Source organism: Symphalangus syndactylus, chromosome 18 (assembly GCF_028878055.3).
Source record: "Symphalangus syndactylus isolate Jambi chromosome 18, NHGRI_mSymSyn1-v2.1_pri, whole genome shotgun sequence".
Taxonomy (NCBI): domain Eukaryota; kingdom Metazoa; phylum Chordata; class Mammalia; order Primates; family Hylobatidae; genus Symphalangus; species Symphalangus syndactylus.
This window is the reverse complement of record NC_072440.2, coordinates 101,830,790-102,091,943: the sequence shown is the minus strand read 5'-3', so window position 1 is coordinate 102,091,943 and position 261,154 is coordinate 101,830,790. Positions and strand designations below refer to the sequence as shown.

Sequence of the window (261,154 nt, the reverse complement as noted above, 5' to 3'; positions counted from 1 at the left end):
GCTCACCCCATGCAGTGGGAGTTAGGGATTTTGTGGCTTGATGAGAAGCCTTTTGTCCTCCATAAAACAGGTGTGACATGCCTTCCCAGTTGGCCTCCCGGGCATGGTGAGAAGAACCAAAGAGACATGGTGGATGGGGCGGGAGGGCATGAACTGGGAGGAGCCACCTGATGGGAGAAAGGGTCAAGGGTGGCGCGACTGCAACTGACCTCCAGCTAATTCACTCCACCTGCCTCAGGACAAGTTCCACCGCTGGGGGTCAGCCTTGAACACCGGGAAATGGGGGTGGGGCGCAGGCAGGTTTCATCATGTTGGCCAGGCTTGCCTCAAACCCTGACCTAAGTGATCTGCCCGCCTCAGCCTCCCGAAGTGCTGGGATTATAGGCATGAGCCACCACGCCCGGCCACATCTCTGTTGTTTGAAGCCACCCAGTCTGTGGAACTCTGTTAAGGCAGAGTCATAGGGAACTCACACACCCTGTAAGCTCAGCGTGACCCGGCCACCGGGACATGCAGCTGGGAGTGCTAAGTGGGGAAGCGGGGCGGGTGAGGGAGGGACAGGACTGCCCACTCTAGGTCATGAACGCCCCAGAGTCAGCCTTGGCCCATTAAGGAAGGAGTAATAACACCAGCCTGCTCCCCTGCCCTCTCCTGAGGCTGGGCTGTCATCACAGAGCGCTAATGACACCTTCCCTTTGAATTGGAAACAATGTCCTCCCAGCTGCAGTGCCTGAGCCAGAAGCACAGGAATGCTTTCAAAGGAGGGAGGGTGTGACCCCAAGAGAGGTTCAGATGTTCATTAAGCAGGCCGCCCTGCACCTGGGCTGCCAGGCTGGGTTAACCCCCTCCACCCCAGAAGCTGTCAGGCAGCAAGCTCCCTTCATTCAAGGCTGCCTTGCCCCCCAGGCAAACTAGCCTCGGCCTCTCTCACTCCTCTCCCCTCTCCCCAGCCCCCCTGACTGCAGTTGCTGGTGGCTGCTTTGTTCTGAGGCTGAGTCCTCCCTTTATCCTCTGTCCCAGCTCCGGCGGCCTGGCTGGGAGGTCCTGGGCTGAGGCCACAGGCCCTTTGCACCCAGAGCCTACCTCCCAATGCCCCTGCTGACCTGGGTCTTGGTTTTGTGCTCTCAGTGGGCCTCACCGCTCTGCCCCATGCAAGGATGCAGCCGTGCCAAGACCCCAGCACAGACTTGCCCGACTTTGTGTCACTCCCTGAGACATTCCCAGCATGTGAAGGTCCACGAGTCACTAGAAGCCCAGGTGGCTGTTCCCCAGCCTGTATCCTCTGCCTTCTGAGCCTCCAGAGTACACAGCTGAGTTGGTTATGGCCCTGAACTTTGCAAGCCTCTTAAACAGCATTTCAGCTGCGACCTGGAAGCTTTTGAAACATTAAAATCTTGTTAGCTCCCTGAGCTTTTCCAGGGCTTCGGATTCCAGTGACTTCCTCTGGTTTCACAAGTCAAATTCAGGCCATGGCCGTTCGCCTCCCTTTGCAGGGTGAGCTGGGGCTGCGAGAGGACGCCTCTCCCCGTCTCCATCACCTGCCCTTAGCTCTTGGCCTGATGCCCGGTGAAGATTTACGGGTCCTCTCCTGATCCACCCTCACCTTGGCTGTGGCATTCTGACAGGGAGTCCTGGCAGCCGCAGCGGCCCCCACAGCGGGCAGAGCTCTGACCCCACTTTATTAGTGGGACCCAGCCCGGGCTCGCCAGGGCTCTCTGTTGCCTGACTTGGGATTTCTGCCTATGTTCCATGAGTCACAGCAGACGAGGTGTTCCAGTTATCTACCGCTGTAAGAAATCACCCCAAAACACGGTGGCTTAAAACACCAAGATTTTATTCTCTCTCATGGCTTCTGTGGACGGGAATTTGGGACACACCCAGCTGGAAGGGCCTAGCCTGGGACCTCAGATGGTTGCAGTCAGACATGCCTAGAGCTGGAACAGTGGGGCTGAAGCCTCTTTTCTTGTAGCCTCTCCTCTCCCCCAAGCCAGAGGAGGAGGCACAGAGGGTTGCTAAGTTCCCTCCATACCAAGGGAGGAAATTAAAAAAAATAAGGACCCACTCTCCATTCTCCCCATCACTTCATAAAAGAATGGATGTGCCAGGTGCAGTGGCTCATGGTTGTAATCCCAGCACTTTGGGAGGCCAAGGCAGGAGGATCGCTTGAGCCCAGGAGCTTGAGACCAGCCAGGGCAATATAGAAAGACTATGTTAAAAATTTAGTCTCTACTAAAAATTTAAACAAGTAGCCGGGCGTAGTGGCACGCTTCTACAGTCCCGCCTACTCTGGAGGCTGAGGCGGGAGGATTGCTTGAGCATGGGGGGTTGAGGCCGCAGTGAGCTGTGATCATGCCATTATGCCACTGCGCTCCAGACGGGGCAACAGAGTGATATCTTATCACTTAAAAAAATGGATGTAGTTACACATCTGAGTGCAAAGGTCAGTTATTCACAGTGGATGTATTTGCTTTAGAAAAAACTCACCCCACAGATATTGTTCTCCTTTTGTTCCACACCAGCAAAAACTTGATCCCAGAGGCACATCCCTGGCCCTGGACTCCCCTTTCACAGGGTTGGAGCAGGACTCCAAGGTCAAGGTTCCTAACAGCATGGCCCAACCCCAGGCAGCCCCTGTACGCTTCCTCCTGCCTGCAGGACAGAGACCTCTGGCCAGTCAAGGCCACGGATTTCAATAGAAAACCCGTCAAGAGCTGCTTGCCTGTCTACGGGGGAGGGAAGATGCTGAAGGCAAGGCTCACACAGGCCCGCGCCCCTGCTAGCCTGTGAGAACAGAGGCACTTAGTGTTGTCCAGGATTCACTCTTTTGTCTCCTAGGATCCCTCCCCTCAGAGCTGCCTTCTTAGAGTCCCTCGCTCTGAGTCACTGCCTGGCTCGTCGCCGGCTGCAGGAAGCCTGTCCTTTTCCTTGGAGCTGAGCACTTCTTGCCCCTTAATTGAATGACCCCATACTGTGGTTTGTCCCCTCATCTTCCATTTGCAGGAAAGTGTTTCTTTTTTGTCTCCTCTTCCAAAAGGTCATTTAAAATCAGATCTTAGCTGTGGGGTACAGGCTTTGAGACTTGTTTTGACAGCCTGGAAGCTTCCTTCTTGTTCTGTTCTGTTCCAACTAGGAGAGGTTGCGCCCGGGTGCCTCGTGCGCGATGGACAGTTAGAGCCAGCTCCATGGTTCCCGAGAGCCCGGAATTCCATGGGAGGAATGGTGCAAGCTGGTTGTTGAAATGTGGTTGCTTGGCGGGAATATTTACACTACTGAAATGGGAACCATCCCACGCAGTGTCTGACCCCACTTAGTGAGGGGGGTTCAGCCCTGGCTCGCGCTGCAATGTCTGGGAGGCCTTTATGTCAACTGCCTGGGCCACACCACAAACTAATCAAATCGAAGTCCCTGGGAGTGAGGCGGGTGCACTGGCATTTTAAATTCCCCTGGAAATTTCAATGCACAGCCAAGGTTGAGAGCAAGGCGAGGGGCTCCTGTGTAGAGATGTCTGCTCTAGGAGACACGATTGATGGGCCAACTCCCTCCCAGGCCCCACTGCTCACTGCCCGAAGCAGGGCTGGGGGCTGTCTGGGAGTAGGGGAAGACTTCTCCTTCATTGAAAAAAACTGATCTATGTCCCAGACCAGCACCTGATTCCAAGCCCAGTTATTTACCCAGTTATTTAACTAAGCTCTTTATCTTCTTGGTCAATAAAAAGCACCATAAAAGCTCTGACATCAGGGAGGGGTGGCCAAGCACACCTTTCCTGGGAAGCACAAATACACCGTGTTTATTAAGGTGCTTGGCGACCTGGGGCGAGTCCCTGCCCTACCCCGAGCATCTGTCTCCAGGTGTAAATGCGGGTGTTTTGCTGAGAGATGGCAAGTCCTCGCCAATGCTGCCCCCTCAGACTGCCCAGGCTGAAACCATGGCCTTTTATCTTTTAAACACACTGACTCAGAAGGGAGGAGCTCAGCCCAAGGCCCCAGGGAGGGGAGCTGGGCCGGGCTGCCACTGAGGTATGGGCTCTAGGTGCCCTGTCTCAGGTGGCTCTGCAAAGAAGCTCTGAGACTGGGCCTCCAGGGCCTGAGGAGAAGTGTGAACAGGGGGAGGGTGGGGGGCTCCACAGGGGGTCAGGGGCTGGAGGATTGGGGTGGAGCAAACCAGGAACCCACCCTTTCAGGATGTCTTCACTCTTCTTGTTGGCAGCAGCCTCAAAAGCTGAATGGAGCCAACTTCATTATCCTCTTCTAAATGATCTGATTCAAGTGGGGCCTTGCTGGGGAAACTGAGGCCCAGCCACCAACAGCAGTCACGATGCTCCTGTAGCTCCCTTCCCCCAGTTTGCTCCCAGAAAGGACTACATTGTCAACAGCCGCAGGGCTGACCCTCATTCCCACGTCCAGGCCCTGGCCAGGGCCATTGCTGGAGCCCAGTTAGGTGCTTCTGCTGTGCCCCACCTGGGAGCCGTGCCCCATCCCTCTTCCCTGCAGCACCCACTGACTCGCCTGGCCCCAGGGCCTGGGCCCTTACTGTCTGTTCCATTTCATTTGGAATTGTTCTTCCAGTGTTTAGAGTGTTCCTAGAAAGGGACTGTAAGCTCCACCAGAAGAAAGGTCATTTGGTATCCTGTCCCGATTACCAATTCAGGCAGCATGGAGAGAAGGGAAGTGAGTGGGACTTGGGCCCAGAGAGTCCTGAGTCCAAATCCTGATCTACTCCGTTAGCAGTCTGAGCCTCTTATTCACCCACAGAGCGGATGATCCCTCCCTGTAGGAGAGGCTGCAAACTCTTCCCTAGATATCCATTTCCTTGTCTTTCCAGGTACACTCCACACCCCCTCCATTTTTTTTTTTAGACTAGGTCTTGCTCTGTCACCCAGTGCAGTGGATCAATCTGGGCTCACTGTAGCCTCAACCTCCCAGGCTGAAGGGATCCTCCCACCTCAGCCTCCCGAGTAGCTGGGACTACAGGAGTATGCCACCATACCCAGCTAATTTTTTTGCTGTTTTGTAGAGATGAGGTATCACTATGTTGCCCAGGCTGGTCTAGAACTTTTGGACTCAAGCAATCTGCCTGCCTCAGCCTCCCAAAATGCTGGGATTACAGTGTGAGCCACCACACCTGGCCTCCAGGAGCACTGTCCATCCCCCTAACAGCTCGGTGTGAGTGAGCTTCAGTCAACTGAAGGCAAACGGAGCAAGGCATGCAATTCCTGTGTCAAGGATGTTATTATAGAAATAGCTGGGTCCCCTCCAAGCTCTGCCAAGCTTTTCCCAGCTGAAAGCAGGGGAGATTAAGGCCCTCGTGGCTGGTGACCCTGGGATGGAAGGAGCCTGGGTCTCTGTGTGGTCACTGCACAGAGGAGAGCTTCTGCTGGCCAGGGACATCTGCCTTGGCTGGGTGTGAGTGAGCAGTAAACCCCTATTGTCGAGCCAGTATACATTTTGGGTCTATTTGTTAGAGCAGCTAGAGTTATCTGAACTAATACGCTGCCTCACAGCTTTGTTGGGAAGATGAAACAAAGTATGTGAAAGACCTGGCATAGTGCCTGGGACACAGCAAGTGGGGCACTTACGATTTTAGTTTCTTTCTTTCCTAATTAAGATTAATCGTTCCCAAGCACATAGGTAGACACGGCCTCAGTCCTTTTTTATGACTCTGAATTGAAGGCTTAGCTTTAAATATTATTAGTTAATATAAATGACATACATAATCGTAAGGATTTTACAATTAGTAGAAGCTTAGACTTTCTTAGGAATCCAGTCTTTAAGGTGCCACTAGCAAAGCTGCACCAATCAAGAGCTTTGGGCTGCAAGCGACAGAAATCCATTTGAAACTGGCTTAAGCAGCTGGGCGAGGTAGGTCATGCCTTTAATCCCTGCACTTTGGGAGGCCGAGGCGGGCAGGTCATCTGAGGCCAGCAGTTCGAGACCAGCCTGTTCAACATGGTAAAACCCCGTTTCTACTAAAAATACAAAAATTAGCCGGGCGTGGTGGCGGGCGCCTGTAATTCCAGCTACTTAGGGGGCTGAGGCTGGAGAATTGCTTAAACTCAGGAGGCAGAGGTTGCAGTGAGCTGAGATTGCACCACCGCACTCCAGCCTGGGCAACAGAATGAGTGACTCCATCTCAAAAGCAAAACAAAGCAAAACAACAAATAAAAAAAGAAACTGGTTTAAGCAAAATAAATGATTGAATGATAGGTAAATCCACACATAGCAACGGATAGGCTTGTGATATCATCAGGTATGGCTGTATCCTGGCACTTAGATGGAGCTTCCAGAGCTCTCTCCCCACCTCTTGGCTGTTGTAGCTTATTCTGCAAAAAGATTCTCATGTGAGGTGGGCAGGATGGTCCCGAGAAGCCATATAGCCACATCCTCTCATGATAATAATAAAACTGGCTGACGCTGGTGGCTTCAGATTTGAAATGAAGTGAGTTTGCCACCACTTCACCCCTAAGCTAGGCTGAACGGCCTGCCAGACCTGGCACTGCTGGACAAACACAGGCCTCCCTGAGGGCAGGCAGTGAGCAGCACAGACCCAGCCTGGCTCAAAGGGGAGGAAGGCCTGGAAGGGACGGAGCCTGGAGCTCAGACCCTTCTGGAAATGCCTGTCAGAGGTGCTTCTTCTCCCTCTGCCCCTCATGTTTGTGTTTCGAAAAGAGATTTCAGTTTTGAGTAACACACAGTCGGCTGCAGATTGAGCCCTGCCATCAACAGGTATGAGACAGACTTACTGAAGCCTCCAGGCCCCTTCCTAAAAACTCAAAGCAGAAATACCTTCTTCTTGCCCCTACGGCTAGTTGGATGGAAAACGAGGTCTTGGGGAATAAGCGGAAGGAAGTGGGAATGTTCTAGGCTGGAGCAGTGACACTTGTGGAGGTCATGAGGGCCATCCTCAACCTCCCTGTGCCGTGCAGCTCTGGAAGGGGGCCCTGGGATGGATACAAAGAAGCTGATTTTGCTCAAACAAAGGAAGCGCTTTTTGGAAGTCAGGGCAGCCAGTGCTGGAAGGGCTCCTCCGGAGGTGGCGAGGGCTCTGTCAGCGGCCGTGAGAGTAGGAGTTGGGAACCTCAGGTGGAATCCGAATCTGAGTTCTGAGTGTGCAGGGCAGGCCAGCGCAGCCACCAAGGCCATGTGCTCATCCGTGTGGAAGGGAGAGTGCGGTCCTCACAGGGAGATCAAATGAGGGTAATTGGGGTGATGCTTTGCAAACAGCAACATGCTAAGCAAATATTACCATCCTCAGCCCAGGAGACTTCAAGGGCTAAAGGCAACCGGAGCTTCAGGGTCAAGGTGGGGCTGCACCAGCAGGTGGAGTCAGGCCCCGGAAGCCGCGCAGGGCTGTGCTGGCTTGTGAGCACAAGGTGCCCATGGGGTGCTGTTGGCCAGAGCTCTGCAGGTCCCTACAAAATTCCAGGGCTGGCCCCCGGCCCCAAAGGGAGCTCACATCCTAGTGTGGAGGGGAACAGAGATTGAACAAGGAAGTAATAATGAGTGAGCTGTGTCGTGGGAGAGAAGGTGGGCAGTGCAACAACGGCCCAGGTTTATTTCTTTAAAAAAACAACAGAAGTCCGGATGCGGTGGCTCATGCCTGCAATCCCAGCACTTTGAGGCTGAGGCAGGTGGATCACGAGGTCAGGAGATTGAGACCATCCTGGCCAACATAGTGAAATCCCATCTCTACTAAAAATGCAAAAAAAAAAAAAAAAAAACACCACCACAACAACAAAAAAACAAATCAGCTGGGCGTGGTGGTGTGTGCCTGTAGTCCCAGCTACTCAGGAGGCTGAGGCAGGAGAATCACTTGAACCCGGGAGATGGAGGTTGCAGTGAGCCGAGATCACGCCACTGCACTCCAGCCTGGCGACAGAGTGAGGCTCTGGCTAAAAAAAAAAAAAAGTGGCGGTTGGTGCTGTGAAAGAGAAAGTATGACAGGATGAAGATTGTGAGTGTGCGTGTGTGTGTGTCTGAGTGGGTGAAAGTGAAAGTGTAAGAGTGTGATTGTGTGGGTGTGAGTGAACCATTGGGGGTGTGTGTGTGTGAGAGTGGGAATGGGTACGAATGTCTGTGTGTGTGAGTAAATGAGTGTGTGTGGGTGTGAGTGAATGGGTGTGTGACTGTGCGTGAGTGTGTGTGAGTGTGAATGAGTGTATGAGTGAGTGGGTGTATGAGTATGTATGTGTGTGAGTGAGCAGGTTGTTGAGCTGTTATACATTTTGTCTGGTGAGTTTGAGTGTGCATGAGTGTATGTGGTGAGTGTGAGTGGGTGTGAATGTTCGTGAGTGTATGTGGGTGTGTGCATGAGTGTATGTGGGTGAGTGTGAGTGTGCGTGAGTGGGTGTGAGTGTGCGTGAGTGTATGTGGTGAGTGTGAGTGGGTGTGAGTGCATCAGTGTATGTGGTGAGTGTGAGTGGGGGTGAGTGTGCATGAGTGTATGTGGTGAGTGTGAGTGGATGTGAGGGTGCATGAGTGTATGTGGGTGGGTGTGAGTGTGCATGAGTGTATGTGGGTGAGTGTGCATGAGTGTGGGTCGGGGGAGGCTGCAGTACTACATACAGGCCTCAAGGAGAAGCTGGGGTTTCAGTGGGAAGTGGAGGACTGGAAGGGGAGAATTGGGGTGAAAAGCCTCGGTTGGAGCCGGCCGTCTTGGGGAGCACGGGAGCCCCACTTCCACTCTAGCCACCTCCTCTACCGCAAGCTGAGCTCAGGAGCCTGGCAAGAACAGTGGTGGGGCCAGGAGCTGGGGGACGAGCGTGAAGGCCAAACTATGCCAAGTGGAGCGACGTCTTTCCCATGGTCTCCAGGGAACCTTCACGTCCCCGTAGTGAGAGGGCCCTGCAAAGAGACAGCTGCAGCTCTTACCTGCGGGGGCCACCCTGAATTGGAGCCCCACATCCGCCCTCACCCCTCGGCTCTCCCCCCAGCTCCCAGCAATGAGGGAGCCGAGCACAGCCCAGGAAGCACTCAGGGAGCCCCAGGTGGCCAGATGCCTGAAGGGGCCTGGCTTGCGCCATGGCCGTGGGCGGGGAGTGGTTTCCCAAAAAAGCACTGGGCTGAGGGGTGTGAAGGAACAGCCCCGGGAGTTGGGTGGGGAACAGGAATCAAGGCCAGTGGGGCTTCTCCTGGATCCCCCCAGCATCGTTCCCCTGCCCTGCCACCCTATGGCTTTGCGTCTGGGAAGACGCAAGACTCACCCGCTCAGCGTCCTCCCTGGGGCAGGAGAGAGGTTTGCCTTCCCCAGTGCTGGAGGATGGTCACCAGCAGGGGAGGGGGCCACACAGTGGCCGCAGCTTGGAAGGCCCCAGGTTCGAGGGGAAGCTGCCCCCATGGTGGGTCAGTGGGCCTCCTTGTCTCAGGAGGAAACCAGGTCGTTCCAGGTCACCACAGGAAGTGATGGATTCTCCACCCAGCAGGGCCTGCGGACTTCGTTTTATCAAACTCTCTGGAGGCACAAATCCATGTGGGTGTCCTTCTGGCTGCTCCCCATCAGCTGGGCTCTAGGCCAGACCCTCCCTACTTTCCTGGAGACATCCTTGGGGGAGGCGGTGGGCTACAGAGCCAGGAGCTGGCCAGTCAGGCACAAGAGGATCCTAATCCCCCTGGGCCCTGGTGCTGGGGAGTTGACTTTGGGGGCCTTCACTTCCTTCTCTGAAAATGGGGAGCACAGATACCTCCTCCTAGGGCGGGGGTCCAATGGGACCATAAAGAAGGCCTTTGGCCCAGCGCCGGTTTGACGAATTGCTCAGTAATTCCAAGCATCTGGGGATGTGGGCTGAGGGCTTAAGCCTTGGACTGGGCTGCAGAGGTCTGGATTCTGGTCCCAGCCACACCACTAATAAGCTGTGGGGTGGCAGGCAAGCCTTTCAACGTCTTGGGGACTGAGTTTCCTCATCTGCACCCGGGAGGTGCCATGCCAATTCCATGCAGAAGAACCTTTGGGACGGTCCTGGGATAGCAGCTGGGAAGGGCTTCCCGGGTAAACGTGAGGCGTGACCGGGCATCTCTAGTCGGAGGTTTCCGAGGGCTCCTCACTAGCTTGCCGCCCCCAGAAACGTCCTCCTCTTTCATCCCGGTCCGTCCCTGAAGGGGTAGGTGGTGCCGTCTGTCATGAGGCCCATGGCAGTGCCTTGTGGCTTCTGATGCGTGCCCTGTGGTTTACAGGCAGATCCACAGCTGTTCTTTCCTTGCCTTGCACTTCCTGTGGGCTACGCATGCTGCGCCCATTTCACCAACAGAAGACTGAGGTCCAGAGGGCGTGGGTGTTTGTGGGGGTGCACGCTGCTGAGTGCGGAGCCAGGGCTAAGCTAGTCTCCGGCATGTGTCCTGTGTCCTGGACAGCTCCGGTGGGCACCTACCACCCGGGGACAGTGGAGAGAGCCCTCTCCCTCTCAAGGTGCCTTACTCGAATGCATGATTCCAGGGCCTAAAACAAAGTCCACTTCAGTTTCCACCATCTCCCAGCTGATTCGATGGGGCTCCACACAAACCGGGGATCACCGTATTTCCCAATGAATTGGGGTTGGGAAGTGGGGAGAGGTGCCTGTTCCCAGTGGGCACTGTCCCCTGCCTTCTGCCTCAGGCAGATTTTTCTCAGCTTGTCCTTTGCCGGCGCCAGGGGGTGACACCCTTCCCACCCTCCTCCCTTTTCTCCATCCTCCTCAGGGCTCCCTGCAGCCCCAGCCACCTGTGCCTCCCCAGCTGCTCAGAAGCCACAGGCAGGACCTCAGGAAAAGGCAGCCATCTGTATCCACCCCCATCCTCACCATGGAGGACCCGTCTTCATCCCTACCCCCGTTCTTCCCATTGAGGGACCCATCTTCCACTGACCCCCACCAGTCCTCACCATGAGGGGCCTATCTGCATCCATATGCAGAGCCCCAGGACCCCAGCGAAGTCAGCCAGGCATCACCAGGTGCCACCTCCTCCTTTCCAGCTATGCCCAGCTAACTCGTGGTTCCCATGGCACCAATGGACATTCAGAGAAATGTTCTAGATCGGGGGGTGTTGGACAGAGTAGGAGGGATCCCCTCAATTCACATCCAAGCCTGTTGAGGGTGTAATGGAGCCCAGGACCTGTCTCTTGTGGAAGGTGGTTCCCAAACCCTGTGAAGTTCATGGCTTCTTGGTTGCGCTCAGGTACCCGGCTGCCGTGGGTGGGGTGAGTCATGCCCTGCTCTGGAATGGCTCCCCAGGGGCTCCATTCTGGGAGCATCCTGGAAAAGTACAAAGCCATTACTTACAGGGCAGCACAATGCCAGATTTCCTTGCCATTGTTGTTGGTTGGGCTGCTGCAGCTGCATACATTTCTGAAAATGCCTCCAGTGGGTGACATTTATCAAATCAAGTGCTTTCTAGTTTTATTCCCCAAATACATAGCCAATTCTCTTTGTAGATCATGCTGCCAGCCCGCCTGGGTCTGTGCGGCTGGGTGATTTGGTTGGAGAAGAGGTGATGTCTCCCACCAGCAGAGGGAAAAGTGGCGACAGGGCTGGGGAACTTGCTGATGTGAAAGCAGGTCCAGCCATTTCCTCCCGCTGTCGCCTTTTCTAAGAGTGGCAGGGAGGAGGTGATGGGGTGGGATTGAAAGATCCTAGCCCTTTTAGTCTTGTGCACACGCAGATGCTGGGAAAATACCCAGGCCACCTCTTGCCTCCCTGCAGGCTGTTCCTGTGCCCCGGGCACCATGGCTCAGCATTGTCTGGGAGGAGCTAGAATGTGTGGGCAGCAGCTGCCCTGGCCTGAATGCTGGCAACTGAAGGGGGCTCAGCCGTGGGCCAGCCGTCTGCCTGCCCACAGCAGCAGAGGAGAGCTCAGCCCTGTGACCCCACCCTGGTGCACCTTCCCTTTGCCACCTGTTTGAAGAAGAGTTGGCTAAGGAGGATGTGCTGGAGTCCCCTGGCACCTGCCCTGGGCTCTGGGGGCTAAGGAGGATGTGCTGGAGCCCGCTCTGGGCTCTGGGGGCTAAGGAGGACGTGCTGGAGCCCGCTCTGGGCTCTGGGGGCTAAGGAGGATGTGCTGGAGCCTGCTGCAGCCCCCCTGGGCTGAGGGCTCACTCCCTGCGGCTGCCACAGCAGTGCTGACTGCACTCCTACTGCTTACTCAGCTATGTACAGCTGCCCCATTTACCCCTTAGAGGCAGAATTTGGTCTCCTCCCATTTTATGGGCAATAATACAGTGTTTCCTTCCAAGGTCACCCATCTGGTGTTGGTCAGAGCTGGGGTTCCATCCTGCCTCCTCCCCCAGCACTTGACCTTAACATTGTGACGCCTGCTTTTCCTCTGGGCAAACCCTGGCCGAGCTTCTCCTGGGGCTGACCCTGCCTCTCAGGACACACTGGGGGAGCCCTTGGCAGAACCTCTGGGATAGAGGAAATCAGCTTGAGACTCAGCCTGACCTTCCTGACCTTCGGGAAGTCGCTCCCCTTCCTCTATAGGAAGGGCACGGAGAGGCTGAAACAGTCTCCAGGTCCCTCTGGCCCCCACGCGAAGCTGTAGGGCCTTCGACTGTTCTGGGAGGGGCAGGAGGCCAGTCCTTTGGAGGACGGTTCCTTCAGGGCAGCCCCTAAGTAACGGCAGCAGCAATGCTCTAGCCGTGTGGACAGCACTGGGTGTTGGCAGAGCCAGTCTGAACGTCCCCTCTGATTCACTGGTGGCTCCTCGCCTGCGACCCCTGAGCCTCGCAGGAGGCACAGCCACACCTGGGAGTCAGGTAAGGCGGTGAAGGCCAACGTGAGGACTGTGTCCACTGCCCCTTCCGGAAGGGAAAGCCCTTTCTCCGGCCTCTGCCTCTGTATGAATACAGCATGGAAGAGGCGGCTGTGGAATCTCAAGTGGTTGAGGTCACCTACTTCCAGCCCATCTCTGTGGATAAGAAATTGAGGCTCAGGGTGGGCTTGTGCCTTGCCCAGGGTCATGCGACATTGGTAGCAGAGCTGTCCAGCAGTCCTGCTGTTTGGACGGGTCTCTGCAGCTCACATGTATGTCTGAGGCTGGGTCAATCATGGCGGCGTGTCTCTGGCCTGGACCTCCCCACCTCCTCCTTAAAGACCCTCTGGTTGGCATTGATGGTCCTGACATCCTGACATCCTGCACCATGGACTACTACATCGTTGGCCTTGGTGTGTGTTTGTTTTGAGACAGGGTCTTGCCCAGTCACCCAGGCTGGAGTGCACTGGCGCGACCACAGCTCACTGCAGCCTCAACTTCCTGGGCTCAAGGGATACTCTCACCTCAGCCTCCAGAGTAGCTGGGACTATAGGGGCATGCTACCGTGCCTAGCTAATTTTTAAATTGTAGAGACGGAATTCTGCCATGTTGCCCAGGCTGGTCTCGAATTCCTGGACTCAAGTGATCCTCCCACCTGGGCCTCCCAAAGTGCTGACATTACAGGCATGAGCCACCGTGCCCAGCTGACCTTGGTGTTTCCAGGGCAGCACTTGGCCCCCTCTTGCTCGTCAGTCCTGAGCCTGAGTGAGGCCAAGTGTCTGTGTTTCCTTGCGGGCTCGGCGGCAGCCCCTTCCTACCCCCCACGTCTTGCAGAGGAGGGTCCAGGGCTGTGCTTGGGTCCTCTGTGTCCTGGAGTCAGGCAAGGCAGGGCTCCCAGGTGGGCCCTGCATCTAGGCTTTGGGGCCAGGTCTCTCTAGAGCCCACCTGTCATGGGGGGAGCTGGCCAGTGGGACATCTGGGTCCCCAAAATGAGCTGTCCTCTTTGGTTGATTCCCATAAAGTCCCTTCCTCCACACTCCTAGCTCTGTGCAGGGTCTTCAGGCTGCACAGGGAGCAGAGGGGCCTCCTTGGGTCCCTGCAGAGGCTGGCCGGGCTGTCTTGGGGTGGAGGCACCCGCCTCCGTAGGCTTCCATCCCACTCCCACCCCAAGGTCACAGGCAGCATGTCTACACCTGCTTAATTCTCTTTTAAATGGAAGGGAAAAAATAGCAAAGTCCCAGGTGCTCTAAAAGGCTTTCACAGGCTCCGAGCAATTAGGAGGCTGGGCTGCGGGAAGCGCTGAGTGCTGGGAGGTTACTCAGGGAGGCAAAGTCACGCGCAGAATTTTCCATTTCGCCCTCCTCCAATAACAGCGTGTCCATGTGAGGGACACGGGGGAGTTCACACTGCCCTCCCTGATGGTGTCCAGGGGCAGGCAGGCAATGGCCCCTCCCGAAAGGAGAAGCACCAGCACTGCCCGTCCTTGGGAGCCCTTCGGGGCTTCTTTCTAGTTCCTTCAACCCCTACTGTGTGTGCTGCCCCTGCTGGCGAGGCCGGCCCCCAGCGCAGACAGGGCCTCATCGGTAGCTGCACTCAGGGTGCTGTCGGGGAGGAAGGCACCAGCACTGCACACCTTAGCCCAGCCCAGAGTCATAGGCCCTCCTGTGTGCAAGACCCCAGGGGAGCGCAGGGCTTCAGAGGGGCTTAGTGTGGTCCCCCTTATGATCGTGGACTTTCATGGGGGAATGGTTAGAAGGAGGCAGAGAGCCCACTCTTGAGGAGTACCTCCCACCAGATGCCCTTTGCCTCTTCCCCAATAGCCTCACAGTGCAGGGTCTCAGCCTGCGGACAGCTCAAGGGACCTGGCAGTGCTGGGCCTGGCTGAGAACAACACATGCTACATGGACCAACATGCACCCCACTCACACCGCCACGAGAACCACCTAGTACCTGCAGCTGCACCGGGCCAGAGGCCCAGGGTCTTCTGCAGGTATCTTAACTTCCCTGAGCCTCTGCATCCTTGCGGGTCAGAGGGCAGAAGCCTGGGGACCTCTGCAGACATCTTAACTTCCCTGAGCCTCCGTGTCCTTGTGGGTCAAACAAGGCCAGCCACATTGACCTCCCTGGGAAGTGCCATCCTCCCAGGCATGTCCCCAGAGGCCGGCCTAGCACAGAAGGGGCTGGAAAGGGATGCGGCTGCCATCAGACGTGCACAGCACGCACACACGTGCACATTGACAACCCTACCTCAGGGAAGCAGAGGGCTGAGCCGAGGGCCTGCAAGGAAACCTTGGGAGGGAGGAAACTGAGGCAAGCACGGGGCCTGGGTCAGCATATCCAGGTGGAAGGGGGTGAGGCTGAGGGCTGGGGGGGACTGGGTGCAGGGTGGGAGGGGGGTGCTGGAGAGACGGGGTTTCACACTCCTGCCCTCCCCACAGAGGAGCTGCTTGGGTAGGCTGAAGCTGTGCCACCTGAGGCCTTCCTCTTAGCCTATTCTCGCTTGCCTGTCCCTGTCCCCTGAGCTATCCTAGAGCACCCACCCTCCTCTTGTGTCCAAGCGACTAGAATCAGACCTGAAAGAAGGAGGTTCCTTAAGGCAATGCTTGAGAAAAGACCAGCTGGGGCCAGCATAGAAGATGCTTTTACCCTAACCCTAGCCCTGACCCTTCCTGTGGGGAGCTCAGCCCTTCGGCCCTGCCCGCTGGTCCCCTAGGCCACCCTCTTAGGTCCCGGGCCTGGAAGCATGTGCCCTGCGTCCCAGGGAACCCAGGAGTGCCCTTCCTGTGCAGGCCCAGAGGAAGGGCCCTGCACCCAGCATGGGGTGAGGGGCAGCAACAAACCTCTCTAGAGGGAGACCCAGAGCTTCCTCCCTTCAGCCGTGGCTCCCATAATCAAAAGCCCCAGCCCATGGCCGTAGCGAGCGTTACCCAGAGCCCAGAAGCAGAGATTAATCAGAGGAGCAAACACCGCCAGCCCCGTGGCACATGGCAAACAGGAAAGCTGAGGCCCGGCCTGGGGGCCGTGGGCAGAGGCCACCGGGGTATGGCTTCAGTCAGCAGGTCCCAGCAGGCTGGCCACGACCACTAAAGGTGCCACAAAACAAGACCGGGAGGCGTAGCCTGGAGCTTTGGTGCTTGGAGTGATTCATCCTCATACCCACCTGGGGCAGGGCTCACGGAGGGGCTGGGGATGGGGAGCCTGGACTGTCCACTTCATGAAATGTGCTCTCAAAACTCCCCCTCCCTTGGCCAAACCGCCGCCCCCAGCCCCTGCCTCGCCGCATCCTTTCAAGCAGCCTCTTCTTTTTGGCCCAGGGATTTTTGTAAACCAGGTCAACTAAAGGCACTTCGGACTCAACCTTGCATTTCTAATAATACTCAGATTCATGGGCAGCGCTCACCAACGGTGGATTGGCCCCACACCTGCTGCTGAGCACCCGAATCACTGCTTTCCATCTGCCTCCAGGCCAGGCCCGTCTTGAGCCAGCCATTGGTCTGAAGAAAGATCAAGAGGGTTGCCTCATTTCCCAGTTGTTGAGCAAGGAGTTCACTGGCTGTGACGCAGGGCGTGCCCGATGCCGCGGCACAGAGAGGGACTCCCATTTCCTTCCTCACTCTTGTTGCCGACTCATGGAGCTGAGCTTCAGATTTTAGCTGAATCTTGGCCTGGTTATCCAATCCCCTCTCTGTGCCTCAGTTTCCCCAACTAAAAGTGAGAAGGTTGCAGCAGACACCACTAAGCCCTCTGGTAGCCCTGGTCCCATATCTGGTGAACTCAGGGCCTTTCTGAGGGACACCCAGGCTAGCGTCCCCAGCCAGATTCCATGTGGCCAGTTGGCTAAGCCATGTCCTGACCAGATATAGAGACCTTCACTTTCAGCCTCCACCCTAAACCCAGATGCCCCCTGCCCAGAGCTGGGAACTGAGATAGCTTGAAGCACCCTGTTGCACCCCCTTTCTGCAGAGGTGGGCACGGGGAAAGGAGGTGACCCCAAGAAACTGCATTTGACCTTCGCTAAAATTAGGTTCCAAGCCCCAACGGGAAATTGAAATGAGGATGAAATGAGAAAACAAATTGAGGGCATTGGCGGATGTTAAAAATATGTGACTATATTAATGGAAGCAATGGAAATGAGAGCTCCTGTAAGCACGCAAAGCGCGTGCGGCTGTCATTGTTTCCAATGCAGAATCATGGAGCACCCGGTTCCTCCGGGTCCCGCATCCTGCAGAGAGGGGGAACTGAGGTCTGCGGACAGCGGCGACACCCAAGGCCTTTGCACAGAGCAATACCAGAGCCAGGCCAGTCAGGCGGGCACCATCTCTCCCTCCAGGAGCTTCCTCTGGTCTAGGAAGTCAACAGTCGGGGAGGTCCTCTTGGAGCCTGGGGTGCATCCCTTGCTGCTCGCTGAAGGAACTGGGCTCCACGGGGGGCTGGGAGGCTCCTCAGGGCCCCACAGGTTATGACGAGCTTATACAAAGTGATGACGACAATGAGCTTCTGGCAGTGACTGGTATATAATAGGTGCTTAATAAACCTCGGTTATTATCTTCATGATTAATATTGATCGGTGGTGTGGAGTGACATGGAACAATATTTGCAGGAAATTATTTCTCCTCTGCAGACAGAGTAAGAAGAGTGATGCCAGGGCTGGCCCGGCTCCAGGAGACCTCAAACACTCTGGGAGCCAGTGTGTGGGCAAGGTGGGGTCTCTGTGGGGGATTCACATGTGGCTAGGACAGCCCCTTCCCCCACCCCAGCCGGGAGTGATTAAAACCAGGCTGGGTCCTGAGCTCTGAGGAGAAACCCCGTGCTCTAAGAAAACACAAGAAGCGCTGGCCCTGCCAGGTGCCCTGGGGAGGCCATCCTCGCTGGCGACGACACAAGAACTTGACCTGTTCCCTGTGACCTGGGGAGAGGGGCTGACAAGCAGAGATGCTGGCAGGACACCTGCCCATGTGTCACTCCCACAGCATAAATGGCACCCGCTGGATGTTGGGCTCTAGGTTGGGCACCGGGGAGGGGCTGGAGAGAGACAGGCTGGGGCCGGGAGTCACAGCCTGGTGGGAAAGGCAAGCTCAGAGCCATAACCCAAGGCAGAGCGGTGGGGCGGGTGGTGCCCATGCTCCAGTGTCCAGAGAGGGAGGCCACACCAGGAGGGGAGGGCCTGAGGGCTTCTCAGAGGAGGTGGCCCAGGCCTGGCCACCCTGCCCATAAGGTATGACCCTACCAGTGAACCTGTGGCATAGGCAGGACAGAGATCAGTGACCCATTAGGTTCAGAGAGGTTGTGTGACTTCCACAACGCCACACAGGTAGAGCAGGGCTGGAGCAGGAGCGCACCCCCAAGGCATAGATGTTATGCCCCACACTCTATCCCTCCCCACAACCCACAGTCAGTCACCGGGGCATGCCGGGTCCACAGCCTCTCTGAACCCCTGGCCTCTCCCCCCACTCACATCCTGTCCCTTCTCACTGCGATGCCCGCCCGAGGCCCCACGTGGCCTCCTCGCTTCCACTCTTGCCTCTCTACGAGCTGTAATTCCTCCGCAGCCTGTGTGCTGGTTCAGAATCCAAAATTGTACTCCTCCTCTGCTTAAACTCTCCAGTGGCTTCAATCATAGCTAAAAGCCACACTCTTTACAGGGTCTTGCAAGCCCGATCTGGTGGCCTCTGTCTGCTGAACCTTGGTCACTCTCCGGGCTTCTTGTGCTCCCTGAACGCCCCGGCTTGCCTCCTCCCAGGCTCTGGTGCGAGCCATCCTCTCTGCCAGCAGCGCTCTTTCCTCCAACCGGCAGAAGTCTGGTTTTTCCTGTGGCTCAGGCCTCAGCTTCGTATCACCTCTGCAGAGAGGCTCTCCATGGTAGGAGACAGAGTGCTGGGATGTGATGTTTGGGGTGATGGTGGGGAACTGGGAGAAATACGGCTGTGAACAAGAGATATATGAGAAAGTCCCATGGGCATTGTCCCTACCTACTGAGGCTTCCCCAATCGTAACGTCTCACACAACTATAGTACAATACGAAAACCAAGACACTAGCACTGGTGCAATCCACAGATGTTACCGGTTATACACGCGCTCCTGCGTGTCTGTGTGTGTAGCTCTATGCAATCTGATCGCACACGCAGCCTTGCATAATCCCCCCCAGAATTAAAAGCTGCCCCACTGTGCCACGCCGGGCCCCCTCGGCTTACTCCTTCACAGCTACACCTGTCCCTTCCTCGCCCAACCCTAATCCCTGGCAAACACGAATCTGTTCCCCATTGCTATGATCACGTCATTTCATGAGTGTTACATAAATGGAACCATGCAGTATGTATCTTCTCAAGCTTGGCTTTTTCTAATCAGCGTCCTTCCCTTGCATTTCATCCAAGTGTTGTGTATTAGTAGTTTTTGGTTTTTTTTTTTGTTTTGTTTTGTTTTGTTTTGTTTTTTACTGCTGAGCGGTATTCCATGGTATGGGTGTGAAAGAGTTCGTTTAATCATTCACCTGTTGAAGAACATTGAATAGTTCCCGGTTTGAGGCTACTGCGAATAAAATAAGCTTTAAAAAAAAAAATCCTAAAGGCCGGGTGCGGTGGCTCATGCCTGTAATCCCAGCACTTTGGGAGGCCGAGGCGGGCGGATCACGAGGTCAGGAGATCGAGACCATCCTGGCTAACACGGTGAAACCCCATCTCTACTAAAAATACAAAAAATTAGCCGGGCGAGGTGGCGGTCGCCTGTAGTCCCAGCTACTCGGGAGGCTGAGGCAGGAGAATGGCGTGAACCCCGGGGGGCGGAGCCTGCAGTGAGCCGAGATCGCGCCACTGCACTCCAGCCTGGGTGAAACAGCGAGACTCTGTCTCAAAAAAAAAAAAAAAAAAAAAAAAATCCTATAGGCCACTATATAGAGAATGGATTAGAATGGAGCAAAAAATGGAAGCAGAGGGAAGTGCTTTTTCCGTGGTCCAGGCAAAAAATGATGGTGGATTGAACCAGGCTGCTGTTGGAAGAGATGGGAGAAAGGGGCCATAGTCAGGTCATGCTTTGGAGGTGGAGTCAATAGGACCAGTTGATGCTCCCAAGGAGGTGGGGAAGAGGGAAGAGGTGGATGGGGGTTGGAGACAGGAGTTGAGTTGTGGTAGACTTGTAGAAAAGCTTATTTTTGCCCCGGGGGAGGCACTCTAGTTTCGCTTGGGCCCTGGCAAGCCTGAGGCACCTGTCGGTACTCTCGTGGAGGTGGTTTTCTGAGAAAAGCCCAGGGCTGAGATACAGATGAGAAAGACTGGAGTCTGAGACCCAGCAGGGTCACTTGGGCATCGCCGGCCCAGCCATCAGCAGGAGGAGACAGAGAACACCAGGCAGCCAGAGGGGGCCGTGGGGGTGGCTGCAGAGGGAAGAGAAGGGAGTGTCCCTGAAGGAGCGCGTCGCCAGCCGCACCAAATGCCCTAGGAGCTCAGGGAAGATAATGACGAAGAAGTGACCATTTGACTTAATGACAGGAAGTCACTAGTGACCTTGTCCAGAACAGTCTCAGAGGATGATGGGAAGAGCCTGGTTGCAGGGGTGGAGGAGAAAGCCAGGGTAAGGATGTTGGGCAGTAACTAAAGACGATGCTTTTAGAAAGTTCTTCTGGAAAAAGGGGTGGGGGGCTTAAGAGGTGCAGCCCAAGAGGGGGCTTTTGTTTCCCGTGATGGAGACAGCACTGCCCCTGTGTGCACCAAAGGAACGACGCCCGAGCGAGAGCAGGACAGAGGGACCTAAGAAGTGGGTGCACTGAGACCTAGAACACAGGTGGGAGCCTGGCCTCGGCAGGGAGCGGGGACGTGGACTCCGTGGTGACAGGAGGGGAGCAGAGAGCTGGGCCCAGATGCCTGAGGCTGGTAGCCTCAGAGACGCGGCCATAGGAGCACGGCAGGGTTGCCTCTTGCTCCTCAATTACGAGGCAGAATCATCCGCTGGTGACGTGCAGGAGCGACGGCAGTTGTAGGTTTGGAGAGGAGGAGGTGTGACATTATTTGTGACATATTTGAGTGGGGAAAAGAACATATTTGAGAAGGACAACACCGATTGCCCATTGATATTGAGCCTTGAAATTTCTGGCCATGACTTTGGTCTGTGACCATTCAGAGGATTCCCTGTCTCCAGGAATGTTGATCTTCTCAGATGAAGACATAGAGCTTTAACTGGTACTGGGGCCTGGGTCATGGAGTTCGATGAAGAGAGGAAGAGCTGAAGAACCTAAGTGAGTTTGCAATGCAGGGATGATGATGAGGAGCCAAGGGTTTGCAGTGGGTAAAGCGGGAAGTGTAGACATGAGGGTGACTGATAGTGAAGAGAATGAATTGTCAGTAGTTGGGGGTCTAGGTGAAGTTCAAGAATTGATTAGTGGCCCGGCTCACACTTGTAATCCCAGCCCTTTGGGAGGCTGAGGAAGGCAGATCACTTGAGCCCAGGTGTTTGAGACCAGCAGACCAGCCTGGACAACAGAGACCCCATCTCTATTTAAAAATGCAAAAATTAGCCTGGCGTGGTAGCACACACCTGTAGTTCCAGCCACTTGGGAGGCTGAGGTGGGAGGATTGCTTGAGCCTGGAAAGAGGAGGCTGCAGTGAGCAGGTCACACCACTCAGCCTGGGCAACAGAGCAAGACTACAGAGCGAGGTACCCAGGAAGGGCCCTCCCACTACCATACTGATGGATTCTGGAAAAATTACAGCAAATATATTTCTTAATGTATTGCTGAATTCACAAGAGAGTTAAAAAAAATCTCCAAGCAATGTCTTCATGTCTGCTAAAAAGCTGAAACCTGAATAAAGGATTGTAAGCAAATGAGAAATGGGGAAATGCCAACTTAGCTCTGAGACTGGGAAGTTAAGCTTTGGGACCACTATAAGATTGCGAAGTTAAACTTGAGACTTCTACATTGTTGTGGGACCTGTGATGGGGCTAAAGGGTTTGGAAGTGGTAGAATTGCCTAGTTCCCCAAAGAAACGAACGCAAGCCCTCTCTGGAGGACAACATCCCTCATTTAGGCCCACAGGGTTACCGCACATCAAATGAAACAAACATGAGTTCATAATCACAGATCACCATATGAATAAGGAAACAGGTCATCATAAATCGTAGAGCAGAAACAGCCACAAACGATTTAGTCTCCCAGAGATGTCGGATGTTGAAATCGTCAGATACAAATTTGGAAACAGTTGGATGGAACAATTAGACAAAATGTTTAAAGAATAAAGGGTGGAATCCCAAAGTGGAACAAACAACCAAAGCCTATTTGGTATGATCAAACAGATGAGAAAAAGAGCTAAATGAAACATTTAGGACCAAAAAATATAATCATTGAAATAAAAATTCTATTGGATGAGTTAAATAGAAGATTAAACACAGTTGAGGAGAAAATTAATGACTTAATAATACAGCTGAGGAAATTGCCAGAACACAGAATAGAAAAACAAATAGTTAAAAAGTGTGAGAAAGAAATTAAAAGATATAGAGGACAGGGTGAGAAGGTATATAATACATGCTACATGGAGTTATATAAAGAGCAGATAGAGACACTGAAAGAGAGATAATGACAAAATTTTCTGTATTGATGAAAAACAAAGTCTAGAAATTTCCCTAACACAAAATTCTCAAGAAGAAGAAACAAAAAGAAATCCATACCTAGTTAATTCCTTGTAAAACCTCAGATCCCCAGTGACAAATAGAATATATATAGTATATATATATAAAATTCTATTATATATATTCTAGATATATTCATATATATATTCTAGATATATTCATATATATATTCTAGATATATTCTATATATATTCTACATATATTCTATATATATTCTACATATATTCTATATATATTCTATATATTCTATATATATTCATACAAATATTCCATATACGTTCATACATATATTCTGTATATATTCATACATATATTCTGTATATATTCATACATATATTCTGTATATATTCATACATATATTCTATATATATTCATACATACATTCTGTATATATTCATACATATATTCTGTATATATTCATACATATATTCTGTATATATTCATATATATATATGATAGCCAGAGACAAAAAGCAGAAAAATCGAGGATGGAATAACAATTAGGCCAACAGCAAATTCCTCAACAGCAACAATAAAATTGTAAAATGATATCTTCAAAATTTCAAGAATAATGTTCAAATAAAGGTATTTTCAGATAAAGAACAGATGCTCAACTTCATTAGTAATAAAGAAAATTAAAATTGGATCACATTGAAATACCATTTTACTCCCACTTACATTGGTAAAAGAAGTCTGACAATACTAGCTGTTAGGGTGAATATGGATGCTATGGAAACCCTCATACACTACTGGTGAAAATATGACACTCAGGGGCCTATTGTATTGGCCATTGCTATATTTTCTTTGGAGAAATGTCTATTCAAATCCTTTGCCCATGTTTTGATTGAGTTTTTTTTTTTAATGATTGAGTTGTAAGAGTCTTTCATATGTTCTGAATAAAAAATCCCTTAGTAGGCTCATGCCTGTAATCCCAGCACTTTGCGAGGATGAGGCGGGTGGATCACAAGGTCAGGAGTTCAAGACCAGCCTGCCCAATAAGGTGAAACCCCATCTCTACTAAAAATACAAAAATTAGCTGGGTGTAGTGGCACGTACCTGTAGTCCCAGCTGCTTGGGAGGCTGAGGCAGGAGAATCGCTTGAACCTGGGAGGCAGAGGTTGCAATGAGCCGAGATCATGCCACTGCACTCTAGCCTGGGCAACAGAGTGAGACTCCATCTCAAATAAAATAAAACAAAATAAAATAAAATAAAATAAAATAATAAAATAAAATTCTTAGTAGACATAAGACTTGCAAATATTTTATTTCATTCTGTGGATTGTCTTTTCACTTCCTTGATGGTGTCTTCTGAAGCATAAAAAAGTTCTTGAAAATTTTGATTAAGTCCAATTTATCTTTTTTTATAAATCATTTGTGATTTTGGTGTCATATCTAAGAAACTATTTACCTATCCAGGAATCATGAAGATTTATGGCTGTTTTCTTCTAAAAGTTTTATAGTTTTCACTCTTACATTTAGGTCTTTAATCTATTTTGAGTTAATTTTTATTCATAGTGTGGGGTGGGGGTCCAAATTAATTTCTTTTGAATGTGCATATCCGGTTGTCCCAGCACCATTTGTTGAAAAAACAATCTCTTTCTCCATTGAATTGTCTTGGATCCATTGTCAAGAATCAATTGACCATAAATGTAAGGGTTTATTTCTGGACTCTCAATTCTATTCCATTGGTCTATATGTCTGTGTCTTATGCCAGTATCACATTGTCTTGGTTACTGTGGCTTTATAATAAGTTTGAAATTGGGAAGTATAATCCCTCCAACTGTGTTCTTTTTCATGATGTTTTTAGTGTTCCAGGTCTCTTGGATGTGAATTTTGTAGGATCGGCTTATCAATTTCTGCAAATAAAGATGAGATTTTGCCAGGAATTGCATTAAATCTGTAGATCAATTTGGAGAGTACTGTCAGCTTAACAAAATTAAGTTGTCTGATCTATGATTATGGGATTTTTTTTCATTTATTTAGGTCTTCTCTAGTTTTTTTTCAACAATGTTTTGTAGCTGTCAGAGTATAAATCTTGTACTTCTTTTGTTAACTTTATTCCTAAGTACCTTTTGATGCTATTATAAATTGAATTATTTTCTTGATTTTTTGGATTGTTCATTGATAGTGTATAGAAATATAATTTATGTTTGTACACTGATCTTGTATCCTGCAATGTTGCTGAACTTGTTTATTAGTCTTACAGTTTTGTTGTTGTTTTTTTCTTGGCGGGTTCCTCAAGATTTTCTGTATATAAGCTCTTGTCATCGGTGAATAGAGGTAGTTTTTCAATTTGGATTCCTTTTATTTATTTAATTTATTTTAAAAAATTTTGGCCAAATTATCATGGTAAAAGCTTTCAGTACAATGTTGAACAGAGGTGGCAAATGCAGACATCCTTCTCTTGTTCTGGATCACTGGGAGGAAACATTCAGTCTTTCACTATTAAATATGACATTAGCCATGAATTTTTCTTAGATGCCTTTAATGAGATCAAGAAAGCTCCTGTCTCTTCATGCTTTGTTAAGTGTTTATCATGAAAAGGTGTTCCATTTTGTCAAATGTTCTTTCTGTGTCTATTGAGATGATCATGTGTTTTTTGTCCTTTATTCTATAATTACAGTGTATTACATTGAGTGACTTTCATATGTTGAACCAACCTTGCATTCCTGAGATAAATACAACTTGGTCATGCTATATAATTCTTTTTTATATTTCTGGGTTCTGTTTGTAGTATTTTGTTGTGTATTTTTTTGCATCAATATTCATAAGGGATGTTGGTCTGTAGTTTTCTTGTGATATCTTTGTCTGGTTTTGATATTTGGATAATACTAGGACCTTATTGAATGGATTGGGAAGTATTCATTCTTCTATTTTTGGAATAGATTGTGAAGGATTAGCATTCATTCTTCTTTTGTAGCATTTATCAGTGAAGCCATCTGGGCCTGGGTTTTCTTTGTGGAAAATTTTTAAATTACTACTTCAATCAGTTCATTTGTTTTGATTCTATTCAGATTTTCCATTTCATCTTGAGTCAGTTTTAATAGTTGTTTATGCATAGTAAGTTTTTAAAGAATTGCTAGAGTAGAGATAATAGAGGAGGTGAGGTAGAAAGAAATGAGCTGTTCCCCAGAGGGTGTGATGCTTAATGTTAAGATTTCAGATGAAATGTTTTTATTAATGACAACAAGGTCAAAGGAAAACATTGCCCTTTTCTTGGCACCATCCTATTCAACCTTCCCATCTCATCCTAGCTACCATGCTCCCTAATGGCTTCCTAGCTCTCTCAGTCTGGGTTAGGTGCACCCCCGAGCGCTTCTCCTGTAAAACACTTGTCATGCTGCATTGCAATGGGATGTTCAATAATCTCCTCCTGTAGAAGTTTTGTGGGAAGAATGGTTTGTTTGCCATGTTTACCCAGTGTTTGGCACATCATAGGGCTTCCTTAACACTTGTTGAATTTGATTGACAATGTAGGCCATCATCCTGAGGATTTCCTTTGCCTTTCTTTTATATTCAGTCCCCCATTTCCTGAATTCCATGTGTTTCTATTTCTTACTTTGCTAGTTTGCTTTCTCATTTTGAGGAACATATGTTCCAGTAACTTCTTAAGGAAGGAATATGCAATATAGTCCTTTCATATCTGAACTGTCTCTCTTCTACCTTCACACTGATATTCATTCTAGTTTGGAAAACACCAGCTTCCAGGACTGCTGTTGGAAAGATGGGTGTTGTTCTAATTCTTATTTTTTTTTTGGATGTAGATTTTCTTTTCTTCTGGAAGCATTTTAAGAACTTCTGTATCTCAGATGTTTGGGATTTACTTGATGGAGCACCTTCATGTGCTAGGCCAGCGGTTCTCAACCTTTACCTTACACACATCAGAATCACCTGGAGGGAGGGATGTTGCTGCTGTCCAGGGACCACTCTTTGTGAACCACTGTGCCAGGCCATCAATGGGTCTTCAACCCAGAGTCGTGTCTTTCAGTCCTAGAAGGTTCAGTATAATTATATATAATATATATAATTATATATATTTGTATATTATAATGTACATATGTGTATATATGTATACAAATATAATTATATTTTTATATATATTATATATAATTATATTATATAATGTATATAACATATATATAGTGTATATATAATTATATATAAAATATAATTATATAATGTTTGTTGGCATCTTGGTTGATTGGTCTTTCTTCTTATTCTTCTTCTTCTTCCTCCTCTTGTTCTCCTTCTCCTTCTCCTTCTTCTTCCTCCTCCTCCTCCTTCTTCTTCATCTTTGTCTTTGTCTTCTTCTTCTACAGGATTTCACTGTCCCCCAGGCTAGAGTGCAGTGGCATGATCATAGCTCATTGCAACCTTGAAGTCCTTGGATCCGAGTGATCTTCCCATCTCACCCTTCTGAGTATCTTGGACTACAGGTGTGCACCACTATGCCAGGCTAGTTTTTATTTTTATTTTTTTTTTAGAGATGGGGTCTTGCTGTGTTTCCTAGGCTGGTCTTGAACTCCTAGCCTCAAGTGATCTTCCTGCCTAGGCCTCCCAAAGTGCTGAGATTACAGGTGTGAGCCACTGCACCCAGGCTGATTGGTCTTCTAACCTTCTGAAATTCCTATTAACATGCTGAACCTCCTAGAATAATCTCTTCATTTGCTTTTCTCTCCATTTCCCCCCGGTCATTTTGTTAATCTTTCAAGGAGATTTTAGCTTCCAACTCTTTCTATTGAACTTTTCCTTTGGGTGATCATATTTTTGATTTTCAGCCCTTTCTTGTCTATGAATTTTTAAAACAAGCACTCTGTTCTTACTTCATGATTGCAATATCTTCTGTATTCCTCTGAGGATACTGATTTGGTTTTTTAAAACTTCTCCTTGCAGAATTTACTCTCCCCACTCCACCTCCAAGTTTCCCCAAGCTGGTGTTTGTCTTTGATATGAGAGCTTTTCTCAGACGTCTGGGAGCCTTGGCTTGACTCATGTGTAGAGTGAGACACCAGAGGCTGACTGGAAGACTTGTGTGTGCATGCGTGTGTGTGTTGTGTGTGTGCCTGCGTGTGTGCATGTGCGTGTGGTGGTGGGAGGGGTGCTTGTTGACTGATCTGTGTCACAGAAGGGTGATTAGGCGGCCAGTTGGCTTTTTGTCTGTGAGAGGTCCCTCAGAATACCTTATCTGCAGTTATTCCTCTTAGGGTGATTCTGTTTCTCTAGTAAAGAGTCCTCTCATCTCCTGCCAGGGGATATATCTCCGGCTGCTGGGGTTCTAGGAGGGGCACCCCACAACTCCTGTGGCACTTGCCTAAACCACTCCCACTTCATCCACCACCTCCTACTGTGCCCGGAGTTCCCAATTCCGGAGCCTTCTTGAGCTCTCCAGTGGACGGACCTCCTGCCTGTCCTATGGTGGCAGCAGTGGGGAGAGAGGCAGGAGGAAACCCTTGGTGTTTGTGGTTGTCTAGGGAACGTAACCACCCTACATTTCAATTGTCATCCAATCTCCCTGCTCATTTTCTGCCCTTGCCTCTCTGCTGCCTTCTGTGGGACCTGGTGCCTCCAAGTTCACCCTTCTTAACTTCCTTTTCTGTTATTTTAATAGCATTCACTGGAGGAGGAAATAAACAGTTGTGTTTAAGTGGACATTCTCTGGGTGATTTTTCTGGTTTTTTTTGTTTTGTTTTGTTTTGTTTTTTGAGACGGGTTTCACTCTTGTTGCCCAAGCTGGATTACAATGGTGCAATCTTGGCTCATTGCAACCTCTGCCTCCCATGTTCAAGCGATTCTCCTGCCTCAGCCTCCCGAGTAGCTGGAATTACAGGCGTGTGCCACCATGCCCGGCTAATCTTTTGTATTTTTAGTAGAAACGGGGTTTCACCATGTTTGCCAGGCTGGTCTCAGACTCCTGACCTCAGGTGATCCTCCCATCTCAGCCTCCTGAAGTGCTGGGATTACAGGTGTGAGCCACTGCGCCCGGCCCCCTGGGTAATTTTTCTGTCCCTGAAGTTGGCATACGCCCACCCAGTGTCAAATGGAGCTCTCCCAGCAGGACAGGACTCCCCAACAGCTGCCTGCGTCTCGCTCCGTGCTCTGACTCCAAGGGGCACACAGTTGCTTCTTCAAGCCTCCAGCCTTTTTTTTTTTTTTTTTTTTTTTTTGAGACGGAGTCTCACTCTGTCGCCCAGGCTGGAGTGCAGTGGTGCAATCTCGGCTCACTGCAAGCTCCGCCTCCCGGGTTCACCCCATTCTCCTGCCTCAGCCTCCCGAGTAGCTGGGACTACAGGCGCCCGCCACCACGCCCAGCTAATTTTTTTTGTATTTTTAGTAGAGACGGGGTTTCACTGTGTGAGCCAGGATGGTCTCGATCTCCTGATGTCGTGATCCTCCCGCCTCTGCCTCCTAAAGTGCTGGGATTACAGGTGTGAGCCACCGCGCCCGGCGCCTCCAGCCTTTTGCTCACGCCATTCCCCTTCCCAAAAACACCCTTCCTGGCTAAGACCCAGTGAAGGTGCGCCTCTTCTGGAGAGCTGCAGGACTCTTCCTGTTCCAGCCCCCAGGCTCCTGTGTTTGTCTCCCGTTTGTCCCCTACTCCTGGAAGGCAGGAGGGAGCACCAGCTTTAACCCACAGGGGAGGCTCTTCACACGCTGCCTGACCGAGCAGGACTTCCCAGCAGCTCCTCCTTCCGAGGAGCCCAGAGGGCTGGGCTGTGTTTGCGGGCGGTGGGGCCTGCATGTTCTAGAGATTGCCGCCTCAGGTCACATACTTGCCCTGTTTATTTCCTGGGGCTGTCCCCTTCCTTGGAGGCTCTCCAATTTGAATGTTCATGGCAGTCACTGTGAACAGGCAGTCCAGGCCCAGCCCAAGAATTCCAGTCAGGGCAGAAGGTCGAGCAGGACTCAGGGCTCTCGAGGTGATTCTGGGGCAAGAGGCCCTCAAGCTGGGTCTTCCTTGTCTACAGAGGGCTAGGGAAGAGGCTGTGGGTGCTTGGGCCCCAGGATTAAAGGAGAAGTGAGCCCTGAGGCGAGTGTGGTGGCCGCTGCCTGGAAATGGGGGTCTCGGGGAGCGAGGCCAGCTTTGGTAGCAACTCCGTCTATGAAGAGCTCCGGTCCCCCTGACTGCCTGGAGACCAGGGTGGGCGCTGGGAGAGAACAGGGTGTTGGGAAACCCTCTGAAAGGCCTTGCCTCCAACACAGCCTCCCAGGTTCTGCTGGCCTGGGGGAGGAAGAGGGCTGACGGGTGGGGCTGGGTGTGGTTGACTTCTGGCTTGAGATGTTGCTACCAGCGACTTCATGAGACTCTGATCTGGAGCCCCACATTCAGAGCAGGGTGACACACTGGAGACATCAGCCTCCCAGGCAAGGGGACAGAAGACTGTGATTCCCCCGGAGGCTGGAGAGAGCTGGCCCAACTCAGGACACGGCATTCCTGGCAAGCTTGCCCTGAGCCAGGCCTGGTGGGGCAGTTCAGATCTTCCCAGCACCGTGTCACTAGGGATGGGGGGAAAGGCAGAGCTGCCCAGGTGGGTGGCCAGATGAAACAGAGAACGCCCAGTCAAGTCTGAATTTCAGATAAACACCAAATGAGTTTTTAGTATCTGTCCCCAAAGGGCATGGGGATCCTATATTTTCTTCTGCTCCATCTGGCAACCCTGCGTGCAGGACTCTAGCGCTGAGATCTGAATTTCCCCAGCAGGCCTGGCCCGGGGCCGGCTCGCCCAGAGGCAGCTGGAGGGCTCCTGCGTTCATCAGCCTTGCTGGGGCTGGGTTCTCAGCCGCTGAGTCACAGGTGCAGGGAGAGGCAACCTCCTGGGCCTCATTCATCTGAAGCCTGGGAGAATATGGGCTTGGAGCATCAGCTGATCCTGAGGGGAACAGTGAGTCTTTCTGGCAAATGATCTGATACCCTGGGATACCTGGAATACCTTGGGGTGCCCCAGGTGCTGCTGTTAGTAACGCTGTCAGGAGTGCTCTCCGTGACCCGTCTCTGGGGGGTCCTGGGGAGCGGACACTAGTGTGTTCTCCTCATTGCCGATGGGGACTTGAAGGCCCAGGGAATGTGGCAGGAAGACTGGCTGGAGGGACTCAGAGCCAGGGCTGTCGGAGTCTAAGCCCCGACCAGGAGCCGGGTGGACCGGCCCCTCCCTCTGGTCACAGCTACGGAGTCTAGATCCTGACTCAGCGGACAGTCGCTTGCTGTGTGCATGGCACTGGGGTCAGCCTTCACCCCCAGAGGCCCCCTTACCGTTGACCCACTTTATGGGTGAGAAAACCGAGGTCAAGGACGTTAAGTAACTGCTTGAGAGGCCCACGCTAGGAAGCAGAAGAACCGGCTTCAAGTCCAGGGCTGTTGGCGCTCAGTCCAGTTCTCCCAGAGGTCCTCTGTCCCACGTGCTCCTGAGGACAATGCCGTGTCGGGCTGGCAGGGTCCTCTTCTGCGGTGGGGGCAGGATGAGGTTATGAGGTTAAAGAGTCTCACTGGAGAGGGAGCCACACCCTACAGAGCCACACTGACCCCTCGGGGCCTGGGAGGCAAGCCAGCTGGGAAGGAGGGGGTGTCCTTGGGCACTGAGGCTGGTTCCTGGTATGCAGGGAGCAGGGCCAGGCTGTGCCACCAGGAGGGACAGACGCTTCCTCATGCAGCGCAACATGGTTCACTCCTCAGGGCAAAAAATGGATTCTTGCCTTAGCCAGGTGAGCTTGCTCTGTGCCACCTCTGCCATAGCAGGTCAAGCTCCCCTGCAGGGAGGTCACACTGGAGTCTGCGTGCACTCCCCAGCACCCACACATGGGCCAGAGCCCACATTTCCTTCTTTGAAGCCAGCCCAGCTAGGGCAGAGCACTTCTAGCCAAAGCCTGAAGCTGCCCGTTCACCCAGAAACAGAATCATCCCCCTAAGAGAGTGACAGCGCTCACCAAGGGAGGGTCAGAGAGTGCCAAACTGGGGGTGAGGTGGGGGTCGGAAAACGAGTGTTGGGAGGGGCGGCTTGCTGAAGAGAGGGCACATCCAGGCCAACTCTTTCTTCAGCTGGCCCTAGTGCAAGGCCTCCTTCCCACAGGCCTTGGAGGAGCGGAGAACAGTCATGGGCAGGGTTGGTGCCCACATCCCCTGCCCTCGCTGCTGGAGTGGTTCTGCCGGCAAAAAAGGAACTTGGGCAGAGGGAGCCCAGCCTGCAGGCCCGCAGCCACCAGGAGAAGCCAGGGGAGGGCAGGTATGGGAGCAGCGGCTATCCAGGCATGGTGCCTGAAGCTGGGGGCAGGGCCAGAACCAGTTCCTGGGTGCCAGCATTGGGGTCTGCATCTGCAGTGTCAACCTGAGAATTTGGGGCTGGAGCAGAGATCAAGGTGGGCCCCATGGTGGACAGGGACACAGGTAGGTCCAAGGAGCGGGTGACCCGGTGGGGAAGCAGCTGGGTGAGATCCGAGCGATGGATGCAGCCTGCATGGCAGGCGCCAGGGGCCTGGGGGAGAAACAGGCTGGACAGCCCAGGCCTCGGCTCCTTCTGCTTCCTCACTCCCTGTCCCCAGTGCAGGGTGTCTGCTGGCCTCGTCCCTTCAGGGTCTGTCCTGACTGGGACCAAGGGGCAGCTGCCTAGCGTGTGGCCGTGGCCACAGGGGTGGCCTTCTGAGACCCTCCACCGCTGGCCTGGTGGCGCCTCTCATGGGCAGTGTGTTTGCAGCAGCTCAGCACCCAGCATGCTACACTGCAGAGGTAAACAGACTCTGCCTTCCGAGGCGAGGCGTTCACAACTCCGGGCCCACCACAGCTACTGCTTGGGCTATTGCCAGGAAATGAATGTGGTTAAGACTTTCTAATCTGTGAAGTGAGAATGCTCGCTCCCAGGGGCATGGAGGGGAAAGGCTGCAAGACGTGCCTCCCTCACTCAGCACTCCCTGATCAGCAGATGTGGGAAGCACCAGGACGTGCCTCTCCCTGCCGCCCCCCTCTCCTCGCAGGGACCAGTTCTTCCTAGAGTTCTGCTCTTATAATCATGTGCAGCATTTGACCAGGATGAACCAAGCCATGCCGAGGGTTAAGGAGTGACTTGGACTCCGCAGCTGAGGTACACAATGGGCCAGGTCTGCAGAGGGCTTATGGCAGGCCCAGACCTGCGGGACCCAGAGAGACCGCTGCCTCGACCCTCAGGCTGAGCGGGGGAACTCTCTGCACTGTGAGTGTGCGGTCACCACCCCTGCCATCTCCCCCACCCATCTGCCCTCCTACCACATTCACTGTCCCCATCGTTGTCACTGATATCTCTGCCATCATGCATTTGTGATGTCCTATATTTGGTGGGCATGGCTATGCACCCCCCCCCACACACACACCCCGTTTACACCACACCTTGTTGGTGTGGCCCCAGAAAAAAGGTCACAAACAACCATGGGCACAATGCGTCCAGCCCTACACAACACGCTGTTGCCTTGCTGGCCTGCACCGTGCACAGGGACATCATGGGATGCCCATGCAGAGAGAGGGAAGCGGGGAGCAAGATGAGCCTCGCTGCCCGGGGAGGATGGGGGCTGTGGTGGCGGCAGGGAGGAGGCACAAGGCAGAGTTCTGCAGCAGACCCTGCCCGTGGCTGCCAGTGCCCACGCCTTTGGGTCTGGCTGCCCCTGCTGCAGCTGTCCCTGCTCCTCCTGAAACTCAGAGTCTCTCTCTGTTCTCTCCCTGTGCCTCCACACCCAGCCGAGGCCCGCGGACACCCAGCCAAAGCTGCTTCTCCGAGGCATGTGTTGGGTGGGTGCTGCTGGTGGACACAGTGCGTGGTATGTGATGGACTCATCAACCCTCAACTGCCCACTGAGGATTCTGGAATATTCTGTCCAGAGTTCAGAGATGGATCTTAGCTGCCTCTGGCCTGGGAAGAGAGTGACCCTCTCACTATCTGGGAAGGTCTTTTCTGTGGCCCAGGAACTGCTCTTGTGGAAAAGGGAGACTCCATCTGAGGTGATGACCATGCTCACAGCCGCTGACAGTTTCCTAATGACACCCATGGGCCATAGTTTAGAGAGGGAGGAATTTTAGCCTCGGCTGAAAGTGGGGTTGTCTGGGCTGCACTTACAGCTCTTTTGGCTTTGGAAGGAGAACCTACTGCCCGCTGTGGTGGGAGTCGCGTTGCTGGTGAAATGCGGGGTCCCTTCCTCCTCCTTGCTCACCTTTGAACTCCTGGGGGCTCCCCTGCTACAGGCAGAGCTGTTATTTTCTCCAAGACTCTCTCCCAACTCACCCTCTACCAAAATGCCTTTGAGAATGTCGGGAGGGAACTGAAGGATGCGGCCTTGTTGAAAAAAGATGCAGACCCTCCCTCCCCGTAGGCTCTGGAAGGAGAAGCTTCACCCTAGGGGTAGCAGAGCACTGGGGACCCCCTTCCCCTCATGGTCCTGCCCTCATTGGGGCCCCACTCTGTCCCCACAGGGCTCTGCACCCTGAGCGATGCCCTGACCTGCAGCTGCCCTGAGTTAGGAGGAGGACAGCAATGACCTTGGCTTCCTTATGAGGGATTCCCACCTCTCCGCCCTCCGACCACCTTCTAGTAGTAGGAGGACCTGGTCAGGGTGGTTTTCACAAAGGAGATTTGCAAACTGCAAAGCACACAGGAAATGGGTCATCTGTCCAACGTGAGTCGTGAGATCTGATGGTATTAAATGGAACTAAAATGTGTTTGTATTTGTTCATGCAACAAATATTTGTTCAGTGTCTACTATATATGTGTACTGGGAGTAACTAAAGCAACCGATCATCTTGATTTACCCAGCACTGAGAAATTCCCTGGGATGCTAGACTCAATATGCAAGACTTTCAATCTTAAAGCCCCGGACAAAATGGGACGGCTGGACATCCTAGGTGAGGCCAGTGTCTCTATCCTTGTGGAGTTCATATGAGAGGAAGAAAATAACCCTGGCCATTTGCCACTAGACCCCTCTGTCTGCTTCCCCAGAGCCTCCTTTTTATTTTTTTATTTTTATTTTGACTTTTGAGACAGAGTCTCACTCTGTTGCCCAGGCTGGAGTGTAGTGGTGCAGTCTCTGCTCACTGCAATCTCCGCCACCCAGGTTCAAGCGATTCTCTTGCCTCAGTCTCTTGAGTAGCTGAGACTATAGGCACGCACCACAACGCCCGGCTAATTTTTGTATTTTTAGTAGAGATGGGGTTTCACCATGTTGGCCAGGCTGGTCTCAAACTCCTGACCTCAAGTGATCCACCCGCCTCAGCCTCCCAAAGTGCTGGGATTATAGGTGTGAGCCACTGAGCCTGGCCAAGCCTCCCTTTTAAATATGAGTGGTGACAGGAATTTCTCCCCAACTGCTCCTTGGACTTCACCATCCCTGTGGCCTGGGTGGGAGGGGGTGGTGGGTGTTCTTAATATCAGTGCACTGTATTAGCACAAGAAACAAATAGGACTCAAGTCTTGGGTTGATCAGTAATTCCTATTTCTTAAACCACGACAAGCAAACCTGTGTCTGTTGCCATTTGAGCCCAGATGTGCTCTCTCCAAAGTCACATAAACCTGTGACCTAAAGCAAACCCATAGGGTAAAATGCTTTCAGAAACTGGTAAAATCCCAGCTAAAATGCTTTCAGAAACTGCCCAGTGTAATCAGAGCTCACGCTAAATAGCGCATACCTTGTGCAGAGTGAGGTCTCAGAGCCCAGGCGCCTGTGCATGGAAGTATGTAGTGGTGAAGTCTGGGGAATCTTGAGGCCTGTGCACTATTTTCTATCTAGAGAGCAAAGCAGAACAGCCATCACTAGTGCTGGGGGCTCCTGTGTTCCAGGCCTGTCTGTGTGTATGGGCAGCTTTATAAGACGCCTTCTCAGACCCTGGCAGCAGCACCCCACGAAGGAGGCATTATGAGTGCCATCTTGTAGATGAACAGACTCAGTGTGCTTAAGCCTTTGCCCAAAAGGACAGAGCAGGCGATGAGGGAGCTAGGATTTGAACCAGCTCTTTCTGAGTCCAAAGGGCCTTCTCACCTGAGGCTGTCCTTAAGTCTTGGAGCCTGGCCCTGGCTGGAGAGATCCTTAGAGGGTGATGGAGGAGCCAGGACCTCCCAGAGTCAGCCCCCTCCACCTGCCTCAGTTTACCGATCCCAGGGACACTTGCAGTCAAGATTTATGGGGATGACAAATGTGAGCCTTCAGGGCTGCAGGGCACAGCCACTCTGGGAGGATGACTAATGCCCATCTTTTCAGAGCACACTTTGACCGTCTGGCACCCAGGGGTGGAGTGAGCAGTACTGGGAGGGGTGCCATTAAAACAGTTATTGCTCTATTAAATTTCGCAAGGAACAAAGAGCATCCCTCAGCCAGAGAGAACTGCAATTACAGCTGAGCAAATTATTGCCTTTTAAACAATTCTCCATTTCTGTGACGCCCTGGGTAATGTGTTCCCAGGTGGGAAATCACACCCACCCGGCTTCTAGTTCATGGGCTTCCAGCCTTCTCTTCCTGTGATTCTGGTTCCTTTTGCCACTTTCACCATCCCCCAATTGCCTTTATACGTTTTTGTTGATTTTGTAGTAGAGTCTTGAAGAACTGCACTGCACTGAGAGTGCAGGCTTTCGCTTTATTGATCAAGACCTGTAGCATCACTGAAAGCAAATTGGACTAGAATGGGAATCAGGAGAACTGGGCCTGACCTGTCTCTACTAAAAATACAAAAATTAGCTGGGTGTGGTGGCACGTGCCTGTAACTCCAACTACTGGGGAAGCTGAGGCATAAGAATTGCTTGAACCCAGGAGGCGGAGGTTGCAGTGAGCCAAGATCACACCACTGCACTCCAGCCTAGGCAACAGAGCAAGACTCTGTCAAAAAAGAAAGAAAGAAGGAAAGAAAGAAAAAGAAAGAAAGAAAGAAGAAAGAAAGAAGAAAGAAAGAAAGAAAGAAAGAAAGAAAGAAAGAAAGAAAGAAAGAAAGAAAGAAAGAAAGAAAGAAAGAAAGAAAGAAAGGAAAAGAAAGACACATCTTAAGAGCCAGGAGACTTTCAGTTGCCTGTGGAAGAAATCAACATAAAAAAGGAATTACAGTCTTTGGCTTATATGATTGAGAGTCCAGGGGCTGGATCCAGGGGCCTTAAGTTATGTTTTCTGGGCTGTCTCGAGCTCCTCCATTTCTGAGTTCTGCTCATCTCTGCTGTTCTTTGTGTGTCTGCTTCATTCTCTCTGGCTTCAGACATGCTCTAGACTTAGAGGAACAGACAGCTCCATCCAGCATGAAGCCAAACCAAGGACAAAAACAACCTTGTCTGTCTTTATTCATTTGCTGTTGTTTAGAACAAAATATCTGAAACTGAGTAATTTCCAAAGAAAAGAAATGTAATTTTTACAGTTGTGGAGGCTGAGAAGTCTAAGGTTGAGGGGCTGTATCTGGCGAGGGCCTTCTTGCTGGTGGGGACTCTGCAGTCCTGAGATGGTGCAGGGCACCACAGGGTGAAGGGGCTGAGTGTGCTAACTCGGGTCTCTCTTCCTCTTCTTATAAAGCCACCAGTTCCGGTCCCATGTTAGCCCACTAATCCATTAATCCATGAATGGATTAATCCATTCGAGAGGACAGAGCTTTCATGACCCAATGGCTTCTAAAAAGCCCCACCTCTCAGTATTCCCACATTGGGGATTAAATTTCAATGTGAGTTCTACGAGGATCAAACATTCAAACAAAGCACTCCCTTTCAGCAGACATATGTGAAATCTCATGACAGAATGATCGTGCCTGTTAGCTTTTGCTCCCAAGCAAACCTCTACAATTCAGTGTCTTTTTTTTTTTTTCCCCTTGAGACGGAGTTTTGCTCTGTAACCCAGGCTGGAGTGCAATGCCGCCATCTCGGCTCACTGCCACCTCTACCTCCCAGGTCCAAGCGATTCTCTTGCCTCAGCCTCCCGAGTAGGTGGGATTCCAGGCATGCACCACCACACCTGGCTAATTTTTGTATTTTTAGGACAGATGGGGTTTCACTATGTTGGCCAGGCTGGTCTTGAACTCCCAACCTCAGGTGAACTGCCTGCCTCAGCCTCCCAAAATGCTGGGATTACAGGCATATGAGGCACTGCACCCAGCCAATTCAGCATCTTAAAGGTTGTCTGGGGATCAGCTGATCCAGGCCGGGTTCAGCCGACCTGTCTCTTCAGTCTCTGTATTCAGCTGGACTTTTCTCCCCTCTGAAGTTTAGGCCTGATCCCTATGTGTGGACTTTGGGACTCAGACTGAGAGAAAGTAGCCACCTGGAGAAGCATGGAAACCAGTTAGGAGACTGGAGATGTTGAGGCCAGAACTAGCAAAGGGGGGGTGCAGAGAGGGAGTGGATCAAGAGCCATCTGGCACTACAATGGACAAGGCTTGGTTTCTGAGTAGGGATGGTGAGGGAGAGGGAAGAGTCCAGAGTGATGCCCAGGTATACTAGAACAGGTAGTGTTAGCTGCTGTAACAGATGAATTCAACACATCTCAGTAGCGCTACACAACCAAAGCTTGTTTCTTGCTCCTGCAGTTGTTCAAGTTGGGTGTCCCTGGTGGGGCAGCTCTCCTGGGCAGCTATTTTCCAAGCGATGATTCAGGGACACAGGCTCTTTCCACCTGTTGGAGCTCTATTTCCACACGTGGCTCTCCGGGCCACCCTGGAGATTGTCTCCCTTGCAGCCACTAGAAGGAAAAAGGGGTGTGGAGGACTAGGAGGAGGAGGTTTTTATGGGGCTGGCTTAGAAGGGTGATAAATCACTTCTGCCTAAATTTCTCGAGTTCCATCTTGGTCTCATTGCCAGTCCCACTGTGTGTCCAAGGAGAGGAGATGGCTTTGGTGGTCAGCTGGCAGCCTGTGCCACACCAGGCTTTGGCTTGGAGGAACCAAAGCGGGAAAGGTTGAAGAAGAATGAAGTTTGTGGAGGTGATGAGTTCTGAGAGTCTCATCATGAGCGACCTGAGGGACGTCTAAGTGAATGCATTGGGAGACAGTTGAGGCCATGGAGGTGCAAAGAGCAGAGGTCAAAAACCTGCAGGGAGCCCCCTCTCAAGGCCCTGAATAGGGGTAAGGCAGCTTACCCGGGAGTCTGAGAATGTAAGGCCAGGAAATGTGAACTTGATTCTGGGGACAATGGGGAGCCCTGAAGAGTTTTGAGCACAGGAGTGACCTAAACAGAACCCTCTTAAAGGAAGACTCCCCTCTGGGGTCGCCGTGGGAGTGAGACGCCGAGGGGTGGAGGCCTGGGGCCAGGTGAAATGAATGTTCTCTGAGCCCACGACACAAGATGCTGGGTCTTGGCTTTTTAAATCTTGTGCAGAAGCTTTTTCCTTGTCTTGAAGCTATTTTTGCTTCTTGATTAAAGCCAAATCCACTGAAAGGATTCTTGCTAACTGAAAGCTTCAGACATGAGAACTGGGGGAGGGCAGTGTTGGTCTAGACTCCAGTTAATCAAGGTTTTCTCTTCTACACATCTTCACTGTTCTATAAAATATGTGACTGCTGATAGTGCAGCCCTCTGTGATAGCAGAGAAAAATGGATTTTTAAAAGTCAGGAAATTAATTTTCTTTCTGTCTAATTGAGGGCTAACGTTTTTTTTTTCATTTCCTCATTTATTATACACCTCCTTTATTCCATTCTTGAATTCTGTTTAAAAAAAATAAAGGCACATGCACACGTATGTTTATTGCGGCACTATTCACAATAGCAAAGACTTGGAACCAACCCAAATGTCCATCAATGACAGACTGGATTAAGAAAATGTGGCACATATACATGATGAAATACTATGCAGCCATAAAAAAGGATGAGTTCATGTCCTTTGTAGGGACATGGATGAAGCTGGAAACCATCATTCTCAGCAAACTATCGCAAGAACGAAAAACCAAACACCCCATGTTCTCACTCATACGTGGGAATTGAACGATGAGAACACTTGGACACAGGAAGGGGAGCATCACACACCGGCGCCTGTCGTGGGGTGGGGGAAGGGGGAGGGAAAGCATTAGGAGAGATACCTAATGTAAATGACGAGTTAATGGGTGCAGCACACCAACATGGCACATGTTTACATATGTAACAAACCTGCACGTTGTGCACATGCACCCTAGAACTTAAAGTATAATAATAATAATAAAAACTCTTTGAAAAGCCATGCTCCCCCTTCTTAAATTTGGACTTCATGTTCTGTCTCACGTGGCCTTGTTTGGACCTCTCCAAGGCCACCAAAAGGCTCTGCTAGACTTGGGGAAAGGTTAGCTTTGAGAAGGTCTGACTCAAAGCCAGCCAATAGCCAGAGGCGAGCCTGCAGCCTGCAGGTATAGCTGGAAGGGCTGATGTGATGCCGGGACCCACAGGGGATTAAGGCCGTGCTGACCCTAAGTTTTGGAGGATTTGGGAGAAAAAAAGACTTGAGCTCCCAACAGTGATGGGATTTCTACAGTCAGCTGGGAGGAACTGCAGGCTCAGGATCCACCCTGTCTGGAGGTCTCACCCTGTCTGGAGGTCTCGGGTTGGAGGTCTTCCCTCTTCACTACAACTGGATTCTGAAGCCTGCCAGTTGTCAGATGCCTGCCAGGGTCGGGGGTGGGGGAGGGTCATACCCCCGAATGAATGTGGCCTTGACTTTCTCAGGCCCCCCAACACCACCAGTTCCACAGGCACACGATGCACTCGCCTTGGTTGGGGAGCCCATGGCATTGCCCTTGCCGGCCCCTGCCTTCCACCTGCACATTCCTGGGCTTGGCAAAGCATCCCCCGTGGGGCTGTATGGGGTGTGGTAAATCGTGGCTTCTCAGACCTGAGGGTCACTTCTCCAGTGGATGGTGTATCTGTTTCCTGTGGCTGCTGTGACAAAATGCCATTCATCTGATGGCTTCAAACAGCACACGTTTGTTCTCCTTCAGTTGTGGGGGTCAGAGTCTGAAATCCATTTCATGCAGCTCAAACTGTGGTGTCATGGGCTCTGGGAAAGAACGGCTTCCTCCACTTGCCCAGTTTCTGGGCTGTGTTCCTGGCATCTCATCCCGTGGCTCACGGTTCCTCCCTCCACCTGGCTCCAAGGCCAGCGGCAGAGCAGCTTCCAATCTCATGTCTTCACAGCGCCCTCTCCTCTCCTTGCCTCCCTCTGCCCCCGTCTTAGAGGAGACTTGCAGCTGTGCCTTGGGCCCATCCTGATGATCCAGGATGATCTCCCTGTCTCAAGATCCTGAATGTACTCCCACCTACAAAGCCCTTTCCTTACACCAGGGAACACCCCCAGGTTCCAGGGATTAGGACGCGGGCATCTTTGGGGACCATTATTCAGCCAACAACAGGTAAACAGGAGTCCTGGGCTGCACAAAGGCCTAACAGTCCAGGAAGTCCAGAGTCCCTCCCTGTGACAAGAACACCCCTCCCTGTCCCCTTCCCCTCTGTGCTTACTCCCCAGGGTCATCTTGAGGCCAGCCGCCACAGGGACCCTGCTCTGTTCTTCCCAGTCCTGGCAGATCTGAGGCTGGAGGGGCCTTCACGAGGATGGCCTTCTCACCTGAGGACACCGTGAAGCTCACAGTGGGGGCAGTGGGCAGAGTTTGCTCAAACCTTCAGCCCCTAGGTGACAGGTCAGACCTCGAACCCAGGACCCATGCTTTTAGTCTGAGGCTTGGCTCTCTACACTATCACCCCCTGCAGCTCCAAGTCCTGACGCACGGCTTCCCCAAGAGAGGTTCCAACACCTGCTCCGCTCCCACTCCCCCCGGGGCCGCTGCAGGCTTCTGCACGAGGTGGGCTGCCCTGGTGTTTTAAAGCCTCCCAGGTTCGGGGCCCAATTCTTAGCACCAGCTGACGTCTGTCCTGGTGGCCGGGTTCTGTGGAGCCTGCTGTCTTTGTCAACAGTTTGAGGAAAGAGTCCAGGGTGGCATTGACAGACTTAAGGCCAGTTGTGTTTCCCTGGACCAGTGGCCACATCCCTGGGCTCAGTGTTCTCACGCACAACGCGAGGGCAGGCTCTGCGTGCCACCACGCCAGCCCCACACCCCGCTACCAGCCAGCTCCCAACTTCATCAAACATTTGAGCACTCCTGGGGGAGGGAGCGTCTTAGTGTAGCCCAGGGGCTAGAAGTGTCCTTGAAGATTCTTGCTTTTCATTGGATACATGGGCAGGCACACTTTCTGCCTTCACTTCAATAAGGTATTCATGTTTGCTTTAACATAAAAATCGTGCTTCTCTTCAAGTCTGCAGCAAAGGATGGCCCAGGAGGGGGCGGTGTCCATGTGTGGCTTTGTTTGCTTGCACCCTACGGCCCACCCGAAGGCACTCACACCCCTATTTGAAAAGCCCACTTTCTCAGATACAGTGTTTTTGTAAAAAAGATCTTCATAACCCCCAAAAGTGAGTCATCAATATGAGGCTTTTAAAAATGATTCCAGGATGACAGTAGAAAAGCATGTGTGCAGCCAGGCATGGTGGCTTGAGCCTACAATCCTAGCACTTCAGAGGCCAAGGCGGGAGGATCACTTGAGGCCAGGAGTTCAAGACCAGCCTGAGCAACATAGCAAGACCATAACTGAATTTTAGAAAAGGAAAAGAGAAAAAGAAGCCCAGGTACCGTGGGATGCCTGTAATCCCAGCACTTTGGGGGATTGAGCCCGGGAGTTTGAGGCCAGCCTGGCCAACATGGTGAAATCCCGTCTCTACAAAAAATACAAAAATTAGCTGGGCATGATGGTGCGCACCTGTAGTCCCAGCTACTCGAGAGGCTGAGGTGGGAGCATCACCTGAGCCGGGGGTCGTCAAGGCTACAGTGAGCTGTGATGGCACCATTGCACTCCAGCCCGGGCCACAGAGTGAGACCCTGCCTCAAAAGAAAAGAAAAGAAAGAGAAAGAGAATGAGAAAGAGAAAAACATGTGTACATGTGGTTGTGGGAGGAGGGTCTTTCCTAGCCCCCCACATCACCACCTGCCTCCACCTGCGACATCTCAAGCCCTGCCTGGGAGGAGGATGAAGACCCAGACATACGGGCAGGCCCCTTTCTCCACAGAGGTTCTGAGCACCTTAGAATTACCAGGAGGCTGCCCTGGTGTCTGACCTTGTTCTCCTTTTGCCTTTCTTAAAGGCCTATGAGATTTCTAGAATTTTCCAACTCATGGCTGGCAACTCCATGAGGAAAGCCCCAGTGGCTACATGCAGGCTCTGAGAGTGGCCAGGTGAGCCCGGGCCTCCCGTGTTCTAGAGAGAGCGGCCTTGGAACCCTGTTCTGTTCCGCGGGTGGGTTCCTCACCTCCTCTGGAGAGATCCTGCTCAGATTTGCTGAGAATTCCTGGACACTCTGGCTGCCTTAGCTATGAGTGTCCAACGAGTTCCATTTTTAGGAAATCTAATTTAGAGAAGCCCATGTGTGTGACAGGGCTACTATCCTCAGTCCATAGTCAGACTCTGCTGACTGCGTGCGGCTCCTCTCAATATGCGCTTCTTGATGCATTTAAAACATTCAGTTCTGCAAACCCTTATCAGGTGCCAAATGCTGGGTGCAGGGCTGGGGTTCCCAGAGACCACAGGACAAGGGAAAAAATCCCCAACAACCCCGACAAGGCAGGGCACCATGTCCGGGTGAGGGAGGGGCTGGTTCCCTGGGAGCTGGGGGGCCCAGGACATCCGTGCACTTCCCTGGAGCCACAATGTTCCCAAGTTCCCTCCTCTTACAGGGACCTCCCAGTGACACCTGTCATTCGGGCCAGGCTCCAGCCCAGCGGCCTGCACAGCTCCTTTGGGCACCAGGCGCTGCCGGAACACGGTCTCCTCTGAGTCGAGTTATGCCCTTGGCTTTGCTGAGCGACAGCTGCCCTCCGTGGGATGCCCCTCCCCAACCCTGCCCTCCACCTGCTCCTCAGGGAACAGGCCTCTGGAAACTTCTTTCTTCGCTGACAGGGAAGGGCCTGCCGGCCTTCTTTATCCGGCATCTGAGGGTTGGCTCAGGGCCAGTCCTGGGCTGAGTGGACAGACAGGACGCTCTCTTTCCCTCAGATGCCCACAGCCAGGTGGGGAGGCAAACCCATGACAAACAGTGCGACAGCTTGTCCCTGAGAGCTCATGTGTACTAGGAGGGTGCACGGGGGCCCACAGGAGGGGCGAGGGGCTGGGGGGTGGGGGCAGGTTGGGCTGCACAGAGGAGGTGTGCTGACTCGCTCCTCCTGCCCGGTGGCACATTGGCCTGGTCAGGGCTCACCCCAATCCAGTGCCCCGCACCCCATCCTGGGTTCCATTAGGTTCCAGCTACCTGCCACTCAGGCCCTGGGAAGCTGGGTGGAGAAGCAGTCCCAGAGTCTCCCTCTGGAGGCAAGATGGCATCCAGAGGTTCGCCACTGTGAGGATTATAATGTGACGCCTCTGGCTCTAAGATTCTGTGAACTAAAAGATGCTCCACTGAATCAAGCATGCGGGGAGAGGCGCAAACCAAGCGCAGTTGGGAGAAACACTTGGATTTCACAAATCCTGTAATGTGTCGGCGGGGAGGGGGATGCATTTTAGAGTCAGGAGATGTCGGAATTGGCTTTGTGAATGACTCAGACCACACTCAGAGACTGCAGTGCAGTGATTCTCAAAGTGTGGCTCAGGGGCACCCCTGGGAATCCCTGAAACTCCTTCAGGAAGTCTGCAGGTCAAAACTATTTCCAAAACAATACTGAAATATTATTTGCTTTTTTATTCTCATTGTCTCACACATGTGCAGTGGAGTTTTCCAGATCTGTGCACTATTGCAATAGATTAAATGCAGAAGCAGGTATGTAAATCCTCTGTGAAGCCAGACATTCAAGATACTTAAACAAATGTAAAATCATGCCATGCTTCTCTCTAAACATTTTTTCTGTTTTGCAAAATATTAGTTTTTATAATCAAAAATTATTATGTTAACATGTAACAGACATTATTATTTTTAAGTGAGTTAAAATATTTCTAGAATTTTTCAGTTTTAGGTGTTCTTTTTGTTTGTTTGTTTGTTTGTTTGTTTGTTTTTTTGGAGGTGGAGTTTCACTCTTGTCACCCAGGCTGGAGTGCAATGGCTCAATCTCAGCTCACTGCAGCCTCCACCTCCTGGGTTCAAGTGATTCTTCTGCCCCGGCCTCCTGGGTAGCTGGGATTATAGGCGCCCGCCACCATGCCCAGGAAATTTTTGTATTATTAGTAGAGATAGGGTTTCACCATGTTGGTCAGGCTGGTCTTGAACCACTGACCTCAGATGATTCACCTGCCTCAGCCTCCCAAAATGCTGGGATTATAGGCATGAGCCACCACACCTGGCAGTTTTAGTTTTAAACACAGTAAATTAGTAGATACAGCCCTTATGTGCAAAACATGTTTGGAGTCCTCACTACTTTTGAAGACTGAAAGGGGTCCTGAGACCAAAACGTTTGAGAATGCAGTGTAGTGCTTCCTGTCCAGGCCAGCCCCACTGCGGCCTGAGAGCTGTGAAGCCACATGGGGATGCCCTCGCCGACTCTGAACTCAGATCGGATCTGAGGGTTGGAGGCAGCCTCTGCCCCACCAGGGCCCAGTGGCTGTGGGCAAATCACTGCGTCTCTCTGAACCTCCGTCTTCTCCTCTGCCCAGGGAGAATGATAATAGGACCCACTTCAGAGCCACTGAGAGGATCAGAGATGAGGCAGAGTGTCGGGAGAGAGGGGAGCTACGCTTCTGAGCTGCATGCTCTGTGCAAATAATAACTCTTCATCCCCTCCGTGGGATCTTCCGAGTCCCTGGGTATCAGGAGTGTGTCACCAAAAGCAGCCCAATGATGACGGAATCTCTGCGTAAGCGGCAGGCAGGGAGTGCTCTCCCCTCCTTCCCTCCCTCCCCACCTCCACTGCTTCGTCCTCCCCTCCGGGCTGCTCGCCAGCTGTGCCTTTACCCCAAGCCCTGGCATAAGCCAGGTGGGAAAGGCTTTCTGACTTTGAAAGGTGGGAGGCAGTGAAGACAGAGAGGAGGCCAGGGGTGTTCTTGGCTGGTCCCAGCCTTGTAACTGTTTCCAGCCAGGCAGAGCCAGGCCAGGGCTGCGAGTCGCGGCTGGGAGAAGGGCCTTCCCTCCCGTGGCTCCGGCTTTGGCTGGGTTCACCCTTGCCAGGCCACCCCCTCTAGACTCACAGTGTCCTGAGTGCCCAGGTCCGGAAATGCAGGGACAGGGGAACCAGGGCAAGCCTGGAGACTCGGCGGAGGGAGTGCAGGGCTTGCCACCCGATGCCTGGCTCTGCAGCTGACCAGCCAGGTGACTCTGGGCATGTCCTTTCTTCCCAGGCCTCAGTGTGCTAAGCTGTGACATGAGGGGGTTGGACTCTGCTCCAGGATCTGAAGCCTTTCCCCAGGGGCCTCACCCAGCCTGCTAAGGGCTTCTCCATCAGGAAGGTGCCCAGGGACTGAGCCCATGAGAGCAGCCTGGCTTCACCTGGCAGACAGGTGGAGGGTATCAGCCAGGGCTTCAGGGGCCCTGTGTGTGCCAACCCCCTTCCTCAGACCAGCACAGGAGCATTATATGGCCAGTCCTGCCCAAGACACCCCAATCTGGATCTTGCAAACCCAACATCTCAGGCTGGGTGGGTGTCTGTGTGTGTGCATGCATGCGCACACGGGCCCTGCCTCCATTCACACTGGAAGGACTCCTCGTTGACCTCAGGAAAGGGGCAGAGCGAAAGGCCTCCAGCCAGTTTCTCAGCTCCTGCCCCAGGGGGCAGGCTTGTCCCAGAGACCCCGTGGGAGAGGGCAGAAGGGAGGTGCTTCCTGGGTTTAGAGGCTGGAAAGTTCCCGCAGAGCCGTCAGTGCCAGCCCTGCGCCATGGAGGACCATGTCCTGCAGCCAGTGGGCCCCAAGTGATCCGATCATGCTCCCTGCCAGGAAGGAGGTTTCTTGCACCCCAATAGGTACACAGTGTTCGTTTACAGATCACACACAAGTGTGCAAATTATGAAACATTCCACAACTAAAATTTCACAAAGATGAGGTCGTTGTTCTCAGGGACTGGCTGTTCACAGGTTCACTATGCCAAGCTGTGAAGGCACACACTCCTCGTGCATCTGGAAGTCCAGGTGAGGTGGGAGAGAGTCCCAGGGTAACCTGCCTTCGTCTTCCCACAAATCGGAGTCCAGCACTTGCAGCAGAGCTGGCATGAGGCTGTAATGACCCTGATGTCAAAGGTCTGATGTCAAAGGTCCTTTTTAGGCCAGGTGCAGTGGCTCACACCTGCAATCTCAGTACTTTGGGAGGCCAAAGCAGGAGGATTGCTTGAGCTCAGGAGCTCAAGACCAGCCTGGGCAACATGGCAAAACCCCGTCTCCACCAAAAATATAAAAAACTAGCAGGGCACGGTGGTGCAGACCTGTGGTCCCAGATACTAGGGAGGCTGAGGTGGGAGGATCGCTTGGGCCTGGGAAGTGGAGGTTGCAGTGAGTCGAGATCACACCACTGCACTACAGCCCAGATGACAGTGAGACCCTATCGCAAAAAAAAAAAAAAAAAAAAAAAAGGTCCTTTTCAGTGGTTCAGGGGACATTGTCAAACGGGCCAGAGCTGTGTTGGGCTGATGGGCTTCGGGAAGGCAGCCCCCCACAACACACACAGACACATGCACACACACGCACACACGTGTTAGCACACATGCACACATGCACACGCAGACACATGCACACGCGCGTGAGCACACACATGTGCACACACGCCCACACACATATACACATGTACACACATGCACATACACGCACATGCACACCCAGACCCACGCATGCATGCACACCTGCAAACACACACGCAAACACACACATGCACACATGCACACACAGACACACACACGTACACACATGCACACACACGCACATGCACACAGATACCCACACACATGCACACACGCAAACACACACGCGCACCTCTCCCCACAGTTGTGCGCTCAGGCAGGGGAGGGGCTTGCCGGGGCTTGCTTTTCTCTTTTTCCTTCAGACTCTGGGCGATTCCTATTTTCCAAAAGGCCTAGTGGCACCGCCATCCCTTTATCACTCCTGCGCTTGTGGTTGGTTAAAAAAAAGTTCCCAACTTCCTTTTAGTCTTTCCAGCTGATTTAACTTTCCATGCTCAAGGCCAAATGACACACAAGCCCTCCCTTTTGAGTCACCAGTGACAAGTGTCCCGTGGCTTGGTGCATGGCGTTGGCTCTCTTTGCAGAGGTGGGACCTGAGGGAGGCTCTGGGAGGGAGAAGGTGGGCCGCGTGGAGGGGACCCAGGGTCTGCTTCTGGAACAAGGAGGGCTCCCCTGCCTGCCCCACCCTCCACATGCTGAACGGTGGTGGTCCCTCCTGCCCCCGCTGCAGCTCCCACAGAGCTCGTCTCCCCACCCTATCCCTGCCTGGTCAGAAAAACTCCATTCATCCTACAGGGTTCTGCATGATTGCTCCCAGAAGCCCACTAGGATCTCCCGGGTAAGTGGATGCCTGTTCCTCCCTGTTACGGGTGGAATTGTGCCCCTGTCTTGAAGTCCCCAGTACCTTAAAATGTGACTATACTTGGAGACAGAAGCTTTTAAAAGGTCATGGAAGTAAAATGAGGTCATTTGGATGGGCCCCAGTCCAACAGGACTCGTGTCCTTTAAGAAGAGATTAGGGCACAGACACACACAGCAGGAAGACCACGTGAGGACACAGCCACAATACAGCCACTTCCTAGCCAAAGAGCGGCCTCAGAATACACCAGCCCTGCCGACACCTTGATCCTGGACTTTCAGCCTCCACGACTATGAGAAGGTAAACGTCCATGGTTTCAGTCACCAGTCTGTGGGACTTTGTTACGCACCCAAGCGGACCGAGACTCTCTCCTGTGCTCCTGTGCCTCCGGGCCTCCTCCAGCCCCGTGAGCACCAGGCCGAAAGGTTCTTTCCCTTGTCTCCCTCCCTGCGCAGGGACTGGCCTGGAGAAGAATTTGTCTGAACGCCTTTGGTGCCTGGCTCTGCAGGTGTTCAGGAAACACTTGCTGAAGTGAATTAAATTCTTTTTTTTTTTTGAGATGGAATCTCACTCTGTCGCCCAGGCTGGAGTGCAGTGGCACGATCTCGGCTTACTGCAACCTCCACCTCCTCCCGGGTTCAGGCGATTCTTCTGCCTCAGCCTCCTGAGTAGCTGGGACTACAGGCACATGCCACCACGCCTGGCTGATTTTTGTGGTTTTAGTACAGTCGGGTTTTCACCATGTTGGGCAGGCTGGTCTAGAACTCCTGACCTCAGGTGATCCACCCACCTTGGCCTCCCAAAGTGCTGGGATTATAGGCATGAGCCACCACACCAGGCGTGAATTAAATTCTTCTTGGCCTAAACACACGTACTTTATACAGCTCTGAGGCTCACAGAAGAAATACACAGTTGGCGTGTGTGCAGTGACTCTGGGGTCACCAAAGGGTACATCAGGCCTCATCGGATCTAGCCAGCGACCCGCAGCCCCCGACAAGCCCTCTCGGCTGCAGCCTTCTCCCCATGTGCCCACGTACTTGGGCTGCTATGGCTGCCTGGATCTGTTCGCTTGTCAGTGAAGTTTCCCCAATCTGTTTATATTAGTTATGCTTATCATAATGGCATTGTGTAATTGAGTATACATAAAATGATAAAATATGAATATGAAAGTGATTTCTATGCACACTCATTAAATGCCTTGAAAACATTCATTAAAAGTGAATTGCTTTACAAAATTGCTGTTGAGTTAAGCTTGGCATGACAGCCAGTCTCCAAGATGGCCCATGCTTCTCATCTCTTGGAGTTCACACCATGTGTGGCTCTCTCCCACCTCGAATCAAGACCAACTGGGAGACATAGAACACCATGGGAGTGACACTCTGTGTGCTCCAAGGCTGGGTCACAGAAGGCGTTGCAGCCTTTGCTTGGTTCTCTGGGGTCTCTGGCTCTGGAGGAAGCTGTCACACCATGAAGATGGCTCTTTGGAGGGGCCACATGGACAGGAGCTGAACCCTCCCACCTGCAGCTAGCACCAGCCTCGGGAATGAGCGGCACAGTAAGTTAAGAAGCAGAGGCTCCGAGTCAGGGGTCCCCTGGGCACCACAATGCCAGAGTCAGTGTGTACTCCAACCACGTGGCCCAGGCCAAGGCCCAGGGAAGGCGTTGCACAGACATCCAGATTTGACGGATGAAAGTACTTTTGTATGTTTTAGGTTAAAAATAAAAATATAAGGATATATGTGAATATTAAAAAAAAAATTTAGGCCAGGGGCGGTGCCTCACACCTGTAATCCCAGCACTTTGGGAGGCCAAGGTGGGTGGATAATGAGATCAGGAGATGGAGACCATCCTGGCTAACACAGTGAAACCCCGTCTCTACTAACAATACAAAAAAATTAGCTGGGTGTGGTGGCGGGTGCCTGTAGTCCCAGCTACTGGGGAAGCTGAGACAGAAGAATGGTGTGAATCCGGGAGGCGGAGCTTGCAGTGAGCCGAGCTGAGATCATGCCACTGCACTTCAGCCTGGGAGACAGTGAGACTCCCTCTCGAAAAAAAAAAAAAATTCTCATTGTAACCAAATTTTTGCTAAACAAAACCGATGCTAGTCCTAAAAGTTTGGGAAGAACATTTCTGAGGGTTTCTCTGAATACCTGTGGACGTCCCTTCATGCAGTGACCTGAAAGTTGTGTGTCAATCAAAGTTTCAGACATTCGAATGACACTTTAAATGTCCAATTAATTAGGCAGCTTTGCACAGAAGGGGCCCATGATGAACCCTTTTGTTACCGGAAAGGGGTCCAGATCCAGACCCCAATAGAGGGTTCTAGATCCAGACCCCAATAGAGGTTCTTGGATCTCTCAAAAGACAGCATAAAGTGAAAGCAAATTTATTAAGAGACCAAAGGAATACCAGAACGTCTATTCCATAGGCAGAGCGGCCCCGAGGGGTCCACTTTTATGGTCATTTCCTGATTATATGCTAACCAAGGGGTGGATTATTCATGAATGTTCCAAGAAAGGGATAGGCAATTCCCAGAACTGAGGGTTCCTCCTCGCTTTAAACCATATAGGGTAACTTCCTGACGTTGCCATGGCATTTGTAAACTGTCATGGTGCTGATGGGAGTGTCTCTTAGCATGCTAATTCATTATCATTATTGTATAATGAGCAGTGAGGACGACGACCAGAGGTCACCTTCCTCGCCATCTTGGTTTTGGTGGGTTTTGGCCGGCTTCTTTACCATGTGCTATTTTATCAGCAAGGTCTTTATCATCTGTATCTTGTGCCGACTTCCTATCTCATCCTGTGAATAAGAATGCTTGACCTCCACCGGGCATGATGCCTGTAATCCCAGCACTTTGGGAGGCCGAGGCGGGTGGATCACGAGGTCAAGAGATCGAGACCACCCTGGCCAACACGGTGAAACCCTGTTTCACTAAAAATACAAAAATTAGCTGGGTGTGGTGGTGCTTGCCTGTAGTCCCAGCTACTCGGGAGCCTGAGGCAGGAGAATCGCTTTAACCGGGAGGTGGAGGTTGCAGTGAGCCGAGATCACGCCACTGCACTCTAGCCTGGCAACAGAGCGAGACCTCCATCTCAAAAAAAATAAAAATAAATAAATAAATAAAAAAGAATGCCTGACCTCCTGACCTCCTTGGAATGCAGCCCACTGGCAGCAGGTCTCAGCCTGATTTCACCCAGCCCCTATTCAAGATGGAGTCACTCTGGTTTGAATGCTTCTGACACTTTGACCTCTTCTAGCTTCAGGTCCCAAAGTGGCCTAATGTACCCTTGGTAGCCTGGATCAGAAGTAAGTGCTCCCTGCCAAGAAGTGCCCTGCTGCTGCCCCCACCACCTTTGGCTGAGTGTCTGTTTGAAACGAACTGCATGCTTCTTCCTTTCTGTTTTCATGAACTGAAGAGGGCTGGCCCGGCAGCTCCGCAGCCCCAACCTGGCAGGCAGGTGATGGTCTTAGCATCACAGCCCCAGGCTCTGTCTCGGCTTTTCTTCTTCCCTCCTGTCTGCCCCAGTAGCTCTTCTCCTTCCACAGCTCCCTCACCTCCCCATGGCTGCCACCCCTTCACCCCTCACCCAGACCTCTTTCCTGCATCCTGTCACCTGAGGGATGAACTCTTCTTACATCCCTGACCCTCGCCGCTCCAGTGCCCTCTGCCAAGACTGGTGCTGCCCTCCACCTACCCCTGGGCCAGGCCCGGGTTTGCCTTCTCTCTGCCCGCCCCTGCTTTCTTCCCTTCCAAACAGGGACAGAGTCGCTCAGACCCCCGCCACCCTGTGCCTCCCCTTCTGCTTTCATGCCTGGCCCCAAGACCTGTCAGGACAGAGGGGCTTTCAGGCATTCAGTAAGCACTTAACACCTGCTGTGTGCAGGGCACTGTCCCTACTCAGGAAGCTCACACCAGCCGAGGAGGCGGCGGGTGGTCAGATCAGCTCACACCTGGTCAGTTGACCACAATCCCAGGGGTGCTGTTGGCGCCTAGGAGTGAGTCTCGGGCCACCTGCCTGACGGAGGGTTGTTAAAGTCGGGTCCTGAGAAGGGGCTGAAGCTGGGCAGGAGGAGAGTGGGGCCAGAGCATTTCGGGCAGAGCAGGTGGTGGGGGCCCTGCAGGACTGGAGGGGCGACGTGGGCCCTGCTTTCTCAGAGAGTGGTGGGAGGGGATGAGGCAGGGAGCAGGGATGAGGCAGGGAGCAGGGATGAGGCAGGGAGCAGGGATGAGGCAGGGCATTCCATTCCTCAGAGCTCTGGAGGGCTTCGGAGGCTTGGAGCAGGGAAGTGCTGGGATCCACTCCTGATCTAAGGGTTGATTTTGACACACAGGGGACCCAGAGAGAAGCTCTCGCGCAGGCCGAGGGAGGGCCGCTGCAGTGGCTGTGGAGGCGCAGATGAGGAGAGGATGTTCCTTCGAGGGACAGTTAGGAGGCTGGGCCGTGGGGACTTGGTGGTGGACCAGATGGAGGAGGGAGGAGAGGCGGGCCACAGGTGACTCCCAGCTGCAGGCTCAAGGCCTCAGGGGGCCAGTGACGCCGGTTCCCAAGACAGGCAACGCCGGGAGCAATGGGCCTGGGAAGGAAGAGAATTGATGAATTTGGGACACGTTCAGCCTGGGACACCTGAGGACAAGTAGGTGGAGATGCTGTGCTGGGAGGCAGAAGCGGGGTCCAGGCAGAGGCAGAGGGAGGAGGTGGCCCACCTGCTGGAGGTCACTGAAGTGAGCCATGGCCAGTGGATGGCACCTGGCAGACCTGCGTAGGAAGGAATGCTCCCCTGCTGAACCCTAATCTCTGGAGCGAGGGAGGAACTTCGTCCTGTGGCAGGCCTGCCCGGCAGTGTTGCTGCATCCCGGGCAGCGGCAGTATCAGGCAAGGGTATGGGGTGGAAAGAGCGGACTCTGGTCTCAGCCCTGAGGAGCTGTGCATCCGAGGAACAGGTGGAGGGGAAGCTGGCAAAGGGGGCCGAGCAAGAAACCCTGAGACATGGGGAGGACAAGGCTCTGTCCAGTACCGCAGAAGCCACATGGGGAGAGCTTCAGGCCAGGGCAAGTGGCCGAGTCAGAGGAGGGCGGAGGAGTGCCCGCTGGACCGGTGTCGGAGGAGGGCAGAGGAGTGCCCGCTGGACTGGGGTCGGAGGAGGGCGGAGGAGTGCCCGCTGGACCGGGGTCGGAGGAGGGAGGAGGAGTGCCCACTGGACCGGGGTCAGAGGTGGGAGGAGGAGTGCCTGCTGGACTGGGGTCAGAGGAGGGCGGAGGAGTGCCCACTGGACCGGTGTCGGAGGAGGGTGGAGGAGTGCCCGCTGGACTGGGGTCGGAGGAGGGCGGAGGAGTGCCCGCTGGACCGGTGTCGGAGGAGGGAGGAGGAGTGCCCGCTGGACCGGAGTCGGAGGAGGGAGGAGGAGTGCCCGCTGGACCGGTGTCGGAGGAGGGCGGAGGAGTGCCCGCTGGACCGGTGTCGGAGGAGGGCGGAGGAGTGCCCGCTGGACTGGGGTCGGAGGAGGGCGGAGGAGTGCCCGCTGGACCGGGGTCGGAGGAGGGAGGAGGAGTGCCCACTGGACTGGGGTCAGAGGTGGGAGGAGGAGTGCCTGCTGGACTGGGGTCAGAGGAGGGCGGAGGAGTGCCCGCTGGACTGGGGTCGGAGGAGGGAGGAGGAGTGCCCGCTGGACTGGAGTCGGAGGAGGGAGGAGGAGTGCCCGCTGGACCGGTGTCGGAGGAGGGCGGAGGAGTGCCCGCTGGACCGGTGTCGGAGGAGGGCGGAGGAGTGCCCGCTGGACTGGGGTCGGAGGAGGGCGGAGGAGTGCCCGCTGGACCGGGGTCGGAGGAGGGAGGAGGAGTGCCCACTGGACTGGGGTCAGAGGTGGGAGGAGGAGTGCCTGCTGGACTGGGGTCAGAGGAGGGCGGAGGAGTGCCCGCTGGACTGGGGTCGGAGGTGGGAGGAGGAGTGCCCGCTGGACCGGTGTCGGAGGAGGGAGGAGGAGTGCCCGCTGGACTCAGGGACACGGGGCCATCGGAGGCTTTGGGGGAAGCAACTCTGATCATATGATGGAGGCCATGCCAGAGTGTACCAGGAGCAAACAAACCCTGAGGCTTTTCCCATGACAAACTGTCCTACAAAGGAAAGCATAGGCCCATCGATGAAAAGGAGCGTGGAATCCTGGGAAGAGCTGACTGTTCTGTGTTTTCAGATGTGGGTGGTGGAGCACGTGGTCGGTTATGATTGGGGTTGGCTGTGACACTATTCCGTTAGGAGAGAAGTTGAGAGGCCAGCAGTTTGCGGTGGGAATGGCAGCGCCTCTGTCATCAGACACCCACGCTGCCTCTTCCTTCCTGCTCACTGTCCTGGCCACTTCCGCCTGTGTCTCACTGGCCAGATCGCAGGCACGTGGCCCCATCCCGCTGCCTGGGCTTCTGTGGCCAAAGAGGAAGAGGAGAAGGGAATTGCTGGGCAACTGGCAGCCTCTCTGCTTAAATATTAATGAGAAATGCCAAAGTCACAGAGAAAGGAAGATGGTTTTTGGTTTCAGGTTCCTGAGAAGGCAGGGGTAGGGGGAGAGGCAGCTGTCCAAAGCCCAGGCGAGGAGACCAGGCTTTGGGAGAAGGACAGAAACGGCTTCCATGGCTTCTCTCCTGCAGGAGGGATGAGGGAGGAGGGGTTTGAGTCTGTAGATGTGGCCACAGGAGGTCAAAGGCTTTCTGTCTGATGGCTTCTACATCATGAAGACAGGCAGGAGCTCTACCAAGAGTGTGAAGTGGGCAGAACAGGTCAGAGAATTTCATAGAGTGGAGAAGATACAAAGCCCTCCTTAAACAAGATGGGGAATCACATGGAGAAGGATGTGGGGGTTGCAGGGTAGTTCAAGATAGAACTCAAAAGCGTGGTTGACCATGTAGATGTGGGCTTCCAGCAGGCTGGGAAGTTGGGGAGTGGACTCCCAGTAAGGCCAATGAACAGCCTCGTAGGAGCCACTGGGCAGGCAGCTTGGAAGAGGGGGGCAGCTGAGGAGGCAGATGACTGGAATTCAGATTTGGGAGGTGGTGCATTCCGAGGTCATGTCCAGGCTGTCCCTGACTGTGAGTGGAGCTGTTGGCTGGGATGGAGGGAGATGATGTGGTGGAGAAGAGGAGGTGGAAGACCCAAGAAGCCAGGGCACCAAATGGGTCATCCACATGGCACCTGAGTTGTTCAGGATGGGGGCAGGACTTGGGCATGAGCAAGACATAAAACAACGTCCTCATAGCTCTGCCCGGCTCAGGGCTGTGAAGAGGCTGCCATGGGAAAGCAGTTGTGAGTTGGGTGTGTGACTCCCAAGCCCTGTATGGGACCCCAGGTGGTCTCCTGCCCCCATCCCTCCCCTCACTGGCCCAGCCTACCCAGGACTTCCACGGGCATCTGCTTCCCCCAGCTCAGAACCTCTGGCTCCACCCTTTGTAAGATAAACTCCCAAACCCTAGCCTGGTATTTGAGGACGCCTTTACCTGCAGCATGCAGTGGCTCAGAGCAAAGACCCTTGATTCAGACTCCCCGGGTTCTATTCTTGTGCCTGCCACTTAATATATGTGGGGCCTTGGCCAAGTTAACAAACCTCTTTGTGCCTAAGTTTCCCTCTATAAGACGGCGATGGTAAAGGACGTCTCTCTAGGGATTAAATGAGGTAACTACATAAAGTACTTACAGGTGTTAGCTGCTATTTTAACTCCTCCTGGCCTCTTCGCACACGGGGCAGGCTACTGACCTCTTGGACCACTCGGAAGCCTCGCATATTCCTGACTCCTGCCCGGAAAGCTCTGCACGCCTTCCTCTCCTTTCTCTCTCGGTACGGAGCACCACACCTCGGTAAGCTCTGCTACGCTAGCCCAGTGATGACTGGCCTGCCCTTCCCACTCCCACAGCTGGGCCCTAATTCAGGACAGCCTTGCCTCCTACCTGAACTCATACAAGACTGGCCTCACTCATCTGTGTCCTTCCGCACTTGTTCTGATTCAGCTCATGCCCCCTAAAGAACAGCGGTGGCCTCTAGGCCACCAGGGGTTCCCCACCTCATTCAGAAAGGTATGGCTCTTTCTTTCTTTTTTATTTTTTCTTTTCTTTTCTTTTTTAAATTTTGAGATTGGCCGGGTGCAATGGCTCATGCCTGTAATCCTAGCACTTTGGAAGGCTGAGGCGGGTGGATCACCTGAGGTCAGGAGTTTGAGACCAGCCCGGCCAACATGGTGAAACCCCGTCTCTACTAAATTAGCCCCGTCTACAAAAATTAGCCAGGCGTGGTGGCAGGTGCCTGTAATCCCAGCTACTTGGGAGGCTGAGGCAGGAGAATCACTTGGACCCAGGAGGCAGAGGTTGCAGTGAGCTGAGATCACACCATTGCACTCCAGCCTGGATGACAGAGTAGTACTTTGTCTCAAAAAAAAAAAAAAAAAAAAAATTTGAGATGAAGTCTCACTCTGTTGCCCAGGCTGGACTGCAGTGGCATGATCTCGGCTCACTGCATCCTCTGCCTCCTGGGTTCAAGGATTCTCCTGCCTCAGCCTCCTGAGTAGCTGGGACTACAGGCTTGCGCTACCAAGCCCAGCTAATTTTTTTTTTTTTTTTTGTATTTTTAGTGGAATAGAAGTTTCACTATGTTCGCCAGGCTGGTCTCGAACTCCTGACCTCAACTGATCTGCCTGCCTTGGCCTCCCAAAGTGCTGGGATTACAGGCGTGAGCCACCACACCCAGTCCGTCCTTTCTTTCTTCCTTCCTTTCTTCCTTCCTTTCTTTCTTTCTTTCTTTCTTTCTTTCTTTCTTTCTTTCTTTCTTTCTTTCTTTCTCTTTCTTTCTTTCTTTCTTTCTTTCTTTCTTTCTTTCTTTCTTTCTTTCTTTCTTTCTTTCTTCTTTCTTTCTTTCTTCTTTCTTTCTAGAAAGAGCTAGGACTACAGATGCACACCAGTCACCTGGCTAATGTTTTTAAAAAATATTTTTGTGGAGACAGGATCTTGCTCTATTGCCCAAGCTGGGCAAATACTCCTGGGTTCAAGCGATCCTCCTATGTTGGTCTCCCAAAGTGCCAGGATTACAGGTGTGAGCCACTACAGCTGGCCCAGAGTGTTGTTTTTTGTTTTGTTTTGTTTTGCAGTGGCGTGATCTCAGCTCACTGCAACCTCCACCTCCTGGTTTCAAGTGATTCTCTTGCCTCAGCCTCCCAAGTAGCTGGGATTACAGGCACACACCACCACGCCTGGCTAATTTTTTGTAGTTTTAGTAGAGACAGGGTTTCGCCATGTTGGCCAGGCTGGTCTTGAACTCCTGACCTCATGTGATCCACCCACCTTGGCCTCCCAAAGTGCTGGGATTACAGGTGTGAGCCACCATGCCTGGCCAGCTGTGTCTGTTTCTTGATGATACTCTAACACCCCTGATGACTGTTCAATACCCTCAACGACTGTCCAAGATGCACCATGACTGTCCAACACTCTCGATGATAGTCCAGTACTTTCCATAACTTTCCACACCCTCCATGACTGTCCAGTACTCTTCATGACTGTCCAGTACTCTCAATGATTGTCCAGTACATTTGATGACTTTCTAATATTCTCCATGACAGTCCAAAACCCTCCATGACTGTCCAATACATTCCAAAATTGCCCAGTACCCTCTAGGACTGTCTAACACCCTCAGTGAGTGCCTAACACCCTCATTGACTGTCCAAATGAGCATCGTTTATGGGGGGAGCTGGTGCTGGCTGAAGAGGGGTGCTCAGTGGGGACACATTTGCGTTTGGAAGGAAGAAATGTGTTTGAAAAATGGAGAAAGGTAGGAGGGGCCTTCCCGGCAGGAAGGAGCACTTGGGCGCTGGCAGGTGCTGGCAGGTAGCAGAGGGAAGTTGGGGAGGGCAGGCACAGCGGCCAGCAACAGGAGGTGAGGCCTGAGACTTTTCCCGCTCCCTGGACTGATTTTCCAGCAGGTGCCTGCCTTGTTCACTGTGGGGTCCTGGTGTACCCTTGATGACTATCCAATACATTCAACGACTGTCCAGTACCCTCAATGAGCATCCAATACCCTCCATGACTGTCCAATGCACTCAATGCATGTTCAATACTCTCAGTGATGGTACAATGCCCTCGATGAGCATCCAATACCCTCCACGAGTGTCCAGTATCCTCCATGAGCATCCACTACCTCCATGAGTGTCCAATACCCTCCATGACAAGGGTATTGAATACCCCTGATGAGTGTCCAGTACTCTCAATGACTGTCCAATACCCTCCATAACTGTCCAATACTCTTCATGACTGTCCAATGCCTTCAATGGACATTCTAGCTCTGCCACACTCTCAAACGCCCTCCTACAGCACCCTTCCATACATCCTTGTTCGTTTCCCCAAACTCCCCCAAAAGAACAAACCAGCATGGTCCTGCTTTGTCCTGCAGACCCCTGGGAAGGTCTGACCCCACTACAGGCCTCCAGGTACCTCCAGCCTGTCCAGTCTCCTGCACGGTAACTCCCACCCACCCACGCTGCCCTGTGCATCTCTGCCTCTGTTGGGCAAGGCCCCTAGAGCCTTGAGCTGACGTCTCACCCACGTGGCTCAGCATGGGGCCATCAGTACCTGCCGACAGCCTTCCCTCACCAGGCTGCAAGAGCAGAGCCAGTGTGCATGTTAGCTGCAGCCCTGGACTTACTACACAGGTGTGTCCCTGAAGGCCCTCTCTATTAAACCCAATGTCTCCCGGTCCCAATGGTCCCGTTCACCTGCTGCAAAGCAGTGACTGTGAAAGTGTCTTTCCTTGTGTCTTTAGTGCTGGCTCCTCCTCCAGACCCATTCCCAGGCTCTAAGAAGCTCCTCAGCCAGGCATGCTCTTGAGAGCCTGAGGAGAGAAAGGAGGCCGTGGCCGAGCCTTTCTACACGGATCCCTCACTGTTACAGAGGGCCAGCCCCTGCCTGTGGCTGCTTTGTCTTGTGGAAGGCAGCTTGGCTGGGAGGCCAAGGCAGGCAGATCACTTGAGGTCAGGAGTTCGAGACCAGCCTGGCCAACATAGTGAAACTTCTATTCCACTAAAAATACAAAAAAAGAAAAAAAAAATTAGTTGGGCTTGGTAGCGCATGCCTGTAGTCCCAGCTACTCAGGAGGCTGAAGCAGGAGAATCCTTGAACCCAGGAGGCAGAGGTTGCCGTTTTTCATGGCTCCCACAGGAAGCCTTTCTCTATGTCTGCAGGGGCCTTGCTCTCAGAGCACTTTGCACCCCTCCTCCATTATAAACCCCTGCGTCTGCAGGGTGACCTCAGGCAAATCACTTACTCCTCTGAATGTGTTTCCAGCTTCACAGGATGAGTTTAATGCCATGGGCTTCATTTGCTTGGTGTTCTGGGGAACTCATTCACACCCCTCAACACCGGCATGAATGAAGCAGTTTCAGTGTGGAGGTGCTTTGATCAGGAGGATGGAAGCTTAGGAAGGTTTGTGCAGTTGGGTCAGGACAGTGATGAAGGTGACAGGCAACCTGTTCCCTGCAGGTGTCTTGGGGCACATGCTGGCATGTGTTCCGTAGCTTTATTTTCCAAACCCCAAATCAGGACCCCCGGCCTGAGTCTGACCATGGGAGGGGTTTTTATACTTGGAGTTGTCCTGGAGAATCTGGGTCCCAGGCTGCTGGAGTAGGGGGTGTCTGCCAGGTATGCAGGCAGCAGGTGGGCAGGGAGCTCTGACCTCAGGCCCTGCGGAGGCATCCACTGCTGCAGAGCCCCTCAGAGCCGAGATGGGGTTCAGCCGGCTGTGTGGGTCCGTTAGCACCTACGGGGGAAGAGGCACTCTCCAGGGCTAGAACAGGAAGGGCTGCCTAGCGGGGTGACGGCAGGTGCAACTCTGCAGAGGCATGAGGCAGTGGTGCCTGCAGAAAAGGAATCAGGCATGCAGGGGAGGAGTCGGCTTTGTTGAATTCTGGAATCAGCTTCAAGAGGAATGCTAAGTCCCAAGCCCTTCTTCTCAGAGATGAGGAAACCCGGCTTCAGAGAGTTCTGCAGCCTGGCGAAGGCTCTGCAGCTGGCGTACTGGGAGCCCAAGCCCACAGGTCCAGGGATGGCCTCTCAGAAGCATAACCCCAGGCCCCGAGAAGTCACATGATCTGGCTGACAGAAGTGGCAGCCCCTCTGGGCAGGAAGCCTGTCTCCAGTGCTGAGTCACGCTGGCTCTGGCCAGTGGCACGGGGCAGGAGGAAGGTGGCGGCCTGGCTGTGGTGACTGCTAGGACTTCTGCTCCCCAGGCCTTCTAGCCTCCCTGGGTCCACCCAGCTGCATGCAAGCCAGCGCACTGCCCTCCGCAGGATGTGGGGTGTCGGGAGCCCACCAGGCTCCAACCCTCCCTGCCTCTCACGCTGCATGTGCAGGCCGGTGGCCAGCCCCCTCGAGGGCTGTGAGGGAGGAGTGTCCGAACCGGAAGTGCAGGGCTGCAGGCTGTGTGCAGGGAGCTGGTGCTGGCTGAAGAGGGGTACTGGGAGGGGGCACATTTACATTTTGAAGGAAGAAATGTGTTTGAGAAGTGGAGACAGGCAGAAAAGGCCTTCCAGCAGGAGGGAGCACTTGGGCTCTGGCAGGCGGCCTGGCCTGTGGGCAGCAGAGGGAAGCTGAGGAGGGCAGCCCAGGGGCAGCAGCGGGAGGGGAGGCCCGAGGCTCTTCCCACTCCCATGAGGTCAGGAGGCGGAGGTCCTGGAGGCAAACCCTGTAGAGGGGTCCCACTTCCTGCATTCTTCCCCAGCTATAAGGCTCGGGGAGGGCCTCCTTCCAGGGAGCAGCCTTGTTAGGGAGAGGAGAGCCTGGAAGCTGAGTAGAAGCAGAGGCAGGACCCTGGCCTGGGCAGGAAGGGCTGGGCAGCACCAGGCTCCACAGGTGGGGCCGGCCACCGTTAGGGTCTCACTGGCCTCTGTCCTTAGTGGGGCAGTCAAGCTCAGGGCCGCTTTTGGGCGGCCCGGCCTCTGTTAGACCGTGCTGAGATGGCAGGGGAGGCAAAGGATGGGCCTTCGTGGGTGGGGACTCCACCAAAGAATCGCAGGGAGGCCATGGTTCTAAACCAATTACTCCTGACTCCTGGGCACACAGCCCCGGCCCCTCTGAGCTGATGCCTCCTCTGGGACCTCATAGAGGGCAACCAGGGCCTCCTGGGAAGGTGACAGAAGTGGCAGCAGCCCTGGAACCCAAACCAGCAAGTAGCCCCCCTGCCCCCGATGGGAGCCCTGCAGCCTGCAGCCGCGTGGAGCCAGAGCTGGCCAGGTGCCCGACCGCCTACAAAGCACTCTCAGCTTTGTTTGCTTGCTGGTGCCCTGTCCACCCCCCTGAAGGCAGTGATGGGGACAGCTTCTGCCCATGGTGGCTTCAGGGCAATAGGAAGTGAAGGAGGGGGCGCCGCAGTGTGGGTGGCACCAGCAGTGGGCTGGGTGGAGTCAGGAGGTGGATTCTCGGGTTCTCATCCGGAGCTGCCCCTGGCTCACAGCCTGGCCCGGGATCCATCTCGCCTCCCTCCACCAGTACCTGCCATGGATGGGAATTTCAGGCCCCAGTCCCCTGGAGCTTCCTGTGACCCTCTAGGTCGTGGCATCCGAGAGGTTGAGAGTAACAGTCCAAGCTGGGGACTCTGCTGGCAGCCTGTCCGAACTCCACGAAAGTGGGTACAGACGGGACCATCTTCTCCTCATGTGAGTACACCGCGCTGCCCAGATCACCCAGCTCAGCCCCGATGATACACCCAGGCCCTGAAAAGCTTTGCCTTGGAAAGAAAACGTAACTTAGTTTACTCCTCTGTTTTACTCTCTAGAAGGAGAGGAGGGCAGGCAGGGACCCTAGATCCTGGGGCTCTGTTCTTTTAATACAGAAGGGAGAAAAAGCTGATAAATTTGGGGGTAGGGCCAGTTCATTGGTTCAACCAGTATTTCTTGAGCATGCGTTCTGTTGCAGCCTGTCCAGGCTTTGCACAGAGATGAATAACGGACACAAGCCCCTGCCTGCAGGGAGCCCACATTTTGATGAACTCACACTTTTGAAGACAGGCAAATATTCAGCTTATAACAAAAAGGTGGCATTGGACTATTCCACAAGCACTTACAAGTACACAGGGGGCGCAGGAAAGCCTCTGGCAGTGCCAGGATCGGGGGAGGCCAGTGAGGCTCTCATCTCGTACACAGAATAGAAAGGGCACCCAAACTCAGTTGTCAAGAGAAACATTATTTTAGTGCAATGTTTTTTAAACTAAAAATTAATATAAAAATTTGTGATGAACAAAACATCAAAATTGTAAATAGAGACAAGATTGATTGTTTTATGACGCGTGTGATTACACAAGGGGAACAGCTTCCAGTCAGCCCCTGGTTCCTGGCCAGGTGGCCGTTGAGTCCCCCGGACAGCTTGATGATGACAGAGGTTGGTGATACCATGTGAACAGACTGGGCATCTCAGGGCTTTCTGTACAGTCGCGGCTTTTGACTGGAGAGCCTCTTTTTCCACTTGATTCAAATGTGGGAAGTATTTTGATAAGTGTCTACAGGGACGGGTATGAGCCTCCTCCAGCCTGAGCTCTGTCTCGTGTGGCCCAGCATGTACTGGCCTTCGGAAGAGCATCTCAGTGCATTTCCAAGTGGGAGGAGAGTAGAAGACATAGGAATACCATTCAGTTGACCCGCCAAGTGGACAGAGAAAAATGATAATTTTTTTTTTTTTTTTTGAGACAGGGTCTTGCTTCGTTGCCCAGGCTGGAGTGCAGTAGCATAGTCTTGGCTCACTGCAATCTCTGACTCTTTGGCTCAAGGCATACTTCTGCCGCAGCCTCCTGAGTAGCTGGGACCATAGGTGTGTGCCGCCATGTCTGTCTAATTTTTTGTATTTTTGTAGAGATGGGGTTTCACTATGTTACCCAAGCTGGTCTCAAACTGCTGAGCTCAAGTGATCTGCTTGCCTCGGCCTCCCAAAGGTGAGCCACTGCACCTGGCCGGAAAAAAAATTTAACAGTTCTATTGAGATACAATTTAAATACCATACAATTCACCCATATAAAATGCACATTTCAATGGTCTTCCGTAGATTCACAGAGTTGTGCACCCATCGCCACAATAAAATTTAGGGTATCTTCATCAACCCCTAAAAGAAGCCACATATATTTAGAGTTACTTTCCATTTCTCTCCAAACCCCGCCTGCCCTTCCTCCTCCAGCCCTAGGAATCACAGATCTACTAGGAAAATGAAATAACTTTTGCATTGGAAGTTGGATCTTTGCAGATCCTAGATCTGTCTTGGTAGCGTTGACACAAGTGTGTGCCAACACGATGACCCTGCACCTCACTGGGAAAGTCTTGACACACTCACACGGTCAGTTCTTAGTGCTTCTCCTCACACATGCTCTATTTTATTTCAACTACTTTTTCATGGAAAATTTCTAAGATATGGTGAGAAATGCCCCAACAGTCATTTTCCTCCTATTCCTTAATAATAGGATCCCCAAGTTTTTGGAACTGCAAAGATCCCAGTTAAAGGATTACACATTTTCTGGCCTTCTTAATAGGCTGTGTGATGAAGCTCTGGCTGAAGAGTTGTGAGCAGAAGTGTTGTGTTGCACTTACCATCTCCTTAGAAGGGTGGGGACAGCCCTTTTCCCTTTTCTTCTTCCTTCCACCTGGAATAAGGAGATAAATGCTAGAGGTTTTGCAGCCATTCTGGGCCATGATGTGACTTTGAGAATAAAGACCATGCAGGGCAGAGAAACAAGAGATAAGAAGACTGGGTCCCCGTCACCTGGAACTGCCATTTTATTCCCAGACTATCTGCCTCTCAGCTACTTAAAAAAAGAAAATTAATCAACTTTACTGAGTTACAATTCGGAGAAAATAAAATGCACCCAATTTAAGAGTTTAATTCAACGAGTTTTGACAAATGTTGACACCCACACAAATGCCATCTCAGTTAAGATACAGAGCATTCCCATGAATCACAGAAGCTTCCTTGTACCCCTGGCAGTCCATCTTCAGTGCTCCTCCCCCACCACACCTGCGGCAGTAACCACCTATCTGCTTTCTGTCCTATAGATTCATTTTGCCCTGGGCTACTTTTCCAAGAGGAAGAATAAATGTTCATCTCGCTGAAGCCAATATTTTCCAGGCCTCTATTATTTGCAGCTGATTCTAATGCAAAACTGAATATAGATATATTACAGCTTCAAATAGAGGCCCCTAAACACTGTAATATTTTCTTGATAACTCCAGACCATCGTTAGACACCCTGTGCTTTAGATCAGTTTCCTGGGAAACAGATTTGGAGATGAGATTTGCCAGCAGGAGGTTTAATAGGGAGGGCCTTCAGGGACACACCTGTGTAGTAAGTGCAGGGCCACAGGATGGGGCAGCCCCCGCAGAGGGTTCAGAGATGGCCTGGGCAGAGGCCTGAGCCTTGGTGTGCCCACACTGACCAGTCATCAGAAGTGGGCTATCCCTGGGGACACGCTAACCTTAGCCTACGGCAGTGCCCAGGGAGTGACTCAGCCATGAGCCATCAGCAGGCAACACCCGCAACCACTGAGGCAGTGGACGTCTTGGCTCTGATGGGAGTCAGGAGGTACATCTCCATGGCCAGGATACCACATGTGCTGCTGGTTTCCCCCGGGGCTACTTAGATGTGAGGGTGCTTCTCGCATCTGCCCTGCACCCCCCAGCAGCCACTCCACACTCTCCTGCACCCCAGACCCTGGCACTCATGAACCTACCATAGGCCTCCAGGCTCTGCCTGTCCATAGCCCCTGCTCTCTGTGTGATTTGTCTGATGGGCACATGCCTGGCGCTCGGTGGGTCGCAAAGCTGTGAGGGCAGCAGAGGCCTGGCCTTGGGGTCAGGGCCAGGAGTGTCAGGAGAGCTCTGTGCCTCCCAAGCCCCTGCTCAGCTTCCTCCGAGTTCTCCGTGCGTTCTTCCTGGATCCCCTCCCGATATCACCACCACACCTGGGAGGCGGGGGTTTCAGATCCCTTCTCTCTTCTGTCTCCTGAGCCGCCCCTGGTTGGGAATGAGCGTCTCTGGTGGCCGTTTCTGATGTCTTTCTACATACGTGACTTTGGCGATGCGTCTTCCTGGCCTGGTCCTTCTTCATTCTAAGCTTCACAGTGATTTCTCTGACCCTACTCGATAGACCTGACATGTCACATCCTTCTGAGCCACTGGCATTCTTCTGCGCCAGGAATACCCCACTGCCTCCCATTCCCGCCTTCATTTAGGCATGCTGCCTGAGGCTTCTCCGGAACTCAGCCCACCAGCTACTATCAACCATCCCCTCCGTCCACACCTACAGCTTCCCCTCTACTTGGTTCCAGGACTGTCTTCCCAAAAGCCAATGTTCCTGGAACCTTGACTGTTAGACAGGAGGGACATTACCATAGAGCAGAATCCAGAGTTAACAAGAGATGAAATAAGGGATAAGGAATGCTTTTTAAATGCTACTTTTTAAATGAAAAATATTTTTAAATATACAGGAGTACAGAGAATAATATATCAGACACATATATATTATTGTTTCCAAAAACACTGTTTTATTATTAAAATGTATTATTGTTTCCAAAAACAGTGTTTTTGGAAACAATGCAATGTCAGGTGCAGGTGAAGTCTCCTTTCTATCACCCCAGTCTCTCTCATCCCCCCTGTCCCAGAAGCAATCACTACCCTGAATCTGCATTCTGTCTGATACATTTACTACATTGTAATCTATTCAAATATACTCTCTCTCTCATTCTCTCTCTACATATATATCCATATATATATTTTATTATTATTATTTTTTTTGAGATGGAGTCTCCCTTGGTCACCCAGGCTGGAGTGCAGTGGTGCCATCTTGGCTCACTGCAACCTCCACCTCCGGGTTCCAGTGATTCTCATGCCTCAGCCTCCCAAATAGCTGGAACTACAGGCATCCACTACCACACCTGGCTAATTTTTGTATTTTTAGTAGAGATGGGGTTTCACTACGTTGGCCCGGCTGGTCTCGAACTCTCGACCTCAGGTGATCCACTTGCCTCGGTCTCCCAAAGTGCTGGGATTACAGATGTGAGCCACCGTGCCTGGCCTAAATATACATTATATTATGTTGCATGTTTTAAATGCATGTAAACAGTAACTTATTATAGGTTCTATTCCTTGCTTTTTAAAATTCAACATCACTTTAGAGATCAATCCATATTGATTCACATGTCTAGCTAGTTGGTTTTAACTGCGTTTCAGTAGTCCGTAGTAAGAATATCACATGCTGTATTTACTCATCCCTCTATTGCTGGGCATTGGGGCTGCTTTCAGTTCTGTCATACAATGTTGCAATGGCATCCTTGCACATGGCTTCTGGACTCTGCAGGGAAGTTTCCTGAGGGTAGGTAACTAGAGGGAGCAATTGCTGGGCTTAGGATGCACCTCTTCAACTTTCCTAGATTTTGCCAAATTGCTCTCGAAAGTGCTTGTCCCAATTACACTCCTCCCCATTGTTGGGAACCCATCCCCCCACCTCCTCCTCTATCCCTGGCATGGCTGGGTGGGAAATGCGATCTCACTGTGACTATTTTGCCTTTCCTGGTCCTGGATAAAGTTGAGCATCTTTCTTACATTTATTGGTCATTTGGATTTTTTTCTCCTGTGAAATTTCTCTTTCACTTTATAAAAGGGTTTTGCCCTTCAGGTTTCCTCTAATGTCATGTTCTAGCAGTACTTAAGAAAGTTTAGTACCTGGCTGGGCTAGTGGCTTTAGGAGGCTGAGGCGAGAATATTGCTTGAGGCCAGAAGTTTGAGATCTCCCTGGGCAATATAGTGAGACCCCGTCTCTACTAAAAATTTAAAAGTTAGCCAGTTGTGGTGGCACGCCCCTGTAGTCCCATCTACTCAGAAGCTGAGGTGGGAGGATGGCTTGATCCTGAGCGTTTGAAGTTGCAGCGAGCTATAATGCAGCCGCTGCATTCCAGCTTGGGCAACAGAACCAGACTCTGTCTCAAAAGAAAAAAAAAATGTGGCACCCCACAGGCCAGGTAAGGTATGGAGGAAAAAACCCTCCTTAGGCATCTGTAGTCCAGGGGCTGGCTCCCACCTGACATTTATTATCTATATGATTTGAGGTAAATGTCCTCCTCTCTGCTTTTTAAAAAAGCTCATTTATTTTTAAAGTATGCCACTCAAGGTTTTCAGTATATTCACAAAGCTGTGCAATCATCACCACTCTAATTCCAGAAGGAAACCCTGTCCCTACTGGTGGTCACTCTCTTCTACCGTTAGCCTCTGGCGGCCACACATTAATTGTTGGTCTGTATGGATTTGCCTATTCTGGGCATTTCATATACATAAGATCATAGAGTATGTGGCCTTTTGTGTCTGGTTTCTTTCAGGGCACATAATGTTTTTGGGGTTCAACATGTTGCAGTATGTAACCGTATTTCTTTTTATGGCAGAATAACGTTCCATGATACAGATACATCACATTTTGTTTATCCATTCTTCAATGATGGGTCTTGGGGTTGTTTCCACTTTGTTGGTATTATGAGTAGTCTTGCTATCAGGATTCACATACAAGTTTTTGTGTGGACATAGCTTTTCAGTTTTCTTGGGTACATACCCAGGCACAGAATTGCAGGGTCATATGGTAACCTCTATGTTTAACTTTTTAGAGAACTGCCACACTGTTTTTCACAGCCAATACACCATTTTGTATTCCCATCACCAATGTGTGTGGGTTCCAGTTCCCCCACATCCTCACCTCTCCTGTTATTGTCTACCTTTTGAATTCCAGCCACCCTAGCAGTGTGAGGTGGTATCTCACTGAGGTTCTGATTTGCGTTTCCTTGGTGACTAATGACGTTGAACTTATTTTCATGTGCTTATTGGCCAATGTATATCTTCCTTGGAGAAAGGTCTACTTATATCCTTTTTTATTTATTGTTTTATTGTTGACTTGTAAGAGTTCTGTATATATTCTAGATGCAAGTCCCTTGTCAGATATATGACTTGCAAATATTTTCTCCCATTCAGTGGGCTTTCTTTTCACTTTCCCAATGGTGTCCTTCAAAGCAAAAAAATTTTTCATTTTGATAAAGTCCAACTTATCAACATTTTCTTTGGTTGCCTGTGCTTTTTGGTGTCATATCTAATAAACTACTGCCTAATACAAGGTCATGAAGATTTATGCTTATGTTTTCTTCTAAGAGTTTTATACTTTTAGCCCTTACATTTAGGTCTGATCCATTTTGAGTTAATTTTTGTATATGGTGTGAGGTAGGGATCCAACTTTATTTTTTTGAATTTGGCCATCCCTTGGAGAATTGCTTGAATCCAGGAGGTGGAAGCTGCAGTGAGCCGAGGTTGCACTATTGCACTCCAGCCTGGGCAACAAGAGCGAAATTCTGTTTCAAAAATAAAATAAAATAAAATAAAATAAAATAAAATAAAATAAAAGAATTTCACCATCCTGTTGTCCAGCACCATTTGCTGGAAAGACTATTCTTTTTCCCATTGAATTGTCTTGGCATCTTTGCCAAAAATCAACTGACAATAATTGAGAAAGTTTATCTCTACATTTTCAATTTTATTCCATTCATCAAGATCTCTGTCCTTATGCCAGTACCACACTGTCTGGATTACTGTAGCTTTGTAATAATGATATAGCTTCCCCAGAGGTAAACTAGAAAGCATGTTTCTTGCTTGCCTCAGAGGACTATCTAGGCCAGTAGTTCTCAAAGTGTGGTCCCTGGACCAGCAGCATTACATAGAAACTTGTCAGAAATGCAAATTCCCAGGCAACACTCCAGATTTGCTGAATCTGAAACTCTGGGGGTGGGGCGTAGCAATCAGTATTTTAATAAGCCCCACAGGGGATTCTGATGTACACTAAAGTTTTGCATTCACAGGTCTCTGTGTGTGCCGTCCAATGTGATAGCCACTAGCCACATATGACTATCAAGCACTTGAAATTGCAGCTAGTCCAAATTAAGAAATGCTGTAAGTGTAGAACACACACTGAATTTCAAAGACTTAGTAGTATAAAAAAATACAAAATATCTCATTCATAATTTTTAGATTGATTACATGTTGAAGTAATAATATGTATATATACATATATGATTAACATTACATCCATCCCCCATTAGTCATGGAGCTATATGTTTCAGGGAGAAATTCACCTACTGTTACTTGCAGGGCATGTCCTCGGCATATGCACCAGGAGCTCTAGCTCCCAGAACAGGAACGATCATCAGGAGCAGAGCTGGAAAGGAAGGCAGGCTTTTCTGGTTCAAACTGGTTTGAAGCAGAGGTCAAAGCTGCTGCTTGTGTTTGGCTTTGGGTTTTGTGTTTTAGCATGAGCGTTCTGCAGACAGCCAGACTCTGGGCTACTCCCCTCTCTCCACTGACATGGAAAAGATGTCTGTGTGTTGCGTGGAGCCCCAGGCTGGGGCTTCTGACTTCCATATTGGGGCCTGAGCTGCTGCTGATGTGGCGTCCCAATCGGTACTGGACAACCATGTGTCATGGCCTCAGGCTTGCCTCCACCCCGCTGTGTAAACCAGCAAGGGCACAGAAGTCCAGTCCAACTCTGTGGAGCCACTACTGTCACCAGAAAGTGGTCCCAATCCAGACCCTAAGAGCGGGTTCTTGGACCTCGCACAAGAAGGAACTGGGAGCGAGTCCACAGAGTAAAGTGAAAGCAAGTTTATTAGGAAAGTAAATGAATAAAGAATGGCTACTCCATAGACAGAGCAGGGGCACGGGCTGCCCATCTGATTATACTTATAGTCATTTCTTGATTATATGCTAAACAAGGGGTGGATTATTCATGAGCTTCCCAGGAAAGACATGGGCAACTCCCAGAACTCAGAGCTCTTCTCCCTTATAGATCATATAGGGTAACTTCCTGATGTTGCCATGGCATTTGTAAACTGTCATGGCACTAGTGGGAGTGTATTTTAGCAGGCTAACACATTATAATTAGCATATAGTGAGCACTGAGGATGACCAGAGGTCACTCTTGTTGCCATCTTGGTTTTGGTGGGTTTTGGCCAGCTTCTTTACTGCAACCTGTTTTATTTTTCGTTTTTTATTTGTTTTTTCTTTTCTATGTCCCCCCATTCACAATACAGACCAGGCACAGGGCCTGTGCTGAGGTGTACATTGGGTAGGTTTACTCTACCTCCTCTTTCTCTACAGTCAGTGTAAGAACACAGCCTGTGGGTAAGTACCAGGAGGCCTACCGCAACCTGTTTTATCAGCAAGGTCTTTGTGACCTGTACCTTGTGTTGACCTCCTATCTCATCCTGTGACTTAGAATGCCTAATCACCGGGGAATGCAGTCCAGCAGGTCTCAGCCTTATTTTACCCAGCCCCTACTCAAGATGGAGTCACTCTGGTTCAAATACCTCTGACACTACTTGAAGATGTGTAGTCTGGGAGCACATTTCACATTTTACAAAGCCATTTCCCGTTCCTAGGTGCCTTGGCCTCCCTCCCTTAGGTCATCTGAGAGACAGCCCTCAAGGCAAAGGAACTCAGAGAGGTTGGGTGTCTGCTCAGGTGGTGCTGATAGCATATGTTGAGCTGGGCCAGCACCGGTGGGCTCCGACTGATGGCTGCGATGGCTTTATTTGTGTGAGCGGAGTGGTCAGTCAGTGGGAGGATGATCATGAGGGTGAGGACATGACAATGAAGTAACATGCCCATCACTTCTTGAGGAGCTACCTCGCCAGAGGCCCTTTGCACGCATTGCCTCTTTTAATCCAAGTGAGACATGATTCATACGCACATTTTACAAATTAGAAAATTGGGACCCTGGATTGGGGCCTAATCAGGGTTGCTAAAGAGAATGCTCTAAGTTTGCTAATGAGGAGGAGGGAAGAGCGAGTGGGGGAGGAGGAAAGCAGCTGTTTTTTGGGTTTTTTTGAGACAAGGTCTGACTCTGTCACCCAGGCTGGAGTTCAGTGGCATGATCTGGACTCACTGCAACCTCCATCTCCCGGGCTCAAGCCATTCTCCCACCGCAGCCTCCCAAGTAGCTGGGACTACAGGCATGCACCACCAGGCTTGGCTTATTTCTGTAATTTTAGTACAGATGGGGTTTCACCATGTTGCCCAGGCTGGTCTCAAACTCCTGGGCTCAAGCGATCCACCTGCCTCGGCCTCCCAAAATGGTGGGGTTACAGGCGTTGAGTTTTCTTTTCTTTTCTTTTTTTTTTTTTTTTGAGAGCATCCAATATTAGCTCATTTAAGGCTCCCAACCACCTCAAGAGGTAGGTCGTAGGTCAAGCTGTCTACTTTATAGAAGAGCCTGGGAGTCCAGGGTTATCTGACTTGGAGTCCTGTTCATTTTCCTGGGTACCTCCAAAGGCCGCTCAGTGAGTGGACCGTGCAGTTCCTGAGCCCTCCCCTGGCAAGTCCCGCTCCGGCCCATACCCTGCCCTGTTCCCCAGCAGCCACGGTTGGGCAGAGGGGTCAGGGAAGCAGGGCAAGAGGGTAAGGCACTGCTCAAGAAACAAAACCAGGTCCTTAATGCCCCTAGTCCTGCCGGGCAGTGTCCCAGGACCCCAGCCTTGAGATTAGAGAGGGGCAGAGGGCAGACGGAATGGGAAATAGAAGAAAAAGTACCAGGGCATGCTTCCTGTCTTATGCTTAGACTGCCATGATGAAATACAATACCACAGACTGGGTGGCTTCAACAACAGAAGGTTATTTCTCAGAGTTCCGGAGGCTGGAAGTTCAAGATCAAGGCACTGCTGGCTGATTCCTTTTCTGGTAAGGGCCCACTTTCTGGCTTGTAGACAGTCACCTTTGTGTTGTGTTCTCGCGTGGCCTTTCCTTGGTGAATGGAGAGAAAGAAAGATTTATCTCTCTTCCTTTCGAAGACCACCAATCCTATGACTTACAACTCCTTTAACCTTAAGTACCTCCTAAAAGCCCTATCTCCAAATACAATTACATTAGAGGTTAGGGCTTCAACAAAGGAATTGGGGTGGTGGTGGTCCACAGCAGGGGATGGGGATATTTTAGTTTATCTTGAGCTTGCAAGGATGAAGGGGAAAGAGAGGGGGTGGGGGGGCATTGGAACCTGCCTCTGAGTCACACTTCCTGGATGAGCCATGGGCCACAGCATCTGTATCAGGAGTGGTTACAAAACAGCGTGCCTCAGGGATAAATAAGCTGACCTAATGATCCAATTTTCCCAGCTCTGGTCCATCTACAGATTTGAGGCAGGATCCAGTGATTCTGCTGGCTGACAGGTCATGGTAAATTTCCAACTCTCCCCTTTCAAGGCACGGCTTTGGTTTCCTGCTGCAGCTGCTGCTGGGGAGTTATCAGGGCATTTCCTACGCCTGTGAGCTCCTGGGGTCAGGGGAAGGGTGGGTGGCCAGAGATGCCGCCTCTACCCTAAGTCAGCATCACCCATGCTATTCCCAGCAGTTGCATTTCTCCACTCTGTAATTACAAACGAAACTGGGGAATAGAATCAAAAGAGTACATAGAAACAAGCTAGCCTCCACTTCCTCAAACATTCTGGGGCAGGAGTTTGTGAGCTGGAACAATGTTATTGGCAAGATTCTCGCTGGTGGATATACACTCAAGTATTAAAGTGCTACAAGGAATTAAAACAAAAAAATAGTATTTCTTCCAGAGCCTGTATGGGCCCAGCACAATGACACTGAATCTGGCTGTTAAACCTGGCTGTTACTGATTCTAATATGTGGCCTTGGACATTTCATTTTTCCAAGTATAGTTTCCTCATCTGTAAAATATGGAAATAATCTTTAGAATGTTGGAGATAGTATATGTAAAGGTACTTCAGAAACAATAAAGTCCAAATCCCAATGACATTTTTTGCAGAAACAGAAAAACCCATCCTAAAATTCATATGGAATCTCAAGGGGCCCTGAATAGCCAAAACAATCTTGAAAAAGAACAAGGCTGGAGGACTCACACTTCCTGATTTCAAAACTTACTACAAAGCTACAGTAATCAAAACAGTGTGGCACTGGAATAAAGCTTGACACACAGATCAATAGAATAGAATAGAGAGCCCAGAAACAAACCCTTGAATATATGGTCAAATGATTTTTGGCAAGGGTGCCATGATCACTTAATGGCAAAAGGACAGCTTTTTCAACAAATGGTGCTGGGAAAACTGGATATCTACATGCAAAAGAATGAAGCTGGACCCTTACCTAACACCATATACAAAAATTAACTCAAAATAGATCAAAGACCTAAAAGTAACCTAAAACTATACAATTTTTAGAAGAAAACTTGGAGCAAAATCTACACAACGTTGGATTTGGCAGTGATTTCTTGGATATGACATTAAAGACACAGACAACAAAGAAAAATAGACAAATTGGATTTCATAAAAATTTTGTGCACCAAAAGGCAAAATTGGGCTGGTGCGGTGTCTCACACCTGTAATCCCAGCACTTTGGGAGGCTGCAGTGGGAAGATCATTTGAGGTTAGGAGTTCGAAGCCAGCCTGGCCAACATAGTGAAACTCCGTCTCTACTAAAAATACAAAAATTAGCCAGACCTGGTGGCACACTCCTGTAGTTCCAGCTACTCTGGAGGCTGAGGCAGGAGAATGGCGTGAACCCAGGAGGCAGAACTTGCAGTGAGCTGAGATCGTGCCACTGCACTCCAGCCTGGGCGACAGAGCAAGACTCCGTCTCAAAAACACCACCACCACCACCACCACCACCACGAAGTGCTGGCGGTGAGGATGTGAAGAAATTGGAACCCTGTGCACTGTTTGGCGGAATGTAAAATGGTACACTGTGGAAAATATTATTATGATGCTTCTTCAAAAAATTAAAAATAGAATGACCATATAATCCAGCAATTCCACTTCTGGGTATATACCCGAAACAACTGAAAATAAGATCTTGAAATGATATTTGTGTACCCGTGTTCATCGTGGCATTATTCATAATTGCTAAAATGTGGGCGCAACCCAATGATTTCTTGACAAACAAGTGGGTAAACAAAATGTGGTATACACACACAAGGAAATATTACTCGGCCTTAAAAAGGAAGGAAATTCGGGCACAGAATACATCATAGATGAATCTTGAGGACATTATGCTAAGTGAAATAATCCAGTTGCAAAAAGAAAATACTGTGCGATTCCACTTATATAAGGTATTAGAGAGGCAGTCATTATTTAATGGGTATAGAGTTTCAGTTTTACAAGATGAAAAGAGTTCTGGAGATGGATGGTGGTGCTGGTTGCACACCATTAATGTATTTAATACCACTGAGCTGTTCACTTTAAAAGGATTAAGATGATAAATTTTATGTTATGTGTATATTATAATAAAAGTTAGAAAAAAATTGTCATAAAACTAAGTCAGATATTAAGAACAATCAGAATTACTTCTGTCTTGTTTACAGTTATCATATGAAAAACAAATTGTTTATCTAGCATGACACCTGTTATGGGTTGAATTGTTTCCCTCAAAAGATGCTGAACTTCTAACCCTTGGTACCTGTGAATGTGACCTTATTTGGAAATTGGGTCTGTGCAGATGATCAAGTTAAGATGAGGTCATTAGGGTGTGCCCTAATCCAATAATGACTGTGTCCTTAAGAAAAGGGAAAAGAGACAGGTATATAGAGAATATGTGAATTCACAGGGAGCGCACATGGCCATCCATAAGTCAGGGAATGCGTGAGGTTACCAGAAGCTAAGAGACAGACATGAGACAAACTGCACCCCTGCCAACACTTTGATCTTGGACTTCCAGCCTCCAGAGCTGTGAAACAACACATTTCTGTTGTTCAAGTTGCCCAGTTGGAGGTGCTTGTTACATTAGCCCCTGGAAATTACACAACATCTTACCTGAATTTGCTTTCTTCTTCGCTCTAGTTAAACTCAAAACTACACATTGAATAACGACGGCGTGCTCTCTCTCCATGAAGCTTCAGGGTGGTAGACAGTCCTCCTCTTGAAGGATCAGGAGGGATGCAAGGGAAGGGACCAACTTGTATCTCATCTGAGACAGATACACTCCTGGAATAAGAGGTCTGCGGTTAAGTGTGTTTCTCTAGAAGTTCAGAAACAGAGGAAGCACCTGCGGGCTAAGCCGCTGAGGGCTAGGTGAGAGCTGACTGACCTAAGCTTTGAAGGATGGATGGATGACAGGTTGGAGGTGGAAGATGGAAAAGTCGCATGGGAGAGGAACAGCATGGGCCAAGTGTGGAGGAACCAGTGAGTGGGCTGGGTTTCAGAAATGGGCCTTGGTCTGCTTTTGAGCCCTCCCTGAACTTTTCCACCCCAATCCCACCTCCTGCCTGTGTTTGCCATGCACCTCCCGTCCTGTGCGCCTGTGGACAGACTTTGCGCCTTTGCCCTGTGTCTGTGCTTGGGAGAAATGTGCTCAGTTTCTGTGACAGGGATGTTGCTACGTGTTCATCAAACCGGCTTTGTTTACTTCTGAAACACTCAGGAAGACCACAGCTGCCAGAGCCTCTTGCATCCTGCTGGGGCTGTGCGACTACTTCTGGCCCATGGATGTGGGTGGAAATGACGTGTGCTTCCCCAGGCCTGGCTCCTGGACCTCACCGACGGCTTCTCACCTGCAACCCCACCAGCCTTCTGCCTGGATATTTCACGGGGAGCTAGAGTGGCCTTGGCTAAGAAGGAGGCATGGCACCCGCAGGTACCGGGCCGCCTGCATCAGTTGGTGCACTCGGGTCCACCGCCCACATGCCTTCATGTAATCCTCACTGCAGGGCCCACGGGGAGGGAACTTCCTCGAGGTCTAGCTTTGCCTTTCCGCCTTCAGAGCCAAGGAAGAAGGAGGGGTCTGGGCTCGGCACACCCTCCCTGCAAGGCCCTGCGCCCGCTCCCCTCAAAGCTGCTCTTGAACGTTGCTCTGGCGGCCTCTGTAGCAGGAGTTCACTCTGTTTTCCATGGAGGAGGAGTGGAAGGAGGGATTCGAGCTCTCCCCTAGAGACGCTAGAAAGACAGTTTTGTCTCAGCCTCATATGATCGCCCAGCTCCACATTTCTGGCTGTTTCTGTGGTTACCTTTCTTCGGGGATGTTTGGGGCGGGAGGTGGGTGTGTGTGTATATTTGCTCTTCTGAAGCCGTTTTTCCGAGCTCCTGGTGGGGGTGGGGGTGCTTTGTCCCTGGTTCCTCTCGGGGCAGGTGCGGGGGATGGAGGATGCCCCCCTCCCCGAGAGCCAGGAGGCGCCGACCCTGGGCAGGAGGTGCCACTCCGGCGCCTCTCCTGCGTGGAGCCCGAAGACCACAGATGCCTGGAAGGGAGGCGCTCAGGAAGCCAGCCTCTGTTCCCTTCCGTGGTTAGGTGGGGAAACCGAGGCTGAGGCGGCCCGATGGACTCGCCTAAACGGCCTGGGGAGTCACTGGAGGTAACCAGAGCTGGAGCCAGGCTTCCCACTCCAGGCCCGGGGCTCTCCCCCGAACAGGCGTGGGAAGGGGTGCGAGCTGCACGCAGGGCTGGGGCTGGGGGTGCGGGGCCGGGGCAACTCCGCTCTTCCCCTTCCTAGGCCGCCCGGGCCACTTCCTGCGGGATGGGGGCGGGGGGCGCGGGCTCAGGGCTGGCCCCTCCCGGGCGCCGCCTCTCGGCCTCTTCTATACCCGCAGGCCAGAGGCCAAGGGTTAGGGGAACAGAACCGGTGCCCGGCTCCGCCCCTGTCCCGAAAGCCACTGGGGGCTGGGACCCGGCAGGGCCGGGGTTGGGCCGCGAGGGCCGAGGAGCAGCTAAGGGCAGGGGCTAAGAGGGCCGAGCCGGGCGCTGAAGGTCCGGCAGGGGGCGTGGCGGGGGCGGGGCCAGGGGGCGGTGGGGCCGTAGGAAACTTGAGCGCCCGCCTCTGGCCGCGTGCCCCGCCCCGGCCCCCGCCTCCGGGTCCCGCCTTCGCGTCCCTTCCTTCCCGGAGCTGGCAGGCGGGCCGCGGCGGCGGCGGGCAGCGGACGGGCGGACTGGCGGGCGCCTCCACCTTGCTCCCTCCCTGGCTGCCGGCTTCCTTTTGTCTTTCTGGGCGGCGATGAGCGCAGGGCCGGCGCAGCAGCTGCGGGCGCACAGAGGCCCGCGCTCCTAGTCACTCCTCCCGGCCTCGGCGCGCTCGTCCCGGGCAGCGGCTCGGGCCCGCTGCAGCCGCCGCCGGCGCCGAACTTGGGCTCGGGAAGCCGGCGGACCGCGTCCTGCGCCGGAGCAGGTAGGGAAGGGGCGGGCTGCTGGCTGCTGGCGTGTGCACCGGGCGTGTGCACCCGGCGTGTGCACCGGCGAGCGCTGCGATCCGGCTCTTTGCGTGTATGTTTGTGCGCGCGCGTGTGTGTCCGGGAGCGCCCGCGTTTCTCTGCGCGGTGGAGTTGTGGGTGACCGCGGACGGTGGTGTGTCTTTCGAATGGCGTGTACTCGTGGGCATACATGTGTGCCTTAGGTGTGCACATTTTGGACTGCGTTTGTGGAATTGTGTGTCGGGGCGCAGTTGCTGGTGGGGAGCGGTGCCTGGCGGGTGTCGTGTGTGAGCAGCTGTGCGCAGAGCGGGGTGGCGGGGTGGGCGTGGGCGGTCCAGCCCCACGCGCAGAGCCCCCTGTCCCTGCTGGTCGGCGTAGTGCGTAGCTTAGGAGCCTCGAGGACAGCTGGGACCCGACGGGGCAAGCGCGGGCCTCGCGGGCGGGCTGGGCCAGCCCCTCAGGGGGACAGGTCCGTGCGGCCCACGTGGGTCGCCTGTGAGCTTCTGCCAAGGGTGGGGGCCCACGCGGAGGCGATCTGCTCGTTCCTCCCAGGGCCAAGGGGCGACGAGGAGAGCCCTGGCCTCCCCGTGACCCGCACTGCGACCTGGGCCAGACGCGCCACCTTCCCCGGTCGCGGTTTGCTTCTCTTTCAAATGAGGACAGCTCCTCCCTCAGGGGCTGTGGTGACAGGTGAAATGAGAACGCACTGAAGACAGCTCTTGGTCCAAAGCCCCGCACACAGTAGGTGCTGTGTTAATTGGATTAGCGTCTCCTGTTTACAATCTTTTTTTTTTCCTTTATCGTGAGTGGGGCCTTACATTTCCCCCGGGCGTGTTTTGTGCCTCTCCCTGGCCCTAACTTAACCGCGAAGCACTGAGATTCGAGAAAGTTTAGCTGCAGCTGCGCTGCCTTCTGCAGCACCTCCCGGGCGGCGCCGCCTCCGCGAGTGCCCGAGAGCGCCGCGCGGGGCGCCGGCCCTGCCCCAGCCTCCAGGCTCCCGCGCAAGCGTGGGGGTCCCTCTCCTGGCCGGGAGGCAGCGACTGCGGAGTTGAGAACCCTTTGGTTCAACAAGTGCCTAGTGCGGGAGGATGCAGCTCAGCTCGTGGAGTCTGAGAGTCACGGCGTGAAACTGGCGCTTCCCGCACATGCAGATCTCTGGCTCCCGGGGTGTCCTGGCCGCCAAAGGCCACCCCTTTCCTCCTGGCTGACCCCAATTCCACCAGAGGAGGATGTTTGCCAGGACGCTGAGTCCAGCCGCTGGCCTCCGCATTAGTTACTTTTGAAACCTACTAGTCGTAAAATTGAACCGCAGTGAACGAGCACCCAGCTCTTAACCACGACTCACTCTCTGGAGCGTCCTGGCGCCTCGGCGCTGGCAGCAAGGCCAGCTCTGGGGTCGGGTGGCCCTCGGCCAGAGCGAGCGATATTCTTTCCCTTCATCGCCTTGGTGTCTTTCTCTCGGGGAAAAAAAAATCGCCTTTAACCAAGGGAGCCACAGATCTCACCAGTGCAGGAGGCTCTCAAAATGGAACGCCGGCATGGGGTTGGGCTGCGGAGGGGGCGGCATGGGCAGCCTTTGGTATGGATGCGCTTCCCAAGTGTCAGGGGCTACGTGATGGTGTTCCCAGAGAGGCAGGCTGCTTTGCGGGCTTTTAGGAGCTAAGAACAGAAACCTGGTCCAGTTCCTTTGGTTTCCTTCGGCCGGGACTGAAGCCCTGCAATCCCAGCCATGGCAGGCCAGGGGGATGCGATGAGCTCATTTTCTCATTTTTCATCCTGACTTGGTGACAGGGGCACACTTAGAATGCACCCTGTTTTCTGTTTCATCAAATGATTTTATGTCCTACAGGAAAAAAGGGCTTTTGGTGTGAATCCTACTCTTTCCTCATAATCAGATTCCATAATAGTATTTTAAAAAATCAGTCTGGCTTTCTCAGCTCAGAAGACAGACCCAAACCCAGGTTTGTGTTTTGTTTTGTTTTTGTTTTTTTCTAGTTAAAGCCAGCCCTTTGTCTCAAGCAAGCCAGTGTTTTGGTCTTAGATCTATTTCTGTTTCACTTTTGAGAGCGCCTGTAATTACTGAGCTCTTGAGGTTTTACTGGATAATATGGCAAAGGGAAGGCCCGGGGGCCCTGCCTCTCCCTTGCGGTGGGATGTGGTGCCACAGTGCCATGGTGCCACGTTCTAGCCTTGCCTGCTCCCTCTGTGTCCCACTTTTATGCTGTTTTTAAGGTGGAACATAAATGTCAATGTGTGATAACAATTTGGGAGACTTTGTCTTTGGAATCCAATAAATGGAAGGTCCTTTGACCTGTGGAGAAACCAGAACAAGTCAAAACCCCAGAAGAACAGAGATTTGCCCAAACTCCAGCCAATGACCCATTTATTTCCAACAAGCCCTCCTAGAGATAGATTCTAAGTGAAATACAAGAACGTGGACACACTCCTTCCCCTTTCTGGCCACAGGGCTGTGCAGAATTAGAAGTGCAGTCTATGGAAGGACAAGGACTGGACTTCCCTTGGTGCAAACGCCCGAGCCAGGAGCCCCATACTCACCCTAGCACCATTTCACCCTGGAGCTGTTTCCTCCTGTTGAAGCGCCGGTGCTCACACCCCCTACCTTCAGGACTCTGCAAGCACAGTTCCAAGGTCTGCAGCGCGGGTACAGTGCATGCCCTGCTGAGTGTGCGTCAGAGCAGTTGTCTCCCTGTGACACTTATTCTAAGACCCTTTTTGCTACTCGTAAGTGGTAGAGTACCACGCTCACTCGTGAACCAGTGATAATCCAGGGTACTAACAGGGGGCCCCAGAGTTTATTTGGCACCGAAGATTAAGCTACTTGGCAGCTGAATTTTTATCTAGATTGGGGTTAGGTTTGTATTAAAATTTTGCATTCCAGCAAGCCCTAAACCATGCTTGTTCGTTGTGGGATAATGCGTTCAACTGATGAGTTGCCAGGCCAGGATTGATGGGGCATTATGTGTATTCTGCTAGTTTGTCAGCACCTGATGTCGTTGTGCTGAGGGGTGGGAGAGGCATGTTTGGAGTTAGGTTGAGCAGACACTTGTAGATTTTAATCACACTCTACTTTGGGGCTCCTTTCTCTCCTATAGCAGCAGTGGGTTTCTATGTCGTTCTTATGTCCTCACGTAAAGCTGCACATCTGTGAATGTCACGTAGCTCTTCTCCTTTTCCCCTTAGATTGAGTTTCTAATCTGGGAATGACAGAGGGTGGCTGTATATGGAGACAGCAGCATGGGCTTAGGGGCTCTTTTGGTGCCAGTTACCCTATGGAGAAGAGGTTTCTTCAAATCACTTTCTACAAAGACTAAAAAATGGTTGGAATCTAGTGGTGCAGATTGTAATATGACTTCAGGTAATCAATACGGTTTGACAGGTGGAACATTTCTTAGATGCTGATGAGCAGGGCGCAAGTCTCAAGATTTTTTTTTCTTTTAAATCATCTGAAAAGCACAGTAAATCCTTTAAAGAGCCCTACCTTGGCCATGTTGTTTCAAGGAAAATTGAATTTCAGAGGCAAAGCTACACATCGGAGGCATGACGAACTAAAGAAATCCTTCCCACAGACCTCCACTCTCTTCCTGTTGCCACCCTCCTCTGCCAGCAGCAGGGCAGGAAAGATGACTTCTTGGGGCTGTGTGCCTTTACCTTAATAAGCAAGTGCACCCTGAATGCTTCTAATCCCGCAGCTAGGTTGTCTGGGTATTTGGATCTTTTTGGTGCTTGAGGTACTACCCCAGTTGGCAGGAAGCCAGGAGCCCGGGGGTGGAGGTGTCTTAGCCTCACCTGTGGCATGAGACAAGAAGTCTTCTCCAGCAAGGGATGGGTCTCGGACCCTTGGCTAAGAAAACTCAGGATTGTTAAATATGTACTGCATAGATAAGGTTGCTGTGACTCTGAAAAAAGGAAGAAGGCTTTTGGGTGGTGCGTGGTTCTCCTCTCGGAAGTCTTCCCAGATTTCGCCTCAGTACTCTCTTGCCTTAGCTTAAATCTTTCCCTGCTCTGTGTCCCCTTAGGCAAGTGAGGTCTCCCCTCAGGCAGGCACGATATTAAGTGCATCTCTAGAGGACAGTTCCTTCCACCTGCCCAGGTGCACTGGCTGAACTCACCTGTGCCCACATCTGTGCATTGGCAGGTGATATATACACCCGAGCTGTCCCCCTGAGCTGCAGACCCAACACTGGGTGTGGGCTCCCAGCTATTCCACATCAAATAGAGCCGAGGACACATCTCCCTCGCTGAAGCTGTATCTCCTACCTATTACGGTCAACATGTCTCATCTACTCATTTGTTAAAGCTGGAAATCTCTGGAGAGTTTTGGAGCTCTTTGTCTGTCTTCACTTTGCCGTCGAATCGGGTCAGCCCTCTCTGAGGGCTCACACCCACTCTTCCTGCACAGCAGCGCCTTATCTGCCCTTGGCCCAGAGAATGCTTCCAGTTCCTTCACTCCAGCCATGCCGGCAGCACTTCTCGGTTTAAAACGCAGATTTCATCATCCCACTCTCTTCTGCCTCCACAACCCCACCAAACCTTGGTTTGTTCTTTTAACGCAGTAAGTGCTTCTGATACCTACTGTGTGCCTTGGACCAAGCTGGGGTCTGAGAAGGTTGGACCCAGGCATCCTCTCTACCTGTGCAGAGTTTAAGGTCTTGGGCTGGGGGTTGTATGTAGGGGACCTATCAAATAAGACCAGGGAGCTTGAAGCGCTATGGAGGGGACCTCCTACCCCAGTATAGGGGGCTCCCTGGAGAAGCACCCTCTAGGCTGATACCTGAGAGAGTTGGGGGTGCAGGGGAGGGGTTGGAGTTGGGGCTGGATTGTTTGATGCCTTTCTTCTCTCTCACCCAGACTTTCTTATCTGCTAACTTCTACTCATTTTTGTTTTAATTAATAGCTTTACCAAGATAGAATTCATCTCTCATAAAGCGTGCCCATTCTAAGTGTACAGCTTAATGATTTTCAGTAAATTTATAGAGTTCATAGCCATCACCACAATCCAGTTTTGGAACATATCCATCACCCCAGAAAGATCCCTCTTTTGTACAAACTCCCTGTCCCCATCCTCAAGCCCCCAGTCCCCCACAAATTTGCTTTCCGTCTCTGGATTTGCCTTTTCTTTCTACGTTTCTTTCTGTGTTTTTATAGGTTCGGCCCAAGGGCTGTTTCATTAGGGCCTTCCTGGAGTCTTCCAGTTAGAATCGATTTTTCCCCCAGCACCGACGAAGTGAGCTGGGTGCTTGGCCATTCCCCTGCGAGGTGGCGAGCTCTCTTACTGGCCTCTCATGCCTGCACCTGGCACAGCACTGGCACCTACAGAATACCGAAGGTGTGTTGGTCGGACCAGCTGAAGTTGTGTTCCTCACATTCCTTTTGTGTAACTCCTGAGTATCTAGCAGAGGGTTGGGATTTAAATTATAGGGCATGTATTGATGTGTCAGGTGATGTGAGCCCTGCTACATACAGACATTAACTTGTTTCATCAAGAACTTGTGAGGCAAATGGCAAAACAAAAACAAACAAAAAGACAAAACAAAACAAATCTATTTTCTAAGCCAGGCATAGTGGCTCCTGTCTGTAGTTCCAGCTACTAGGGGGTGCTGAGGTGGGAGGATTGCTTGAAATCAGGGATTTGAGCCTGGGCAATATTGTGAGACCCTGCTTCTTAACAAACTTTTTTTTTTTTTGAGATAGGGTCTTGCTCTGTTGCCCAGGCTGGAGTGCAGCGATGTGATCCCAGCTCACTGCAGCCTTGAACTCCTGGGCCCAAGCAATCCCCCTGCCACAGTCTCCAGAGTAGCTAGGACTACAGGTACACACCACCACGCCTACTGACTTTTTAATTTTTTGTGTAGATGAGGTCTTGCTATGTTGCCCAGACTGGTCTTGAGCTCCTGGGCTGAAATGATCCTCCAGCCTTGGCCTCTCAAAGTGCTGGAATTATAAGTGTGAACCACTGTGCCCAGCCCAAGCCATTTTTCTAAAGGAAAAAACTGAGGAGGCCAGAACGAATAAGTAGCCCAAGGGCATCAGCAGAAAGTAGAAGGATCAAGAATTAAACGAGGTCACTTTCTTTTCCGCCCTTGTTTTGGTAGTAATGATATGCCCTTTTATGGCCTTGCCTGGGCTGGTGTTCAGATTTTCCTGTACGAGTCTTGTCATCCCTTCCTAAGCCATGGAAGCTCCTTCTAGGGCATGAGTGCTGTGTTCACACAGTGTTGCCCCAGTACCTACCTAGTCCACAACTGAACAGGTAGAGATGGTTCAAGCAATGTGTGAGTGCAGAGAGGTCTCCTGGCAAATAGAAGGGGCTGGGGGAGGGCGTTGAATGCAGTGGTACTGTGGACTTGGGTGGCTTGGTGCATTTCTGATACAATTCTCTCCTTGGATCATTTTCACTCTTTGAGGAAGAGAGCAGAGGATGAGATGCCATTTGACAGATGCACAAACCAAGACACAAATTATATACCCATTGTACGCCAGGTAGATCACAAATGACTGTTCTCTCCCATGGCTGTAGAGAACTCTCATGGTGGACAGAAACCATGAAAGAAATCATGGTGGAAAGAACCAAGACATTCTTGGATTGGGGTATTAGACCCTCATTTGCAAAATACCTTGGGGGAAAGATCAGGGACACTGGGGTTTGAATTGTAGTCTTTGCTCTGTTGTTTATTGGCTGGTGATGTTCTCTGAATCTGTTTGCTCATGCGCAGAAAGGGGTTCTAGGCTGAGCTCAGATATTGACAGGAACTACAATTCAAACCCAGGTCTAGAGATGGCTACAATTCAAAGCCAGGTCTGCAGATGTGGCAGACTGGATTTGAATTGTAATCTTTGCTCTGTTGTCTATTGGCTGGTGATGTTCTCTGAGTCTGTTTGCTCATGTGCAGAAAGGGGTTCTAGGTGCAGCTCAGACATAGACGGGAATGCAGATGTGTGTACCTAGGTGAGTCTGGCTGGTCACGTGTGGAATAAGTGGTGGTGGCTGCCATTACTCTTTAAACATTTTTGGATCTAGTGCCTCCTCTGCCACTGAGTACAGAATTCCTTTTCAAATTCGGGCTTATGAGGCATGTTTTGATCCAGGCTGTCGTAGCAAGGGATTTGATGCTGGAGTCTGTGACTACTGTGCGTGTGGAGGCTTCCGGAAGGCAGCCAGTGCTGGTTACTGCTTGAAGTTTGGGGAGCTGCCATTTTGGATTGTTCCAGCCTCATGCCTTCTGAGAAGCATCTCTCAGGGTCCCTGATGCACCTATAGAGACCCTGAGCTTGGTGGTGGGGGCTGCACAGAGAGAGCTGCAGGTTGTTCCTCAGGCATAACGAGGCCCGGAGCTGGTGGTCCCCTCCCCCTGTGAGTGTGTGCAGAGTATGGATCGGGTCTGGGAGTGTTCGTGCTGGCAGGCCGGAGGAGGACTCCTGGGCACACTTGCAGAATCGCGGTTCTGTACAGCAGTGTGTATTGACTGCAGTGCTCTTTTTCTCTAGCAGCAAAATGCTCAGCTCTCTGCCTTCTTTCTGTGCATTTAACAGACGTTTCCAGAAAGCAGAATTGATGACAACCCCCACTCCTCCCTTTCACTCCCATCTTTCCTATGTGCTGCCCTGTAATCAATTTTTGGAGAGAAGTGAGAACCTCTCAAAATCGATCACCTATGTTGAAAAAAAAATCATTTTCAACATCATGCAGTTTTCCGTATTTACTGTGTGTGGCTGGAGACACTCCTGGCAGAGTGAGTGTGGGATGTGGGAGGTCCAGAAAAGCCCCCAGCTTCAGGGGCTGAGACAGGGCCGTGGGTGGCAGAACTGGTTGTCCCCCCACCTCCCAATCCTTCGGCAGTGGTTGAGATGTGCTTTATTAGAAACTCTTCAGTCATGCAGTGTGGAGCCCGTGCTGGCGACGCAGCCTGGATGCCTGGCAGGGGCTTAGCCTCCAGGGGTGGGACATGAGATGTGGCTGCCGTGGCTTCTCTGTGTCTTTCTTCCCAGCGAGTAAAGGCAGACACAGGCCTCTGGCAGGTGCTAAGGCCCTGCTTACCTTCATGCTGGAATGTTGGCAGGTACAATTCATTCTTATTTCTTAGGAGGTGCTTTTTTCTGTTCTTTCTGAAGATATCCAGGGATAAAGAATTGCTGCTTTTATGAGCATATGTTCTTGGTGATATACTATTACCTTATCTAAAAACAATATGGCCTGGCTGATTATTCTCAGAGCTCATTGTAAGGTGAAATGTTATGCATTTGAGAATTATTTTCACAGTGTGGGTGGGAGTGGGGGGAGGAGATGTAGAGCCCAGGTAAGGAATTCCAGGTTTTGGGGCCAGGGATCCCCAAGCAGTGGAAAGGGCTCACTGTGGCCCACAGCTCCTTCCCCCTGTGGTTTGTGCTGGGCCAGTTGCTGGCTCCCCAAAACCGTTATCACCATTATCATTATCACTATCATATCCATCACCTCACCATCATTATCACTGTCATCATCACTTTTCTCCATCACCATCATCATCATCATCACTATCATCCCCATCCCCATCATCATCATTACCATCATCATTATCATCCCATTCATCACCATTCATCATCACTGTCATCATCACCATCATCATCACTGTCATCACCATCACCACCACCATCATCACCGTCACCATCATCACTGTTATCATCACCATTCATCATCACTGTCATCATCACCATCATCATCACTGTCATCACCATCACCACCACCACCACCATCATCACCATCACCATCATCACTGTTATCATCACCATTCATCATCACTGTCATCATCATCATCATCACTATCATCCCCACCATCATCACCATCATTGTCACCATTCTCCATCACCATCATCATCATCACTATCATCCCCACCATCATCACCATCACCATCATCATCACTGTCATCATCACCATCCATCATCACTATCATTACCATCACTATCACCATCATCATCACTGTCATCATCATCATCACTATCATCCCCACCATCATCACCATCACCATCATCATCACTGTCATCATCACCATCCATCATCACTATCATTACCATCACTATCACCATCATCATCACCGTCATCATCATCATCACTATCATCCCCACCATCATCACCATCCTCCATCACCATCATCGTCATCACTATCATCCCCACCATCATCACCATCACCATCATCATCACTGTCATCATCACCATCCATCATCACTATCATTACCATCACTATCACCATCATCATCACTGTCATCATCATCATCACTATCATCCCCACCATCATCACCATCACCATCATCATCACTGTCATCATCACCATCCATCATCACTATCATTACCATCACTATCACCATCATCATCACCGTCATCATCATCATCACTATCATCCCCACCATCATCACCATCCTCCATCACCATCATCGTCATCACTATCATCCCCACCATCATCACCATCACCATCATCATCACTGTCATCATCACCATCCATCATCACTATCATTACCATCACTATCACCATCATCATCACTGTCATCATCACCATCCATCATCACTATCATCCTCACCATCATCACCATCACCATCATCATCACCGTCATCATCACCATCCATCATCACTGTCATCACCATCATCACTATCATTACCATCACTATCACCATCATTATCACTGTCATCATCACCTTTCTCCATGACCATCATCATCATCATCATATCATCCCCATCCCCATCATCATCACCATCACCACCATCATTGCTGTCATCACCATTCACCATCACTGTCATCATCACCATTCACCATCACTATCATCACTGTCATTATCACCATCCTCATCACCACCACCACCATCACCATCATCACTGTCATCCCCATCCTCATCATCATCACCATCATTATCATCGTCATCACCATCACCACCATTGCCATCACCATCACCATCACCATCACCATCATTATCACTGTCATCATCACATTTCTCCATCACCATCATCATCATCATCATATCATCCCCATCCCCATCATCATCACCATCACCACCATCATTGCTGTCATCACCATTCACCATCACTGTCATCATCACCATCATCGTCACTATAATCATTATCACCATCATCACCATCACCATCATCATCACTGTCATCATCACCATTCACTGTCACTATCATCACTGTCATTATCACCATCCTCATCACCACCACCACCATCACGATCATCACTGTCATCCCCATCCTCGTCATCACCATCACTATCATCGTCATCATCATCACTGTCACCACCATCACCATCACTGTCACCAACATCATGGTGCTTCTCAGTTTGGGCTGCTTTGGGCCCAAATTGAGTTAGCTGTTCTTTGGGGGTTTTCTACTGTTGGTGTGGTAATTGGGTAGTCAGGACAGGATGAGTATAGGCATAGAGAACCCAAGTGGATGATGGTGGAGTGTGATTCTTCTGAAAGGGTCTCCATGAGAATCACTGATCTAGAAGATTCTGGGAGAATCTCAAGTATTCTTTCAGGCCCAGGAGTAAGCCAGTGTTACCTGCTCTGTGGAGATCTCCTTTGTCCCTCCAGGGAGGACAAATTGTGGCTGGAGCCTGACCTTACTGCTTGTCCACCTCTCCCAGGGTGGTAGGCCACTTTAGGTAGGACCCTGTGGATTTCTCCTTGGTGACCCCTGCATTCTGGGCACAGAGCCTGGAACACAATGTCTGCCCAGATGTGTGACTGAACCACCCCCCAATTCCTTAACTGTAGAATGGCGGCTGCCTTCATTAGAATCTTAACACCTTGCCTGAGGGCTGGCTTTGCAGGTCTGAGTAGCTAGGTCAGGGCACTGCTAGTGTTTTCTATGTTTGTAGTCAATTGGTGAGAGTTTTACGCATTTGTTAAAACTGTGGGACAGTGGTCTGGAAGCCAACAAGGCTTTAGGGTTGGCAGAGTGACTCCCATCCCATCACTGATGTCTGGCTTTGACTTGGCATGGGAGATGTTGCCTCTCCAGATCTCAGTTCTCTTGTTTGACAAATGGGGCTTAGGGTTGAACAGCCTCTAAATCCCCTGTCAGCTCTGCAATTCAGGAAAGATGTTTAAAAATGCTTACTTGCATTGTAGGTACATCCAACATAGAGCAAAGAGAGAATTTTCCTAGCTAAATTGACTGCAAAAAAATGAAATCTCTTGAGCCAGGCATGGTGGCTCACGCCTGTAATCCCAGCACTTTGGGAGGCTGAGGCGGGCAAATTACGAGGTCAGGAGTTCAAGACCAGCCTGGCCAACATGATGAAACCCCATCTCTACTAAAAGTGTAAAAATTAGCTGGGCGTGGTGGCGGGCGCCTGTAATCCCAGCTACTCGGGAGGCTGAGGCAGGAGAATTGCTTCAACCTGGGAGGCAGAGGTTGCAGTGAGCTGAGAGATCTGAGCCACTACACTCCAGCCTGGGTGACAGAGCAAGACTCCATCTCAGGGAAAAAAAAAAGAATCCTCTTACAGTATGCAGGCATCTTAGCAACTGCCATCTTAAGAGGCAGCATTATGATTCAGAAGAAACCGATAACATTGAGGAATACATCTGCGGAGCACAGATGAGGAGAGATTGGTGTGGGGGTAGCGGGGGGGCAGGAAGATATTAAGGTTGGAAGTCAGGGAGGTGAGCTCTGTGGGTTGGTTTCATGTACCCAGCTCACCATTCAACCTTTCCTGTTAACTTCCTATATTAAAGAGGCTGAGATTAAGAAGACAGGGACTCGTGGCATAAGGGCGAGACAGACATAGAGGTGAGTGACCGCAGTGGGATATTCACTGTGGGATCATTGAAGGTTGACAGTCAGCTAGGTTCTTAGGCTGTGGATCGGGGGCCTTATTTAGAAGCTGTTTACTGTTCCCTTAAGAGGATGCTCTAGCAAGAAAGGCCACTGCTAGGGTTGTTGCTTTCCTCATTATAATGATGTCTTTATGTTCTTCTTAGGAGGTGGTAGTACTGATTATTTAAGAAACCGGTCAGCCAAACTTCTTAACTAATTGTGAATTAGAGAAAACTCAGAAGTAGGGAGTATTATAGAGACAAGTAATTGTATTATTTTCAGACGAAAGTATATGTAGTAATGTAAACTACTGACCAGATTTTGCTTCAAATTGGTTTTTTTAAATGAAGTGCTAAGAATTATTTGAAATTAGCACATTAGCGGTAGTAGGATAGTAGATATTAGATAGATTAGATTAGGATAGTAGGTAGTAGATAGTAGGTATAAAGAGACTGAAAATTAGCTGTTTAAACATTTCTCCCAAACGTGGGGCTAGGAAGCAAGATAAAGAATTATGCAGGCCAGGCATGGTGGCTCAAGCCTGTAATCCTAGCACTTTGGGAGGCCGAGGCAGGTGGATCATGAGGTCAGGAGATCGAGACCATCATGGCTAACACGGTGAAACCCCGTCTCTGCTAAAAATACAAAAAAAATTAGCCGGGTATGGTGGCAGGTGCCTGTAGTCCCAGCTACATGGGAGGCTGAGGCAGGAGAATGGCGTGAACCCGGGAGGCGGAGCTTGCAGTGAGCCGAGATCACGCCACTGCACTCCAGCCTGGGTGACAGAGCGAGGCTCCGTCTCAAAAAAAAAAAAAAAAAAAAAAAAAAAATTATGCAGACAGTTTCATTTCATTTATGTCTGGAGGGGGAAGAAAGTCAGAGAAAATAGATGGGAAGGAAATATATCCAAATGTTAACAGTGGTTGTATTCCAGGGGATCATTGGTCTTTCTTGCTTTTTCATGTTTTGCCACATTCTAAATTTTCACCAGTGGGCATTTATTATTTTTGCAATTAGACAGAAAACAGCCTCCAGGAGGAACTCCAAATACCCATCCTTTGTTTACCCTCTTAATTTGCTTAGCAAACTTTCTTGTTACGATCAGACTGGCTGGAATCCATAATTTCCATACTTGTGATTATTTAAATTAGTGGAAATTTATCATAATCCCTTATTAAAATTTGTTCGCTGCACTGAAATTCAACACTGAGCAAATCTGTTACCTAGGACATAAAGAAAAACATTCAGTCTGCGTGCGGTGGCTCATGCCTGTAATCCCAGCGCTTTGGGAGGCTGAGGCAGGCGGATCACCTGAGGTCAGGAGGTTGAGACCAGCCTGGCCAACATGGTGAAACCCCATCTCTACTAAAAATACAAATATTAGCTGCGCATGGTGGCTCATGCCTGTAGTGCCAGCTACTCGGGAGGCTGACACACGAGAATTGCTTGAACCCAGGAGGTGGAGGTTGCAGTGACCTGAGATCAGGCCACTGCACTGCAGCCTGGGCAACAGAGTGAGACTTGCTCTCAAAACAACAACAACATCCAGAGTCTTCCAGGAAATTCACCATTTCACTGTGGCATAGTGTAGAGTTTGTTTATTATCTAGAATATGGTTTTTCTTTTTTGTATTCTTGAACTTGGGCGTTCACTTCGTTTGTTGACCTGGAAGGAGCCATCTCGGCGCTTGCTGTTTGAACATTGGGTATTTTAATGAAGTGGTTTGATGTCCTGATACCACCAGCCCCTGCTGTTGCTTTTCATGGCCCTTACTTTTCCAGGAATAATCTCCTTACTGTTTGTCATTCTAATATGTTTCAGCTCCCTTTTTGAAAATAACTTTTTCTGCTCCCCTTCCCTGCCCATTCTTCATGACCCCCAGAGAATGGGCCTGCTCATCTCCAGCCTCTGTGAATTGGAAGACTCCTGGCGATGACCCTTCCTTCTCTCCATGACTCAGATGGTTGACGTGGGTTAACCGTATTTCTTTGCTGGCTGGTAAGCAGGGCCACCTCAGCCCTTGTGAGGGCCATGCCTGACTTTCAATGGCTTCCCTCCAAAGGCTTCTTAGGCCGTTACTCCCCATCGTTTTTCAGAGGTTTAATCTGTCTGAGTCCAGGATATTGAGTCAGCAGTGGAAAGTTATGAAGATGAGGCCAGCCATCAGAAAAATTGGCTAATATGAAAGATTAATTTCAGGGTGAACAAAGGAGAGGGATGCTGGGGCCTGGCTGCCTCCCCAGGCAAATCACATCACTGTAAAATCCGAGAAACCAGAGGTTGCCTTCGCTACTCACTGAGTGGCTGCTTGCTGTTTCTTGGATTAGATATTGAAAGAATCCCATCTTTATAGTCTACTGTTCGTATTTATGGTCTGGAGAAGAAAATGTAATTTTCAGCAAAATTCTATCACGTCTGGTAAATAATTTCAGGATCTTTACCTATGATACCACGTTAAAAAAAATTAGTATGGCTTCAGCATTCAGAAATTGTTCTTTTCAAACTCTGGGCCCTCGGGTTATTACAAGATTTAACACGGAGGCAGGAAGGCTGCTCGCCTATCACTGGAGACAAGTAGGTTGCTATGGAGACCAGGTGTGTCCCTGCAGTTTCCTGGGTATCCCAGTTGTCCTGGAAAAGAAATCAGCTCACTTTATGTGATATTTCTGCAATAGTGTGTGTGAATTAAATTTTTCTAAACACAGATCAGATGTTTTCGTTGACTCAGAGTGTGATTTCTGACATAATTTTGTCCTCGGTTTTGTTTTGCTTAATTATGAATCCTACATAACCCTACCTTTTCCTATCAGAAACACTTCCATGCATCAAGACCCCCTATCCAGAACAGCAACAACAACTTCACCAACAAAACCTCTTAAAGTTAGAGATGCCTGCTTTGGTGTGAATGATGATTACCCCTTAAAATAATTCAACAATTTTTTTTTTTTTTTTGAGACAGGGTATCAGTCTGCCTCCCAGGCTGGAGTGCAGTGGCGTGATCTCGGTTCACTACATCCTCTGCCTCCTGGGTTCGAGCAATTCTCCTGCCTCAACCTCCCGAGTGGCTGGGAGTACAGGGATGCACCACCATGCCCGGCTAATTTTTGTATTTTTAGCAGAGATGGGGTTTCACCAGGTTGGCTAGGCTGGTCTCAAACACCTGACCTCAGATGATCCACTCACCTTGGCTTCCCAAATTGCTGGGATTACAGGTGTGAACCACCATGCTCAGCCTCAACAATTATTATATATGGTTTGCCAGATCCTGGCCTGGGCACTGGGGATGCAATATAGAGCAAGACCATTGGAGGCCCTGCCCTGGCAGAGCTTGTATTAGGGTCGTGATCCTAGACCACGAGAAGCCCACGAGGGGGCCCTGGGCTGACCCATTCCTGGCTCACATTCACCGTCAGCCACAGCTAAGCCTCGGGGCCTGGAACCTCTCTTGTTGTCCCCGTGGGACGAGTGGGCACATGCCTCGTTGGATGGACGATAACATCGTCTGTTTTGTTTGATGCGTTATTATTCAGAGGCATTTTTCAGAATGGAGAACTGCCTTATCAGTCTGCTTCTGATAATTTTATACATGAAAAAAATCCTATTTGTGCATATTCTTGGGTCTCTCCCCATTTCTAAAGGCAGTCAACTTGATGGTTGACTGTAAAAAGTTCTTTGCACTTCCTAGGACTTGTCAAATATTGACAAGTCTTTCTCCTTTCATCTAGTTCAGCACCAGCGTCCTCAAACTCACTGAAACAGAGCATCCCACAATGGCAGCCATTGTAGGCCCCAGTTGGGTATCCTACTCCCCCACCCCTGCCCCAGACTCCCCCAGCCCCGGCTCGCACCTGCAGAAGTTATGTCTTTGCAGTTATTTCAGAAGCAAAAGGCGGCCACTCTTTTTCTCCCTTCTGTGGGTTTGTGGTCAGCAAGGGTCTACTGCAGTCCCGGTGCTGGACAGCCTGTTTTGCCCATGCTTGTTAACTGATGGGGTCCTCAAGTGGCCTTGTGACAGGCCTGAAAGCTGCGCATGGGTGTGGATAGAATTGATGACAGCGCTGGACGTTGGCAATGTGGAGAAAGTGACAGACCCCAGCCTCCATGTGCAGCCGGTGGTTGGCCGGGTGGACTCGGTTTTCTAGTGGCAAAGGATGCTGTGATCTGAATGAGAAAACAAACCTCAGGCCCCAAGTGCCACTGGCTTACAGACTTGAGAGGAGATGCTTGCAACTCCATTTGGGAGGCTAAGGGCAGCCAAGAGCTGCTCTCTTGAGGCTGACCCACTCACTTGCAGTGTAATGGGTAGTGAACAGACCGTCCATTTTAAAGGAAAATAAGTGCCTCCCTATGGACTCTGTTCCTATCCTGCTACCCTCCCTGAAGCTTGAACGGCACCCACCTATGCCTTCTCCATGCCAGCCCTTGGGTCTGCCGGGACCACTGCCATGCTTTTGATGGACATGGCCTTGTAGCGTCTATATCCTCATCTGTGAAATGGGAATTCCACAGCCTCCCTTTCGCAGGCTGCTTGTAATAGTTGCCATTAAACCTCTTCTAAACTCTAAAGTGCTGTATCAATGTAAGGACCATCATCAACATCATTGTCCTCATCGTGAGTCTTTCCATATTCACCTCCTGCTGCCCCGGCACGGGAGTGTCTGAAACTGCAGGTTTCCTTGGGTTCCTGGGGCTTCCCTTGTGGAAATTTGAGTTCTGAGCCTTCTGCACTTTTCCATCCCCCGGTCTGGAGTCAACCTGTATTTTTCGTTTTCCCTCTGCAAGATGTCAGCCCACAGGAGAGGCCTGGAGGCTTGCAGGGGAAATGGGACCATGTCTGCAGCAAGCCCCCGTGCCTGTGGGAGCATGCAGCCTCCTCCGTCTTTTTGCCTGCCAGGCAGGGGAGTAATTTGCCGTTATGTACCGGGCAGCCTGGGAGCTGGACTCTCAGATGAAAAATGCTTGTTCAAGCACAGGCAGCCAGGCATGGCTCAAATCAGAGCATCAATTTAGCAAGCAGCTCCGCTCAAGCAGCCAGCTGTGTGATCACCTTTTCAGGGGATGGTGGGCTGATGGGCATGTGGGGTGGGGTGGGCAGACTAATACAGGGACCCTGTGTTTGGGAGCCTCTGTTTAAGCAGAGACTGAGCCTGGAGAGAGAATCCCTGGGTAGGGAAAGGTGCTCTCACATTAGTGGGTTCCACCTGGCCCCTTGGTGGAGCTCCCATTCATTCATTCATTCACTCACTCATTCACTCATTCATTCACATCGTGTCTACTATGTGCCAGTCTCTGTGGTAAGAGAGTGATCCAAGCAGAAGGTCTGAAATCCTCAGGGATTCGTTTCCCATCCGACTTACGCCTTGCCAAGTGGAGTAGGTCCTGGGCTGCAGGGGATGGACTCCTTGCTGCAGGTCTGGGTCTTCAATTAAGGGAGAAGGACAATGCCCATCTTCTTCTCGGTGCTGTCATTTGAGGAGAGGAGCATTTGCTTTCTGCCAACCTGCCTGCCTGGGAGGCCCTCTTGCTCCTGCAGCCCCCCGAGTCCCATTTGCAGCTCCCAGTCTTGCTTGGAATTGCCTCCTCCAAGAAGCCTCCTGGGCTAGCTCAGGCACCCTGTGGAGGCACTGCTGGGCCACTGATGCCTGGGCTCCTGTGGCCTGGCTGTCTGCAGGGCTTCAGTCCTGGCCTTTCACTTCCCAGACATGAGTCTTATCTTTCCACTTGGTTGGGGCCTCCCCACGGACATGGAGTGATATGGTTTGGATTTGTGTCCCCACCCAAATCTCATGTCGAATTGTAATCTCCAGTGTTGGAGGAGGAGCCTGGTCGGGGGTGATTGGATCCTGGGGGCAGAGTTCCCCCTTGCTGTTCTCATGATAGTGAGTGAGTTCTCACGAGATCTGGTTGTTTGAAAGTGTGAAGCACCTCCCCCTGCTCTCCCTTCTGCTCCAGCCGTGTAGGATGTGTTTGCTGTCCCTTCTGCCATGATTGTAAGTTTCCTGAGGCCTCCCCAGCCATGCTTCCTGTGCAGCCTGTGGAACTGTGAGCCAATTAAACCTCTTTTCTTTATAAATTAACCAGTCTCAGGTAGTTCTTTATAGCAGTGCGAGAACGGACAGGGACTGTGTGTTTGGGAGCCTCTGTTTAAGCAGAGACCGGGCCTGGAGAGAGAATCCCTGGGGAGGGAAAGGTGCTCTCACATCAGTGGGCTCCACCTGGCACCTTGGTGGAGCTTCCATTCATTCATTCATTCACTCACGCATTCATCCACATAGTACCCAGTGTATGTGCCAGTCTCTGTGCTAAGAGAATGATCTAGGCAGAAGACCTGCCCTCTCAGGGCTTCTGTTTCTAGCTGGGAGCAACAACAGTAAACTAAATAAGTAGATTATGTTGTATAATATAGTAATACTTAGAAGGTGATGAGACTGTGGGAAACAATACATTAGTGAAGAGGGTGAGGGTATTGGATGGAGGAGGGTGAGCGTATTAGGCCGTTCTCACATTGTTATAAAGAAATACCTGAGACAGGGTCATTTATAAAGAAAAGAGGTTTAATTGTCTCACGGTTCTTCAGGCTATACAGGAAGCATGGTGCTGGCATCTGCTCAACTTCTAGGGTGGCCTTGAGAAGCTACAATCATGGCGGAAGGTGACGGGGGAGCAGGCACGTCACATGGGGAAAGCAGAAGCAAGAGAGAGAACAATGCGAGGTGCCACACACTTCTAAACAACCAGATCTTGTGAGAACTCACTGTCTCGAGGACAGAACCAAGGGGATGGTGAGAAACCATTCATGAGAAATCCACCCACATGATCCAATTGTCTCCCACCAGGCCTCACCCCCAACACTAGGGATTACAATTCAACATAAGATTTGGGTGAGACATCCAAGCCATATCAGTGAGAGATGCAATTTTTTTTTTTCAGGGGAAAGTGTTGTTGTTGTTTTAATAAGATATAATTTACATAACATATACCATGAAAGTCACCATTTAAAAATGTACAATTCAGTTGCTTTTAGTATACTGGCAAAGTTGAGCACCAGTAGCTACTAATTTCAGAACATTTTCATCACCCCAGAAAAAAATCTCATAGCCATTAGCAGTCACTCCTCAATCTCCTTATGCCCTAGGCCCTGGAAACCAATAATTTACTTTTGGTGTCTCTGGATTTGCCACTTCTGGACATTTTATATCAAGGAAATCATGCAATATGAGGCCTTTTGCATCTGGCTTCCTTTACCAAGCACAGTGTTTTCATGCACTGCCGATGCTGCGTGTGTATCCGTACTGCATGCCTGTAGATGGCCGAATAATATTGCAATGTATGGATAGACCACATTTTGTTTATCCATTCCTCTATTGATGAACATTCGGGCTGTTTTCACTTTTGGCTATTCTGAACAATGCTATGAGGAAGAAGTTTTTTTTGTACAAGCATACAAGTTTTTTTGTGGACATATGTTTTCATTTCTCTTAGGCAAAGAGAGAGACGCAACTTTACTGTTTATTTATTTTATTTTTTATTTTTTTAGAGACAAGGTCTTGCTCTGTTGCCCAGGCTGAAGTGCAGTGGCGCCATTATAGCTCACTGTAGGCTGCAACTCTAGGGATTACATGTTCCTCCTGCCTCAGCCTCTCGAGTTGCTGGGACTACAGGCATACCTCATCATTCCTGGATAATTTTTAAATGTTTAGTAGAGATGAGTTCTCACTAGATTGCCCAAATTGGTCTTGAGCTCCTGGGCTCAAGTGATCCTCCCACCTTAGCCTTATAAAGTGCTGGGATTAGAGGCGTGAACCACTGTGCCCAACCACAGTTTTAAATAGGGTGGTCAGAGAAGGCCTCATGCGAAGGTGACATCTGAGCAACGACTTGAAGAAAATAAGGGCAGAAGCCACATGAAAACCCCAGGAGGACAGCAGGTGCAAGGGAACAGCACGTGCAAGGTTGCCTCCACCAAGAGGCTGGAAAATGAAAGGCTTGACTTCACCAGCTGCCTCCCAACCAGGGGGGCCCAGTGAGTTTAGGCCTCACTGGCCCTTTCTGGCTGGGGGGCAGCCTGCTGGGAGGAGCTTCCCTTTCTGAATAAAGAGTCAAAGTTCCAAGACGGAAGATTTTTGACCCATGCATCTTCTTCCTGCCTGGAAAGCAGATGTGATTCCTGGAGATGGGGCAGCTGTTCTGTGGCCATGAGGTTGAAATCCATGTGCTAAAGACAGTAGAGGAGAAAAAGACTGGGACCTTGATGGCATTCTTGAGCTACTGCCTGAACCTTGGATCTCCTGCACCTGAACTTTGTTCTGTGACACAAAGAAGACCCTTTCTTTTCTAAGCCACTCTTATCTAAGCCACTGCTTGTCACGTTTTATGTTGTTTGCAGCCAAATGCATTCCTCATTGATGGAATGTCCAACATTGTCCCCAAGTCCCCCAGATAGAGCCCTGGCTGCTCAGACAGCAGGCAAGCCTGGGAGACACGCTGGCCCCTTCTGCTTTCCTGTCCCTCCATCATGTTAAGCTGGTGTCTCAGTTGGGCATCAGGATTCAGATATCCCAGGCTGACCCTGAGGTCCACCATGACTGTGCTGCAGCCACCACCACTGACCGCTTCATGGCGTGTTTCCAGCACAACTCCCTGACCTGGCTCCCCCAGTTCCCCAGACGCATTCCCCACGGAGTCCCAGCATATCTGCATGGGGTCACGGTGCTCTATGCTCTCAACCGTTGCTTGCAGGTTCCCATCCAGCCTCTCAAGCTGGCTGCTTCCCTTTCTCAGTTGTCCCCTGTGCCCCTTGTACCCTAACTTTAGTGTTAGAGCACCTTTCAGGGGGAATGGCGTAAAAAAGCCTTTCTTTCCAGTAGACAGAGTACCCTGGCCAGCAGTGGCCAAACACATTCCCATTCAGCTTTGTTTCATGCTGGGTCTGGCCCCAGGCCTGCACCTGGCTCTGGCAGTAGGTGCACGTTAGGTGGGATTGCTGAAGACGGTGGGCGGCTGAGGCAGTTGCAGGTGTCAGCCCCAGATGAGGCTCCCCAACCTGTACCCTTTACCCTGGAGCTGGCCCCATCTCTCACAGCCCAGTGGTGTACTACCTTAGGTAAGCACCAACCACGCCTCACTCTAACGAAAATAATAAAAGCTCAAATGACCAGCACTGTCCTACTGCTTTATACGCATGATCTCAGGTAATGAGAATTAGCCCACATCCATTCATTCCACAAATATTTATGGAGTGCCTACTGTATGCCAGGGATTCTTCCAGGCACTGGGGAGACATTTAAAAAACAACAACAACAACAACAACAACAACAACAAAAATCCGTGTCCTGTCGGAACTTCCATATACACTTCCACTGGCTACTTCGTGGAAACATCTGGAACATCTCATTTTTCTAGTCTTCCCATTTTTAAATGTGGCACAAGAACATAGTCTAAAGGATGTACTTCACCATGCAAAAGCTCTTGTCATTTCAGAAAAAGAAGGAGAATTAAGTAAAATGTACTTCAAGAAAGTCAGTTAAGAATTTTTCCAGTTAATGAAAATTTAAAATGATTGGCTTTCATCTTGCTGTTTTCCAGGGTCCCACTATTAAGAACTCACTCATCCTGTTGTTATTAAGGGTGAAACCCAGATATTTCCTTATGTAAAAGCCAATTAAAATAAATTAAGTGCAAATACTGTTTCGTTGTCATGTTAGTTTTGAGAACTGGATCAATCAGAGGTTGTGGAAATGCCAAAGTTGTTAAGGCTGTGGTTACCATGACAACAGCTCTAGTGTGTAAGTGGTCTGTTATTTGGGAATTCTTCCTTAGGTCAGGCTAACAGTGATTTCATTTCTCAGGGAAGGGGACGGAGCTCTCTGGAGTCAGGTCTGGGGCCAGGAGACCTGGTGAGCAACAACTGGGGTTCAGCCAGAACTACCAGTTTTGTGACCTTGGGAGACAGTCCCTTCCCCTTTTGCCTCAGTTTCCTCGCTTTGGGGATAGCCATTGCACAGCTGTGAGTATATTGTGGCCATTCAGCACTTTTCAAAAGTTGCTGCACTTCTCAAAAATTTTGGGGATTCCATGGGCTGGGCGCGGTGGCTCACGCTTGTAATCCCGGCACTTTGGGAGGCCAAGGCGGGCGGATCACGAGGTCGGGAGATCAAGACCACGGTGAAACCCCGTCTCTACTAAAAATACAAAAAAATTAGCCGGGCGTGGTGGCGGGCGCCTGTAGTCCCAGCTACTCGGAGAGGCTGAGGCAGGAGAATGGCGTGAACCCGGGAGGCGGAGCTTGCAGTGAGCCGAGATTGCGCCACTGCACTCCAGCCTGGGCGACAGAGTGAGACTCGTCTCAAAAAAAAAAAAAAAAATTGGGGGGATTCCTGATTTGCCGGCTGGTTTTCAGCCTATGTTTTGGGGAAATGCAAACGATAGGAAACCACCCCTGGTCCTGCCTTGCCGGTTCTAGCAGACCTTTGGTGAAACTGGGAGTTCTTGGGTCATCTTGGCTAGTGGCTAGTGAATATCTGTTGGGGAAGAGGGTGTTTGCTTTGCTTTGTCTTGGGGGTAGGGTTGTTGGTTTTTACATTTTGTTTGCGATATTGGGTTTGCTGGTTTTTGTGTGTGTGTTTGTTTTTTTTTTTTTTTGAGTCAGAGTCTCGCTCTGTCACCCAGGCTGGAGTGCAGTAGCGTGGTCTTGGCTCACTGCAATCTCCACCTTCCAGGTTCAAGTGATTCTCCTGCTTCAGCCTCCCGAGTAGCTGGGATTACAGGCCTGCACCACCACGCCCAGCAATTTTTTTTTTTTTTTGTATTTTTAGTAGAGACAGGGTTTCACCATGTTGGCCAGGCTGGGTTGAACTCCTGACCTCAAGTGATCCACCCGCCTTGGCCTCCTAAAGTGTTGGGATTACAGGCGTGAGCCATTGTGGCCAGCTGGGTTGCTGTTTTAGCTGATTTTTTATTTTAGAGAGAGGGTCTCGCTCTGTTGCCCAGGCTGGAGCACACTGGTGCCGTCATAGCTCATTGCAGCCTTGGCTTCCTGGGCTCAGGCGATCCTCCCGACATCGTAATTACATTTTTGCAGGGTTTTCAGTTCACAGGCGTGCTCTCCCACATCCCCATTCAAGTTTACTTATTTTTCAGCTCCAGCCTCTGAGGCTATCATTATTTTACAGACGAGAACACCGGGACTCAGAGGGTGATTTGTCTCTAGTCTCAGGGCTCCAAGGCGGCAGTGCCAGCATTGGTGGGGGTCCCCAGTGCCAGGCCGGGGTGGTGCTCTTCTCCCTGTGCCTCTCTGCTTGTCCCCGCTGCCTGTTTCTGCAGAGGCCTGCTCAGAGCAGGTTTCCAGCAACCTTCCTTGCCAGTATCCTGTTGAGCAAGCCCTGCAGGGCGGTTTCCCTGCTTCCCGACACCAGGCCAGAGCTGCCTTGATATTTATTTCAGGGCATCCCTGCAGAGGGGACTGCTAATGCAGTCGTGGCCTTAAGACGTCACAAGCCACAGCTGCAGGTGCATCATCTTAAACATCTGCCTTCCTGGCTGGGAGAGGCCCGGAAGCACCTGCCGCAGGTGTCTTTGCACCTTGGTCCGGCTGGTCCCAGGCCCAGCTGTGGCCAATTACCACCTCTGTTGGGCCCCCTGGCCATTTCCTTGCTGCATGGGAGCCGCTGGCCTTTTTCCACTGTGTGTGGGGAAAGTTGTTGGGAAATGAGAAAGCAGTTGGGGATTTAAAAACTCTATGCAGGAAATAGGCTGTTGGGTTAACATTTAAGCCACAGAACAGTAGCGGAGTGTTTGCTTGGAAGTGAGACCCACGAGGCTGCAGAGGGCCATGAGATTCAAGGATGGTGTTCGTCAGCCCTGTCCGTCATCCTCTCTGGGCTCGACGCCATCTCAGGGTACTCATGCCTGTTAGGTGCTTGGTGAACAAAGGCATCCCAGACAGAATCAACCCAGAAGGAGGAGGGGTGGGTGGTAAACGTTCTTTAACTTAGCCATGTTCTCTTAGGGTTTTTTCTCAAAATAAGGGCAGATAGGAGATCTCCCTGCCTCAAGGGGTCCCTGGTCAAGGGGCTACAGGCAGATATTGCCCAGTCAGTCCCAGCGAGGTGACAGAAGGTGGGAGATGGCTTCAGTGTATTTGAAGGAGGCTGGCATCACAGATTCTAAAGCAGATGGCAGGAGCCCTGTGGCTGGGCCTGCTTCAGAACCTTGGCTGGCTGCTCCTCAGAGGTGAGGTGGGGGCAGGCGATGTTGGCTGGAAACTTGTGGGGGGAATTGGCCACCTGGGGTGCGTGCTGGCCTGCCTGCCTTCCGCTTCCGTGCCACGAGCCCCTCGTTCTCAGCTGTGAAGGTAGGTGAGGCTGCCCTGCACCAGCCGGCAGACTGGGTTAAGGTGAGAATCAAAGGAGAGGAGGTGTTCGGCTGGCTGGAGACCTGCCGAGCCCCTTGCATGAGGAGGGATTTTTGTCCAGCGCCCCTGATCCTCATGCTCCTCCTCAGCAGCGTTTATGAGCACAGGGTGCAGGTGTGACTGGTCCCTTTGGGCAGAATCTGAGAGTGCTCCCTTCTCCCTCCCTGTGCATTTGAAAGTTGGCTGGTGCTCGCTGACAGATGCCGAGGCTCCCGTTTGGCAGCTGGCCATGGCAGCCACTTGTCCTCCACTCTCCCTAGATTTGGCTGAGCTGAGCCCCTGCTGTGTCCCACATGCCCCGGCTCTTTGTCTCGGCTGTCCCTTTGGCTCAGCCCTGGGTGTCGGCTCCTCGGAAGCCCTTTGTCACCCAACCAGAGTGAACTCCTTCTCCCAGGTGGCCAGAGCATGTTGAGGTGACCCTGACTTTCTTCTGTGGGTCCTACGTTTTAGAGGGGAGTACAAGCACTTCTTCACTGCAGCATTTCCTGAGGAAGTGAGCCCTTGGGGAGGTCTCTGATGCTACTGGGAATCCAGCTTCACCTTCCTCCAACTCCTGGGATTTGCAGCCACAGCTAAGAGTGGGAGAACTTTGCCTTGTTTGCATTGCTCCAGATCGTGTTAAACAGAATTTCAAAACATGCATTTTGTAGGTAATGGTTCTGTCATCCAGAATGTGTAAAGTAACTCTCTAGGTAGGTATTATGGATGGCTTGCAGGAAGGGTCATACCAGTTACTTCTTTTGAGCCCCCTGCCGAGTGGCTAGCGTCAGGTGGGGGATTAGACTCTGGTTCTTTGCTTCCTGGCCCTGTGAGCCCCAGGCAAGTCAGTTAACTTCTTGGAGCCTCAGTTTCCTGACATGTAAATCATATTGACCTGGTAAGACTATCATCAGGATTATATGAGCTATTATATACTAAAGTATATTATATCATACTTTATAGAGCGTAGTATATATTCAAGTAACTATTTGTGTTAGTTCCTTTATTTTGTTAACATGGGGATTAATGGTTTTTTTTTTCTTCTGATTTGATTTTTATTTTAAGACTAGGATGGGAACCAATTTTCCACAGTCATCTATGGGTATAAGTACTCTTACCTTCAGCCAGGACTTAATTTTGGCCAAGAGCCTGGGCTTATTCCAGTAGACAGTGGAGTTATTTAGAGCCAAACTGTAGGGGACTAAATTCTCTGGGTAGCACTTTCTGCAGACAGTGGCAACATTAATGACTTACTGCATATACCTTCATAAGTGGGTGATTTATGGTTAGCCCTGGATCCATAACTTTTCATTTCCTGACTGATATATCAGAAGCTTCATGTATAAGGCGCATTAGATTTAGTAAGTGTAAAAGACTTAAGTTGAGGTCATTTCTGTCCACAAGCTGTTCCTGGTGTAGCTGTTCATGTAGCTCAGCTGTGGGAATGGCCTGGCCCTATGTGATGTGGAAGAACAGCCAAGGGGGACAGTGGCACATGCCTGTGGCACTTGGTTCTGTGTGTGGTCTCCTTTGTATCCCCAGGAACTCTCTGCAATAGGCAGGTGATGGCCAGGATCTCATTTTACAGAGGAGGACACTGAGGCCCAGAGAGGTTAAGTGACTTGTCTGAGAGTTAACAGCTCCTGGGTGACAGGATTTGCATTGGCGCTCAGATGCATCTGAACCCCAACCTGGAGTGGTGCCAGCACAGAGCAGGTGTTCAGTAATGTTTGTTGACCTATGTGATGGTTAATATTATGTGTCAGCCTGACTGAGCTAAGGGATGCCCAGGTAGCTGGTAAAACATAATTTCAAGTTGTGCCTGGGAGGGAGTTTCTGGAAGAGACTGGCACACTGAGTAAGGATCTGCCCTCACCAGTGTGGGTGGATATCATCCAATCATTGAGAACCCAGCCAGAACAAAAATGTAGAGAGAGAGAGTGAATGTGCTGTCTCTGCTTGAGCTGGGACACCCCCTTCTGCTGCTCTTGGACATGGAGCTCCCGGTTCTCAGGCCTCTGGGCTTGGGCTGAAGTGACTCCACCGGCTCTCCTGAGTCTCCAGCTTGCAGACAGCAGGTCTTGCGACTCTTCAGCCTCCATAATAACATGAACCAATTCCTCGTAATACATTTCTGTCTGTTTATTTCTATATATTTATTGGCTCTGTTTCTCCGAAGAACCCTGACTAATACTTCCCCACCTGAACATTCTTTGCCCCTTTTGTTCGACATGTGGGGGGTTCCTGGGGAAGCTAATTAGAATACAGGTTCCTGCTGCTCCCCCACCCCCACTCCCTTCCTTCATCAAGGTCACTAGTGGTGAGCCTTTAAATGCCAAGCTGCCCTAGGGGTTCTTCCTAAATTAAATTAAATTTTTAATTTTAATTAGTTAATATTTTTGAGATGGGATCTTGCCATGTTGCCCAGGCTAGTCTTCAACTCCTGGGCTCAAGTGTCCTCCTGCCTCGGCCTCCCAAAGTGCTAGGATTACAGATGTGAGCCGCCACTCTTGGCCTCTAGTGGTTCTTATGCACCTAGAATTTAGAGACTCATTGCTCCAAGCTTCATTGAATCTTTCCTGAACAGTCTTGTGATAGGCGGGATAACTCCCACCCCTCAGATGCTCACATCCGAATCCCTGGGACCTGTGGATTTGTTGCCTTATACGGTAAAGGGCTTTGCTATGTGATGAAGATTGAGGACTTTGAGGTGGGGACAGTATCCTAGATTACCAGGGTGTAGTCACTGTATTCAGGTGAGTCCATAAAAGTAAGGAGCCTGTCCCAGCTGCAGTGAGCCCGAGGGAGGTGTGACTCTGGAAGAAGACGCAGAGATGAAACACTGCTGGCTTTGCTGACAGGAAGGGCTTTGAGCCAGAGTGTGGTGGCCTGCAGGGGCTGGAAAAGGCAAGGCAACAGATCCACCCTTAGGGCCTCCAGAGGAACCAGCCCTGCTGACACAGTCCCCGCAGGACCTGTGTCCATAGACAGAACTGTATGAAAACACGATTGTGATGTGTAAGCCACTAGGTTGATTTGTTACAGCAGTGACACCAGCCTTTGTCTCGGCTTTTGACTTTTCCTGCAGTGTGATCCCTTCCCCTGCTTCTGACCCGTGGATCCCAGCCCTGCCCAGGCCCAGATCCCGGGCTCCAGGTGGGCCTGGGTTGGGGCTCCCAGCTGCAGGAATGCAAAGTTCATGGTTCTACAAAGTGCTTTGAGGTGATGCTGGTCACATCAGCTCAGCCTCAGATTTGCTGCTTTTTTTCTAAAGAAGGAACAGCTCCAGGCCCTGCCTGACTGACCTAGTTGGGGATGCAGGCCGAGGCCATATCGAGCACGGTAAGGTTCCAAGAATCTGCCTTTAGGATTAGTTGGGCCACATGGAAGGAGTTCCTGGTCTCGTGACACCTGCACAAATGGTCTTCAACCCTCAAAACACTTCCTGTTATTTAAATCTTGGTCCTTTGATTTTTTTTTTTTTTTCCTTTTAGAGACTCTGCACAATTTATGTGGCAAGCTAGAGATGCTTTCTTTTTCAGAGCGGCATTTTTGCTGTGTTCGGGGCTGTCTGTCGGCGCCACAGGGAATGGGGGCCGGTGAGTCGTGCTCAGAAGGTCCCAGTCTAGATGCTTCTGACATGGACAAAAGGAGAATTCCTGACTTTTTGGTGGATGTTTGCAATTCCCAGAATGCTTATTCTTATTTAGTCCTCATAGGAGAGTGGTGAAGGGCAGCAGCTTTGGAGCAAGGGCCACCCTGCCCCTCCCCACCAAGCCCTGAGTCGTCTAACCTTCCCGGTGTATTAGTCAGCTCTGGCTGCTGGAATATGGGGCCATAGTCTGGGTGCCTTAAACAACAGGAATTCTTTTTTTTTTTTTTTACAGTATTGGAGGCTGACGTCTGAGATCAGGGTGGCGGCAGGGTTGGTGTCACCCGAGGCCTCTGTCCTCGGCTCCGCGTAACCCTTTCTCGCTATGTTCTCACACAGCCATCCCTCCGAGTGTGTCTGAGTCCCAGTCTCCTTGTAAGGACACCAGCCCTACTAGATTAGGAGCCACCCAGTGACGTCATTTTACCTTCATGACCTCTTCAGAGTCCCTGTGTCCAAATACAGTCACATCTAGAGGTGGTAAGGATTGGGGCTTCCACACAGGGATTTTGTGGGGGACACACTCAGTCCACATTAACTCACTTCCTGCCCACAGCAGGGGCTCTCTAAGTGTGTCTCTGAGTGTGGACCCTGATCATCTTTGTGAGAATGCAGGTTCCCAGGCCCACACCAGGCTGGTTGAGTCAGAGCTTCTGGGTGCGGCCTGGGGGTGCAGCAAGCCCACCCCTGCATTCGGAGAGCCTTAGCGGGAAGCCTGTTGCTTGTGCCTCCTTTGCAGCCCCGGCCTCTCTCCAATTCCCTGTGTCTTGCCATCTTGGCTTCTTCCTCATCCCGCCTCTCGCTCCGTCTCGTGGCCTCCCATCTGCTCTCCCAGCTGCAGGAGCGGTTTCTCTAAGCCTCGCAAGTGACCGCACCCTCTTACCGCATGCGGGCCTTGCCAAAAGCCTGCAGAGTGCGGGGCAGGCTCTGGGGACAGCCTGGACTCTCCTGCCTGCCCCCAGGTGCCCCCGGCCCAGCCGCAGGGTGCTGGCTGCCTGTTACTCAACACGTCCGCCTCTCCTGCCTCCTGAACCCACAGGCGCCCTTCCTGTCACCCGAGCGCCCTCTCCTTCCTCATCTCGCCACCTACACGTCGTCACCCCTCCTCCTGCGTTTCCTCCTGTCTCCCTGGGGAGCTCGGAGTTCTGCAGGCACAGGGCTGGCTCCTTTCTTTGCGTCCCTTGTCCCACAGGGCACCATTTCTGAACCCAGGAGACACTCAGGAACCTTGCTGGGGGAACGGATGCAGCAGCGAGGTTTTCCGGGGCAGGAACTCCCTCCCAGGAGCTTTTCCACGGCCAAGTGCTGGCTGGTTGTGGAGCTGCGCTGAAGTCAGTGTGTGCTTCGGGCCCAGCTGCACTGTGCCTGCGGTCCAGGGATGGGTGTGAGGCTGTCTGCCCCCCACTGCACGCCCGTCTGTCAGGGGCATCTGTCTCTTCCCCCCATGCATCTTTCTCCCCCTCTGGCATGGTGTTTCTAGTCTTTCGTGGACGGGGACATAAACAAGCCGCCATCGACTGCTTGGTGACATTGGCCAATCCTGTGGTGGCCCCAGCTGGGCTTGCTGCCTGTGTGTAGTGAGGGTGCCTTTCTTGTCACCCGTTGTCATTTACGAGACAGCCCTGTGTCACCTGTTGATTCAGAGGGAGCTCTCCTCATCACCTGTTGTCATTTATGAGCCCCGTGTCACCTGTTGTTGCTTCACAGGGAGCACTCCTTGTCACCCCTTGTCACTTATGAGCCCTGTGTCACTTGTTGCTTCAGAGGCAGCACTCCTTGTCACCCGTTGTCAGGTGTACTCACTTTGCTTCTCCCTTCCTGCTTTTGGGGACGATCACAGGACAGTGACTTCAGAGGGGAAGTACCTTGACCTGGCTGAGGTCACATCCAGAGCCTGACTGCTCTCTCCACCCACCCATGGTCCCATCGGCTTCTTCCCCCTCCTTCTCCATCTGATCTGAGCATTTACCATTTTCTTCCATTTAAGCTTCATTTGAGTTGCATCATGATGTTCTCCTTTTTTCAAAGTTCCATCTGCCCACAGGTTTCCATTTTCTCTAGAACTCTCCTCCTTCCTCTCTAGCCCCCGGCCTGCCCCTCTGTGGTTCTCGGGAAGCCCCTCAGTGCCCCCTGCCCCTTATCTAGAACAGCTTCTGCCCAGGGTGGGCAAGGCAGGGTGGGAGGTGGGGGGTAGCTGTGCAGGGAAGGGGTGAAGCGGGCCCCTGTACTCCCTAGCTGGGCTGCAGGCTTGGAGGAAAATAAGAGTCAGACGCTTGTTAAAACAATGAGGACAGCTTTATTCGAGGAAAATGCAGTCGGTGGGTGGGGGGGGGGGCGCGGGGGTTGACCTTATCTGCAGGGGAGAGATCAGCTCAACTCCTAATACAGCAAGGAAGGGGCAGAGCTGGGAAGTGGAGTGGGCTGGGTGAGTGGAAAGTGACTGCGAGAAGACATCACAGGTAGGGGGATTCTTGCCAAAGGCAGGGGGGGACTTTGATGTCAAAGGTGGGGATAAGGACTGATTGGATCTCAAGGGTGGTCAGATGTGAAGGGTGGGGGAGTCTCACTAAACTGACTAAGCAGGGTTCTTGCTAAGACTGGGCCAGGCAGGCTGAAGACAGGAGGCAGAAAGAGGGCTCAGAGGAGCCTGAATGAAGTTTGATCTTGGGGTGAGGGGTTCAGGGGGGAGGGGCGGGGTGGGTCTTTGTTGGGGCTCTGTGAGAGATTTCAGGGCTCGCTGGATGTGCGGGGCACAGTGGGCCCTGCCTGAGCCGCATGACGCCTGGACGCTGCCACCAGCCTGACCTGCTGACGATCTCTGCACTGGGTCTTTAATCAGCCTCTTGGGCGTTGTAAATGCTAGACAAAGATTCTTCTCTTTTTAAAGTTTACTAATTTCCCTATGATAAAACTCATGCATTTTCACAGGAGAGACTCAGGAAATTACCAAGGAGCGTGAATCAGGTGGTCACAGTGAATTGTGGGTGTTTGTGTGTGTCTTGGGGAACTGGTATAACGTTTCTCCATCTGACCCCCGCTGTCTGTTGGAGGTCAAGGAGCCAGCTTGGCCTCACAACTTCCTCCTTTCAGCAAAGTCAGGAGGCCATTCCCTCCAGGGATGGGGGCCCTGGCACCTCCCGGGGTCCTGCTGGCACATGCACCACCGCCTGGCCTAAGGCAGCCTCCTGTAGCCCAGCACCTTCTCTTCCCACGTGGGCAGCTGTGTTCTCATACAAACCTTCCTGGGATTCCTTTGTGCTCTTAGAGCTGGTGTGTTTCAGTGTTCAGCTGTGGCCATTTTGGCTTTGAGTTTGATTTGATTTTTGAAGAAAGTTTTTATTTCTTTACCCAAATATTCTGTGTCTGTTTGGTAAGACTGGAAAACACAGAAAAACAGAGAAAAAAAATTCCCGCATAACTACCCTCCCCACCTCCACATAACTTTTATTAGCATTCTGAGCTGTACCCCTCCAGACTCATTTCTGCCTCTCCACAGGTGTGCATAATGTCTACAAACATAGGCGAAGAGACCTAATGCCATCAAAAACATCAACCTGTGAAGGAATAAAATAATGTCATCTGTGTCCAGATTTTATAGATGCTTTGTAGATATGTGTAACAGAAATGTGGGTATGTTTTAGCAAAAATTGGACCATATTTTTGTTTTATTTTGATTGATTGTACTATAAAGACCAGTAGAGCATTACAGAGCCAGCCCAAGCCCATCTCTCCTCTTCTCCACTCTTTTCTTTCCCCAGTGACCAATGAGCCACTCTGCGGAGGGAAGTGGGATCATATTTGTGCACGTTTTATGCTCTTGCCACACATGTGCGTAGCCTTAAACACAACATTAGTTTTTATGTGTTAGAAATACTCATAAATGGTGGCCCAGGCATGGTGGCTCATGCCTGTAATCCCAGCTCTTTGGGAGGCTGAGGCAGGAGGATCGCTTGAGGCCCGGAATTCAAGACCAGCCTGGGCAACATGGCAAGACTCTGTTTTTTTTGTTTGTTTTTTAAAAAAACACAACAACAACAGTTAGGTGGGTGCAGCATCATGTACCTGTAGTCCCAGCTCTTCAGGAGGCTGAGGTGGGAGGCTCTCCGGAGCCCAGGAATTTGGGGTGATAGTGAGCTGTGGTCATACCACTGTGCTCCAGCCTGGATGACAGAGTGGAGTGAGACCTTGTCTCTAAAAAAAAAAGAAAAGAAAACAGAAAGAAATACTCATAAATGGTATATATACGTCACTTTGTAATTTCTTCTTGACTACTTTGTCAACAATTTTTAAGCTGTATCCATGTTGATACATAGATGTGGTTCATGGCCTTCTTTTTCTCCTTTTTGTTAACTGCTGTATACAATTCCATTGACTTTTTTTTTTTTTTTTTTTTTTGAGACAGGGTCTCACTCTGTTACCCAGGCTGGAGTGCAGTGGCACGATCTCGGCTCACTGCAACTTCCACCTCCCAGGCTCAAGCGATCTTCCCACCTTAGCCTCTCGAGTAGCTAGGACTACAGGTACATGCCCGGCTAATTTTTCTATTTTTTATAGAGTCAGAGTTTTACCAAGTTGCGCAGGCTGGTCTCGAACTCCTGAGTGCAAGTGAGCCACCTGCCTTGGCCTCCCAAATTGCTGGGATTACAGGCGTGAGCCACTGTGCCGGCCCCCATTGTCTTAATAAGCCATTGTTTCTCTAGTCATGTACAATTAGGTCACTTCCATTTTTTCATTATTATGAAGAGTGCCATAATGAATATCGATCCTCCTTGAGTGCCGTGGAAGGAAGCCTGTTAGATGCCACCACTGGTCCCCACATCCTGGTCTTCACACCCTTGTGTAATCCCTTCCCTCGGGTGTGGGCTGGACTTAACTGACTTGATTCTAACCAACAGAACACAGCAGGAGGGATGGGACATCACTTCTGACATCAGGTCATAAAAAGACTGCAGCTGCCAGCTTGGGTGTTCTCTGTTGCCCTCTTGGATTGCCAGCCCTGGAGGGAGCTAGATGCCATGTCTCAAGGCAGTCGTGTGGAGAGGCAGGCCTACGTGACAAGGGACCAAGGCCTGCCAACAACCATGTGAGTGAGCTTGGAAGCAGATCTCCATCCGCTCCCCACTCCCAGCTGAGCCTTCGGATGAGACTGCTGCCCTGAAAACAGCCAAGGGGAACGTCATGAGAGACCTTGAGCCAGATTCCCAGCCCAGAGAAATTGTGAGATAATGTTTGTTGTTTTAGGCTGCTGACTTTTGGAGGGTCATTTGTTACACGGTAACAGATAACCAATACGAGCACACCCTGAGAATTCTTTAGAGGTCTAGAATATTTAGCAGTGGAATTGCCAGGTGCTCTGGTATTCTCACGCTCAACAGTACTGTTTATTACGAAATTCATCTCCAAGGCATTTGTGGCAGTTTCACTCCCCTCTACAAGGGTCAATGAGCTCCTTTTCCTCATACCTCTCCAGCACTTGTGTTGTCAGACTTTAACATCTGAACACTCTGATGGGTGTAAAATAGTATCTCATGATTATTTGAATTTGTACTTCCCTAAGTTCTAGTGAAGTTGGACATATTTTCAATACATTATTGTCCTTTCTGCTTTCCTCTGCTGTAAATTAATTGCATGTGCGTATCCTCTGCTGTAAATTAATTGCATGTTCATATCCTTTGTCCAGTCTCCTTTTGGGTGGATTATCTTTTTCTTAGTGATTTGTAGATTTTCTTTTTTTCACTCTAGAGACTAATCCTTTGTTAGTTCGTGCTATTTTATACTCTGCTTTTTTCAGTTAGCAGCGTATTGAGAATGTTCTTCTATGCCAATGTATACATTATTTTATTGGCATTCCATTGTGGAGATGGGTCATTTAATTTAGGTGGACGTGTAGGTTGTTTGCACTTTTGCATTAGTAGGAACATGACTGTGTGTCAGTCAGCTGGGCTATGCTCTGGTACCAATGACCCTCCAAATGTTAGTGGTTTGCAGCAATAAAGAGTTCTTTGTCCCTCAAGTGACGTGACCATCACCTGTTGGTTGTGGCTCTGCTCTATGACGTTGTCCCTCAGGGAGCCAGGCTTTCAGAGCAGCCCCATCTGAGACATTGCTGGTCTCATGGCAGAGGGAAAAAAGATGGTGGAACAACATAATTCTATTTCTGTTTTTCTTCTTTAGAGACAGGATATTGCTGTGGCACCCAGGCTGCAGTGCTCTGGTGCTATCATAGCTCACTGCAGCCCCAGAATCATGGGCACAAGTGGTCCTCCTGCCTCAGCTTCCCAAGTAGCTGAGACTACAGGTGTGCACCACCACACCTGGGTAATTTTCACTTTTTATATTTTTCGTAGAGATGAGGGTCTTGTTATGTTGCCCAGGCTGGTCTTGAACTCCTGGCCTCAAGTGTTCTTCCCACCGCAGCCTCCCAAAGTGCTGGGATTACAGGTGTGAGCCACTGGACCCGGCAGGAACAATATACCTCTTAAAGCTTCTGCTCAGACATGAGAATGGCCATGTGCTGCATGTCAGTTCCCCTCACATTGCATTGGCTGAAGCAAACCCTGGGGCCCAACCAGTGTTGGCGGGGTTAGAAGTAGACCCCTTCCATAGGGAGGCCAGGGAGGGAGGATTTTGAGCCAAGACCACTCACCACGTGCTGTGATGAGCAGTTGCCTTCCCCTCCTTTTGTGTCTTCGTGCCTCCTCATGTATTCTTACAAGTAGAATTGCTACATTAGGAATATGCATATTTGTAAAGTATTTACTATTTATTACGTCAGCTAGGTTTTTTTTTTTTTTTTTTTTTGAGACAGAGTCTCGCTCTGTCGCCCAGGCTGGAGTGCAGTGGCGCAATCTCGGCTCACTGCAAGCTCCGCCTCCCGGGTTCACGCCATTCTCCTGCCTCAGCCTCTCCGAGTAGCTGGGACTACAGGCGCCCGCCACCACGCCCAGCTAATTTTTTGTATTTTTAGTAGAGACGGGGTTTCACCGAGATGTGGTCTCGATCTCCTGACCTCGTGATCCGCCCGCCTCAGCCTCCCAAAGTGCTGGGATTACAAGCGTGAGCCACCGCGCCTGGCCCGTCAGCTAGGTTTTAACTGTCACTGCATTTGCTGTGAATTATAGGTAATTATTCATCCTGATGACCATTTTAAAAAGAAGAACAATATTATTAGGTAGAAATACTCCCTGGCTCCCTGGTTGCCCACCGTGACCATGACAGCATATCTAGCTTGGTAGTTTTCAAATTACTTCCCTGTTTTATTTACTTCTCACAGCCTCCCTGTGAGGTTGCAGGTGCTTCTCCACTCCTCCACTGACAAGGTGCCTGAGGCTCAGAGAGGCTGAGAAACGTGCTCCGGGCTGCACAGCTGGGGATGAGGCGAGACCCTGGCTCTGCTCTGTTCTGGGCTCTTTCTCCTCCACTCTGGCCTTTGGAGGCTGTGGCTGAGATCTTCCCCCAGTCCCTACCTTCCCTCCCTGCTCTCGTGCCCCGTTTTTCACAGTCCTCAGTGGCTGGTTTCTCAGTCCCGCAGGAGGTGCAGGATGGTCCTTAGGAATGGTCTCTGTCAATGTTCCTGGCTGTACCTCCGAGCCTGCCCTCTGAGGATGGGTCAGCCATGGCTGCGCCGGCTTAATCTGTATTTAGGTATCACTGACTATCACTGGACTTGGGGAGGGGATTTACTATCTTTAGAGAAAGTCAGGGGAGCTCCATAAATCCTGTTAGTCAACAGAACTGCAGAGAGAGGTGGCTGTTTATGAAGGAGGGTGACTTTTTTAGAAGTGGCGCATTTAGAAGACCACATATTGTATCATTCTGTGTACATGAGTGGTGCAGAATAGGCAATTCTAAAGAGACAGAAAATAGATTCGTGATTGCAGGGAGTGGGGAGGAGGGATGGGGAGCAACTCCTAAGGGGCACGGGGTTTCTTCTGGGGTTAATGAAAAGTGTTCTGGAATTAGATAGTGGTGGTGGCTGTAGGACCTGGTGAACAAACTGAAAACCACTGAATTGTACCCCTTAAAAACACACAAAGCAAATTGACAAATTATTGGGAGGCAACATAAGAGAATGGGGTGTGAACTTTGGATCAGGGAGGCCTGGATATCAGCTGTGTGGTGTTCAAATAGATTGTGTAACCTCTTTGAGCCTCAGTCTTCCCATCTGTGAAGTAGGGATCATTCCTACTTTGTAGGGTTGGCGTGAGACTCAGTGAGATGAAGTTTGTGGGTCACTTGGCTGGGGCAGGTGTCATGGAGCGGGACCTGTGATTGTTCAGCCACCTGCTCTGTGCCCAGTACTGTGTTGGTGACCAGGTATGTATGAAGTCAGTAAGCCACAGTCCTGAGTTACAGGGCAGACCTCACATGCACCCGGAGTCAGCTTGGCAAGACCCGTTGACACCACGTGCTTGGAGGTTGCAGGTCAGAGAGCTCACCTCCATGGATTCCATAGAGCTTTGAGGCGTATCCACAAAGTGTCCAGGAAAGGTGGCGTCGCCTCCACTTGATAGAGGAGAAAGCAGAGATGGAGGCAGCCAGAAGCGTGGTGCAGTGGTGGGGTTTGGTCATTAATTTGATAATCACATGGAATACAAGCTAATGTTTATTGAGTACTTACTGCATGCCCGATACTGTAACTAAGTGCTTTACTCCTGTTATCTCGTTTAATTCTCAAAGCAGCCCTGTGGCACTGAGGTGTCTGGAGATGGAGGGATGTGTGGCTGCCATGGAAGCAGCAGGATGGGAGTGAGGGCACAGACAGACACACATGCCAGGACTTGTTTACACAAAGCTGAGGAATGGGTGCCCATCATTCATTATACTCATCTTTCTGTTTTATGTATATTTGAAAAAAGATTTTTTTTTGAGATAGGGTCTCACTATGTCACTCAGACTGGAGGGCAGTAGCATGATCTCGGCTCACTGCAACCTCCACCTCCCGGGTTCAAGTGATTCTCCTGCCTCAGCCTCTGGAGTAGCTGGGATTACAGGTGGGCGCCACCATGGCCACCTAATTTTTTTTTTTTTTTTTTGAGACAGAGTCTTGCTCTGTCACCCAGGCTGGAGTGCAGTGGCGTGATCTCGGCTCACTGCAACCTCCGCCTCCTGGGTTTAAGCAATTCCCTACCTCAGCCTCCCGAGTAGCTGGGATTACAGGCGTGTGCCACCATGCCCGGCTAATTTTTGTATTTTTAGTAGAGATGGGGTTTCATGCCCGGCTATTTTTTTTGTATTTTTAGTAGAGGTGGGATATCACTGTGTTGGCCAGGCTGGTCTTCAACTCCTGACCTCAAGTGATCTGCCTGCCTTGGCCTCCCAAAATGCTGGGATTACAGGCGTGAGCCACCATGCCCAGCCATATTTGAACTTTTTTACAGTAAAAAGTTTAAAAACCAACAATCCTATGAGGTAGGTTCTCTTATTTGTGCTTTACAGATGGGGAAATTGAGGCACAGAGCATGTAAGATTACACAGCAAGATTCGGAGATAGCTCGCCATGCTCATACCCGGCAGGACATAGCAACAGGGCTGGTGAAACACAGGCCCCGGGCTTGTGGGCCTCCTGGTGTTCCTGTGCGTTGAGGCCTGAGCCCCTGCGTGCGCCCAGCAGAGCCAGCACTCTCCCTGTGGTCCTATTGGGCATCACAGGTATGCGTGTGAGGGGTCTGGGGAGGGGATTCTTGGTTAGTCTGGGCTTTGTGACATTGGGATGGAGTTATTTCCCTTGGTTTTGTTGATCTGGTAAAATCTGTGGTCCTGTGATATCACCTTGCTTCTCATAGTGCGAGCCTTCAAAATTTGGACTCAGTGGTGGGGTGTGCCTGCACCGCCTTCCCCCCATCTCTGCCTCAGCTCCTCCCCACAACAAAGCGGAAGGAAGACACAGACCCGAGGCACTTCAGCCCCTCAACCTGCTGTGTGGCTTTGGAGAAGCGGCTTAACCTCTCTGATCCCAGTTACCTTTCTTGAAGAAGAAAGATATTAACGCTTCCTTCATTGATTACTGGAGCTTCTTAGTGTGCAGTGTCTAGGCTGCTTTCTAACCATGTAAGGCGTAGCCACAGTATTGTAGGGCCTGTTGCTAAGAACTGTGCCACTATCTTGATAAACATGTTTTCCAGGGACTGGTGGTGGAATATTCTAGTTATTAATGTGCCTTTAATGTTGGATGACTCAGAATATCCCTCAGATAGTAGAAGAGGCAGCTTTGAGAGGTCCTCTGTAGGAGGGCGCAGGAACATCCCAGGAGGGGGTATCATACCTGTTGGCACCATGGGGATGCAGGCTCAGAGGGGACTGAACTTTCCAGGGCCACGCAGTCTGTAAGTGGCAGAGCTGGGACGCAACCCCAAGCTTGCTGCTCTCAAAGCTTTGCTTTCAAACTCTCACTTCAGATGCCAGGGCTTCCTTTCAGATTGAGTCTTGTCCCTAAGCACTGTTGGAGAAGAAAGTCTCCAGGCTGCAGGGCCCCGCAGTTCCCCCATATCCCTGCCCTTCCAGCCAGCCCACGCCTGGGCCCTGTCCTCCCCTGTTCCTGAATCCCTGTCCTGTTACTGCCGTCTGGGTAAGACAGTGCTCTTATAATCATGCCTCATGCTGTGTTCATGAAATGAACTCTCAGACTCCTCTTCTCTGGGTTAAATTATTTCACTTTTTTCCCTTCCTCATAGACTATCGTTATAAATTCTAGATACTATATTGGATGTGTAATAAAATCAGAATAAATTACATGTGATGGCCACTGAACCAACCTCCTTCATGTGTCTGGAGGCAGGTTTTCAGTGGAGTTATGCTTTAAATTGTCTGTCCTGGGCGATTTTTCTTAAAGCCTAGGTTGACTACTCAAGGGTCTAGATTTATAATAGAAACTGTGGGCTGGTGTACAGTGTCTCATGCCTGTAATCCTAGCACTTTGGGAGGCTGAGGTGGGCAGATCACTTGAGCCCAGGAGTACGAAACCAGCCTGGGCAACAGGGTGAAACCCCATCTCTACAAAAAATACAAAAATTAGCCAGGCATGGTGGTGCATGCCTGTACTCGGGAGGCTGAAGCGGGAGGATCACCTGAGCCCAGGAAGTCGAGGCTGCAGTGAGTCATGATTGCGCCACTGCACTCCAGTCTGGGCAACAGAGCAAGACCTTATCTTAAAAGCAACAACAACAACAACAAATTGTGGCACAAATGTATGCATGGAGGTGCCGAGGGCCTTCTGTATAGTTAGGCTCAGGAATGACCAATGGGTGGAGGCTTTGGGGGAAGAGACGGGGGTCTTTAAGCAGAAACTCTCCCCTCAACACAGGAAAGCTGCTGAAGGACTTCAGAAACCTACACGAGAGCCGTGGGCTTTTCTAAAGTGGGGAGGGATTCCCTCCTGCCTAGGTTATGTTGCAAGGCTGCCCGAGAGAGGGTGGAAGGGGGCAGGAGAGCGGACGTTGGCTGGGTCCAGTGCTTCCCAGGAGATGTGACTGTCTTAAAAGCACTACCTTCCTGATTACCATGGGAAAAATTCAAATGTTTTGAAAAGATCTACAAGTTTGGGGTTGAAGAAGTCCTTTATTTCAAAGTTTCTCTGGGCTGGGCGTGCTGTCTCACACCTGTAATCCCAGCACTTTAGGACGCTAAAGTGGGAGGATCACCTGAGGATTGCTTTGAGGACAGCCTGGGCAGCATAGTGAGACTCTGTCTCTAGATAAAGTTTTTTTTTTTTTTTTTTTTTTTTTAAATTAGCCAGATGTGGTGGTGGTGTGCTCCTGTAGTCCCAGCTACTTGGGAGGCTAAGTTGGAAGGATCACTTGAGCCCAGGAGGTTGAGGCTGCAGTGAGCTCTGATTGTGCCACTGCACTCCAGCCCGGTGACAGAGTGGACCTTGTCTCTAAAAAAATAATAAAAATAAAGTTTTGCTCCTCATTTCATTTAGATGGAGAGTTTGTGGGATTTGAGACAGATTTTTCCTTGCTGAGTGGTTATCATTAACCTGTTGAATAAGCAATAGGCCGAGGTGGGGACCCTGCCTTGCACGCCTCCAGGGGCACACTGCATTCTTTGTGGAAGTGTCCCTGGAATGCCACAGCCCTGCCTTCTGCGCGAGGCCAGCCAGTCTGCGTCCTGGGATATAGCCACGTGCAGTCCGTGCCTCCAGCGCGCAGCCTGAAGGGGAGGCGTGCAGAAACAACGTAGCTCCAAAGAGGACTGATCAGCCCAGCCTGGGGGAGGGTCGGAGGGGACTCCCAGGGAGGGGGGCTCGTGCTGGACTTTGCAGGATGCCAGACTTTTGGCAGGGGAGGAAATTGGGGTGAAAGCATTCTAGGCCTAGGGAACAGCATGTGCAGAGGTGCTGGCTGGAGGAACCCCGTGTGTTTGCACCGTGCACTGAGCTCCCTCTCATGACTCTCATTCTTTCTCGTTGAGTTTTGTTTTGTCACCCAGCCGGACTTCTGGGCAAAGAGAGGCACAATCTGTTCCCAGCTGGGCCGGCTGCCCTCCAGTAGCTACACAGGATGTTCTGGCCAGCCTCTGAGGATTCTCTTCTTCTGTCCATCTCATGGCCGGAGACCAAGGCTATGGCCTGTGGGTGGCAGTTGGCACCTCTCCCTGCTGCATTCCCCCGGCCCCTTTTTGGAAAGGATGATGCTCCCTGGGGCCTGGCTTTGGAGATGGCCAGCCTGGTTTGAAGCTTCTGTCTTCTGTGTGGGATATCAGTGCCCCGCCGGCTGCTGGAAGTTTTAAACTCGATGTGCCTATGGATGTGTGTGTAGAGTTGGGGTCCTCCCCCAGCTCCAGGCCCCGTGTGTTTCTGAGTGGGCCTGCAGCTCTGATGTGCAGTGGGTATGCACTGGCAAGGAGTGCGCTGTCACAATATTAAAATAACTTCCATGGTAGTTGGTAAACAGCCCCATTCCCCCTCTCCCAGGACCCTGGACCTCTAGCACACCATGGAGGCCTGCCCTGTCCCCGTAAAACACACCACATTCAAATTACTTATCTCCTTTTCCCCTGCCACTCTGCTGAGAAGGCTGATCTCAATCCTTGGAGTAGTGACTCTCTTCTAGGAGCAAGATGATGCTAATTCTCACTAGCATGTGAAGGACTCATAGCACCATATCTCCCTCCAGGACTCCCGGGTGGGAGGTGGGTGTTTGCACAGTGGTCCACTCGGCAGGCAGGTGTGCCAGCCTAGTTTGCCCACAGACTTCCATGCAAGTGATGCCTGCTGTTCCCTGGGTCTTCCTTTCTTTTGCTTCTGAACTTGGAGTTTTCTTGAAGTCTGGAGGATTTTTAGGGTAGGCATGGCTTTAGGTGGAACCTCCTCTGTATGGGTTTGCAAGCTGCCACTGCTTTGACTACAGACACTGGATTGACCGTGGCCAATGCCAAGTCCAAGAGATCAGGCTGAAACCAGGCTAAATTTTAAGAGCAGAAACAAAACTCATCCTTGTGAAGGGACTTTTAGATCAGTGGCAGACGGCATAGAAGGTCTTTCTGCTGTTCTCTTGTGCTGGGCGTGGTTCAGGCTGAGGGGAGAGAGGAGAGATGAGGGCAGAAAGAGAAGAGGGGGCAGGCCTCAGGGATGAACACATGGCCCATGGCTGTGCTCTTCCCAAGCAAGCAGTTCTGGAGTGAGACTCAGGCCTCCATGCCTCCTGGGAGGCTGCACCTCTTGGGATATAGAGCATGTTGGCTTCAGACCCAGCAGGAGTACCGGCAGCTGTGTGGTGCATCCTGCACAGAGCTGCTGCTTTCTAACTGGGTTACTGAGCTGTCGAAGGAGCAGGGATGAAGACTCCCTTATTAAAAACTAAACAAAACACGAAAAAGCCAGAACAAAACAAGCAGACGGTTGAGGACTGCAGTGAACTCATTAACCCTGCGGCTTTGATCTCGAAGGCTCGGCCGCTCCTGGCTCAGAGACCCTGGGGACGTGGTCTTTGATGCTTGCTTTCCCCATAGGCATCACTTCGACCAGCATCTGTGTGGGGCGTGCAGCAGCCCTGAGCCAAGGATTAATTATGTAACAAGCCCAGATCCCAGCCCTGCCTGAGCAGGCCATGTGCCAGCAAGGGGGGCCCCGAAGTGCCGCTAGGTGCCTCGCAATTAGCATAAGGCCCATTTATCCAGGAAGCCAGAACCAGTGCACATCTGTTAAGCGCATGCACCGAGCGGCGATTCCGTGGTTGTATAGTGATTGTCTTTTTGGAACTCCAGAATAGCTTCTTAGATATCACTCTTCAGGCCCTGAAATGGAGCCCTGTGCAAAGAAATGAAGAAAAGCTATCGGGGCATCTGCAGCCACTATTATACCATCTGGCAGCTCAGAAATATTTTATAATCAAATGAGTAAGACGGGCGTCCCACACTCCACAGTACTCTGCTCCCCCTTCCCTTCCTCCCAGAACTCGCTCTATCTCTGTCTCTTTCTCTGTGTCTGTCTCTATGTGTCCGTTTCTCTCTCTCTTTCTGTGTGTGTCTCTCTCTGTGCCTGACTTTCTGTCTCTTTCTGCTTCTCTGTGTGTGTCTGACTCTGTCTCTCTCTTTCTGTGTCTCTCTCTGTGCCTTTCAGCCTTTCTGCCTCTATCTATGTGTCCGTTTCTCTCTCTCTCTTTCTGTGTATGTCTCTCTGTGCCTGTCTTTCAGTCTCTTTCTGCCTCTCTCTGTGTGTCTGTCTCTGTCTCTCTCTCTCTGTATGTCTCTCTCTGTCTGTCTTGCTCTCTCTGTTTCAATCTATCTCTGTGCCTGCCTGCCTGTCTGTCTCTTTCTTTCTGTCTGGCTGTGTGTGTCTCTCTCTTGGTCTTTGGGACAGACTAGAGGAAGCTTTTTCCCAGGAATGATGATACTGTGCTCTGCATTTTTGCCTCTTGCTAGCTGGGTGACCTTGGGCGGCTCTCAAATTCCCTTATGCTGGGTTTCTTCATTTGTAAAATGGAAGCACTACTTCACAGTGCTGTTGTGTGGGTCAAGATGAGATGAATGTGATCTACTATGGTACTGTTTATTATTTGTCCTAGAAAAACTTTTTTTTTTTTTTTTTTTTTTTGAGACAGGGTCTCACTGTCACCCAGGCTGGAGTGGTGGCACAATCTTGGCCCACTGCAACCTTGACTTCCCAGGCCCAAGCGATCCTCCCACCTCAGCCTCCCAAGAAGCTGGGACTACAGGTGCGAGCCACCACACCCAGCTAATTTTTGTATTTTTTGTAGAGACAGGGTCTTGCTATGCTGCCTGGGCTGGTCTCGAACTCTTGGGCTTAAGTGATCCTCCCACTTCAGCCTCCCAAAGTGCTGGGATTATAGGCATAAGCCACTGCACCCATCCAGAAAGACTGTTAAAAATTTTGTGTCTTAACTTCTTCTGAATATAAATGTGATACATGCATGTTCACTGTAAAATAGAAAACATAAAGAAACTAGAAAACTATGACGCCCCTCCCCCACCACAAAAGGGGCAAGGACTGCGAACATTTTGCCACATTTTGGAAGATTTCCTAAGTCGCACAAGCACACAGATGGTCTGTTGATCCAAACCAGGAAGAATAATTGTGGGAATAAGTGGAAGTGTGAGTGTGTGGGTGTGTCTGAGTGTGTGCACTGGGGGTGTGTCTGTGTATGTGTGAGAGAGCCAGGCTCTGTGTTTGTGTGTATGCATGCAAACACTTAAGTGCAATGCCTTGGGGTCCTCAGACCCCCCTTGGTCCATCAGGGGCTGGCGGCCTCCCAGTAGGACACTAGCACAGCTGCACTCGTGTCCTTCTTTGAGCGGGGGTGACGGGGAGAAAGTTGGGGAGCAGCAGTGACTGCTGATGTTGTGGGGGCCATGGGGAGCCTCCTGGTATTCTGTCTCAAGAGGCTCTGGGGATATGGTGGGAGAAGCCCTCATGCCAGAACTGGGAGGGGATGGGATGGGACTGACCCCATCACAGCCCACACGCCTCATTCAGGGCTTGGCTGTGGAGTCTTGGGGAAGGTGCTCCCTCATCCTCAAATGTTAACTTCGTCTGCCTGGCCCCAGTCCCCTCTGTGGCTTTTTTCCTCTTTCAACTGGGAGGCAGTTCTGTCTTATAGAGATGTTTAACCCTCTAGGTCTCCGTGCAGGCATTTGTGTCGTGAGCCAGTCAGGCTATAAATGGTCCATTAAAAGCACTGTCCAGTTGACATAACCGGTCTACCAGGCTGAGACCCACAGACCCGGGACTGGTATTTATTTATGGGTATGATGTGCAGGGAGAGTGTTTTCCAGTAGCAGGCGTCGGCATCATCAAACAGAATGAAGTGTACTGTGTTTTCACCATGATAGTACAAAAATGAGACTGCGAGAGCTTCTCACTTCTCTCCCCTTCCTTCTCCATGTCTTTGTGCTCCTCCACTGCTCCCTCCCCAACGCAGACAGGCCCTGGCTGCCTCCCCCCACCCTCCTCCTTCTCTCTCCTTCTAACTGGGGTCAGGACCATCCTTGAGGATGTTAGATTTTAAACATTTGTTCCTCTTGTCACCCCCACCACCCCACCCACCCACCCAGATTAGTTTCTAAGGGATTTATATTTGCAGAGTGGTGCAAACTGTTTTCATCCTCAGAGGAGCAGAGTGCTCATAGATGAGTTTGGCCTTACTGGGATTCAGAAGTCTCTAGAGCGCCCCACACAGCCCCCGCAGGTGCTGGAGTTCAGCCCGACACACAGGCCGGCCTCAGTGAGAGGGAGTGTCCGCCTCCCTGGCATCCGTGACCCATACGGTGGATGCCTGTTCTTTAGAACAACTTGCTCCTTCTGGTTGGCTTCGTCACCCAGCCCCCGGCCCACCCTTTTCTGAGCACGTCGTCCACACCAGGCAGAGCCCTGTCTCAGAGTCTCACAGGGAGCGGGGCCTTCAGGGAAGGCCCGTGAGCTGGGGCTGACTTGGCTGACAGCAATTTCCTGATAGTATAAAATGTGCCCCCCAGAGCCTGATAATGGTCACTACGCCCAAGCTCCAGCCCCAGGTGTGGACTATGGTGAGGCCAAGGTGGGGCGTGGGGAGGAGGAAAGAGTTTTAAAATGGCCACACCCACTACTTCTCCTTTGGAAGTGCCTCCTGCCACCCTGGGGTCCCAGGAGCTGATCTGTGGGTGTCTGTCTCCAGCACGCACCCTGCTCTTCCTTCAGGCCCAGCTCTGGCTGTCTGGGCCATTCTGGCGCTGTTCCTCACAGGTTTAAACACTCCAGCAGCAGCCTTTCCCATGGCACTGTGTCTGTGGGGCGGGGTTGGGCATTTTTCTGAGGCCTCCTGTGTTTCACTGGGATCCAGTATGAAGCCTGGCACGGAGTGTGGGCCAAATCGGTTTAATGTTTAGCTCCCCAAACCCTTCATTTCCGTGTCCTCATTAATTCAGACAAGGTTGGGTTTAGCAAACTGTGTCTCAAACATAAGAAAATGCAGCGTGGGAATGGGGGAGGGGAGGAGTGCTGTAGAAGGACCATTTCAGAAGCCCTGGTTTACAGGGGAAAGATTGATATCTTCATAAGTCACTCTTAAGCTTGCATTTGTTAATACTTTAATGCAATGATTAGATACCTACCATAAGCCTAGCATGGTGGGGATATAAAAGCAAGATCAAGTACAAGGGGCAGGGATTTAGGGGCAGTGAGACAGACCTCTTAATCACTTATTTTGTACACATCAGAGCAGTGACATTGTGTTTCTTTAAAAATACTAGGGGCCAGCCTGGGCACGGTGGCTCATGCCTGTAATCCCAGCACTTTGGGAGGCCAAGGCAGGCGGATCAGCTAAGGTCAGGAGTTCAAGACCAGCCTGCCAACATGGTGAAACCCCATCTCTACTAAAAATACAAAAATTAGCTGGGCATGGTGATACACACCTGTAATCCCAGCTACTCAGGAGGCTGAGGCAGAAGAATCACTTGAATCCAAGAGCCGGAGGTTGCAGTGAGCCGAGATCGCTCCACTACACTCCAGCCTGCATGACAGAGCAAGACTCCATCTCAAAAAACAAAAAACAACAACAACAAAAACTCTGGGCCAGCTGTGGTGGCTCACACCTGTAATCCTGGCGCTTTGGGAGACCAAGGTGGGGGGATCGCTTGAGCCCAGGAATATTTGCTTAGCCTGGGTAACATAGCAAGATCCTGTCTCTACAAAAAAAAAAAAAAAAAAAAATTAGCCAGGCAGAGTGGTGTGCATCTACAGTCCCAGCTACTTGGGAGGCTGAGGTGGGAAGATCACTTGAGCCCAGGAGTTTGAGGCTGCAGTGAGCTCTGATCCTGCTACTGCACTCCAGCCTGAGCGACAGAGTGAGACTCTGTCTCAAGAAACAAAACAAAACTCTGGATTCTGGCCTTCTCCTGGGAAATCCAGATTTGTCTGGTATGATGTTCCTTGAACCCATTTAGTCCAGCAGCCCGGCTTTCCAAAAGTATGTCTGCCTCTCATGGTGCCCAGTAGCTTTAACCAAGAGCTCAGTAAAGGGCCTGTCTGAATTCAATCACATTCAGCATCTATTTCAGCGTTTTATTAGCTTTCGATTAAAGTAGTCACGCATTTGAGCCTGATGGTCTTATTGTTTTCTGTTGTTCCTTTTGCACATTTCCTGCTTGTTTATCTTTGTGGCACTGGGGCATGTTCTTGGCTGCAGTAACAACACTGGCCACGGCAGTGCAGGGTTTCCAAATTTCTTCCCTTTATTAACAGGCAGTAATGGAATCTGAATCTTCAAAAAGAAATTTTACATACTTTTTCTCTACCATAAAACTCATCCATACTTATTAGAATGTCTCAAACATACTAAGTGGTAAGAAGGAGACAAAAAATAATATTTTGTCACCCCTGCCCAGGTAACCACTCTTCTATTTGAGTGCTTGTAAGAAGCCTGCTTTTCCAGTATTATCTGACCTGGCAGGGAGTTGGGCAATTGAAAAAGATTATTAAAGAGGGGATCAGAAAAATGATATAGACATATTGAGCATTTCGTTTTGACATAAAACGTTTCATTTTCATTTAAAACATGCATTTATTCCCCATTTCTTGATATAGGGCCAAGACCTCTCTTGGATTACGGGTCCACTGGCTTGTCCTGATGTATCTTTTTTGCATTATCCACACTGTTAATGCATTTTCTGAGATTCTCAGTTTCTGTTTCTGTCAAGTAAAGTAGGAACTAGCACCAAATCCTTGCCGATTTCATATACCGCTGATATTATACAGTTATTTTGTTCATGCCTAATTGAACAGCCATCTTCCCCCAACCATTCAACTCTGTTTCATAAAACCAACTCCTTTTAATTCCTCTTCCGAGGGTTTGCATAAAATTTAATTAACTTAGGTAATTACATAAATACTACTGGTATAAGCAGGTTTGGAAACAAACGTAACTGAGTCTTGGTGGGCTCAGAGTGCACCTGCCCGAAGGGTCCCACATGCTCTATGCACCCAGAAGGGGACAGAGCACGCCCCATAGTCCAGGGGCAAGTAGGGGAAGCAGCTAATGAGGTCTGCTTTCTTCTGGCCTTTTAAAAATCTATGTCCTTTTTTTTTTTTTTTTTTGAGGCAGGGTCTCGCTCTGTTCCCTAGGCTGGAGTGCAGTGGCATGATCATGGCTCACTGCTTCTTGGGCTCAAGCAATCCCCCCACCTTGGCCTCCTGAGTAGGTGGGACTATAGGTGCATGCCACCATGCCTGGCTAATTTTTGTATTTTTTGTAGAGACGGGATCTCACCATATTGCCCTGGCTGGTCTCGAACTCCTGGGCTCAAACGATCCATCTGCCTCAGCCTCCCAAGTGCTGGTGAGCCACCACACCCGGCCAAAATTTAAAACATTTGTGCCTCAAAGAATACTGTCAAGAAAGTGAAGAGACAGCTCACCGAATAGGAGAAAATATTTGCGAATTGTATAGATTCTAGGCTTGCATCTAGGATGTATAAAGAACTCTTACAACTCAATAATAAAAGACAACCCAATTAAAAAATGGGCAAAGGACTTGAATAGACATTTCTCCAAAGATATACAAGTGGCCAAGAAGCACATGACAAGATGCTCAGCATCATTAGTCATGAGGGAAATGCACATGAAAACCACAGCGAGATACCCACTAAGACTGCTAGAATCAAAAAGTCCTATAAACTCCAGCGGAGACGAGGAAATGGAGAAGGTGGAACGCTCGTATGCTGTTGGTAGGACGAAAATGCTGCAGCCTCTTCAGAAAACAGCCTGGCAGTTCCTCAAAAGCTTAAATCTAGAGTTACCATATGACCTAGCAGTTGCACTCCTAGGCATGTAAGAATGAAAGAGAAATGAAAACTTACACATAAGTGTTTACAGCAGCATTATTCATAGCAGCCAGAGAGTGAAAATGACCAAAATGTCCATCAACTGACGAATGGATAAACAAAATGTAGTCTATCCATACAATGGAATATCACTGAGCAGTAAAAGGAATGAAGTTGAGATTCATGCTACAACATGGACCAACCTTGAAAAGATAGGCTAAGTGAATGAAGCCAGTCACAAAATACCACATATAATACCATTCCATCTATGTGAAATGTCCAGAATAGGCAAATCTGTAGAGACAGAAAGCAGATTAGTTGTTGCCTGGGGCTGGGACTGGGAGGCTGAGGGGAAATGCGGAGTGGCGGTGAATGGGTATATGGTTTCTTTTGGGGAAGATAAAAATGTTCTGGTCAGGTGCCATGGCTCATGCCAATAATCATTGCACTTTGGGAGGTCGAATCAGGAGGATTGCTTGAGCTCGGGAGTTCCAGATCAGCCTGGGCAACATGGCGAGACCTCCATCTCTACTAAAAAGAAAAAAATTAGCCAGGTGTGGTGGTGTGCGCCTGTGGTCCCAGCTACTTGGGAGGCTGAGGTGGGAAGATTGTTTGAGCCCAGGAGGTTGAGGTTGCAGTGAGCCATCATCGTGCCACTGCACTCCAGCCTGGGCGACAGAGCAACACCCTGTCTCAAATATAAAACAAATAAACAAATAAAGGGTAAAATTCTCCCTGTCTTAAAAAGGGGGCAGTGGTTCTTTACAAAATTGATCATGGTGATGAGCGATGATTGCACAGTTGTGTCACCATTGAGTTCCTTCCTTCCTTCCTTCCTTCCTTCCTTCCTTCCTTCCTTCCTTCTTTCTTTCTTTCTTCTTTCTTTTTTTTTTTTTGACGGAGTCTCAATCTTGCCCAGGCTGGAGTGCAGTGGCACGATCTCAGCTCACTGCAAACTCCACCTCCTGGGTTCAAGAGATTCTCGTGCCTCAACCTCCCAAGTAGCTGGGATTACAGGTGCATACCACCACACCTGGCTAATTTTTGTATTTTTAGTAGAGATGGAGTTTTGCCTTATTGGCCAGGCTGGTCGCAAACTCCTGACCTCAATTGATCCATCTGCCTCAGTCTCCCAAAGTGCTGGGATTACACAGCCAACCATTGAATTTAAATATGTGAATTGTATGGTATGTGAACCACAAGTGTTCTACCTATCCATATACCTCCCACCCACCTTCCCTCTCCCCATCTCACTGTTCTGGGAAGGGAGGTTCTTGCTTTCCTTTCAGCCTGTTTGGGACCTTCCTTCCTTTTTCCCTTCCCCATCCCTTGTAGCCCCTTCTCAAGAGAGAGAAGACACCTTGATTCCCACCTACGCTCTGCTAAAACTTTTCCGTTCTAGTCTTAAATCTCTCTTTCTTAAGAGCTGATTTCCCAGTAGAGTTTATGCTTGGAGCTATATTAATCCTCCTGGAAGCAGTTGACTTCATCCTCCAGCAGCTGTGCCATCAGCAGAGGCCATGCATGCTGTGGCAAGATCCAGGCCTATCCCTTCCTCTGCAGTCCCCTGGGGATGTCTGGGATCTGGTTCCTTGGTTGGGCCACGCTTAGCTCTCCTCCTCATGGGTGTCTCAATGCCAGGGCGTCAGGAGAGCCGCAGTAGCCAGCTGGGAGAGGGAGAGCTGGGGAGGGAGCTGAGGGCCTGGTGCCCCCAGCAGGAGGGACCTTTGGAGTCTTTCTCGGCTCTGCCCAGGCCTTCTGAGCACACAGAGATCACTCCAGCCAGCCCTCTGCCCTCTCTGTAGCTGAATGAAAAGACTCTTCTAGTCTTTCTGGCCAACTAGTAAGCTCTTCAAAGGTGGGTACCATTCCTGACATTAGAAAAAACTCAGAGCCGTTTGGATACTAAATACTTTTTGACATGCACTGGTCACTGAACGAGAAGACTTTTCATGAAAATGATGCTTTGTCAGCTCTGTAGAGAGAGGCGACCGGAATTTTGGTTGACCAGGTTAGGGTAAGGGAAGAATGAATCCCGAGTGTCCTGAGCTGGCAGACAGTCGTGCCGATGCAGTTCTCATCTCTGCTGTCGATTTGCCGGGAGACTCAGAAAAAGGCCGCTATGCCTTTCTGCACCTCAGTTTCCTCATCCGTCAAATGGGCAGTGTTTTGGGAGTGCTGGGCACAGGTTTGTCTGAGAACCAGCTGAGGCCTGTGTAAGCGTGTTGCGCATGGGACCTACTATTATTCTTTATAATATTAATACCAAGGACATTTAACACCTGCAACACCAAGAACAAGCACAGTCTCAGAAGGAAAGCCCGTCCTCTAAATGAGTGCCTGTAGTGCAGAGAAGCCCCCAGTGCTGTCCTTCTCCTTCTGCCGAGCTCCTGTGCCGGTTCTGTCGTGCGGGGCCCTGTCTGCAGGTGTGGGGATACGGGTTCAGGGCCCCCTGGCAACTGGTTTGTCTTTTAGAGAAGGCAGGACTGAAATGATGAGCTTTCCAGGTAGGTCAGACTCTGGGCAGATTTCTTTTTAAATTTTTTAAATTGTTTTGAGACAGGATCTTGCTCTGTCACCCAGGCTGGAGTGCAGTGACGTGATCAGGGCTCACTGCAGCCTCGACTTCCCAGGCTCAAGCAATCCTCCTGCCTCAGCCTCCCCAGGTAGCTGGGATTACCGGCGTGTGCCACTATGCCCGGCTAATTTTTTTGAGTTTTAGTAGACGAGGTCTCACTATGTTCCCCAGACTGGTCTTGAACTCTTGGACTCCAGCAATCTTCCCACCTCAGCCTCCCAAAGTTCTGGGATTACAGGCGTGAGCCACCACACCTGGTCTCAACTAAAATTTTATTGGAACAACTACACTCATTTGCTTTATGTCATTGTGTCTGGCTGCCCTCATGCAGCAGGCAGAGATCTGCTGACCCCTGGTCTAGAATGTGGAATGCTGGATCCCTAGGTTGAAGGACTTTTTTAATGGTTAAGTACCCATACTTAGATCTTTTTCACTGTGGTTTTGTGATGGGATCTGTCATCTCCTCTGGGCTTGCATTTCTCCAGTGACAAGGCACTCACTCCTCCCGCGGCGATGCATTCCAGCAGTCGAATTATGTAGTTCTCTGCTTAATCCTTCCTTAACTTGCTCTTCCCGAAGCCTCAACTCACTCATCTTCCTTCTCAACCCCTCAGGACCAGCAGAAGTCCTCTCTGTCTTCTCCAGGAGCAGCCCTTCAGCCATACAATCCTGCATGTCGTCTTTCTTCATTCCACAAATACGTTCTAAGGGCCTCCTGCATTTCAGGCACTTCAGAGGACCTTCTGGAAGCTTCCCAGGGCCTGCTTTATTCCCTGTACTGTAAGGGGACACTTTGCTCAACTGTTGACTTGAACAGAGTCTTCAATCTCTTCTAGCGAATTCTGGGCTGAAACCAATGTCGGCCTGGCCAAATTAAGGCCACGGTCATGGTCAGCCACCTTCCAGGTTGACTTGCCAGGGTGTCCTGGAGGGATCGTTTTTTTTTTACAGAGGCAGCACTCCCAGGGCTCATCGCACAGCCATGGCCGAGGTGTCGGGACTCAAATTCCAGGCCCTTGGCTGTGCTTCTCACATTCTTTCCATTGTCTGACGGGCTGAGGCAGAGACAGGAATTTTAACTACCCCAAAACTACTGTTTACATATTTTACTTTTACTTCTTTCTGGGGTTCTTGCGTAGGCTTCAAGGAGGGAGGATATGGATGTGAGCTTATTGTACAAATGCCCTGGGTTTTCCAAGTGTGTCTGATCTTAAATACACAGCCCTACGTGTGCTGACCTTGTGTTAGAACTTAATGATGCGACGTTTGCTTTGCAAACTGTGGTCCCCTCCTCATAGATCCTTCAATTCAACAAGCCCCCAGGCACCCACCGTGCACCAGGCACTGTGTTAGGTGCTGCAGAGATGAAGATGAGGAGGATGATGGCCTGTGCCCAGGCAGGAAACAGACTAGCAGAAGGACAGGAAGCAAAGTGGGCATGTGCAGCACGTGTTTAAAGCCCGAGGGAACAGCTGGTAGGATCCTCCTGGGGCTAGGTGGTGGCAGCAGCAAAGAAAGGGGACATTTGAATTGGGCTTTGAAGGGTGCGTAAGAGTTTACCAGGACAGCCACACCACTGATCACTCAAAAATAGGTGGGTTGTGAATCTTCAGCATTCTAGAAAATGTATAAAGTTGTTCAGTGGGCAGCAGTAAAGAGGGTTTCATTTTCCTGGAGACACTGCTGCAACTTTGCTACAACTTGGTATAAGGGAGTCCCTTATACAGGGACACCCAGAGAGTGGCTGGGAAAATCAAGAACTGTGTCACCTCCTCCATTCTTGCCCACTGTCCAGGGCTCAAAGAGACTGGGGAGCAGTTTGCAAAGGCATTTGAAGATTAAGCTCCACAGAGCTGGACCCATTTTTTTTTTTTCTAAGTAGATACAGAGTAACCTTGTGAAGGTTTCTTTTGGGTCTGAGTAGGGGACGCACAGGGCATTGCTATGAGGATCTCAGAAACTGGTACCTACTTTCCTCTTATTTGGCACCGGGAGCCCCTGCCGGAGGGCGTGTTCTAGTGACAGCCTTGGGCTCAGGCTTGGAGAGTGCATTCTTTTCCCCAAGAACACTAGTCACAGCTCAGTTATTTACCCCAGGGATTGCACAGAGTAGGTGGGATGGTGTTGATTTGTGGGCCTTTTGGCAAAACATACTCATTCCTAACTGGCGAGGGAACCGCCAGTTCATTTATTCATTTGCTCTTCTGAGTCCAGCAACAACCCTATGAGGCAGGTGTTACCTCTGTTTTCTGTTTAAACTGATGCCCAGCAAGGTAGGGCAATTTGCCTAAGGACACGCAGCTCCTAAGCCACTAAACCTCCCACTTGCCTGGAAGAGAAGACAGGACAGGCCTAGAGTGAATCATGAGCGCAGCATGAGAGTGTTAAAGGTCACAGGATGCCTCTTAGTGCCAGGGGAGTCCATGGTGGAGGCCCCTTTTGCCTGAGGGATTGGGGAGGTGGTGGTTTTGAACTGGGACTTAAAGGCCAGACTGGGGTAAGAGCAAGAGGAGAAGCTTGAGGGAGGATGGTGTGTGCCAGGATGGTGGGACTCAGAGGGTGGTGGGGGGCACATCCACTGTCCCCTTCCGTCCTGCAGCCACTCCCTGAGGTGGCATTTCCTTGAATGACAGGTGAGGAGCCTGAGGCACGGGAAGATTAAGTAACCGGTCCTAGGTATAAGGTGGCATTTGAACTCAGGGCTATCTGGTTCCACAGCCAGGCCGCGTGCCCCACACACCACACCACCTGGTGCTTGGCCAGCAGGAAATCACGTCCCCCAGTGTGTAAGTCAGGGAGGCGGAGATGCTGAGATGCTCTCACCTGTGGGCTCCTGGGCCCAGCCATGCTCTTGGTGTTCCCTTAGGCCCTGGCCTCCCTGTTGCCTCCAGGTAGACCCCTGCCTGCACCCCTGTCCGTTCTCCCACAGACTCCTCCCTGCGGGGCCACCCATCTCCAAATCCCAGCTGCATATCTGCATCTGTAGAGTGTTTTAAAATAGCGATGGTAGCCTGGGTAACATAGCAAGACCCCATCACCCCCCAAAATACAAAATTAGCTAGGCGTGGTGGCACATGCCTGTAGTCCCAGCTACTTGGGAGGCTGAGGTGGGAGGATACCTTGAGCCCAGGAGGTTGAGGCTGCAGTGAGCTATGATTGCACCACTGCACTCCAGCCTGGGTGACAGAGAGAGACTCTGTGTCTAAAAAAAAAAGATGGTGATGCTGTCCAGGCATGACGTAGGAGCCTTCTGTTCCTCCTCAAGGCCTGTACTCTTCTTTCGAGGAACAGCCTCCTTTTAGTAAAGGTGAGGGTGGCTGAGGTGGGACATGAGAGGCGTGCAGTACCCACCAAGCTAGGCCAGCCACATGGCCAAGTTCTCAGCCCCTGGCCTAGCCCAGGGTGTCAGCTCTCTCAGGTTTTGCTCTTTCTCCCGTGTGCTTTCCCCCGTTCTTCTGCACTGTTATCTTTCCTCTTCATCTGAGGCCATGTCTTTACCTTATGTGGTGCTGATGCGGGCCCGGGAAGCTGTGGCAGGGGCCCGGGAACCACCCCAGGGGGATGCGGAGGGAGTGGACCCTGTGGGGCTTGGCCATGGCAGAATTCTGCTCTGACTGGCTTTAGATCGTCGCCTGTGACAGCGTTTCCTCCGAGGAGTGTGTTAGGAAGAGCAGAAATGCCTCCTGCATCTTTATTAGATCCCTCCAGATGGAAATCCAGCAGAAAGCCGACGTTCTTGTAAATATCATGACCTCCCTCCCCATGAGGTGTTTGTAGAACAGTTATTTACTCGCTTTGTTTTCCCCACCTGCAGTTTACAGAAGAAAATCAAGAAAGCATGTTTTTCCTCCCTACATAATCCCATCCCCGGCTGTAACAACAACAAAACCGTCCTCCTGTTAGGAAGCAGCAGTGACTTCTTTAGGCAGAAAGAAAAAAAAAGTGTGCTATGCCAGAAAGCAGGAGCAGCTGGGAAGGGAGAGGGAGGGGGCCACGCCTGGCCTAACCCCAGGTCACCTTTTACCCAGGGATCCCCTGAGGAAAACAAGCTGTGACCTTGAGCTGACACCAGCCCCAGGGCTGAAACCCCAGCCCTGTCTGAAGGGTTCCTTTCACGTGTCCAACACAGCCCCGTGCTGTATAGCAGCCCTGGTGGAAGGCGCCTTTCTCCTGTGCCTGGAGGAATTGCTGGAAGAAGGAGAAGGCTCGGCACCAGCTTCTGGCCAAAATCGTGGCCGATGGCTGGATGATTCTGGCCCCACTTTAATAAACAGGATAGATGTGTGGTAATGTCAGGTTGTCAGGCCCTATTTTGTGATAGAAAGGATGAGGAGGGAAACAAGCACAAATCAGTAGTGTCACAATCTCAACTGCTTCTTCCTTTTTTGTTAATAGAATCGGAGTCTCACTATGTTGTCCAGACTGGTCCTGAACTCCCAGCTGATACGGAAGTGGGGCAGGGAAGGGCTGGGAGGAGAAGGGCGGGTCCCTGGCGAGGGCTTCACCCCGGAGCCCATGCCCACGGCCCTAGGTGAGGACAGACACTCCTGCCTTTACACCCAAATGCTGCATTTCCCAAGACCACCCTGGCCCACCACACCCCCATCCTGTGCCTATAAAAACCGCGAGACCCTAGCAGGCACACACAGAAGCGGCTGGAAGTTGAGAGGAACACGTGGGTGGAAGAAGACACACGTGGCTGGACGTCGAGAGGACGTCAAGGGGAACATGCCCTAGGGAAGAGCACATGACAGACGCCGGCACGCTGGCAGGCCACTGACCAGAAGAACGACGCGGAGTTTGGCCGTGGTGGTCGGAGAAGAGTCGGGAAAACCATCTCCCTTCTGGCTCCTCCATCTACTGAGAGCTTCTTCCATTCAATAAAACCTTGCACTCATTCTCCAAGCCTACGTGTGATCCGACTCTTCGGTACACCAAGGCAAGAACCAGGGATACAGAAAGCCCTCTGTCCTTGTGATAAGGCAGGGGTCTCATTGAGCTGACTAACACAAGCCGCCTATAGATGGCAAACTAAAAGAGCACCCTGTAACACACGCCCACCAGGGCTTCAGCTGTAAACATTCACCCCTAGACACTACCATGGGGTCAGAGCCCCACAGCCTGCCCGTCTGTATGCTCCCCTCGAGGTTTGAGCAGCAGAAGCGAGCCACACCCCCATCACATGCCCTGTGAGGGGGAAAAGGGAACCTTTCCCATTTCACAGCCACATTTTCCTGCTGTTTTCTGAAATTCCTGGTGGCCGCTCCCTTGGTGTCCATGGGTGTCTGGTGTGTGCCTATGTTTGCTGCAGGCTGGCCCGACGGAGGGTGAGGTAGGCGGTGGGGGTCTCTCTGGACCCTGCGGCTGGCAGGGGTTAGTGGCTCCGTGTCACCTGGTTCCTCTCACCTCTGTTTTCCCTTCTAGCCCCTGCAGGCAGGAGAATCCAACGCAGAGATTAAGAAGTTGAGATGTCTTTGTTCCCAGAGGAAAATCCCTGCAGGCCCTGGCCTCATGGCCTCTGTGACAGCGGCAGGATTAGAGGCAGAGTTGGCCCAGAGGGAACATTTCTCCCACCCTCTGTCCCTCGGGGACCCCACTTCCCAGGTGGCCTGGAGGATGAAGCTGGGGCTCTGGCCTCAGTGAGGGCCTGGAACTCTTTAGAGCTCTGGGCCGGAGGGAAGGAAGGGTCGTCCCTGCATCAGGACCAAGCTCTAGTGGCCTCCAGGCCCACTTGGTCGCTGGTGGTCCCACCTCCAAACGCAGGCAGACCACACTCCCTGAAGGGCGGCGGCAAGGCCAGGCCAGCACCTCTCCACTCTGAGGAAGGGGCCTTACCCAGATCCCCACGTCCCTCACAGCAGTGGCAGTTTGATTGATGTATTTGTGATACGTGAAGGCACAGGGAGCGCCCTTTTCAGAACAGGCTGTGTCTCCCCTCAGCTTCCACACTCTGAACCTGCCTCCTGCCTCCTTCCACAGCACCCGCCAGGTCCACAGAGCCCACCAGGTTTGATGTGGGCTGAGCACACCATCACTCAGTCATTCCTTCATTCATTCTTCACTGTGTGGGGTGTTGGGCCCCAGCACGGGCTCCTGGCACAGCAGGCATCAGACCCTGGGGAGAGCTTTGCTAGAGGAAGTGCGATGCCAAGGACCCATGTCCTCACTCCCCCTGGGTAGAGCGTGTCGGGTGACTCTGCTGCGGTCTCCAGGGGCTGGCAAGGGAGGGGTGCACCACCAGGGAAGGCAATTCCAGGCAGCAGGCACCAGGAGCCTCATCCAAGAGAAAGAGAAGTTCCCTAGACTCCCAGGCAGGGTGAGCTGAAGGCCTTGGAGAGTCCCTGAGGCTCTCAGAAAGCAAATGAGCTCAAATGCGGAGGATGGAGAAATGGAAAACAGAAACAGAACAGAACCTCCACCTGCTGGGTGGACGTTAACTGAATCTTTTTTTTTTTTTTTTGAGATGGAATCTTGCTCTGTCACCCAGGCTGGAGTGCAGAGACGTGATCTCTGTTCACTGTAACTTCCGCCTTCCGGGTTCAAGTGAGTCTCATGCCGCAGCCTCCCCAGTAGCTGGGATTCCAGGCACCTGCCACCACACCTGGCAAAATTTTTGTATTTTTAGTAGAGACAGGATTTCACCATTCCGGCCAGGCTGGTCTGCAACTCCTGACCTCGGGTGATCCGCCCACCTGGGCATCCCAAAGTGCTGGCGTGAACCACCATGCCGCCCGGCCCTAACTGAATCATCACACATTCCTTTGGAAAACAAATCTCCTGTGACGGGTAACCAGCCATTTTCCTGGTGAGGCCTGGGCCCTGTAGCCATTCTAGCATAGTTAATCTGGGACTCTCCTCTCCTCTCTTTTCTCTCCTCTCCCTCCTATCTGGCCTGCTTGCTCCGTCCTCCCCTGCTTTCTGTCTCTCTCCTCACCACGTGCCTTTGGACGTTCTGAATATGCTTTTGTTTGCCTGTCCAGCAGTATTCTCTCCACTGTCTCCTGCTGGGTGTCTGGCATGTGCCTTGCATTTGCTGTGGGCTGGGATCCGTGGGAATGACATAGCCAGACATGGTCCTGAGCCTGTTGGCCAGGGGACTCCTTTTCCGTCATACTAGATGAGACAGGTGAGACTGCCCTGGAAAGCCCGGCGTGTCTGGCTTCCCCAGTGCTGGACGGTGGCCAGTGTGGTTTTCCAGGCGAGTCCGTGGGCTCCTGGGTGGGTGGTCGGGCTTGTGGGGAGAGCCCAGGCAATGGTTGTAGAGGGGTGGGAGGGGATGGGTGGATCCCAGAGAGACAGAGAGAGAGAGAGAGAGAGAGAGCAGGCTGGTTCCACTTTGGCCTCATCGTCTAATGAGGAGAGTGCACAGATAAGTCATGCTTTGTTTTGCTCTGTCTCTGGAATTTTAATCAGTTGCACTAATTGTCTTCAAATTATTGGAAGGGAAAAATGCCAGCGGAGGGTCCTGACAGATCCCAGCTGTCTAGCTGAGGACTTATCTTCTCATTGTTCTTGTGAAACCAGTCAGATTTAGGGACTTGAGGTGGATGATTCATTAATTCTTTTAAACTGATTTCCTCAGCCATGTACATATGTGTGAAAGCCCTTCTTATGTTATCAGTATTACCCTAATACATCAGAGGGCTAGGATTTCTCATAAGGCGACCGCTATCTTTTGATAATCACATAAATAACGTTTCCATAGTTCTCGGAAGCTTGCCAGATGCTTTCAGGTACATTAGCTAACTTCTTAATTTTGTTTTCTTTTTTTGAGATAGGGTCTCACTCTGTCAACCAGGCTGGAGTGCAGTGGCATGATCTTGACTCACTGCACTTCTGCCTCCCAGGTTCAAGCGATTTTCCTGCTTCAGCCTCCCAAGTAGCTGGGATTATAGGCGCCTGCCACCATGCCTGCCTAATTTTTGTATTTTTAATAGAGGTGGTGTTTCATCATGTTGGCCTCAAACTCCTGACCCCAAGTGATCCACCTGCCTCGGCCTCCCAAAGTGCTGGGATTACAGGCGTGACCTACCATGCGTGGTTGACATTAGCTAATTTAATTCTTACAATAATCTTATGAATTGGGATTCTCATCTCTCTTTTAAAATGAGGAAACTGAGGCTCAGAGAGGTTAAGTCATGTGCCCAAGATCACATAGCTAGTAAGTGATGGGCAGGGCTGTGGAGCTGGTTCACTTGACTCTGCTGCCATTGCATCCGGTTTGCTCTGCCAGCAAGTCTATTGAGCATTTGCTGTTCACCAGCCTCATGGAGGCAAATGGAGCTTCGGAACCCAGGTGTCGAGAATGAGCTGTTGGCACTCAGTCCTGGAGTGGCAGCCTGGGGGGCGGGGGTAGGAGCGTGGGGGACAACAGTCCAGGGAGGGCCACATGACAGCAAGCAGAGCCTCGAATGCCTGAATCCTGGCTCCAGAGAGGCCAGCCTGAGCTCCTCCATGTCCTACTCCTGTGGATAGACCCCCCCAGAATGCAGGGGCCTGGGCTGAGCAAGAGGAAGAGAGGACAGGGAAGGAACATGTCTGCTTTGTTCCTTCAGGAAAGGAAAGGTGAGCTGGGCGGTAGGGAGGCCTCCACGGTGTTCTGTTGTAACGTTCTGCCACTTGGCAGCCTCACCAGGGACATATCAGCCCCAGGCTGCTTATCTGCAGATCGGGATCCCATTTCTGCTGCTTTGGGAGAGAAGGGAGGGTAGCCCTGAGGCCATCCCAAATGCGAGTCTGTTCATAGAGGGGCTCTCCTGGCACCTTCCCCAGCCCAGACGCTGAGGAGGGCAGCCAGAAGCCCCTGCATCAGGTAGGGGCGCTGAGTCATGGGATTGGGTTGAATGGTGGCTTTAGCACAGCTGTGGCCTGTGTTAGAGAGGATGAGTTTGGACCATTCCTGAGCAGAGGAGGACCTCAGAGGACAGTCAGACTGGGGAATCCCTGGCCCAGAGAGGGAAACTGGTTTTCCCAGAATCACATAGCTAGGCGCACCTTTGATGGTTCTCTCGGTGGCTAACGCCTGTAATCTCAGCGCTTTGGGAGGCCAAGGTGGGAGGATTACTTGAGCCTAGGAGGTTGAGGCTGCAGCGAACCATGATCATACCACCGCATTCCAGCCTGGCCAACAGAGCAAGACCTTGTCTCAAAAAATAAATAAAAAATAAAACCCATTCTCACTCTAACCCATACTGTATCTGATTTTTTTCCTGAGGTAGGCTTGAGATGGAAGGGTTGTTATTTTTTGTAAATGCATTAGGGGGCGGAGTGGTGGGAGATTCCCCTGCAGCCCTTCTGAGGCCACAGCCACACCATGGCAAGAAAAGTATTTCTGACTCCCGGAGCTCCACGGTGTGACAGGTGGGCAGGAGCTGCTGGGGGTGCTGGACAGAGGTTTACTGTCCAGCACCCCCATTTCTGCTGCTCTGATGACTTGGGTCGACTGAAGAAACTTGAGGCTTTCTTGCTGTTTGTAGGAGCTTCCAGAAGGGACCTTTTGGGATGCCTCTGACACAGTCCTGCCTGTACCCTCTACATGTGGCGTTTCAGGTCTGGAGAGTCATGTGGTGTAGCTGTATTTCTGGGAAGTGTGTGACCCGAAGCCTCCTCCTTCAGAACCACTGGGGAGCTCACAAGCTAAAGTGCAGATTCCTGGGTCGTCCCAGACCTGCTGAAGCCGAATCTTTAGGGTGGGGCCGGGAATCTGCATTTTAAACAAGCTCCGGAGGTGGCTCTGAGGCCAGCCACAGTTTGGGCACGGCAAGGCTAGGGAGCCAGGCTTGTTTCGGATCTCCAGTCCTCGTGTGGGCTGCGTGACCTTGGATGAGTCATTTCCCATCTTTGAGCCTTGGTTCTCTGGTCTGTTAAGTGGCAATCTTGCCCCTTCTGTTTTAGGCACTGTTGGGGTGGCCTGCCTTCTGGTAAGCGTTTAGTACCCTGAGCCGACTCAGCTGGTGCTCAGGGAGGCCTTTATCGTGCCTGGTGATTCAGGGCGCTTGGCTGGGTGCTGGGGTGGGACACCCCAGAGGTAAGGGCACTGGTCCCAGCTTGGTGGGGCAGGCCACCTGGAGGAGGGGTGGACCTTGGGAGTGGGTTATATTAGGGCCTCCAGGCCTCAGTTTGGGAGGAGCTTGCAGTGATCTTGGAGATGGTAGTGACCTTGTCCTCCTGCCCTGCCTGGGAGCACAGGCTCCCAGCATGCGGGTGACAAAGGTCCCGGGGAGCACCCAGAGGGGGGTGTCTGCCTGGGGTCGAGTGTGGGAGCTGGGCCCAGAGCCCCCACTTCTGCCTGGCAGCCGGGGGTCCCTCCAGGAAGCTGAGGTGTGTTTTCTTGAGCAGTAAGGACTGGCCAGAGCCCTGAGGACCGAGAGGTGAGGGTGATGCCCCCCCTACTCCTTCCCCCACCCTCCTGGGAACAACTGTCGATGGCAGGGAAGGGAGGGGCCCCAAGGCCAGTGACCTGGAATGTGATGGCCAGGGGGACAGAGGCTGGAGGCTGTGTGGGGTACAAGGAGGCCGATCGGGTGAGTCCCGGGGGAGACTCCTCGCTGCTTCCCTCAGGATGGTTTCCATGGAACTGCCCTCCCCTGCCCCGACTGCCTCCTTTCCTAAGGGCCCGCCTCCTTTTTTTTTTTTTTATTTGGAAACAGTATTTCACTCTGTCACCCAGGCTGGAGTGCCGTGGTGCGATCATGGCTCACTGAAGCCTCGACCTCCCCCAGCTCAGGTGATCCTCCCACCTCAGCCTTCCAAGTAGCTGGGACTACAGGTATGCGCCCCCACACCAGACTAATTTTTGTATATTTTGTAGAGATGAGTTTTGCCATGTTGCCCAGGCTGGTCTTGAGCTCCTGGGCTCAAACAATCCTCCTGCCTTGGCTTCCCAGAGTGCTGGGTTTATAGGTGTGAGTCACTGCACCTGGCCATCCCTCCCCTCTTTTATGTCCTTTTCTCCCTCTCTGAGGTAGGGGGACCAAGCCCTCCTCCCCAAGCCCTGTCCGCTGTGGGGCCTTCTACAGTGTGAGCTTGTACATCTCTGTGATGTCACCCAGGTGCCACCGGGTATGTGTGTCCTGATGCCTCTGGCCACCAGCCTGGAAATCTCCCAGAGTTCCAGGTGCTTGGTGGAAGGGATTCATGCACCCCTATCTCCATCCCTACATGAGAGAGTGTCCACACCCCCCGCCCTGAGTTCTGAACTTAGCCACCTCATGTTCGGAAGAAGAAATGGAGGCCCCTAGCGATGTCTAGGCCTCCGACCCTGACCTTGCTCCTCTTGGATGGTATTGGGTGGCATTCCAGGACAGCTGGGATCTTGGTCATCCAGTGGGTGCCCTCGCTGTGCACCTGCCTCCAGGTGGTGGGGCGGTAATTGCAAGAGCCTGAGCCCCTCCTCTGGGGCATGTTCTGGAAATAAATACACCTTGTGTCATGGAGATGGGCAGACGAGGTGCCAGCTGTTTGAACAGACAGCCCGGAGTCTGTGCAGGAGTTGGAGGCAGAGCTGGTCGAAGGCTTGCGGAGGGACAAGTGGGTCTCCCATGGATGGCTTTTCTTGGAGGCTGCAGCCAGGGGCCATTGTCTCTCTTCCCACCTGACCTTGGGTGGTTCCCTTTCAGCCCTGGGGTTAGGATGTCCCGCCCAACCCCCAACCGCACACCTCCCTCCCCCTTAGCTGCTTCAAACAAAGCCTAAGATGTGGCAACAGCTAACAGGTGCTTGGTGGTCCCCGCCCACCCTCCTTCAGGCTCCCTACACCCACCTGGGTGGACCTTTCTGTGTTGACTTCAGGGATGAGGCTTGGAGAAGAGGGTGTGTGAGGGGGTGCGGGTGGTCCTCCGGACTGGACCCGGGCCTGCTGCATTCTGGGTTGAGGTCCTCTTGCTGCCTTTCTGTGAGCGAGCCTCGCCTGCTGGGTGCTGAGCCCACACCGCACATCCTCAGCCTTCCATTGAGATCAGCTATACGTGATATAGACCAGGGATGCATGCCTCATGAGGAGGCGCTCGCTCCCGCAGACACACAGAGTACTCTTTCCTCGAGCTCAGTGCAGTTCGTCCACGTTTTCCCAGCAGCATGCCTCCCGCAGCGTTGTCAATATTTATTCACGGTCGCCGCTGCCTCCCTCCTGGACCGCCCATTCCCTAGGCCCAGTCTGGTGGTGGCCGGCCTTGGAGAGCCGGCATCTCAGCACAGCACCGGGCACCAGGGCTCAAGGTCAGTGGGTGTGTGTTTGGGTCCCTTAAGGAGCAAAGTCTCATAATTTGCTTTATTTTGTTTTATTATCATTAATTTTTTTTTTTTTTTTTTTTTTTTTTTTGAGACAGTTCTTGCTCTGTCGCCCAGGCTGGAGTGCAGTGGTGCGATCTCGGCTCACTGCAACTTCTGCCTCCTGGGTTCAAGGGATTCTTGTGCCTCAGCCTCTTGAATATCTGGGACTACAGGCACCCACCACCACACCCAGCTAATTTTTGTATTTTTGGTAGAGACGGGGTTTCACCGTGTTGGCCATGCTGGTCTCGAACTCCTGACCTCAGGTGATCCACCTGCCTTGGCCTCCCAAAGTGCTGAGATTACAGGCGTGAGCCACCACGCCCGGCCCCTTAAGTTTGCTTTAAATAAAGATCTGGTTCTCCCAGATGAGGTTCACAGACAGCTGTTCCAAGAGCACATCTGTCTGGCATCAGGAGTCTCACCCATACCAAGCTCACAGTGCTGGCCATGATCCGACTCCCACCCCGCAGCTCAAGCTTGGTCTGGAGAGCTTCTCTGGCACTTGCCCCGGCTCCCCAGCCCCGGGCTTCCTGCACTGTGCGCTTCCACTCCCGTCTTCTCCACTAGGAGCTCTATGGTACAGGCTTTCTGCACCTTCACCTCTGGGCCTCCCACCACAGCACGGTGAAGGAACCAACTATCTCACTGCTAGATCCAAGGATGCTGGGGCCGGGGGCAGCTCTGAGTGTGTCTCATACAGTGACCTTGTTTGAGGGGGCTGTGTAGGCCCAGGATTTTCCTGGGGTGGGGAATGCCAGGTCCCTTGATGCGTTAGGACAAGGACGTTGGCTCGGCGAGGAGGCTGCCTGAGATCCCACAGTGAGGCCGGCCCTGCTCTTGCTCGTCCAGCTGATCTGACACCCGCCAGATGGCCCAACAGAGACCGGGAAGAGCATCCGGTGGAGGACCTGGATGTGACCCCTGAGACATATTGGGGAGTCCGAAGGAGACTGTTCTGTCTGGAGATTTCCCGTTGCTTTTCCAGTTTATTGTCGTCTGCTTGGGACTTGAGGGTAACTTCGTCTCTCAAAATAGGCTGAGACTTTTACAGTTAGATATTTAATACACAGATGACAGGCGGATGGTAGTGCTGTTTTAAGGGGGGATTTTGTTCTTGTTGTTGTTGTTGTTGTTTTTTGAGACAGTCTTGCTCTGTCACCCAGGCTAGAGTGCAAGCTCGATCATAGCTCACTGCACCCTCAAACTCCCAGGCTCAGGTGATCCTCCCAACTCAGCATACTGAATAGCTGGGACTACAGGTGTGTGCCACCACGCATGGCTAATTTTTTGTAGAGATGGGATGTTGCCATGTTGCCCAGACTGGTCTTAAACTCCTGGGCTCAACTAAAATTTTAATCTCCAATTCATACATTTCAGAAAGTATAATAATATGTAAAGCAAAATCATAATAGCAACAACAATCACTGTCGTCCCACGGGTTGGTTTAGATGTAAATTTTATGCTTCTTAGCAAAGATGTAAATTTTAGGCTTCCTAGCAAAAATTTGGCGAAAGTGCCAGAAAAGCCCTTGTCCATGTCACAGTCCCTTGACCCACACTCCCATGGAAAGCCTTGGAACTGATGTCAGCGTGAGCCCTGTGCTGGAGTGGAGGGTGACAGAGCTTCGGAGATGAGCAGCCTCTACTGCTGGGGCCACCCGCCCCCCGGCCCTGGATCCCCACCCAGTGTGGGGTGTTCAGGATTCCTCATGTGACCCTTACCCTGCCTGCCCCGGGACTGTGTGCCTGTGTGCTTGCATGTGTGTATGTACGTGTGTGCCCATATGCATGTGTAGGTGTGTGCATGTGTGTATATACGTGTGTAGGTGTGTATGTGTGTACATGTGCATTGTAGATGTGTGTGCACACGGTGACATCAGTTCCAAGGCTTTCCGTGTGTGTCCATACACATGTGTAGGTGTGTGCCTGTGTGTGCATATGCGCATACACATGTATAGGTGTGTGTATGTGTGCACATATGCACGTGTAGGTGTGTGTGTGCATCGTGTGTAGGTTTGTGCATGTGTGTACATACGTGTGTAGGTGTGTGCGTGTGTGTGCACATATGCATGTGTGTGTGCACAGTGTGTGTAGGTTTGTGCATGTGTGTGCATAAGTGTGTAGGTGTGCATGTGTGTGCACAAATGCACGTGTAGGTGTGCACAGTGTGTGTAGGTTTGTGCGTGTGTGTGCATATGTGTGTGTAGGGGTGTGTGTGTGTGTGTGTGTGTCAGCATATGTGTGTCTGCATTCACTAGGCCAGAGCTCCTTGAGGGCAGAGTGGTTCCCACCTCTCTGTTCCCCCAGCTCCCAGCCCCGGCCTGGCTTTTAATCACAGAGTAAGTCAAGCCTGCTTTGGGAGCCTTCTGACTCCCCCAGACACACTGAGTACTCTTTCCTCGAGCCCAGTGCAGTTCGTCCACATTTTCCCAGCAGCACGCCTCCTGCAGCGTTGTCAATATTTATTTGCTGTCGCTGCTGCCTCCCTCCTGGACCGCCCATTCCCCAGGCCCTGTCTGGTGGTGGCCGCCCTTGGGGAGCCGGCCTCTCAGCACAGCGCCGGGCACCGGGGCTCAAGGTCAGTGGATGTGTGTTTGGGCTTGAACTGATGTGTGTGTTTACTGAGCTTTCTCCGCAGCCTGCTCCAGCAGCTCCAAAATGGCATTTCAGGAATTGAATTACTGACATTTCAGTACTTGCGGAATCCAGGAATAGATTATTTGATTGTATCTGTTGGAAGTCATTGCCGTAACTGGCTTCGTTTTCTTTGCCAACATCTAAACCGAGTGGGGAGAGACAGCAGGGGAATGCCGTGGTGACTTGATTTTCCCAAAAGCACATCTCCCAAGCTGGCGGCAGCCGATGGCGTTGCCCTGTGACTGGGGGAAGCCTGAGGACTCACGGTCGCCTCAGGCCGGCCACCTTCGCGCTGGAACCTGCCCATCACATCAACGAGCCCTCTCAGGCTGAAAACCCTGTGCTGGGGTGGCTGCAGCAAGACAAGGATTCCCCTCCAGCTCTGTGGTGTGGGGAGCAGAAGGGCCACTGAGTCCTGCCGTGTGAGTCACATAATGCCCGTGGCCTGATTTCTGTGCCCCCATCTTGCCTCTTAGGGTTTGTTGACCTCAGGGCTCACATATCCCTTGTAAGGGGTTGCGACGGCTTCCACAGCCATCATGGCTAGTTAGGATTTTCCTCCAGCCCTTGAGGAATTCTCTCAGGATTTTTCCCGGCCTTGCGCATCTGCAGAATCTAGAGGCCCTACAGGAATGTCTGCCTCCGAGTCCATAGTACTTGCAGGCCTGGGAGGCTCGATCAAGGTGGATGTTGACACTTGGTGGGGCTGGAGCCCTGGCTTCCTGGCTGCCTCGTAGCTCAGGCCCGTTTGACGGCATTCGTGAGCACCTGTCTTAGGCAGGAGCAAGTTCAACAGCAGCAAGGGCTCCAGGCAGAGGGAGGTGGGCTCTGATAGGACTCAGGGGCAGCCTAAATGTAGCAGAGAACTGAGAGGGGATCCCTGAGGCCTTCTTGGAGGAGGTGGTGGTTAAGCCAGCTAACTTTGTCCATTGGAAACTGTCACCAGGTCCTTATTAATCAAATAATAATGAATATGCTGTGTTTGGATCCACTAGAGAAAGCTGAAATTGAGCTCAAAGGAGGCATAGATTCAACCAGGCCTGAATTGGTTACGCATTAAGAAGTTCAGCCTGTAATTTTGAAAAAGGAAAAGGCTCTGGCCTCATTAGGCTGCCCCCAGTGTGTCCTTGAGACCTCCTTACTCCTTGAAATGTGCTTCTTAACGTTTTGGAAAAAACAACTTTCTCCTTCTATACTTAGCCCTTATCTCAATGTGCAGGCGCCTACCTGGCCCACTTATCTTCAAGATATGTGCTGGGTTAGGCCTCAGGAGTGGCAGGCACACAGATACTGTATTTGGCCTTGGCCTTCTGCCCAAGTGGAGTCTCCGCATTCCTTTGTATGGGCCCATTGGGGATGCCTGGCTAATCTGCACACCCTCTTTCCACTCTCCTTCCTGCATTTCTCCTTCCCTTCAGTAGTGGCTCCCTTCCCATTCCCCAATTCGCCTCTGCTTTTATCCTCTTCCAGTCAAATTCCCATCAGTCACGGAGCAGGTGGGACACCTGTATATGTTGCGGGGCCACAGAGAAGCAGCCTGTGCTCACCCATGCCTGCCTGCAGGTGCATGCTTGGGACTTGGCAGTGGGGGAAGACTTTGGGGTTAGGATTTCCAGGCTGGCTTGACACTGGCCTGTTTTGTTCCAACCCATACAAGCCCTAAACCCTCATGTGCAGATCCTGCTGGCTCTCCAGGGAACACTTAGTTGGGTGCAGGTAGGAAGAGGCTCCAAGGAGCAGAGGAGGGGCTGGCCGAGGGCCAGCTGCTTTGTCTGGTCCCCAGAGCAGGGTCCAACATGTGGGCACTGAGCAGCGACTGTGAGCTGACCCTCAGGCGAGGCTGCCCCATGATGCCGGGGCACATAGGGCAGGCTCCAGATGATGGGGCCACTGCTGGCACTGGCCTTTTGCAGGGCACAGGAGCCTGCCAGGGGTGTGTTCTGGAGCCACCCATACAGGTGTACCAGCTGTTGGAAAATCCCAAAGATGTGGTGCCCTGCTCCTGGGGGTCTTGGGGGCTCCCAGGTAGCAGCAGTGCTCTGGGAGGACTTGGGCTCAAATTCCAACCTTTCCACCAGGTTTTGGCTGTCCTTCATCCCCATGGGGCTCAGTTTCCTCATCTCCAAGCTAAGGGGGCCCATCTAAGGTTGTCACAGAATTGGACGTGTAACAGGGCAGCCCCCTTCACCTGTGGGATCCAAGGCAGAGCTGGCACCTCCAGGCTGTGGGTCCGGTGACCCGGCTTGGAGCCAGCAAACGGAGGAGGCACCTCCAGGCTGCAGGGTCTAGTGACCCAGCACAGAGCAAACAGAGGAGGCCAGTGGGCAGGTGGGTGTTACCAGGGCCTGGAGCAGCAGAGGTGGAGCCCTGGGGCCAGACAGGGCGGGTTTGGGGTGGCATGTGGTTTGAGTGGCCCTGTCATTTGCAGTTTGGGTTAGTGGGTCTGGCTGGCCACCGGGGTTGGAGGGGAATGCCAGTGGGACTATACATTGTCTCCTTAGAGGTGACTGTGCCCCCAGAACTGAGTGGACAAGCCAGGCTTGTGTCCACACCTGCCCCCTGTCTTTTACCCTTTTCTGGCTCTCCTCCAAGAAGAGCTTTTGCTAAATCATCTGCCTGTTCACCTGGCTTTGAGGCCCCAGGTGCAGGCCCAGCAGGTGGGGTGGAGGGGGTGGTCTCTGACTGGATAGCCCCACCTGGGAAGGAAGCCCCCAGTGTGGCCCCACCTTGGCTGTGACCTGGGGGTCCTGCAGAGCCCTGTGTCCTGTTGCAGTGAGGGGTCAGTCAGTGGGAAGAGTGGACGATTTGGAGGCACCATGTCTGTCTCCTCGACGCGAGTCAACACTGTTGCCTTTGTTCCCAGGGCAGCCTTCCCCTTGCCTTCCATTCCAAACTCCTCCTCCTCCCTCTAAGATTCCCCATTCACCTCCTAGAGGAGGCCACCTGAGTGTCAGCCAGGCGCTGGACCTGGGCCTGCCCAGAAAGGTCCCTGGGCCTGGTATGCTCCGGGAATCTCACTGTCAGGGGTCAGCATGCCATGGAGGATAGGGAGGGGTGTGCGCCCTTGGGGAGGTCTGGCTTTGTCTGGGGGGTTTTCTGCTGCTCACTGGCTTCAGGTCAGGGCTCGGCTCTGTGCTGCAGCCTTAAGCCAGCGGGCCCAGCCACCTCCTCCAGGCCCGCCAGTGCCTCAGATGTTTCTCTCCTTCTTAGAGGGGGTTTCACATCCTTTCTTTTGTTTGCCCTGATTATTTTTGCAGATGAAGGAATAGACACAATGGTCATCTTTGTCTTATTTGAAAGCCAAACACGTTGCTTACACGTTGGGTGCACAGTGAATATGTATCAGTCCAGCGCTTTTCACCATCTGGTCCGGTTTTAGTGTTGCTTTATTTCTGGTCATTCCTCAACCGGGGCTAAAGATCAGAAAAATCGCATCTCCAAGTCCTGAACCATGGCAAGGAAGCTGGGTGGTGCCCTGGGCTGTGCTAAGGTGGGGGAGGAGGGTTGTCGGTGGGGAAGCCCCAAGGGGGCCCCACTGGAGTCATAGGAGTGTGTGGAGCACCCACTCCATGCCTTCTGTCAATTACAAAGCACCTATTATGTCCCGGATACTGTGTCCAACACAGTGGACACATTGATGGGTAAGGCATAATCCCCCCCCCTGCCCAGGAGCTCCAAGTTGGATCGGGGAGGCAGACAGGCGAGCATATGGCTGTGACACAGTGGGGCAAGTGGTGTCACCAAGGCAGAGCCCAACAGCCGGGGCCTGAAGCCCCCACACGCAGCCACAGCCTTCCCGAAACAGCTGACATCAGCCTGGAGAGCTCTTCCTCCCCGCCTGCCCGGAGGGTGGCGTGGGTCCCATCGCTGTCCATCAGCCACGGCCAGAGCACACCTGTGCTGCTCCTCAGAAGGGTGTCACCTGTGGAGACGGTGACAGCTGCTTCTGTTCCCTGCCCCAAGGACAGGATCTGGAGCCTGTGGGTGTGTAAGGAGCCGACTCCCTGACCCCAAAACTGTGGCCAGTTCTGGAGAAGGTGGCCAGGCTCTGAGTCCCGGGACTGAGGCCCCCCTCCTGCGTCTAAAGCCCCTCTTCTGGGCTCCATGACTTCAGCCCCTCCCACCCCCAGAGGGAGGGATCAGCCCTAAAGGGACCCGAGAGAGGAAGCCTCACACACAGGCGCTGCCTCGCTCTCCTCCAAGCTGGCCTGAGCCCTGGGTGGTGTTCTGAGGCTCAGCCACATGGCTGTGCAGGGCGGGTGAGACAGCAGCCTGAGAGCTGCGACCCAGGGCCGGGGTTTTCCTGGAGCAGCAGGAGGGATGAGTTGGGTTTCTGTAACTACATGGGCCAAGAAGAGGGAGAGGATGCTCTGGGAAGGAGAGTGGCTTTGGGCCAGCATTTGGGCCAGCGGGACTCGGAGGCGAGGGAGGTGGTAAGATCCCTTGCTTGGGATGAGAGGCAGATGGGGAAACTGAAGCTTGGAGCAGAGGGAGGGGCAGGGCCTGGGCCCCCAGCAGGTCCCAGTTCATGATGACATGCTGCTTCTCCATGAATGAGACATGAGGGGGTCACAGAGGCCCGGAAGGATCGGCATCATCAGATCATCCGACTCGATAATAGAAAAATTAAAATTTAAAGTCATTGAAAGTGACGAGTGACAGAAATGTTCCTAGAAACTGGAGTTTGAGTGCTGAGTGGATCTCAGGGTAGATGATATCAGACACAATGTCCCCTGGGCTGAGGGTTTTTTTTGTTGTTGTTGTTTTTTAATGTTTCAGAATTCTAAGGCAAGGATGAAAGGCTTCTCTATTCTTGAGGTGCTGGGGTTCCTCAGCCTCCACCGTCCAGCCTCGAGCAGCTGCCCCCCCTCACCTGGTCCTCAGCCTTCTGGAACTAGACAAACCCCCCACAGCGGCCTGGCCCAGGCCACCAGCACCACCCCCAGAGGTTGACGCCATCTTCATGCAGTGGGAGGCTCAGCCCCCACACTGGGACCTGTCCACTTTAGCCCCAAGGATCTTATCGAGGTCAAATCTTTGGAACTCAGGGCCCTTGGGAACTTCTGGGCCAGACAACCCGGCCATCACAGGGGCTCCTGCGGGGTTGACTTTATGATGCATTTGGGTCAGGAGGTCTGTTTTTATCCCTTGGGCCTCTGGGAAAGTCCGTCCTGGCCAAGTCCTCTGTCCCCTAGTCTCAGAGGGCTGGCTGGCCCTGGAGCTCAGGTGGCCTGGCCCGGCCCGCCTGCTTCCCCACAGGCAGCGGCTCTGGCTTCTGCTGCCCGCAGTGCTCCAGACGCTGCAGGCTCCTTCCTTCCTTCAGGGCGTCGTAAGTCCCCTGAGTCTCGAATCCCCAGTCTTAGCTGAGTCCTCAAGGTCAGTGGGGCAGAACGCCAGAGCCCTGGGACAACAGGCTGCATAAAACACTTATTTTAATTATAAGAGTTATGTAAGAACATATCAGAAAATTGGCAAAATAAAGGGCAAAAAAAAAAATCACTGATGGTTGCCTTCTCACACAGTCACACACAGTGGTGTGCAGCCTTCTGGCTTTGGTTGCTTTGTTGCAGTATTGGCACCTGCGTTACAAGATTTTGTGTTGACCATTCTTGTTTTTGCTGTGGTCTTTAAGGATTACAGCAACAGCTGTTCCTCTTCAGGATGCAAGGAGACCGAGCCTGCCCTCAGGGAGCTGACGGTCCAGCGGGAGGCATCCTGTCTGCAGGGCCCATGCAGGGGACAGGGCAAGAGGTGCAGTGGAGCCAGACCTTGCCCTCCAGAAATGCAGGGAGCCAGACACGGGTGTATTTAATTCAAATACAGCATGTGGTTCTGAGAAGGCTTCTCAGAAAGGGCCTGGGATTGAGCTGGGCACCAGCATGGGGTTCTCAGAGTGGAGGCGGCAGTTCCACCCCACGGCGTAGAGGAGGCGCCCTAATCACTGCCTTTCAGCTGAGGCCCTGCCTGTAATCTTATCTTTTTTGTTGATTGTTGTTGGCTGATGTTGGCTGTTGACGTGTGCTGAACTCCCTGGGGCCGGACCCCTTGTCCTTATTCACCCAGAGAATAGGTGCCTTAAAATACTGACTGGACAGAAGGAGGAAGAGATGGGTGGGGGGCCATGTCATGGAAGAATTCCTTGGGCCAGCCGCAGAGGAGTAGGCCTTAGCAGGGAGCTGGGAGCCTGGAGGGGAGCTGAAGACCTCTCCCATAGTCAGCTGTCTTTAGGGAAGAAATACTAGAAAGTCACATACGAGAAAAGAGGTGGGGAAGGGGAGGAAAGCATTTCCACCCACAGTCCCGTCGGGAGAGGTAACATCTTGGAGTACAGTGTGCCCTGCCCCAGCAGGCCCCAGCTGGATGCATATTCCTATAGATATAATTCTGTAAGTGAGATCATTCCTTATCTACTGTTTTACAACCTGTTTTTGTTTTTTCCACTTAGCAACACTTTGTTCTTCCCTAGAATTAACCAGGCAGAACAGGGCTGACGAGGGAGCCCCTCCCACCTGGACACTCAGTGGCCCCTCCCGGGACTCGGGGCTTTCCTGGGGCCCTCGGCTGTGGAGCAGCAGCTCCCTGTGCATCAGAGCCATGGGGGAGGGGGGCCACGGGGCACAGGTACGACCACCACTCCCATTTCATATCCTTTAGGAAGCTTGAAGAAAAGTGGTTAGCCAAGAACACAAATTACGGTGATGTTGTTTGCAGTGTGGCATGTTGGGATAACATAAACTCTGAAGTCAGAATTGACATCGATTTGAGCCCGGATCATCCTATTAGCAGCTGTGTGGGCTGGGACAGGGTGCTTACCTTCCAGACTTTAGCTCCCTCACTGTACAACAGGGACAGGGTTCATACCTTTCTCTGAGAGTTGAAGGAAGAAGTGAAACCAAACGCAGCCCCGTGACAGCCCCTTACGCGTGGTAGGCACTCAGCAGGTGCTGGCTCCCTCACTGCCCAAAGGAATTGACTGACAAACTCTTAAATTAATGAAATAATCCAAGAGAGTAGCTGCGGAGACAATACATAATTATATTAGCTGATGTGGTTTGGATGCGTGTCCCCTCCAAGTCCATGCTGAAATGTGATCCCCAGCGTTGCAGGAGGGGCCTGGTGGGAGGTGACTGGATCAGGGTCAGATCCCTAATGAATGGCTTGGGCCATCCCCTTGGTGATGAGTGAGCAATTTGGTCGATTAAAAGAGTGTGTCACCTCCGTATTCTTTTGTTCCCACTCTTGCCATGTGACACGTTGGCTCCCCGTCGCCTCCCACCATGATCGTAACCTCCACCAGAAGCAGATGCTGGCACCACACTTCCTGTACAGGCTGCAGAACTGTGAGCCAATTAAGACACTTTTCTTTATAAATTCCCCAGTCTCAGGTATTCCTTTGTAATAATGCAAACAGACTAACACATTAGCCATAGCCATTTATTAACATAATTTTAAAAGATTTCAGTCTTGTGCTGAAATTGTTATGTTGGTGGTTACACATTTGTCAAAACTTAGTGACCTGTACACCTACAAAGGATGAACTTAATTGTGTGTAAAGTATACCTTGATAAATTTGACTTTACAAAAAAAAAAAAAAAAATCCCTTTTTTTTTGAGATCGGGTCTCACTCACCCAAGCTGCAGTGCAGTGGCACAATCTCGGCTCACTGCAACTTCCACCTCCTGGGTTCAAGCAATCCTCCCACCTCAGCCTCCCAAGTAGCTGGGATTACAGGCATGCATCACCACATCTGGTTAATTTTCGTATTTTTAGTAGAGATGGGGCTTTACCATGTTAGCCAGGCTGGTCTTGAACTCCTGATCTCAAGTGATCTGCCTGCCTTGGCCTCCCAAAGTGCTGAGATTACAGGTGTGAGCCACTGCGCCCAGCCTTTATATCTCTTGACTGTCACAAAATGCATATTTTATTTAAGTTTGCCATAAACAGAATATTTTTACATACTGTATTGTAACCTGCTTAACATAATAATTAATCAGATATGTTGTCCTGTGTTATTAAAATCATCCCTTGTGGCCCAAATTTGAAGGCAGTACTCTGTTCCTGGGTGTGCACCGTAACTTCTTTAACGAACATCCTGCTGTTCAGTACTGAGGCTGCATCCTTCTAGAAAGCGCTGTTGAGAGGTGTGAGGAGGCTGCCACGCAGGCCACGCTGCCCCGAATGGCAGGTGGAAGGCGGCTGAGTGGAGCCACAGCAAATGCACCCTTGCCCCCAAGCCAGGCCCCAGACTGCACCTTTCCATTGCTTCACACCAGCAGCGCTTTACCTGGAAAGGTGTCTGGACAGTGCTTGCGAATGTAAACTGGCATTCTGCTGGCTTCTCAACTCTGTGGACACCAGTGCGGTCAACAACTCTCTCTCGCCGCGGGCACCTGCTGTGTCCACCTGCTGCCATCTGAGTGTCACGACCACACCCCCATCCCTGTCCTTTCACGCGCTGTCTGCCTGCACACACTCTTCCACCCTCTGTGGGCAGGGCCCCTGCCACCTCTGAAGCCCCCTGCCGTCTCTCGGCAGCCCCCTTCTCCCCCGGCTCCCGTGTCCTGCCCACCTCCCCACACTGGCACTTCCTGAGCAGCCCTGGCTGAGCATCCACTCTGAGGGCAGACCCTGGCCGGGCACCGAGATACGAAAGGTTATGAGGGTGTTCTGTTGAGGAACTGAATTCAGTGTGAACAGTGAACACAGAAACATAAAGGGACATGCAGAATCCCCATCCCCAGGGTGGTGAGCCACCGAGGGGGGCCAGGCATGGGGGAGGGTATTCAAGGGCGGCAAGCCACCAAGGGGATGGGGCAGGCACAGGGAGGGCATTTCAGGGAGTGCAAGGAAGGAGGGCTGGAGGTGGCAAAGATGCTGGTTGAGGGCACGGGTGAGGCGGGGAGGCATTTTGACTTTGGACTGAAGGCCTTAATTGACCAAGGTGGTAATTTCTAGTCCTGTGACCTCAAGACAGGCTGGACATTGGAGGATGGGATGACACTGGCTCTTCTGGGGTAACTTGTCTGGGTTTAAGGTTCTTGATGGGGTTTAGGACATGGCAGGACCCTAAGGATGGTGCCAGCGTCTTAATTCTCTGCCATCTTCCAGAGTCAGGACTCTGCAGCTACCTTGCCCAAGAAAAAGTAGAGAAAGGTGGTTTCATGCTTTGGGTTTTTTTTTTTTTTTTGACTGCTTTGAAGGGAGGTGTGGGACTCGTTCGCACACACAGTTAGTATTTCCAAGGCTTGTGTGGGGCCAGAGAGATTTGGTTGCAGCTGTTAGTTTTACTTCCTGTCCCGATAAAGGAGGGTGCTTGCCTCAGCCCTCACCTGCTGCCATAACAAAGCTCCATGGACCGGGCCGCCTAAACGCAGACACATACTCAGCTCTGGAGGCGGGAGGTCTAGATCTGGGCGTCCGCATTGTCAGGTTCTGAGGAGGGCTCTTCCTGCTTTGCAGGTGGCTTTTTTCTCTGTGTCCTCCTGTGGAATGAGAGCAAACTCTAGTTTCTTCCTCTTCTTACAAGGACACTAATACCATCATGGGGGCCTCACTCTCCTAACCTCACTGCAACCTAATTACTTTTTAAAGGCCCCACCCCCTACTGCCATCGCCCTCGGGGTTAGGGCGTCTGTGTACACATTTGCGGAGAGGGCACAGCTGTTCAGTCCATGACCACACTGCATGTTCAAGGGAGGAACTGGAGAGAGGCTGCTGTTTGCTGGGCACCTGAGCTGGTTATAGATGTTAAATCCTCATGGTAGAAAATGTGGAAAATACAGAAACAATTATAATGCATAATCCTACAATTCAGAGATCATCACAGCAGACATATGGGTCCATTTCTTCTGGTCAGTATTCATTTACAGGGAGGCGGACAGACTCATGCTGTAATTGAATCATGCTATGTATTTGTTTCAGGCCCCGCTTTTTCTTTCCACTTAAGACCATACCATTCATTTCCTGTATCATTGAAAATATTTGTGGTCGGGTGCGGTGGCTCATACTTGTAATCCCAGCACTTTGTGAGGCCAAGACAGGCAGGTCACCTGAGGTCAGGAGTTCGAGACCAGCCTGGCCAACATGGTGAAACCCCATCTGTACTAAAAATACAAAAATTTGTCCACCTGGGCCAGTGTGTGATTCTGAAGACTATATTTGAAGTCCAGCCTTGCAGCTTTCGAAAAACCTGTGCCTCGCTCTTTCTGCTTGTAAATATCACTCACGACTGGTTTCCCAGAAAAATTGTGAGGATGAGCGAGGTGTTGCTTGTGGAAGTTACTTTGGAGGGAAAGTGTTTGTGACGCCCCATGGATGTGGCCCATGGGGCTCCTGAGGGTGGATGGACGTGGGAGTGGACAGGCCTGGCTCCTTTTCTTGGTGGGCTGGGCTGGGCTATGGGCAGGAGCTATGGCCGTGGCTGACCCTTCTGCAATGGGAGCTGAGCAGTGGTACAGTTAGATGGCTGCGCAGACGGCCCGATAGCCTGGCCTCCAAGGCCTTGAGTGATGGGATGACCATAACCACTGGATGTCTTTCAATAGGCTTTGCCTTAACCATGCCAGCAATTCCACCATCTGCTTTATAAGCTCTGGCATGTACATCAGGTTGGCTAAGGGTACAAAACTGTAATGCTATTAAATTCCAGAGGCTCTGGTCGCTTGAAAAGATGAGCTGAAAATAAGATAAAATTTCACAGGGTTAAAGGCAGGCTTTGCACTGTGGTTGAAGTATAGAGTCGTCCAGTCATGAGAGTATAGGTTTGGGAGAAAATAAGATTGGAGACGCTTGAGCGCACACTCAGAACCAGTAGCTCTTTCTTAGTCTGTCCGTGCTGGCTGTACTGCAGCCCCCTTCAACTGGAATCAGATGTGGCCCAACCATGGGTACCTTGGACAAAGCTCCCCCAAGTCAGGCATGGCCTCTTGTTAGGGAAGGTGGACTCCCTGACCCGAGTCCACCTGGAGGTCCAGGCAGGAATTAGAACCACTTCAGAAAAGCTCTGCACAGATTTAATTGCATGAGTACCTGCGTCTCAGAGCTGCAGACTGAGCGTGTTGTGCAATTGTTGGGTGGCTTTTCCCTTGGCCACAGTAGATTTGCAATTAAGAAAAACAAATCCAGCTCTCAGTCAGAAGTGTGCAAGGTTTGCTTGGTCTGGAGACAGCAGCTTCTGTGCTCTGGGGTAGTGAGGAAGTGTGTGGGCAGGTTGGCAAATAAGCCACATGTATGTCCCCTGGGCTCAGCCCCCATCTTGGTGGGCACGCCGGGGCCCACGAGATCTGGGGACTATTTATATAGGGTCTGCTGGGGCAGGGGTGTGGGTGGATGTGTGCTGCTTGTGTTGTTGAACTGGGATTTTTCCAGGCAGACCAGTCTGCTGGGACAACCCTTCTGGCTCTGGGCCAAAGGCCTCCCCAGCTGTGATCCATTCAGGCCTAGAAAGCTGGGGGTGCTGACTGCCACCACCCACTGGCCTCCATGGTGTGTCCACAGAGGGCCACCTTCCTGCAGGGCTGAGCTACTCCTGTCTGGGTGTAGGAGCTTCTTGTAAAGTCCCTAGCAGGGTTGCTCCCTACAACCCACCCCTCCCCATTTTCTCTCTCTCTCTGCGTGACTATTATTCACTCTTCAAGTCTCTGTTTGGATGTCACCTCCTCTGGGAAGCCTTCCCAGATTCCAGGTGGGGCTGGAGGCCCTTCTGCAGACTCCCCTGGCATCTTGCACTCGCTCACCTATGGCACATATCATTGGCCGCGAAATCTCCTGGGCACTTACCACACTGCGGGTTCCTTGAAAACAGGAATCACTCTTGTTCTCTGCTGCATCTTAGGATGGTGCCTGGCACATAGTAGGAGTCCAGTTAAGAATGTTTTGAATGAGTGAAAGAGTGCCTAAATGAGACTTCTATTCCAGCATGAAGACCAGCCCACCACCCTGATAAGAAAGTTCAAGTGTGGGAACCGCTGGGGATCTTGATGGCCTGGGTCCTCTGATCACTGCTTGTGCAGGACAGAGGCAGCCCCCGAGTTCTCTTGGGGACTGGTGAGCAGAGTGGGGCCCCAGGATGCCTGATGGTCCGGTCTGAGGTGTGCAGGTGCCCCTGAGGTGGGCACCACCCGGGAGATGCATGTATCTGTGAAATACTGGATAGGCCCTTAGTCTAAGCAAGGAGGTATCTGAGCTCCTTAAAGGATTCCGCAAGGATGTCATGTTGTGCTTTGAACAATAGAGACGTGGGTCTGCTGAGCTCCAGCTGAAGTTCCACGCAGGGACCTTGACTCTCCCTTCCCACTGTGTGGCTCCAGCAAGTCTCCTCCCGCCTCAGGTATGGGTTTCCAGGCATTAAGTGACAAAGTGGATGTGACGCTCCTTCTGGACTGTAATGCGCACTGCGTGGAGAAGTTCATGTCCCAGTGCAGACTGGGCGTTGTCACATCAGGCAGGACTACGGGGACAGTGTTTGTTGGACTGTCTTCTGGGCAGCTTAGGGTATCCTCCCTTTATATCACCTCCTGCCCAGGTGCTGTGTGCCACCAGAACATAATGTCATTTGGGATCCCTGATGGGACATTTTGAGACTTTGGTTCACAGTAAAGATTGGTCCTGTGTGATCTTAAAGTAATATGGCTTAAAAATAAATGGCTGTCAGGGAATTGTAAATCAAAGCAAACACCGATGAGAATGGCCCAAATCCAGGACACTCAGCACCAAATGCGAGGGAAGATATGAAGCCACAGGAACCCTCACTTACTGCTGGTGGGAACGCAAAACAGTACAGCCACCTTGGAAGACAGTTTGACAGATCCTTAGAAAGCTAAACACACTTTTACCCTGTGATCCAACAATCATGCTCCTGATATTTACCCAGAGGAGTTAAAAAAACTTATGTCCACACAAAAACCTGCACATGGGTGTTTATAGCGGCTTTATTCACAATTATTCATAACAGCCAGAACTCGGAGGCAGCGAAGGTGTCCTTCAGCGGGTGAATGGATAAATTAGCTATGGTGCATCCAGACAATGGAATATTATTCCACAGCACTAAGAAGAAATGAGCTAGCAAGCCATGAAAAGACATGGGGGAACTCATCTGCATATAAGTAGGTGAGAGAGGCCAATGTGAAAAGGCTATGCCTATGGAGGATTGCAGCTCTCTGATATCCTAGGAAAGGCAAAGCTATGGAGATAATAAAAAGATCAGTGGTTCCTAGGGGTTAGGAGGGAGGGAGGGATGAGCAGGCAGAGCACAGGGCATTTTTAAGGCAGTGAAACTGCTCTGTGTGATACCGTAGTGGTAGGGCCATGTCATTGCACAGTTGTCAAGACCCATAGAATATACAGCACCAGCAGTGAGTCCTAATGTAACCTATGGACTTGGGTGATAATGACGTGTGAAGAGGCAAGGCAGGTTCATCGGTGGTAACGAACAGCCACCCTGGTAGTAGGGAGGGCAGGAGGTATGTAGAGAACTCTGTGCTTTCCACCTGATTTTGCTGTGAACTAAACAGCTCTAAAAAATGAAGTTCATTAATTTAAAAAAAAAGGGAAATGGCCACTTGCAAAGCACTGCGTGGAGGGCCACCCATCCCAAGCAAGTCAGCTAGAGTAGAGGCAGGAACCAAACAGCTCTGTGCAGTTCTGGATGAGAAGCCGCATGCACCACCCCCTCCCTGCTCCCGTGTGGGACCCAGTGAGGACCTCCTGTGCCCGGCTGCAGCTGCGGAGTGTGGGAGTGTGCTCTCCACAGCAAACCAGTCATGAAGGCTGCACACCTTCCTGTTTCTGCCCAGCCACACCACAGGGCACTCAGCCCTTTTCCTGAGCACTCGAAGCTGCGTTTCCTCGAGCTCCTTCCTGTTTAAGAACAGGAGGGGAGTGGCGGCTCGCTTGTGCACCACTTTCCAGGGCAGTGGTGTGCGGGACACCCTGCAGCACCTTTGGCTCCTCCTCTGGGAATGAGGCGTGGTTTAATCCGCACACCCCTTACCATTAGAGTCTGCAACTAGTCAAAAGGTGAATCTGGCCGGGCACGGCAGCTCATGCCTGTCATCCCAGCACTGAGGCAGGAGGATTGCTTGAGCCCAGGAGTCCAGACCAGCCTGGGCAACATAGTAAGACCTCCTCTCTACAAAAAGTAAACAAAATTAGCCTGGCGTGGTGTCGTGTGCCTGTGGTCCCAGCTACTCAGGGGGCTGAGGTAGGAGGATCACTTGAGCCCAGGAGGTTGAGGCTGCAGTGAGCCAAGATCATGCCACTGTGCTCCAGCCTGGGTGACAGAGTGAGACCCACCCCCCTTTTTTTTCAGACTGCATCTTGCTCTGTCACCCAGGGTGGAGTGCCAAGATCAAGCAATTCTCGTGCCTCAGCCTGCCAAATAGGTGGGATTACAGGCACCCGCCACCACACCCAGCTAATTTTTGTATTTTTAGTAGAGACTAGGTTTCACTATGTTGGCCAGACTGGTCTCAAACTCCTGGTCTCAAGTGATCTGCCCACTTCGGCCTGCCAAAGTGCTGGGATTACAAGTGTGAGCCACCCAGCCCTGAGTGAGACCCTTTCTCAAAAAAAGAAAAAGAAAAAGAAAAAAAAGGTAAATCTAAGAGGTGACCAATAGGGGAATATATTTGTCGAGTCTCCTCACCTCAGCACTGTTGACATTTGGAGCAGCATAATTCTTTGGTGTGTGCGGGGAAGGGGGGGCTGTCCTGTGCATTGTGGGGTGTTTAGCAGTATCCTTGGCCCTACCCGTAAGATGCTAGTAAGCATGTCCCCTCAACTCCCCAGTTGCAATAACCAAAAATGTCTCCAGACATTGCCAAATGTCCCCAGGAAAATCACTCAGGTTGAAGTCACTAAATTATATGTGTACACATATAATTACACATGCATACACATCGCGTACACACACACACACACACACACACACACCTTTTGCTGGTGGCTCTGGATTTGTAAACTTGCTCCATGGCAAGAATCAGCATCCTAATACTTGCTCCACCCTTTAAAATAAACTTCCCCATCCTAGGCAGACAAGAGAACAACCCCAGACCTCCGCCCTCAGAGTGGGGACGAGGTGAGGGAAGTGGCAGCCTGGCAGGAAGTTCATTTCTTTTTTCAGTCATATCAGATGAGCTTCTCCCCTCACTAGGAGTGGATGGGGCTGCCAGTAGGGTTCTTGCAAAATACCCCTTGTGGGAGGAGAGGAGTGGAGGGAGAGAACCGCCCCCCCCACATCCCCGTGGGATGAGTGTCCACAGGGAAGGGTTTTGGGCACCCACCCTGGGGAGAGAGGAGAGCCCAGGTTACCATCTGTGGTGTCCCCTCACTCACACTCACTACTGCCCTCCACAAACTGCCATGCTTGCTTTGTGCAAGGTGCTGTGCTGGGCACTGAGGCAAGGCCACCTCCCCCATGGGGCTATGGATGCTAATCTGCAAATCCCAGAAAAGTGGAATCTCAGTGGCAGAGTGGGATGAAGGGGAGGTGCTCAGTGCTATAAAAGCCAGCGGCTAGGAGTTTCAGGGGCTTCCCTAGGGAGGGACCCTGAGCTGGGGTCTGAAGGAAGAGCAGTTCACTGGGGAGTTAGGGAGTGTTCTAGGCAGAGCAAACAGTGCAGTGGCAGCCGGGGCTGGCATTTTTAAAGAAAGCCTCAAGACTTCTCTTTCTGATTGTGAAGTGAGCTGAGCAGACTGAAATCAAAGATGTGAAAATAAAGATAGAGGCGACAGGCCAAGCGCGGTGGCTCATGCCTGTAATCCCAACACTTTGGGAGGCCGAGGTGGGTGGATCACGAGGTCAAGAGATCGAGACCATCCTGGCCAACATGGTGAAACCCCCGTCTCTACTAAAAATACAAAAATCAGCTGGGCATGGTGGCACACGCCTGTAATCCCTGCTACTTGGGAGGTTGAAGCAGGAGAATCACTTGAACCCGGGAGGTGAAGGTTGCAGTGAACCGAGATCACGCCAGCCTGGCGATAGAGCAAGACTCCATCTCAAAAAAAAAAAAAGAGGTGACAGGAAGACCCCACCGTGAGTGGCCTCCGCTGAGTGCGCATGTGCATGAGCGGCTGTGCGGTGGTCCTTGCCATCTTCCCATCAGCCCCTCCCAGCCCCTGGGCCTGCAGAGGCTGAGAATCTGACCTAAGGCCGCCCAGTGGCGTGAGGCCGGCCTGCCGTGCTTACATCCCTGGGGGACTCCAGGACCCCAGTGCTTCCTACTGGTGGCTTCAGCTCCTGGTCACTTGTTGGGAATGCTGTGTCCAGGGCTGAAGCCCTGGAGGTTGTGTGGGACAGGGCCCAGGAATCTGCATTCTAGCAAGCACCTGCTCCAGGCTTGCTTCCCTGGCAGGGAGGCTTGGTGATCCCAGTTCCTTGGGTGCGGACACTTGCTGCTTCTCTCGGAGGCCAGGCTGGGCTGTGATTTTTTCATCCAATGTGCTGGGCTGATTTCACTTGCAGATGCAGAATGAGAAGCTGTAGAGGAGACCACGGCGAGCTGTCTGCATGGGTGATGGCAGAATCCGGTGTCTGCTTGGCCAAGTGGTGTCACTAATAGGATTTGCCGAGCCTTTTGGATGTTTGTGGCACGACGGCTGCTGTGGGAACCCAGAGGCTGCTCATTTGCGGGGAATGAATAATTTATTTCTGTTTTCAGATGACTTATTCCTTCATCATAGACACTGCAGCCGAGCTCCCGCATGTTCTGTAGGCTCCTGATTAAGTGGTTTCAGCAGGAGAATTTGGCTTAATCCCCCACTGCCCTGGACGCCTGGTTCCAGGCTGCTGATTTGTCGGCCTCGTGTTGGGGGTGTCCGGAGCCTCTCCTCCCTGGGGGCTTTTCTTCCTGCTCTGCCTGTTTTGGAAGCCTCTGGCCACTGGTCATGTGCTGGCCTTGGGTTTACGGCTGTCTGGCAATTAGAATATTAATGTCGATAACACAGCAGGACTTGCGTGTGACAAGCTGAGCCACATAACATCACAGTCGCTCTTGAACATCTCGGACTTTTACATGGGCCAGCCACACCCCAGCCTAGGTTGCTCCCTCACCTCCTCAGGGCCTCCCTGATGCCAGTTTTGACATGTGCCATCCATCCTCCCCGGGCCACCACGTTGACCCTCTGGGTCATTGCTCAAGAGCCCACCATGGCTCCCTGTTGCCAAATGCAGCCTGAATTCGGTATTCAAAGCCCTCCGTGAATGGGCTTGGTCCTTCCTCCCTGGCCTCTCTTGTGTGGCTCCATGCTCTGAGCTGCCTACTCACTGACTCATTCATTTAATGTTTATTCTTTGGTGGTGGTTGTTTCAGCACTGAGTGGGTCTGTGGAATCATTTACATGTTTATTGAGAGTCTGCCTGGCTACAGATGCTGGGCAGGGGCTTTGATGTAGGGAGCAAGACCCCGCCCCAGGTTACAGGTAGGCCCTTCCAGGTGGCCCAGGGCCCTGGGAGGGGGCGGGGGTGTGTGAGATGGCAGCGTGGGAGAGTCTCAAATTTTTGGCATCTTTAATCTGCCCACTGGGTGAGATTGAGGCCTCAGGTGGGTGTCAGGGGCTTTGAATGCCAAACCACAAAAGTCTGCAGGCTGGAGGAGCTGCAGGAGGTTGTCGTCAGTGGCGGGGGCATTGGAGCTTGGTGGAGGAGACCACGCTTCAGATGGCCAGCTGGAGCACCCTCCCTCCAGCCCCGCTGCCTGGACCCTTCCACCTCTCCATGGACCCACCTCAGGCCCTACACACCCTCTGCACTGCCTTGCACGGCATTGCTTAATTTCACTGCAATGGCTCACTGGGGCTGCTTTCCTCACTCCCTTATTGCTCTCTGGGTGGGGTTTGATCTCTGGCCTCCCCATGAGGTAGGGACAGTGCCCAGGGAGTGGCCAGTGGGAGAAGCGGAGCTTGCAGGCCAGGTGGGCCCAAGTGTGGTTCCTGGTGCAGTGCTGGTGGCTGTGTCGCCCAGGGCAAGTGGCTCGGAGCCTGTTTCTCATCTGCAGATGGGGGGATGGTCTGTACCTGTCCAGCACCCATGAGGAGCGGGTGGGACAGGGTGTGGCTGTCAAAGTGCCACATTCAGCCTTCTGCGTTAAGGACCATGAGTCCAAAGAGTGGCCCCATGTGAATCCGCCTCCTTGTGCCAGCCTTACGGCCTCCTCAGGAAGGGCATGGAGGAGTGGTGGGATGCCCACAGTACCATGGAGGAAGCAGTCCTGGAGGAGGGGTGACTGGCCCAGGGCCACGCAGTGACACACTGGAGGCTGGCTCTAGCCTGCTGTGGGGCATGTCCACGTGGAGAGGCGCTTGGTGTATTCCCCTACCCTCTCACCCCCACAGCGTTCCTGGTGCTCTGGGTACCTGCTGTTTCTGAGCCATCCAGGTGGGCACAGGGACAACCTCACCAGGAACAATGTGGCCCCATGCTGGTAAGCAGGCGATACTGACCCTGCTTCCAAACTGCATTCCTGTTGATCCTTCGTCTTGCTCTTCTGGTGTCATTACAAACACAACTTGAGAAAGTTTAACAGTGGTACTCAGAGAGGCTCGTGGCCCCGACTCATGTGACAGTGACCAACAGGTGAAAGGTGACTTGTGGTCTGAACAGCTGCAAGGGACTCTTATTCCGATGCCTGAATCTTTACATCTCTGCCCAGCAGATGACAGCACCTGGAATTATTAGCTGGCCATACCTGGCCCTGTGAGCGCAGGGAAGACCCTTCTTCTCAGGGCCTGCTTGCTCCATTGCACAATGGAAGGGTTGGGCAAGATGGATGTTTTTTTTTTTCTTTCTTTCTTTCTTTTCTCCTTCTTTGCAGTTGAACATTTTTCTTGCCAGTGAAATCACACGTGGAGGTCTGTGTGTTCGGCAGGTGAATGGCCATGCAGGGGTGGAGGGAGGCCTGGATGCTTTTCTTCCCTGCACTGACAGGACCCCCGTGGGACCCTCAGCCCCCAGAGGACAATTGGAGACTTCCAGCCTAGGGTTCTAAGGTCTCCTGAGAAGGTCATACGCTCGTTGTCTGGCCGAGACAGACAGCGGACAGTCGGCGTGTCTGAGGGCAGGAGCCTCTCCAAATAGAAAGTGCTGGGCTGGGCACGGTGGCTCACGCCTGTAATCCCAGCGCTTTGGGAGGCTGAGGTGGGCGGATCATGAGGTTAGGAGATCGAGACCATCCTAGCTAACAAGATGAAACCCTGTCTCTACTAAAAAAAATACAAAAAAAAAAATTAGCTGGGCGTGGTGGCGGGCGCCTGTAGTCCCAGCTACTTGGGAGGCTGAGGCAGGAGAATGGCATGAACCCGGGAGGCGAAGCTTGAAGTGAGCCGTGATCGCGCCACTGCACTGTAGCCTGGGCGACAGAGCGAGACTCCGTCTCAAAAAAAAAAAAAAAAAAAAAAGAAAGTGCCGGATTGGGAGTGGATTTATTGTTCCCTGCCTCCCCGGGGCCGTCGGCATTTCCCCTGTGACTGCCTCACTGTTCTGATGTTGGCAAAGGTTTGTTCTATCTTCCTCCTTCCAGAATAGGAGGTGCCTCAGTGCCTCAGGCGCTGCCTGAGAAGGTCAGTGGCATCTGGGAACCATGGTGAGGGTGGCAGTGACTGGGCTCGGGAGGTTCCAGAATTCTGTTAGTGAGCAGCGAGCTGTTTTATTTTCCTTCCTGCCTCTGGAAGGTCATGAGTGAACAAACAAGTTTCAGTCTCAAGACAACACAGAATGTTTAGGGGCGACCTGTCCCCACCCAACCCCCGTCACTGGGAGAGGACTGCAGGTCTCACGGTCTCCCTTCTGTCTCTGCTGCCCCCAGGTCCAGGGACTCCTACGATTTCTCTCCCTGGTGCCTGGTATTTTTGTAGCACTCTCTGGTTTTCAAAGTTTTCCTACAACAATTGTGCTTAAAATAAAATATAAACTCCATCCCCAGCCCCCAAGCCCCACTCCCCGCCGACCTCGTCTCTTACTGGGAAGCCCCGTCTTTGTCACCAGCAGCAGCTGTGAGTGCCTCATCGGTGTTTAAGAGTCCGGATCGCTGCAGCATCTTGGTGTGTACTGTGGACCCACTGTGTGTGAGCCCCCAAATTCCTGTGATGAGACCCTCACTCTGAGTAGGATGTTATTAGGAGGCGGGGCCTTTGGGAGGTAATTAGGTCATTGGTGCCCTTGTAGGAAGAGGACGTGAGCCAGACCTGCCTCTGCTGTCTACCAGGCAAGTATATAATGAGAAGGTGACGTAGGAGGCGGGACTCGACTCCAGAGGCAGGACTCAGACACCAGACCAAATTGAGGACTAGCTAAAACAGGGCCAGGGTAGAAACAGCTTTCCCTAAGACGTGCCCACCAGTGTGCATGTCAGTTTACCACTGCCATGGTAATACCCGGAAGTTACTGCTCCTTTCCATGGCAATCATCTGACGACCTGGAAATTACCACCCTTTTCCTAGAAATTTCTGCATAATCCACCCCCTAATTTGCATGTAATTAAAAATGGGAATAAATCTGATTGCAGTGCTGCCTCTGAGCTGCTGCTCTGGGCACACTGCCTGTGGGGTAGCCCTGCCCCGCAAGGAACAGTCCCTCTGCTGCCACTGTGCACAGCTGCTTCAGTAAAATTGCTAACACTACCGGCTCACCCTTGAATTCTTAGCTGGGTGAAGCCAAGAACCCTCCTGGGCTAAGTCCCAGTTTGGGGGCTCACCTGCCCTGCAAGATCAGGAGCCATCTGTACACCAGAAAGAGAGCCCTCCCCAGAACTCAACTGTGCTGGCACCTTGATCTTGGACTTCCAGCCCCCAGAACTGTAAGAGGTAAATGTTTGTTATTGAAGCCACCCAGTGTATGGTAATTTGTTAGAGCGGCCTGGAGGAAGACACAGTATTAAGTAAGCCTTCGTGTCTGACTTCACTGAACACTGTGGTTGTGAGATGCATCTGTTGTGTGGGGCATTGAGGTTCATTCTGATTGCTTTATGGGGCTCTGTTGTGACTATACTCCAGTTTCTTTGCCCGTGGAATGTACATGGATGTTTGGATAGTTTCCAGGGTGGGGCTGGGACAAATTGTGCAGCTCAGAGTGTTCCTGCACATGCTTTTTGGTGGACACGTGTCCTTCTTTCTGTTGGACATACATGAAGGAGGTGAACTGCTGCTTCACGGGGCATGTGTGTGGTCACCTTTAGTAAATATGCCAGTTTTTCAAAGTGGTCATAGATAGTAGATTCCTTTTATTACGTGACAAGAGCTCAAATGCCCTGGTAGTGGGAGTGGCAGCAGGAGCTACAGTAAGACATTGCACATTCTCTGGAAGTCAGGGATCCCTGCCAGCCAGTGCCCGGTGCCCCAGGAACCAGGGGTTTGGTGCTGGGCACTAGTCATGACCACTCGCGGCTCAGGTGTTGGGTGGTCTTTCCAGACCTTCACCTGTGTGAAGCTTGCAACCTGGATGGTCTCATGTGGACATCTTGGCTTCCACCCTGTGCTCTGTGTCTGGTCTCAGACCACAGCCCGCCCTGGTTGTCTCTGCAGGACACGTAGGCTTCTCTGTAACTCAGTTTCTTGAATTGAACAATGGAAGAAAATGCCTCTATGAAGAGAGGTCATTGTGCAAAACGTCTGTGTGACAGTATTCTTGGAGCAACTGTGCTTATCACCTGGGGGCCACAGTGGAATTAGTCATTTGAAAACCACAGTCACCTCCAAAATAGTCATAATCCAAAGGCATCCATCTTTGACTTCAGACCCCATTATAACTTTTTCTCCCTAAGGGACTTTGCTTTGTAATTATGTTGGATTTCAGAATATATTAAAATAATTTGTCATCTCTTGAGCACACATCTGCCTGCTATGAGCAAGCAGGAGAGGCCACTTCTGGTTTTCTGCAGGTCCCAGTGAGCACGTGAAGCCTGCGCCTGGGCAAGAGGTTGGATACTGGGAGGAAGAAGCTTTTCCAGTACCCTTTCCCAAAGACCAGCCAGCGAGGGAAATGGGCAACGAACGCACCCCCACCCCCCGGCCTGAGACTGGGCCAAGAGGGAGGAACTGACCCCAGAAACGGCCCTGGAACCATAACCTGCTTACACTGTGACCTGCAGTGCCCAGGGCGGCAGCCTGGGCTGTTTCTGGAGTTGAGCGGAGAGTTCCTCCAGTGTAAACTCCTTAGAGAACATGAATATTCCTGAGGGCCTGGGGTCCGGCACCACCTTCAGTGGACTGGATCACCTTCTTGAAGGCAGAGAGATCTTAAGACCTTATGTCTGACAGCCCACCCGATGCCCAGCACTCACCTGCATGCACCCCACTGGGCCATGGGCTTCTCAAAGGTGGGGATGCTGTCCCTGTACCTAACACAAATGGCAGGCACTTGGCCTGGGTTTGCAGGGCCTGCTGGGGAGTTCTCCAAGGCAGTTTTATAGCTCAGCTCCAGCACCTTCCTGGGGGCCCAGTCCCGGATTTGAGGCTGCCAGGGGGGATTTGCGGTCAGCTAAGTTGGTACCCATCCATCCCTTCCCCTCTGTAAGGGGTGACAAGCACTAAGACCTGTTACATCCCCTGGCTGGCAGGGCCTGGAAGCTCTACACTCTGTCCCCTTGCTCTTGTGACTCTGCTCTTTGCTCTCCTGTCCGCTGGCATATAGGAGTAGGAGTATATTGACTTAGATTCCTTTTTATTATTATTTTTTTAAATCAGCTTTATGGAAATGTAATTCACATACCCTACCATTTACCCATTTAAAGTATACAATGTAAAGTATACAATTCAGTGATTTTTAGCATATTCACATGTATGTGCAACTATCACCACGGTCAATTTTAGAGTGCTTTCATCACTCCAAAAGGAAACCCGTACCCTTTACCTGCTAACCCCTCTTTCCCCATCCCCTCTTCCGCCAGCCCCAAGAAACTACGAATCTACTTTCTGTCTCTGTCCTGGATATTTTATATAGATGGAATCATACCACATTTGTCCTTTTGTGTCTGGCGTCTTTCATTATATTTTTGGGATTTTGTTGTTGTTTTTGCGACGGAGTCTCACTCTGTCGCCCAGGCTGGAGTGCAGCAGCACTATCTCGGCTTACTGCAACCTCTGTTCCTCCAGGTTTAAGCAGTTCTCTGCCTCAGCCTCCGGAGTAGCTGGGATCACAGGCGCGTGCCACCACACCTGGCTAATTTTTTGTATTTTTAGTAGAGACGGGATTTCACCATCTCGTCCAGGCTGGTCTTGAACTCCTGACCTCGTGATCCACCCACCTCGGCCTCCCAAAGTGCTGGCATTACAGGCATGAGCCACTATGCCAGGCCATTGCTGTTTTTTAAGACATGGTCTTGATCTGTCCCTCGGGCGGGAGTGCAGTGGCATGACCATAGCTCACTGCAGCCTTGAACTCCTGGGCTCAAGCGATCCTTCTGCCTCAGCCTCCAGAGTAGCTGGGACTACACGCATGCACCACTATGCCTAGCTTGTTTATTTATTTAGTAGCGATGAGGTCTCACTATGTTGCCCAGGCTGGTCTCGCACTGCTGGCTGGGCTCAAGCAATCCTCCCACCTTGGCCTCCCTTAGGGCTGGGATTACAGGTGCGAGCCACCACACCTGGCCAAGAATTGGTATTCCTTAAATATTTGTAGAATTCAGTAGTGAAGCTATTTGGCCAGGGCTTTTCTTTGTGGATAGTGTTTTGATTACTAATTCAATCTCTTCACGTGTTATAAGTCTTTCAAATTGTCTGTTTCTTGAGACAGTTCTGGTAGTTCGTGTCTTTCTACTTGGCTTAGATTTTGCAGGCCTCTCCCTGCTCTTTCAGTCATAGTTGACGTTTATTGAGTTCTTTCTAGGTACTAAGCATTTGTTGTGCATTAGCTCATTTAATCTTTACAAAAACTCGATGAGCTAGGTAGTGCTATTGTCATCTCCATTTTACAAATGCGGGAGTGGAAGCAGGGAGAGGTGAAATAACAGGTCAAGGTCACACTATTAGGAAATAGGAAACAGTCCAGCTGGGTTTTGATTCCAGACAGTCCAGCCATGCAGCCCCTGGCCTTGCTGCCTCCCTCTGCCATTCTCCAGAGACTTGGAGAGGGGCCTAAGGCCTGACACGAACAAAGGGCTGGGGGAGGTAGGGTCGGAAGGGCCCCAGGAAAAGTGTGTGCGTAAAGGGCTCAGACTCCCAGTTGCGGAGTTCAGATGTCCCCTCCCAGGGCTTTCGGCTTTTACCCTCCTCTCTCCCAAGCGCGCAGCCAAAGGGCAGCACAGAGCACCCTACCCTAGGGTGTGACGCCCCAGCTGGCAGGAGTTTGGAGCAGTAGATCTGTGCCCAGCAGGTCTGTATGAATCACCCAGGCCTCTGCATTTTGCTTTTCTAGAGGAAGAGGCATGGCAATTTGTAAGACAATCGCCAGACAGAAATCGCGAGCAACCAGACATAACTCAACATAATTATTTCTGCATAATGACTTTTGCTACTTGATTCTGTCTCGAGCAATGACTGTAATCTCTATCTGTCACTGGGAAGCTGGTGGCCAGGGAGCCCCTGTGGCTTAGAGATAGAGCCAGGAGGAAATTTGCAATTCGAGTTAATGGAGTGTTCCCAAGCAGCCTGACAGCCAATGCCTTCAAGGTCTCCGGAACAGCAGACCCTCCTCCTGCTAGGAAGCCGGGTGTCAGAGCTGGCTGTGCGGAGTCCAGCTCACCCACTTCGTCACAGATGGGGAAACTGGAAATGGCAGAGGTCACAGGATGTGCCCAAGGCACAGGCCAACCTGGAACCAGCACTTCCTCTCCACCCTCCCACTACCCAGCATTTTCCCCTTCAGCTGGCCTGGCTGTCGTGGGACAGAGGGAAGATACCTCTGTGGAGCTGGTCCCTGAGAGTGCCCCAGGAGGCTGGAGACAGCGGGGCCTTCGCAGCCAGATAGCGAGGGACCTCAGTGTGGAGACTGGGTGTGCTTGCTGAGTGTGCCAGCAGGCTTGCGCTCACCTGCTCCAGCTGGGGGCATGCAGAGGCCCCTCCTACCCCAGGAGGATGCTTACTCACTGCATTCCATGGCCTCTTAAAAATCCCCTTTAGGCGGGGGCGTGGTGGCTCACACCTGTAATCCCAGTACTTAGGGAGGCCAAGGCAAGCAGATGGCTTGAGCCCAGGAATTTGAGACCAGCCTGGGCAACACAGTGAGATCTCATCTCTACTAAAAACGAAAAAAAAAAAAAGATTGGGGTGCACCTGTAGTCCCAGTTACTTGGGAGGCTGAGGCTGGAGGATTGCTTGAGCCTAGGAGGTTGAGGCCACAGTGAGCTTTGATTGTGCCACTGCACTCCAGCCTGAGTGACAGAGAGAGACCCTGTCTCCTGAAAAACAAACAAACAAAAAACCTTTTAATTAACCAGAGCAGCTGTAAAGAACAGAGCATGGGTTTGGGGATTTGTGTTTTGGGCGCCCCCACACCCCACGTAGCCAAGTGTCACCTGGGCTGGTGTCCCAGAGTCTCTTTCCTTCTCCATAAACAGTTGAGAATGAGCTCTCTGCCAGGGCTGGTGGGAGGGGGATGATGAAATGAGGACCTGGTACATTCTGCTGCTGGCTCCATTGCTGGGTTTCTCCTCACGAAGAGCCCTTGACCCTGTCCAGGTCTTGATTTCTCTGAGTGTCAAAGCAGTGCGCGCGGAACTGTGAGATAAATTGGCTGAGATCATCAATTTGAAAACGCCATGAGAAAATATGGGGCAAGGCGGAGAGCGCAGAGGAGCTTTAGGGCAGCGAGCCCGCGCTATGTGATGCTGTAATGGTGGGTACGCATCGGTACACGTTTGTCAAAGCCCTCATTTGTCACTCTTGGCCCACGCCAGGAGTGAACCCTAACGTGAGCTGTGGACCTGGGAGGTGATGATGGTCAATGCAGGTCCCTCAGTTGTAACAAATGGCACGCTCTGGCAGGGGATGTGGGTTGTGGGGAAGGCTGTGGCCGGAGTGGTGCAAGGGGTCTGTGGGAACTTTCTGCTCAGTTTTGTTGGGAAGACCTAAAAAATAAAATCTTTGGCCGGGCGCGGTGGCTTACGCTTGTAATCCCAGCACTTTGGGAGGCCGAGGTGGGCGGATCACGAGGTCAGGAGATCGAGACCATGGTGAAACCCTGTCTCTACTAAAAACACAAAAAATTAGCCGGACATGGTGGCGGGTGCTTGTAGTCCCAGCTACTCGGAGAGGCTGAGGCAGGAGAATGGCGTGAACCCGGGAGGCAGAGCTTGCAGTGAGCCGAGATTGCACCACTGCACTCCAGCCTGGGTGACAGAGCGAGACTCCGTCTCAAAAAAAAAAAAAACAACTTTTATTTTATTTTATTGAGACAACATTTCACTCTGTCACCCAGGCTGGAGTGCAGAGGTGTGATCTCGGCTCACTGCAACCTCAGCCTTCCAGGCCCAGGTGATCTTCCCACCTCAGCCTCCCAGGTAGCTGGGACTACAGGCACACACCACCACGCACGGCTAATTTTTTGTATTTTTAGTAGAGATGGCATTTCATCATGTTGCCCAGGGTGGTCTCGAACTCCTGGAGTCAAGCAATCCACCTGCCTCAGCTTCCCAGAGTGCTGGGATTACAGGCATGAACCACGGTGTCCAGCCTAAAATCTATCTTTAAAACACACACACACACACACACACACACACTGCTATCTTAAAAGTATAGTGACCTTGCAGTGAGAATTTCTGGTGGGAAGATGCATGACTTTGTCAGGTCTTGAATTCTAGCTGTGAGTTTACATTCCATAATTGGCCTACAAAATTCTGTATTTGGGAAATGGTAGAAATTTAACTCTGAGCAAGATACACCCTATTTCCAATCACATGTGATGCATCTTGGGGGCATTCATTTGTCAAACATTATTTGTTGAGCACCTGCTGTGTCCAGGCTCTGGATGCACAGACATGAAACGGACGATTTCCCGACCTTGTGGAGCTCACAGTCAGTGGGATGGGTTGGTGCGTGGGTGGAAGGAGGGGAGAGGTGCAGCGCCCCCATTGTGCAGGAGCGAGGGGAGCCCTGCTGGCACGCCGTACTGTGCTGAGGCTGGGTGTTCTAGGGTGAACAAGCCACTTCGTCTAGTGGGTATTTGTAAAGCGGGATCATTGCTATGAGGGAGAGAACCTTGTGTTGGGAGAAAGTAATTAGGGAGTGCGCGGTAGATGCGGAAGAGAAACGGGCTGTCAGGTGAAGCAACTGTCAGGATTCCATCCTGGCTCGGCCCCTTGGAAGACACATGATCTTGCAGGTAATTAGCTCCTGTAAGCCTCCATTTTTCCCCATCTGTCAAATGGGGATGATGATTGTGCCTGCCTCCCAGGGCTGCCGTGTGGATTACATTGGATAATGAGTACAAATGCATAGACAGCCTTTAGCAAGGAGCCTAGTTGTATGGAGCTGTCGGCCTCAACACTGTTAATACACATATGTACCAGAGGCTGCAGGTTCACAGAGGAGGGGTCACCAATCCATGCCTGGCGAGCAGGCAGAGAAGAGGGAGGCGGGCCCGTCCCGAGTTCACGCTACATGAAGGGTGCTTGGAACGCTTGTGCCAGAGCTGGCGGTGAGGGTTGAGGGTGGCAGTGGCCGAGCACCTAGACACCTGCAGTGCAAATTTTCCTTCTCTGTCTCTGGGTGGTTTTGTGAGCTGCGGGCTGAATGTCAGGTGATGCGTCCTGACCTTTTCCTGAGCACCTAGTATGTGTCCTGCCCTGGGCCCAGGAGGCATGCTGGGGGCAATGTGTACCTCGAGGAGGTCAGATGATGAGGGGCCAACCCAGGTATGCCAGTCAAGAAACCGTGGAGGCTGGAGGGACCCTGAAGGGGGCAGGGCACAGCCGTGGGTGCCAGGCCTGGGTGTGCCTGATCCCACTGAACCCTCGTAACAGCCCTGGGTGCAGTGTGCAGAGTGCTGGGTGAGGACGGAGGCTGTGCGTCTGTGATAACCCCAAGTGACAATGCTGTTGGGATTCGTACCTGAGTTTGTGGACCACAGAGGTCCTGGCCACACTTAGTTTCCATGCCAGTTTTGTAGTAACCGGCGACCTCACTCGCCAGCATCTCACCTTGGGGCTTCTGTCAACGTTGTCGTGGGCTTCCCGCCCGCTGGGGTACAGCGGCCTTGAGCATGTGCCCCTGCCCACGGTAGCTGGCCGGAGGCCGGGAGCCAGGGGTTTCTGTATTTAGCATGGCACTTGCAAAAGCTGTGATCCCCCAGCAGGCACCACAGAAGCAACCAGAGGGAGGGGCACAGGCTCTGGACCGGGTCGTCACAGCCCGTGTGACCTGTCGCTCTTCTCTTCCAGGGGCATGGTCTAGCGGCCCGGTCAGGACGCGGAAACACTCCCCGGAGTTTCTGACCCACTCCCTCTCGGCCTCCGCCTGGTCTCTGGTAAGTCACCCTCAGAGGCTGACTGGCTCGGGGTGGGTGAGGACTGAGGATGGAAGTGGGTGGCTCCTGCTGTGCCGTGGGGTCCTGCCCATGTGTGGGGACTGGACCCAGCTCAGCAGAAAGAGCAGGGAAGACTGGGCGTGGGGGGCAGCCCACCCAGCACCCCTAGACAGGTCAGGAAACTGCGGCTCGGAGATGCAGAGAACCACCTCCCCAGGCCCCACAGCCATCTCGGCTCTTGCCCTAAGCTGGCCAGGTCTTTCTGGGTAAATCGCGTGACCTTTGGTGCTTCTGTCTGGGGATTTGTGGGGGGAATGAGGGGCCCAGAACTTGGAGAAGGACGTGTGGATGAGGGCAAGGAGGGCACTGTCATAGTGTCTCGTTTCTTTGTCTTCTATCCCCTGCAGCCCCTGTGCCTGGAAGCTTCCTTCTCCCAGGCTCCTGTGCATGGTCAGGGCCACTCGGCCCTCTGGACCCCCACCCATGCCAGATAAGCTGTCTGCGCTGGGAGCTGGGCCTGTGGCTTTCCCCTCAGAGCAGTTAGCATAGCCTGCTGGGCCCAGGGTCTGTCTGAATCTGCCACCCTCCAGCCCCCCAGGCCCCTGCCTGCTCTGGGTACGAGGAAGGCTTGAGGGAGGGCAAAGTGCTTACAGCTTGAATGCACCACCCTGGCCTGGCCACTGGTCACCTCCCCCCCAGTGTTAGCCTGGCTCAGGGGCTTTTTCCATCTGGAATCCTTCCTGGCCCGGCCTGAGCTAACTGCCTGAGCTCGGGAGGGCTCTTCGTGACCCTGGTCATCCTGCCAGCTCCCGAGGCAGAAAGGCCTGGCCATGTCCCGGGGCTGCCCTCGGGTTTGGAGAGCCCGCTAGCGATGCTGTGGGGCTGCTCTTCCAGCGTTGAGGGTTTGGTTTTGTTTGTAAGCAAGGAACCAGGTATGCGATGCTGGAGAGTGTGTGATTCTGGCTGTGCCTCTTCACAGCCCCTTCCAGTCTCGTGCATATGAAGGTTGATAAAAATGCCCTCTCTGGGGTCAGTGCGAGATCAGACCTGGAGTGAAGTGTCGCCGTTGTATCTGGACCGGCAGGACCTGGCTGCCCCACAGCTCCTCCTCCCTCTCCCTCCTCCCTCTCATGGTCTCATGACTATTATGGTGACTCTTGTCACTCACCACCCTGCCCCACCTGCTCCTGCATACTGTGAGCATCAGTTAGGGCCATGGATGTGGCCAGGGTCAGCTGTCATAGGCTCCCGGGGGGACACCTGGGAGAGGGACATTTGGGGACAGAGCCCCATCTGGCCATGCCCAGCCCCTGAGAGCCCTCATCACCGACTTGCATCTGGTGAGTTTGGTAGGGTCCTGTATAAGGATTAAAGTCCTCCAAGTCCTCATACAAAGTCGCTTTCCAAAAGTCTGGAATTTTCTTGGCCCTAGACGTGGGAGATGCTCTTTATAATTTTCATCTTCCCACTCAGAAGGAACACCTGTGAATACTCAGCCAGGCTAAAATTTGGACCCGAAACCTGTTAAAGCGTCACTGTCTTAATTTCAGTGTTCGTGAGGGGGTTCTGGGCTGTGTGAGGGTGGAGGGCAGATGCTAGTGGCAGGTTCCCTCTGTGGCCCTGGTAGATGTGAGTCCCCCAGCCGGTCAGGCCCAGGGCCCAGGGCAGACCCCGGGCGTGGCTGCTTTCCCTCTGGGCACCAACGCGCTCGTGGTGTTTCCAGGGCGAAGTGAGCTCCCCACCCTCTGCCCGTCCCCTGCCCCGCCCTCAGATCTGCATCCCGTGGGTGGGGTGGCTTTTCCTGCCGTCCTCTTCCTGAGGGAGGGGATTTCTCCTTCCGCATTCTCCCTGCCAGAGTGGCTGCTGGGCTGAGAGGAAACATCCAGGCTGGGGCCTCAGCCTCAGGGTGCCGAGTAGCGGGTGGGTAGCTGAGAAAAAAGTACTTTTCTCAGAAGAAAATAGACACAACTGCATGTGAAGGGGCCACTTCCACTCCTTCATTCTCCATCCACCAGCCTTACTGGAGCTGGAAATGAGGAACATCTGGGTCCGTGTTACCTGGATGTCACCTGCATTCAAGTGTCCTGGCCCGAGGCCACTGTCAGCACGGGTGCACAGGGGAGGCGCCTGGCCCGGCAGGTCGTGCTGAGGCTGATACCCATGTCAAGAAGCTGGAGCAGGCGAAGGGATCAGAAGCGGGTGGAGGAGGTGGTCCGAGGTGTCCATTCCCATCCCCAGACCCCTGGGGCATTTCAGTGCACACACAGCAAATAATATCACTGCACCACCACCGCTGCCGCTGCCACCACCGCCACCACCACCACCACCACCACCACCACTGCTGCCGCCACCGCCGCCGCCACCGCCACAGCCACCGCCATCACCACCACCACCACCACCACCACCACCATCACCACATCCACGAGTTGAGGGACTCTGGGGTCAGAAGGCACTTTCCAGGACATTCACACCATTGGCCGTGGATGTTGTGGGTCAGGTGATGGGCAGTGGAAGGGCCTTCTGCTTCTCTCTGCCCGTGGCCCTCGGTCGTGTACAGCAGGCCGCTCCCCGGGCAGTGGAGAAGCAGCACCTGCATACTAAGGCTCGAGTCCCAGCCTCCCCTACCAGCCTCCCTCTCCGCGTCCCCAGACACTCAATGCATTCCTTCCCTTGAGGTGGGTTCATGGAGCATGTACCCTGTGCCAGACAAGCTTCCAGGCTCTGGGCTTCTGATGGAGAACGGACCAGAGTAAACCTGGCCCCAAGGACCTTGAGCTCCACTCAAAAGGAGACAGACAGTGAACTCAATAAAACAGAAATGAGAGAGAGGATCAAGCTGGAAAGGGGATAAAGAATGAGTGTCGGTTTTGGAGAGAGTGCTTGGGGAAGGCCTTCCTGAGATGGTACCTGACCAAAGACCTGCAGGAGGCCAGGGACGGGCATGCTTCTAGCTAAGGAGCAGCTGATGCAAAGGGCCTGTGGCAGATGTGCACCCGTGGCAAGGAGGGGGGCGAGCAGGCGGCTCAGCCAGGTCGGAGTGGGTCATACCTGAGGGGCAGGACTCTGGCAACCCTGACCACTGAGGAAGACAGGTGTGAGCAGCATCTCGGCACAGCCGGAGTCACACCGTACGGCAGCCCTCTGTGTCCCTTAAATAACGATGCCTCCTCCCAGGCTTAAGAGATTGTTGTTGCTCATAGTGATTTGTGTAGCCAACAATTCTTCTCGAAGAAGTTAGATGAACAGGGCCATGGAGATTTGGGGCCAGAAGAGCAGGACCCCAGGCTTGCCTCCCCTCTGGTGCTGGCCAGGCTGTGGATCCCAGGCGGGCATCTCAGAAAGCCATCTGAGCGGCCTTTCTGGAAGTGCCCTCCTAGGTGGACACTGGTCATGAGGCAAGGCAGCGGGGAAGGGACAATCCTCCTGTGTTATACATTGAGGGTTATATTTAGGGTGACTTGGGATGACTTGGCAGTATCATTTCCTGTAGGCGTCCCCTCCAGCCCTCAGCCACGGAGGGCGGGTCCTGTCTGACAAGCATTGTGGGCAGACACGTGCCTGCACACATGTACACACCCACATGCACACACAAACACACACACACACACACACACATTGTGGGCAGGCACAACTTGGCATTCTCATCTGCCCTGGAATCAGTGGAGGGCTGGGGACATTGTCCTGGCCCTTCTGCAGGACCGCCAGGTGCCTGGCGGGGGAATCCCAGCCGTCAGCATCTCCGGAGCATCTGCTCCATGTCGGGCAGTGTGTGAAGGGCTGCATCCAGATCCCACATGAGCAAGACCGGCCTAGGCTCCCCATCTGGTTGGGAGATGCCAGGCGGAGGTGGAAGGAAGGGCGGCTGACCTGCCCGTTAGTCTGCTCAGCCACACAGGCAGCCAGAGCCGAGGCTGCACAAGGACGCTCCCCTGACCTTGCTGCCTATTGGCCCCGGGTCTCCAGGCCAGGTCCGAGCCAGCCAGGCTCCTCCCCACCCATGTCACCGGCCTCTCTAGGTGGAGTCCACAGTGATCTTTTCTCCCCTTCCCAAGGCATCTAGCACCACCCCAGGCACAGGGCCTGGTGTTTCTGGGACAGCCCAGATTACACGTTTCTCTCAGTTACCCCCTGGAATATTCTTGGACTTCTCAGACCCCATGTGAAAATTTTTAGCTTAGAAGTAATCAATGGGATGATAGACGATGTTTAGCAAATATCTGTTCTTTTGGATGTTCCTAGGCCCCCAGAGGGTCTCCGGGAAAGTGGCTCTTTTGCTGAGGCTAGAGACTATCTGGGCTAGAATGTGTCTGATGGGGCTCTCGGAGGGTGCACAGACAGTGCCCTGGTGGCCGAAGATCCACCGTTCCAAGGCCGGATCTGCAGAGGATTTGGAAGTTGTCTGGAAGGAGCGCCTAGATCAGCCGGACCTTCTCTCTCCCTCCCTCCTTGACTTCCTTCCTGCCTCTCGTCAAACAATTACTGTGTACTTCCTGTGTTCTAGGCGCTGTGCAACTAATTGGTTATGGGATTATTCCTAGCCACACCCTGGGTAAATGGAACCCAGCTCTCTGTCCTTGGGAAAAGGGTCAGGAAAGAACTGGGGCCCAGCTGGGAAGCTGGAGGCTTGAGGCTGCTGGTCCACGTTGGAATGCTGCCTCCCTCTGCCGTCTAGCACCCAAGCTGGCGCCAGGCTCAGAGCAGGAACTGAACCTTTTGCTGTTGTTGTTGTTTTTGTTTTTTGAGACAGTCTTGCTCTATCGCCCAGGCTGGAGTGCAGTGGTGCTCACTGCAAGCTCCGCCTCCTGGGTTCAAGCGATTCTCTGCCTCAGCCTCCCGAGTAGCTGGGATTACAGGCACGCACCGCCACATCCAGCTAATTTTTGTATTTTGAGTAGAGACAAGGTTTCACCATCTTGGCTAGGCTGGTCCTGAACTCCTGACCTCAGGTAATCCACCCGCCTCGGCCTCCCAAAGTGCTGGGATTACAGGCATGAGCCACCGTGCCCGGCCAGGAACTGAACCTTGGTAGGAGAAGGAAAGAAGGAGTTCCCGTCTTGCTTTCCTGACCAGACTGAAAGTGCTCTGAGGGCGTTTTACACTTCGGTGTCTTCCCAGCACTTAGCACTGTGGCCTGCACCTAAGGGGTGTTCCATGACTGCGTGTTGGTTACACTTTGTGTGTATGGGTGGTTGCGTTGCCACAACTCTCCCTGCAGAATCTGTGGCCTCTGGTGCTGTGATTTAAAGACTAAAGATGGCAAAGAGTGGCTTTTATGAGCTGCCCCAGTCCTGATTATAAACATACTCTCTATGAGTCAGAGGCCTGGGTGATCATGGATAAGTCACTTGCCAACAGTTAACTCCAGACTGTAGCTGCTGGGGCCACCGAGGGCGGCTGGAACATCACCATTCCTGTGCCTAGCGCTTCAGCCGGGCTGAGGCCATTTTATTAAGAATGACTTACTGTTTTTATTGTGTCCCAGAGATATTAAACACGAATCAAATAATACATGTGATGATTCACTGGAGGTTCCCTTCCAAATTTAAAAAAGAATTAAAGAAAAAGTTTTTGACGGGTGTGCTGGTGTGGACACCAGGCAGGCACCCGGGAGCCCTCCGACCTTGAGCTCAGCCGTGGGCAGCACAGCACAGGGTGGGCCTTGCCCTGCAGACAGAGCCATGCAGCCTGCGCCAAACCCCAGGGAGGACACGCGTCTCACAAACACCTCTTCAGTCTAACATTTACTAGTGGTATCAATGGTATTTCTTACAAATGGTTTCCACCCAAGATATATTACAATGTGGCCAAACCCCATTCATTTGGGACACGTGAATTCAAAATTTGGAAATAGTTCCTTCAGGGCTCATGAACTCAGAGTTTAGTCATTTCTCAAGCAGGGACCTGGCAGAAATGTAGCTTTTTACCATCTGCTAAGACAAGAGCTAGGCAGCTGGGTCTGCTGAACAAGGTCCCGGGGAGAGGGACACCAGTCCCGGCTCAGTGAGCAGCTCCTCAGGTGCTTTGGAAGCCTCCTCTGGGGATAGACTCAAAGAAGTTTTCTATTTATTTATGTATTTTTCTTTATTTTTAAATATTTTTCTCAAGGATGTTTTTTAGAGCTAGCTCATACCTCAGGGGCCACACTGTCCAAACGCATATTGGATCCTGATGAGGAAAATGAGAGCCGTCAGGGTGTGTGACATAGCCACTGTCACCCAGGCCTCCAGCTCCATTCTGCAGTTGAAAATGATGCCCTCGCCGGGCGCGGTGGCTCACGCTTGTAATCCCAGCACTTTGGGAGGCCGAGGCGGGCGGATCACGAGGTCAGGAGATCGAGACCACGGTGAAACCCCGTCTCTACTAAAAATACAAAAAATTAGCCGGGCGTGGTGGCGGGCGCCTGTAGTCCCAGCTACTCGGAGAGGCTGAGGCAGGAGAATGGCATGAACCCGGGAGGCGGAGTTTGCAGTGAGCCGAGATTGTGCCACTGCACTCCAGCCTGGGTGACAGAGCAAGACTCCGTCTCAAAAAAAAAAAAAAAAAAAAAAAAAAAAAGAAAATGATGCCCTCATAACAAAGAGTTTGTGTGTGTGTGTGTGTGTGTGTGTGTGTGTGTGTGTGTGTGTGTGTGTGTGACGGAGTCTTGCTCTGTCACCCAGGCTGGAGTGCAGTGGCGTGATCTTATCTCGCTGCAACCTCTGCCTCCCGGGTTCAAGTGAGTCTCCTGCCTCAGCCTCCCGAGTAGCTGGATTACAGGTGCCTGCCATCACGCCCAGCTAATTTTTGTATTTTTAGTAGTGACGGGGTTTCACCATGTTGGCCAGGCTGGTCTTGAACTCCTGACTTCAGGTGATCCACCCGCCTCAGCCTCCCAAAGTGCTGGGATTACAGGTGTGAGCCACTGAGTCCGGCCAACAAAGAGTTCTTCTCTGTTCATTACAAACGCCCACTCTTTCCAGTCCTTACCTGATCAAGAATTCAGAGGCAATTTTTCAGGTATTTTTTTGACTCGGACTTTACAAATTGGAACTACCATTCAAGTAATTGGTCTGAATTCCTAGGTTTCGATGGTATTTTTCTCTTCCTTCTCCCGGCTGCCTCTCCTCCCCATACTCTGCATTTGTTAATCTACCCATTTGTTCCATATTCTGTTTGTTCTTTATTGCTCTGTACACTGCTCCATAATGTTCTCTATCATTTGTCCATTCATCACCCATGAAGGTACATGGAGAGGTCACCAGCTCAGAGGTTTGTAGCAGGGACAAGTTACTTGCTGGTGGTGGTCTCCCCAAAAGTTTGGGCCTGCGAGTCATTGACGCCTACATACTTTGAAAGCACCCCAGGATGAAGTCTGGGACTGGAAAGAGCTCCCACCTCAGCCGGACTCTGGCCTCCTCCCCAGCTGTGTCCCCACCAGCCCTTCTCCAGCCATGCCCTTTTGCCTCCCAGCACACTGGATTCCTCCTGGAATGCCCCTCACCCCGTCTTTGCTGGGTGAGTGTTTTCCCAGCCCCGCTGAGCTCAGGTATCAGCCCCAGTGCTGTGGATAAGTCTGGGACCATCTCCTCCATTATCTGCAAACTCCTGCAGAAAGCCTGGCCTGTGCTGGTCAGCAGGATGCTGCTTTCCCTTTTAAACAGACCCAAAGCAGTCAGCAGCCACAGACTCCCCGGAGATGAGAGAAGGGACCTCATGCCCTGAGGCAGCCCCAGCCTCACTCCCACGCCCCGCAGGTGCTGAGCAGCCCCCAGATCCCGGGCCCCTTTGCTGTCCCAGGGTTGGGCGGTTCTTGCTTCTTGGACCGAGTGGGCTCTGCCCTGCTGTGGCATGACTGGGCTTCTTCTGTCCTTTTTCTTTATTTTCTCTTTGAAGAACGGGAGTTGGAATTTCACTCACCCTGCCCCACCTGGATGTGTCTAGGCCACTGTGATCCCAGGCTGTCTGCCCAGCTGGGCCTGGGGACCAGGTTTTAATGCTGCTGCTCGGGGTGTGCCGAGCGAGAAGGGCTTGCTAGGCAGTGCAGAGATTCCACCGAGCCCAGGCCGCAGCCCCCACCTCCCGCCGGGCTGTGCTCAGTGTCAGGAATCGGCTCCCAAGATCGCCGTCTTTCTTGTAAAGCTGTGCCAATACCCCAGGCGTCTGACTGGTGCTTTCCAACTGGCACTCCTTTTACAGGTTCCATTTCCCCTTATCCTCACAACTACTCCATAGAACCTGCAGGCAGGGACCCTTATTCCCATTTTACAGTCAAGGAAAATGAGGCCCAGAGAAGTTGAGACAGCCAGGACCATAAGGCTGGAGACGGGGCAGGCTGGGCAGAGCCCCCAGCGGGGCCCCTGGGTCTGCGGGCTACTCCCAGCAGCACCCCTCATATATACTCCCCCATCCTGACTGCAGGCCCCCAAAGCTGGTGTTCTGGTTTCATTTCACAGAGGAGCAAACAGGCTGGGTCTGGAGCGTTGACACTGGCAACTGTAGCCCAGCCTTGCCTGACTCCAGGGCATGGCTGCAGGACCCTGGAAGAGCTGCCTGTCCCTCCGTGGCCCCTCCAGGGTGTACTGGGTGCTGGCTGCTGGCAGGGCAGGCTGAGGCACTCGACAGCAGAGTTGGCCCCATAGTCTCAGTTTTGCTCCCACTAGGGTGAGACACGGTTCCCTGGGAAAGGGCTGTTGCTCACCTCCTGGCCTGGAACATCACGGTGGAATTTGCAGACAGAATTCTGCCATCTGATGCATAGATCTTCCCCCCAGGCATAGGTCAGTGCTTGAGTCATTCTGCAGCTGGCACAAAGAGCCAGGAAGAATGCGCTCCAAGATGCCTGGGGGTTGGCATGCCAAATCACCAGGCGTCATCAGCACAGCCAAGCCAGCGTGGGAGCCTCGGGCAGGGAGCAGTGCCCTGCCAGCTCTTGCTGACTGCATGAGGGGTCACATCTAGAGGGACTGATGAAGGGGCATCTAAAGCCTCAGTATCTCCAGCCTGCTGTGCCCTCTTACATTCTCTCCCAAAGAGCAGTCAGCTTGTGGTATGCACCAAGTCCCTGCAAATGGGAAGTTGGGTGATTCACATGGTTGTTTCAACTTTTGAGTTTTTGTTGTGTGATTGAATAGTAATAGAATTATTCTCAGTGTTCTATGGAGCGTTACCGGGTAGTGGGGAGGTGGGCACACTGAGCCTCTACTGTTTCTCCCCTTCACCCCTCCTTGTTGTCATCAACATGCGTTCTCCTACAGTCATGCTGTGCGCTAATTCCTTTAGTCATTCCTTCCAGCATTACTGAAACGCAGAGTCCTCTGTGGCGTGTGGGGATGCCTCGTCATGCGGGGCTTGAGTGCCACAGGACCCAGTCCTCACTGCCCCCATGCCCTGGCACACACTGTTCCCTTTGTTTGTCCCACCTGGAGAACTCCTGGAACCTTTAAGCCCTGGCTCAGCCCTCAGCTCTGTCCCATCCCAGCTGACCTCTGTGCTCCGCGCCCAAGCTCCTGGGTCCGCATAAGTCTCTTCATGCCCATCACTGCTGTTTCATGGGCGTGCGTGGGGGGGTCACTTCAAGGAGCCCCAGGAAGGGTCTCTGTGTCTCGTCCATCCACGTGTGACTACACCCAGCATGGAACAGGACTCGGGACCCACTGCGGTGTGGACGAAGGAACCAGTTCAGAGACTCCACTCTCACTTCAGCCTGGTGTTTCTGGGGTCTGTCACTGAAAGCCCCAAATTCACCTTCAAAGTGAGATCCTGGGTGGGGGCAGAGGAAGTCCCAGGCTCTGTGGCCAGGACTGCACACCCAGATTTCCACCGGGCTCGCTCCAGCTTGGCCCTGGCACGGGTGCTGCGTGGCTCTGCTCCCCGCCTGGCATCCGGCATCCTCCACCTCTGTAGAAACACAGAACTGTCGCAGGGACAGACGTACATGGGTCGGGGGTTGCTTTCAGAAAGTCTGTGGTCTCGTTTTGGTCCTGCCTTTGAGCTTCCTTTTCCTGCTGGGTTAGGGTTCCGGACGGAAGGGGAGCATTCTCTTGGGCGTTTCCCTTTTCCTGTCTCCCTGTTCTCTCCCCAGAGGCTCATGTATGTCCGTTTCACTCACCTCCCTTTCTCTGCTGGGGAGGCAGCTCAAAGAGCTCCTCTCCAAAGACTCAAGCTGGAGTGATGTTGGCTCTGTGATGATGCCGCACTGGTCCAGAGAATGACCTCACTGGAGAGTAGCAGGAAGTCCCCCATCCTGTCCCCCACCCCACTGGCTGAGGACCATATAGCTGGGATGTGTTCACCTGGGAAGGAGATTGGCACCAGTTTGATGAATGGACCCCCCCAAGTCTGGCATGCCCCCAAAACTCTACTCTGCTGCAGCTGCTTCCATGCCAGAAAATGGAGATTTCCAGAATACCAAGTCTGAATGTGCCTTCTTGGAGCTTCAAATCTGAACAGGAGAGCACTTGACCATCCTAACCCCTGACCTTCCTCCAGCGATTCCTAAAACTGGAAGAATCACACAATGTGAGAGCAAGAGGGATCCTAGAAAAAGAACTACCTGCTCATTCCTTTGTTCATGTGCTCAGGCACTGTGCTAGGCCCTTGGAATACACAACCATTCATTCAAACATATTTATTGACTGAATTGTGTGCCAGGCCCTGTTGGGGTACAGTGGTGAACAAAAGGAGGCAGACAGTCAAGAGATTTTGTAAATATAGTGCCAGGTGGCAGGAAATGCTGGGAAAGCGGTCAGCGTGAGGGACCAGAGGGTGAGGGTGGATGCTCTTTGAGGTGGGTCCTTGGAGGAGGTTTCCCCATGACTATTGAGCAAGGACATGAACTTGGAGGGAGTGAGCCTTGCAGACACTGAGAGGAAGAAAGAGCAGACAGGTGGAGGGAACTGCAGGTGCGAAGGCCCTGAGGCTGGAACACGCTGAGCAGCTTCTCCGACTGGGACAAATGAAGGATTCTCCTTCCTCCAGGAGCTCCCAGTCTAATGAAGGAAAAAGACAAATAAGTGATGCGTTCAAAGCTGAGTTCATACTAGAAAAATGCTGTTAGAATTCAAAGGGAAGAGCAGTTGTAGGGGCTGGGAAAGGCATGCCTGAGGAGTGAGCTTTGCGTTGGACTTTGGTGGATGAGTAGGGGTTGGCGGGGTGGCTGAGGCGAGCATGCCACACGGGTGAACTCATATCTGCAGAGGCACAAGGTGTGCAGGGACAGCCACCCACACATTCCTCTTCCTGTCGCAGTAGCAGTTTCTGCAAAGGAAAGTACATCTCTTGGGGATTTCCCTTTTCCTTTCTCCGCCTCTTCCTTCTCGCCAGCTTCATTTGGGGCATTTCAGCCTTGAGAGGGTGGAAAAGAAGGAGGGATTGGTAGAGGAAGGGGGTTTCTATGCCCTGCTGGGTCTCTCTCTCTCTCTTCTCATACGTTATGTTTTTCTTGTAAGGCTTTGGGGAGTTGTGGGGAGTTTAAGAGGCTGGGGATGGGTAAGAAGTCAGGAAGGGTTCAGTGGATTTCTCAACAACAGGTCATTGGCCTGGAGCCCGTCCAGTGGGCAAAACGCCGTGATGCAACAGCTTTCAGGAAGGCCTCCAGAAACGAGCTCTAGGTCAGTGGGTTGGGTTTAGGTGCAGGCACACCCTGGAACTGTCACTCTAGAGGTGTTACTAACCTCCTCTTTCCCCAGATCTGACTCAGCAGGGTTGGCTGTTCCTGCTCCAAAGAGAAGGAGGAACCTCTTCCTTCTGCAGCCCCTCCCCACCAGCCTCATTCCTTAGCTGGGGTCAGACCTGGGGTCCTCATTGCAGCTGGCCTCTGGCAGCGTTCTCAGACTAGCCCTCCCTGCTGCAAAGAGAACCGTGTGGGACTCACAGGTAATTATGAAATACAAACACCATGATCTTTCATTCAAAGGCACTAAGGAGTGAATAAATAAAGGATACCACAGGGTGCTAATGAGCTTGAAGAGTCCCTGCTTGGTAGCCCCAGATCCAGGGTCCCTGGTATCACCCAGTGAATGCTACTTCTACCCAGCACCAACCACGGAAAATATAGTGGGAGACACATACCTATGTGATTGTAACTTTTTCTATAGCAGCATTGAAAAGTAAAAAAGATGAAATTAAAAACTTGTTTGATTTAAACCATTAGCTCCCAAACGGTATCATTTACCATTTCACATGTAATCAAGAAAGAAAAGGTATTGAGATATTTTATGTTTTTTTTTTTCATATGAAGTCGTCAAAATCCAGCGTGTATTTTACAGTAAGGGCACATATATGAGTTCAGACTGGCGACGGTTTATGTGCTCAGTAGCCACGTGTGGCTGGTGGTGACCGCAGTGGACAAAGCAGCCCTAGCTTACAGGTGGAGACGCGGAGGTACCTGAGAGGGGCGGGGTCTCAGATCAGGCCCTGGGAGCCTTTCAACAGCGCCCTCTAGCGTCGGCCCAGCCACACTTCAGCCTGGATGGTCCCAAATGCATAGGCTCCTCCCTGCACCTGGGTCCTGGCAGCCGGCACAGCCTCGCAATCACCCAGGGGCAAAACTGGCCTCTCCTTGGAGTACTACCGGGAAGCTAAGGCTGCAGGCAGCTTGACTCTCACTTGCTTATTTGGAGGAAAGAAGGACACAGGCCCGAGTTGTTTTGAAAAATGCGATCAGCCCTAGGAGAGGGGCTTAGCTGCAGGGGCCGTGTGGGTCCAGCGGTCACCGGGAGAAAGAACTGGGCTGGGTGCTGGATAAGAAAGAGCACAAACCTGCTTGTCTTCCACCGGCCCCTTCTGCCTTCCACCTTCCTGTTACACCCCAGGCAGAACAAGCTGTCATCTCAAATGGGCTGAGCCCTGATTCCTTGAAGTTCAAATTCACAACAAACACCTCTCCAGCCTCTTCCTGAGCCTCAGTCTTTTTTTTTTTTTTTTTTTTTTTGAGACAGAGTCTCGCTCTGTTGCCCAGGCTGGAGTGCAGTGGCACCATCTCAGCTCACTGCAACCTCTACCTTCCGGGTTCAAGCAATTCTCCTGTCTCAGCCTCCTGAGTAGCTGGGACTGCCAGGTGCGTGCCACTGCACCCAGCTAATTTTTTGTATTTTTAGTAGAGATAAGGTTTCACCATGTTGCTCAGGCTGGTCTTGAACTCCTGAGCTCAGGCAGTCCACTGCCTTGGCCTCCTGCAGTGCTGGGATGACAGATGTGAGCCACGGCGCCCGGGCCAGCCTGGGTCTCTCATAAGCATTTGGTGTTTCCCACCTCTCTGATCGCCTTCCCTCAAAGCATCTCAGAGTCTGGTTGGCCTGGCAAGCTTCGGGGATCTGACTGATGAAAGCATTTTGGAGCAATGGGATGAGATGCCAACCAATGCCGTCAGCCAGCACCGAGGTGGGATTAACAGGACAATCAAGCCCTCGGTTCCCAGGAGCCTCACTGAGCAGCTGCTAGAACTATGCCACTAAACAGGCTTTAATTTACAGGCAATACTGACTCTGGGTTAACTCTTTCTCACAGGGCTCCCCAGCTACATGTTTACATTTCTTTCCTTGTTCCTCTTCTTCTTCTTCTTCTTCTTTTTTTTCTTTACAATTTAGCAGATTAAGAACAATATCAGGGTAACTGAGAACCACAGAGGTGGCTGTAAGTGACTCATTAACTCCATCTCCCGTGTTTCCATCACCGTGAATTAAAACATCATCTCTGATGCCCTCAGACAGCTATTACTAGTTTGATCCGAGCCCTGCTTGAATATGAATCTTTTTAAGCCGAGCAGGAGATGGTTCTGCTCTCAAATAGACTGCCCTCCCCTGGGCCTCCCATTCCTTACCCCACCAACCTCCTTGGAGACGAAAGTAAGACTTCCTGAGAAATGAAGGCTGGGTTTGCCTAATTACTAGAGCAAGGTGGCCGTTTCTGCTGGGAAACGTGAGTGGTGGCTTTCTGTCTCTGCAGAAAGGCTTGCTTTTTCTCGGTCATCTTACTAGACAGCCAAGCACCAATAAGGTTGGCTCCTTTGCTTAATGAATGACAGAGGGGTCACGGCAGCATGCAGCACTCCCCCTGCCCCCCAGTTCTTGTGAGGCAGCCTGCATCGGGCCCAACAGCCTCCAGGAGAGAGCTAAAATGAGGTCCTTCAGACTACATATTTCATCTGGGCCCTCGTTAATAAGCACACGCTGGCCGTCCCAGTGAGTGACTGGAAGTGTGTGTGCGGCCGTCACCTTCATTTGGCATTCATGGCCTCCATTCACCAGTTTCATAAAAGTTCCAGTGGGGAGGCCATCTTGCAAATCTGTCCTGGCAAGCATGTCTAAGGGCGAGGAGAGTGCTGGACACCAGCCAGGAGCACCCTGGGTGGCCTCCGCGGCTGCTTATGGTCTTGGCACGGAAAGGGCCCAGGGGAGGTTACAGGACAATGGGAAGGAGGTGGGCTCTCCACTCAGACCTCCTGGGTCCACAGCCCACCACCCCACCGAAGCCTCAGTCCCTTGTCCCTAAGGTGGAGCTGACATTGCCTCCTCTCGGCCTAGCCAGGAGTGACCCCACTTTCCCAGCTCCTAGAATCTTCACTGTGTCCTCCCCAGATGTGGCCTACAGGGACCGGGTCTCCTGCAGCCTCTGAAATCCTCCTTGTCATTCAGTTGTGATTCCAAATGCCATTGTCCTAGGTAAGCCGCCGAGTGCCCCGGGAATGAGTGACTCCCCCGGACCCCACTTTATTCACTTTTTATGCCCCATCCTGGGCGCGCCTACACCATAACTCAAGCCCCCCAGGGAGCTGGTGACTGGGGACCGGCATCCCAGTGCTCAGCCCAGGATTCGGCACTCAGAGGGCCCAACAGCCTGGAATACACCGAGCACCCCGCCGGGCAGCAGGCCCCAAGGGCAGGCTGAAGTTTCCACTTTCCTGGAGAAAGATCCTCCAGTCCCCTGCTCGGGGGCTGATCCCAGCTGGCTGCCCGCTTGCTCAGGGTGGGGAGGTAGGCTGGAGAGGGCGGACTTCCCTCAAGTCACTCATCTTCTGTGGGTTCCTCACCAGCCTTCCTCTGGGCCTGTTGTTCTCCTGTCCAGTGTCTTTCCAGAGAAGATTCCTCCCCCCAGCTTTGGAGATGGGGCTGGGGTGGGGGTAGTTACCTGACTGCTGAGTCGCGGGACAGGGCTCTGTGTTGGTCAGGGGTGGCTAATTGCTGTAAGAAGCAAGTGCCAATCTCTGCTTGGCCCAGTGAAGTGGTGTTTCCTGATGTGCTGCAGTGGGATGTCACCGCAGGAGACGAAGGCTCTATTCCACGCAGTCACGCAAGGACTTAAGTTTCTTCTTTTTAGTGGGTCTTTCGTCTCAGCCTTTCTCAGCTGGGGTTCCAGGAGGGAATCAAGGACTCACAGCAAAGGCATCATGGCGTGCAGGGAATGACTTTCCTTCTGCACACCTGGAACGAAACCAGTTACGCACCATCCTTAGGTGCATGACTGGTTGGGGACATGGGCACGCCAGTCATTGACTGCAGGCTGTGGTTCAGATGAGAAAGCCTGGCTGAGAAATGCTTTAGGGTCTGTGCCCTCTGAGGCCTCTAAGTCTTCCCCTGGATATTCTGCTTCCAGGTGCCCAGCAAGAAAGGGCAGGAAAGGGCGCATAGAGCAAGGGCTGCCCTGAGAGTTATGGAGGCCCAGGCCAGAAGTGTGGTCATCACTCTGTCCACATCCCATTGGCCAGAGTGTAGTTACATGGTGCCACCTGGCTGCAAGGGAGGCTGGGAAATGTAGTCTGGCTGTGTGCCCTGGAAGAAAAGGCAACAGGGTAAGAGGAGCACGTGGTCTCGGCACAGGCTCTATTCTTGCACATTCCTTCAGACTCTGCCTCCTACACCTCCTGAGGCTCTGGGGACCCCCTATCCCTGAGCCTTCTGGAATTTGGGGGCCCCAGTTGCCCTGTTTCTCCTCCCTGGCCCCCGTCCCTGCTCAGCTGTTTGCCATCTCCCTGCCCACTTCCCACTGATGTGCGTTGGGGCTTGTGGGCATAGATACTGCCTCGTGGATGTGATCAAGGTCATAGGCACAGCCTTTTCTTTTTCTTGTTCTCCTTGTTGGGGTGGGGATTTTTTCAAAAGGAAGGGGCAAAGGTATTGTACTATTTTGGGGTCCCTACACTCTTCTGCCTCCACATTCTTCTGTTGTGTTTATGCTGCTAGACCTGGAACCTTAGGATGAGCAGGTCTTGGCATCAGACTTTGTTTGCATCAGCAGAATCCTTTCTTTGCATCAGCAGAATCCTTTCTTTGAAAGAGAACAGATGCAGAAACAGATCAGAGGGTTGCTGCTCTGGTCAGTGCTGGACCCGGAGGCCCAGAGTCCTTCCTCCTCTCCTGCCCATCCTGTGGACCCCCAAAGCCTTAGGAAGGTCCCTGGGGCTCCTGGGACACAGCTCAGAGGCTCCTGGCTGATGTCACTCCTCTCTGTGAGGCTTGAATTCTCTCCCTTGCATTCCGAAAGTGGGTCACACTGGGATACCAGCTTTGTCCAAACCTCCCTGCCTCTGAAGTTAGCCAAACCTTAAAGCAGGTTCTTGTGCATGTGTGTATACACAGCAACTGCAACCACAGTAAGAGTGTCCATTCACCCAACACAGACACCCACCCTGTGCCAGGCCCAGCTGGGTCACCTGGGAGAGGGCGAAGGGTAGGAAGCACTTCCAGAGGAGGTGCTGAGTGAGGCAGGAGGCCGCAGGCGCACACGTCTGCCCTCTGGCACATGCAGGAAGGTGCTGGGAATGCAGGGAGCTTCTCCCCAGCAGACCATGATGCACTCTGCCTGTTACCTTCTAGCGGTGTGCTCACTGGGTTTGGCACTGCCCCTAATCTGGTACCTCCCTTTCTATATGCATCTGTGATTTCAGGCAGATAAGTGTTATGAGTTTGGCATTCCAATGGGATCGGTAAGAACATAAATCACCGATCCATTCTGGGATAAATTTCTCCCTTCGTTCTGAGTGGTGATTTGGTTTTCATTGAGGTGAGTGGATTCTTAAGGCAGTGATCCTCAACTCCCAGGGCCTAGAACTTCACAGAAGGTGGCTCATTTTGATAATGAAAAATGCAGGGGTGCAAACCAGGCAGAAAGGGCCTGCCATTAGCCAACAGTGTGTCCATCACCACGTCACCCTTGCCCGGGCCAGCCTCCCCTCTGCTGCCCACGCAAGGCCTGGGGAGGAGAGCCAGACCACCTGGGTCCAAGCCCTGGCTTTGCCTCTCAGAGGTTCCGGGGCTCTCCTAGGGTTGGTTTACTTGTGGTAAAGCGTGACTAATAGGTAAAGTAGCTGACAAAATGGGCCCCACAGGCCACGGGTGCCACTTCTGACTGTCCCTGCTGAGAGCAGGTCAGGTGCCTGGCATCACTTCTGCCCCATAGACACCGATAACACACGTTTGTCAGCTGCAGGTCAGTTCCCCAAGGGCGGCTGCTGTGCTACTGTAACACGGGACTGCAGACTGGGCACTTAAACTACGGAACTCTGTTTTCCCATGGTCTGGAGGCCAGAAATCCAAGGTGTTGGCAGGGTTGGGTGTTGGCAGGGTTGTTTCCTTAGAGGCCCCTCTCCTAGAATTGCAGATGGCCGTCATTTCGCTGTCTTCACAGGGTTTCCCCTGTGTGTGTGTCCTCATCTCCTCTTCTTATAAGGACATCAGTCATATTGGATTAGGGCCCACCCTGGTGACCTCATTTTAACTTAATGACCTCTTTAAAGACTGTGTCTCCAAGTATAGTCCCATTCTGAGGGACCCGGGGTTAGGACTTCAACATGGGAATTTGGGAGAGGCACAGTGGAGGCCATAGCAGCAGCTGTCTCATTCTGCTCACAGCTGGTTCTCTCTGGCCACGTGCCAGAGAGGAGTATGATGCCATCCCCTTAAACCACACACGGACACGCTGCCAGGAGGAACGTCATCACGTTTCAGCTGAAAGGAGTGAGGAATGAGGACGAGCAGGTGCAGAACGAAGCCTTCTCACGCACTGGTCCATTCTGCACGTGCGCTGCTGCTGTTACAGCATCAGACAGGAGGCTGAACTAGAGACGCCTAAGACAGACCCCACTTTCCCCTCCAGATGCTGGCTGCAAGAACGCCACAGTTTAAGAGGAGTGTGGACAATAGAAAGCCTTGAGAGCAGCTGAGCTGACGAAGGGATGGGAAAATGGGCCCTTTTGAAGCCTAGGAAGGACCAAGCGGAGATGTGCAGGGTTTGCTTGAGTCTCAGTGCTCTGGGGGACATAGCGCAGAGCTGGACAGCCCTGTGGGTCAACCCTTGGCTGGTTCTGCAGACTCGGAGAGGTGGGACCCCTGCCCAAGGCTGCATGGGGGGCTGGCCCTGGGCTGGGTGTGGTCCCTCACACTGCCTGGGAGCCTCAGGCAACCTGCCGCAACTGCTTGTTTTGCCACTCACTGGCCTGACTGCGGGAGCTGGAGGGGCTGAGAGGTCATTCCCTACTCCACAGCTTAGCTCAACCTCCCAGGTGCCCTGCCTCCCATCCCTCCCAGAAAACCAGTTATTCCTTGTCCTCATAAGCACTCCTAGGACACTTGCCATGTTCTATCAGTTTAGGGGTTCTCTGGGACAGCCACCCCCAGATCCATGCCCTGCCTATGAGCCATCTCCCCTCTCCTCCTCACCCCCATGCTCCCCGTGTGGTGTTGGCCCCCGAGGCAGGGACCGTATGGGTTTTGTTCACTGCCCACACTCCCTTTGACACACAGAAAGTTCTGGAAAAGCTTCTGCATGGTGGAGGAGCCAATGTGGTTTGGCCGGGTGCCCCAGGCCTCCTCTTCATCATCACGACCACCCTGCCATCCCTGTTATTCAAGGGGGAGTCCAGAGCTCCAGGAAGTTGACCACCTCCCCAAGGCCCCCTGAGCAGGGGTGGGTGGAGCTGGCTCTGAACCCACACTCAATGCCTTTCCCCTGTGCCCCGGAGCCTGGCTTGATGCCACCTGGGACTTGTTTGTGGAAGTGACACATGAACACCTAGCGAGCTCCATGGGCTCTGCGTGAGTGCGTCTTTGCCGACTCGGTGGCCCCACACAGCAACCCGAGGGCCAGGGCAGGAAGCACAGGAGGAGCCACCACGGGTGCTGCAGGGCCTCAGGCCGGGCATCCATCCTCCACCTGTCCTTCTGCCGTCCATCTGTGGGTTCTCCCTCAGGTGCCACACAAAGCTGGTCCTTCACAATGGCCCAGGCCCTCAACTCAGTGGTCAGGAGGGTTCCCACCACCTCGGGGCATAGCGACGGTCAAGGTTACCTCAGGTCCTCAGGCTACCTTTGCAAATAGGTCCTTGCAAAGACCCTATTTCACATTCACAGATACTGGGAGTTAGGACTTCAACATCTTTTAGGGGGGACATGATTCAACCCACGCATCTGGGCCTAGGAAGTGAAACTGCCCCAGTGAGCGATGCCCTGGGCACTGTGCATTCTGGGGGACACAGCCCTGACAGCTGGAGGGGGGCTCTCTGGACACAGAGCTGTCTGGGATCCACGAAGGCAACACAGGAAGGAGTCCAGAGCTCACCTGGATGAGACCCGAGAGCTGTCAGTGAGAGCAGAATCCAGAGGGAGCCCACATCTCCAAGCCAGAGCTCTTCCAACAGGATAACAGTCTTGTCAGGCACTCTGGGAGGCCGAAGTGGGAGGGTCGCTTTGGGGCCAGGAGTTCGAGCAGCCTGGGCAGCATAGCAAGATCCCTATCTCTACAAACAAACCAAAAACCTCAAGAGCATCTTGGTTGTTTTTTTCTCTTCTGTCAGGTATTTTGGTAATAGTGATCTTTTGATTTTACATTCCCTTTTTTCTTTATATAGAAATCTCTATGACCATTTCTCTTGCGAATTAATTGAGTTTCCAAAGTGAACTAGTTGCATGTTAGAACCAGGACTTTTTTGAGCCCTCTAGAGCATGCTGGCAGGCGTCATCCCCAAGCCCCAGGGTGGGTCATATTTCTGGATGGTGGAGGCAGGGGGTGCAGGGGTCCCCTATCTGCACATTGTTCTAGGTCTGATGTGATTCCTCAACTCCTCCACGAAACAGGGGCCATGTTTGTCCTCATCTGGGGCAAGCTGCAGTTGGAGAGGCTGGCCTCCTGTGGCTGCACATCCAGAGCTGGGCTTAACTGGCCACGAGGAGAGACGAATCCTTCTCTCTTAATAAAAAGTCCCCAGGGGCTGGGCACAGTGGCTCACACCTGTAATCCCAGCACATTGGGAGGCTGAGGCGGGTGGATCACCTGAAGTCAGGAGTTCGAGACCAGCCTGGCCAACATGGTGAGACCCCATCTCTACTAAAAATACAAAAATTAGCTGGACATGGTGGTGCATGCCTGTAATCCCAGCTACTTGGGAGGCTGAGGCACAAGAATCGCTTGAACCCAGGAGGCGGAGGTTGCAGTGAGCCGAGATCGCTCCACTGCACTCCAACCTGGGTGACAAGAGCGAAATTCCCTCTCAAAAAAAAAAAAAAAAAAAAATCCGCAGGGCCCATGTCCACCCAGCCGTCTCTCCTTCCCAGCCAATGTTATTCTTTCCTCGTAAGCCCTTCCAGAGCACAAACACACAAGCACGTATGTTTGTCTTCTTTTTTCATAAATGGTAACAAGCTCTGTGTGCTGTTGTGCAGCTTCTCTTTTCACATAAAAATACACCTTGAAGATTATTTCTCATGAGTACGTAAGATGGGCACCTGACTAGTTGCTGTTCCAGACCATGTAGGCAATGGCTGCCTGCACAGATTATTTGCACAGGTGGGAGTATCGTTAGATGTTTCTGGAAGTGGGATGGCTGGGTCAAGGTGAATATGTGTTTGTAATTTTGAAAGATAAAGTCATACAGATAAGTAAAAATGCCAGGCATCTTGGCTCACGGCTGTAGTCCCAACACATTGGGAGGTCAAGGTGGGAGGACTGCTTGAAGCTAGGAGCTTGAGACCAGCCAGGGCAAAATAGTGAGGCCTCATTTCTACAAAAAAAAAAAAAAAAAAAATTAACTGGGTGTGGTGGTTTGTGCCTGTAGTCTCAGCTACTCAGGAGGCTGAGGTGGGAGGATCGCTTGAGCACCGGAGGTCAAGGCTTCAGTGAGCCATGATCACACACTGCAGCCTGGGTGACAGAGTGAGAGCCTGTCTCAAAAAATAAATAAATAATAGATAAGATAGATAGATTGATTGATATAGAGAGGATAAGTAAAAACAAAAACATGTATGTACTATAAAACCTGGGATGGGCCGGGCGTGGTGGCTCACGCCTGTACTCCTAGCACTTTGGGAGGCCGAGGCAGGCGAATCACTTGAGGTCAGGAGTTTGAGACCAACCTGGCCAACATAGTGTGAAACCCTGTCTCTACTAAAAATACATGAATAAATAAATACATAGCCAGGTGTGGTGGTGCATGCCTATAATCCTAGCTACTCAGGAGGCTGAGAGGATTGCTTGAACCCAGGAGGTGGAGGTTGCAGTGAGCCGAGATCACGCCACTGCACACTCCTCATAAGTGCCTGGAAAGGCAACACAGCGAGACTCCGTCTCAAAAACAAAAACAAAAACAAAAAAAAACCTGGGATAGAGGCAGAGAAGAAAGGAAGTGGTGGGCAGTGTGGGTGGTCTGTCTTACCTTTCATAATGGAGAGCTGGTGCCCACTGTTTAGAATTCACAAACGCAGACAGAGTTCAAAGTGGTTACCACTGTGGCTAGGGTAGGAGACATCTTTTTATTTCTCATTCTTCCATGTACTTCAAAAATTATCACGCCCTGTATATAAGTTAACTGTTAATGTAAGAAAATAACATGAGGTGGTGCAGTGGCAGCCGTGTTAATGCCGGTTAATCAGTCTTGCATTCAGGCCTCGTGGAGAACCGCCCTGGTTTTGAGCACAGCAGTTCCTCGTTCCCACAGGTGCCTCATTTTTCCCTGGTTCCATTCAGAACATCATTTACTGCCTAGAGCTAATTCCAGATCCTCCTCCCACCCGGGGCAGTTTATCAAAGGCAAAATAAAGAGGGTGGGCCGGGGACAGTGGTTCACACCTGTAATCCCAGCACCTTGGGAGGCTGAGGCAGGTGGATCACCTGAGGTCCGGAGTTCGAGACCAGCCTGGCCAACATGGTGAAGCCCTGTCTCTACTAAAAATACAAAAAATTAGCTGGGCGCGGTGACACACACCTGTAATCCCAGCTACTCAGGAGATTGAGGCAGGAGAATTGCTTGAACCTGAGAGGCAGAGGTTACAGTGAGCTGTGATCCTGCTACTGCACTGCAGTCTCGGCAACAAGAGCGAAACTCCATCTCAAAAGAAACAAACAAATAAACAAAGAAGGTGGGTGGGGGTGACTCCCTGAAAGTTTGTAGATGCCTTTTCTAAAGATAAAAACATAATGTGATGCCTGAAAGAGGGAAGAACTGCTCCAAAGAGTCTGGGATGTGGCTGAGGTGGCCACTTTGCCTGGAGCTGATGAGGGGGATGAAAGTAAGAACTGATTTTAATCTTCGCCTCTTGTACAACCCCTGGTGGGCATCGGATGATGCCCTGTTCCACTGATTTTAAGTTGCATTTTTTTTCCCCGCATTTCCACGTTCTTCAAGTGAGAATATGTCCCGCAGTGTGAGGTTGGGCTGTCATGATTTAATTAGCGTCTCTTGGCCTTCTTGGTGGTCCATAAGATAGTGGCATGCCTTCCGATGGGGGACCCCGGAGTTGCTGAGTCGCAGTGCTTGCACAGCGATGGGCTTATTTGGTCTCTCTGGCACATGGCTCAGCCCTGCTCCGTGGCCGTGGGTGGCATCCCCGGCTGACCCCCTGTCGACCCCCTGTCTTGCAGGTGTAGTCACCGTCACCAGCCGCCATGGGCAAGCAGAATAGCAAGCTGCGGCCCGAGGTGCTGCAGGACCTGCGGGAGAACACGGAGTTCACCGACCACGAGCTGCAGGAGTGGTACAAGGGCTTCCTCAAGGACTGCCCCACCGGCCACCTGACCGTGGACGAGTTCAAGAAGATCTACGCCAACTTCTTCCCCTACGGCGACGCTTCCAAGTTCGCTGAGCACGTCTTCCGCACCTTCGACACCAACGGCGACGGCACCATCGACTTCCGGGAGTTCATCATTGCGCTGAGCGTGACCTCGCGGGGCAAGCTGGAGCAGAAGCTCAAGTGGGCCTTCAGCATGTACGATCTGGACGGCAACGGCTACATCAGCCGCAGCGAGATGCTGGAGATCGTGCAGGTACCGGCGCCCGAGATCCCAGGTCTCACCGCGGGCCCAGGTCCCCTCCCAGCTCCCAGCCTAGGGCTTTTTTTTTTTTTTTTTTTTAAGACAGGATCTTGCTCTATCACCCTGGCTGGAGTGCAGTGGCACGATCTCAGCTCACTGCAACCTCTGCCTCCTGGGCGCAGGTGATTTCCCCACTTCAGCCTCTTGAGCACTTCCATGCCCTGCCAATTTTTTTGGTGTTTTTGATGGTAGAGAGAGGGTTTTGCCACATTATCCAGGCTGGTCTTGAACTCCTAGGCTCAAGCGATCTGCCCACCTCAGCCTCCCAGAGTGCTGGAATGACAGGTGTGAGCCACTGCGCCTGGCCTCCCCATGTTCTTTATGTTCACTGGACATTGGGTCTTTCTTGGCCAGGTTGCTACCTGGTGCACTTTTGAAAGCGAGCAGTTGTCACCTGACCGGGCAGATCCTTGTGAAGGGCAATGGTAAAAGCCAACGTTTATTGATGACTTGCTATACATCAGGCCAGGTGGAGCACTTTGATCAGTTTTCATCTTCGTAACCCAACAGCATGGGTCATTCTTTGCATTTTACAAAGTCTGAGACTCAAATAGATGAATTTCTAAGAATTATATTTTATATATATATATATATATATTTTTTTTTTTTTTTTTTTTTTTTTTTTTTGAGACGGAGTCTCACTTTGTTGCCCAGGCTGGAGTGCAGTGGCATGATCTCAGCTCACTGCAACCTCCACCTCCTGGGTTCAAGAGATTCTCTTGTCTCAGCCTCCCATGTAGCTGGGATTATAGGCATGTGCCACCGCAGCCAGCTAATTTTTGTTTTTGTTTTGTTTTGTTTTGTTTTTTTGAGACGGAGTCTCACACTGTCGTCCAGGCTGGAGTGCAGTGGCGCGATCTCTGCTCACTGCAACCTCTGCCTCCCGGGTTCAAGCGATTCTCCTGCCTCAGCCTCCCAAGAAGCTGGGATTAGAGGCATGCGCCACCACGCCCGGCTAATTTTTTTTTGTATTTTTAGTAGAGACGGGGTTTCACCATGTTGGCCAGGCTGGTCTCGAACTCCTGACCTCGTGATCCGCCTGCCTCGGCCTCCCAAAGTGCTGGCATTATAGGCGTGAGCTACCATGCCCAGCCAATTTTTGTATTTTCAGTACAGACAAGGTTTCACCATGTTGGCCAGGCTAGTCTTGAACTCCTTACCTCAGGTGATCTGCCTTCAGCCTCCCAAAGTGCTGGGATTACAGGCATGGGCCACCGTGCCTGGCCAAGAATTATGTGATTGCTCGGCTCCTTGGCACTTGCAAGAGGTACCTGCCGAGACCTGGGGAAAGCCCTGGATTTGAGAACGCAACAGATAGCTTGTGATGTCCCCAGGAATGCGCAGTTATCAAGTGAAACTGAAGCATTAATGATCACGAGAATCAGCTCAGCACGGGAAAGACGTCACTTTAGGAGGCATCTGTTCGCCTTCATGCCTATCAACAGCTCTAGCAGAAAGGCCATGTTTCAGAAGGAAACCAAGTTTTGTTCGCTTGGCCAGGTGCCTACGTATGCGAGAGAGAGTAGAGAGCAGAGCTGCCCCTCCCTGTCATTCCCCTGAGTGCCTCCCTGAACTCAGGAGCATCCAATTCTAGAACTCCTCATGGCCAGGCCTGTAATCCCAACACTTTGGGAGGCTGAGGCTGGAGGATCACTTGAGCCCAGGAGTTTGAGACCAACCTGGGCAATATAGTGAGACTCCATCTCTATAAAAAATTAAAAGAGTAGCAGGGCATAGTGGCATGCACCTGTAGTCCCAGCTACTTGGGAGGCTGAAGTGGGAGGATTGCTTGAGCCCAGGAGTTCAAGGTTACAGTGAGCTATGATTGCACTGCTGCATTCCAGCCTGGGTGACAGAGTGAGACCCTGCCTCCAAAAAGACCAAAAACAAAACAAGAAAAAAATGGAACTCTTCAGAAGGGGTGGTCCCATGGTAGGGAACTTCACGGGTGTGCCTCCAGTAGCGGGTATCAAATCCGTGAACTTCTGCAGCAGCAGCGGCCCCCCTCAGGAGTGAGCAACCCATTTCCCACATAGATGGTTTTCACACCGTCAGAGTAAATTAACATGCGCTCGGGGAACTGGTACTGTCTTCACTTTCTGGCTCTTAGCTTCATGCAGTGGTGGAAGTAAGAATTCTACTTCCCAGGAATCACCCATCATGTCCTGTGTGTTAACCCTTACCCTTTGCAAATAGGTGTGCCTGTCACTGGCCGTGCAGAGGCTTGGTCAGAACTTTGGGGCACTGCTAGAACTGCTCCAAGCAGTGAGGAGCAACCACTTCTGTCCAAATAGGACAGCCCCCAAACCAAGTCCCCAAACCCTGAAAGCCTTCCCCCCACACCATCGATGGCTCCCTGGCCGGCTGGGTGGTGTTTCTCATAGGACACTTGGTTGCTGCCCCTTTCTCAAAATGAGAAAATGGTCTGTTGTCTTAGGAATGAGAATATCAAGCCACCTTCACGTGGAGTGCTCAGAAAATCCCACAGCAGTGCCTCCACTCCCCATGCATGTCACTCTGCTCAGTGGCCACTCGCCAGTTCCATCACCATCTCCTCTGTACACCCACCAGCAGCACAGAGTCACATGCCCCAGGCTGGGCCACTCAGGCAGAGACGCGCAGAGAGACCAGCAGCTAGGCTGAGCCCTCGGCTGACAGTGCCCTAAAGAGGCCATGGAGACCCCAGTGCTGCCGGTTCCTGTCCTGTCGGGGCTGGTGATGGGCTTTCCCTGTGAGTTTCAGGGGCTCAGTCTCTTTTAAACTGAGGGGTAACAGCCATGCAGTAAAATGCACACAGCTCAGCAGGCAGCGTGGTGAATTTCACACATCTGTGACCACCACTCTCCCTCAGCATTCCCAGCCCCCGACAGGGACACTTAGGTACCGTCCTGGCACTACCCACCCCCAGGCAGAGATACCAGCACCCTCACCACCCTTCTGCCAGCGCTGCTCTTGAACTTCACATAGACACCCGTGAGGTTCACTAGGGAACACTCTCAACACTGGGGAAGGGTCCTGAAGGCCACCGGGAACCCCTGACCTCTCCGAGCCTTGTTGTGGGCTGGGTGGAAGCCCACCCTTGCTGCACCCGCCCGAGCTCCCAGGCCTCTGAAAACCCTGTCATTGCCCCCACCCGCAGGCCATCTACAAGATGGTGTCGTCTGTGATGAAGATGCCGGAGGACGAGTCCACCCCGGAGAAGCGCACGGACAAGATCTTCAGGCAGATGGACACCAACAACGACGGTAGGGCGGGATGGGGGCGGGGCTGCGTGTGTATGCCACAGTGGGGGCAAAACGCATTTGGGGCGCCCCCTCCCCTCTGCAGCTTTTTGGTCTCCTGAGGGCCACCCCTGCCCCCCACCTGCCTGGCACCTGCCATGCCCAGGGAAGAACGGGATGCAGTCAGGGACACCCGGGCCGCGTCCTGGCCCCTCGACACAGCTTTGTGATGCTGGGCATGTTGTGGCCTCTCTGAGCCACCGTCTCCCCACTCGTAGAACGGGGCATACCCATATTCCCGTGGGTACAATGTTTAGGGGCAGGGAGGCAAGCATGCTGGCGGCCCTAAACCTGGAGGGGTTGGGATCAAAGGATCCCAGCTGGTGGGGTCCTGGGGTGCTGGCCATGCCTTTCTTGCTGCCATCCTGAGAGAGGAAGCTGCCCAGATGGCCCCAGTGTCCAAGGGGAACTGTCAGGATGTACACTGCCACCTTGTCCACCTACAGCAGCTCTGTGGGGACTCAGCCCCACTGCAGAAGTGCAAGTCTCACGATGGTGAGTGGCAGCAGTGGTGATGGGGCTGTGCCTTGAGTGCCCTCCTCTGCATTGGCTGTGAGGTCAGGGCAGCTGTGGGGCCCTCCCATTCTGCTCTTCTTGCCGGCTTTGTCAAGAGCAGCCACAGCACCAGGTTAACAATAAAGAAACAACCTTAAGAAGAGAAAATACTCCCTGGGTTGTGCTGGGGATTAAAAGATAAGCTAATGCCCAAGAAGCTGCTCTGGAAAGTCTGGAGTGCAGCCCTCGGGTGAGTTGAGCATGGCCCCAGCAGGAGACGGGATGTGGGGGAGCTGTAGGCAGCAAAGAGCATTCCAGGCAGCCGGGTCACAGTTTCAAAACACGCACACAGAAAACAAGGCCGCCTGGTGCCTGGCATTGCCTTCGGGCTCATGGGAAATGTGTGTTCCACCCTCCAGCCTAGCAGGGCACCTGCTGCCGCTCTCCCGAGGCTGTCCACTCCTCGTGGGGATGGTGAATCCGGTCCATGGGGTTGTGGGGTTTCAGCGAGATGATGCCTTAAAGCTTTTAGCAGGGCTTGCACTCCACAGATAGTGGCTGTTGTTCCCAACTTCACAGTGTCCCTGGGGAAGCCACCCACGGTCACTCGCTGCCCGAACCTGCCTCTGGCTTGGCCCTGCCCACCTCTTCAGAGGACATCTTCTAGGTTGGTCGGGAGTTTGGATGGCATGGTCATTGCTAACGTGCCCGCTGGGATGGAGCACTTCCTCCTGTGAGCCCAGGGGACCCGCCTGTCCCTGGAGCTTGGGGCAAGGAGAGAAGAGTGATACCAGGAAGGTGGGGCTGCAGCCAGGGGCCAGAGTCAGTTCAGGGAGTGGTCCTCGGCCCTCAAGGCTCCTCTGGGGACTGCTCAGGAGTGATGGTGCCCTGGCCACCCCGGGAGGTGCATGGCTGCTCCAGGCCCCTGGGCTGGGCTGAAGAGTTTCTCCAGGACACAAGTATCATTAAAGCCACCCTCTCCTCAGCTTGTCAGGCCGCACTTGTGGAACAGGCTGTGCTCAGCAACCCCCTTGCCTGCCCTGCCCTCCATCAGGAGGAGCCAGTGGAACCTTCGGAAGCTCCCAGCATCTCAGCAGGCATCAGAGTCGTCCTGGGGCAGCTCTGGCTCTCCCGACTGGAGGTGCATCTGGGCTGGCCCGCTCTCTCTCGGCCTGGGACAGGAGGGCCTGGGGTCAGGAACTGGAAGTGGGGAGGCTGGGGCCGTGGACTCTGAGGCCCCACACCTAGCCGAGGAGATGACCACACAGCTGGCTGCCCTGAGTGGTCAGAGGTGGAGGGTGGGGAGCCGCTCTCTCCATTGGCAGAGGGTCCTGGGGACTGTCTTCTGAGGGCCTGGCTGTCCCTCCCTCTCCCTATCCACCCCTCAGCCCAGGCATTGTTTGGGCTCCCTCGGGGCCAGCAGGCTGCCCAGGCCCCAGAGGCATCAAGTTCGTACGCTGGAAGAAGCCAGCCTGCCTGAGCCTGGGCCAGGGTTCCATGAGGACAGGTGTCCCTGCCTGCCAGTGGGCTGGAGGGGCTGAATTCCCAGCAGGGCCCTACTGGGCAGGGGCGTCCTCCGTCCTGGTGCTGGACTGAGTCCTCAAATGCATCCTCCCAGGCGCCTTTGAGAGGGGTGTTCTCATTATCCCGCCTTTGAGATGAAGATCCTGAGACCTGGAAACATTGGTGGCTTGCCACGCGCCACAGCCGAGAGCCCCTCCTGCATGCCTTCCCCTGTGCTGGGTCTGGCTGCATGCATCTGTGTTGCCTGCACAGACATTTTGCAGGGCGCCCTAGTGATTCCAGCTGACAGCACAGAGCCTCAAACAGACACATGGAGGGACTGCCCCAGGACCCAGGCCACCAGGACGCAGCCAACCTCAAACCTCATCCTTCCCCACCAGCCGGAGCCAGAGGCGCCGCCTCCTGCCCTTGAAGTCATGTCTGAACGGGCAGAATCCTTACAGCCTATCTTGCTTGTGGACTAGCAGAGCCAGGGCTGTGGCGACCACAGTGTGGGCTCATTGACAGCGATTATGGGATGGGGAGCAGATGCTCAGAACAGCCTCCAGAGGCCGCTCAGCCCAGTGTGGAGTCACCGAGTCTGCGTCCTGGGAGAGGGAATATGTTGTCACCAGCATTGGATGTGGAGGATGAGCGGGCAGCTGATTGCTTAGCATGACCAATCTTTTTCTAGGTTTTCCTCTCACCACATGGGGCCAACAGTACAGAGCATGAGTTCGGTACCCCAAGCCTGAGCAGCGGGTCTACGCTGATGCCAGGGAGGACCCGGCCCATGCTTCCGGGGGCCCCCAACCAGCATGGCCTTCTCAGCCTGGATTATGTATGGGTTAGAGGCAAATGCTTCATTTTTCTGCACAATGTACATGTTCCTTAATAAGCAAAGTGTGGAGTGATTTCTAAAAGGATTTAAATGGCCCTCATTAGCCACGTCCTGCTGAGCTGCTGAGTAAGCCCTTTGAGGTACCTGATGTATTGCAGGGAGCAGGGAAAGGAAAAGGGATTTTTTTCAGAAATGCCTGTAAAGTGAATGGAGACTAGACACCGTCCAGCTTCAAGAAGGCTCAGGACTTTCACCAAGGGAGCATCCCTGACCGGAGAGCTGTCCCCATCCTCTCTGGAAGCATAAAGAACAGTGAGCACTGGCTAATCCCATTGTCTCTGGTCCCCTGCAGGCAAACTGTCCTTGGAAGAATTCATCAAAGGTGCCAAGAGCGACCCCTCCATCGTCCGCCTGCTGCAGTGCGACCCCAGCAGTGCCAGTCAGTTCTGAGCGAGCGGCCCCTGGACAGTTGCAGAGAAACACAGGCTTGTTGTGCCGTTTAAGCTTTGCTTGCAAGAGTGGATGCCCCGCAATCGTTCCTGCTCTCCCCGGCCCCGGGCCTGGGGCATGCATCGCACCTGCCCGGCCCCGCGGCTGCGCCTCCCTCCTCCACCTGACTAATGCGACATTCCTCCCCTCACGCCCGGCCCGGTCCCTTCCAGGGCAACTCCCAGGGATGTGGTGACATGCAGAGTTCAAGTGTTCTTGGTTCCAGGCACCTCCCGGCTCACAGGGAGCTCAGAGGTCCACGCCGAGGAGACCAGGCAGGACTTCCCGAGGCTGCGCCCCGGCCGGCCCATGCATTTTGTGATCCCAAGTGACTCTGTGGGAAGGGTGGGGACGAGGCGTCGGGAGGGTAGACAGGGAGCCCCTCCCGTGCATGGCTGCCCCCCCATTCATTTTCTCCACCACAGCCGCTTGCACGTATAGATACTGTGGTCCCCTTTCTTTTAATATATAAATTATGTACGGTGAAGTGGAGTGTATTGTGTAGGTCCCGTATTTAATGCCTCTGACTGCCTTTGAAGCGCAGCCCCCTGTGGCCCGCGGCCCCCTGAGCCTGGCTGTTGTGTGGTATTTATGCCCTCTTTGTCTGCCTGTTTCTAAGGAAATGCATGTGTGCCCTGAGCCGTGGTGATCCTCCTGTCTGTGTCGTGAGCACAGGCATTTGTGTCTGGTCTGTCCTCCCTGTTGATTGGTCTGGCATTTCCGATATTAAAATGATAAAATAAATGGCATTTTCTGAGTTTTGTGTCTGCCCGCGGGAGCCCCCATTCCTCAGGCTGTGGCCCCTGCACGCTCCAGCCAAGGTGGGTCTCCTGTGTGCCGCCGCTGTTGGTAAACCCGGCCCCTCATGTGTCCCTCCAGCTGTCCCTGCATTTATAAATCTTGCACAGCCTATTCTTCAATATCTGCCTAATGCCAAGAAATACTCGTGGAAATAAACGATGACTGTTCTTGGCAGATCTGACTGTCAGGCTTCTGCCTCCCCCCAGCCCTTCCCTCTCCTTCTCCTTCCACGGTTTCAGGTCGTAGGAAAGCCACATTCCAAGAGAGGACGGGCATGGCCAAGGGTGCGGTCAGGCTGGCCCCAGAGGTGGCAGTCCTGGTTCTCCATCCAGCCTTCGCTGCTGCTGTCAGTACTTCTGGTCCCAGCAGCAGAAGGCCCAGCTGATGAAGTGGGGGTTGGTCTCGCCTGCCAAGGGATCCGGAGGCAGCATTGCTGGGGATCCCCAGGCATTAGCTTGTTTTTTTTTGTTGTTATTTTGGTTGTTTGTTTTTTAAGAGTGTCTCTCTATGTTGCCCAGGCTAGCCTGGACCTCCTGGGCTCCAGCAATCCTTTCGCATCAGCCTCCTGAGTAGCTGGGACCTCGGGTGAACAGCACTGCGCCTCCTAATCACAGTCAGCTTTTCACCTCAGACTTGTCTCCCTGGGGTGCCCACAACTGCTGTTGTGGTTCTGGGCAGTACAGCTGACATGGGAGCATCAAGAGGCAGGGAGAGAAGCCTCTGTCCTCCCACTGAGGGACAGGAAAACCCTCCAGAATCCGCCCACCATCCTGTCCCCACCAGCCCCACTTCTCATGGCTGAAACCATGGCCTGTGTTCACAAGATGACCATGTGATGGCCACGGCTGGCTTAGGCTGGTCAAGATGGCCCTTGGCCAAGGAGGCATCCACCTCCCCCAGAGGGCATAGGGTTGGGAAGGGGTGAGTGGAATGGAGGTTCTATTACCAGGACGGGCACTACGGCATCTGCCCACCTGCCTGCTGCTGTCAGCTCCTCTGTGCCTCAGTGTCTTCACTGTAGGGGATGGGGGGAGCTGGGTGGCTCAAGGTCACATGTGCAAAGCACATGGCTTGGAGCCTGCCTCCCAGCAGGCCTTCAGCAACAGCAGCTATTTTGTTGATTTTAGTCATTTTAATATTTAAGACTCCGTGTCTCTTTTAATAGAAACGGTGAGTCTGTTTGCCAAGTGCCTTCTGAGTCAATGGCACTGCTAGAGCTATTTCATAGTAAAACTCCCCACGCACCCAGAGCCACCAAGCCTTGATGGGGGAACAAGGTGGGGTGCAGGCCAGGTGCCCTGGGCAGATCTAGCTTGCTACGAAGAGGCAAGATGGTGCCTTTGGCAACACTGCCTCACCTGGAAGAATAGCCAGTGAAGGGCTTGAATTATATAAACATTTAACTGGGACTGGCAAAGGTTAAATCAAGAGCGCTTGTTGTGGGGAGGGCTCACTTATGATGGGGACAGAGTCTAACGGACACAGATGGGAGTGACCACTACATTAGTCAGGGTTCTCCAGGAACAGAACTGATAGGAGACATGCATGGATGGGAGGGGTGGGTAGAGGGATGGGTGGGTGGGTAGAGGGATGGGTGGGTGGGTAGAGGGATGGGTGGGTGGGTGGATGGATGGATGAATGAGTGGGTGAGGGGATGGGTGGGTGAATGGATGGGTGGGTGGATGCATAGATGGGTGGATGCATGGATGGGTGGATGGATGGCTGGTGGATGGGTGGGTGGATGCGTAGATGGGTGGATGCATGGATGGGTGGATGGATGGCTGGTGGATGGGTGGGTGGATGCATAGATGGGTGGATGCATGGATGGGTGGATGGATGGCTGGTGGATGGGTGGGTGGATGCATAGATGGGTGGATGCATGGATGGGTGGATGGATGGCTGGTGGATGGGTTGGTGAATGGATGGGTGGGTGGGTGGGTGGATGGATGGCTGGTAGATGGGTTGGTGAATGGATGGGTGGGTGGATGCATAGATGGGTGGATGCATGGATGGGTGGATGGATGGCTGGTGGATGGGTTGGTGAATGGATGGGTGGGTGGATGCATAGATGGGTGGATACATGGATGGGTGGATGGATGGCTGGTGGATGGGTTGGTGAATGCATGGGTGGGTGCGTGGATGGATGGGTAAGTGGATGGATGGGTAAGTGGATGGGTGGGTGGATGGATGGCTGGGTGGATGGGTGGGTGAATGGTTGGGTGGGTGGGTGGATGGATGGATGGGTGGATGGGTGGGTGAATGGATGGGTGAGTGGGTGGGTGGATGGATGGATGGATGGGTGGGTGAATGGTTGGGTGGGCGGATGGATGCATGGATGGGTGGGCGGGCGGGTTGGTGGATGGATGGATGGATGGATGGGTGAATGGGTGGGTGAATGGATGGTTAGAGAGATGTATTTATCATAAGGAATTGGCTTATACGTGATTATGGAGGCTGAGAGGTCCCAAGGAGACAAGCAGCCCTGTCCCCCGTAGACAGAGGTCAGCAAGCTGGGGACCCAGGAGAGCTAATGGTGTAGTTCCACTCTGAATCTTAAGGGAGGAGGAGGCCAATGTCCCAGCTCAAGACTGTGAGGCAAAGAACAAATTCTCAGGCTTTTGTCCTATTCAGGCCTTCAGCTGAGTGGATGAGGCCCCCCACATTGGGGAGGGCGATCTGCTTTACCCCACCTGGTTCCCCCATTGGTCACCAGTTCCAATGTCAAATTCATCCAAAAGCACCCTCACAGGCACACCCAGAATAATCGGTTTGCCCAAATGTCTGGGTACCCCATGGCCCAGTCACGTCGACACATAAAATTAACCATTATAACCACCTCTGCTCAGATGTAGGGGAGGTAGGTATGGGGGTCCTAGTGGACCCTGCCCTACAAGGAGCTCACAGAAGCCAGTATGATTTGTCCGGGAGTCCAGTGCTCTCTGGGAAGGCAGGGAATTGAACCCCAAAGATGGTGTCCCTGTGCCAAGAAGCCCAGCCTATCAGAGGGGGAAAGAACCCAGAAGTGAACCCAGAACTGTCGTCCATGCCACCCACCCAGCAGGAGGCCTCCTCAGTCTCTTCCTTTGTCCAGGATCAGGATCTTTCAGGGTGGGTTGTTAGAAAGTGTCTCGGCCAGGCACGGTGGCTCACGCCTGTAATCCCAGCACTTTGGGAGGCCAAAGCGGGCGGATCATGAGGTCAGGAGATCAAGCCCATCTGGCTAACACGGTGAAACCCCGTCGCTACTAAAAATATAAAAAATTAGCCGGGTGTGGTGGTGGGCGCCTGTAGTCCCAGCTACTCGGGAGGCTGAGGCAGGAGAATGGCGTAAACCCAGAAGTTGGAGGTTGCAGTGAGCCAAGATGGCGCCACTGCACTGTAGCCTGGGTGACGGAGTGAGACTCTGTCTCAAAAAAAGAAAAAAAGAAAGGAAGTGTCTCCACCTGTCCCTCCCTGGTAATTTGCAATACCGGCCCTGAGCCTGCTTCCTCTTCCTCCAACCCCATCCTTCTGCAAGCTTTTCTCTTGTCCTGCCTTCTCCTTGCCCCAGGGGATCCCAGACCCTTTGCCATCCTGCACGGGCACTCCAAGTTGTTAAAGTTCCTTGGGAGTTGCATACAAGTGTCCCTTATCCGACAGACAGATAGATCTAATCAGGTACCTGCCTAAGCAAGGCTTATGTGTGTGGACTCAACAGAAACTCTGGAAAATGGATCTGGTGGCTTCATGGTCCCATCCACCAGCTGTCCTGACACTCACTGCATGGTGTCCAGTGCTCACTGAGAAAACACAGGGTAATGGGAACAACTTCTGAGACAGGAAAATGTTTAGACTCGAAGGAAGGAAGCCCTGGAGTGTGGAGGGGAGGGTGGCAGTACGGGGTGTTAGTCCCAAGACAGTTCATCTAGTCAGGCCACGATTAACCCCTAGTAGGGCAAGACTGTCACCTCCCTTACTCTGAACCTTAGGCCTTAATTAATACAGCCCCAGGCACTTTCTGCTTGGGTAGACTGGCCTCCCGCGTGGGAATCAGCATTGAGCTAGCAAAACATTAGCTCCCATTTATCAAGGGTTTCCTCGGACAGACACTGTTTAAAACTTTAAATGTCTAATTTAAATCTCCCATCAACCCTGCAATGTGGTATCACTACCACATTATACAGATCGATAATGCTGGTTTAAGAGAAGCTAAGTAACTAGCTTGAAATCCTTAGCAAGAAGTGGCAGAATCAGGAATTGAAAGAAGGATCAGCTCCCAAGTTCAAGGTGCATCTTCTCCCGATTACAGAAAGGTCTTCCAGTAGTTGGGCTGGAGCCGGGTCCGTGTTTCCTTGCCAGCCCTCTGCGGCCTCCTTCAGGGCCCCTGGTGTCTAGGGAAATGAAGGAGTTTCTCCCTGGGTCCCTGAACAAGACTTAAACTCACTGCATTTGTGGCACCCAGGCCTGACTCCCTCCCCACCCCGTGCCAGGTCACGCCCTAGTGGAGAAGGGGGCGCGCCTCCCCATCGCTGCCTGAGGGGCGCCCTCCTGAGCCGCCCGTTTCTCAGGGCGGGGCACTGGACTCCGAATGGAACCCTCCCCTCCCTGCCGTACTTAGGCAGGTACATGATTAGATCTTCTATCTGCCTCTGGAGATCAGGGGTGCGCCTGAGCAGGGACCCAAAACGGGGGTCCAGTTAGGATTACAGCCCCCCAAGAGGAGACAGAACACACAGGACCTTCAGGCTTCTGAGAGCTACATTGTGGGCTCAGGAAAAGGTATTTAGGAAAACAGGAGTTCGGCCTTGGGTTCATCCGTGACGTGAACTTCCCCTAGCCACCTTGCCCTGGGCTGGGCGCCGCTATGAATCAAGCCCACACGCCCGGGGAGCTGCCAGCCAGCGGGAGCCTCGGCCGTCGGGGAACAGACTCCGGCTTGGGGCGGCCTGGCAGCCCTGAAAGGAACAAGAGGAAAATGGAGCCGTGGGGCAGGGGCGGGGCTCGGCTCGAGAGGCAAGTGGTCCCGTGCTAGTCCCACCTGTCACCAGCCACCCACTCTGCCGCTCTGACCCCGCCACGACGGCGCAGTGGCCTGGTGCCCGCTGGTCCTGGGCTCCGGCTCCGGGTTGGCAGCGAGGTATCCTGGCCCAGGGATGGGCGGGGAAGGGCAGGGCAGGGCAGGGCCGGGCCTGGGGCCAAGGTCAGTTTCCTTTAAGCTGGGCACGCCCTCTCCTTGGCTTGGGGCTCCCTTACTGTGGCCTGGGAAGAGGTCTCAGAGGAGACGGGGTGATGCTGGAGACACGGTGGCGAAGGAGCACTGTGGGCCTGGGACCCAGGGAGCAGCTGTCTATCCAGCAAACACCTCCCCAGGGCCAGCGTGGGGCATGGCACAGCAGGGCACTGCCGGGGCGCAGGAGCTGCGGGGCGGGTACAGCCTGGCTGGGGTAGGAGGCTGGTGAGGGTGGGAGGGAGCTCGGGAGGATGGGTGGCTGAGGCCAGCGGGGGTGGGGTGGCAGCCCCTGGAGGGCAGAGTGGGGCTCCCCGCCGCCTCAGCTCGTCCGGCTCTTCCCAGACGCCTGTGGGACTGCACTGTGGCGCCCCGACCTGAAGGGGCCACCTGCCTCCTGCAGTTCATAGGAAGGCAGACCCTGGCCCGCCCTGGAGCCACCTGCCCACCGCCTCTTCCAGCGGCGGCCAGGCCCTCGGGGCTCGAACGGGCTCATCCACTAGGTGTGTGTGTGTGCGTCTGTGTGTGTCTTGGGTGTGTGTGTGGCTGGGGCATGTGGTCTTAGTGTGCGCTATAGATGTGTGTGGTGTGTTTGGGTGTGTGGGGATGGTGTGTGGGGATGATGTGACTTTTTGTGTGTGATGTGGATGTGTGTGTTGTGTTTGCATGTGTGGTGGTGTGTGGGCATGGTGTGACTGTGTGTGCGATGTGTATGTGTGTGGTGTGTTTGCATGTGTGGTGGTGTGTGGGGGATGGTGTGACTGTGTGTGTGCGATGTGTATGTGTGTGGTATGTTTGCGTGTGTGGTGGTGTGTGGGGATGGTGTGACTGTGTGATGTGTATGTGTGTGGTATGTTTGTGTGTGTGGTGGTGTGTGGGGCATGGTGTGACTGTGTGTGTGTGCTGTGGATGTGTGTGGTGTGTTTGTGTGTGTGTGGTGGTGTGTGGGGCATGGTGTGACTTTGTGTGATGTGAATGTGTGTGGTGTGTTTGCATGTGTGGTGGTGTGTGGGGCATGGTGTAACTGTGTGTGCATGTGTGTGATGTGGATGCATGTGGTGTGTCTGTGTGTGTCATGGTGTGTGGGGCACGGTGTAACTGTGTGTGATGTGGATGTGTATGGTGTGTTTGTGTGTGTCATGGTGTAACTGTGTATACTGTGGATGTGTGTGGTGGTGTGTGCTCTGTGTGTTTGTGTGGCATTGCATGTGCTGTGGATGTGTGTGTGTGTGTGTGTGTGTGTGGCATTGCGTGTGCTGTGGTGGATCCGGGTCCACAGGTCGGTGGCTTCTGGGGTGCCACATGAGGCTGTTGAGTGGCAGCCCTGGCAGCTCATTCCAGGAGGGTCAGGTGGGGCGCCTGGCTCCGTGGCCTGAGAGGCTGGGCCCAGGCTCTGGGCACCCTGCTCCCCTTCCTGGCCCACCTGGGCCCATAGTGGCCTCCCTCCGCGCTAAGCTTCCCTGCACCAGGCCTCTATGTCCCCTCCTCCAGAGGTCGCCTTCGGTGACCTCATCAAATTACTCTGGTCGTCTCCACCCTGAAGCCCTGCGAGGCTGCTCAGGAATGAGTAGGGATGAATGAATGAAGGGAGGGTCAGCAGGTGGCTCTGCCCCATCTTCATGCAGCTGGAACCACACAAGCGTGTGCCGTGGACACACAGTGAGACCCAGGCCAAGTCCCAGCTCCACCTCGAATGAGCCGCCTGGCACTGGACAAGCGCTGTGTCTTCACCTGTAAACCATGTGGTCAGGGAACCAGGGGCAGAGGGAGGGGCTGCAGGGCCTTGGGGGGAATGGCAAGGGTCCTCGGGGCAGGACCTGACCCCCAGGTTCCTGGGGGCCTCCAGAGGTGGGGGCCCCAGGGTTAGGGTCAGGCACCCCGGCAGGGATGGCAGAGCATGGAGCCATGTGTGCGGGGGTGTCTTGTGGGGTGTGTGTGAGGCTGGGGCATGTGGTCTTACTGTGTGCTGTGGATGTGTGTGGTGTGTTTGCATGTGTGGTGGTGTGTAGGGGATGGGGAGGGCGGCACAGGCAGCCTCAGGTGGGCTCTGCCTCTGGCTCAGGGACAGGTGCCAGGCACCAGCCCCACAGGAGGGGTGGTGGGGAGAGATCTGCGCTCCACCCACTCAGTCTATCATGGGGGGTGGTCAGGGGAGGCCAGGTGGGGTCACCAGTCGCTGGTGGGCACAGGGGAGGATTGGGAACACCTCAGAGGGGATTGGGGCCACTGCGGGGACGGGCGGGGTTACAGCCAGGACCAAGGCTGCAGGGCCCCACCAGCTGTACACAGGGCTGGTTCTACAACCTGGGGCAGAGGTGCGGGGGCTGGGCTGGGGGCTTCACCTGGGAGGCCTCAGAAAGTGTTTTGGGGGTCAGGGGAGTGGTCTGGTCGGGGACTGGGCTGCCTGGTGCCCCTTCCTCAAAGCCCCCAGGACCCTGGTGTGACTTGAGTCAGGAGCTCTGGATCGAGGCCACGCTCCAGTCTCACAGCCCTGTGTCTGTCAAGGGCCCCCTGTGACAGTCGAGCTGTCAGTGTTTGCCCAGTGGTCGAGTGATTTGACCACCTTTTCCTGGCCCCGACTGCGCTGCCACCGCGGGGTGCTGCTGCCCCCTGGTGTCCATAGCTGGGAGGGCAATCCAGGGCTTGGGTGTGCTGGTCCCAGGTGGGCCTGCTTTCGAGAAAAGCTTTCTGTCCTGGGTGGCATTTGATGACGGAGGAGGATGCTGAGGCCCAGAGGAGCCCCAGACTTGTGGTGGGCCAAATGGCACACAAAAGCTGAGGCCAGGCTCCTGGTACCCGGGACCAGAGGCCTTATTGCCAGATAGGAATGCCAGATACAATACAGGGCACCCAGTTACACTTGAATTTCAGATCAACAAGAAGCAATTTTGCAGCTGACATATGTCCCATGCAGTATCTTATATTTGTGCTAAATCTGGCAACCCTCCTTGAGAAGCCAGGGAGTGGGGCCTGCACAGCCCTGGGGCAGGTGAGAAGCTGGAAGGGCCAGGCCTCCTGACAGGCACCCCCAAGGCCAGGTGCATGACCCTCCTGGCAGAGCCACCCAGGCCGACTGACCCTCGCCCAGCAGGGCACCAGGTCTCCTCCCCTGCAGAGCCGCCCCTGAGCTGATCCGGCCTGGAGACCCCCGCTCCCCCCTCACAAGCCCACGGGCCTGAGCTCCACAAGTCACCTGACTGAGCTGCACCTAGGTAACCCCTGGCCAGCGGCAGAGCACGCCTGGTCACAGCCCTCTCCAGCCTGGAGTCAGCGCTGCATGTGGATAAAATTCTCCTAACTCCCAACAGCAGCAAGAATTCCGCAGGCGCTTCCACTCTGTGCCCTGCATTCGGGCCTTCACCAATCCTCCCTTGTAGTAGCCCTGCCAGGGGGAGCACCAGCTCAACCCCCACTCAGGAAGAGGTGGCTGTGGGGACCCCTGTGCCTAGTGAGGCGTAGGGCCTGGGTCTGGCTAGTGCCTAGTGAGGTGTGGGGCCTGGATCCAGCTGCGTCTGTCCAGCTCCAGCCGAGGCCGAAGCCACAGCAGGAGTGCAGGGCCAGGTGCCACCCTCTGTGATATTCCGGAGCCATGGGTGCTCAGGGCTTCCTCTGCCACCCTGGCAGGGAATAAGATTGGCAGAGAGCAGGGGCCGGGAGCACGTTGCCCTTGGTGAGAGAAGGATGCCTCATTCTAGTCATGGTCATTGTTCAGCAAGAGCCCAGGAGCAGAACCTGGCTGGTGAGGCAGGGCCCTGAGGACTCCCAGGCCCTCCTAACTCACGGACTTGCCTTGGACGAGTCACTTGGCCTCTCTGGACTTCATCCCATCTGTAAAAAACAAGAACTGGGAGAACTCAGCAAAGCCTTTGCTTCACATGACGTCCTACCTTGAAACCCGATGGGTGAGATTGGGTGAGGCAGGAGAGGGCAGATCCCCCCACTCGCCCCCCTCACCCCCAGGCACTGAGGCTTCTCGGGACTCCCTGGTGGGGACAGGGCCCGATTTGAAACGGGTTGACTCTTGCCTTCAGGGGCGGTTTTCCAGCCGGGCCCAGAGATGGTGCAAAGCTAATCCCCAGATCCAGCATGCGGGAGGGCCCATGTCAAAGAGGGTACACAGGGTGACAGCCAGAAAACCCCCTAAAGTGGAGGGGGCTAGCCAGCCACTTCGAGTCACTTAGGAAAATCTAGCAAGGAGGGAACCTGCAAAGAGATGTGTGGTCCCAGTCGAAGAGGTCACTGCTGGGGTGTGACGAGCACATGACTTCACAAGACAAGCCTAGTGAGGCCCAGGTAGGGGCAGGCCCCACCCACAAGGAAGTGCAAAGTGGGCATCAGCCAGGGCTCGAGAGGGCTGCAGGGGGCACACATGGCTTGCTCTGCCCACTGGCTTCTGGCCTGCCCTTGGTTGCCGCAGGCTGTCTGTGAGGGGCAGTGCCTGGCCCTGATCCTGTCGGGGAGGGAGGGGTTGATCACCTGCTGATGTGCCAGGAATGTTCCCATCCGTGGCTTCTGTTGGGTCTGCTGCCTTCATCGGCCTCATGAGCTGGGTTGGCAGGAGCCAGCCCTCCTGGACTCTGCAAAGGTGAGGACCAGGTCGTGAGCAACTCTACCATGTCCCCCTGAGCCAGTCCACTGCCCAAGCCACCCTCCCGCTGCTTAACAGCACGGTCCCAGGGTAGGGAAACACCAAATGAATGCTGGGGTCATCTGACCTGGCTTGAATGCTGCCTCACTATCTGCGTGACTTGAGTTCATCTCTGAGTTTATGTCTTCACGTGGGAAGCCTACTTTACAATCCTCGTAAAGTCAGTAATACATACCAATGTCAAAAGCGCAGTGTGGAGCCAGTCCCCACTCTCGGTCCAGGCCTCTCGTTCTGCCTAGAGGCAACCTCTGTCACCCATTTCTTACAAGCTCTTCCAGAAATACGCCATGCATATGCAAGTATGTACGTACACTCACAGTTTGTTGGGGGTTGATTTTGCTTTTCACACACATAGTAGCATGCTACACAGTGCCCCTTGCTTTGCTATCCTCATTGAATCTAGCTTGGAGCTTGTTCCTTATCAGTACTGACGAATCTGCTTCATTCCTTAACCACTGTATATCCCGTTCCATTGACAATTTCATCAGTACCTGCTTGTATACAAGAGATTGTTTACAAATGATGCCACAACGAATAATCCTAGAAGACTATCATCAGAGAAATTCTTAGAACTGCTGGGTCAAAGATAATGTGGATTATTGATATTGTCAAGTTCCCTCCAAAGAGACTGTTCCTCTAATTTACTTTCCCGCCCAGTGCGTGAGCACACCTGCTCACCCAGCGAGCTGGGGAACTCTTGTCTTTGCCAATCTGATAGGTGAGAAATAGATTCTCACAGTTTTACTGTGTGTTTCCTTTGGTTGACAAATGTCTTCATGTTCAAAAAGTTTACTGTCGGCTGGGTGTGGTGGCTCATGCCTATAATCCCTGCACTTTGGGAGGCGGAGACGGGTGGATCACTTGAGACCAGGAGTTCAAGACCAGCCTGGCCAACATGGCGAAACCCCGTCTCTACTACAAATACAAAAATTAGCCCGGTGTGGTGGCATGCACCTGTAGTCCTAGCTACTCAGGGGGCTGAGGCAGAATTGTTTGAACCCGGGAGGCAGAGGTTACAGTGAGCTGAGATGGTGCTACTGCATTCCAGCCTGGGTGAGAGTGAAACTCTGCCTACAAAAAAAAAAAAAAAAAAGTTTACCATGAGCCAAGTTTATGTCTTGCCCACTTTCTATTGCATTGTTACTTTATTGATTTGTTGGAGTTTTTAATATGAAGAAAATTAGTCCTTTTCACAGGTATTGTAGCCCTGTTTGTCCCTTGCCTTTTGACTTTATTTCCAGTAGGTTTATGGTCTAATCTGTTATATTTAAAACTTTCGTCTATTTGGAATGTATTTTGGAGCAGGAGTAGGGGATACTTTTGTGTCTTCCAGGTGGTTCTCCAGTTGCTCCAACACTGTCCCATCCCCAGAGTCTGGGGAAAGTGGTCAGGGGGCAATAATGAGTATTTTTAAGAAGCACCCTAAGTGATTCTGATGCACTCTGGCTGCCTTTACCTTTGCCCAAGAGCTCAATTCCCCTGAATCCCCTCTCACGGGGGCCAGCACACCAGCAGGAAATTCGCAAGTGGTCTTGGTGGAGCTGCATTCACTTCAAGTCACAAGTCTAGAAATGCCCAGTATCTGTGTACGACCAGACAGCACCATCTTTAAAAATGACGTGGAGATGCCCAAATGCAAAGTAGGACTTAAGCCTCCTAGAGGACGGTGCCTTGGTATCGACACAGCCCCGGCTACCGTCTGGCTGTCCTCGTTCTCTGGTCTCTCCTGCCAAATTCGCCTGCCTGCTCCCATGTACAAGGGCCAAGGAAGATCACTTGATCAAGCCTGGCCACATCATTTCACAGACCCAAGTCCGGCTTTGTTGGGGCCTGTAAGTGGCTGCGCCAAGCTGTGGTCAGAAGCAAGGTTTCAGGGGCCGCTCACATGTAGCACAGGATTACCTGCGGCTGTTTCTGCCCCCACTGGCACTACTGACGGTTGTTGGATTACATTTTCCCTAACTGGCTGAAAGAGCATTGTTTCCAAAGCCTTAGTCGATTTTGAGTGGAACACCCCCCTTTTCAGTCCAAGCTCAGCACTGCCACTAAGCGATCTCGGGAATTTCTTCCTTTTTAAGATGGAAGACCTAATTTACCAAGATTCTAGGTTTGGTGTCTAGCTCAAATTTCTTGGCACACAGTACATACACAGTGCATCTCAGTGCCAACTCTCTTAACATAGTGGGTCCCGGATCCCAGGGAACTGCCCTTGTTGGGGAGCTGAATTACCCAAACACACCAGCATCCTACTTCTCAGGCTCCTGGAAGGCAGGGCTGTGGACTACAGCACTCCTTCCCGCCCTCCCGCTCCAGTCAGAACCAACCTCTGTGGCTCCTGAAAAAACCTTTCATGTTTTGGCAACCCTGGCCCAGGGAGACCAGAGTTGGTGATAAGCCAAGCCCTGAGCTAACTTGGCAGCCACATGAGGTAACTAACTACAGCCACAGGAGGGCTCCTGTCTTCTCTGGACTCAGGGCTGAGGGGAAGGTGGTGCTTTTGAGAAAGGCAGGAAGTCACTCTCTTCAGCTTTGGTAAATGGGTAACAGCATCGGCTTGACCTTCCAACCCCGGGAGGAGCCACAGCCTTCCTCCCTACACATTTGCTCTCTTCCTGTCCCCCTCATTAGGCTAGTGGGGACTCCAAGATGCTCCCACTGCCTGGTGGCTCTGACGTGTCCTTCCCTCCTCCTGCAACTCCAGCGTTACCCGTAAGATATTGCCACAATGGAGGTTAAGGAGTATGAGAGCCTGCCACACTTTGGGGGAGAGCGAGGGTACACGTTGAGTAAAAGAACACACAAGGCCAGTGGTCATGGTCAGACAAGATGGTGAAGATAGATACACAACATGGTGGGGACTTGCTGTTGCTGAATTTATTAAAATAAGCTGACTGCCAAATGTTGTACCATATACATTCCTAACTTCTCACAGGCATGAAGGTGGGAGGGGACACGGATGGTCTCTGCAGGCCAGGATCAAAGGGCCTCCCACACCTTCCCTGGGCACTGGCTTGGACAGGACAGGTCCGTCAGACTTAAGTAGGTCCCACCACCAGGGGCTCTGTACACGGAGTTCGCAGCCAACTCTGGACATGTGCGGTGGGCTGAGCAGATGTGCACCGTCCACACGGGAGGATAGGGCTTCCGCCTCACCTGTCCTCCTACCTGTGTGTGGGTGGACCCACTCATTCTCTGAGAATCAGAGCGAGCTATACAGGACTCGTGAACTGTCTGGAATGAACACACCATAAAAACGTCCCAATGCCTAATTATTTCAAGATACTTTATTTTAAAAACAGGTCACAACACTAAGCTTTTGGCCCATTCTGCCATTGTACAAGCTACAAACGCTTGTTCAGCAGCTGAGGGGCACTCTTGAGTAGCGTGTCTGAAGAGTGAATAAAAATCCATATAAAACAAATATTCAAATAGTTTCCATAGGAACACAGATAAGTGTGACCCATATCCTAGTCTTCCATATGGCTGCATCGTGGCGACCCTACTCTTACAAAGACATTTCAAAACTAGCAGTAATTAAGTTACATGGTCCCCCCAAATCCCTTAATTCAAGCTAAACTTGCAGTTAACAGCTACCAGAGCGGTATCTACACATTAATACTAGCTGAAGCACAGGCTGCTCTGTGGCGTTTCCTCCCACTCTCCCAGGCACAAGACACAGGCAGGGTGCTGGCATCCTGTTCCTCTACTTCGGGTGGGAAGTCGGGGTTCTGGAATTGCTGCATGAGTTGCCTGAGAAAGAAAAAGTGGCATATTAAAAACCCTGACTCACTCCTAACTGGGCATGAAAGTATTTATTTCCCATCAGGAAACAATTCAATGTACTTTTTTTTTCCGAGACAGGGTCTTTCTCTGTTACCCAGGCTGGAATACAATGGTGCTATCATAGCTCACCGCAGCCTCAACCTCCCAGGCTCAAGCAATCCTCTCACCTTAGCCTCCCAAGTGGCTGGGACTACAGGCACCCACTACCATGGCCAACTAATTTTTTAATTTTTTGCAGAGACAGGGTCTCACTATGTTGCCCAGGCTCGAACTCCTGGGCTCAAGTGATCCTTCTGCCTTGGCCTCCCAAAGTGTTGTGATTTCAGGTGTAAGCCAGCACACCCGGCCAATTCAATGTATTTCTAAAGCAAGCGTTTCTTCAGTCACCGTTTTGGTAATAAGGAAACCACAAGACACATGGCACGAACTTAAATATATTCCAGTTACACAGAAATACCCTCATCAGTCTTTTCTTAGGAAAAATATCCATTTGTATTTCATTTTAGGCAAGACAATTTCTTATTCGTCTAGACAAGAAGCACATATCCAAGAAGGTGCCTATTGTTGGCAGCACCATCAACCTGCATGGCTTACTTACCACGCAGGCCCTGACATCACATAGTAGATCGTCGGCCTCTGGAAGCCATTGAACGTAGAGGCAGCAGCAACAGTGTAAGCGCCCATGTTTTCAAAGAGCATCCAATCACCCACATGCATTTCGGGCAGGTCACAGCGCTCAACAATCCGATCGAGGCCATCACATGTTGGTCCCCATATGCTGGATGAATAATACTTCTCATCTGGTTTAGGTCTCTATATAAAGAGACAGAGAGAGAGGAAGTACTACTTAATTATACTTGTTGTGACCAGTCCTCTTAATTGTTTTATACAGTATGCTCAGAAATTACCTTTTGCAGAAGGGGCTTTACATGTGCGTGATCATACAGTATGCAATTAAATGATCCATAGACGCCATCATTCACATAATACATAAAGGTCTGTTCACTCGACTCATCTTCATCTAGAAAGACAGATCAACAATCTTAATGACTTTCTGCATCAAGCTTTCAGTTATACATGAAGTGATTCGTCCTTTATACATACCATCAGAGCCAGTCTGTTCCTTTAATACAATTTTCTTGGCGATGATATTAACTGCAAGTGTGAAAGCTGATGCAACATAGTATCTGCCGGGCTCAGCTATGATTCTCACTCCAGAGTCTGACGGAAAATATTTGTCCAACGCTGGGTTGATTACGCCGGTGATCTGAGAATGAAACAGAAAAGAAAGAGCAGCCTTCATTGTGGGAAATTCGCATGGGGGAGTAACATCACAGGGCCTTGTGACATGACATCATGAGACCAGGCATCAGCAGACAGGTTTATCATTAAGTAACAACAGCAAAAAAACATCAACATCTCCCTGAAAACCAGGCTGCACATCCCAGGTGGCTCATTTTTATTCCCCTCCAGGCCCCCTATCTCCTTTAGGATGTTATGGGTATGATTTTTATCAAAGAACAGTACGCAACTAATTACTACCTAGGAAGGCATAAGATGTCAAAACATTTTAACAAATACACGCCAACAGGATAAAAATCCTCTTCTGCCTACGTCATGATTTTAACTAACCATGCAGATGTATTTTACAAACTCAAGCACCAATATAATGGCTTAACTTCCTAAATGACTAAACATTTCAAGTATTTTAAGGAGAGGAAGCACAGGTCTAGCAAAGCACATTTGGGGTGATGATATGCTACAGTCAGCATAATCTCTAGGAAGCCCACAGCAACATGTTTTTTCTTTTTTTTTGAGACAGGGTCTCACTCTGTAGCCCAGGCTGAGTGCAGTGGCATGATCACGGCTCAGTGCAGCCTCAACCTCCTGGGCTCAAGTGATCCTCCCACCTCAGCCTTCCAAGTAGCTGGGATTACAGGTGCCCGCCACTACACCAGGCTAATTTTAAAATTTTTTTGTAGAGATGGGGTCTCACTGTGTTGCCCAGACTGGTCTCAAACTCCTGGGCTCAAGTGATCCTACCACCTTGGCCTCCCAAGTGCTGGATTACAGGTGTGAGCCATGATTTCCAATGTAACCAGTTATCCAAGACTTCTGGGAAAGCTGATTCACACTTTAGAAAACCAAATGGTATCAAGTGCAATGTTAGACAGCACAAAGAAATCACTCAAAATATCACACCAAGACACTCAGCCCATTGTAATATTAGTTAAGACACTTAAATTTTGAAATATTCCAAAAAGGAATTTATTAAAATAGCTACTGAGTATTACAGTTTTGTTCTAAGTTACCTCTTCAAATTTAAGCTTCACATCCTCAGATCCAGGAAAGCCACCGCCAATATCAAGCAGATACATGCTGAAACCAACCTCAGCCTAGAATCAAGAAAATAAGTCAGCCAGATCCACAGCTAATAACAAAAATGTATGCAGCAGATAGGTTGAAACCCATAATACAGAACCAACTGCCATAAAAAGTTAACTCTAGAATTAAGACTAATTATTGTCAGTTGTGTCCCGCCCTTCCCTAACAGGGTCACGTATACTCACCCCCATGTCAAAAACACAGCGGGCATCAGAGATTGCCTGCACAAAGGTCTCAGGATCGGTACAGCCGCTTCCTACGTGGAAGCTGGGGTAAAATAAAGAGACGAGACACTATGTCTTAGTATTTCTTAAAATAATAGCAAACACTAGGAGAAAGGCTGTAAAACTCAAACTGTTCAATGTCTTGACCTCTAGCTATCCCACCAAGATCTCACCTGACACCAACAACATCGATATTTAGCTCTTTCGCCCGTTCCAAAAGGAGCCTGCTGGTTCTGAGCGTGGCACCGAATTTAACACTGAGACGACACACTGCTTTGGAATCATCCGTGGCAATCCGCAAAACCAACCTACAAGCAAGGAAAGTGCAGCAAATGTCTCATGATAGATGTTCACTTACAGCCACGATTAAAATAAAAACAACCCTGTTCTAAATACTGTCGCCGATATATTCTGTAGTTTGAGTCCCAGGCTTCATGACTCAATAGGGGGTTTCAACTACTTTCTACTAAAGTATAGAAATATAATAATCAGAAATTTAAGTTTGTTTGATAAGAATCCACATATCTTATGCTCCCGATCTTGCCCTCAGATGGGGGAATAACTCACTTTGCTTTTGGATGTGCTCTGGCAACTTTCATCAACTCAACTTCACTATCAAAAGTCATCATCTGGACTCCATTATTAGCAGCATACTTAATTTGAGATACTTGTTTACAAGGATTTGCATAGATAATCCTCTCTGGAGGCACCCCCAGACTCTGCACCAACTGTATTTCAGTCTGAAAAAGAAGAGTGGTGTCATGCTATCTGTACGTGGCTTAACAGGTGGAACAAACAGAAAAGCATGGGAAGTTGTCATGTGCTCCCCCCGCCCCATTTGCCTTTAGTGAACATTTATTGCCCAAAAAACACAACTTGTATCTGCCCTGTGGGGAATACCAGGACCATTTTATACAACTGCTTTTGAGTCCTGCTGCTATTGCTTACCTTGCTAGCACAGTCAAATCCTGTCCCGATAGCAGCAAGGGTCTTCACGATGGCTTTGCTATCATTACATTTGACTGCATAAAAGGGGGTGACACGAGGGAGAGCTTTTAACCACCTCAGATGTTTCTTTAGAATGTCTCCCAGGTCTGCCACATAGAAGGCATCCTTATCATCCTGAAACAAGAGTGGTCACAGGTGACTCACTAGCAGCCTCACCACACACCACACCAACAGCCAGCGACCTTCTTTCCCATCAATCACAATGAATCCTGCTCTTTTGAGTCTAGCCATTGATATGAATATCACCATTATCACATTAATTTACCACCAGTGAATTAATTTCTACATCCCATAACAAGACATGTAAGCCTCATTGCTCTTCCTTAGACCTTGCCAAAGTTTTCCACTTGCCTGGCACTCAGCTGCACTGCCAGCATGGGCCTCATATACTTACAGAAGAAGAAACTTCATTAATTTTTTGGTCCAGAATGTCCTTGGCAGTAAAACCTTCATCGAGGAAGTGGCAGTCAAACTCTTCATTACCAAAGTTGTTCATGATTTCTTGATGTTCCTCTGAAATGCAACAAAATGCAAATAGAGTGAAGAAATTCACTCAGAAGCCTTAGCAATACAATTCTTAAGACTAACCTGCAACATAAATGTAAACTGAATACTTACATGGAAAACTAAGAGATGGAATTGAAAGAAGTATTTCCAGCTTCTCACAAAGGCAACTCTCCAGGAATTCCAAATCCCTCTGCGTGTGCCCTTGAAGCAGCAGTGACAATCTGAGAAATAAAATAGGGAATTTGCTGTCTACCTTAGGAACACATCAAGTTGAAGATGGGACACTGGCCGAGCACACGCAGAGCTAATCATGCCCCGGATATGAAACACTCACTGGCCTGGTCATCCTAATTATTACTAGGCATAAGGCACATGATTCCATAAACCTTGGCAGTATAAAGACACCACAAAAATTACCAGGTTTTTCCAAGGCAGCACACTAAGCATTTCAAATATTTGTACCAAAAAAATGTAGCATGCAAGTTTTAGAAGCTTATCTGCACTTAGCTCACTGATATGGAAAAGTCTTATAATGGTCTGCTCTATTTCAGAGCAGTTTCAGTTCTTTAGAAACTTAAAATAGCATTATAGACTTTTTTATTTTTTTTTTGAGACGGAGTCTCACGCTGTCACTGCCAGTCTGGAGTGCAGTGGTGCAATCTTGGCTCACTGCAACCTCTGCCTCCTGGGTTCAAGCGATTCTCCTGCCTCAGCCTCCCCAGTAGCCCGTATTACAGGCACCTGCCACCACACCCGGCTAATTTTTGTGTTTTTAGTAGAGACAGGGTTTCACCACGTTGTCCAGGCTGGTCTCAAACTCCTGACCTCAGGTGATCCATCCCGCCTCGGTCTTCCAAAGTGCTGGGATTACATTATAGCCTTTATATACAGCCATAGAAACATCTTGCTATTTCCTACTTCCACTAAGTCTTAGAATTATTTTTACTGACCAACAGGCATCATGGAAATGTCTGGAGCATTTGAGATTTTACGAGTTAATTTTCATGTATTAGCTGGGTATATACTTCTTAAAAACTGTAATCTTCAAGTCAAATCACATTGTATTACAGTTGCTGTTACCTGATCAGAATTCAGTATTTTTTTTTTTTTTTTGAGATGGAGTTTTACTCTCATTGCCCAGGCTGGAGTGCAATGGCGTGATCTCGGCTCACCGCAACCTCCGCCTACGGGGTTCAAGTGATTCTCCTGCCTCAGTCTCCCAAGTAGCTGGGATTACCGGCATGTGCCACCACGCCCGGGGCCTGGCTAATTTTATATTTTTAGTAGAGATGGGATTTCTCCATGTTAAGCTGGTCTCCAACTCCTGACCTCAGGTGATCTGCCTGCCTCAGCCTCCCAAAGTGGTGGGATTACAGGCATGAGCCACCGCGCCTGGCTAGAACTCAGTATTCTTAAACCAGCGTTGCCTACCAAGTTTAGCAATTCCGGGAATGCCAACTGTCCTTACCGGCACTCTCGTATTTGCTTAGCTATGAGAATAATTTGGGGCTAACTTCACCAATAAGAAAAATAAGCAAGAACATCACGCTAGTAACAATAAAAGCCACTGTATTTTGCTTTCATCAAATGTGGTACCTTGTGAACCAGCTTTCTTAAAATTATTTATTTTAACCTTTAAAAATTTCTGCCAGGTAGAGCTTTCTTCTTTTCCACTGTGCAACCCACTTCAGTGCCAGCAGCCTACGGGCAGAGGCCAGGCAATGGTTCGGGGACACAGTTTGCTTTGGCATGGGGTACTATGACAGGCCCAGGGTGACAGGCCTGTCATAAATCCAAACCCATGCATAGAATTTGCTTTAAAGCTCTATCTATTGTGACTACTTGGCATTGTCAACCTCCGAAGTTATCTAAATCACCCCTCGGAGAAGGGAAGAGAGTAACAACGCTAGCAAAACCATTTTTGTTATAGACATGGTTATATATTTTTGTTGATATAAAGAATATTTACAATTTAATAATAAATAGGCTCACGCAGTCACGGACTGGGTCATTTAAGGCCTTATTAAATATTTTTAAGGCAATATTCAGGCCTAAACTTTGAAAGTTTTGATTTCTGTTTAAATACGCCAACACTTTTTTGCTTTTCTGTATGTTTTAAAGCGTTACTTAAGTAACCTACTTGAATATATTTTACTGAAGAACACCTTTTGGTCTTTCTGTAACAGCTATTTAAAATGGTGAATCAATTAGCACAAGAGGGTAATGTTAGAAGAGATAAGGGCTAATTCAAACAAACTTTGAAAACAATTTCACAAATCAATTAAAGTCTGCCCAATTTTATGTTTAAACAAAGTCAGCCAACACTTTCTTTGTCCTCCCCAGACATTCCTGAAAGGTTCTGCCTTCTACACTTTCACCAATTATTTCGACTTCGCAAACAGCACAATCAGCCTTTTCTGCAAACCTTAGGGCTGTCTCCCCTGTGTACGTCCGTTCATCTGAGCCAAGCTTTTCCGAAATCACCGAGTCATTCAGAGTCCTTAAATAAACACCTCTAAGTCATGGCTGGCCGAGCATCTAATATCACAGCTACTACAACAAGACTATCTTAGCTCTACCCACTCTCGCGGGTTTCCAAATTGGTGTCATCTGCTCTGTAGACACAGCGAAAATAAAAACTGGAAGGAAACTGAAGGCGCCAAGGCCGGGGCCCCGCTCGTCTGTACCAAGGCGAGCCCGGGCTCTGCGCCCCTGCACCTGCTGCGCGGCCGCCAGGGCCTCCCCAACGGCTACCCGGCCCGCACGCGGCCGCCGGCGGGGTGGGAAAGAGGACGGCGCGGGGACGCAGGGTCTCCGGGTGGGTCTCCGCTAGGCCCCTCCAGCCCCGAGCTGTGAAGACGGGGGCAGGACGCGGCGCGCGCATCACCCCTATCCAGCTGCGGGAGATCCCCGGGCCAGGAGGAAGCGGCGCCTCAAGATCGTGGCCCGCTCGGCGACCACGTGTCTCCGCAGGCCGGCGAGGCGCGCCGCACACATGCCCGGGGCCCGCCGCCCGCCCCGGCTCCCGCCCTCGCTCCCTCCCTTCCTTCCTCCGTGGCCGGGCAGTCTCTCACGTCAGAGCGCCCAGGATCCGCGGGCCAGCCCCATGGGGAAGCGCAGACGCCGGAGCCTCAGTCGCAGCCGCAGGAGCGCTCGGCCGCCCCCGCCGCGCCCGTCAGCGCCTGGCTCCCGCCCGCCGGAGACGCCGGCCCGAGGTGGCGCCGGAGCTGCTGGCAGAGGGGCGGCGGGCGGCGGCGGCGGCGGCTACAGGAGGGACTGACAAAGCCCCACGGCGCGCCGCTCCCTACTTATAGCGCCGGCGGGTCGCCATGGAGACGCACCAGCTCAAACCAGCCACGATCGGTTCCGGCCGGGACGCCGCCGGGGGAGGGGCGGGGACCCGGCGGTGGCCAACCCGGGCCCGCGCGGAGCTGGTGGGGCGCCGGGGGGCCGACGTCAGCGCAGCCGAGCACCGCCCGCCCCACGCGTGGCCCCCGCCCCCGGCCTCGCGCCCCGCCCTCCCCGCCCTGCGGCGGCCTCGCCTCGCCCCGCCCCGCCCTGCGGCGGTCGCGCCCGCCTGGAACTGGTCCGCGCACGCGCACGGCGCCGCAGGCCCCGGCCCGCGGCAGCTGAATGGCGGAGCCTGACCCTGCACAGCTGTGCTTCCACCGGGCGTTCAGTGCCTCGTGCCCGAGAGCGGAAAAGGGAAGTCGCCAGCGGAGGACCGGTGTGCTGGCCACGTGGGCCCCGCCGGGCCGACTCCGGACCCTGCTGCCGCCCGCTGCTCCGGTGCAAGGGACCTGGAAGTGATCCCGGTGCCGCTCCGCTCCCACCAGCTAGGGAGCAGAGGCGCGGGAGGGAAGGAGCGTCCCGGGGGTCGCCAGCACGCTGGGGGCAGGGCTGGCAGCCGCCCCCACGCCCCCGCGCTGGAAGTCTCGTCTTTGTAACATCCAGGTGCCCTGTAACTAGATGGTCCTGGCCTGCGGAGGTAGTTTCCCTTGGGAAGCCAGGGACTCAGCCAGGAGCGTGAGGGGAGCCGGATCCTGAGTCGCCAAGCCGCCCACTACCCTCTGTTTTACTAGATGGAACTCATCAGTAACTAGGTATCTTTAAGGGCGGCTCCCTGGCGCGCTCTGAGAGTTATGAAGTCTCAAAATGCTTTGACCGAAAACGTCTAAATAGTGAATACATAAAGCAAAAAGCCGCGTGGGAAATTCGAGTCCCTAGTAGCGCCCAGGGGACGCCTCTGGAGGTGGACTGCCACTCACTCTAGGCCACGCTGGAATGCCCGCACCAGGGAGGCACTGGACTTGAATTGGGAACACTTTTTTGTTTTTTTCTTCATTTTTACCTTTCATTCCCTTTTGGACAATCCAGAGAGGATATGTCTCTCCCTAGGGTGGGGATTTCGACTCCCTAGGGTGGGAGTGCAGCCGATGAAGAGTTAAAGAGAGGAGAGGGTAGATCTAGATCTAGCCCTGGGTGGGTGGGGGCGGGGTTGGAGGAGCTCAGAGCACCGTCCCAGCGCTTCCCCCAACTTGTTGTGTGCTCTTGGACAAGTTACCTCCCTTCTCTGGGCTTCAGATAACCCAAGGATCCTCACATATCTTTTTTTTTTTTTTTGAGACGGTGTCTCGCTCTATCGCCCAGGCTGGAGTGCAGTGGCGCGACGTCGGCTCACTGCAAGCTCCGCCTCCCGTGTTCACGCCATTCTCCTGCCTCAGCCTCCCGAGTTGCTGGGACTACAGGCGCCCGCCACCGCGCCCGGCCAATTTTTTGTATTTTTAGTAGACGCAGGGTTTCACGGTGTTAGCCAGGATGGTCTCGATCTCCTGACCTTGTGATCCGCCCGTCTCGGCCTCCCAAAGTGCTGGGATTACAGGCGTGAGCCACCGCGCCCGGCCCTGGATCCTTACATATCTTTATAGCTACAAAACCCTGTGAGGTTTTGAAAAACTTTCTTGGTACCCAAAACCAGGTCTGAGGCACAGTCAGTGAATACCTGTTTAATGAATGCATGCATAAATGAATGAATGGATGATCCAGCTCTTCCTGGAGCAGGCACGACTTCCACAGAAACAAAAAGAGGGCACACGTGAGCCGTAAGCACAAGTGAGTCTTCTTCCTATGTGAAGGGATGTGGAGGTGGTACGCTCCTATCAACTTTATCTTTACATAGTCCTTGAGCACCCACTGGGCGCCGGGTTCCCCGGACTAGAGGGAGGGAGAGGGGCGTCAGCTCCACCCTTAACAAGCTTAATTCTTGATGAGATTAACCATCAAAACCCATCGGAGAACGTTATAGCTCCAGCGCTGAATGAGACATCTTTGATTCTGTGGTGATGCGGACTTTGTGCCTCTCCGTGAGGAAACACTTTGTTCCGATGACGCAATTTTCCTCACAGTCCGGAAGTCTCCTGCACTGCCAGAATTGCCCAGCTTCCCGGCACACCTATCAACCAGTCATTCCCAACACTGCCCAGTATGCAGCCTCCCGGCAGAGGGCCTGGATGTCTTGGCAGGTAGGGTTCCCCTAGCAGCCTGGGGTGGCCAGATAGAAACATTAACTGGAACGTAGAGGCCAGTTCTTGGCTCAGAGAGCCAGGAGGGCTCTGACTGTTGCACATACAAGCCACTCACACTGCTGTCGCCCACATACCTTCCTCTCCCGCCAGCCCACCCCAAAGCCCAAACTCCTGCCCGCATGCTGGGAAGGTGAGCCCTTGCCTGGACAGCCCAGCAGGGGAAATAGAAGGAGGGAAGGAGGCCTGCTGCTTCCCCGGAGCTCTGCTCTGCGCTGCAGGAAGACCCGCAGAGGCCCTGGGCAGCAGAACTGTGGACGGCAAGGCTGGAGTCGTGAAACCCAACCACTGAGCTGGATTCCAGAAGCTCAGGTGGTGGTGACTAAACCTGGCCTTACTCAAAATGCATGACTTTATTGTCTTTCACTGTATTTTCAGTAAACTTCATCCTCTCCATTACTATTTCTTTTCTTCGGAAAAAAGCAACAGATCCTTGTAAAAATACATGATGCCACGCACTTAGGAATCACCGTCATGTGGAGATGAGATTTCTTTTTTATTTTTATTTTTCTGAGAGTCTCACTTTGTTGCCCAGGCTGGAGTGCAGTGACGTGATCTCGGCTCACTGCAACCTCTGCCTCCCGGGCTCAAGTGATTCTCATGCCTCGGCCTCCTGAGTAGCTGGGATTTACAGGCATGTACCACCATGCCCAGCTAATTTTTGTATTTTTAGTAGAGATGGGGTTTCACCATGTTGGCCAGGCTGATCTCGAACTCCTGACCTGAAGTGATCTGCCCACCTCGGCCTCCCAAAGTGCTGGGATGACAGGCATGAGCCACTGTACCTGGCTGGAGACAAGACTTCTGTGTGTGGTGCTAAAAGAGTGAATAAAAACATCAGATACTATATTGGACATGCTACTAAGAGCTTAGTCATCTCACCTAAGTTCTGGGACCAACTCCCATTTTCTTAGGATTCCTTGGGCCCCCTCACCATCCCCCGCCCCCCGCCCTGCCCCGCTCATTATGAAAACTTGGACGTCACTCCGCCTCTCTGGGTTCCAGACTACCTTTCTGAAAATGGGGTGGTTGGACTGGATGAAAGCTCAGGTTCTTCTTGCCTTCTAATGTTCTAAGAATATACTTATTTCACAGAGTTCTATATAAATCCACTGACCAAGTTTTCTGAACCAAAAACAAAAACATGTCTGATGAAGAAGGTATCTTTTTTCTTCTTTGCTAACTTACATGAAAAGGCTTATAAAGGTATATAGTGATTGCAGACTTAAGCAGTTACCCTTATCATTGTTATTATTATTTTTTGAGACAACAGGCTCTGTTGCCCAGGCTGGAGTGCAGTGGCACAATATTGGCTCACTGCAACCTCCGCCTCCCAGGTTCAAGCAATTCTCCTGCCTCAGCCTCCTAAGTAGGTGGGAATCCAGGCGCCCACCACCACATCCAGCTGATTTTTGTATTTTTAGTAGAGATGGGGTTTCACCATGTTGGCCAGACTGGTCTCAAACTCCTGACCTCAAGTGATCTGCCTGCCTTGGCCTCCCAAAGTGCTGGGATGATAGGCGTGGGCCACCGTGCCCGGCCTCACCCTTACTGAAAAGAAGTAGGTCACATAGAAGACAATAACCAGCAAGCATTTGTGTATCCATTTACTCAGTATTGGAAAGTTTGACACCGAGAGCTTTCTGGAAAATGGGTTTGGGCTCCGCTTACGTGTCCGTGGTTGTACTCCTTCCAGAAGCATACAAGAGTGGACTATGGAGTGAGGCTCATGACCTCCAGCCCCATGAGGACTTTGGGAGGTTAGCTTCTGCCCTGGCAAGGGTGCCATAACTCAGGACACCTGGGTAATGAGGACTAGTCACAGATGCTCTAGTCCCATCGGGATGTTTGGCCAAAAATAGTTTTCCTTAGCTCAGTCACTCACCAGTCCTTTAACCTTGCACTTTGAATGGTTTTAGGTGTTTCTGAAAAATCCAATCCACCCTCCAAGGCGGAAAGTGTGCCATCTCTGCCCATAATCCAAATGGCATGCCTGAGGCATAGAAAGCAGCTTTCAGGGAGGCCCTCCTTCCTCTGAGCAACGGTGACATCATCAGAGAAGTGGAGCTCCTCCAAAAGGATCTGCTGGAAGCAGAGGACGCCCATGTGTAAGTGGAAGTCCCAGGATGTTTGTTTTATAAAGTGTTACATCACGGCCCTACCTTGCCCCAGCCCTGGTGTGGCTCACTGGGAAGCTGCTGGGACAGGAGCCAAATAGGAGGAACTGGGCCAGGGCCTCCTGGAGCCCAGAAGGGCCCTGGGGCAGGTCAGTGAGCACACACAGTTGCAGAGAAGAGGGGGCCCTTGTCTGGAGGCTGAGAGTTTGGAAGAGTTCTTTTTTTTTTTTTTTTTTTTTTTTTTTTTGTGACACAGTCTTACTCTGTCACCCAGGCTGGAGTACAGTGGCGCGATCTTGGCTCACTGCAGCCTCTGCCTCCTGGGTTCAAGTGATTCTCATGCCTCAGCCTCCTGAGTAGTTGGGACTACAGGTGTGCACCACTACTCCTGGCTAATTTTTTGTATTTTTAGTAGAGAGAGGTTTTCGCCACGTTGGCCAGGCTGGTCTCAAATTCCCAACCTCAAATGATCCGCCCGCCTCCGCCTCCCAAAGTGTTGGGATTACAGGTGTGAGCCGCTGCACCTGGCCTGGAGGAGTTCATTTTCATGGGGGAAGTGATGTTTATCATTATTTTGTTTCCCACGGCCTTGTCTTTTTCAGTGGGCAGAAGTCAGAGTCCCATTAAGCCTGTACCGAGTAAGTATTCAGACATGCCATCCTACACGTGGACAGAAGCTTTGCCATCTGCCTACTTGGCTTGTCTGTTTCAAGCCCTTCACTGGTGGCCCTTGGTCCACAGAGTAAAGTCCAAACACCTTAGCCTGGCACCCAGGACCCTCTGAGGCCTGCCCTGCCCAGCCCACCCTCCCAGCCTCTTCTGCCACTCCAGCTCCCTGAGCCACTGATGTTCCACGGACCCTGCCCCTGCCAGCATAACGTGGGTCACGTGGTGTGGGCACCTTTGTTTCCTGCCTCGATCCTGCCTTCCCCTCCCCACAACTCTCCCTTTGAAATCAGGACCATGATTTTCTTCTCTCCATATGTTCAGTTTCTAGCCCGATTCCTGGCTCACAAAGCCATTCAATATTGTCAAGTTGAAACTGGGTTTAGTAGCACCTGTGGGCTATTGGGAAAACGAGAAAGAAAGCGAGGCTGTGCTGAAAAATCATCCTTTGTGGTTGCTGTGCGAGTGATTAGCTCAGAAGAATTTCTCCCCATGTGCTACTAAGATTAGAGGAACAAAAGACCCTGGGTGTTCTTCCTTTGGTCAGTTGTTTGTTGATTCATCCCATACGTGTCTGCTGAGTGCCACCGATGTGCAAGTGGCAGGTAGGACAAGGGAGGACCCTCTGTGGCTGGGCTCAGTTCCTGGGGACCAGCAGGGAATTGATAAGAGCCAAGAGAAGCCTCGCTTTTACCCAGTGCCTAAGGAAACTGCCTCTTTTGTTTTATTTTCTCCTAAGCTCCTGGTGACTCCCTCTGACCCAACAAGTTGCAGCACCTCTGCTGGGCTTTGCCACTGCCCCATTTTTGCCAGAGCCTCACCCTGGTGGGGCCCCACCTCTGGGAAGCCCCAGCGCCTGCAAGATTTTTTCCTCTCGTGACAGGGAGCAGCATGTGGAGGGCCCTTGCACAACCTGGGTCTTCTGGAAGGTGAGTGCTCTGCCCAGGGGCAGTGTGAGCTCTGCGTCCCTGCCAAGTCAGAGGCAGGACCATCCGAAGGGCCTGTGGCTGGGGTCTGCTACACCAAGGCTTGTGGGCCCTCCAAGGGGTGGGGTACCCTGAGGGCAGTGCTCCCTGTCTCTGTTCTAACAGCTGTGTGCACTTGCTCTGTGCCAGCGCCCCTGCCAGGTGCCAGGGAGAAGGAGGGGAGGCCAAGGAGGTCTCTGTGCTCCAGGAGCTCATGGTCCAGAGGGGAGGCTGCCCCCAGGCTTGTGCTCTCTAGGTTCTGGTCCCTAGGACAGTGGTCACACAGACAAAGGAGGTGGACGCAGCCGAGGGAGCAGGGGCCTGGGTTTAGAAAGGCTCGTCCAGGGCCGGGGAGAGTTAGGGCGGGGACTGCAGCACCCAGGGCAAGAATAAGACCTGTGGGCACCAAGGGAGGCTCCCGCCCATGAGCCCAGCTTTCCTCTGGGAGAGGACTGAGGGCTGTGAAGGGGAGAGCAGAGGAGGAGTCACTCTGGGGAGCAGCGTCTCACCCCCAGGGGCTGCTACTTCACTCAGCTCCAGCCTCCATCAGTCCATCCAAATCCTGGCTGACAGCAGGGCCCCGCCATCGTAGAAGGCAGGTCGGCCTCCACATGCAGGCACAGAATATTTCACTTTGGCATTCCATGCTCTGTATGGCTCAGGGCCCAGGCAGGCAGTTCAGCAGAGGGAATTCAGCAAGGGAACTAGTTACACAGATGACATATCTTACAGCTGCAGGAAGCCACTATCACCCAGAGGACTGGGGATGAAAGGGGACGAGGGTCCTCAGCAGCATGGCAGCCACCTGTGGGCTGTCCAGTGGAACTGGGACCACAGAGAAACCCACTGACCACCAAGGGGAAGCAGCTAGTGCTGGGGAGGCTGCGAAGTCAAGACAGGGAGAGGGAGACGGAGACAGAGAGGAGGGACAGGAGCCAGCTCTCCCCTCCGCCCATCCTCCAGGCTCCCACCAGTGCTTCCCAGTCGGAAGCCTGTTGGCAAGAGATCCTGGTCAGTGTAATTTTCCAAGGCCAGCCCTGTCCACTCCACCAGAGAAACAGCAGAGCCACAGTGGGAGTGGGGAATGGGTTTGAGAGCGGGCAGGCAAGGGCAGGCTCAGCCCCTTCCAGTAGGCCCGTCAGAGTCTTCCTTCTGCCTTCTTGTAGGACAGTTTCTAACCAGGGTTCTGGTAAGCACTGGTAACGTTTCACATTGGCTTAAGCAATAAGGAAAAGCAGTCATCTCATGTAGCAATGCGGCTTGGGGAAGGGAGTCTCCAGTTTCATGTATTCGGAGCCTCAAGAACAACATTGAAGACCTGGATTCTTTTCCTGCTTTTGCAGTTCCTTGCCCAGGTGTTGGCCCAGCTCTCCTCATGGTTCCAAGAAGGCTGCCCCAGGAAGGCTTGTGGACAGAGGGAGAAGCATCTCTTCCTCTATGTCTCTTTTTATCTAAGAAACCAGTTTGACTAGCATCCTTCCCCTCGGCTCCCCAGGAGGGATGCACGGATCCCTTTGCTTTCCCCCATCCCTCCATGGTTGACTAAACCCACTAGGATCCACTCTTTTGCGTGGAAATGGGTTCAGGCCTCCCATGAAGAGCATGAAGATGCCCTCTGTTATGGGTTACATTATGTCCCCTGTCCCCAAGACCATACGTTGAGTCCTAACCCTAGTATTGCAGAATGTGAGTTTATTAGGAGGTAGGGTCTTTATGGAGGTCGTTAAGTTACATGAGGGCATTAGGGTGGGCTGGTGTCCTGATATAAAGGGGAAATTTGGGGCTGGGTGTAGTGGCTCACACATATAATCCTAGTGCTTTGAGAGGCCAAGGCAGGAGGATTGCTTGAGGACAGGAGTTCAAGACCAGCCTGGGTAACATAGGGAGACCCAGTATCTATAAAAAAAATTAAAAACAAAAAAATTAGCCGAATGTGGTGGTGCATGCCTGTAGTCCCAACTACTCAGGAGGCTGAGGCGGGAGGATTGCTTGAGTCCAGGAATTTGAAGCTGCAGTGCGCCATGAAAAGGTGGGGGACGATGGAGATGCACAGGGAAAACACCTTGTGAATGTGGCAGAGATAAGGGTGATGCCTCTACACACCGAGGAACTTCAAAGACAACCAGCAAGCCACTGGGAGCTCGGGGAAGGCACAGCACAGATGCTCGCTGCCCTCAGAGGGAAGCCAGCCCGCCAACCCCTTGATCTCAGACCTCCGGCCCCTGGAACTGTGAGATGACAGATTTCTGTTGTTTAAGCCCCAGTTTGTGGTGCTGTGTTACAGCAGCCCTAGGGAACCATCCGCTATCAGAACAAAAGCAGGGTGGGACTGCTAGAAGAAAGGAGAGGAGAACGCAGAGGATACCTGCCTTGGGGCTGAACCTGAGATCACTCCAGGGCTCCCCAGGTTGTTTTGAAGAGTGGAGATGGATTTGTGCAGGGCTCACTGTAGAAGCTCAGTGCAACACGTGACGCTTATAAGGCTGCAATCCACAGAGTTCAGTCCCCGAGGAGCGCTGCATTCACAGACATCAACCAGCAGACAAACCAGTACCTGCTGTCCCTGACCCCCAGAATCCAGCAGACATATAAAAGATGGTTGTTAACCCCACTGAGTTTTGGGGTAATTTGTTTTTTTTTTTTTTTTTTTTTTGAGATGGAGTCTCGCTCTGTCGCCCAGGCTGGAGTGCAGTGGCGCAATCTCGGCTCACTGCAAGCTCCGCCTCCCGGGTTCACGCCATTCTCCTGCCTCAGCCTCTCCGAGTAGCTGGGACTACAGGCGCCTGCCACCACGCCCGGCTAATTTTTTGTATTTTTGGTAGAGACGGGGTTTCACCGTGGTCTCGATCTCCTGACCTCGTGATCCGCCTGCCTCGGCCTCCCAAAGTGCTGGGATTACAAGCGTGAGCCACCGCGCCCGGCCTAGGGGTAATTTGTTATGCAGCCATGCAACTGAAAGCAGCAGCTACAATATTCTTATAATGAAATTCTTAGCCAGGACCCTTATAGCCCAGCAAGAAGTTCTGTCTGAAAGAGCCCAGCTTTGGGGTTGGGTAGATCTGGGTTTTAATATGTCAAGAGGGCAGGCCCTGGAGACGGAGCACATGGATTTGAATCCCAGCCTCTCATAGGCAGGTTAATTAATTTCCCTGAATCTCAGTTTCTTCATCTCTAAATGGAGAAAATAATAGAAGCCACCTCAAAGGGAATTAAATGAGATTATTTACGCACAGCACCAAGGCTGTGTCTACTGTATTTGCCCCCTGAAACAGTTAATTTTTCTTGACATCCCTTCCTTGGTATATGTATTAGGGTTCTCTAGAGGGACAGAACTAATAGGATATCTCTCTATATATAGATTTATATAAAGGGGAGTTTATTAATTATTAACTTACACAATCACAAGGTCCTGCGATAGGTCGTCTGCAGGCTGAGGAGCAAGGAGAGCCAGTTCAAGTCCCAAAACTGAAGAACTTGGAGTCTGATGTTTGAGGCCAGGAAGCACCCAGCACAGGAGGAAGATGTAGGCTGGGAGGCCAGGCCTGACTCTCCTTTTCATGCTTTTCTGCCTGCTTTATATTTGCTGGCAGCTGATTAGATGGTGCCCACCAGATTAAAGGTGGATCTGCCTTCCCCAGCCCACTGACTCAAATGTTAATCTCTTTTGGCAACACCCTCACAGACACACCCAGGATCCATACTTTCAGTTCAATCAAGTTGGCACTCAGTATTAACCATCACAATACAATAGGATTACTTTCTGTAATAACCTATGTAAAAATAAGCACTCATTATTTTCCTGTTTTGTTCTTTAGGTATAAAACAAAAAATTTTATAAGAAGAAACTTCAATTTTAAAGATATTATTCAAACTAAGTTAAACATTTCATGTATAAATTAAAACAATAAATTTTGTTTGCATGTATCAAACAAAAATATTCCATCTTGCAGTTAACATTTTCACTGTTTAAATTTTCAACACCAAAACTCCATGTGTAATGATGGAATTTAACTGGTTAAATGCCGCCTCTTTGCCTTCACAATCACAGTGATACTGTTTCTTTCAAATGTCATGAGAGTTGGAGATATGTCTTGCTCCTGTGCTGGGCGCAAAGGTGAGGTGGTCAGTTGTTGGTCCGGGACTTTCAGTGCTAAAATCAGAAAAGTCCTGGGTGAACCGGAACAAGTTGACCCGCCAGCTGAAGGACTGAAAAAGCTTTGGACACTTTCCCAATGAACACGTAGCCAAGTCTGTGTGAATCAGAGGCCAGCTGTGGAACCAGGAGTTCTCTGAATTAATTTAGGTGCAGAATATGTTTATGAAAGGACAACTAATAAAAACCTGAAGTTCACCTATGTATTATTAAAACACCATCATAACCTCAGCAATTGTTTAGAACAAAGGGATCTTTTTCAGGGAGGAGTATTTTATCAGTGACACTGTTTAGAATTGATGGGCATGATGATAATAACAAGCAGAGCAACTTTTAGTCAGTTTTATTACTGTTTTAACATGATCTACAGACAATGCGTGTCCTTATTGCCTGCACCTGGGGCAGAGAGCGCCCCTGGACCCACCCTTAAAACACCACACCTGGCCTGAAACGCACACCTGTTAAGGGTACATGTTAGCTCTCATTGCAGCTAACTGGGGAGTCTTGGCTAAGTCTTTTCACATCTCTGAGGCTGGATCTAACGGTTATTTTGTAGGGTTGTTGGATATAGGATTTTGTAGGGTCATGGTTGTAAGACTATCAGTTAAACTATAAAGAACCTAGCGCAAGCCTTGACGTTGGTAGAGGAGCTCAGTAACTAGACCGTCCCTCCCCTTCCCTGCTTCCCGGCTTCTGCATCAACACGGTGCTGCTTCCCTCACCTAGACGTCATGCTTAGATCTTTGATGATTGAAATTTGTCTTATCTGAGCTGGGCGCGGTGGCTCACGCCTATAATTCCAGCACTTGGCTCAGGCGGACGGATCAGGAGATCAGGAGATCCAGACCATCCTGGCTAACATGGTGAAACCCCATCTCTACTAAAAAAAAACAAAAAATTAGCTGGGCATGGTGGTGGGCGCCTGTAGTCCCAGCTACTCAGGAGGCTGAGGCAGGAGAATCGCTTGAACCCAGGAGGTGGAGGTTGTGGTGAGCCGAGATCGCACCACTGCATTCCAGCCTGGGTGGCAGAGTAAGACTCCATCTCAAAAAAAAAAAAAAAAAAAAGAAATTTGTCTCATCTCAAATGATGAAGCCCCAGTAACCGCACTGCTTCTGGCCTTCCTGGGAGCTCGTTACCTTGGCCGTATCTAGTCTTGTCTGGTCTCTGCTTCTTTGACAAGGTGGACTGTTAGTGTTTAGGTGTGCGTGCTGTCTTGTCACCCCATGAGATTGCATGGTTCATGGACGACGATGTTTTCTCACCGTGCCCACGTAGAAACCAAGCTCATGGAAATACAGAGACCACACACACACAGTCTCCAGTAAGGTCCTGATTTCAGATATTTGGCATCCCATTCTATGCAGACTCTCGATGCTGACTTAAAGTAGACATGGGGTCCTACATGACACTTCAGTGGGGAGAAGATCCTGGTTTACCTGGTATAGTCAGTCCTGATATAATGATCAGTTATGCTGTTCTGTACTGTACTTTTAATCAATAAGCAAATTATTTTGTTAAAACATATTTAAAATGCTATTGGATGGGAGAAACATCATCTTTCTCTTCAAAATAACATTATTAAGCACCTCTTAAAATACTTTGGAGTGATTGTTGATGTTGTATTTGCTATAGTGAAATTTATCAAGAGAGTGAGGAAATATATGTTCAGATTTTCTTCGTCTTTTGGGGTATTTGCATATGCTTTAATGTGGTTACTACTTTACTGTGGTTACTAGTCTTCCCCACTAGACTGCACTCAGGACTCGGAGTTTTGGGAGGCAGGTTCTGTGTTTACTCCTTCATCGCTGTGTGAGCTGCAGGGTGGGTCTTCAGTAAATGTCCATCAAAAGAAAGATGTCGGAAACTTAATGTCCATTTGAGGTGCAGAAGGAAGGAGTTTTTTTTCCTTCTTACAGTCAAATGTATGATATAAAATTCCTGTACCCTTTGTCTTTTTTTTTTTTTTTTTGACAGAGCCTCACTCACCTGCCCAGGATGGAGTGCAGTGGCACCATCTCGGCTCACTGCAAACTCCTGCTCCTGGGTTCAAGCAATTCTCCTGCCTCAACGTCCCAAGTAGCTGGGACTATAGGCACGTGCTACCATGTCCAGCTAATTTTTGTATTTTTAGTAGAGACAGGGTTTCACCATGTTGTCCAGGATGGTCTCGAACTCCTGACCTCAAGTGATCTGCCCGCCTCGGCCTCCCAAAGTGCTGAGATTACAGGTTTGAGCCACTGTGCCCAGCCCCCTTTGTGTCTTTTGAAATTCAGTGGGTCCATTCGTTCATGTATTCGTTGGACAAATATTCATTAAGCTCTTCATGTAGCAGACTCGTTCTTGATACTTGGACACTGTAAATTTAGGTTCACATCTTGAATTTCCGGCTGAGTTTGATCGTTGTGAATGATCATGGAGTTTCCAGTTGTTTTTTCTGACCACACCACGAAGGCGGCTCTGACTTATGCCGAACTATACCAGAGAGGCCGCCATTTCCTCCCCCTCCCCCTCCCCTTCTGAGAGCACCTGTGCCTTCCAGTCTTAGAATGTATCTACCCTCGGGCTCAAGTGATTGGATGTGTAGATAAAACCAGACAGGTCAGATTCCCTCAGACTGGACTGTGGTCTGAGGGTGCCCCAGGCACTGGAGCTAACGTGGGAGGCTGGGGATGGAAACCAGTCATTGGAGTCAGCCACAATGAATGGCATGCGGGCTGATGCAGGAGCCACACAAGCCCGTATGCACAGAAAAGAATGACATCCACAGCCGAGACAGCAGCCATGAGGGCACATGGGAAGGACAGGGCGCCACCTGGCCCTTCAGAGTCCACTTCCAGCCCAGTCAGAGCAGAACTGCCTCCCTCAGCCTTCACACGATTTCCCCAACTTCTGAGAATTATCGCCCTTTACTTAATTGAGGTCAATTTGGTTCCTGGAAACCAAACATTCCTCAATAATAACCAGAAACATTTTTTCTGGAAGAATAGGATTTGATTTATAATGATCTGCTCATAATTGGCTTTCCAGGACCAGAGATACATGCCAATTGCAAAGTAAGAGCCTGCTTGTAATCCCGGCGTGAATCCTCCGTGTGTCCCACCAAGCAGGTTTATTCTAGAACTCATGCCAGGCAGAACCGCTTTAATTCCATGGTGCAGTCACTGGTTCTGCCCCCGCTGGTCTTAGGATGAGATGGCGCACAGTCCCGAGGTCCAGATTTTCGGATGAGATCTAGAGAAAGCATCTGTTTCTGTGGCTTCTCTCTATTCTTCAGGCCTGCATGGCCCCTGGAGAAGAGACAAAGATCCTCAATCCATTCCGTCCAGCTGTCAGGCTCTCAGCGCGTGCTCATGGTGGTCTGGCCTTGCCGATTGGTTCCCCAGGCTGTGTTTGATACTCTCTTTCCCATCACCAGCTCTCGCTGTCTGGACCCACGCATTGATTCTGCAATCATGGAAGCGTTCTGGATCTTCACTGTCCAATACGGCGGCCATGAGCAACATGTAGTTCTTAAACACTTGAAATGTGGCCGGGGTGACTAAGAAACTGAATTAATTGTATTTCTTTTTTTTTTTTTTTTTTTTTGAGATGGAGTTTTGCTCTTGTTGCCCAGGCTGGAGTGCAATGGCATGATCTCGGCTCACCGCAACCTCTGCCTCCTGAGCTCAAGCAATTCTCTGCTTCAGCCTCCTGAGTAGCTGGGATTATAGGCGTGTGCCAGCATGCCCAGCTAATTTTTGTATTTTTAGTAGAGATCGGGTTTCATCATGTTGGCCAGGCTGGTCTTGAACTCCCGACCTCAGGTAATCCACCCGCCTCGGCCTCCCAAAGTGCTGGGATTACAGGCGTGAGCCACCGTGCCCAGCCTGTTAATTGTATTTCATTTTACTTTGTGCAAACCTAAATAGCCATGCCTAGCTGGTGGCTCTCATATTGGACACTATAGCTCTAGGTCAAAGCCTTAAACATGGACATTAGATATACAAGTGGCAACCAACGTACCCAACGGCACGTGCGTTTTTAACACAACCTGAACTCATTAGGACTGTGGTCCCCTTTCAACGTGGGCCTTTAATAACTGTGTTCTCAGGGCAGGAATCTGGTCCAGGACAGGATATTTCTTGAAAGTCTGCTCACACAGTGCCTCAGAAGCAAGTGGGAGTGTCCCCCTAAGCCATGAACTGTGCATCCTCAGCTTTAACCTCCTTTTGGAAGAAATCACCCCTGTAACCATCTGGTGAGGTGTCATTCATTGCCAGAGTCTGAGGGCCACCCAGTGACATAATTTTAACTTTAAAACAACTTTTTCATGCTGCTGGACAAAGGCTATTCTTCCTATTCATAAAAGCAAGCCCCTGATTGTACTAAATCGGCTCTCATCTATCCTTAGTTTTTGCAAAGCGTACACTGACCTGTATGAAGAATCCAGAAAGATGCTGAGCTGTGCATTTGAAGCAAAGGGAGGTATGTGTGACACTGTCACACCTCTGTGAAGTCACCTGTGGACAACTCCCAGTGACATCACTGAGCATGGCTCACAGAGAGTGGACTTGTGGCCCACTGACTTGTAGGTGGAGACGGCCCCTCACGGCTTAATTGCACACAGCACACGGGCACTTGTACGTAGGCAATGATAACAAACACGCTCTGATCTGCACTCTGGCCAAGGGCAGCGGCACATGCGTGCACTGTGGTTCCACGGTGGCAGGCAGAGCAGCGTGTTGGGTGGTGGAGGACCTGGTGCCCAGCCCCAGCTCTGCACATAGGGGTTGTGTGACTTTAGCCGAGTTGTCTCCCTATCTGAACCCTACTTTTCCCATCTATAAAATGGGAAGTCAGGACAACTGATCAGATGAGCTGTAAGGGTCCTTACGACGCTGACTTTCTCCAGATGTAAAGGTGAGGCACTGGGAAGAGAAGGGATCTGCCCAGGGAGGGGCGTGGCCATGCTGTGCAGGAGCTCTTGCCTCCAGATTGCAAGTGCAGCTGTACTTTTGGCACTTTGCAAACGCCAGCTTCATGACCATCTTCATGAAGGAGCAAACTGGTAACAGACGAGCTAGGTGCCAGCAATCTTGGCCAGGGAGAGTCTTTCTCCTCTGAAAAGAGCTTAGGTTTTGAGGCAGATAAACGGGTTCAAATCCCAGCTTCTCCATTGGACAGTTGTGTGACCTTGGACAAAGCAAACTTCTCTGTGCCTCAGTTTCTTCATGTGTAAAATGAGGGTAATTGTACCTGTTCTATTGGGTTGCTACTTCTTTGCTTCTTTTATTTCTCCTTTTAACTAATATAAAATAATAACAACAATAATAATAGGGCGGGGCTGGGCGCAGTGGCTCACGCCTGTAATCCCAGCACTTTGGGAGGCCGAGGTGGGTGGATTGCTTGAGCCCAGGAATTCAAGACCAGCCTCGCCAACATGATGAAAACCTGTCTCTACCAAAAATACAAAAATTAGCCAGTCTCATGACCTGGTCTCAAAATAAGTAAGTAAATAAATAAGTAAATAAATAAATATTTAAAAAAATAGACTGGGTGTGGTGGCTCACGCCTATAATCCCAGCACTTTGGGAGGCCAAGGCAGGAGGATTGCTTGAGCCCAGGAGTTCGAGACCAGACTGGGCTGCATAGTGAGTCCCTGTCTCTACAAAACTTTTTTTAAAAAATAGCTAGGCATGGTGGCATGCACCTGTAGTCCTGCCTACTCGGAAGACTGAGGTGGGAGCAGTTTGAAGTTTGAAGCTGCAATGAGCAATGATTGTGCCACTGCAGTCCAGCCTGGGTGACAGAACGAGACCTTGTCTCTTAAAAAAATTATTCATCAGAGTTGATATCCAGGTGTTAGGGCCATGCCAGTTGTTTAAATATTGAAATAATTCTGCAGCCCACCGCATCCCTTGAGACCCTCTCTGCTTCCTTCCCTCCCTCCCTCCCTTCCTCCCTCCCTCCCTATAATTCAGTAACTAAAGGGCTGCTTCCTGCTTCTCAGGGGGCCTGTGGGACTCAGCATTGGCCAGTGTCTGTGTGGTACCAGTTATTAATTTTTCTTTAATTAATATACTTTTTATTTTTGGAGCATTTTTAGGTTTCAGAAAAATTGAGCAGAACATTCAGAGTATGTACTCTCCTACCCCAGTTTCCTCACTGTTAACACCTTGATTAGTATGGTACATTTGTTACAATTGATGAGCCAATATTGAAATACCAATACATTATTATTAACTAAAGTCCATAGTTTACATTAGAGTTCACTTTCTGCATCATACAATTGTTAACTATTTTTGTTTTACTTTTTTTGGGGGGTGGGTGGTGGAGACAGGGTCTTACTCTGTCGCTCAGACTGGAGTGCATTGGTGCCATCTCAGCTCACTGCAGCCTCAACCTCCCGGACTCAAGTGATCCTCCCACCTCAGCCTACTGAGTAGCTGGGACCAGAGGTTCACACCACCAGGCCCAGCTACTTTATTTATTTTTTGAGTTTTAGTAGAGACCGAGTTTTGCCATGTTGCCCAGGCTGGTCTTAAACTTCTGGGCTCAAGCTATCCTTCCACCTTAACTGTCTTTAATATTTCCCTGTTGTTGATGATGGCTCACACTGCCTGAGTGGCTGTGTGCCGACATCCACTGTGGCAGGTGCCTTCCCACTCTCTCATTGCATCCCCATGTTTTATTTTATTGTATTTTGACATGATCATTAAACAGCATCATATGTTTTATTTTAATAGTAAGAGAATATGAACATTTTGTTCGGTTGACAAATCTGCTGCCCTGGAATGGACAGTCTTAGATTAACGTAAGAATCACCTAGGGAGCTTTTTAAAATGTGCCAATGCTCAGGCTCACCCAGACGAAGAAAACAGAAACGCTTCCGGGGGCTGGAGCCCAGACACTACTCCTATAGCCCTCGAGGTCATGTGAACCTGCTGCCTGGGATGAAGCCTGTGAGACCCAGGCCTGGGCTCCAGCGGCATCCTGGGGTCTTGGTAGAAACACAGAATCTCAGGCCATACACCAGAACTTCTGAGCTAGAACCTGAGTTTTGTTTTTTGTTTGTTTGTTTTTTGAGACTGGGTCTTGCTCTCTCACCCAGGCTGGAGTGCAGTGGCATGATAGCTCACTGCAACCACCACCTCTCAGGCTCAAGCGTTTCTCCTACCTCAGCCTCCTGAGTAGCTGGGACTATAGGCATGAGCCACCACACCTGGCTGATTTTTGTATTTTTTGTAGTGATTTTGCTATGGTGCCCAGGCTGGTCTTGAACTCCTGACCTCAAGTGATCTGCCTGCGTTGGCCTCCCAAAATGCTGGGATTACAGGTGTGAGCCACCGCACCCGGCAGAACCTGATTTTTGATAAAGGCCTCCATGATATGTGTGCACAAGGGTGCTGGGGAAGCATCGACCTGAAGCAGCATCCTCGGCTTGGAGATTATAGGCTCCCATGGGAACGTGATATGTGACACCCTGTGAACTCTTCCCAGGATTTCCAGGCCTTCCCATGCCTTGGAGCATGACAGGCAAAGGGCCCTCACTCTAGACCTGTATGTTTTGACCAGGATTGGTAATTGACCAGGATTTACGTGAAAAAAAATATGCATGTGCTGTAATATCATCCTCGTATCCCACTATACGTATAGGTACACAGAAGATTTTACTTTGATTTTATTTGACTCCTTGTAAGTTCACCACCATGCTTGGATGGGGAAGGGTACTATTCTGAGGTGGTAGTGGGTTTAAGCATGTGCATACTCTATCATTAATTTTATCATAAATAAAACAGTAATAAAGCCCTGGAAGAACCTGTACCCCAAAGCCATCTGCCTACGCATTCTGTGTTTACTTATTTGGCATTTACCTAGTGCGTTCCAATTTACAGAATGCTGGCATGTGTTTATCTTCTTTAACCCTTGTAACAGCTTTGTGAAGCAAGAGCTGTTTCAGGCTGGATGCCGTGGTACACGCCTGCAGTCCCAGCACTTTGGGAGGCTGAGGCAAGAGGATTGCTTGAGTCCAGGAGTTTAAGACCAGCCTGGCCATATAATGAGACTCGGTCTCAACAAAAAGTAAAAAATTAGCCGGGCGTGGTGGCATGTGCCTGTAGTCTCAGCTATTCAGGAGGCTGAGATGAGAGGATTGCTTGAGCCCAGGAGGTTGAGGCTGCAATGAGCTATGATCACACCGCTGCACTCCAGCCTGGGCAATAGCAAGACCCTGTCAAACAAACAAACAAAAAAGAACTGTTTCAAAGACAAAGACAAGGAGACGAAAGCTCAAGGAGGCTTTATATGTCTATTGAAATAGCAAGGCAGGAATCCAGGCCTTCTAATGCTAGGCGATGGCAAATATACTTCTCTAGATCCAAAACCGAAGGGCAAGCACATGGGCGATGCTCAGTGAATGGCTGCAGATTGAACAAACTGAGGGGAGTGAAAAGTCGCTCTCTGGTTCCTCGCCTCCTAAGTTCTGGAAAGTTCTTTCAATGGCATTAACAGAAATGACCAGCCACCAAGACATTTTCTGCCTCCAATGACACCCAACAGTGACTCCTTTCAAGTATGTTAGCCAACTTGCAGACTGGACTCCAGTGTGCTGGGCATTGTGAAGGGGTTCACTGCACCCCTTCCTACCCCATTCCTCCAGGCCAAGGGCCAGAGGGGGCCCCACAGGCTGACGGTCACCAGGTTCAAGACTCTGGTGCTGCAGGAGGCTGCTCAAGGGCCCCAAGGCATCTTTTGCCCTCAGCACCAACGCTGGCCCCCAAGATGGCCTCGGCACATGCTGCAGTCGTAGGAGAGAGAACCCACAGCATGGGTCTCCTAGAGACATCTGGGCGGGCGTAGCTCTCAGGGCCAGGAGGACCCGTGTGAGAGGCAGGGTAAGAGCAGGTAAGGTCTTTGGTGCCCTCGCTAATCTAGACACATCTGTACCCACAGGCTGCTGAGGTCATATGAAGCAAGGATCCCGTTTGTATTCTAGGACCATCATTTTCAATTATTTTTCATGACAAGTGTGTACTATTTCTTTTTTTTTTTTTTTTTTTTTTTGAGACGGAGTCTCGCTCTGTCGCCCAGACTGGAGTGCAGTGGCGCAATCTCGGCTCACTGCAAGCTCTGCCTCCCGGGTTCACGCCATTCTCCTGCCTCAGCCTCTCCGAGTAGCTGGGACTACAGGCGCCCGCCACCACGCCCGGCTAATTTTTTGTATTTTTAGTAGAGACGGGGTTTCACCGTGGTCTCGATCTCCTGACCTCGTGATCCGCCCGCCTCGGCCTCCCAAAGTGCTGGGATTACAAGCGTGAGCCACCGCGCCCGGCCGTGTGTACTATTTCAAACACATGAGCTGACTTGGTTTCATGGGCTATGTGGGGCCAGCAGTTGCCTTTCATCACAGTGTTGCTGGGGTAAAATACATCTCACATTTCAAATGACTGACTTGCAAGCAACATCTTAGAATACAGCCCACCTTTCTTAGTTCTAGAAGTGGGGTGCTGCGGGGTGCCCCAGGGGAGGGGAGGGAAAAGCAGCAGAGGGGCTGCCACCACTGCAGTAACTCTGCCTGTCTCCTGGAAGCAGCGGGATGGGCACCACTTCCATCCAGCGGATGTCAGCGCCATGGCCTGTAGCTGGTGGAGGAGCCCGCCCAGTTCACTTCTGTTGCTGGCCGAGCCCCACTTCACTGAGAGTGTCTGTGCCGTTAACCAGAGTTCAAATCCAGGCTTGTCTGACTTCAACAGTCATATTGGAGGAAAGAGCAAAGCATCCAGAGCCGCTTCAGTGTCTCCAGGTCAAGGGAAGGAGCTTTGCTGCTGGTGGTGAGGCTGTTGAGTAAGACAAGGAGGGCCATCAGCAAGGGGTCTCTCAGGGGCAACTGTGCCCCATTCTGGAACCACGCAAACTCTCCTAGGAGAGTCGCCTATTAATCCATGCACCCAACAACAGAAACTATTAGCTCAGCCTGGCTCACGGTTAAAATGGAAGCCCTTCACTCACTTACCAGCGTCCTCTGGAAATGCCATTGTAGGATTAATAAGCCTTCCTGCAACACAACCAGGTACCAGGTGTCAGCTGGCTGAGTGACAAGAGCATCAAGTTCAAGCCAGAACATGGTTGGAATCCTAGTTCTCCTGTGTGACCCCGAATATGCCACTTCACTTTCAGAGCCTCCATTTTCCTCATCTGTAAAATGGGGATAACAACAGTCACTCATAGGGTTGTCTTAAGAATGTATTTCGAGGAGACAGCACAGGCAAAAAAAAAAAAAGCCACAAGCCCTGTGCCCGGCACACAGCAGATGCTTGGTTGAGTCCAAGTGTGAGGGAAGTGAGAGTTTTCCGAGCAAGAGGGTTGAGGAGCAGAAGCGTTCTGACCTGAGAAATGGGTTTGCAGGCTTTGCTCAGCTCACATGAAGATAGGCCAGTACCAGGGTGAAACTTATGAGTCAGCCCCGATAATTCCCCATAACGCCTGTAAGCCGTACAACATGTATTTAACACAGGCGCTGCAATCGATTGAGGTCTCCCTGTCAATCACGTCCTGGGGCGGGTCGGGGAAACCAGCAGGGCGGCCCCCGTGGGGCCAAGCCAGGCCTGAGACAGTCGGCTTGCGGTCTTGTTCAGACTTAGCTACTAACTGCTTTGGGGCCTTTGGCAAATTACTTAACTTCTCACTGTCTCACTCCCCTGATCTGTAAAATGGGGATAATAATATTTACCTACCTCGCGGGGCTTGTCGCAAGAATTAATTAAAGTTTATGAAGTGCTTTGAGATTCCCAGATAAAAGGCCCTGCAAAAGTACAAAGGATTATTATCATAAGCCAGTAAGCTATAAAACATAATTTCACAGGAAAAGGCAAATTTTTAATTTCTATACAAGCAGAAACAGAGGCAGATATAGTCATAGAAAGTTTTTTAAGTCTAGAAGGTAATTTACGTTATTTTTTAAAATTATAACATATTTTCTCCTTGCCAATAATCAATGCAGCTTGATAATTACAGATTTCAGTGGTAGGCCAGCAAAGGATCATAATGTGTCTCTTTGTGCCAGGCCTGGGTTAGGGACTCTCCTTGAGTTAGCGCTTGGAGTCCCACAGCAGCCCTGGGAGGCGAGTATCAGCACCCCAGTGTCATGCGAGGGGAGAGGAAGGCCAGCCCTGGAACCTTGGAGGAGCTCTAGAGCTTTCCAGCTCTGAGGAAGTCTTGGTGACCTTCTAATTTCCCTTGGCAGGGCATCTTTAAGCAGATTTGAGTTTGTAACCACAAGGGGTAACCTAGAGAGAGTCTGGATCAGGCTGCTTGAAGGGAAAAATGAGCTGCTGCTATCTGCAGTCTAGTTCATGTTCGAACACCTGTCTCCCCAAGAAAGCCCCCCTTCCCACATCTCTAGGCTTCTTTCTTCATAAAGACGAAAGGAAAGATCATCTCCATCTGCCTGTGAACTATGTAGGGAGACTCAATTACCTTCTTTAAAAAATATTAATAGACGATAAATAGATAGATAGAGCTTTAAAGATGAGAAGCCCTTTATATGGGAAGTTTTGTATGGCTGGTCCCTTTCATCTCCCCTGGAAGCCTTTCCACAGGTTTAATTAGATGCCAGGGATGGGTAGAGCAAGCCCATACCTTTAGGATGGTTCTAAGTGGGACAGAGAGGCAGCGTGAATGACCACAGGCTTGGGGTTGAAGGCCTGGGTTGATTCACTCTGGGATTTGGGGTGGACACTAGAACTGAGCTCCTAGGCAATGCATGCAAAGCACCTGATACTGGGGGAGAAATGATTTTTATTTTTATATATTTTTTGAGAATGAGTCTTTCTTTGTCTCCCAGGCTGGAGTGCAGTAGCGCCATTGTGGCTCACTGCAACCTCTTCCTTCCAGGCTCAAGCCATCCTCCTACCTCAGCCTCTCGAGTAGCTGGGACCCCAGGTGCACACCACCATGCCCTGCTAATTTTTTTGTATTTTTAGTAGAAACAGGGTTTCCACATGTTGGCCAGGCTAGTCTCAAACTCCTGAGCTCAAGCGATCCTCCTGCCTTGGTCTCCCAAAGTGCTGGGATTACAGGCATGAGCCACCATTTCTGGCCGAAAAAATGATTTGTATTATTCTTTTGTATATTAGATGGACAGAGAAATGGAAGAATACAGGGTGGACAGAATAGTCTATAATTTCCCAGCTTGTCTGACAAATTTAAAAAGTACATTTAGACTAGAAAATTATAACATGAAATGAATGGGCACCAGTGGGTAAGAAAAAGGCGTCTTTGTCTGGCTTGTTCCGGGATCCATGTATCTGGGGAGAGGCTCCTGCCCTATGGGGACGTGCAGAGGCAAACCTGAAAGTGGGGTCCTCAGAGAGCAGATGCCTGAATCAGGTGCAGGGGTCCCAGCCCACCTGAGTTCTTCCTCTGAGCTACAGAAGCTAAAGAGCCAGTAGCCCCAGTCACTTTTCTCCATGTGGAAGACATTGGTTCAGATCTCAGTTTTGCCACTCGCTGTCTGTGACTGCAGAATTTTTAAAATTTATCTTCTTATCTGGAAAACAACCCTCCCCCTAGGGTGTCCTGAGGACTCATGGGTCAGTGCTTAGCCAGCCTCCCAGGTGTGGAAATCCCCAGCCCCGGGAGGACCTGCCTCACCCCTGCTTGGGGCCAGCACCTTGCCGTGTGCTTTTTCTGTCTTGTTTCATGAATTCTTCACTGTGATCTAGGAGATAAAATGTCAAGATCTTAATTTGACCTTCAACTTTGAAGAAATACTTTTCTACTAAATTCCCTTTTTATGAAAAAAGAGAGAAAGATAAAATCTGTAACAGGATGGAATACATTGATGCAATCTGTCCCTCCATATTCCAAGTACTCCAAGCAATCTCTGCTAGGATCTGTGCAGGAAACACGAGCTTTGCAAACACCTGGCAACAAGAGCCTTTTTTTTTTTTTTGAGACGGAGTCTGCCTCTGTCACCCAGGCTGGAGTGCAGTGGTGCGATCTCCGCTCATTGCAAGCTCCACCTCCTGAATTCACGCCATTCTCCTGCCTCAGCCTCCCTAGTAGCTGGGACTACAGGTGCCCGCCACCATGCCTGGCTAATTTTTTGTATTTTTAGTAGAGATGGGGTTTCACCGTGTTAGCCAGGATGGTCTTGATCTCCTAACCTCATGATCCGACTGCCTCGGCCTCCCAAAGTGCTGGGATTACAGGCGTGAGCCACTGCGCCCGGTCGCAACAAGAGCCTTGAGCGGCTCCGATGTCTCCCACCAGTGCCAGCATTCCTGGGCAGGTGACGAAGAGCCAGGGAGGGACAAACAGCCTGGAGACCAGGCCAGCGGGGCTGTGAGCTCCCCCCAATACGGGCACCCAGAGTTGGCACCGTGCTCCACACCCACAACCTCTGCAGGGACAGACCACCCGGAGCTGCTGACACAGATGTGCCAGAGAGAGGGAACCTGTGTTCCTCGACTCCAGGAATTTGAGGATTAAAATAACCAAATTTTAGCATTGGAAAGGGCTTTAAACATTTTTAATTTTTTATTTTTGGAGAGATGGGGGTCTCACCATGTTGCCCAGGCTGGTCTTGAACTCCTGAGCTCAGGTGATCTCCCTCCTGGGCTTCCCACAGTGCTGGGATTACAGATGTGAGCCACCGCGCCTGGCCTGGAAGGGCTTTTGAGATAGTGCCATTTTACAGAAGAGAAAAACGGTCTCGGAGAGGCCTAAGTGCTTTCTTAAGAGGGTGCCGAAGTGGAGAACTGGCTTGCTCCCTGGGCCTGGCTGCTCAAGGTCCTCTCATGCATTTCCCACTGGCTCTGCTTTTAATGGCCTCCCTGACCCTCCGTTTTTTCTTCTGCAAAACCAGTGTTGACCAGAAGCCAAAGTGATCATAAGCACAGAAATCCTGGCTGAGGAGCCTCTCAGGAGGCCACAGAGGAGGATCCCTCAACTGAGGGACAGGGACAGGCAGCTGCCTGGTGGGGCCGGAGGGCAGGGCCTCCCCTCTTTGGGGTCTGTGTTGGGAGGAAGGGGTTCCCCAGGAGAGTCCATGATCTTTCTTCCACCTCCCTTGCTGGAAGCTCTCAGTCCCTGTTCCCTGGGCTGAATTAGCTCGGGCCCAGCTCTGAGCCAAGGGAGGTCCTACTCAGAACAAGGAAACACGTCGGGAGGCCGCACCCGCCTGCTTCCCATGCGCTGGCCTTCGGCTGACTGGTCTTGTACCTTTATGCAGCTGCATCCTAAATACGCCACATCAGAAGGAACAAGGGCTGCCGTTTGGAGCTCCGTTGTGTGCAGGAAGTGCGCCTGTCCCACTGTCATGCAACCTCTCCCAGTCCTGCAATGACATCCGTAGAATGGAGTCCCTGTTCCACAGAGGGGGATCCAGAGGCTCACGGTGGTCGGGCGGCTCACCCAAGGCCACACAGCAAGGCCTTGGTGGTCTCCTGGCTCCACACTCACGGTCTCCCCACACCCACTCTTGGCAGCCCCTCTGGGGAGTGCCTGGAGGTTCTGTCACCTCTGCGTGGGGGCTGGGGGTCCAGCTGGAACTGTGTGCCGGCCACTGGACACTTGTCTGTGAAGGGGGCTGATGGACTTAAGGGCTGCTCAGGGCATTTCTAGCTCTCATTCTCAGGGCTGGCCACAGCGGGGGAGCTGCGTGAGGTCCCCAGGGAACCCTACCCCCGGCCCAGGGCAGGAGGGCTGCACAGATGTGACTCAGCCAGCAGCCTTGGAAAGACCTGTCCTCCCCATGGACCTGGAGACCAGGGTTTGTCCGAGCACAGTGGCAGGAGGCCTGGGCCGGGCCTGAGTCCTCTCAGACCCCAGGTGTGCTGTGCGCAGTGGACAGGATGAGTCTCAATGGGCCTCGGGGTTCTCACTGCCGCAAGGAGAGGGCTGTGGGTGCTTGATTTCAGAAAAGACAAAAATCTCCGCATTTGGGCATTAAAGAGACCTCCGAGATCTCCGGTGCTGCCGCTGGTTTCGTTTGGAAGAACACTTTCTTGCTTAAAAAGCAACCCCGTGTCTGAACACGCCTGTCCCTTCATGCTGATATCCTCGGTTCTGGAAGCCGAGGGTCGCAGATCTGGTGCTCAGTTAACAGACTTACAACCAGCTTGTGCCGGTCTAACAAGCCACACCAGAGGGGAAGCTGCCCGGGGCCTCCCAGGGCCCCTCCCTGAAGGAATTCTATTCAACGTTCCCATCCCAGCCTTCTGGGCTTTGGCCTCGCCACACCGATTGAGCCGCAGTTAATAATTCCACAGCATCTGTGAACCCAAGGACTCATTTAATCCTCCCGAGACCTTGTGAGGTGAGGGTTGTTAATCCTGTTTCCTCAGGCGAGGGGGATGCTGAGTGAACAGCCCTGGACGTGCTGGGCAATGGTAGGGCTGGAGGTTGGGTCTGGCTTGACCCCAAGGCCCATGCCCATGATCTTGCCCTGAGCCTGGGCACCTGTGAGAGAGCATGGCAGCCTCTGGCTCTTTCTAAGTGGGCAAGACAGGCTTTGAATGAACTGAATTATGCCAACCGTTGAAGGACTTGGTAGCAGGTTAGACTCTCATACCCTGGGAAGCCCCTCCTCCTGAAGGGAGAAGCGCAGACACAGTAGCGTAGCTGCCATGTGCAAGCCCTACTGTGTGGGGGCACCACCCACGTGATTTCATGGACTGCCCACTGTACAAATGGGATTGGCACTCTTCATACTTTGTGGTGGGGACACCGAGGCTCTGAGAGATGAAATGGCCTTCATGAGTGACAGAACCTGGATTGAAAGCCCAGGAGACACAACCTCAAAATAGGCTGTGATACAGCAAATTAGTCACTAAGAATTGGAATTTAAGGCCAGGCACGGTGGCTCATGCCTGCAGTCCCAGCACTTTGGGAGATCGAGGTGGGTGGATCATCTGAGGTCAGGAGTTCCAGACCAGCCTGGCAACCGCGTCTCTACTAAAAATACTAAAAAGGTGGAGGCTGCAGTGAGCCGCTTTCATGCCACTGCACTCCAGCCTGGGCAGCAGAGTGAAACTCCCGCTCAAAAAAAAAAAAAAAAAAAGAATTGTAGTTTTTAAATCTCCCTCTTATCACTACAGGGTGGGAAAGAGACAGGTACTGGCTGGAGAAGGGAAACCTTCTTTTCTGAATTGAAGCTATTGGTACCATGTTTTGTTCAGACCCAAAAAAAGACAAGTTGTTGGTCTAGCCTAGTAGTTCTCAACTGGGGTGATCTGGCAATGTCTGAGGATCTTTTTGGTTGTCACATGGTGGGGAGAAGGTGTGTGCTCCTGCGCCTGGTGGGTGGAGGCCAGGGCTGCAGCCACACGTCTCATAAGGTGAGGACAGGCCCCACAGCAAGGAACAATCCAGCCCACGGTGTCAACAGTGCTGAACAGTGCACCTCCATCTCCCTCAGATGTCTTTGCTGTTATTTCCTGTTCCCCTGGTGCTGCCTACACAAATTTCATTCATTAATTCACTCATTCATTCCTTTATCCATTCATCTCTTTAATACTTATCAGTAACTATGGTGTGGTACACAATGGGCTCAGGTCGCACCTTAAGGAGCTCACATTTGGAGAGTGGGGAGGAGAGAAAGAAAAGCAAGCAAAGCGTGGGTGCCCAAGCCTGGCAGCACAGGGACAGACAGGACGCGTGGTTCAGCCTGGGGACAGGGAAGGCTTCCTGGGTGAGTTGACACTGCCCCTGGGACTAGAAGGATGAAGAGATCCCACAGAAAAGAAGTCGTGTGATGTGCAAACGTTCAGAAGAGGGAGAGGGCCTCCCCTCCAAGCCTGCTCTCTTCCTGCCAGGCTGTGGCCTGGAACAGCCTCCCTCCCACACTCAGTTTTCAAGGGAAGGGCAGAGGCCACCTGTTCTTAAAGATTTCCAGAGGTCTCCAGTGGCAATGGAGCCAGAACAGTTATAGGGGAGGTGTCTCTTTCATCTCCCCAGGAGGGTCGGCCGTGTTGGGAACACCCTGTGATGCTAATTATTCAAATGGGCTTGTCCTCTGAGAAGCCGCTCTCCTCTGAACTTCAAACATTTTGACCAGTACTAATTGAGCAGCAAAGCATCCAGGAGATTAGATCTGCCCCAAACCAATTAGTTTAACTCTGGAGAAGTTTACCAAACATTTTTCTGTGATCAAAGACTCTTTTTTTTGCAGAGGGTGTGATGTTCCACCCATCTGTCTTCCTTTGCCATGGGTGGACAGATGGCAGAGGAGAAGCGTGTCCTGCCTTTGCAGGTGGCCCTGGTGTCATGGGGTTAAAAGTCTGCATTTTCAACATTCTTACAATGGCTGTGCAGGACCGTCTGTTGTTTCTGTGACTTGGTGCAGAGATGAGAAAGGTCTTGGGGCTTTGAGGGAGGTGGTGCCTGAGACTCCCCCCACCAGGCGCTGAGAGAATCCCAAGGCCCAGGTTCCACAGAAGGAAGGTTGGCAAGGCCCTTTGCGGCTGGGTCAGCTGCGTGATGGCCGTCGTTTGAGTCACTCACCATTTGCCAAGTGGCCTCACCAGTGCCAGGTGCGGGGGATGTCATAGATGAGGGAGAGGCCACCTAGGTCCTCTAGGAGCCGGCGTCCAGTGGGTGGGAGGCACAGCGGGACACACAGTCATGGTGCAGTGTGGCCACGGCCCTGTGTGCTGCTGAGGGGCCCTGAGCCTGCGCCCTGTCCCTCTTCTGAACGTTTGTACATCATACGACTTTTTTGTGGGATCTATTCGTCCTTTGAGTCCCAGTGGCGGTGTCGACCCACCCAGGAATCCTTCCCTGTCTCCAGGCTGAATTGGGTGTTCTGTCTGCTGGGGCACCCGTCCTTCGTTTGCTTTTCTTTCTTCCCTCTCCCGTTCCCAGAGGTGAACTTCTTAAGGTGGGACCTGGGCCTGTTGTCTGTGTATCCCTCCACAGAAGAGGTCCGATAAATATCAAATAGTTGGAGGAATAAAGGAATGGAATTGTGCGGGCAGCATCGGGGGAACAGGAATTAATGGCTCAGCCGCCTGAGGGAGATGAAGGTGCGTCCCTCAGCTGACGCTTTGTGGTGACTGTGTCTGCTGGCACCGCTCTAGAATATTCTCTCCCTAGAACAATGCTGACAGGCATACAATCAAATAGATGGATATTCCCTCCCCACCATGAAAGACTCATTTCATGGGAACAAATCTGCACAGCAGTGTGTGGGTGTGCACCCCACACACCAACCCCGCCAAAACCCACAGTGTGCATGCCCATGTCTCCCCGCCGACCAGTGATGGGGTGTGCTCGGCCCCCCTTCCTCATGAGAGCTGGTGACCCCGCCGCCCTTCCAGCTTTGTAATGGCAGAAACACAAGGATCAGAGAGGGGAGAGGAGAAAGCAAATATTTATTGACGTGACTACGGCACTCCTACCGCAAGAGAGGAAACACTAGCGCTGCGATGTAAAGGTCATAAACTTTGCACCTGTGGAATATTCTCCTGGAAGTTTCAATTCAGAAAATAACTAAAAATTTTTTATGAACAGAAAAATGGAGGTTGCCTTCCCCTTGAGGTAGTAGAAATGCATTTCTCTGGTTATGGAAGAGATGAATTTAGAGCCAACAGCAATAGTCACACAAATGGCTTCAGGCAGGGTCTTGGCCACCTCTTGGTTAAAGTTGCTACTTGAAGTTTTCTGTAAGAACAGTCACGATTTAGTAATTCTGGAGCCCCCGACCCTACTCAGTTCGGCCTCAGCAGATATGCTCATTTGAAAACACGCATCAGCTGCCATTTTGCTTCAAGATGACGAAATGCCCCACGAATTAGCCCTGTCATGTATCATGATCCTCTTTAGTAGCATAAAGGGATCCCACATCCATCAACTCCTGTGCAGGTTATCGGGGAACAGAGAGAACGAGATAAACATGAACGTGAAGCAGTGCTGTTGAAACCCACGCATCACCTTGCGTGGTCAATGAATGAGCGTTGACGCACTTTTCAATAATCATAATGTTTACAAGTACTTGCTAAGTACCAGGCACTGTGCTAAGTACCTGAGATACCTCACTCAGCATAGACTTAGGAGGTGTGTGTTATGGTCACCAGCTAACAAATGAGAAAATGAAATGAAGTGTTCATTGGCCAGGGCCATGACAGAGCTTGTAAGCCCAGGGCTGAGATGGGGCCCCAGTGGCCCACATACCTGAGTGGTGCAATGCGTGGCACAGAGGAGACTATAGAGGCATCTGCATTAGTATTATATTTGTATTATTATTTTGAGACAGGGTCTCACTCTGTCACTCAAGCTGAAGTGCAGTGGTGTGATCACAGCTCACTGAAACCTTGAACTCCTGGGCTCAAACAATACTCCCACCTCAGCCTCCTGAATAGCTGATGAGACTATAGGCGCATGCTATCATGCCTGGCTAGTTTTCTTTTCTTTTTTCTTCTCTTCTTTTTCCTTCCTTCCTTCCTTTCTCTTTCTCTCTTTTTCCTTCCTTCCTTTCTTCCTTCCCTCCCTCCCTCCCTCTTTCTTCCTTTCTCTTTTTTCTTTCTTTTCTTTCTCTCTCCTTCCTTCCTTCCTTTCTCTCTTTCTTTCTCTTTCTCTCTCTCTCCTTCCTTTCTTCCTTTTTTCTTTCTTTCCTTCTCTCTCTTTCTTTTTCTTTCTTTCTCTCTCCTTCCTTTCTTCCTCTTTCTTTCTCCCTTTCTTTTCTCTCTCCTTTCTTTCTTTCTCCCTTTCTTTCTCTCTTTATCTCTTTCTCTTTCTTTTCCCTCTTTCTCTCTCCTTCCTTCTCTCTCTTTCTTCCTTTCTCTCTTTCTCTTTCTTTCTCTTTCTTTCTTTTTCTCTTTCTCTCTCCTTCCTTCCTTCATTCCTTCCTTCCTTCTCTCTCTTTCTTTCTTTCTTCCTCTCTTTCTCTATTTCTCTCTTTCTTTCTTTTGTAGAGACAGGGTCTCACTGTGTTGCCCAGGCTAGTCTCCTGGCCTCTAGTAATCATCCCTGCCTGGCTAATTTATTTTCTTTTCCTTCCTTCCTTCCTTCCTTCCTTCCTTCCTTCCTTCCTTCCTTCCTTCCTTCCTTCCTTCTTTCGTTTCTTTCCTTCTTTCTTTGGTTTGTTCTTTCTTGAGACAGGGTCTCACTATGGTCCCCAGGCTGGTCTCCTGGCCTCTAGTGATCCTCCCACCTTGGCCTCTTGAAGTGCTGGGACCTTCAGCGGGAACCCCCACACCAGGCCTGCATCTGCATTGGTACTGCTGTTATTCAGCACCAGAAAAGATCTGTGCCTCTTTGGGCTAATAATTGACAACCTGACTTCTGTGCCCGGGGTGGTCAAGATTCCCCTGTGACCCCTGGAGAGTGAAGGGCCATGTGCCTCTGATGTGTCCCTCCTCAAATAGGAAGAGGGCCAAGGGCTCCTGGGCACAACACACTCATCCCATGCCGTCTTCCCCAGCTCACTGAAGACCTGTGGCCTGAGTTGTCGACTTGCCTGGCCCTTATTGATCTGATGCTTTTGTGCACAGGTGAGCTCCTCCCTTTCCTTCCAGCCCCTGCCGGGTTCCCACAATGAAATGCTTGCTCCCTCCTGCTTCCCCTCCCCCACTGCCGACTCAGGCGTCTCAGGCCTGGTTGTGCACCTGCTGGCCTGGGAGGGTTGCAGCAGGGACTTTGTCTTCCTCCTCTTGAAGGCTGCAATTCCTTGGCCAGTCCCAGAGTGGAGCTGAGTACTGGGGCTGGCTTCCTGCATCCCCAGGCTTGGATCCCAGCTCCCTACCCTCACCCGCCACTTACACACTGCCTGACTTTGGAGAGTGGCTGAGCCTTTTAAGATCTCTGCCTGGCCAGGTGTGGTGGCTCATGCCTGTAACCCCAGAAATTGCAGAGGCAGAGGTGAAAGGATCGCTTGAGCCCAGGAGTTTGAGACCAGCCTAGGCAACATAGGGAGACCCTGTCTTTACAAACTATTAAATGAAAATTAGCTGGTCACAGTGGTGCATGCCTGTAGTCCACGCTACTCAGCAGGCTGAGGTGGGAGGTTCTCTTGAGCCCGAGAGATTGAGGCTGCAATGAGCTGTGACTGTGCCACTGCACTCCAGACTGGGTGACAGAGTGAGACTTTGTCACACACACACACACACACAAAAACAAACAAACAAACAAAAAAAAACAGTCTCTAGTCTCTACCTCCCCATCTGCAGAAGGGGACCCAAACTCAGAAAAGCCCATCCCTCATAGAGCTGTGTGCTCTAAATGAACTAGGTTCTGGCACACAGCAGGTAACCAACAAATGGGAACTGTTGTTTTTATTTAGTGTTCATGGAATGGAGAAAGGAAGGAAGGATTTGATGTCTCTGTGGCTAAGAATCTGTGTCTGCACCTACATTTTAACTAAACCTCTCTGGCTTCATGGGATAGAAACTTATTCAGAGAATGGAATGAAAGTCATTACTTAAATGATGCAGGAGTGAAAAAGTGCCACAATTTTTCAAGGTCCCACCATGAAGAGGTGGAGTTTCTTCTCCTATCCTTTGTATTTGGAGTGGCCGCCTCACTTGCTTTGACCATTAAATGTGGCAGAGGTGACACTGACTTCTATGCTTAGATCTTAAGAGGGTTTGCAGCTTCTGCCATTAGGCTGAGAACTCTTCTACCACCATGAACATGAGTCTGAGCTAGCCTGTTGGAGGATGAGAGACCCATAGATGCAGGCCCCAGACAGGTGAGTGACGCCACGCCTAGAGCAGCCAAGTTCAGCTCAGCCCAGAAGGATGATGGCACTGAGCCCAGCTCACGTCACTAACACACAGAATCATAAGTGAACATGACAACTGTCGGAAGCCACTAAGTTTTGGGAGTATTTGTAACCTACCAATAGATAACTGGGGCACAGGGCAAGCTCATAGGAACAAAGCCCAGTCATGGAACTGAAGCTGGGGGCTGGGGAGCTTGCGGGGATATGGCAGCCATTCTCTTTGTCTCTCTCCGGGGATGCATGGTGGCTGTCACAGCACCACTGCCCCCTCTTTTAGGCCACTCTCAGCAATCTTGCTGCCTCAGCCCTAACTCCACATGGCCATTCAGTGCAAGAGCTCACTGTTACCAAATGACTGGCCCTTGGGTCTCCTTGACTCACACACACCCTGAACCCAGTTGGCCCAGCTCAGCTGCCGTGATGAGCTACCTGACGCCGGTGGGCACTTTGGGCAGGAGGCATTCTGGGGAGGGAAGCTCTCTAGGAAAGGGCTTGTGCCAGGGCAGGCAGTGGAACGCGGTATTCCATCACTCATATGAGGGAGGATGTAAGGATTGGAAACCCAAAGTGCCTTTCTTACTCACACACTCAACACCACACTCCTGACACCAGATGTGTGAGTTTTTTTCCCACACACCAAGCAATTCTTCAGCAGACCCCAACTGGGTGTTCTACAATGCCACTCAGTTCTGACACCGTCGCCTGGAGGTAGCATCAGATCCCACAGGCGAAGGGCTCAGTCCCACAAGCCTGTCCCCTCTTCAGATGTCAATCACAAGCCCTGGTGTATGACTTGTGTTCCTGACTGACTGGCTGTACATTGGGGGTTCCACAGTCCCCTTCCTTAGGTTTGATTAATTTGCTAGGATGGCTCACAGATCTCAGGGACACGCTTACATTTACCGGTTTATTATAAAGGGTGTCACAGGTGATACAGGTAAGCAGCCAGAGGGAAGGGATGCATGAGGCACGCCTGTGGGAAGAGATGTGGAGCTTCCATGCCCTCTGCGGGCACGCCCCCCCGCCGTCTAACACCCCCCTCCCCATGTGTTCAGCAATCCAGAGGCTCTCCGAGCCCCAGAGTTCTGGGGTTTTCATGGCAGTTTCAACATAAGCATGATTGATTATTAACCTGGTTTCCAGCTCCTCTCTTTCTCTGGTGAATGTGGGATGGAACTGAAAGCTCCAAGTCTCTCATCAGGGCTTGGGATTTCCAGTGACCATCCTCCCGGCCAGGAGTCCACCAAGAGTCACTTCATTAGAAAAAAAAAAAAGTTCCTATCATCCAGGAAATTCCAAGGGATTTAGGAGTTCTGTGTCAGGCACCAGGATCAAAGACCGAATATTAGAACCAAAGATTCTCCAAGCACCCCTATCTACAAAGGTTTCAGGAGCTCTGTCTCAAAAACTGGGGCAGAGACCAAATGTTAGAACAAAAGATTCTCCTAGCACGCTTCTTGCTCAAGAAATTACAAGGTTTTCAGGAGCTCTGTGCCAGGGACTGGGGGCAGAGATCAACATATATATTTTTTATTATACCACAGAGGACATGGTGAGATTTTCACGTGATAAGATTTTCCTATCTCTGAAGACGTAAGACAGGAATAATTTTGCTTACTAGCTCGAGTCACATTAAGCACAGGTGATAAGCATGTGTCTTATCACATGCTTTGGATAAAAGCGGATAAAATTTTGGATAACATTGGATAATTTTATCCAATTCTCTGCCTCTTAAAAAATACTCGGTGAGGTATGGGAGGAATGCCTCCGTGCTATATCGTTACTGATACACATAGCAGATCTCACAGGATTCCCCTGGGTCTGGGCCAAACACACACAGACCCACTCTTCCCTTTGGTTCATTTTTGTTTTGGGAGTGGTATTTTTTTTTTCTTTTCCTGTTTCCGCCATCCCTTCATACACCTTCCCACTTCCTCATACAGCAGCTTCCCCAAGACGTCCATACTAACAACCCCATGTATATGTCTCTTTGCTCATATAATAACATACAAAAATATACATGGTTTTCATCACATTGTTTACAAAAGTCAGATCCTACCTCATACAGTTCTTTGCATCTTAGTTTTCTCAATGAAGTCAACAATCGTAACTCAAATTCATTCTTTTAAATGGCTACATAATTAAGTCTAAGGTGAGAATTACTCTACTTTATTCGACCCTCTCTTTGATAGGTATTCACTTTGTTCCCACAGTTTTCCAGGGCTGCAATCCTTGAATATCAAGCCTTATGTACGGATGCTTTTGCGTCTATGTGTTCGTTTCCCAGGAAAAGGATTATTGCGGATCTGAAGGGTTATTGTTCTAACAGATATTGCCAGATTGACTCTCAATACTCTCAAGTAAGCTGTAACCAGTAAATGAGTACTCACTTCCCCATACCCCAAGAGCAAAAGGTGTTATTGCTGTTTTTAAATTTTGGTAGTTTTACAGTTGTAAAGAATCATCTGGGCCAGGCGTGGTGGCTCACGCCTACAATCCCAGCACTTTGGGAGGCCGAGGCGGGTGGATTACTTGAGGTCAGGAGTTTGAGACCAGCCTGGTCAACATGGTGAAACCCCGTCTTTACTAAAAGTATAAAACTTAGCTGGGTGTGGCAGCCTGCACCTGTAGTCCCAGCTACTCGGGAGGCTGAGGCACGAGAATCGCTTGAATCCGGATGGCAGAGGTTTCAGTGAGCCAAGATTGGGCCACTGTACTCCAGCCTGGGAGACAAAGCGAGATTCAGTCCCCCCCAAAAAAAAAAGAAAGAAAGAAAAATCTGACCACTATTTTAAATTGCCGAGAATCTTTAGAAATTTTTGTTAGTCATTTGGGTTTGCCCTTTGGTGAATTGCTTCTCTGGATCCTTGGCCCATTTTTTAACTGGCTGATTGTCTCTTACTAATTTGTAAGAGCTCTTTGCATACAAGACGTGAAGCCACTGTCTGGCCTCTGAGTTGCAAGTGTTTGTAACTAGCACCTTGTTTATTGTATCTTTTGCCATAAACAATTTTAAATGGCTTAATGTCAACAAATATGTCTGTCTTTAAAAAAAAACTTCTGAGTTAAAAGTTTTCCCTACCATTAAATTATTAAGTAATCTTTAAAAACAGAAAAAAGGAAAGAAATCTTTACTGTCTTGCTGTTGATGTCTTTGTCAAAATCCATCATTTTACAAATTGTAAGATTGAGAACCAAGTAATCTATCTTTTCCCATTAGTAAAAAAGACCATCTTTTTCATGTGTTAGAATCTTAAACATACTGGGATCTATTTCTGCTTTCTCTGTTTGGTTCTAGAGCTAGCTTTCTATTCCTATGCCAACAGTCTATTTCTTTGAATAGAGTGGCTTCCGGGCATGTCCTGATCTGAAAATGCAAATTCCCCCAATGATTCTATTTCAAAAGGTTTTATTTCTTAGGAATTACATAATTCCTAAGAAGCTTTATGATAATTTTATCCAATTCTCTGCCTTTTAAAAAATACTCGGCCAGGTATTGTGGTTCACACTTGTAATCCCAGCACTTTGGGAGGCTGAGGTGAGAGGATTGCTTGAGGCCAGGAGTTTGAGACCAACCTGAGCAATAAAGTGAGAGCCCCATCTCTATAAAATATATACATAAAAGAAAAATATACAATATAATATAATATGTATATTAAATATATAATATATAAATAAAAGAAAAAAGTACTCCGTCAGAATTCTATTTGAAGTTGCATTAACTTTATACATTAATTCTAGGAGGGGTACTTTAAATTAAACACATACATTCCCATCCAAGCTTTCTCCTCATTCAGTCTGCTTTACGCCACCCCGTTAGAGTTTACATAGGCCGTTATTCTTTCTTGTTACATTTTATTTCTGAACACTTTATAGCTTTGGTTGCTATTGTAAACACACCTTTTTCCATTTTAGTTGCTTATGACTAGAATAGAGAGAAGCTGTCAGTATTTGTATAATTTGTATAATTATCTAGTATCTAGCAATGTCACCAATAGTCACTGATAATTTCTAGTTACTTTTACTAATCTCTTGAGTTTTCTAAGTGCGTAGTCATATCATCAACAAAAATAGACAAATTTATTTCTTGTTTTCCAAGGTCCCAAAATGGTTTTATAGGCTTCTGATGTTATTGCATTTGCTGGAACTACGACAATATTCAGTAATAATAATGGTCATATTATCATCCTTGTACAGTTCCTGATTTAAATGAACTTGGTTCTAGAGTTTCACTCTTTAGAAAAATATCTTCTGTTGGTTCTTGGTGAATGCTTTATATTTCCAAATCATTTCCATAATCTATTATTTAGAGGTTTTTAAAGAAAAGATCCTTCATTTTGTCAAATGTCTTTTAGGCTCAATTGGAGTGTGTGTGTGTGTGCGCGCGTGCGCCCACGTGCTTGTGTGTGATTTTTCAAAAATTGTTTTCCCTTTGTTTTTGAAGAAGATACTTTTATGTTTGTAAATGTACACATTCATATAGTCTGTCACTCATTCTTTCTGATTTCAATTCATGTCTGTGGTTTTTCAAAGACAAAAACTAAGCAAAAGGCTTTTTGTGTATGATGGAATACTGTATTATTGAAAATATTATATATTGAAAGACTAGCATCATGGTAAGAGAATCATGAAGTAAGTTAAAGTGAAAAAAACCCCTCAGTATACAAAACCATGTACCTAGTCTTTTAAACAAGAAATACTCGTCTATGCATGAAAAACCCCACAAAGGAAATACTGTATATAATGTTAATAGAAATTTGGGTGATTTTTATATTATTACTCATAGTTTTCTGTATTTTCAAAAATTTTCCAATGCACTTGCCATGCTGTTATAATCAGGAGAAAAAGCACATTTACATTTTGGAATGCCAGTAACAAGAATCGTGAGTCTCATTTTAGATGCACGAAGTGTCCAGGATTCTCCCAGCACAGCCTGCTTGGAGTTCAGTGGAGGGTTGAGCCTCACAGGCTTTGCATGGCTTGAGGGCAGGACCCAGGATTCACCAACATCCCGTGGAGACCGTTATGGGGACCAGCATTATAGTATTTTATTTAATCTGAAGTTCCTGTGCTTTCCAGCACCTGCTGCTCCTCCCACCCCGGACAATGCCGCCTAAGAATGCTGCTGGAGCCTAGCCAGCACTGGCGGAGCAGAGTCTGAAATGGAGGCTAGAAACCAACCCAGCCCTGCCTCTGTTCTGTTCCTGCTGTGTGACCCTGGGCAAGTCACTTGGCCTCTCTGAGCCTCAAACCCCTTGGTCACAAAATGGGGGGAATCATGCCTGGCCTTCTTCACACATTTGGTTTTGTGGATCAAAATCTAAAAGCAGCCATATAGGTGGGGCTGCTTGAGAAACCACCGAATGTAGTGCAAACCCAGGGGAATTGAAACCACCGAATGTAGTGCAAACCCAGGGGAATTTTCTCACCATGCAGAGAGAGCTCTCTGCCGTCCTCCGAACAACTCGATTGCAAAACAATTCTTATTTAATTGGGTTTGTCTGCGTAGGTCAAATAATAATAATAATTACTGAGAGTGGTAATCATATCAATGACAGCTCACCATGCTTCTATTACATAACTCAAGCTTCTCCCTAATGCCCCAATTCAAAAGCCTCTCCCATTTGCCTGCTCGTGACTCAGGATCACCATCAATCCTGTGCTTGCAGAAAGGCCCTCAGCTCCTTCTCCCATGAGGCGAACAAACAGCCGCGATGTTATCCTTGACCTGGTGTTTTCACACCCAACCACAGAGTAAATATGAACAAATTGCTCAACCTTGAAATGCATCGTCAGTGATCCACATACAGGTATGCCATCAGATTAGGGGCTTTGAAAGGTCAAGGGGAGAATGATGCTATGGGATTACCTGTTCTTTTAGCTGAAATGCATTGAAAGCACCCACCTCCACCTGCGGCAGCCCTGGAGGTCTCTGTCTGCCACGACCCCCGAGGCCTGGCTTCCCTCTCTGTACCTGTTCCTGGAGCCAGTTCTTTCCTCCAGCTCCCCAGGGAGAGTTAGCAGGGGCCCAGGCCCCTCGTCTGATTCTGGTTTCCTGGCTGGCCTCACACCCAGGGCCCCTTGCCCACTTTGGTAAGCAGATCACTGATCAGGCACGGAGCTGTGGGGGCACACACAGTCCATACCCTGGCTGTGCAGCTGCACCAGACACAGGGCATCCTCAGCAGCTGCCTCCAATTCCATCTGCTGAGGCTTCTCACCTCCAATTCCACCCACAGAGGCTTCTCATCTTTGGTTCCCCCTGCCGAGGCTTCTCACCTCCAGTTCCACCTGCCGAGGCCTCTCACCTCCATTTCTTCCACTGAGGCCTCTCACCTCCAATTCCACCCACTGAGGCTTCTCATCTTTGGTTCCACCTGCCGAGGCTTCTCACCTCCATTTCCACCCACCGAGGCTTCTCACCTCCAGTTCCACCCACCGAGGCTTCTCACCTCCAGTTCCACCTGCTGAGGCCTCTCACCCCCACTTCCATTCATGGGGGCTTCTCATCTCCACTTCCACCTGCCAAGACTTCTCACCTGCTAGAACCAGCAATGATTCTCAGAGGCCTCTAAAGCTGCCTTCACATTTCAGGAGAAAAATGAC

The 261,154-nt window shown here is 51.6% G+C and overlaps 2 protein-coding genes, 1 long non-coding RNA gene and 2 other non-coding genes across 14 annotated transcripts; 2 read left to right on the top strand and 3 right to left on the bottom strand.

Moving 5' to 3' along the window:
- Positions 1-69,814: 69,814 nt before the first annotated feature.
- LOC129468713 (small nucleolar RNA SNORA51) lies at positions 69,815-69,947 on the bottom strand. Its single transcript, XR_008652791.1, has one exon. It is a non-coding gene; the product is annotated as a small nucleolar RNA SNORA51 (small nucleolar RNA).
- Positions 69,948-75,829: 5,882 nt separating this feature from the next.
- Positions 75,830-201,544, top strand: HPCAL1 (hippocalcin like 1). Of its 8 annotated transcripts, none has more exons than XM_055251692.2 (5): positions 75,830-76,104; positions 170,832-170,917; positions 193,742-194,143; positions 197,331-197,436; positions 200,664-201,544. In XM_055251692.2, exons 3-5 carry the CDS (start codon positions 193,766-193,768, stop codon positions 200,759-200,761), a joined length of 582 nt encoding a protein of 193 aa, XP_055107667.1. In that variant the 5' UTR covers positions 75,830-76,104; positions 170,832-170,917; positions 193,742-193,765; the 3' UTR covers positions 200,762-201,544. The 8 variants fall into 8 exon arrangements, with proteins under 8 accessions (XP_055107667.1, XP_063478909.1, XP_055107660.1 ...); XM_055251685.2 differs by lacking the exon at positions 75,830-76,104 and adding an exon at positions 76,596-76,911; XM_055251688.2 differs by lacking the exon at positions 75,830-76,104 and adding an exon at positions 79,577-79,595.
- A 13,180-nt stretch (positions 201,545-214,724) lies between these two features.
- On the bottom strand, positions 214,725-222,809 carry ODC1 (ornithine decarboxylase 1). 3 transcript variants are annotated; one of them, XM_063623966.1, is made up of 13 exons: positions 222,437-222,741; positions 221,788-221,862; positions 219,474-219,583; positions 219,250-219,368; positions 218,796-218,969; positions 218,415-218,587; positions 218,021-218,155; positions 217,809-217,890; positions 217,551-217,634; positions 216,343-216,505; positions 216,147-216,259; positions 215,837-216,051; positions 214,725-215,205 (listed from the first exon to the last, which is right to left on the bottom strand). In XM_063623966.1, exons 4-13 carry the CDS (start codon positions 219,349-219,351, stop codon positions 215,061-215,063), a joined length of 1,386 nt encoding a protein of 461 aa, XP_063480036.1. In that variant the 5' UTR covers positions 219,352-219,368; positions 219,474-219,583; positions 221,788-221,862; positions 222,437-222,741; the 3' UTR covers positions 214,725-215,060. The 3 variants fall into 3 exon arrangements, with proteins under 3 accessions (XP_063480036.1, XP_055107654.1, XP_055107656.1); XM_055251679.2 differs by lacking the exon at positions 221,788-221,862 and having other exon boundaries at positions 222,437-222,809; XM_055251681.2 differs by lacking the exon at positions 222,437-222,741 and having other exon boundaries at positions 221,788-222,199.
- On the bottom strand, positions 221,034-221,167 carry LOC129468710 (small nucleolar RNA SNORA42/SNORA80 family). The gene has a single exon (XR_008652788.2). It is a non-coding gene; the product is annotated as a small nucleolar RNA SNORA42/SNORA80 family (small nucleolar RNA).
- A 14,482-nt stretch (positions 222,810-237,291) lies between the features above and the next one.
- Positions 237,292-260,937, top strand: LOC129467296 (uncharacterized). The gene is made up of 3 exons (XR_008652355.2): positions 237,292-237,747; positions 260,218-260,358; positions 260,788-260,937. It is a non-coding gene; the product is annotated as an uncharacterized lncRNA (long non-coding RNA).
- The last annotated feature ends 217 nt before the right edge of the window (positions 260,938-261,154 follow it).

What these genes read in the sequence shown, in the direction of transcription:
- HPCAL1 (XM_055251692.2), top strand. Translation starts at nt 193,766, where the DNA reads ATGGGCAAGCAGAATAGCAAGCTGCGGCCCGAGGTGCTGCAGGACCTG. An exon ending in AGATGCTGGAGATCGTGCAG is followed by an intron (nt 194,144 to 197,330) that starts GTACCGGCGCCC and finishes CCCCACCCGCAG; the next exon opens with GCCATCTACAAGATGGTGTC. An exon ending in GATGGACACCAACAACGACG is followed by an intron (nt 197,437 to 200,663) that starts GTAGGGCGGGAT and finishes GGTCCCCTGCAG; the next exon opens with GCAAACTGTCCTTGGAAGAA.
- ODC1 (XM_055251679.2), bottom strand. Translation starts at nt 219,351, where the DNA reads ATGAACAACTTTGGTAATGAAGAGTTTGACTGCCACTTCCTCGATGAA. An exon ending in GCTGTGTTTTTGACATGGGG is followed by an intron (nt 217,635 to 217,808) that starts GTGAGTATACGT and finishes TCTTGATTCTAG; the next exon opens with GCTGAGGTTGGTTTCAGCAT. An exon ending in GTGATGTCAGGGCCTGCGTG is followed by an intron (nt 215,206 to 215,836) that starts GTAAGTAAGCCA and finishes TTTCTTTCTCAG; the next exon opens with GCAACTCATGCAGCAATTCC.